This window comes from Tachypleus tridentatus, chromosome 13 (genome assembly GCF_004210375.1).
Source record: "Tachypleus tridentatus isolate NWPU-2018 chromosome 13, ASM421037v1, whole genome shotgun sequence".
NCBI lineage: Eukaryota > Metazoa > Arthropoda > Merostomata > Xiphosura > Limulidae > Tachypleus > Tachypleus tridentatus.
Window position 1 is genome coordinate 42623933 of NC_134837.1, and position 270519 is coordinate 42894451.

Below are 270519 nucleotides of genomic sequence, written 5' to 3' on the forward strand. Positions count from 1 at the left end.
CTAATCACCTAAAACAGTTTAATAATTTCAACATATGCAACTGAAAGCAGTTTGACATGTGTGACTGCATACCTACTTTTGGTCCACTCTTTATATACTTACATATGAAAAAACATTTTTTATGAAGTGAAATTGGAAGACACATCTATGCAATGTTAGAAAGATATTTTCTAAATACACCTCTTTAATTCTTTGTGATTTCTTGTTTGAGTAATAACGTTTACCAAAAGAAGACTTTCTTAAGTGATCAACCCTGAAGTATGGTGATTAGATTTGACAATAGGGGGATCTTTGCCAGGAGGTGGTTTAGCTTTCACTCAGTAAATTTAAAAAGTTCAAGTATGTTAGCATAATCTAAAAAAATATAGGTTCAAATAAATGAGATAATTATAGTTTACTCAGCTGGAAATTACATTGTGTATATTACACCTTACAATCTTTTAAGTTGTTGTCTTATAAAATCAAGGAGAAGGCAAAATATTTAGCTGTTAAAAAAGACAAAAATTTAAATATTTTTCTTAACATTGATTTACTTTATACAAGTGACATTTTATCTAGAAGGATGCTAACTTGATGAACAGTTGTCAAAACTGTGATGGAAATTATTTGTTAAATAATCTAGAGGTTTGAGATTCAGTTACTAAAAGGCAGTTGACTTTTTTTTTTAATTCTTCTGTCTTGCTCGATTATGTTTTTTTAATTTTGCTTTTGGAACAATTTAGTGAGTTGCAATGTTAGGGTAAGGTTGGACAAGTATTGAAGTGAACCCTTGTTTGTGTAGGAATAGAAAGGATGGTCATTTATTGCTAGTGGTGATCGTCACCAGTAGGGTTCTTGAAACCAATGGTTGTGGTTGGTTTCAACAATAATAATAATATTTTCGTTATATGGCTAAACATAGGAATTATGTATAACTGATGTCTTTACATGACTTGACAGCATATTAAGAGTTGTGAAAAAATGTTGGCCAGTTTTCAAATATAAATTAATGTCTAATAGTCTTAGTTATACATTCAAAAACTTCATTTATTGAAATATATAAAAAAAATCTATAAACGGCCTAAACGATGTGAAGAACCGATATTATTATTTTTTTACTTTATGAATTAAGCGACAAGGTATATAAAGTAAGTTATGTGTAAATGTTTTTATAACTAAAATATAAGTACACATACACTATGGTGGGGATTAAGTGCATGATTGGATTACTCTCAACTAGCCCTATGAAGTGTGACTACATTTAAAGTATTTTAAAGTGAGGAAATGCGTCTTAATGACAAAAGTAACAGTGTCGGGTGTGACTGAGTATTTGTGTGCTTATACTATGAATCCACTGTGGTAGGGTAGTGGATGCTGGTACTAGTTGCCTTCCCTGTAGGCCCAGCATGGCCTGGTGGTTAAGGCACTCGACTTGTAATCCGAGGGTTGTGAGTTTGAATCCCCATCAAACCAAACAAGCTTTCCCTTTCAGCCGTGGGGGGCATTATAATGTGACGGTCAATCTGACTATTCGTTGGCAAAAGAGTAACCCAAGAGTTGGCGGTGGGTGGTGATGACTAGCTGCCTTCCCTCTAACACTGCGAAATTAGGGATGACTAGCGCAGATTGCCTTTGTGTAGCTTTGCGTGAAATTCTTGAAAAACAACAAACAAACAAAAAACGCATTAAAATGACATCCGTGTCTTGTTTCTTACAAGTTGATGACGATGTCAATAAGATTTAGTTAGCGATCTAATATACTTTAGCTAGTGTCTGTGGTACTGTGGGTTGGTTAATTTTTAACAAACAAAATTACGTCAGGATCTTGTTTTTCACAAATTGATATTGTTATTAAGACTTGCTTAGTGACCTTAGTGACGTCTTTAGCTAGTGTCTGTTTTATTGTGGGTTGGTGGATTTTTCATTGTTAATAATTAACTTACAACATCAGTTTTATCACGTCTATTTTTAATTTAACTATCCCTACAAATTACCCCGAACCCCCCACTACCATTGTGGTAAGCAGAGCACAAACATCCCTTTGTGTATCTTTCTAACAAACAATTTTATAAATTATTCAGAGAAGAATAAAAGTTTGTAGAGAATTTACGTTGGCCTAATAGAATTTTCATCAGATATTTGCTCCTGTACACTTGTGTTTTGTATTAAGCAAATCACTTCAATTTAAAAAAATTTCGATCCGCATGGAGATCACTGAAGGTACCAATATTACCTCGGACAACTGTTTGTTGGGTACGATGATTTGTAGGTAACATTCAACATGATGGTATATACTGTAATTTTGAATGAACTGTAAAATAATTAACATGAATACATGGAAAAGTAAAAGTATTTTATAGTTAGGAAGAATTCAAACATTTAAAACTTTTGGCATTTTCTCATATTATCTGTACCTGAAGACGCGATTAGGGAGTTATCCAGTTAAAGATGGTAAGACAAATGGTACTTTATAATTCACTAGGGTGGAAGATATTTCAAGTACCAAATATTGATTAGAGATTAGTTAATGGAATTTATCATGCCTATCAGACAGGTTCTGTTGAGTTACTTTTTTTATGAGATTAGTCATGTATATAATTCAAATGCTGATTACATAAATAAGTAATGGAATTTTATACACAATAAATATAAGGTAATGTTACGTCACAAGATGTATTCACCAAAGTTTTGTGGGTAAATAAAGGTTTACAGACTGTTAAACAAGTTTGTTTAATTCAAGTGTTTAAAGGCAGTTGTTTAATTATTCTAAAAGTGGTAAACAGATTATGTATTTAAAAGTTCTAAAGACTTAAACGACTATACTTGAATTCTAAACATATGATGAAATTATCAGGTCATCCCGTAAATAATGTCCGAAAATTTAATACAGAAAATGCATCATCATTTCTGTCTTTGTAGAAGGCTTTAATAACTAATATATGTAGTTGGACATGTATAAAAATGTTCAGACAAATAAAAGAAACTAACTCAACTCCACTTTTTTAGATCATAAATCAAATCAACCCTTGTGAATATGTATGTGTGTGAGGAGCACATTAAGCATATAATGTTTTATGAGTTTAAAAAAGGCGATAGTGTAGCAGAAACTACATGAAACATTCAAGGTGTTTATGATGCGGAGGCTCTCTATGAAAAAAAATATCGAAGGTAATTTCAGAAGTTCAAATCAGGTGACTACAGCTAAAGTGATGCGCCACGTTCAGGTCGCCTGTTGAGTTTAATGGTGACTTGCTGAGAACTGCACTTGATGAAGATTGTGTTGTAACAGTTGAAGAACTAGCACAGAAGCTTAATTCAACCCATTCAACAGTTTACCGTCATCTGCAACAGCTTGGAAAGGTGTCAAAACTTGGAAAATGGGTTCCCCCATGATTTGACAGAAGCCAACCTCAAAGCAAGAGTGGACATTTTCACTCTCGTGAACGTAAGTCATCTTTTTTGGACAGGTTAGTTACTGGAGATGAAAAATGGATATATTATAAAAATAATAAGCGTTGCAAACAACGGCTCAGTGTAGATAAACTGCTTAAAGTACAGCCCAAAATGGACCTCCACCCTAGAAAAGTCTTGTTAAGCGTTTGGTGGGATATTGTTGGTGTGATCCACTTTGAGTTGCTGCCACTCAATGTAACGATTACGTCAGACTTCTATTGTCAACGGTTAGAGCGCTGGAATGTTGCACTGAAAGAAAAAGCTTACTTTAATCAATCTTAAATGTATTGTGTTACACCAGGATAATGCACGGCTCCATACAGCAAGGATCACATATGCAAAGATTGAAGAGCTGGACTGGGAAAAACTTCCACATCCTCCTTATTCTCCAGACCTTGCCACATCTGATTATTATCTATTCTGAAGTTTGCAGAACTATCTTGTTTTAAGAGAGCTTGGAACACATGAAGATGTCAAAACTACTCTCTCAACATTCTTTTCCTCCAAACTCCAAGAATGTTATAGAAATGGCATTCAGAAGCTTGTGAATCGTTGGCAAGGAGTAATTAATAATAATGGAACATGCACTATTGATTAAATAACGTTAAAAGCGTTTGAAATTCTTTCTCTTTTTTTTTTTCTGAACCTAAAAATCAAACAGCACTTATGGGATGACATAATATTTAAGAAAATCCTGGGAACAAACATGAATATTTTTTTAAGAAAATAAGCGAAAATTAAATATCTCTTGATCAATTTGCAGAAGTTTTGAATTAAGAATAAAGTAAGTATTGTATAAAGAAATGTAAGGTAAATTAATATCTAAATTATCAACGTATTCATAAATTATTTTCTGTAATATAGGACAGCCACTTTGAAGATGTAGAGAGATATGTGAAATATTTGCTTGGATTTAGCGTAAAGCTATTGGATAAGCTATTTATGCTTCTCATGGAGAATCGAGTCTGGGATTTAGCGTTGTACGACCCTAAAATAACCGCTGGGATACTCTTTGGAAAATGCATATTTATGTTCTGAATTATGAAGTGTAATAATAATTATATTTCATGTTGTTCAAGTGTAAAATTGAATATTAAAGAAAGGATAATTTATCATAAGCAGAAATGGGAACATTTCAATGATTTGGTTATTTGGATGAATATTTGTTAACTGGTGCTACTTTGCTGTATCATTTTGTCTTGTATTCACTATATTTTGTTTTAACTTAAAATTAAAGTTCCTTGAATTTTAACCTTTCAGTACAAAAGATATACACTTTGTTTTACATCCCGACATATCCTCTTTACCACGGGACCCATGTTAGTCACTGATGTATTGAATTATGCATCTCTTGATAACAACTTATTTTGGGTTGCTTTTTGAAGAACAAACGGAAGCAAATTTGTTACATGTAATACTCACTTCAGTATGGTGGTAATGTTCAGTACACTCGCACCCTTATTACCTATTATGCTGACATTAATACTCGAATTCTCTACATCATTCACGGGATGTCTGACAGTATCTAACTAGTTCATGGAGGTAGAACTTATTCATCTTGATATCTGCTTTATGTGTTTCATGGCCAGGTGGTTAAAGGCACTCGGCCCGTAATCCAAGGGTCCCGGGTTCGAATTCCCGTCAGACCAAACGTGTTCGCCCTTTCAGCCATAATATGATGGTCAGTCTCCATATTCGTTGGTAAGAGAGTAGTCAAATAGTTGGTGGTGGGTGGTGATGACTATCTGCCTTTTCTTACAATGCTAAATTAGGGACGGATAGCGCAGCATAACTCTTGTGTAGCTTTGCGCGAAATTCAAAACAAACATTTCTCGTTGGGATACTTTTGTAACATTACGGTTTCTGTTGGTTTGTAAGTGTTTACCTATGTGTGGTGGCGTAAAACAAATGTTTATAATCGGTTATTTGCTCTTTACCTATCACTGATCTTCTGGGGAACGAAAGTACTTTTACATTGCGAAAACAATTTTGAAAATTAACCTTTTTGAAATCAGTTTGTGGGTTAAAAACTTCGTCAACACTTAAGTATAATTTTATTATTGTTAGTTTGCTGGTGTTAAGCTATACAATGGGTTATCTGTGCTGTGTCCGCCAGGGATATCAAAACCCGATTCTTAGCATCATAAGTTTTTTGTTTTATCGCTGAGCTACTGGGAGGCGTTGGCGTTTTATTCAGAATTTTAAATTATTGTTTAATGTTTATTTATGTATTTATTTTTAATATAGTAGTAATTTTAGTTGCGTGAAATGTTATATATATACAGTAATGCTTATACTGAAAGTTTCAAAAGCATCATGATTATTCTCATTTTCTTAAATAGATTTTAATATCTTGCGCTTACTTTTTGATAACGAGAAACCTACTTGAAATAAAAATGTATCTCAGAAAGGTTGGAATGGATATTAACGCTTTTACGACTAAAGCAGAGAAAAACGTTTCGACCTTACTAGGTCATCATCAAGTTAACAAAGAGTCCCTGTGACGTGTTTAGCAACGGTCAATTGCAAACTCGTTTTGTTAACCTGAAGATGACCAAAGAAGGTCGAAATGTTGTTCTCTACCTATCAGTAAAAGTGTTAATACCAAGATCAGCTGTTCTGAGATACATTTTTATTTCACGTGGGTTTCTCGTCATCAAGAAACTCGAAATTGTTAACGTCGAATGCAATGAGAAATCTAATAACTTTATCTGTGTTCTTAACATTGTTCTAACGTTCGTGATTTTACAATTCACCCAGTGGTTTTTTTTTCTTTCTTACTGCTTAATTTAAAGAAAATTGAGTTGTGTATTCTCTCGGTCACATATGCGTATTCAATTTAGTATTAATGCAAGCAGCCTCAAATAATCAGTGCTGCACATATTTTCTCTACTTAAAATAGGTTCACAAAATTGGATATTAGGATTTTAATATGAGACCTTTACGCTGATGATGACGTCACACGTCTGACAAGTTTTGGCTCATAAAGTGTATTCTCTGCTAATTCCCAACTAGATACAACATTCTTTAGATAGCAGTATCCTAGTGATTCCGTCTCACTTCGTTGTTTGTATAAGCGTATAATAACAAAAATATGTCAAAATAGTGCTAAAACAACGACCGAGCAAGTATGAATGATAGCCATCCCTGTTACATTATCATATATTAGGTTTATTACTTTTAATATTAAATAAAATTGTCAGGTAATTGTTGTGTGACTTAAAGCTTAATATCGCAGTATTATGTCTGAAGTTTATATCAGCTTTCTGATTTCAAAAATGTTTGAGTTTCTCAATTTTTATTATATTACTGAATATGTATGTAAGTAGTGCCTAGAAACAAAATTTGATCTAACTTCAATAAATTTAAACATAATCATAATTATCTGAAAAGTCTTTATTAAGCAGTAAAGACCCTTCTCGTTTCTTTGCTGTTAAGCGAAAATCTACACAAATCTGTGCTGTACTCGTCACAGGTATCGAAACTAGATTTTCAGTCCTTAGACTTACCGCTAAGCCACTGGGGATCCCTTTTCTTTGTGAAGACTGGGAAAGAAATTGCAACATTTTCAATTGACAGAGTGCAAGGCTTAAAATAAATATTTGAAAATATTAACGACTTACGTAAACACAATTAATGTGATATATCTATTTTCTAAATAAGGTATTAGGGTTTAATTATCTTTATAAAATGTTAAAGGTGTTAAAATGAAATCTAATACTACACAGAATTCCCAGTGGTATTTTTTTACGAAACAGCTTTGTTTTATAAGATGTGTTCAATTAATACTATGCACCCATGCGTGTGGGTTCATACATGTATTATAATTTAGAACTTCCATTGGTTGATACGACTTCACATTTTTAAATGCTGGATAATATCAATATTTGTTTTAAACTTCTGCATTACCAGTTACACACAGGAGTAATGTTTAGATTGCTCTAATCTGGTTGGATAATTATGCTCATAATGGAAATGTAACAACTTTGATGTAGTTAGATGGTATATGAAAATAGAGAAATTTATGCACATGAAGAATTTCTCTTGTTTGAAATCCTGCACATGAATGTTTGAATGTGTTTATTATTAAGCACAAGACTATACAACGGGCTACCTATCTGTGCCCTGCTAACCATGAGTATCGAAACCCGGTTTTTGGTGGACCGCCCTGAGGCGAACTCTTGACAAAGAACTTCCAAGTTTGTTTTCAAAACGAAAGATTTCAGTATGTTCCATCTTAATGTCTTTAGCAGCTTCAAAAAGTTAGTTTGATCAATATAAAATGATCACATGTTATTTATTCTATGTATTCATCTTGTTCTGTATAATCCACAGTAACAAAGATCACCATGCGATTTATGGAAGTCATCATGTGCAATATGCTTGTTTCTTGCACAGTGTATATGTATTTTCCTATAGCTAAACTACATCAGGCTATCTGCTGTGTCCACCGAGGGGTTCCCCTGATTTTAGTGTTGTAAATCTAGCAGGAGACGCTTCTTGCAGAAGCAAAAGTATTGACTTCATTTTTACTAATAGGTAGACCTTAGAAAATGTGTGTATGGCATAAACTATTAATATACACATACACATGAAACTAATAAGCCTGAAATTTGTAATCAAAATCACATTAATTACATACGTTTTTTTTCACATTCTTTTTAAGTGGATCGTTTCGGATGCAAGACCAGAACTGTATAAAATATTAAGATACATAAATTTTAATCAAATTATAACTTCCATTCGTAAAGTTTACACAATAATTAGTGATGTGTATCAGAAATGTAATCAGAGGTTGAAAAACCTGACTGATAATTGTTTTAATTGCTACAGGTACGTTGCTTGAAGTTTGTATTTTAGAATTTTAAAACTTGAACTGCAATTTATGTGCACTATGGATAAATGGTCATGTCAAAGATCCCTAGGATTCAGGTAAAGTCACTCTTAATTTGAACTACTGACCAAAGGGAAAGCAGCCAATCAGCAGAATCCGCCGTCAGAAGACTTTATCTGGCTCTTTGATCTCTATTAAACATCAACATTAAAATATTGAAAATATAACATCCAAAACTATTGTAACAGGTATCGTTGTAGTTTATATTTCCAAGAGAACTTCTATTAATTGTCATGATATACTTACGACTACTATGTTTTGAAGCGATACCCGTTGTGTTCAACTCGAAAACACAAAGATTGTTTTATGTAACAGGAGGAAAAAATTGCGTCAAGTAATTTTTGCGTATACATCTATGTTCCATAACAAAATTTATCCTCATTCAAATATTCACAATTTGGGGTTTTATATATTGTGTTGTGAAATAACTTAGTGACACAGGTTTCTCGATAAAAGACATTGGACATATCTATCTCTCGTGTTTTGGATGTGGATGATGCACGTGAATGTCAGAGTGAACCTATATTTAAATTGAATATATAGCCCGGTGGCTTTAAATCAGTGGTTCCCAACCAGGGGTGCTCGCACCCCTTGGAGGTGCGAGTTAGCGTTCCAGGGGGTGCAAGAACTATTAAATTTTTTAGGGGTGCCGGGCATAAAAAAGGTTGGGAACCACTGCTTTAAATCCACACAGCGTTATGTGTACGACAGCGATCATCAGACGGTGAGCTTCTGTCCAATGTTGCAATACGCAAATACTGCGCAGTATTACAGTATATATTAAGTTGTTCGTTTTCTCAGTGGCCATACCGCATCTGAAACGCATATCTTACAGGTAGGGTTATTTTATAGAGCCTCAAATTGTGATTTTGTTTAGTGTTTCGTACTCTATGTGAAAGAAGCAATTAGTTTTTATACTACTGTTAGTTGTTTTTTATTACTTCGCTACCTATAATATTCATACGTGCCGGAAAACATTGCAGTAGTAAATTAGACATCGTCTTCAAGTTTCTAATTTGTTACATTTCAGATTTTTTTCTAATCTCGGAAAATAATTTAAGCCGTTTATCATCATTCTTTTGTTAACCAATGAAAAACAACAGCTCAGAATAAATAAGAAAACTCGTAAATGATTCAGTTGACTTCTGTCATCTTAAAGTATATTAACTCAAATCACATCAATATTACTAAACTGACTATAATAAATGTAATTCAAGTGAGCTTTATATTACTTTATTTGAAGAAATGTGAATACTGTAATTTTGTATTCACAAATTTCACTTATTTATTCCGTTATTATGTTAAGCATTATTTAACTGACGCTAGAAATAATTTTCATCACGTTTTCAGTTATCTCAAAATATAATGTGTTAGTAAAAACTGTTAAATATTGTTTAATTTTTCTTTATAAAATCTTGTCCCTCCCTTCCCATGGCCCAGTAATTAGTTTGAAGGTTTATAGCTTTAAAAAAAACCAGGTTTTGAAACTCATGGTGGGCACAACCCTTTGCTTAACAACCCAATGAACGAATTGTAAAATATTACGTAAAGCATAATGCGCTAATGACCACCAGATGGATATAAAGTTACGAAATGCAATGTCACTTTTTATTAGATCCATACATGTTATATACTTTTTGTTTGTTTGGGAATTTCGCACAAAGCTACTCGAGGGCTATCTGTGCTAGACTAGCCGTCCCTAATTCAGCAGTGTAAGACTTTATGGAAGGCAGCTAGTCATCACCACCCACCGCCAACTCTTGGGCTACTCTTTTACCAACGAATAGTGGGATTGATCGTCACATTATACACCCCCACGGCTGGGAGGGCGAGCATGTTTAGCTCGGATTTAACCCGCGACCCTCGGATTACGGGTCGCACGCCTTACGCGCTAGGCCATGCCGGGCCTGTTATATACTACACGTATGTATATTAATACAATTTGCAAGATATCTGGAATAAGTCAAATCTAAATCCCTTGGAAATGTTTTTGTTTTGTTTTTTACGTTAATATATAAATGGCTCTATTATGAAACAAAATGTAAACTTTGATATGAATTTAGTTCAAAATGTTATTAAGTGATTGAACATCTTATTGTCACGATGGTTAGTATCCACTGAGATCAGTTGTGTCTAATTTATTAGATAATTAATTTTTAATTACTTCATACTAATTACTTTTTATTATACATTTTCTATTACTCTGTTGCCGTCTTCAAGGGAGTCCTTGAAATGACTATTTCTGTGACGGTAATGGGCAGGATTCGAATCTGGGGTTTCTTGATAGAGAGGCTGTTGTGTTGTCCATTCACTCAGGAATTTTCTCCTTAGCACTTTAGTTAATTAACTTATTAGAATGGTTTTGCTAAGTTTTGTGCTAGTTTAGTTAAGTTGTTAGTTTGATAAATGCAGAAGATTTCTTCTATTATTTAATGTGCTTCGTGTCCCATTATTTTGACATGATTCCAATTTATTCCGTGGTCTTCTACTATGTCGTAATGACCTATTGAAGATACACCAGAATTACAGAGTATTGTGGGTCTACTTTGCTTCTGAGTTCTATATTTCTTAAATATTTTTGTTTATCTAGTGTAGTGCAGTCCATATTCACAAGTAATGTTGTGGATGTAGTGTTTGCTTTCCATTAAGTCTTTAAGTTAAAATTATGTATATCAACTTCTGTCGTATTATGTTGTGGCTTGTAAATGTTATTCTAACTCTGTGCTATTTGTATATCATCTGTATATTTTTATACAGTATGTTTTAAGTACGTGTATATATATATCAATTGCTATCGTATTATGTTGTGGCTTCCAAATACATTTCTAACATTGTACAATTTGTATATCATCTGCATGTTGTTAGACAAAATGTTTTAGGTACGATTATATATCAACTACTATCGTATTATGTTGTGACTTGTAAATACTGTTCTAACTTTGTGCTATTGGTATATCGTTTGTCCGTTTTAAGTACAATGATATATATCAACTGCTATCGGTTTATGTTATGGCTTCCAAATACCGTTTTGACTTTGTGATATTTGCATATCATTTGTATGTTTTTAGAGAGACTTTTGACAAAGGAGATTATGTTATACGCATGTAATTCTATTCTATCTTGTTTATTTTTTATGTTTATATTGTTTAACAGGTGTTCTAAGTATCCATTTCTAACAAGGGTTGTGTTGGTTTTTTCCCCTTCTTCTTGACATTTTCGATATTATGAATCTTGTTCGTATTTAAAACTAGAAAGTCTACAATTATAGCCGTTATATTGATGAGGAAATTTCATTTATAATCGAATCATTTACCAGTATATGCAGGTTTCCTGTAAATGCGTATGGCTTATGGGATTTTTTTTCACTATGAATTTTTTCGCCGGATGTTTTCCGTTCAGGTGGTTAATGAATTGTTGATTTTTGTCTGTAGTGTGTGACGATAATACAGCATACCAGAACCAGATCCTTGGGTTGGTGCAACTGTTTTGGAGGCTGTTAATTTCGAAACATTTCGTGTAGATGTTTGTGAGCACTGATGACTTCTTGTTGTTAGTAGTATATATTTTAATGGTGGAACTATGTTTATTCATATATGAGTTGTGAATTCTATTATTATGTGTGTGGGGGTGATGGATGGGGTGTCACTTATGTACGTTCCTTTAGAGTTTGGGAATACCGTACACTTGTGAAAAGTCGGAAGGGAGAACAAACATCTCACAATGGTGCTGAATGTTGGTGTCAATGGCAGTAACATCATTTTATATTAAGTACTTACACACACTAAAACAGGTTTGTTTTTCTTTCATTTTAACTAACATATATTTTGAAGTTACTAACAAATAAGTTAATTATTCTGAAAGAGCTAGACTAAACTCGAGCTAACATTAGATCTATGTTTTAATGAAGTGGCAGTTCTGTATCTATACTTAAAGTTCAGTTGAAAGTAGCTGTACCTAGAATTATACGCTAGATCTATAATTAACACACAGAAATGCCATACTTGGATACATTATAACACCGTATGTATTAAAAAGAAATTCTATAATTAAATTTCCTTTCAAGGACTGGAAAGACCAACTTCAGGTGACTAACGCTGCTTTTGAACTACCCGTTAGTCATCCTGGCGAGTTGTTATTAAAATTTTGCTGCAAGTCTTTTAAAACCTTTATTACTTTACTTTTTGAAAATGGTCATAACGTCAAATAACTCGGAACCAGGACTGGAAAGGCCAACTTCAGATGACTGACGGTGGTTTTTGTACTTACCTGTTAGTCTTCCTGGCGAGTTATGATAATTAAAATTATACTACAGAAAGTCCCTTACAACTTGTATTTCTGTGGTTTTTCTGTTACTGCTGTAGACTAAATGTAAACATTGGTTTTAATGCTATTCATTTATGTTTTTTTAAACTTTGTTTTGTTTTACCTTAATTTCCTTTTATGAATTTTACTAAATTTACTTTAATTTTAACTTTTTTACCGGATGTTTGGCGCAGATAGCCAAGCTGCTTTGTGCCATAAAACACCAAACCAACCAACCAACTATAATTGAAAATAAATCATGATAGCTTAGATTAAACTCATATAACTGGTAACTTTACAAGCTGATCACTAAATACGCAGAACTGGGAAGTAGTAAAAACCTATTCAAATGGCGTATTACAGGGACGAAAAGTGGTATAAACCAACACCGTGAAACTTGAAAAAATGTTGTTTACTTGACCGATTTTTTTGTATCAATTAACAACTTTGCAGAACTGCATAAAGCAGTGGGCAAACTGTATTTAAAAAGGAGACAATATTGTTTTCTGTTGACACTGAATAGTATGAGGGCTAGGAGAAGACTAACCAAAATAGAACTATTTAAATACATGTGCCCAATCGGGAATAAAACTGACGCTTCTCTAACTAATCAAACCCATAGAATTTCAAAGTGACAGCTTTGTATTATTTTGAGAAAACTTCGGACAAACTACCTGTGAAGATTGTTTTTACTAACTTCCACTAAAGACTATTCAGTTTGTACTGATATATCTAAGGTTGGAGTTCTTCAGAGAAATATACAATTGAATTGATTTCCTCACACATATCGTATAGTTAGACCTATTAATAACAGCATATTCGATCGGGAAATTGGGAGAACAATATATGTTTGATGACTTGACTAATTTTTAAGTTCCTTGAGAAATGAACAAGTTGGACACTTCTGAAAGACACTGAATATCTTTGATGATTACTTATATTGAATCAATGAATAGCTCGTCAGCTTTCTATTTCTAATGATGAATCTTTTCAAACAAGTCATGATGAAAACGTACAACTAAATTCAACAAGCAAGCTAGGTTGTTCTGTCCAGTAAACAGTTTCACTTCCTGATCTTTGTTTGTTCTCTCACAGCAATGATCAATTGTGTCATCAAGACAATGTCAACTTGAGCAGCAAAGGATAATATAGTGCTAATCTTTTCATTGCAGATGCTGTATGTTGCTACAATATCTTCTCAGTAAAATAGACATTATCTAATATTAAAAACAAAACAAATATAAAAAGTTACTCTCAATGGCTTTCTGAACCACATGTTTATACTAAAAGTATATAAAAACCCACTAAATGAATATTTTTATTCTTATGTCACTAAAGCAGGTAGAAAACATAATACATGGCTTCAAGTCACTCACATTTACACTGAACTGTTAGAGAAACTAAACTATGATATATTATAGGATTTCAATCATAGAAATGTTAACCATGTCTACCACATGTGACTATTTATTTGTAATTTCTGTAAATGATTTAAATATGCTAAATATAAAAGTTTGAAGATCTAGTTATACATAATAAAAATGATACCAACAATTATTAATTAAATAGTTGTACAATAATATTGTGTATCATTAAACTAACGAGAAGGTGTCATAAGTGTTTTGTTTTTTAACACTGAATGGATCCATTCTTTACATACATGTTTGTTAGAGGATTTATCCATCTGATGCGCATTTTATTCATTCGCCTGTCTTGCATCACTTTCTTTACATTAAACTTTAACGAATATATTTTGTTTTCAACCCAACTGAATCATTTAGTTTTATTCATTTTTTCTGAAAAAAATTTCGAAATTTAATTCTATTTCATTAAGTTTTGTTGAGCACCCAAAAAGTATGTCTGCGGTATATTTAACTTAAATGATCTGATTCAGAGTTATTCTTATCTGGTTGACCTTTTTCTTTAATTGAGAAGGTGGCATGCTCCTCTTTCAACTTGCATAATACCTAGGTCTGTATCAATTGCTTGACAGTTCCACTTTTGAATCTGTATTTGTGTGATAGTCAGGACAACATTAAGGATGTTGGTTAGGATCATTTGTAGATCAACCTTTCATTGTTACCAATGTAGTTCTCGGGACTTTCTCAAAGGCTACTTGGCTTTCTTCGATGCTCTATGCTTCATCGCTTCTCTAGTCCGGGGATTCTTTAGTAATTCAATTATGGCCAATGCGGTAGATGCCTTCTTGTTTATTGTAGCAGTGGTAATGATCAATGATTAAGGTCTACCCAGCTTCAAGGTATATGTCTCGAGCTTGGTCTGGTGCGAGTGGTGGTAGCAGTACCTCAAACCAGAGTAGTCTTTACTGAAAGCGTTGAGTACCAATGGATGTATCGTTTATGCCTTTCCAGTGCTTAGCTGCAGGGGCGTAGATTTCTTACACCCGATGGGGGGGATGATTTTTGCAACCACTTATGTGGACTGTTCAATTTGCAAATTGGTAATCTCTGATTCCGTGAACATGAAAGCTGTAAATATGCAGTCACAGAGTAATCTTGTTGCCACGATAATTCAAGGTTTCCATGTAGGTTTGTATAAGTGAGGTGTTGTGAACAGTTTTCAAAATGTTAATAGAATAAAGACAAATGTGTCACAAATTAACTGCCACATGAATTTATTCCTGCACACTGCACAGTATAAATGATGGCCATTATACTTGACAAGGTTACTAATAACTTTCATTGCATGAATTACGTTTTCAAATATTAATAAAATTAGTAATTACCATTGATAAGTTTATATCTACTGAAAAACTGTTCATGCTGTTTGATAAAAATAATTAAAATGTCTTTGCAAACTCTTGAAAATTATACATCGATACAATGTAGCACATAAGTATTCATACTTATCATTGAAGTAAGATTCATTTAGTCTTCTAGGCTACATGTTCCCAAACGTAGACCTCCTTTGTAATGATCTGTTTATGAATTTTTTCATAATCTCTTCTATATTTATTTTTCGACCTCATCTTTGTGAGTGTGACAAACTGCCACATGATTGAGGCGGCACTGAGACACAGTTGATCCTAATCACGTCTTCAACAGTCTTAATGCAGAAAAAGCTAATCAACAATGTCACTGTAGTGATCATTAGCATATGTAATTGCAGATAGGTGGCACAACCAGCGTGTTAGACACAGCGGGCGGATGCATTTAACTGGACCATTGTGGCTGTCTGACGATACAATATTTTCAAAGATTGTCTTGTATTTGACTGACCTCTGAAGCAAGACACCAAGTTCACGTACCCACTGAATAGAATCTCGAACACATTCACAAGCTTCAACTGCATGTTGCATTATAAAATTAGCCTTGTGTGCTCCGCAGTGAAAAAACAAAGCTGATGGTTGCTTCTCTTTTATTTTTGCCCGGCATCCATTGTACGCACCACTCATGTTAACGACTCCATCATAAGTTTGTGCTCTTAATCCTGACAGTGGTAAATTGAGTCTAGTCAGTACATCAAGTATAGTCAAGGATATTGTTTCACCAGTTGTATTGGAAACACTGTACAAACTAAGAAATGTCTCATGGACATCAAGGTTTTCATCTACTTATCGTACATATATTGCTTCCTGTTCGGCACCTGTAACATCTTAAGTGCCATCAACCATTAATGCAAATATTTTACTTTGCTACACTTCGTGTGCTATGTTCCTCAGTATTTGATGGCCGAACATCTCAATTATTTCATTCTGATCTTGAGGTGATTTGAATGTGGTTTTCTTTGCCTTATTTATTAAATTAAAATTGTAATAACTGGGCTGCTGGAAGGATTTTGATATTAAGAATTAGCTAATCTGCTAACTATTTCACTATTCTGTCTAACGAGGACAAGGATGTAGAATGTTAATCTACTCTAACCAAGGCGGCCTGGTCTATGGAGACTTGTGTGCCAACCCAGCAACTTACTTTGTGAATTTTGAATGTCTAATATGTCAGCCAGCAATGTACTTTCTTTCCTGTGTTGTATCATAGGAAAGGTCAGGCTGATTCCAAGTATCTTTGATTCAGTGAAGAAGTCAAGATCCTCACCAAACAGAAAGTCCTCTGTTATCAAAACGGCTATTCAGAATAGGATCATTTGAGTTTTCAGCAAATAAAAAGAATGGAATCTTACTAGGTGTTTGAAATCAAGATGGCCAGTTTGGTACTTGAAATCAAGATAGCCAGTTTGGTCTTTAATTTGATCTCAGATATCAAATATCCATAATGAGAATGTAAAATCAGTGAAATTTAATCAAAAGGTCAGCCAGATAACGTTGAAAGGGGTTAGTATGATCATTAGTCTCCTTGAAAACTGTCTTTAGAGGTGGTGTAATACAGGGAACGCTTTGGTGAAGCAACACTTCTGTATGATTTGCATACACTCATGCTCTAATCACCTCATTACCTATAAAACACATATCATTTTCTTCACTGATATCTAATTAACCATGCTGCCTTTTACTGCCTTTCCCATGATAATAGACAATATACTTATTTTTGTATCAAATTTTACACACATATGCTGACCCACATTAGGTAACAGTAATTTTCACTTTTGGTCATTAGTATTTACCATCATTTTAGATATTTTTTAGGGACTTTCATTCAAGAAATTTAGAACTGACAAAGATACAAATTACAATGTTTCACCATTTAGGTGTTACGTATCACCTCCCCTAGTATATCTATGGTACTTGAACATTGTGAAGAAAAACTTAAAAACTATATGATTTTGTAACTTTTCAGTCTGCATAATATTTCATTACAATAAGATGAAACTCCATGCAAACCTAGTTATATTTCTTATGACATTTAAGTTACTGCCTGTGAGTTTCGTATACTTTTGATCATTTCACCTGTTCAGACATTTTGATCAAAACTATTGAAATAACTAGTAATACTCTTACCAAATAAAAAACAACAGATAAAACTGGGTTTCCTCTCAGATGTAGTTTGAAACTTTCCATTACTCTTATCTTTCCATTGAAATGTTTTCTACCTGCCAAATATTTCAATGTCGAAATTGAAATATTCTCCCATGAACATTAATGAAAATAATTTTTACACTGTATAGCCCAATAATCTTTTACAGGTCAGTAGTCACATTTCATTTCATATCACAAAGCCTTAACATCAATATTAAGTCCTTTGTTTTCGTTTACATGTAATTTAATAATTGTGTTTATTATGTAAAGGATTCATTGATATAACATAATACTCATGAACAACTTCATGTAACGTTACCACAACAGTGAGATCACATGCGTGTATTTAGTTAGATATCTACAGTACTATGCAAAAGCAGTATAATAGGAGAATATTTTGTCATTCTTAAGTTTATGGGGCTATTTCTTCCATGTCATTACAGAATGTAAATATCAACACTATGGTAATGCTTCACTGATCCCTATTGACAACTGAAAGAACGGGTGAGAATGCTAATCATTCTTTAGACTTTCCACATACTTGTACCAAGAGTATGTCACAAGGGTTCTGCTTGAATGAATATACTGATCAAATTTAGGGTTTGAAATAAGTGTTCTAGTACCCTATACCATGTCTTAAGTATATAAAAAGAGCTAGCAAGGAGCTAGTATACGGTATTGGTATATGCTAGATGAAATCAATTTAATAGGACTCCACAAATAAACCTTGATACAAGCAGTGTTTAACACTATATATAGGTATTTTGTCACGCCATGGCCTAAAAAGCGTAGATAATTGTCAATAAAGTAGAGAGTTCGCATAAAAACTTGACGTGATGCTTGTTGGACTCTGACAAATTGCTGGAGACTTAAAATGCTTCCCACAGACTGTCAGGTACATTCTAGATCTGAAACCGAGACAGGTAAACATGAAATAAACGACCATGTACCAAACGACAAAAAATATCCAGACCTACAGTATCAAAAAGACCCAACGATAATGGAATATTTAGCTAGTAGTGTAGCAGTTTAAAAAAACAACTTTATTAACGCCTCCAAATTCTGAGAAGAGACTGAAATTTGCTAAAAAGTAAAAAACTGAACTGTTGAAGATTGGAAAACAGTGTTAGGGACAGATAATTCCAAGTGTGATATATTTCGTTGAAAGCACGGGTTGTACGTCAGTGGATGAAAGAAACTTACCTCAATGCATAGCACCTACCATGAAGCATGGGGGAGGAGGTGTAATGGTTTGGAGGTGTTTTTCATTGAGGTAACAGGAGATATTTGCAAAATAGACGGAGTAATGGACCAACATAAGTAACCATCAGATACTGTGTGTGTTTTTTATAGCAAAGCCACATCGAGCCATCTGCTGAGCCCACCGAGGGGAATCAAACTTCTGATTTTAGAGTTGTAAACTGTAGACTTACCGTTGTACTAGCGGGGGCATCAGATACTGATTCGTCATGCTTTGTGTGTTATTAGTAAAGAAGACGACCACCAAGAAGATAATTACCCCAAACGCTTATCTAACCTAGGTATAAATTATTTAGCTGACAAAATTTGCTGGAGATTTGATACATTAAAAACTTAACAAATCAAAAGTTACTTCCAAAGAAACTTTATAGGAATGTATTAGAAATATCTGGTGTAAAATCTCAAAGAACACTTTGATTAAATATGTTGCAAGAATGCCTGAAAGACTGTTTGCAGCTATTAAAGCAAGAGGGGAACACACAGAATGTTAACAGTTTGCTGAATTCAAGCACTTCCATTGAGTTCTGTTGTACTAAATATGAAGATTGTTAAAATGTTCATGTTTCATCAGTGATTTACCTTCTATTGTTCTTTAAAAGTAGCCTGGAATGTAACTTTTTATTTTGTCTTAACACTTTTGCACAGTACTATGAATGAAAATAAAAAATACGACTGTAATAGGAGATCATTACACTACGCATGTTGCATTTGAGTGTAATTCCACAATTGTAAATAGAAGAAAATTATTTAACTTCTTAGAAAATAGTGACTGTGCGTTGTTAAATGGTACTACATCTATACGCACAAGTCTCACACAGTTCCAGTGATCTCCTTCATATAAACATATGTTGATCTCAACTCATAAAATAATGTTCAATTTTCAATGTAGGATGTGATTTAGACCGTGATTATTTGCCAAACTGGTGCGTTTTTTATCTCAAACTCTACCACAACAAACCCGTAGGTAGATCAAACTTAATTTATTAAAAATAAAATTAGAAAGAAAACCCAAATGTCTTCGATAAATGTCTCTCGGATTCAACAACAAATCGAGACGATAAATCATTAGATATAGACAACAACTTCTAAACAATTATTGAGTGCTTCACTAAAGCTCCAGATTAGTTCATACCAAAACAAAAATAACATACCGCTCATAACAGATGGCAACCACATGCACAAACGATCAATATGATAAAGGAACGTCACCACCTGAGAATAACATGCAACTGCAGAGATCCACAATTCGGAACCTAGATAAACATGCTAAGTAAAATACGAAACAAAATGAAAGAGTTAAATGAATGGGATTCTTACTTCGCACAATTAAATGAACATACTAATCCAAAGCAATTCTGGACACATTTCAAACGACCTACAAACAGCTATAATGCTAACAAAACCTATTCAAGCAAAACAGATAATATATACTAACATACAAAAGGCAAATATTTTCGAACAACAACTGAAAAACACATTCAAAAATACATAATGAACTAGATATGAATACTTTCTATTTAAATACAGTAAATAAGTACAAAACAAACACATTTACACATAAACTTTTACCAGCTGATACCATTAACCCTCAAAATGTACAGCATACAACAAATAATGATTATATTAGTAAAATCACAAACATAATCACGAAAATAGAAGCTCTCACATCCATAAAACAAAACAAACAAAAGGCACCATTCTTCTCAAAAGGGCACTCAAAAATTGTTTGACAGCTTAACAGCATTGTTAATTTATCCCTTAACTCAGGTTATATCTCAGCATCCTTGAAGGAAGCAAATGATATTATGTTTCTAAAGAAAGGTAAACCAGCGAACAAACCAGAAAGCTATCGTTCGATCAGCCTAACCAGCTGCGTAGGTAATATTTTAGAAATAATAATAAGCAACAGACTATTCAAGTTCCTAGGAATTAAATCAAAACTACTTGAAGTACAAAACGGTTTCAGATGACTTCGGCAAATCATAGACTATTTAGTGAGATTAACTGAAACGTTATAGATATTTTTAATCAAAACAAATGCTCTATTATCTGCTTCCTTAATACAGAGGAAGCTTTTGACACTATATTCCATTAAAGATTATGGTTTACGATACCGCAAGAAACAAATGGAATTGCCGGCAGGTTTTATTCACTGATAGAAAACAGAAACTGCAAAGTGAATGGGGAGGGGCTACTCAGAGCATGTTACTCCTGGGGTAGATGTTCCCCAGGCAGGGACAGTTAGACCTATTCTCGTCATCATGCATGTAAGCGATATGCTCTAAACATACTCAAATTTTAGTCTTACTTTTCAATTCGCGGACGATGTGTCAATATGGAAAAATTCCACTACCTTCTCAGTAGCTGCTACAAACTTACAACCAGAAATAAAACAATTGATTGAATTCTTTCATAAACACGAACTAAAATAAATTTTCCAAAAACAAGCCTTGGTACTATTCACAAAATCGATCAAAACACATATACACCCACCAAAATTATACTTAAATGGAGCTTGTCTACATATTGATACATCAGTAAAATTCCTACCGTTAACATACGGTTTTAAATTAATATTGATAAATAATATCACCCAAATTGGAAATAACGTTTGCTAACGAATAAAATATGCTAGGGGACTATTGGATAACAGTACAGGAGCACCATAAAAAATATTAATAACATTTACAAACAGAAAATAGTTTAGCAGTTGAATATGCCTGTCCATCATGGATTAACATTGCACCGCTCCCCAGCGGCAAAGTGGGTTGCTTACGGATTTAGAACGCTAGAAACCGGGTTTCGATATTTGTGGTGGGGAGAGCACGTATTAAGAAATTATAAAATATACAAAATTCTTCGATCGCCACAACATTTAGAGTACCCGGATCAATAACCACAGTTTTAACAAACAAACACGCAAACATATTACCCTTCCACGACAGGCTCCGAGATTGTTCGTTCAGTTATTTTTACAAAACGCTGTATCAGAATGATTTACTAACCTCCATAGATCGTAGTATCATACATGATGTTGTTAACCCTAAACATCTCTTTCCACTCAATATGTGTCATAATAAAAAAGACCACCTATACTAGATCATAAAATATAACTTAGATTAAGATATCAAAATGTATTTAAAAGGGTATTTATATCAAATACGTGACTGTTAACGTAATCTTGTGAAAAATGACGATTTGTCAACTGAACTGTTTGTGAAGTGTATGGCTATCACACAAACTAAGCGATGTAGCAAAAAAAGTACCAACTGTTATGAGTTTTACATTCATATGCAAATGTATGAGCCATGATCTCGTGATATGATTAAATAAACAGTCGAGGATGGAGAAAGAGATCTAAAATAGTACCTGACCGTCTCAGGTGGTGTAAAAAAAAACGACTAGAACACCCAGGAGCGTAGATCTTGGGGAGATAGGGGGTATACATCACCCCCTTCATTTTAGGTGGGGGGTACAGTGCATACAATCATCCACCCACACAGTTTAGTCTGTTGAATTGATTTATTACATCACAGGCCTACAAATTGTGTGTTTGTTCTTGTGATTCTCGTGTTCTTACCAACCGAATTACATAATTAGGCCTAGATGTAGGCTTTTTCAGTAGCCGAAATGTATATCTTTAATATAGGTGTGCTTCTAAGCTGGGCCCAGCATGGCCAAGCGCGTTAAGGCGTGCGACTCGTAATCTGAGGGTCGCGGGTTCGCATCCGCGTCGCGCCAAACATGCGCGCCCTCCCAGCCGTGGGGGCGTTATAATGTGACGGTCAATCCCACTATTCGTTGGTAAAAGAGTAGCCCAAGAGTTGGCGGTGAGTGGTGATGACTAGCTGTCTTCCCTCTAGTCTTACACTGCTAAATTAGGGACGGCTAGCACAGATAGCCCTCGAGTAGCTTTGTGCGATATTCTAAAAAACTAACAAGCTTCTAAGCTTTTTGATCTAAGCCATGGTTCGTAAGTATCAGTCAGTAGGCCTAAGTATACATGCAAGTTTCGTGGCAACAAGATTACTCTGTGGCTGCATGTTTACAGCTTTCAGGTTCACGTAATCAGAGATTACCAATTTGCAAATTGAACAGTCCACATAAGTGGTTGCAAAAATCATCCCCCCCCCCATCGGGTGTAAAAAATCCACGCCCTTGAGAATACCGATAAGATTTTGGTCCAGTGGATGACTGTCGGTAGTGTTAGATTTTAGGACTCAAAAATATGTTTTTAAGGTTGAGCTTATTTGAGAGTTATCAACTGTTTTATTGTGGGAGTGTGATTACTTAATCATTAGTAAAAATATTATCATTAAATTTAGACTTCTAGTCGTATTAAATTATTAACTATTATAATTACTATAAAGGTTTCACATGTTATATAATGTTAGCTTCCTAGAGATATATTATTATTAAGCCTACTATTACTAATAGTAATACAATACATTAATCATTACTATTGTTTCGACATGGTATTCATTTTAGCTGTTTTTCACTTTTTGGCTTAACTAACTAACTTTTATTTTGCCTTTTATCTATTCAGTAAAAAACTTACTTTTGGTTGAATCCAGCTTTGTATCTTTGATCATTCATTTTAGTTTTTCTTTTTTTTCTGTTTTTTTCATTAACTTTGAAGAACTAAAGTTTTATATTGTCATGTTTTGGTTAAGGAGTGAGACTTGTGTATTATATTATATATACTCACATAAAGTTGAATATTTTTATTTAATGTAATTATAATTATATTTCTCATTTAACGAGAAATTTTTATTTAATGTAATTATAATTATATTTTTCATTTAATGAGGTATTTGTTAAATGTTTTAGTAAAGACCTGCAAATTTTACCAAGTTATTAGTAGCTGAAATGTTTTACTAATACCCTTCATACTGTGTCTTCTAAGTTAATGAAATAATTTGGTTTACACTTAATTATAGCTTCAACATTTGATGCTATTGTATATTTTGGTTTGATACGTCTGACTTAGAGTTATTTGTTTCTTTTAGTAGAAGTGTGGCAGAAGTTTTATCATCCCTGTCAAACATATCTGACAACAAACTTTGAACAAAATAATGGGAAGTATTTGTTCTGCAAAGAAGCGTAGGCCTGTGTCATCAATGGAACTGACTGAAAGGTTTGTGTTGTTTTTTTTAAACAATTTCCTTAAATAATATACACTACATAAGTTGAGTATGTTACAGGAAAATAATTTTTGCAACTTCACCACCTCATTACAGTCCATTATATGTTTGTGTGTGTGTATGTGTTTTATTATAGCAAAACCACATTGAGCTATCTGCTGAGTCAATCGAAGGGAATCAAACCCCTGATTTTAGCGTTGTAAATCCGTGTACTTACCGCTGTACCAGGGGACACAGTCCACGTTATTACGTGGTTTTGCTCTATTTAATAACTGCATATTGGCAATAGCCTGCAACATATTTTCCATTACAGCACTCCTTCTTGCAGACTTTCCATAATTCATCAAGTGTACAAAAAAAATGATTTCTCAGCACCTGTTTCAACTGTCTGATTTCACAGAAATCAATAATATATACTCGTAGTTGCTGCATCTGAAAAGTTCACTAGTATGAGATATGTGTCTGTTAAACAGATATTTGGTGGAAGCAACTTGTATACAAGTAACTTATATTGATTTTACAAAAGGAAAACCCTTCTTAATTATGTTTGTTACGTATTATAATTTATCTTCGACAATAATTATTTATATACAAAAGTTTTACAAACTTACAAGGCCCGGCACGGTCAGGTGGTTAAGGTGCTGAACTCGTAATCCGAGAGGAGCGGGTTCGAATCCCGCTCTCCCTTTCAGTCGAGGAGGCGTTATAATGTGAGGTCAATCTCACCATTCATTGGGGTAAAAGATTAGCCCAACGGTTGACGGTGGGTGGTGGTGACTAGCTGTTTTCCCTCTAATCTTACACTGCTAAATTAGGGACGGCTATCGCAGATAGCTTTCATGTAGCTTTGCGCGAAATTCCAAAACAAACAAAAAACTTGCAAATAATATTGAATCTCCTATTTGATCCTGAAATTCCTTGATATCTTATCGAGGGTTCATGACGAGCGAAATAATTCTGTATTGATATAGATACAATTTACTTAAAGGAGACTTAGCTAGCTTTTCACTGATCACACGTGCTTTTTCACTGCTGAAGTTATGTAATGTCTTCATAAAAATAAAGACGTCCGATGTTAAACAGTTTGTATTGTTTGAAATCTATAAACATTCCTGGCCAAATACCAACAATTTCCCGATTAACAAGCGTTTATCACAGTTACATACTCCGAGGTTTGTAGTGTACCAACTGTAGCAAACCAGCAACACATACTGTCTCTCCACACGTTGCGTTGATTACTTTTTATAAGCTTGAGAGGAGAGTTTCTAGAAATTTTAGTCAAGGCAACAATACTAACGATCATCAGTATTTACATACACACATTGTACATTGTTGATTATTACATTCGAAAATCTTGTACAACTATAGTGAATAGGCTGGAATTTCGCAGTACAATTTTAACAATACAAATTACATGAATTTCTAAATATATATATATGTATTTAACTAAAACAAACATCGACATTAATATAAATATATAATAGTAAATTCATCATATATCGTATATTATTACAGTTTGCTTATCATAGCTGTGATATGGCTTATTTCAACCCTTCGAGGTGGATTTCTGTATGTGGTGAGGGGACCTCTCAAGGAAGGTTCTGTATTTTCAGGTTACCTTCTCTTGGATCTGGACATTCTCCCTCATGTTTGCTGTATGTAAGGACCGTGAAGGGGAGGAGAAGATCCTGCTAGTTGAGGTGTTCAACTTAACACGCCACTTTAGCTTTGAATTATTCCTGTATATGGGTAGCTGGTTATTTTGGGCTAGAGTTAACTGAGTACCAGTGTTGGGAGTTCTCAACTGGTGTTGTGGACATTGTGTCTTATGCTGGTGTTTGGGTATAGTACTCACGAAACTCTAGCATTGCTGTAGTGTCCTTGGTTTGCATTATAGTGCATCTCCTCGTAGAACTCCGTGGTTGGTGGGTTCATTGTGCACTGAATCTTTCTTCTTTTATTATGGATCCCTAAATCCTCAAAAAAACTGTAACAACAAACACGATCCAAATTTGAAGACTCTGAACACCAGTCTATACTTCATTATACACCTGTACCTCGTTTTCTTGTGCTGCATACTTTGTCAAACAAACTTTAAGGTAAATGTCTCCACTTTTTTATTTAAAAGGATTAGGGGGCTTGATGACTTCCCTACATCAATCAAGAAACTACCTTCTAGGGGCATCTCGGTGGAAACATCTACCCCAGAACACAGTGAATTTCTCTTGAATTTTAAGGCCATTGGGGATACACCTTTTGAGGTTATTCCCCATTCTACATTGAATTCCTCAAGAGGAGTTATTGTTTAGAGGGACTTGACGAACATTTCTATCCTCGCTGGTTTCTTCAGCCAAGAAAGTTCTAAAGTGAGGTGTAACTCAAATTGTAAGGACAGCATTATGTTGCCTACCAGTGTTCTAATTTTGACATTTACATCACCATGTCCACCTGTCACTCTCATGGCAGGTTATTTAAACTGTAACATATTTCCAACCCTCTCCAGTGTCAGCAGTTCGGTTATTTGAAGGAAACTTGTAATTCTGTGAGGTGTGCTCATTGTGGTGACATAGACCAATACACTTATGAGTGCAAAATTGACCCTCACTCTGTTAATTGTAGTAGCTCTCACCCCTCTAATTTTCGTTCTTTCCTCAGACGGGTGGAGAAGAAAGAGGTACATCAGTTAAAGATCATTAATAACTTTTCTTATCTCGAGGCTCGAAAGTGGTTGTCCACTGCTACATTTGGGACGTACACTACTGCACTAAATTCCACTACTATTGTAAATGCGCAGACAGAGCCATTTTCCCATCATGCAAAGAGTCTTTTGACCTCAATGGACAATCGAGTTTACAATTCAACAGCTACTCCTATCTCTGTCTCCACCAATCCTTCAGCCTCAGATTCCGGTGTCTGTTTGGGTGCACCTTCTTTGGCCCTGAGATGCATAACGATTACTTGTTTATGCCCTCACTTATTAGAATTTATATCTACTAAGAGAAACCTGCCCACTCGACCCAGGACAGGATCCACAGAAGTCAACAGACTCCCTTCTAATATATAAAAATGGGGTGGTCATAAACTGAAGTGTTCTCCATCCAGTTCTCCTCCACCTAAATAAAAATGGCTACTTTGATACAGTGGAATTGTTGTGGTTTCTATTATAATCTGAATGACATGAAAGTCTTGATTAATTCCTATCATTCTATGAGTCTTTCATTACAGGAAACATTTCTGAAACCTGCCAACAGTCATCTTTTAGCATGTTTTCTTCATAACATAATGGCAGGTTGTGTGATGGACGAATGCATGAATGCTAGTCGACCAGCTCGTATTCGTAGCTCAATACACCTTTGAAGGCTGTACCCATTAATGTTTCCTTGGGTCGTGCCATCACTGTTTGTTCTCTCTACCTGTCTCCTGGAGAGACTTGTGATAAATTAAATTTTGATACTCTCATTGAACAGTTTCCATCTCCCTTTTTAAACCCACGGGATTTTAAATGACATATTCTCCTCTGGAGTATTGCTTATATTTATGGGTAAGGTCATTCTGTATTGTGTATGCTCTTGGATCACAACCTTTCGTTCTTCAATTGTAGATCTTCTACTTATTTTCATGTACCTAGTCAGTTTTTGTTGTCATTGATCTTTCTATCTGCTTCTTTTCAATTTCCTCTCACTTTTCTTGGAGAGTTGACAGTGACCTATGAGTTGGTTATAATTTTTATTGTTTTGAGTGAGACTGGTTCAATGCCTCAGTGAACCAGGCCAACTGACCCTATTTCATTGCTGTCTTGGAACTTGATCCTGCTGTCATCTGTTTGCCAGCAACAGACGACTGCATGGTAGCAATGACTGACTATATTGTCCAGGCGGCTGCTTAATCTGTTCGACATGTTTTCCATGGTGTCCTCGACTATGGTGGAATCCTAACTACCAGGAGCCATGGAAGGCTAAGAAAAGAACCTGGGATACCTCCTGACAGTATCCCTCACTTTCTAACTGGATTGTTTTTCAGTGGGCCCATGTCCACGCTCAACAGGTCAGGCATCAACACCAAAAGAAATCTTGGATTATGTTTACAACTAGCAAATCGTCCACTACCAGTTACAAAATCACATATCCCTCTCCATCTTGCTATTCAACAACCAGGAACTTGCACAGAACATTGCTGATACTCTTAGTGAGAGCTGTTCTCATGCATCCAGCATTTCCGTTTCTTCTCCCAAATTCTTGGCCATATATTCTCGGGCAGAGTGATCATCTCTTTTCATTCAGATCAAGTGTCTCTACAATTATAATCGGTAGAAATCAAACTTACTCTTCATCAGTTTAGCACTACACTGGTTGGACTTGATAAAATTCGCTATGTGATGCTGTGCCATCTCTCTCCTGCTTCTTTTGCTATTCTTATGGTTGTTTAATCTTGATCTGTAAGGTGAATGATTTTTCCAATGCTTGGTGTGGAACTATTATCCTCCCTTTTCCTGAGCCCAGGAAGGATCTCAAGATTCATTCTAATTATCATCCAATTGCTTTGAATAGCTATCTCTGCAAGGTTTTAGAGAGGATGATTGATGCTCATTTTGGTTTTGTCTTCGAATCAAAGAACCTTCTCTCACTAACCAAGCTTGGGTTCCACTGACAGCTCTCTACTGTGGACCACCTAATTGGGTCAATCAAGAAAAAACCTTCCTCTAAAGGAAACATCTTGTTTCCATGTTGTTGTTTTTTAACCTATTTACGGCTTATTTAGGTGGAGGTATGGCATTTTTGGGACCTCCACTCATTAAAGTTGCATGGTCATTTACCCATTTTTATTGAGAGCTTTTATTGGATAGGCGATTCTAAGTCCGTGCGAGTTTGACACTTTCTCATTCTTTTCCACAGGAACTTGGGTCCCTCACGGCTGTGTCTTAAATGTCACACTTTTCAGTATCAAGGTTAATGCTATCACTACACAGCTTCTTCCTACTGTTGAAAACAGGTTCTAGGTTGATGACTTACATGTCTTGTGTTAGTTGTTGAACATGAAGTTTATTGAGTGAAAGTCTCAGACTGGCCTCAATCACTTGTTTAAATAGACCAGAGTGAATGGTTTTACCTTTTCTTTCTTCAAACCATATGCACACACTTTTACCACCAACAAGGTGTACACCCACCCTGATCCCAAGCTCCATCTCGGTTATGTTGTTCTTCCCGTGTTCCCTGAGGTAAAGTTCTTGAGGCTTATCCTTGACCATAAGCTTACTTTAATTCTTCACATTAAGCAGTTATGTGTCAAATATAAGAAGGTGTTTAACACCCTCCATTTCCTCTCTTCAATTTCTTGGGGAACAGATCGATGTTCCATGCTCAAAATTTATTGTTCCCTCATTCAATCCAAACTGGACTATGGGTCTTTGTGCTGTGGTTTTGCCAGACCCTTGGTCTTGAAGATGCTTAACCCCATTCACCATTTAGGACTTGAACTCTGCACAGGAATTTTCTACACTTTCCAGTCCATAGTTTGTACAATGAATCCCACAAACCTTCTCTTAATCTCCACAGCTTGTAACTTCATTTTCAGTATGCTTCTAAACTTTTATCCTTACAACAGTATTCCACCTGGGGTTGTATCTTCCTTCAGTTGGCTATACTCTTTTGGAAAAGACAGTATACCATTCTTCCTTTTGGCTTTTGTATCCAGACATAGCTGGCTTAATTGGGTCTGACCTTGGATGACGTTGCTGTCTCCACTGATAAGCTCATCTAGACACGGTCAATGACCTTTCTTTGAATCATCTGAGAAAGGTGAATACACCCAATTGGAAGTACCATCTTTTATTTGCTAACCATCTTTTGAACGATTCTTCTATTCCCGTTTATTCAAATGATTCAAAATCAGGTGACTCTGTGAGCTCTGCCACAGTTTGTTGTTGCTCAGTGGCTGCTCACAGGTCCTCTCTACAGTTTAAGTCTTCACTGCCGATTTGTATGCCATTCCTTTTATCCTGGATCATGTAACAGCTATGCAGTCACCAATCGTACTATTTATATTGACTCTCTTAGCTCTCTATTGGCTATGGAATCGCTTCACCTTAGTTCTCACTCTGTTCTTGTCGATACTCAAAAATGACTGGCCCATTTTTCTTTATCTTTTACTTCTATCCATCTTTTCTCTCTTGAAGGCTCGGTTTTGCAACAGTTTGTAACTTCATTTTCAGTATGCTTCTAAACTTTTATCCTTACAACAGTATTCCACCTGGGGTTGTATCTTCCTTCAGTTGGCTATACTCTTTTGGAAAAGACAGTATACCATTCTTCCTTTTGGCTTTTGTATCCAGACATAGCTGGCTTAATTGGGTCTGACCTTGGATGACGTTGCTGTCTCCACTGATAAGCTCATCTAGACACGGTCAATGACCTTTCTTTGAATCATCTGAGAAAGGTGAATACACCCAATTGGAAGTACCATCTTTTATTTGCTAACCATCTTTTGAACGATTCTTCTATTCCCGTTTATTCAAATGATTCAAAATCAGGTGACTCTGTGAGCTCTGCCACAGTTTGTTGTTGCTCAGTGGCTGCTCACAGGTCCTCTCTACAGTTTAAGTCTTCACTGCCGATTTGTATGCCATTCCTTTTATCCTGGATCATGTAACAGCTATGCAGTCACCAATCGTACTATTTATATTGACTCTCTTAGCTCTCTATTGGCTATGGAATCGCTTCACCTTAGTTCTCACTCTGTTCTTGTCGATACTCAAAAATGACTGGCCCATTTTTCTTTATCTTTTACTTCTATCCATCTTTTCTCTCTTGAAGGCTCGGTTTTGCAACAGTTGGCAGTCGACTTGGTGTAAGCAACGCGAAAACAAGCTTTTCCAGGTCAAACCTTCTGTTGTTCTTTGGCTATCTTGTTTCCATAAGAATCGAAAGGATGAAGTTGCCCTGGCTATACGACGCATTGCTGACAGATTTTTAAATCATCGTTTTATTTTATCTGGGACTTATATACCAATACGTAGTTTTGTGACATTCAGGTCATAATAGCTCATGTTTTATTGTTGTGCCGTTGGTACGACCTTGAGCGGCGACATCATGTTAAACACAAAACGCAAACGCAAACTAACGTGGCAGGGGTTTAGTTTAGAGAGAGAGAAATCAGAAGAGTTCTCTCTCCAACTGGGGTGTTCAGGAACGTTGTAGTTACTCTTCGTCCCCTTACATGAGAAATTTTTTAAAATATCCATGGAATTTTTACTTTATTTTTAATATTTCAAAAATGGAGTGGGGTATTTGTGAGTGAGAGGAAGGACGGGAGAACTGGACGAGAGCAGCGAAAGTGAAGTGAGCCAGACCTTGGCTCGAGGACGGAGTACACTGGCAGCTGGCGAATTGATTTTTAAAATTTACTATGATTGATTTGATACCCTGTGACTGGGTAAACGTCCCTTTTCAGAATGAGGCTGGGACCTACAGGTCCGATGCCATAGATTTTGCTGTGGGGGGAAACGGGAGTACCCCGAGAAAACCCACTTTCACGGCCTGGGCGCCGAATAATCTACCCAGACCGTGCCCGGAAGTAGCTGGGAAGAGAAAGGAAATAAAAAAAAGAAAAAAAAAAGAAACTGATGAACTATGTTGGTGGTATAGGTGGAAACTGTTAGCTGCAGACTTGTAGATCAGGTGGTAACTTCGTCATGAATTTGTTTACACACTTGAAGCCTATTGGTGCAATTGAAAAACGTGGTCTCGGTGGTGGAACTACTGGCTGTTCTTCGGTGAGTTGTTCTTCGCTGGTCTGTGATGCTTTGTTTCTTCTCGAGGTTTTGGTTTGAGTTTTCTGCGTGGAGGTAGTTTGTTTTTCAGTTTGTACTGTCGCGTCGATGGTTATCTTGGTAATGGTTTGAGTCTGGCTGGTTGTTGAATTCTGTGGAACTGGGATTGAAGTCTGACATGAACTGTCCTTTTTCTTTCTTGAACTACTGGAACTTGGCGTGTTGCTAAGAGTGGGAGTTGTCGTCTTCTGAGTCGAGTTGTCTGAATCTGTCTTCATGTTTCTTCTAATTAGATCTGGACTCGGCGGTATTTTGGTAGTTTCATGTTGGAAGATTTCCGTTGTTTGTTTGCGATATCTGAATGCTTTGTTTGAACCATTATTGAGTGGTCGTCGATGTGGGCGTTCGGTTCTAAAATGAAATATATGATAATAACAGCCGTCACGTAAAATACAGTCAGCACTGTACTTCGACGTTGTCACTATCTTCATGAAGTGCGTGGGATGGTTACTGTTCTTAGAAAAAATTCGATGAACTGCATATACCTTGGCTTGCATTTGGGGTTCTATGGTTTGTCTAATTTCTTCTGGTTGAATTGATGGGTCGACGCCCCTGAGGAATACAGAATAAAGATTGACTGGACTTTTAGTGGGGGAACAACTTACTTTAAATTCAGTGTTCCATGGCTGGCACAGATAAATTTGGTCTGCAGTAGTGGCTGGTTGGATGAGGATTCCGCCCCCGCGTAAAATACGGGTCCTGGACGGTTCGATGGTTGCCCGAGGCTTGGCTCGGGCGATCAACGTGGCGACTTGGTACGGCGTGAGGTTCGGCCGTAGGCCGTTGACGATTACCGGCGGCACTAACGGTCTGACTGGCGAGGATGAACGTTTCGTTCTAAATAGCATGTTGGCAGAGATATTGGCACGTCTGACTTGCTAGGTTACTAGCTCAGGTCTCTCCTGTTAAACACATCATTTCTACAGGGTTACTTCTGACTTTGGGAAGTGTCGGTGGCGATGGTGACACTGTACAATTTGCTTATGTTTTTAGGTTTTAACAATCTATTAGCCGTTTTAGTTATGTTTAAATCTCTTCTCTGAAATTTTAACATTGTTTCGTTGTACCTTGATTAATTTTTACATTTTATAGCAATTTCACTTTTACTTTTTATACCGGTTGTTTGGCGCACATAGCCTTGTTGCTTTGCGCCATTAAACGCCAAGTGAACAACCGACTTGTTACAGGTTTCGGTCGATGATGGCCCACATTTATTCATGTTTCTCTGTTATGTTCTTGAGTAAAAGGATATCCACATCTGTAAAATTCTGAATTCCCAATGTGAATACATCTTTATGACTTGAGTGTATGAATGTCTTACTTTAGAAATGGCTGTAACACATTCTTTCCAAAAGAGATCAATATTTGATTGACATCACATTCATAGTATTTGACGAAAAACTAAACAATATCAAAATACAATTCTTGTACAAGCATTTCACTGTGAGTCAGTGTAACTTATGTTGGCTGTGGGTGTAAGTGGGACATGCTGACTTGCATATACATAATTATTGCAATATAACAAACTCAACCTTATGTATATTTATTTTTGATGCTAATTTTACACAATTTTAGCGTAGATGAGCTATGGAATTGCAACATGCCATTAGTAGATACAAAATTAGTTTAGACAGTTACCTCTTATGTCACTTTTAATATATTATTGTATTTTGTAATTATTTGTTTTTAAAAAATCTATTTCTAATAATGTTTTAAACTAAATTATTGTTTTCAGCACAAAGTACATATTTATTTTTTATTTAGTTTGGAGCCTACTTAATTTTATACACTGCACAAAAGATTAATGAATAGTAATTCAATACTCTAAAGTGTGCCAACATCAGGTATCACATGAATTATTAAACTTCTAGTATTATTTGATTCAATTCATTACCTTTGCAATTTTGTTCAACTGTAATTTTAGGTTTTTATAAAAACTAAATATATATACATCAGGTCACCCCTTAAGTAATGTTCGATTTTAGGTTCAGAAAAAGGGAAAGGATTTCAAATGCTTTTAATGTTATTTAATCAACAATGTATGTTCCATTATTATTAATTACTTCCAGCCAACAATTCACAAGCTTCTGAATGCCACTTCTATAAAATTCTTGGGGTTTGGAGGAAAATAATGTAGAGAGGATAGATTTGACATCTTCATATGTTCCAAGCTCTTTTCCATCAAGATAGTTCTGCAAACTTTGGAATAGATGATAATCAGATGGAGCAAGGATTGGTGAATAAGGAGGATATGGAAGTGTTTTTCAGTCTAGTTCTTCAATCTTTTCAGGGCCCAGCATGGCCAGGTGGTTAAGGCACTCGACTCACAATCCAAGGGTTGCAGGTTCGAATCCCTGTCACCCCAAACATGCTCACCCTTTCAGCTGTGATGGCATTATAAGTGACGGTCAATCCCACTGTTCATTAGTTGTAGAGTAGCCCAAGAGTTAGTGGTGGGTGATGATGACTAGCTACCTTCCCTCTAGTCTTACACTACTAAATTAGGGATGGCTAGTATAGATAGCCCTCTAGTAACTATGCACGAAATTCAAACCAAATCAGTCTTTGCATGTGTGATCCTTGCTGTATGGGGCCATGCATTACCCTGGTGTAACACAACACCTTTACAATTGATCAGAACAGGCCTCTCTTCTTTCAGTGCAACATTCAAATGCTCTAACTATTAACAATAGAAGTCTAATGTAATCGTTACATTAAGTGGCAGCAACTTAAAGTGGATCACATAAAAAATATCCCACCAAATGTTTAACAATACTTTCTTAGTGTGATGGTCCATTTTGGGCTGTGCTTTAGCCACTTTACTTGCACTGAGCCATTGTCTGCAGTACTTAACATATCCATTTTTCATCTCCAGTCATTTACCTGTCCAAAATTACATTCACGAGAGTGCAGAGAAGTGCAAAAGTCCACTCTTACTCTAAGGTTGGCTTCTTTCAAATCATGTGGGATCCAGAGACACCTTTCCAAGCTGTTGCAGATGACAGTGAACTGTTGAATGGATTGAATTAAGCTTCTTACTTCTAAGGTTACAGCACAATTTCAAATCAAGGTGTACCATAAACACCTTGAAACCACCTTCAACATTTTCTTTCATAGAGTGACTCCGTACCATAAACACCTTGAATGTTTCGTGTAGTTTCTGCTGCACTATTGCTTTTTTTAAACTCATAAAGCATTATATACCTAATGTGTTCCTCAGACACGTCCATCTTCATGAGGGTTTATTTGATTAATTATCTGAAAAAGTGGAGTTGTGTTAGTTTCTTTTATTTGTTTGAACATTTTTATACATGTCCTACTACATATTTTAGTCATTAAAGCGTTCTATAAGGACAGAAATGATGATGCACTTTCTGTATTAAATTTTTGGACATTACTTATAGGAGACCTAATATATTGATTTTTTTTTTCACTGGACACTTATCTAGACAAATGTATGATAATATGATAAATCTGCACCTGAAAGACTAAGAATTTTATTATGTCTAATCATTTCACTTGCAGAAGAAAAGGAATCATGCTTGAAGTTCTGGATTATTAAACTACTTAACTGTAGTTTTACATATTACAGGTAACATAATAACTTAATAAACAAACTTAAATTGGAAATATAGGGTTATAATTATATATGTATAAATATACTTTACATGAAACAAGATGTGCAAATATAGGTTTTTAACAACTTTTTAGACAAAAATATCGATGAAATTTTATGAATTTTAAAAATGTAAAATCCATTGTTTACCAACATAAGAATCTGCATTAAACATTCATATGTGTAAACAATTATCAACGTATTGAAATGACAAAGGGCAAAATTGAAATTCACAATGTTGCTTAAGGAAAATCAAGGCACCCTGCTTTTACAAGAAAGTAGATGGGACTGTTATTTGTTTATTTGAAAATGTTAACATGAAATATTTATTACAACAACATCCAGAAAATTTGCATAACATGTATACTCCCAAAATTTTATATTCTATGTAAGCAAACAAAATATATTGTTACCATAGTTTTTTATTATAGATTTGATTGGAAATTTTTACAGTGGAAGTCAGCATATTGAAATCAGTTCAGCTGAGGACACTGGATGTAGTCAACACACCTGTGAAGATATTGGAAGTTCCAGTTGTGATCATTGGGCATGCCCAACATTTGTTTCACATGTGGAAACTGTTCATTCCTCAAGTACTAATATTAAAACAAAACCATTTAGAGTTTTGGATGAGGAATGCGAAATGGAACGTTTGTCTTCAGTTTCATCTTTAGGTGATCCAGTACTACATGTAAGGCTTATATATGCTTTGTTTCATGAAAAATTTATTATTATTATAAAAAAACAAACTATGTGCACGAAATGTATTTCTTGTCTGTTTATTATTTTTTTTGTTTAAGGAAATGACTTATTTGGTTTTGACTGACAAAATCTACATTATATAGATTTTTCTAAACTGAATATTAAACATTGTGACACTTCCCAGACTTCTGGAGAAGGTCAGCAGTCCTTTGGACATGGAAGTTTTAAAGGTGGTCCTAGCATACAGAATCTACCCACCAGCATCAGTTGCTTGGTGACTGGACGTATATTTGAAGAGTTTTCCCCACCGCCAGTGAAACTGATTAATATCTACATATGTGCAGAATTTTATGGTATGATGTAATTTAAATTCTTGTTAACTAAAATATTTTGTAATAAGTATGCTTTCTCTTGTGGTATTGTTGGTAAAAATATGCCTCTTTTTGTTACACTAGGTTGTTTGAAATTCTGAATTCTAACTTCAGTTTGCTGTAACTTTCAATTAGAATAAAAGAAATTATTATTATTTACTTTTTTTTTAGTATTATATCAGAATACATTGTCAAAGAATTAGCTTCCTGGAACCATTGCCCTAGCAAACACAAATGGCTTGGGCAGGATTATGCTGTACACCTTTAATTTACCATGCTATAAAGGGGATGGTTTTGATGGTCATGTTAAATTTCGTAGCAGAGAGTTAACTGTAACCAGTAGTGAAATGTTCTTGATATCACAGTATATGGAATATCAAGTATTCTGCATGTTAATGGTACTGTTTATATACTCTTTATATTGAACTATCAAGAAATACAAAAAACAATAATATAATTTTAACTGGGTTCTACCAAAAAAGGCAGTAATCTACTTTAATTTCTATAAAATAATTGGTATTTTGTCTTTTATTGAATTATTTTTTGGTATCAGTGTGTAGTAAGTAAATGCACTTCACAAACTCCTAAGTTTGAATCCCACCAAACATGCTTGCTGTTTCAGCCATGGGGGTGTTATAATGTTACAATCAATCCCACTATTTGTTGTTGAGTAGTTCAAGAGTTGGTGGGTAGTGATGACTAGCTGTCTTCCCTCTAGTCTTTTAGTGATAAATTAGGGATGGTTAGCACAGATAACCTTTGTGTAGCTTTACATGAAATAAAAAATAAAACAATATGTAGAATATTTATTTAAATTTGTAACATTATTTTCTGCATAAATCCTTAAATGACCTGTTTTCTTTTCTCAGATTTCTTTATAACATTTTTTCCTACTTTTTCACAATTAATCATTGCCTTAAAAATCTATAACTGAATCCTAGGTAGTACCATATTCACTGTGTACAGTGTTATTTGGAAGTTAAAAGTTTATGTTAATTGAAAACAGTGGAATATCTTCACTTTAAATGAATGAACATATTACTGTTTTTTAACTTCAGTTATTAAGTTATATTAAAACCAATCTTTATTGAATTCATGACCTTGTGTGTGGCAACATTTCCTGTTTGTGATTGTTTTTATATTTTGTTTTGCACCACTCTAAATAACAAAATATTTGCTAATTATGAATTAGCATTCTTGTGTTTATTACAAATTTCAGTCATTAATAAACTTACTTACCAAACCAGGTACTTTAAATCTGACATATTGAAGCTCAGAGATGCTCTTTATATTGATGCTGAGGTTATCCAAGTACTACTGTTATACAGTTCACTTTCCCATTGTTTATGTTTCTTGCCTACTAATATTTAATTTACCTTTTAATTGTAATTAATAGCATCCTAAGTCTGATCATGGTCATGTTCTAAGTTCAGCCTGAAGTGCTACTTTCTATAGCAGAGTCTAATCACAGGATCTCTCTACTTTTTCATGAAATAATTGTATTGTATCCTACTTGACATGGTATGTACAAAGTACTGCATCATCACTGTAACCATGTCACATGGAGTAAAGTTTGTATCCTACTTGACATGGTATGTACAAAGTACTGCATCATCACTGTAACCATGTCACATGGAGTAAAGTTTGTATCCTACTTGACATGGTATGTACAAAGTACTGCATCATCACTGTAACCATGTCACATGGAGTAAAGTTTGTATCCTACTTGACATGGTATGTACAAAGTACTGCATCATCACTGTAACCATGTCACATGGGTAAAGTTTGTATCCTACTTGACATGGTATGTACAAAGTACTGCATCATCACTGTAACCATGTCACATGGAGTAAAGTTTGTATCCTACTTGACATGGTATGTACAAAGTACTGCATCATCACTGTAACCATGTCACATGGAGTAAAGTTTGTATCCTACTTGACATGGTATGTACAAAGTACTGCATCATCACTGTAACCATGTCACATGGAGTAAAGTTAATTTGATATTCTTGTTTTCTTATTTGTTTGTTAGAAAGTGAAAAAATGTGATAGTTTCATGCAGTTTTTGGGAAGATTATTTTCTGTTTTGAGGGAACACAGATTCAGCTCTGACTTGAAAGAATCAAAATTTTGTACTGAAATCTCGTGTTTGTTTGCTACATTATTACATCTTCAGAGTGCCTGTTGTGTTTTCTTGTTATTTTCCATTTTTAATGAAAGACAGTCTTTCTTAATTATTTACAGAATAATATAGTTAATAATCTATTTTACTAAATTTCACTTTATGAATCAATAATTTTACTATTTGATGATTTATAATTCTTCTTCCTAAGTGAATAGTGTTTTACTTTATTTCGTCTTCAACAACTTATTTTGTATATTTTGTTCCAATGAAACAAATCATTAAACTTGTTCTTCTGCATACTAGATTCCTAAATCTGTGTGATTTTGTGAAAATTGGATAACTGCATGTTTTATTTATCCTTTAATTGCCACAGTTACATGCTATTTCTTTGTATATTTTTGTTCAGTGGTTGACAAATATCCCTATACAGGTTTCAACTTTATGCAAGTTGATATACATATGATGTGCATGCTGCATTTTTGCACAATTTAATGTTCATAATGCTTTTTCTATATGATTTAGAATTATATAAAGCCCATGCACACTTTAAAACCAAATCATTTGTGTCTCAGTAGCTAAGAGCCTACATTCTGGGAACTTATTTATCAGCTGCTTAGATTTTGTGTACCATGGTGGCCTAGCACCCAGAATTCAATAAGCCATGTTTATGTGGTTTTATAGAAGGATGGCAATATTTGATAGACATCCATAATTTTGAAAGATGCATTCTAGATTGTAACATCTTTATGGTGGAAGATGTAGGCTGTGTAGTTGTCCATTGTTTAGGCTAAAAGTGATTGGAAGAAAAGATTGCAAAAACTATAAATTTTATATATCTTTAATCTATTTAACTTGTTTCAAATATTTATATTTTCAACTGAGGTTGAATTTTATAGATTATTTTTAGTTTTTCTCAAATATTGTCATAACTTTCACTTAGGCTTTATTAAAAATTGTGGAAAATAACTATTAGATATTTATCATGGGAATCATCATCTAAAAATCTGTTAGATGTTCATAGTAAAGTAGAATAGAAAATATGAGAAAGCAGCAAATTTGGTGACTAGTTAAAAATAGTTTTGATAGACTTAAGTGTATCATAAAGTTAGGTATGTTAATTGGAACTGACAGTTGATTACAGTAAGGTATACAGTGGTCCATCTTCTTATTCTTTGATGCTGATCTATACTTTCCACTGCTTTCTGATTGTTAAAGAAACAGTACCATTGAGATAGTGGCTCTTCATTTATCTTATGTTTTATTTAAGCTGGTTTCATTGGTGCCAGAGATGGCAACGACTCCTATATTACTGATCTGAGATGTATGACTACTTGACTAGTGGTGATTGCAATTATGACCTGCAGTGTTGCAGCTGAACTCTTCTGTTTTGGGGGTAAAACTATTCTCAGTCAACTCTTTGGTTGACTTAAATTCCAAAAATGTCTTTTTCAGTTTTGAGATTTAGTGGTTGTGCTAGAAGTGAGTTCACATCTGATACTTTTTCTTTTTTAATTTGGTTGTGCACCTACTAAGTAGGCACTGGGTAAATGGGCATTTTTACCTCAGTGATCATCTGGACTCCTCCCCCACAGGGGTTGAGAAAGATATTGTTTATCATTGTGCCATCAGCAAAGTGTGTTTTGTATAGAAGGGTTGAGTCTGCTAGCCTTTCAGTCACCAGTGTTGGTACAAAAAAGATGATCTTGACTTTCTTTGACCAATTGGAGATTGAAAATTGTTGCATCTCCCTTGTGGAGATCCCAGAGATAATCCTTCATCTGATACAGTGAAGTCTTCAAAGTTAGATATGTCAGCAAGCGATTCATCTCCACCCATATAAACCTGTACATTAAAAGTAAATTGGACTGGACCCGTGTTGTCAATCTATAACATTAGTTTGAGATTGAAGAGGAAGACCTGGGCAGATTTTCACTTATTATTATAGTCATACTTTTCCCCCTCCATTGCAATCTTCAGAAAAAGGAAACACAATGGTTAAAAAACATCATTAGTTATTTGAAGACAAAATGACTTGCTTGGTTTAGAACATAATTTCGAACATCAAAAGTTTGATTTGAAAATGCAAGGTAAAAGAATTTCAGTTGGACGATAGGTCAGCCAGGTGTATAGGTTGAAAGGTGATCACTACCACTTGGTTAAAACCAATACCACCCTTAAAAATTCCCTTAAGAGGCTGAATAAGTAATGGGTTCATATGTGCTAATTCTGAAATAGCATTTAGAACACATCCCTGGCATGCATATGCTGTTTGATCCAAAAACCTCATTATGTCTTCACTAGACCGTTCACTTTTTAGCCATGTTGCCCTCTGTTACCATCACTTTGACAATGGTCTACATGCTTATCATTTGATCATGGTCCATTCTTCCAGTATTGTCCAGTTGTTACATAAACAGCATGTGGTTCTAGTAGGAAAGGAATGAACAAAGACTGCCAAACTGGATCCTCTACACATAAGCTAACTTGTATTAGATGATGCTAATCTTTGTTTTTGATCTTTAAGATCTGCTAACATTTTCATTGTATTTTCTGGAAGACGTTTATTTCAGTTAAAGTTTAGTACTAGAGCTATGGCATGATTTTCAAGGTTTCATTACTTTCTGCCTTAACCTATTACACTTACAGCCTACAATTTCATGCATATTACACACTGTATTTTTTATTGAAATGTAAAGAAAATATTTAAAAAACTGTGTTTTTCTAAATATTTCAGCCTATATGATTGAAAATATTTTATTATAACCAGATAAAGCACTGAGTAAACCAAATTTATATTTGTTGTGATATTTAAGCTGACATTTCTGAACTTTGCATATTAGTCATAATTTCATCTATCAACCTTTTAAGTTCACAACAAGTAAGATATCTTGCACTAATCCTATTACAAACAAAAGGTAAAACTATGTTTTCTGTAACACATAATATAAATCTCTCCACTATTCTTATTTTTCCATGAAAATTCTCTACCTGTTAAATATTTCACTGTCAAAATTGATATTTTCTCTCATTAATATTAATGAAAATAAAAGATGCACTGTATTTTCAAACAATTCCTGACAGGTTGATATTCATATTTATCTTCATATCCAAGTATTTGATTATTCATATCAAATTATTGATTTATATCTATTGCCTCCAGTTCCAAATTTTAATTACTTCATAACTATGTCATTTTAATTTCAAAAACTACCCTGGAGCTAATGCCTAGTAAAATGCTACCACTGATGAGTTATCAGACTCGTAAAGTTTTCTTTACAGGCATCATAAAATAACAAATCTGACCAAGTTCATCAGAATTAAGACTTTCTAGTCAAAACTACTGTAATTAATATTTCATGAGTAATAATTTGTGCTTTTATTATAATACATATCAGTATGCACTTAAACCATAACTGTCACACCTCATACATGGAAGTTTGGTATTTTGCATACCCTCCTTTTATATGAGTCATGTATTCATTTACCATTTTTTTACTTGCAACTTTTTAATTGACTGGAGTTTCTAGGACCATGTGAGTTTAACCTTGTCTCAATCCCTCACACAGGAACTTGGGGTCCCTCAGAGCTGTGTTTTGAATGTCACACTTTTTAGTATTAATAGCAATGGTATCACCAAACAACTTCCTCCTACTGTTGCAAACAGCCTCTGTGTTAACGACTTCTACATTTCTTGTCAGCAGTCAAACATTAGGTTTATTGAGAGGTAACTTCAGACACCTCTCACTTGCTTGTCAAGGTGGACCCTGGCAAACAGTTTCACCTTCTCTTTGTCTAAGACTGTGTGCATCCATTTTTTGTCACTAGAGCTCTATTTTGATAGTAATGTTTTTCCTGTGGTAACAGAGACCATAGTTTTGGGGCTTACTTTCAATTTCTCATAATAAGCAACTTCTTTTTAAGTGTACAAGGCAGTGTGTCAGTTCAAATTTAGGGACAGCAAGCACAAGATAGCCTTTACTAAATCGTACATGTAAATTTTAAATTTTTTTAAAATCACATGAATAAACAATTGTAATTCTTTCAACATTTTACGCAGAATATGTAGACGTTTTTAATTTTAAATTCTTGTTATATTTTGTTGTGTTTTTTTTAGTACAGAATGGCTAAACTATATGAACTGTATTATCACAGACAGTCAAGTGGAAAGGTTAGCATTGATGGAGAAAGTCTTTCCAGATCTAAGATTGTTCTGTGCCAGGAATGATTATGAGCTAAATGTTGTGGATTTACACTGGGGAGTGCCAGGGGATTGTCTAGATGATCACAGTTTCAGAGAAATTTGTCTGAACACTTTGAAAGACCTTAGAAAAAGAGGAAACCTCATAGTTTTGGTAAGCTCTGTTAGTTGTGTCTAACTATTTATTAGTTTAAGTTTTAGGTATTTCAATCTGTGAAGTGTTCAAAACATAATCTTTAATTTTTTGTTAGCATATTAATATATAATATTTATTCATTTTTAGGCTGATTTGTTAAAGATAAAACTCATCAGTCAATAACATTTTACTTTCTTTCTTCATTAGTGTATTTTCCTAATGGAAGTTTTTGAACATTCACTTAGAATTTTTAGTTTCTGACAAAATTACAAGGTTAATATAACAACAGTGTCATTTCACTTTTTCATTGAAACAGAACAGTGAACTGACATACGAAAATCACTACAGAAATTCTGGTTTGTCCGTTTATTTAAGATATTAATGATATTTTTGTGATATTTTATTTTGTTGAATAAAAATAAGTAAAGTTTAAATGTTGGTATTTGTTGTAGATTTTCTTGAATGAACAACTAGAGTGCTTAGATTTGCCTAGAAATATTGCCAGTTCAGATTTTGAGTTTATCACCAAAAATGTGACAAATTCTGAGGACAAAGAGTTATTATACAAGTGGTATCTCATCAACGAGAACATGATACCGCCTTGTTATGTACTGCAGCCAATCAGTGACTACCTTCCAGGAATAATTGGTGACTGTCACAACAAACGGCAAGAAGCTATGGACCAATGGAGAAAAGAATCAAAAGAAATGATAAAAGTACTAAAGTCTGTGATGACTGATGAACAGAAGATGAAGTACATGCAGTCAGGTTGTATGTTATTCAAGTACACTGATGTATTACAGGTAGTTATAAGTATTTAAAAAAAAATTTAAACTCAGAGAATGTTAAGTAGAGAATAAGTTGAGCTTGAACAGTAAAAAAAAACAAAAAAACAAGTGAACAATGAAAACAAATCTTTGTTTAAAATTCTAATTATAAGTGTGTTCATAAACCAAACCACAGAACAGAATACTTGAAAAACGTTCTTAAAGTATACATGCTAAAAGTAGAGATGAAGCTGTAATTTTTGGAAAGTAAAGCTGCTTACAAGTGAGATCAGGAAACCAAAACCTCAGTAATCTCATTTTTCATTGTATTTTGAATCACGGTGACTGGCATGAAAGAAGTGAATTTGAACTATGAAAGTGTCAATTTCACTGCTGTTCTTGAAAGTGAAACTGCAGATTATGTTAAAATAGGTTAGTCTGTGCCTGTTTTTGTTTTTATTATATATGTTTTGTGGTAGCATAATTCACAATTTGGACCAGAAGAATTATTATTTCACCATGTTTAGTGTAAAGTGTAAAGAGCTGAAAATGCTGATTTCTTACTCTTTCAGGATATTCTAAAAATTTAATTTTTAATGTACAAAAACCGTGGAACAAATTATCTCTTTGTCTTTTATATCTTTCATTTATTAAAAATTAAACATAACCAAATATTTCTATGTGATGTGTCAGAAAAGAAATATAAATAATGAAGTCATAAGTATGATACTTTAACTTAAATATGTAGAACATAGTTATGTGTGTGTGAGTGTATCAGTACAAAATATATAATTGTAGTATAAATAGAATATCAATTGATCACTGGCAAATTGTATACTGCTATTTAGGTAAATGGTCCACTATGGCTGTTGAGTGTCTTATTGCCATATGGTTAGACATGGCAGACTTGTTTGAAATTCCACTAGGTACAAAAGGAAAATTGTGGAGTAAGGTGGGAAAAAAAGACAAAAGGTTTCCTAAAAATGGAGAAGTATGTGATAAAAAATGGAGAAATATTCTTCAAACATGAAAAAAAAATAAAGACATAAATAATGAAACAGGAAAAGCTAGAAGAAACTGCAAGTTTTTTGTTTTTTTTACTTATTGAATGATCCTGGGAATAAAGTATCTTCAAGTCCACATGCCAGTTACCTATCAATCTCAATAACCCCATGTTTCACCCACCCAGTAAATTCAGAAATTGCAGACCCATTAATATCAACTGATCAAGGCAAAGACACACATACCCCTTTGTTTTTAATAGAAGTTGCAAGTCTGGCAAAATGAAAAGAAAGAACAGAAACCTAGTGCCTGATTTACTAATTTCTTAGAAGAAAGGAAGAAAGAATAAGAAAAAAGAGAGAAAGATGAAAAAGATTTAAGGGAACATGAAAAGTTGCAGGAAATATACAGACTTACAGATGCAATGTTACAATTTGTTGTAACAAAGAAAAATGTCCAGAACTGATATTATTTTTATTTCTTTTTAAATTTATGTTTAAAATGGAAATCAGGAAACACAAATGTTATACTAAAATAATGATATTAATATAAGAAATTTGTTTGACATTTTTTTTCCTTGTATTGTACATTATATTTTAATATTATAATATTTATACCTATCATAAATTTTTTATGCTAATGGGTTAAATGTCACTGGTTTTAATCATTATTCATGTGACAACTTTTTTTCACTTTGGTAGTGTTAACAGTTGAATTTTACTACAGGATATGCACAAAATAATATATTTAAATAATTGTAATAAAGCTTAATTAAATATTAAAACAACACTTCAGAAATCTGTTAAAATTGTTTATATAACAGGCCACATTTGCAAAGCAGTTATTTTATTATGGTACTAAAAAGTGGTTGGCAGAAAATCTCATTTTGCAATAGCTTCTTTGTTGGTAACTGGACCTGTTTTTTTCAATATGTAGCAGTTGAGTGTCATCATCCATAAAAACATTATTTTGTTGAATTATGCATATATTGTGCAAAATATTGTGACTTTAGGTATCAGTTCTACCTTTATCATGTTCAAGTACTTTAATCATTTAAATCTATTTTTGAACAAGTCGAGTGCTTGTTCAGTCACAACTTGTGTGGGACTGAGCCTAAAATTATATTGCTTTTTCTGTATTGTGACATTCCCATAGTCTTTCTATGGCACCATATGAAATTAATGTAATGGGTAGCCACTATCTCCACGTGAATGAAGATTTATAGTTGATGGTGAAACAGAGTGTGAAAATACTGGGCTGTTTTTTACATACACATACATCACTAGCTGATCCTGGCCAGTGTGTAAACACATTCAGAAACTTAAGTTGGAGTCAGAAACTGCTTGTAAAATCTCAGAGTAAAAACTCTTTTCTGTTGTAAGAACTGGCTGGGTCTCTTCCTGCATTGATTATTTTGATATGTGAACTATTGATACAACCTAACACCCTAGAAGTGAATTATTTTCACACAAAATGTTAAAAGTCTGTAACAATATTTTCAGTATCTTTTCCAGATGGCCACTTAATAATCTGACTTGTTAGGTCACATAATTTATTGCAGAATGACTACTATTTGAAATAAGTGACCTTCTGATACACTAAATTGATTTGCAACGCTGGATGACTCCTGATTTGAAAGTATCCATAAAGCTGCTTAACATTTTTTTCTGTGCGACTCTAGACCTTCTTACAGTACTGCAAGACTTTCTTGTGGTCATAAGTTTAATAACTTCTTGCAAAAAATGACAAGAATGTTTAAGAAGTCCACCCATTATATCTACATGAAAGAAATTAACAAACCCACAGGAAATATGCCATCATTCTTTATTATTCTAAATCTGTGAATAAATACTAACATACTGCAACCAAAATGAATCATATGATGGAACATATAATGTACTGACAATTACACTTGTACCATTTTAATGAGGTATTTAAATATGCTATTAAAAATAGATTCCATTAACAACAGTGCATTAGTTTACTTTTAACAAGTTAAATACTATTCACATACTACCTTTGTTCAACTCATTAAATCACTAGTTAAATTATCTAAATTCTAAATTACTGAAGTCTATATAGAGAGCAGCAACATTCACCTCAGACAAGTAATACTAATAGTAATGATACAACCAGCCACACTTCGGAATTCTGTAAACATATAATGCTAAGGTTTTCTTAAAGTGGGAAAATCATCATATTTTAAATTTTCTAAAGCTACTGTAAACTTAGGCCTATCTCAACTGTATACTTCCTTAATCTAAGTATCATCCATATACTGTAGCACTGTCTTCTTCACACAATCTTTCACTTTGGCTTTGTCAATTTTGCCAACATTATTGCAGTACAACACAACACAGGGAGCAATATCCTTATCACTGTCTGAGTTGTCTGAATCATATAAATCACAATGAACATCATTCATAAGTGAAAGAACAGCTCTGCAAGCAGATGCTACAAGTAACTATTTTACACTTATCTTGGCTAAAGCAAATTTTGTTGGTTGTTCAGAAATAGCTTGCAAGCAGTGAAATACTACCACTAATTATCTTCAAGTGATTAGCTGAATGTGCTTTAGTTTATGAACACATCTTATGCATCATCCCAAACTGACTGGTTTCTTAATTTTACATACAATTAGTTTTTGTAGTCTCCTATTTATTATATCATTTCTTTTTCTGTACATTTTTAGCACTTTGCCTTATTTTAGAAAATGGTTCAAGAGAATTACTAAGTTTTTCTTGCCCTAGTTTCTCATGCAACTAGGTCATTGAACTACATTGTTACATGTACTCTCTTATGGAAAGCTTTCTGTAACAAACAGCTTACTGTATGAATATTGGCAGTGATATTCCTTACTGGCAAGTAATATGATACTCAAAGGTTACAACATTCCATGTTATAGAGAAAGGATGATTGTTACTCATATAAGTAGTAACTGCATCATGAGAAGAATGGCATTGTTGTTATTGGTATAAATGTCTTTTTTTTTCAGTCTGAAACAACTTTTCAGTTTAACTTTAACTCAACTTAAAAATACATTTTCTGAACTAGAAAACATCTTTATTTAGAAAAAGCACTATACTTTACATTTTTCTTAATGTTAGTTCTGTTTGAAATAAATTGATTCATTGTTTTCAACTTGAATCCATCCTCTTTTCTTGCATAAAACTCAGTTGAAGTCAAATATCTGTTATTTTGCAGTTCATACCCTAAAACTTGATGAAAAATCAGTGAACTGGAGAAAAACATACAATAGGTAGAAAGGAGGGAATTTGGTGCTGTTAACTAGATTTGTTTTTGCAATGTGTCTGTTTTCTCTATACTAATGTATTTACTAGTGCTCTTCTGAACTTCTGCATTATTGATTTCAAGTTTTATAGTTGAGAAAATGTCATTTTATATGGTTGGAGGCTTCATGAAAAAGAAGTATAGACAATGGGAGCAGGTGGATGTTAGAGAGAGTTTTGGGGACCAGAAAAACTTCTCACCTACATTTTGGATTTTCACTAATACTACATAGATCTAAAAGACTTTTTGTTGCAGCTATAGACCCAAGAAGAACTATAAGAATCTGCATCTAGAACCATTGACCAGGTTTTATCCCTGATTATGTGTAACATGGCCTGGTATTTAGGGTGCTTGACTCATAATCTATGGTTCACAGCCTTGAAATGTCTCCACTGAAAATGCTCATCCTTTGAGCCTTGGGGTTGTTATAATGTAATGATCAATCTGATCATCCTTTTAGTCTATCACTGCTGAGTTACAGGCAGTTAGCACAGATAGCCTTTAAATAGCTTTGTAAATGTTCAAAATAACTAAACTTTCTTTGAGCATAAAAGGCAAGTAGGACTCAGAATAATAACAGTAGTGTGTGGTTTGAGAGCAGATGAAGCAATCTGTAGATCAATTCCAGGCATTCAATGATCAGAGTGATTCACTATACCTCTGACAAAGAGATACTTTGACTGTTCTTGGTGGACAATGTCTAGCTGTTTCAACAGCAGGTGAAACAGTTGAAATGAACTTGTAAAGACAGTGATCCACTAAATGATAGTCAACCTTAGAGAAGCTAATGGTTTTATAGAAGCTTGTAGTTGTGCAGAGCTGTTCTGGAATCCAAGGGCAGGGATCTTTCACTAGTTACATTGTAGTATTCTATAACAGCTCATTCCTTCACCAACTCAATGTTTAAGACTCCTTTACTCAGTGTTATCTAATGGTTTGTGGAATGAAAGTACAACTGCAAACATCACAGAAAAGAGTACTTGGATTGTTTCTTGTGGCATTTCAATTTGGCTGGTCTATTTTGTGACCAGTGATACATAGATATAGGTCTAGCATACATCTGTAGTAAAACTGTACTGAAGTTTCAACCTGGTCAGGAACCAAGGTCAGAGCTTGAAAGAAGAGTACTTTTAAGATCTTCTGTGCCTATTCAAATGAGTGGCACCAACTGCATGGGTAAAGCATACCTTGCAACGGATTCAGCAGATTACAGAGACATCCTCATCAACTAGTTCATTGAAGAGTTACCTAGTGAAATGATGAGTTATCATTTGGAATGACAAATATTCTCACTCTAATAGAAGCAAGATTTGTGGTGATAAGGTTTAAAGTTATGACTGAGGATGTCACAATATATCATAGCATTACAACACAATCATGCTATATCTCAGTAAATTGGCATGATTTTCCCATAATGTTTGTGCTGCAATTAATGTTGGTGATGATACTTCTTCCAGAAGGTAAGGTTAAAGTGTTTGTTTTGAGTGTGGGTGATATGACATTGTCACTTTAAAGTAAGCTGTCATACTATGTTGCATATCAAAGATGATATGCTAAGCTTCTATGTCGATTGCAGTAACTTGTATTGACTCCTCCCTGCTTTCATGGATAGATAAATGTGTAGAAGAATTGTAAAGTGCCCAGTTGGCCTGATTCTTGGAGGTCTAATTGTAAAATGAAAGTTCACACAAAATGGCTCTCAGGACTCAAGGTGATTTGTGTGAATTTCATGTCATGCTATTTTCTATAATGTTCTTGCTACTTTTGAAAGGTTGATGGAGCTTAACTGTAGGGGCTGTAATGGAAGAGATGTCTGGTCTATGTTAGTAGTGTGAGAAAGCATTCTTATTTGTAAAGTGTGATTTAATGGAATTCTTGATGCTAGGGTTCGCACTGCAAGAAAATGTGTTCTTTTTGGATATTAATGTCAGCACCAGTGGTATTGGAGCAGTGTTAGAACAGTTGCACTTGTAAATGGAATATATATTGTCATATATGAGTAGTCTGGATACTGCTTCTGAATGCTAGTACTGCATGATAAAGAAATAACTGATCTTCCTTGTCAAATATCACATCAATTTCTCTATGGTAGAAAGTTTACTCATTGTTTGGGCTATTTGTTATTAAAGTGGCTTAAGAACATTAAACTCCAGAATCAATGTATGCATGTTGGAGCACAACACTTCAGGATTATGCCTGTTATATGACATTTTTCAAGCCTGAAACAATGTTGAACTGTCTTGCCATTACCAAGGTTTCTCCATTCATTGAATTTTTAATCCTGGACACTGTATTAGTCATTTCAGCAATAGTGATGTAATTCCATATGGCAGAAGATACCATGATTGACATTAAGAAATTAAGAAGCTCTTGAAAGTGCAACTGAAGGATCCTGAATTAGTATAAGCACTGCTTGCTGTACAAGTCAAAGAGTATAGTACAGGTGCACATAACCTGTGACACTTGTGTGAACATCTGTGGGTGCAGAAGGCATGCTGTACCTTTATTATTTACCACTGAGAACTTGAACAAAGACCAAAGAACAATGAGACAGTGCTTTTATCATTTTAGTTCAGCTGATGAAGTGGAAGATGTTGAAAATATTTACTTGACTTTGTATGATGAGCCAGGTGAGTAAATAAGAGAATCAGAGTGGTTGGCTGAGAAGATGATGACAATTTTCTGATTGCTATGACTGGGGAAACTGCCAAATTAGCAGCTAGAAAAATTAGTTGGTTGAAGGATTAATGAATGAAAAGAAGTGGCATTTCTTGCTCTCCAAGCTATCAAATGATTGTTGCCATATAATGTATACAATACATGGTGTGATTACCACTTAATTAACTTGCATACAGAACTGTTACTTATTGTAGAACTAATGGCTAAAAGAACATTTCATTCCTTATTTTCCAAGCTGTCAAGTAGTGTTTCACAAGGAAGTGTATTGACTACATCTTGTGATTGCCACTTAATCATCACAAAGTTAGGATGATTTGATGAATACAAACAATGCTATGATCCTTACCTTCCAAGCTATCAAGCTGAGTTTCACCATGGAATTTGCAAAATATCAGATGATAGCTACTCATTTATCATCCAATTAGAATGTTTGGTGTCAGCAGATATAGTTAATATAGGATCAATATTTTTACATGACTGAATATACTCAGTAATAGTTTGAAACATCAGCTGAAAGGATATTGTAAACTTTTCTTTTCTTAGCTATCAAGTTATCTTCATACAACAAAATGGTCATCTAATGTTACCTTAACCAGTCAAGTAGTGAAAGTCCTACAGAAACCATCCTCAGTACATTTAAGTATGCATAACTTCTCCAGTTCAATGAGAATAAATTGTTTTTTTTTCTCAACCAAGAACGTAAATTACGTTGTTATGAATCTAAGTGCAACAGTCCTTATTTTACTGGATTTGTGTGTATTTAGTTATTTGTGATGTCAACTGAAGTGAATAGATCAACTCATAATGTAGTACAGTTTCATGATAGTTCTATAAGTCAGTATAGTTTCACGATAGTTCTATTAGGCAGTATAGATTCATGATAGTTCTGTAAGTCAGTATAGTTTCACGATAGTTCTATTAGGCAGTATAGATTCATGATAGTTCTGTAAGGCAGTACAGATTCATGATACTTCTGGTATTGGTGTTGGCAGAATTTCAGGACAATGAAGTTATTTTCCTGTTGAGAACCATATTTACCTAAGGTTGAACTAATTGTGTATTGATAGATACTGTAGCAACAGCATGAATATAAAATTATGGCTGTAAGGATTATATCTGTTTGTGATTATTTATTTTGTGATTCTGATAAAGTGTGTTAAGTTTAATGGCTCATAATTGGCAGGTACCACAGCTACTGAAACAGAGCTAGTGGAGGTAGCCTCTGTTGGCTACTATGATCATGGCATGTGAGCCAGAGGAAGTCTTTTTACAGTTTCTATTATGTGCAATGATGTTTAACACAGTAGCAAGTAATGTTTCAATTGGATTGAAGTAAAATGTTTATGACCAGTTTGAATTATGCACAAAGTGCCTTATGACAGATATATCCTAAACTAGTTATGAAAGCTTTAACATAAATGTTACTTTAACTGTGATACAGACTAAAGCTACTATTTAGAACACAAATGAGAAAAAGATAGAGTTAAAGGGAAAATGTTGTTTTTTTTTGCATGAAGAAAAAGGATGAAAATAAATTTGACAGTAGAAAAAATAGTTAATTCTATTGAGTTTTGTTACCTACAGATATGTTGGTTTTCTTTTTAGAACCATGACTTTTTGCCAACTTTATCTTCCTGGAAATACTAACCAGTATTTGAACTTACATAATATGTTTTGGGGTTGAAAATAATACTAAATGGTAAAATTGCTAATTTAAATATAGTCTTCTTAACTTTCATGGCACTATAAGCTAAATCTAAGCATTTTTATTGACTTTGAATATGTTTATACCAAATTTATCATAGCTGGTGATGTGAACAGGTTTGATCTTGTTTCGAGATATAATTCCATGGATTATGTCTTCTAATCTAAGTGGATAGAAATGATGAAGTAATTTGTACCTACATTGTTCAAAGTGAATTTCTTCTGGCAAGAGAAATTAAGAAGACATGGGAAAAGACTTTTGGCATTTTGGAAGTTGTTTTTTGTGGAGTATTCTGTGGTGTAATTGCATCTCTACAAAACAAAGCTGAGTTAATGTGAACTTTTGATGTTAAAAGGCTAGTTATATATAAATTGGTTTGCAATGTCAAATATTTGCTCTCAATACTAAATCTTGATACTTGTTTCTCTAAAGTGTTTTTATGGAAGTTATAAAATAATTAAAAAATATTAAAATGCTTGGAGTGAAAGAGTGATATTTGGACCAGTTGTAACTATTAACATAATTTGAAGAGCACATATTTATTTACCTTTCTTTTTAACTGTATTGAGTGTTGTCTTCTATAAACCATTAGACAACTATAACACTTAGGAGTAGTGAGTAGAATCTTTAATTCTGTTATTAAATTATCTGTACATTGATTATTATTTTTATGAGAGACAATATTGTGTATCTTAAGCTGTTTTCGTAAGCAGATTTCTGTGTTGTGGTAAAGTTCTAAGAATATACATATATGACAATGATTTTCATAATAATGACAGTGTCGTGAATTCATCTTTATCTTTTTCTTGTCACATTTACGTTTTTAGATAGGAAATACATAAGTCATGGAGTTAGACAAGTTGATATGAGGTATAATACAGAACAAAAATTCACAGTAGCCAATCAATAATATTTCTAGCCAGAATAATGTAACACAGTTAATATCCAAATGATACCTTATGAAGAAACACTTGATTTTTTGTTTTCATTCCTCTGTATCTATCCTTTTGTTTATTGTGTACTTATTTAACAATATTAAGATCTTTATACCAGAATAACACTGAATATCTAATTAATTGAGCTCATAAGAAAATAAAGAAACTGAGCATGAAATATAAAATATAAATTGTATACTTGCTTTTGTGGGATGAGAGGCTGGGCTGTCCCTTTTACTGGATACTCTATATTATCTCTCAGATTGCATAATTTATAAAAAATTCTACTTGATTCTTACAATTAAATGTGCCTTATTTTCTATTGAGTATCTTATTTGCCCAAAATGACTAGCATTACTTATATGACTGGTTATTCACATTCAAATATAGGTGAGGGTATATTCTCAAAACTTGTTCTACTATGAAAGGACACTATTGTTAACATTCTTGCATGCAGCAGTACCTCCCAAAGCCAGAGCAAGTATTATTTCCAAAGAATAACAAAGAAACAAAACGTATACATAACAAAATGAATTTAACAAATTTCTTGACAACTTGTTATGTCAAATCTGCACATATATAGAATAAACTATAAATTCAAAATAAACTGTAATAATACATCAATACACAATATATTTATGTAACACATACTGGCTTAACTTCACTGAAATGTGGGAGGGGTTTTAAAACCTACAAGTTTAGTACTTTTCCTTTTCTGTCTCTTTTATAAATGGTTATTATGATTCTAAAATGTACTAAAGTATCCGTAAAAGTTTATCAGTATAAATATATTTTCACTGTCATTTGTGTTTTATAGCTTTAGTGACAAAGTACAAACCAAAACATTTTCACAGATACTAACCTGCCATCACCAACAGTTTTTTGTTAGCAATTTCACCAGCAGTTATATCACTTGAGTTCACCAAGTGAAGTAAGTGTTGTTTAGGCAGTGTTTTTTTTCTTCTGGTAATTATAATTTAGATGTCAGAATTTAGATGTTCTTGTAGATAAAACAAAGTTTTATTGTTGTTTTTTCCTGCATATTTGAAAGAAGAATTTCATGGAATACTCAATTACGTTTTAATTGAAATCAAAAATAAGTTTTGAACTTGTAGTCCTTGAAGAAGAAATCTACACTGCTTTGCATGAAGAACCAGTAATACTCCAGAGATGCTTCTGGATCCATAGAAAGTTCATCTATCAATCAAATTCAGAACCTTTGTTAATAACCAGTCCAGTTCCTCTTCAAAGAAAAGAAATATCATTAATTGACAGCACTGATGATGATGATAGACATTTCTCCAGAGTAAAAATGTGGCTTGAAAATTCGTTACATATTTCACAGAGACTAATTTGTTCTGTGCAATGGAATGAAAGACTTGTAAAACCTGAAGAATCCTCTGAATATGCCAAATATGTCAACAACGTTTGTCAAAAAGTAAAACAAACAGTTCAAGATGTGATTAATAAAATCATCAAGAGAGATCTTGAAGAAGGATTCTGTGAATATTACAGAGGTAAAAGGGATTAAGTAGTATCATTAAATATCTTTTATTAAGAAACTTCTCAAACAAACACACAGATAATGATATGAATGTTCCCTACATTTTTTGTTTTTAGGTTATAATACCAAATTAGAAATTAAAGAAAGAGAACTCCCACACACATTATTAAGTGAATTTTCTCTTATTTGCATTTGAAGAAATGTATTATCTTTATTGAAAATTTGAGAGACACAGAAAAAACTGTTCTATTTAATTTTTTACTGTTTGCTGTCTCTATATTTCATAATTAAATGTGTTGATGAATTAAATGTGTTTGAATATGTTCTCAGGGCCAGAAAAAGATGTATCATTGCTTTATTCAAATATGAAATAGATAATAAATATAAATCAATCATCTCTCAAGGTAAAAAAAAACACTATTTTTAGCTATTTTTATTTCCGTATATTGAATTTTTGCTTTCTGATTGTGAGAAAATCAGAATTGCCTTGTAGGTCAAGTGTAACCTATTGAACAGTCAGTTATCAGTTAGACAACTCTGATATTAATGAAAGGTATACATTTTTTATTTTTGTTTTTTCAAACAAGCTGAGGGAACCGATATCTTTTGTCTGTGTTATGAACTTTAAAAAAATGTGTGGATGGCTGCTATGATAAATAACAAAGAACTTCTAACTTTCACACAACTTATATATAACATAACATATTGTTACAGTATTCATTAGCACCTTACATGTATATACTTAAAACATAGTGTACACAGTGTGATGGTGAGGGTGATTTTGTGAAAACAGGAAGTAGCAATAACAGTGAAGGTAGTGATGCTTTCTGTTACCCACTTTCAACACTAAATTGTTAATGTTCTTCCACAGTGCTTCACGATATTAATTAATATACAGTCATTAGCCACAGAAGTGTCTTATGAGCCAAAGCTGTAAGGTAACAGGTCAAAGCATGAAGTTGGTATAACTCAAAATTGACTTTTCATATCAGCCTTATGATGGCTGTTAAGAGTAGAAACTTCAGCTGCAATAGTGGCAGATTTTTTTCATTGCATTACTCTATAAGAGGTGCTACCAAACTCTATGAATTATATAAGATGTTTATGTGCTTTTCTCTCATACTGTGGGTTTGTTGTATTACAGAAAATTAAATAGAGTTTTTCTTTTCAGTATAAGGTTGTGGCACCACCTATATATGTAGATTATATTAACTTATGTCAAAGATAATAAATGCTAAGTAACATCAATAATGGGAGATTCATCAATAATCTCCTATTATACCCTTATTCTAAACTATCATCCCACAAAGTTTGGTTGAGGTTGATCCAGTGATGTAGAAGTAATTATATAACAGACAGACACACAGATTTTTGTGTATTTATATATAGATAATATTAAATTGAAAATACTTTTCTATAGGTATTGAAAATTCCCTTTATGCTGAACTGTGTGAACAAACTATAAGCTGTCGGTTTCATCAGCAGAGTGTCAGTGGATGCCAGGCATATCTAAATGTTATCCATGAGTATTTAACTTCCAATTCCTGCCACCCATTAATTATTTATGGAGAGTCAGGATGTGGTAAGACTTCACTGGTAGCTAAGACTGTTGCTTTTTGTCCCGTTTGGGTTCCTGATTTGTCTGTAGTCTTCAGGATAGTTGGAGTCTCTCCAGACTCAAGAACAGTCGAAAGACTGTTGATCAGTATCTGTAGACAATGTTGCATCTTGTATGATGAGCCAACCTTTCTAGCAATGAAGGTAGGATCTTTAGAATGTTTACTCTCATTGTTTTTCATTTTGTATCAGAATATCAAATCACACTTTTCACTGAACAGTTATAATTGAATTATATATATATCACATTTGAGTCTGCTGAAAAAAAAATTATATATTGTACATTTTTTGCTTCAAAGGGAAAAATTGTGATGAAAACTGTAAGCACTTTGGGAGGCAATTTCTTTTTGATAAAGTAACATTTTTTACTTCAAAAATATATGCCACTATTGTATGTATTCAAATACTTTTATAACTAGGAAAAATATTCATGCATTAGATACTTACATTTTTGTTTTATAAATAGCTTGAGTAGCAAAATGAAATTAAATACTTCATGCTCTTTTATTGTTTGTTTGTATAAATATCAAATAAGGTAAACTTTAACTTCAGGTGAAACATCCTTTTATTGATGGATGTGACATCTAATGTAAAGATTAGTTGACAATTTACTGATTACTTGGAGAAAATTATCTGTGGAGAACAGTCAGTCTAGAAAGTTAGTGATCAAAGCAAAAATACTTACTGGTTGTTCCATAATGTGTTGTTGTTTTTTTAAGAAAAGGTCTATTTTCTGTTAAAGTAGCAAAAGTACATTAAGTGATACATTTCATAGAATGTATTCTTGCAAACTTTTCTATTTTAGAGCTTACATAAAGCAAAAGCTTTCCAGAATTTCTTGCAAACTTTTCTATTTTAGAGCTTACATAAAGCAAAAGCTTTCCAGAATTTCTTGCTCACCAGAGCTCATTCAACTAGGCCATTGCTCATCATCATAGATGGTATTGACCAGGTGTCAAGCTACAGTTCTAGAGACATCTGTTGGATTCCTTTGGAACTACCACAACATGTCAAAATGATCTTGAGTTTTCAAAGTGGAAGTGAAGAATTTGAAAAATTTAAGGTGAATAAAAGTTAATTGTACATTGTCCTGTATAACGACGTTTCATAATAAAGCTGTTAGTTTGATTTTGAGTACAACTATTCCAGATTAAATGGACATAACCTAATGATTAGCATACCCAAATTGTGAATTCTGGGATTTATGTTTCTGCTGCAAACATGCATGGTAAAATATGACTGTGAAACCCATCTATTCAGTCAGACAAGAGTAGAGTAAGTCTTGACAGTTGGTGCTGCTGACTAACTGCCCTCCCTCTAGCCTATTAGTTCAAAATTTGGGATAGACATTTATAAACAACTCTTTATCTAACTTTGTACAAACATATATTTACTAAATATGATTGATCCCTTGTTTTATTAGTTTCTTGAATATATTTGGCGTGAAAATTTGTATTTTTAACACTTATAATTATTGTTCAACATTTTTAAGTCTTTAATTTCTAAAATATCTTTTGCTAGTTTAAAAGTATTTTATTCTGTTGCACTTCCACTTTCTTGCCCCTTGTGTGGAATGGATTTCCAAACGTTTTTTTCAAAATTTTTACCAAAACATCTTTGTAAAATTGGATTTTCATGTGATTTTTATTAAGCTAAACCTGGAACTGCTGTATTAACCATACATGATTTTGATATTGTTTATCATTTTGTTTTTGGCATACAATTCCCTAATTACTAAATTATCAAAATTACACATGATTCTATCTAATAAACACTGTTAACCAATGTGATACCCATGCTTATTATTTAACTAGAAATTTCAAAAAGATACACTTCATTTATATACATTTAGCACTATCAAGCAATGTGCTACTCATACTAATTATTTAACTAGAAATTTCAAAAAGATACACTTCATTTATATACATTTAGCACTATCAAGCAATGTGCTACTCATACTAATTATTTAACTAGAAATTTCAAAAGATACACTTCATTTATATACATTTAGCACTATCAAGCAATGTGCTACTCATACTAATTATTTAACTAGAAATTTCAAAAGATACACTTCATTTATATACATTTAGCACTATCAAGCAATGTGCTACTCATACTAATTATTTAACTAGAAATTTCAAAAAGATACACTTCATTTATATACATTTAGCACTATCAAGCAATGTGCTACTCATACTAATTATTTAACTAGAAATTTCAAAAAGATACACTTCATTTATATACATTTAGCACTATCAAGCAATGTGCTACTCATACTAATTATTTAACTAGAAATTTCAAAAGATACACTTCGTTTATATACATTTAGCACTATCAAGCAATGTGCTACTCATACTAATTATTTAACTAGAAATTTCAACAAGATACACTTCATTTATATACATTTAGCACTATCAAGCAATATGCTACTCATACTAATTATTTAACTAGAAATTTCAACAAGATACACTTCATTTATATACATTTAGCACTATCAAGCAATGTGCTACTCATACTAATTATTTAACTAGAAATTTCAAAGATACACTTCATTTATATACATTTAGCACTATCAAGCAATGTGCTACTCATACTAATTATTTAACTAGAAATTTCAAAAAGATACACTTCATTTATATACATTTAGCACTATCAAGCAATGTGCTACTCATACTAATTATTTAACTAGAAATTTCAAAAAGATACACTTCATTTATATACATTTAGCACTATCAAGCAATGTGCTACTCATACTAATTATTTAACTAGAAATTTCAAAAAGATACACTTCATTTATATACATTTAGCACTATCAAGCAATGTGCTACTCATACTAATTATTTAACTAGAAATTTCAAAAAGATACACTTCATTTATATACATTTAGCACTATCAAGCAATGTGCTACTCATACTAATTATTTAACTAGAAATTTCAAAAAGATACACTTCATTTATATACATTTAGCACTATCAAGCAATGTGCTACTCATACTAATTATTTAACTAGAAATTTCAAAAAGATACACTTCATTTATATACATTTAGCACTATCAAGCAATGTGCTACTCATACTAATTATTTAACTAGAAATTTCAAAGATACACTTCATTTATATACATTTAGCACTATCAAGCAATGTGCTACTCATACTAATTATTTAACTAGAAATTTCAAAAAGATACACTTCATTTATATACATTTAGCACTATCAAGCAATGTGCTACTCATACTAATTATTTAACTAGAAATTTCAAAAGATACACTTCATTTATATACATTTAGCACTATCAAGCAGTGTGCTACTCATACTAATTATTTAACTAGAAATTTCAAAAGATACACTTCATTTATATACATTTAGCACTATCAAGCAATGTGCTACTCATACTAATTATTTAACTAGAAATTTCAAAAGATACACTTCATTTATATACATTTAGCACTATCAAGCAATGTGCTACTCATACTAATTATTTAACTAGAAATTTCAAAAAGATACACTTCATTTATATACATTTAGCACTATCAAGCAATGTGCTACTCATACTAATTATTTAACTGGAAATTTCAACAAGTTACACTGAATTTCTTTGTTCTTAACACTTTAATCAAATCTGATATTATAAAGTAACTGTACATTTTTACAAGGCTTTCAGTAAAAACAAACTTTTGATTTCTTCTGTTTGAATGGAAAATATCAAATTGCTCTATTTAGATCTTTAAACTTTTTTAATACTTCCTTTATTGGTAATTCATGTTGAGGCATGAGAAATGGTTTAGCAACTAACAATATCTGTGTATTTATGATGTGATTAGTAACCAAAGTAACAGTTGCTTTTATATTATTTTATGATTTTTTTCTTCATAACAGCAAAATTGTACTCAATTATTTGTGTATGTATATATCTTCTGGTTTTTTTTTCAGAAAATATTCAGGTGTGAGGAATCTTACCTTGAAATTTCTAATTTGACACCAGATGAATGTCTTGCTATTATTGACAATGTCTTAAAGAAAAATAAACAAAAACTTACTGAAGTACAGCATTCTTTAGTTTGGTTGTGCTGTCAGAATTCTCCTTCTCTTTGTTATGTCCAATTGCTTGCATATATGAGTCTTTACTGGCACAGTATCAAAGGTCCAAGTGAACTCGAAGTCAAACGGACAGCTGAAGGGCTTATTTTTCAATTACTTACCATTTTGGGTGGACATGTTGGAGATGGAGTTGTGACTTTTATCTTAGGACTGTTAGTGATTAACAAGCAGGGAATTTCAGATGCTGAGATACTGGATATTTTATCATGTGAAGATCTGGTGTTACAGAGAGTTTATTCTCATGAATGCTCTTATGTAAGACGGTTTCCATGTCTATTGTGGGCTTACATTAAATGTCATCTCTCTGTGCTTTTAAAGTATACAGTAACTGATGGTAGGAGCTTGCTTACCTGGAGGAATGAAAACTTCCACAGTTTTTGTGAAAGATATTTACATAAAAAAAACTGCAACTTACCAACACTTGCTTTAGTTGACTACTTTGAAGGCTGGTGGGCAGGAAATAAAGAAAAGCCATACCTTTCACCTAAAGAGGGCACTGAGATTTTGAAGAATAGGTATGTCTTAGTTCAACCACTTTACTTTGGTTCTTTTCCAAACCGACGAAAATTTATTGAACTCCCTTATTATTATTTACGTTCTTTAGGTAATAGTCACTTTAAAGAGAAATTCATTCTAAATCCTGAATGGTTACAGCAAAAAATTGAAGCTGTTGGCCCACTTGAAGTCCTAGAAGACATGAAAATGTACCAGTGTATGGCAGGTGAGGATGAAGAAATATCACTGCTCATACAAATCCTTCAGTTATCAAATTATGCTCTTCTTTATGATAGACAACAGATTTTCACCCAATTGTACACAAGACTTTTCACATTATTCAGTAATAACAATGCTAACAATAAAGAGTTTCCATTCTTGAAGTTGATGTTTGAAAGAGCTCGTTGGGCACCTTCTCCAAGTCTTTTACCTGTTATACCCTGTCGGCAAACTCCAAAGACATCCTGCATAACAGATCCCTCACTTAAAGTACAGATGACTCATGTATCTAACTTATACCGCTTGAAACAAAATTGGGCTCACATGATCTCACTTTCAAAAAATCACAATGAAATTATCTTGTGGAATATCTATAATCAGGAAGTTGCAAAAATATTATACTCAGCATCTAGACCCAAAGAACTTAAAATGATTGATGATCATCGTGCCTTGGTTCTTTGTGACTGCACTCTTTCAATTTATAACATTGATGAAGGTTTATGTGACACTAAATTCAAGGTCTCTGGATATAACAGTTGCTACTTTGGATATTATGGAAATTGCATAGTTATATTTTCGGAAAAGAATATGTGCATCAGTTTTCTAAATATCAAAACTGGTGAAGAGGAAGACACTCTTAAACTTGATGATTATGGGTATGTTTTACAGCTATTATCCCTAAATGCAACTTTCTAATTTATTATTGGTTCTAGTTCTGCATATATTAAAATTTTCAATTTTCCATCAAATTGTAATTTTTCCATGTTATTTTTATCAAGTTTTAAGATGAATTGATCAAATTTCTATAATCTTGTATTCATGTAATTAAATGAGATAAAATGCAAATTTAATTTATTTTTATAATCATGAAATGTTCCAACTGAACTTTAAACATGAATGAATTGTTTATTAATTGTAAAATTAGATTTTTATGTAAAATTTTTTGTCAGTATATTGTGATACTGATTATAAAGATTGGTTTTTCAACTCAATCATCAAAGTTTATGGAATTTACACTCACAAGAAATTTGGTTCTTGTTAATTAATAAACTCTCAACAGAGGTGAAATTGCTACATATTTAGCTATTCTTTCCCATGCACATACATTCTTTTATTGTTTTTCATCATGGGTAAGCAACATACTTTTTACTACTTGATTTATTTTATTTAGAAATTGGGTTATGAATAAACTGGTGGTGACAAGTAATGGTCAGTTATGTGTATGGAGAACAAGCATCCAGAATCAGTCTTCTATCTTAGTTTGGGAACTGAAGAACAAGAAGTTGTTATATGATCTGCATATTTCAACCTATGTCTTTATACCACAACTGTCTGAAGAAACTGATGATGGCTACTTGCTAGTGTCAGCATGTCAAGTAAAGTTTTTTACTTGTTCATAGCATGATGATATGGTACAATTCTAGCTCATAGTAATATTTAATGTTAATATGAAGTTATTTCTGTGGTTTATTTTGTTGTTATACTTTTTTTTTTACACTATGAATTTCAATTTCAAGATTTTGCACTACATAGCAGAAAGTTTTAGTTTACAATGCAAAAAAAATCATTTACCTGTACTGAGTACAAACAAGTTTACAATGAAGACAAACAAGTTTAGTATTTAAAACAAATAAAAATTTTAGCTTGATATTATTACATTTCTACTTTTACAGGATTTTACCAATGCAAATCTAGCTAATCATTATTTCAGGTGAATATCCTCGAGAAGAACAGTGGCATGTCTCTGGACTTGCACTGCAAAAAAACGGAATTTGATGTCCTGGTGAGCAAATCACAGACAGCTCATTGTGAAGCTTAGTGCTTAACTTCAAACAAACAATCTCACAAGGAAGCTAATTTCTTGGAATGTTGGTAAAGCCAAATGAAGATGTGTTCTAAGCTTGTCCTTATTCAGCTCTATCTATCTTTGAAAATCAAATAATCTTCTAAAATATATGCTGCAATAAACTACATGAATATACAACATACAATATCTTTGTGGGTAGATATGTCATTTGCTTTATGCTTTTACAATATACAATATCTTTGTGGGTAGATATGTTACTTGTTTATGATTCTACAATATACAATATCTTTGTGAGTAGATATGTTACTTGCTTTATGCTTTTACAATATACAATATCTTTGTGGATTGATATGTTACTTGCTTTATGCTTCTACAATATACAATATCGTTGTGGGTAGATATGTTACTTGCTTTATGCTTCTATCATATACAGTATATTTGTGGGAAGATATGTTTCTTGCTTTATGCTTTTACAATATACAATATCTTTGTGAGTACATATGTTACTTGCTTTATGCTTCTACAATATACAGTATCTTTGTGGGTAGATATGTTACTTGCTTTATGCTTCCACAATATACAATATCTTTAGAATATCTTTGCGGGTATATATATTACTAGCTTTATGCTTCTATAATATACAATATCTTTGTGGGTAGATATGTTAATTGCTTTATGCTTCTACAATATGTGATATCTCTGTGCGTAGATATGTTACTTGCTTTATGCTTCTACAATATACACTATTTTTGTGGGTACATGTGTTTCTTGCTATATTCTTCTACAATATACAGTATCCTTGTGGGTAGATATGTTAATTGCTTTATGCTTCTACCATATACGATATCTTTGTGGGTAGATATGCCACATCCTTTATGCTTCTACAATATACAATATCTTTGTGGGTACATATCTTACTTGATTTATTCTTCTACAATATAAAATATCTTTGTGGGTAGATATGTTACATCCTTTATGCTTCTGCAATATACAATATCTTTGTGGGTAGATATGTTACTTCCTTTATGCTTCTACAATATACAATATCTTTGTGGGTAGATATGTTACTTGCTTTATGCTTCTTCAATATACAATATCTTTGTGGATAGACAAGTTACTTGCTTTATGCTTCTACAATATACAATATCTTTGTGGGTAGATATATTACTTGCTTTATGCTTCTACAATATGCATTATCTATGTGGGTAGATATGTTACCTGCTTTATGCTTCGACAATGTACGATATCTTTGTGGGTAGATATATTACTTCCTTTATGCTTATGCAACATACAGTATCTGTGTGGGTAGATATGATACTTCCTTTATGCTTGTACAATATACATTATCTTTGTGGTAAGATATGTTACTTGCGTTATGCTTCTACTGTACAAAATATTTTTGTGGGTAGAAATGTTACTCTCTTTATGCTTCTACAATATACAATATCTTTGTGGGTAGATATGCTACTTGGTTTATGCTTCTTCAATATACACGATCTTTGTGGATACATAAGTTACTTGCTTTAATCTTCTACAATATAAAATATCTTTGTGGGTAGATATGTTACTTTCTTTATGCTTCTACAATATACAATATCTTTTTGGGTATATATGCTACTTGCTTTATGCTTCTTCAATATACAATATCTTTGTGGATAGATAAGTTACTTGCTTTATGCTTCTACAATATACAATATATTCGTGGGTATATATCTTACTTGCTTTATTCTTCTAAAATATACAATAACTTTGTGGGTATATATATTACTTCCATTATGCCTCTACAATATGCATTATCTATGTGGGTAGATATGTTAATTGCTTTATGCTTATTCATCATACAGTATCTGTGTGGGTAGATATGATACTTCCTTTATGCTTGTACAATATACACTATCTTTGTGGTAAGATATGTTACTTGCGTTATGCTTCTACTGTACAAAATATTTTTGTGGGTAGAAATGTTACTTGCTTTGTGCTTCTTCAATATGCGATATCTGTGTGGGTAGATATTTTACTTCCTTTATTTTTCCATAATAGCACATATAGCTCATTATGTAGCTTTGTGCTTTATTTAAAACAACAACAACAAGAGCTTCTTCAATATACGATATCTTTGTGGAAAGATATGTTAGTTGCTTTACGCTTCAACAATATACACTATTTTTGTGGTTAGATATGTTACTTGCGTTATGCTTCTACTATACAAAATATTTTTGTGGGTAGAAATGTTACTTGCTTTATGCTTGTAGAATGTAGAATGTCTTTGTGGGTAGATATGTTACTTGCGTTATGCTTCTACTATACAAAATATTTTTGTGGGTAGAAATGTTACTTGCGTAATGCTGCTACTATACAAAATATTTTTGTGGGTAGAAATGTTACTTGCTTTATGCTTGTACAATGTATAATGTCTTTGTGGGTAGATATGTTACTTGCTTTATGCTTCTTCAGTATACGATATCTTTGTGGGTACATATGTTAATTGCTTTATGCTTCTAGAATATACCATATCTTTGTGGATAGAAATGTTATTGCTTATGCTTCTACAATATACGATATCTTTGTCGGTAGATATGCCACTTCCTTACAATAACGTTGTGGGTAGATATGTTACTTGCTTTATGCTTCCACAATATACAGTATCTGTATGGGTAGATATTTTCTTCTTTTATGCTTCTACAATATACGATATCTTTGTGGGTAGCAATTTTACTTGCTTTATGCTTCTACAATATACAGTATCCTTGTGGGTATATATGTTTCTTGCTATATTCTTCTACAATATGCAGTATCTTTGTCGGTAGATATTTTTATTGCTTTGTGCTTCTCCAATATACAATATCATTGTGGGTGGATATGTTAATTGCATTATTATTCTACAATATTCAGTATCTGTGTGGGTACATATGATACTTGCTTTATGCTTGTACAATATACACTATCTTTGTGGGTAGATATGTTACTGGCTTTACGCTCATTCAACATACAGTATCTGTGTGGGTAGATATATTACTGGCTTTATGTTTATACACCATACAGTATCTCTGTGGGTACATAAGATACTTGCTTTATGCTTCTACAGTATACAATATTTAAGTGGGTAGATATTTTTATTGCTTTATGCTTCTACAATATACAATATCGTTGTGGGTAGATATGCTACTTGCTTTACTCTTCTAAAATATACAATTATTTGTGGGTAGATATATTACCTGCTGTATGCTTCCACAATATACAGTATCTGCATGGGTAGATATGTTAATTGCTTTGTGCTTCTCCAATATACAATATTATTGTGAGTATATATGTTAATTGCATTATGTTTCTAGAATATACGATATCTCTGTAGGTAGATATGTTATTTGCTTTATGCTTCTACCATATACGATATCTTTGTGGGTAGATATGCCACATCCTTTAACCTTCTACAGTATAGAATATCTTTGTGGGTACATATGTTACTTGCTTTATTCTTCTACAATATAAATATCTTTGTGGTTAGATATGTTACATCCTTTATGCTTCTGCAATATACAATATCTTTGTGGATAGATATATTACTAGCTTTATGCTTCTACCATATACGATATCATTGTGAGTAGACATGTTACTTCCTTTATGCTTCTACAATATACAATATCTTTGTGGGTACATATGTTACTTGCTTTATTCTTCTACAATATAAAATATCTTTGTGGGTAGATATGTTACATCCTTTATGCTTCTACAATATACAATATCTTTGTGGGTAGATATATTACTTGCTTTATGCTTCTACAATATGCATTATCTATGTGGGTAGATATGTTAATTGCTTTGTGCTTCTCCAATATACAATATGATTGTGGGTGGATATGTTAATTGCATTATGCTTCTACACTAATCGATATTTTTGTGGGTAGATATGTTACTTGCTTTATGCTCTTACAATATACGATATCTTTGTGGGTAGATATGTTACTAGCTTTATGCTACTGCAATATAGAATATCGTTGTGGGTACATATGATACTTGCTTTATGCTTCCATAATATACAGTATCTGTATGGGTGGATATGTTAATTGCTTTGTGCTTCTCCAATATACAATATCATTGTGGGTAGATATGTTAATTGCATTATGCTTCTAGAATATACGATATCTTTGTGGGTAAATATGTTATTTGGTTTATGCTTCTACCATATACGATATTTTTGTGGGTAGATATGCCTCTTCCTTTATGCTTCTACAATATACAATATCTTTGTGGGTACATATGTTACTTGTTTTATGCTTCTACAATATACAATGTCGTTGTGGGTAGATTTGTTAATTGCATTATGCTTCTACAATATATGATATTTTTGTGGGTAGATATGTTACTTGCTTTATTGTTTTATAATAGATAATATCTTTCTGGGTAGATATGTTAATTGCTTTATGCTTCTACAATATACGATATCATTGTGGGTAGATATATTACTGGCTTTATGCTTCTACAATATACGATATCTTTGTGGGTAGATATGTTACTTGATTTATGGTTCTTCAATATAGAATATGTTTGTGGGTAGATATGTCAATTGCTTTATGGTTCGACAACTAGCGATATATTTGTGGGTACATATTTTCTTCTTTTATGATTCTACAATATACGATATCTTTGTGGATAATATTTTCTTCTTTTATGATTCTACAATATACGATATCTTTGTGGATAGATATTTTACTTGCTTTATGCTTCTACAATTTACAATATCTATGTGGGTATATATCTTACTTGCTTTATTCTTCTAAAATATACGTGATCTTTGTGGGTATATATGTAAATTGCTTCATGCTTCGACAATGTACGATATCTTTGTGGGTAGATTCATTACTTGCTTTATGCTTCTACAATATAGAGTATCTTTGTGGGAAGATATGTTACTTGCTTTATGCTTCTACAATATACAGTATCTTTGTGGGTAGATATATTACTAGCTTTATGGTTCTACTATACAAAATATTTTTGTGGGTAGATATGTTTCTTGCTTTATGCTTCTAGAATATAAAATATCTTTGTGGATAGATATGTTACTTACTTTATGCTTCTACAATATAGGGTATCTTTGTGGGAAGATATGTTACTTGCTTTATGTTTCTACAATATACAGTATCTTTGTGGATACATATGTTAATTGCTTTGTGATTCTACAATATTCAATATCATTGTGCGTAGATATGTTAATTTCTTTATGCTTGTAGAATATACACTATATTTGTGGGTAGATATGTTATTTGCTTATGCTTCTAACATATATGATGTCTTTGTCGGTAGATATGCCACATCCTTTATCGTTCTACAATATACAATATCTTTGTGGATACATATGTTACTTGCATTATTCTTCTACAATATAAAATATATTTGTGGGTAGATATGTTACTTCCTTTATGCTTCTTCAATATAGAATACCTTTGTGGGTAGATATATTACTTTCTTTATGCTTCTATAATATGCATTATCTTTGTGGGTAGATATGTTAATTGCTTTATGCTTCGAGAATGTACGATATCTTTCTGGGTAGTTTGTTTATTTTGGAATTTCGCACAAAGCTACTCGAGGGCTATCTGTGCTATCCGTTTCTAATTTAGTAGTGTAACACTAGAGGGAAGGTAGCTAGTCATCACCAGCGACTGCCAACTCTTGGACTACTCTTTTACCAACGAATAGTTGGATAGAACGGCACATTATAACGCCCTCACGGCTGGGAGGGCGAGAATGTTTGGCGCGACTCGATCGCGAACCAGCGACCCTCAGATTACGAAGTGCACGCCTTAACCCGCTACGCCATGCTGGGCCCTTTCTTGGTAGACTGGTTATCAGCTTTATGCTTCTACAATATACAGTATCTTTGTGGGTACACATGTTTTTTGCTTTATTCTTCTACAATATACAGTATACTTGTGGGTAGATATGTTATTTACTTTATGCTTATACCATATACAATATCTTTGTGGGTAGATATGTTACATCCTTTATGCTTCTGCAATATACAATATCTTTGTGGGGAGATATGTTACGTGCTTTATGCTTCTTCAATATACAATATCTTTGTGGGTAGATATGTTACTTCCTTTATGCTTTTATAATATACAATATCCTTGTGGGTATATATTTACTTGCTTTTTACTTCTGCAATATATGATATATTTGTGGATAGATATTTTCTTGCTTTATGTTTCTACAATTTACGATATCTTTTTGGGTAGATATGTTAATTGCTTTCTGCTTTTACAGTAAACAATATCTTTGTGGTTAGATATATTACTTGTTTTATTCTTCTACAATATAAAATATATTTTTGGGTAGATATGTTACATCCTTTATGCTTCTGCAATATACAATATATTTGTGGTTAGATACGTTACTTGTTTACTCTTCTAAAATATACAATATTTTTGTGGGTAGATATATTGCTTGCTTTGTGCTTCCACTATATACAGTATCTGTGTGAGTAGACATGTTACTTGCTTTATGGTTCGACAATATACAATATCTTTGTTCGTAGATATGTTTCCTGCTTTATGCTTTTATAATATACAGTGTCTTTTTGGGTAGATATGTTTCTTGCTTTATGCTTCTAGAATATAAAATATATTAATGTGTAAATATCTTTCTTACTTTATGCTTGTACAATATATAATATCTTTCTGGGTAGATATGTTACATCCTTTATTCTTCTGCAATATCCAATATCTTTGTGGGTAGATATGTTACTTCCTTTATGCTTCTACAATATACAATATTTTTGTGGGTAGATATGTTACTTGATTTATGCTTCTTCAATATACAATACCTTTGTGGGTAGATATATTAATTGCTTTATGCTTCTACAATATGCGTTATCTATGTGGGTAGATATGTTAATTGCTTTATGCTTCGACAATGTACGATATCTTTGTGGGTAGATATTTTACTTGCTTTATGCTTATTCAACATACAGTACCTGTGTGGGTAGATATGATACTTCCTTTATGCTTGTACAATATACACTTACTTTGTGGGTAGGTATGTTACTTGCTTTATGCTTCCACAATATAGAGTATCCTTGTGGGTATATATGTTACTAGCTTTATGATTGTACAATATTCAATATCTTTCTTGGTAGATAGGTTACCGGCTTTATGCTTCTACAATATACAGTATCTTTGCCCGTAGATATGTTAATTGCATTGTGCTTCTACAATATACGATATCTTTGTGGGTAGATATGTTACTTGCTTTATGGTACTACAATATACGACATCTTTGTGGGTAGATATGTTACTTGCTTTATGCTTCTATAATATACAATATCGTTGTTGGTAGATATGTTAATTACATTTCTTCTACAATATACAACATCGTTCTGGGTACATATGTTTCTTGCTTTACTGTTCTAAAATATACAATATATTTGTGGGTAGACATACTTCTTGCTTTATGCTTTCACAATATACAGTATCTGTATGGGTAGACATGTTAATTGCTTTATACTTCTCCAATATACAATATCATTGTGGGTAGATATGTTAATTGCATTTCTTCTACAATATACAACATCGTTGTGGGTACATATGTTTCTTGCTTTACTCTTCTAAAATATACAATATATTTGTGGGTAGACATATTTCTTGCTTTATGCTTCCACAATATACAGTATCTTTGTGCGTAGATATGTTTCCTCCTTTATGCTTATTCAACATACAGTGTCTGTGTGGGTAGGTATGTTACTTGCTTTATGCTTCGACAATGTACGATATCTGTCGGTAGGTATGTTACTTCCTTTATGCTCTTACTATACACAATATCTTTGTGGGTAGATATGTTACTTGATTTATGCTTCTACAATATACAATATCTTTGTGGGTAGATATGTTACTTGATTTATGCTTCTATAATATACAATATCTTTGTAGATAGATATGTTACTAGCTTTGTGCTTCTGCAATATACAATATATTTCTGGGTAGACAGGTTACAAGCTTTATGCTCTTACAATATACAGTATCTTTGTGGGTAGATATGTCACTTCCTTTATGCTTCCACGATACACAGTATCTTTGTGCGTACATTTTTTACTTGCTTTATTCTTCTACAATATATATGATATCGTTGAGGGTAGATATGTTACTTGCTTTATGCTTCTACAATACACAATATCTTTGTTGGTATATATCTTACTTGCTTTATTCTTCTAAAATATACAATAATTTTGTGGGTAGATATATTACTTACTGTATGCTTCTGCAATATACATTATCTTTGTGGGTAGATATGATAATTGCTTTATACTTCGACAATGTACGATATCTTTGTAGGTAGATATATTACTTGTTTTCTGCTTATTCAACATACAGTGTCTGTGTGGGTAGGTATGTTACTTGCTGTGTGGGTAGGTATGTTACTTGCTTCACTTTTTTAAAATATGCAATATCGTTGTGGGTAGATATGTTACTTGCTTCACTCTTTTAAAATATGCAATATATTCGTAAGTAGACATATTTCTTGCTTTATGCTTCCACAATATACATTATCTGTATGGGTAGATATGTTAATTGCTTTATGCTTCGACAATGTACGATATCTGTGGGTAGATATATTACTTCCTTTATGCTTATTCAACATACAGTATATGTGTGGGTAGATATGATACTTGCTTTATGCGTGTACAATATTCACTATCTTTGTTGCAAGATATGTTACTTGCTTTATGCTTCTACAATATACAATATCTTTGTGGGTAGATATGTTACTTGCTTTATGCTTCTATAATATACAATATCTTTGTACATAGATATGTTACTTGCTTTATGCTTCTATAATATACAATATCTTTGTGGGTATATATCTCACTTGCTTTATTGTTCTAAAATATACAATAACTTTGTGGGTAGATATGTTACTTGATTTATGCTTCTACAATATACAATATCATTCTGGATAGATATGTTACTTGATTTTTGCTTGTTGAATATACAATATCTTTGTGGATACATATGTTATCTGCTTTATGCTTCTACAATATACAATGTCTTTGTGCTGTATATGTTACTTCCTTTATGCTTCTACAACATGCAGTATTTTTGTGAGTAAATATATTACTTACTTTATGCTTCTACAATACACATTATCTTTGTTGATAGATATGTAAATTGTTTTATGCTTCCATAATAGCACAGATAGCCCATTATGTAGCTTTGTGCTTAATTTAAAACAACAACAACAACAGCTTTTACAATATACGATATCTTTGTGGGTAGATATGTTACTTACTTCATACTTCTACAATATAGAGTATCTTTGTCGAGAGATGTGTTAGTTCCTTTATGCTTCTACAACGTACAGTATCTTTGAGGGTACATATTTTTCTTTCTATATTATTCTACAATATACAGTATCTTTGTGGGTAGATATGTTATTTCCTTTATGCTTTTACATTATACAATACTTTTGTGGGTACATATGTTACTTGCTTTATTCTTCTACAATATAAAATATCTTTGTGGATAAATATGTTACTTGCTTTATTCTTCGAAAATATACAATAACTTTGTGGGTAGATATATTACTAGCCTGATGCTTATTCAACATACAGTGTACTTGTGGGTATATACGTTAATTGCTTTGTGCTTCTACAATTTTCAATATCATTGTGGGTAGATATGTTATTTGCTTTATGCTTATACCATATACGATATCTTTGTGGGTAGATACGTCACTTCCTTTATGCTTCTACAATATAAAATATCTTGCTGGGTACATATATTACTTGCTTTTTTCTTCTACAATATAAAATACTTTTTGGGTAGATATGATACTTCCTTTATGCTTGTACAATATACACTATATTTGTGGGTAGATATGTTAATTTATTTTGCTTCTACAGTATACAATATCTTTTTGGGTAGATATTTTCTTCTTTTATGCTTCTACAATATACAGTATCTTTGTGGGTAGATATGTTACTAACTTTATGCTTGTACAATATACAGTATTCATGTGGGTGTATATGTTACTAACTTTATGATTGTACAATATACAATATCTTTCTGTGTAGACAAGTTATCAGCTCTTTGCTTCTACAATATACAGTATCTTTGTGGGTGGATATGTTTTTTGCTTTTTGCTTTTACAATATGCAGTACCATTGTGGGTAGATATGTTAATTGCTTTCTGCTTCTACAGTATACAATATCTTTGTCGGTAGATATTTTCTTTTTTTATGCTTCTACAATGTACGATATCTTTAAGGAAAGATATGCTACTTGCTTTATGCTTCTATAGTATACTATATCTTTGTGGGTAGATATGATACTTTCGTTATGCTTCTACTATTCAAAATATTTTTGTGGGTAGAAATGTCACTTGCTTTATGCTTGTACAATGTACAATATTTTTTATGGCTAGATATGTTACTTCCTTTACTCTTCTAAAATATGCAATATATTTGTGGGTAGACATATTACTTGCTTTATGCTTTCACAATATACAGTATCTGTATGGGTAGATATGTTAATTGCTTCATGCTTCGACAAAGTACGATATCTGTGGTTAGATATATCATTAGCCTTATGCTTATTCAACATTCAGTTACTGTGTGGGTAGATATGATACTTGCTTTATGCTTTTACAATATACAATATCATTATGGACAGATATGTTACTTGATTTTTGCTTCTTGAATATACAATATCTTTGTGGATAGATATGTTATTTGCTTTATGCTTCTACAATATACAATATTTTTGTGAGTAAATATATTACTTGCTTTATGCTTCTAGAATACACATTATCTTTGTGGGTACATATGTAAATTGCTTTATGCTTCCATAATAGCAGAGATAGCCCATTATGTAGTCTTCTGCTTAATTTAAAACAACAACAACAACAGCTTCTACACTATACGATATCTTTGTGGGTAGATATGTTACTTACTTTATACTTCTACAATATAGATTATATTTGTGGAAAGATGTGTTATTTGCTTTATGCTTTTTAAATATACAGTATCTTTGTGGGTACATATGTTTCTTGCTATATTCTTCTACAATATACAGTATTTTTATGGGTAGATATGTTATTTGCTTTATCCTTCTACCATATACGTAATCGTTGTGGGTAGATATGTCACATCCTTTATGCTTCTACAATATACACTATTTTTGTGGGTAGACATGTTAGTTGCTTTATGCTTCTACAATATATAATATATTTGTGGGTAGATATTTTCTTCCTTTATGCTTCTACAAAATACAGTATTCTTGTGGGTGTATTTGTTACTAACTTTATGATTGTACAATATACAATATATTTCTGGATAGACAGGTTACTAGCTTTATGCTTCTACAATATACAGTATCTTTGTTGGTAGATATGTTTTTCCTTTTTTCTTTTACAATATGCAGTATCTTTGTGGATAGACATGTTAATTGCTTTCTGCTTCTACAGTAAACAATATTTTTGTGGGTAGATATTTTCTTTTTTTATCCTTCTACAATTTACGATATATTTATGGGAAGATATGTTACTTGCTTCATGCTTCTACAATATACTGTATCTTTGTGGGTAGATATGTTACTAGCTTTATGCTTCTACAATATATAATATCTTTCTGGGTAGATATGTTAATTGTTTATGCTTCGACAATGTACGATATCTTTGTGGGTAGATATATTACTAGTCTTATGCTTATTCAACATACACTGTCTGTGTTGGTAGATAGGATACTTGATTTATGCTTGTACAATATACACTATCTTTGTGGGTAGACATGTTACTTGCGTTATGCTTGTACTATAGAAAATATCTTTGTGGGTAGATATGTTTCTTGCTTTATTCTTTTAGAATATGCAGTAAGTTTGTGTGTAGATATGTTAATTCCTTTCCGCTTCTACAATGTACGATATGTTTGTGGTTGGATATATTACTTGCTTTATGCTTCTACAATATACAATATCTTTCTGGGTAGACTGGTTACTGGCTTTATGCTTCTGCAATATACAGTATCTTTGTGGGTACATATGTTTCTTGCTATAATCTTCTGTAATATAAAGTATCCTTTTGGGTAGATATGTTAATTCCTTTGTGCTTCTACAATATACAATATCATTGTGGGAAGATATGTTAATTGCTTTATGATTCTAGAATATACGATATCTTTGTGGGTAGATATGTTATTTGGTTTATGCTTCTACAATATACAATATCTTTGTCGGTAGATATGTTACATCCTTTATGCTTCTGCAATATACAATATTTATGTTGTTATTTATCTTACTTCCTTTATGCTTCAACAATATACAATATCTTTGTGGGTATATATCTTACTTTTTTATTCTTCTAAAATATACAATAACTTTGTGGGTAGATATGTGAATTGATTTATGCTTCGACAATATACGATATCTTTGTGGTTAGTTTTTTACTTGCTTTATGCTTGTACAATATACACTATCTTTGTGGGTAGATATGTTAGTTGGTTTATGCTTCTACAATATACGATATCTTGGTTGGTAGATATTTTACTTGCTTTATGCTTGTTCAATATGCAGTATCTTTCAGATTAGACAGGTTACCATCTTTATGCTTCTACAATATACAGTATCTTTGTGGGTAGATATCTTTCTTGCTTTAATCTTCTAAAATATACAGTATGTTTGTCGGTAAATATGTTACTTGCTTTTTTCTTCTTGATTATTTGATATCTTTGTGGGTACATATTTTCTTCTTTTATGCTTTTACAATATACGATATCTTTGTGGGTAGATAGGTTACCAGCTTTATGATTCTACAATATGTACTGTCTTTGTGGGTGCATATGTTGCTAGCTTTATGCTTCTACAATATACAATATCTTTCTGGGTAGACATCTTTCTTGCTTTAATCTTCTAAAATATACAGTATGTTTGTCGGTAAATATGTTACTTGCTTTTTGCTTCTTGAGTATATGACATCTTTGTGGGTAGATATGTTTCTTACTTAATGGTTCTACAATATATGATATCTTCGTTGGTAGACATTTTCTTGCTTTATGCTTCTACAATATACGATATCTTTGTGGGTAGATATGTTACTTACTTTCTCCTTGTATAATATACAATATCTTGGTGGTTAGATATTTTACTTGCTTTATGCTTCTACAATAGCACAGATAACCCATTATGTGGCTTTGTGCGTAATTTAAAACAACAACAACAACAACAGCTTTTACACTATACGATGTCTTTGTGGGTATATATGTTTCTTACGTTATGCTTGTACATTATAGAGTATCTTTGTGGGTAGATATATTACTAGCTTTATGCTTCTACAATATACGATGTCTTTGTGGGAAAATATGTTACTTACTTTATGCTTCTACAATATACGATATCTTTATGCGTAGATATGTTATTTGTTTTATCCTTCTACAATATACAATATCGTTGTGGGTAGAAATATTACTTGTCTTATTCTTCTAGAATATACGATATCTTTGTGGGCAGATGTGTTACTTGATTTATGCTTATGGAACATACAGTATCTGTGTGGGTAGATATGATACTTCCTTCATGTTTTTACAATATAGAGTATCGTTGTGGGAAGATATATTACTTGCTTTAGGCTTCTCCAATATAGAAAATCGTTGTGTGTAGAAATGTTACTTGCTTTATGCTTGTACAATGTACAATGTCTTTGTTGGTAGATATGTTACTTGCTTTATCCTTCTTCAATATATGATATCTTTGTGGGTAGACATGTTAGTTGCTTTATGCTTCGACAATATATGATATCTTTGTGGATAGATATTTTCTTGCTTTATGCTTCTACAATACATGATATCTTTGTGGATAGGTATGTTAATTGCTATATGCTTTTACAATGTACGATATCTTTGTGGGTAGATATATTACTTTCTTTATGCTTATTCAACATGCAGTATCTGTGTGGGTAGATATGACACTTTCTTTATGTTTGTACAATATGCACTATATTTATGATTACATATGTTACTTGTTTTATGCTTCTACTATACGAAATATCTTTGTGAGTAGATATGTTTCTTGCTTAATTCTTCTACAATATACAGTATCTTTGTGGGTAGATGTATTAAGTGCTTTGTGTTTCTACCATATATGATATCTTTGTGGGCTAGATATGTTATTTGCTTTATGCCTCTACAAAATATGATATCTTTGTGGGTAGATATTTTCTAGCTTTATGCTTCTGCAATATACGATATGTTTGTAGGTACATATGTTAATCGCTTTCTGCTTCTACAATATACAATATCTTTCTGGGTAGATATTTTCTTGCTTGATGCTTCTACAATATACAATATCTTTGTGGGTAGCTATGTTTCTTACTTTATGCTTCTACAATATACAATATGATTGTGGGTAGATATGTTCCTCACTTTGTCCTTCTTTAATATAGAATATCTTTGTGGGAAGATATGTTACTTGCTTTATGCTTGTACAGTACACAGTGTCTTTGTCAGTAGATATATTACTTGCTTTACGCTTATTCAACATACAGTATGTGTGTTGGTAGATATGATACTTGCTTCATGCTTTACAATATACAGTATCTTTGTCAGTAGATATGTTAACTGCTTTGTGCTTCTACAATATACAATATTATTGTGGGTAGATATGTTACTTCCTTTATACTTCTACACTTTACAATATCTTTGTGGCTAGATATATTACATCTTTTATGCTTTTGCAATATACAATATCTTTGTGGGTAGATATGTTACTTTCTTTATGCTTCTACAATATACAATATCTTTGTGGATAGATATGTTAGTTGCTTTATGCTTCTACAATATACAATATCTTTGTAGGTATATATGTTACTTCCTTTATTCTTCTAAAATATACAATAATTTTGTGGGTACATATATTACTTGCTATATGCTTCTGCAATATGCATTATCTTTGTGGTTAGATATGTTAATTGCTTTATGCTTTGACAATGTACGATATGTTTGTTGGTAGATATATTACTTGCTTTATGCTCATTCAATATACAGTATCTGTGTGGGTAGATATGATAGTTGCTTTATGCTTGTACAATATACAATATCTCTGTGGGTAAATATGTTAGTTGCTTTATGCTTCTACAATATGTGATGTCTTTGTGGGTAGATATTTTCTTGCTTTATGCTTCAACAATTTACGATATCTTTGTGGGTAGATATGTTAATTGCTTTCTGCTTCCACAGTATACAATATCTTTCTGGGTAGATATTTTATTCTTTTATGCTTCTACAATATACGATATCATTGTGGGTAGATATTTTACTTACTTTATGTTTGTACAATATACAGTATCTTTGTGGGTAGATATGTTACTTACGTTATGCTTGTACAGTATACAATATCTTTCTGGGTAGACAGGTTACTAGCTTTAGGCTTCTACAATATACGATATCTTTGTGGGTAGATATGTTACTTCCTTTATGATTCTACAGTATACAAAATCGTTGTGGGTTGAAATGTTACTTGCTTTATTCTTCCATAATATACAATATCTTTGTGGGTACATATGTTACTTCCTTTATGATTCTACAGTATAGAAAATCGTTGTGGGTTGAAATGTTACTTGCTTTATTCTTTCATGATATACAATATCTTTGTGGGTACATATGTTACTTGCTTTATTCTTTTGTAATATACAATATATTTGTGGGTAGATATGATAATTGCTTTACTCATCTAAAATATACAATATATTTGTGGGTATATATATTACTTGCTTTATGCTTCTATAATATACAGTATCTGTATGGGTAGATATGTTACTTTCTTTATGCTTCTACAATATACAGTATCTTTGTGCGTAGATATGTTATTCACTCTATGTTTCTACAATATAGAATATATTTGTCGGTAGATATGTTAATTGCTTTATGCTTCTACAATGTGCGATATCTTTATGGGTTGATATATTACTTTCTTTATGCTTATTCAACATACAGTATCTGTGTGGGTAGATATGACACTTCTTTATGGTTGTACAATATACTATATTTATGGTTATATATGATAATTGTTTTATGCGTCTTTTATACGAAATCTCTTTGATGGTAGATTAGTTACTTGCTTTATGCTTCTGCTATATACAATATCGTTGCGGGTAGATATGTTACTGGCTTTATGCTTCTACAATATACAATATCTTTGTGTATGGATATGTTACTTGCTATATGCCTCTACAATATAGAATATCTTTGTGGGTAGATATGTTACTTGCTTTATTCTTCTAAAATATACAGTATATTTGTGAGTAGATATGTTACTTGCTCTATGCTTCTAGAGTATGCCATATTTTTGTGAGGAAATATGTTACTTGCTTTATGCTTCAACAATATGCAATATCTTTGTGGGTAGATATGCTACTTCCTTTCTGCTTCTTCAATATACAATATCTTTGTGGGTACATATGTTACTTGCTTTATTCTTTTGCAATATACAATATATTTGTGTGTAGATATATTACTTGATTTATGCTTCCAGAATATACAGTATCTGTGTGGGTAGATATGTTACTTGCTTAATGCTTCTACAAAATATGATATCTTTGTAGATAGATATGTTACTTTCATTATGCTTCTACAATATATGATATCTTTGTGGGTACATATGTTACTTGCTTTATTCTTTTGCAATATACAATATATTTGTGTGTAGATATATTACTTGATTTATGCTTCTAAAATATGCAGTATCTGTGTGAGTAAATATGTCACTTGCTTTATGCTTCCACAATATACAATATCTTTAGAATATCTTTGTGGGTAGATATATTACTCACTTTATGTTTTTACAATATAGAGTATCGTTGTGGGAAGATATGTTACTTGCTTTATGCTTCTCCAATATACAAAATCGTTGTGTGTAGCAATATTACTTGCTTTATGCTTCCACAATATACAGTATCTGTATGGGTAGATATGTTAATTGCTTTATGCTTCTACAATATACAAAATCGTTGTTGGTAGAAATGTTACTTGCTTTATGCTTGTACAATGTACAATGTCATTGTGGGTAGATATGTTAGTTGCTTTATCCTTCTTCAATATATGATATCTTTGTGGGTAGACATGTTTGTTGCTTTATGCTTCGACAATATACGATATCTTTGTGGGAAAATATGTTACTCACTTTATGCTTCTACAATATACGATATCTTTGTGGGAAAATATGTTACGTACTTTATGCTTCTACAATATATGATATCTTTATGTATAGATATGTTAATTGCTTTATCCTTCTAGAATATACAATATCTTTGTGGGCAGATGTGTTACTTGATTTATGCTTCTAAAATATCAAATATCTTTGCGGGTACGTATGTAACTTACTTTATTCTTTTAGAATATACAATATATTTGTGGGTAGATATATTACTTGTTTGATGCTTCCACAATATACAGTATCTGTGTGTGTAGATATTTTAATTACTTCATGCTTCTGCAATATACAATATCTTTGTGCGTAGACATGTTATTTGTTTTATTCTTCCACAATTTACAGTGTCTTTGATGATAGATATGTTACTTGCTGTATGCTTCTATAATGTTCAGTATCTTTGTGAGTAGATTTGTTACTTGCTTTATGATTCCACAATATAAAATACCTTTAGAATATTTTTGTGGGTAGATATATATTACTAGCTTAAAGCTTCAACAATACACAGAATCTTTCTGGGTAGATATGTTACTTGCTTTACGCATATTCAGCATACAGTATCTGTGTGGGTAGATAAGATACTTGCTTTATGCTTCTACAATATACATTATCTTTGTGGGTACATACGTTACTTACTTTAATATTTTACAATATACAATATATTTGTAGGTAGATATGTTAGTTGCTTTATTCTTTTAAAATATACAATATATTTGCGGGAAGATATGTTACTTGCTTTATTTTTCTGCAATATACATTATCTTTGTGCGTAGATATGTTACTTGCTCTTTGTTTCTACAATATACAGTATCGTTGTTCGAAGATATGTTACTTACTTTATGCTTCCACCAGATACAGTGTCTTTTCAGGTAGGTATGTTACTCGCTCTATACTTCTGCAATATAGAATATCTTTGTGGGTAGATATGTTAATTGCTTTATGCTTCTACAATGTACGATATCTTTGTGGGTAGATATATTACTTTCTTTATGCATATTCAACATACAGTATCTGTGTGGGTAGATATGACACTTCCTTTGTGCTTGTACAATATACACCAAAATTTATGGTTACATTTGATACTTGTTTTATGCTTCTACTATACGAAATATCATTGTGGATAGATATAATAATTGCTTTATGCTTCTACAATATACAATATCTTTGTGGGTAGATATATTACATCTTTTATGCTTCTGTAATATACAATATCTTTGTGGGTAGATATGTTACTTGCTTTATGCTTCTACAATATACAATATCTTTCTCTATAGATATGTTAGTTGCTTTATGCTTCTAGAATATACAATATCATTGTGCATATATATGTTACTTGCTTTATTCTTCTAAAATATACAATAATTTTATGGGTACATATATTACTTGCTTTATGTTTCTTCATTATACATTATCTTTGTGGGTACATACGTTACTTGTTTTATTCTTTTACAATATACAATATATTTGTAAGTAGATATGTTACTTGCTTTATGCTTCTACAATATAGAATATCTTTGTGGGTGGATATGTTAATTGCTTTATGCTTCAACAATGTACGATATGTTTGTGGTTTGATATATTACTTTCTTTTTGCTCATTCAACATACAGTATCTGTGTAGATATGATAGTTGCTTTATCCTTGTACAATATACAATATCTCTATGAGTAGATATTTTCTCTCTTTATGCTTCTACAATATACGATATCCAAGTGGGTAGATATTTTACTTGCTTTATGCTTCCATAATAGCACAGATAGCCCATTATGCAGCTTTGTGCTTAATTTAAAACAACAACAACAGCTTCTACAATATACGATTTCTTTTTGGGTAGAAATGTTTCTTGCTTTATCCTTCAGTAGTATTAAATATATTTGTCGGTAGATATGTCACTTACTTTATGCTTCTAAAAAATAAAGTATCTTTGTGGGAATATATGTTACTTGCATTATGCTTCTACGATATAAAGTATCTTTGTGGGTAGATATGTTTCCAGCTTTATGCTTCTACAATATATAATATCTTTCTGCGTACACAGGTTTCTAGCTTTATGCTTCTACAATATACAGTATCTTTGCAGGTAGATATGTTAGTTGCTTTATGCCTCTACAATATACAATATTTTTGTGGATAGATATGTTAGTTGCTTCATGCTTCTACGATATACAGTATCTTTGTGCGTAGATACGTTATTCGCTCTATGCTTCTACAATATAGATTATATTTGTGGGTAGATATGTTAATTGCTTTATGCTTCTACAATGTACGATATCTTTATGGTTTGATACATTACTTTCTTTATGCTTATTCAACATACAGTATCTGTGTGGGTAGATATGACACTTCCTTTATGCTTGTACAATATACACTATATTTATGGTTACATATGATACTTGTTTTATGCTTCTTTTATACGAAATCTCTTTGCGGGTAGATTAGTTACTTGCTTCATGCTTCTACAATATACAATATCGTTGCGGGTAGATATGTTACTGGCTTTATGCTTCTACAATATACAATATCTTTGTGTATAGATATGTTACTTGCTTTATTCTTCTAAAATATACAGTATATTTGTGAGTAAATATGTTACTTGCTTTATGCTTCCACGATATGCAATATCTTTAGAATATCTTTGAGGGTGGATATACTACAAGCTTTATGCTTCAACAATATACAAAATATTTGTGGTTAGATATGTTACTTGCTTTATGTTTCTACAGTACACAATGTCTTTGTCAGTAGATATGTTACTTGCTTTATCCTTCCACAATATACAAAATCGTTGTGTATAGAAATGTTACTTGCTTTATGCTTGTACAATGTACAATGTCTTTGTGGGTAGATATGTTACTTGCTTTATGCTTGTACAATAATCACTATCTTTGTGGGTAGATATGTTACTTTCTTTATGCGTCTACAATATATCATATCTTTGTGGGTAGATATTTTCTTGCATTATGCTTCTTCAATATACGATATGTTTGTGGGTAGATATGTTAATTGCTTTCTGCTTTAACAAGATACAAAATCTTTGTGGGTAAATATTTTCTTGCTTTATGCTTCTATACAATACGATATCTTTGTGGGAAGATATGTTACTTACTTTCTGCTTCTACAATATACGATATATTTATGGGTAGATATGTTACTTGCTTTATGTTTCTACAATATACAATATTTTTAGAATATTTTTGTGGGTAGATATATTACTAGCTTAAAGCTTTATCAATACACAGAATCTTTGTGGGTAGATATGTTACTTGCTTTATGCTTCTACAATATACAATATCTTTGTGGGTATATATTTTCTTGCATTATGCTTCTTCAATATACGATATATTTGTGAGTATATATGTTAATTGCTTTCTGCTTTAACAATATACAAAATCTTTGTGGGTAAATATTTTATTGCTTTACGCTTCTATACAATACGATATCTTTGTGGGAAGGTATGTTACTTACGTTCTGCTTCTACAAAGACGATATATTTATGGGTAGATATGTTACTTACTTTTTGTTTCTCCTATATACAATATTTTTAGAATATTTTTGTGGGTAGATATATTACTAGCTTAAAGCTTTAAGAATACACAGAATCTTTGTGGGTAGATATATTACTTGCTTTTTGCTTGTTTAACATAGAGTATCAGTGTGGGTAAATATGATACTTGGTTTATGCTTCTAGAATATAGATTATCTTTGTGGGTACATACGTTACTTGTTTTATTCTTTTAGAATATACAATATATTTGTGGGTAGATATGTTAATTGCTTCATTTTTTTAAAATATACAATATATTTGCGAGAAAATATGTTACTTGCTTTATGCTTCTACAATATACAGTATCTTTGTGCCTACATATGTTAGTTACTTTATGTTTCCACCAGATACAGTGTCTTTGGAGGAAGGTATGTTAGTCGCTCTATGCTTCTACAATATAGAATATCTTTGTGGGTAGATATGTTAATTGCTATATGCTTTTACAATGTACGATATCTTTGTGGGTAGATATATTACTTTCTTTATGCTTATTCAACATACAGTATCTGTGTGGGTAGATATGACATTTTCTTTATGTTTGTACAATATGCACTATATTTATGATTACATATGTTACTTGTTTTATGCTTCTACTATACGAAATATCTTTGTGAGTAGATATGTTTCTTGCTTAATTCTTCTACAATATACAGTATCTTTCTGGGTAGATGTATTAAGTGCTTTGTGTTTCTACCATATATGATATCTTTGTGGGCTAGATATGTTAATTGCTTTATGCTTCTACAATATACATTATCTTTGTGGGTAGATATATTACTTGCTTTATGCTTATTCAACATACAGTATCTGTGTGGATAGATATGTTATTTGCTTTATGCCTGTACAAAATATGATATCTTTGTGGGTAGATATTTTCTAGCTTTATGCTTCTGCAATATACGATATGTTTGTAGGTACATATGTTAATCGCTTTCTGCTTCTACAATATACAATATCTTTCTGGGTAGATATTTTCTTGCTTGATGCTTCTACAATATACAATATCTTTGTGGGTAGCTATGTTTCTTACCCTATGCTTCTACAATATACAATATGATTGTGGGTAGATATGTTCCTCACTTTGTCCTTCTTCAATATAGAATATCTTTGTGGGAAGATATGTTACTTGCTTTATGCTTGTACAGTACACAGTGTATTTGTCAGTAGATATATTAATTGCTTTACGCTTATTCAACATACAGTATGTGTGTTGGTAGATATGATACTTGCTTCATGCTTTTACAATATACATTATCTTTGTGGGTAGATATGTTAATTGCTTTATGCTTTTACAATATACGATATCTTTGTTGGTAGATATATTACTTGCTTTATGCTTCTACGATACACAATATCTTTCTGGGTAGACAGGTTACTAGCTTTATGCTTCTACAATATACATTATCTTTTGTGGGTAGATATGTTTCTTGCTTTATTCTTCTAGAATATACAGTATCTTTGTCAGTAGATATGTTAACTGCTTTGTGCTTCTACAATATACAATATTATTGTGGGTAGATATGTTACTTCCTTTATACTTCTACAATTTACAATATCTTTGTGGCTAGATATATTACATCTTTTATGCTTTTGCAATATACAATATCTTTGTGGGTAGATATGTTACTTGCTTTAGGCTTCTACAATATACAATATCTTTGTGGATAGATATGTTAGTTGCTTTATGCTTCTACAATATACAATATCTTTGTGGGTATATATGTTACTTCCTTTATTCTTCTAAAATATACAATAATTTTGTGGGTACATATATTACTTGCTATATGCTTCTGCAATATGCATTATCTTTGTGGTTAGATATGTTAATTGCTTTATGCTTTGACAATGTACGATATGTTTGTTGGTAGATATATTACTTGCTTTATGCTCATTCAACATACAGTATCTGTGTGGGTAGATATGATAGTTGCTTTATGCTTGTACAATATACAATATCTCTGTGGGTAAATATGTTAGTTGCTTTATGCTTCTACAATATGTGATGTCTTTGTGGGTAGATATTTTCTTGCTTTATGCTTCAACAATTTACGATATCTTTGTGGGTAGATATGTTAATTGCTTTCTGCTTCCACAGTATACAATATATTTCTGGGTATATATATTATTCTTTTATGCTTCTACAATATACGATATCATTGTGGGTAGATATTTTACTTACTTTATGTTTGTACAATATACAGTATCTTTGTGGGTAGATATGTTACTTACGTTATGCTTGTACAGTATACAATATCTTTCTGGGTAGACAGGTAACTAGCTTTAGGCTTCTACAATATACGATATCTTTGTGGGTAGATATGTTACTTCCTTTATGATTCTACAGTATACAAAATCGTTGTGGGTTGAAATGTTACTTGCTTTATTCTTCCATAATATACAATATCTTTGTGGGTACATATGTTACTTCCTTTATGATTCTACAGTATAGAAAATCGTTGTGGGTTGAAATGTTACTTGCTTTATTCTTTCATGATATACAATATCTTTGTGGGTACATATGTTACTTGCTTTATTCTTTTGTAATATACAATATATTTGTGGGTAGATATGATAATTGCTTTACTCATCTAAAATATACAATATATTTGTGGGTATATATATTACTTGCTTTATGCTTCTATAATATACAGTATCTGTATGGGTAGATATGTTACTTTCTTTATGCTTCTACAATATACAGTGTCTTTGTGCGTAGATATGTTATTCACTCTACGTTTCTACAATATAGAATATATTTGTCGGAAGATATGTTAATTGCTTTATGCTTCTACAATGTGCGATATCTTTATGGTTGTACAATATACTATATTTATGGTTACATATGATACTTGTTTTATGCTTCTTTTATACGAAATCTCTTTGCGGGTAGATTAGTTACTTGCTTTATGCTTCTGCTATATACAATATCGTTGCGGGTAGATATGTTACTGGCTTTATGCTTCTACAATATACAATATCTTTGTGTATGGATATGTTACTTGCTATATGCCTCTACAATATACAATATCTTTGTGGGTAGATATGTTACTTGCTTTATTCTTCTAAAATATACATTATATTTGTTAGTAGATATGTTACTTGCTCTATGCTTCTACAGTATGCCATATTTTTGTGAGGAAATATGTTACTTGCTTTATGCTTCAACAATATGCAATATCTTTGTGGGTAGATATGCTACTTCCTTTCTGCTTCTTCAATATACAATATCTTTGTGGGTACATATGTTACTTGCTTTATTCTTTTGCAATATACAATATATTTGTGTGTAGATATATTACTTGATTTATGCTTCCAGAATATACAGTATCTGTGTGGGTAGATATGGTACTTGCTTAATGATTCTACAAAATATGATATCTTTGTAGATAGATATGTTACTTTCATTATGCTTCTACAATATATGATATCTTTGTGGGTAGATATGTTACTTGCTTTATTCTTCTAAAATATATAGTATCTTTATGGGTAAATATGTTACTTACTTTATGCTTCTAAAATATGCAATATCTGTGTGAGTAAATATGTTACTTGCTTTATGCTTCTACAACATGCAATATCTTTGTCAGTAGATATTTTACTAGCTTTATGCTTTTACAGTGTATAGTGTCTTTGTGAGTAGATATGTTACTTTCTTTATGCTTCCACGATATGAAATATCTTTAGAATATCTTTGAGGGTGGATATACTACAAGCTTTATGCTTCAACAATATACAAAATATTTGTGGTTAGATGTGTCACTTGTTTTATGTTTCTACAGTATACAATGTCTTTGTCAGTAGATATGTTACTTGCTTTGTGCTTCCACAATATACAATATCTTTAGAATATCTTTGTGGGTAGATATATTACTCACTTTATGTTTTTACAATATAGAGTATCGTTGTGGGAAGATATGTTACTTGCTTTATGCTTCCACAATATACAATATCTTTAGAATATCTTTGTGGGTAGATATATTACTCACTTTATGTTTTGACAATATAGAGTATCGTTGTGGGAAGATATGTTACTTGCTTTATGCTTCTCCAATATACAAAATCGTTGTGTGTAGCAATATTACTTGCTTTATGCTTCCACAATATACAGTATCTGTATGGGTAGATATGTTAATTGCTTTATGCTTCTACAATATACAAAATCGTTGTTGGTAGAAATGTTACTTGCTTTATGCTTTTACAATGTACAATGTCATTGTGGGTAGATATGTTAGTTGCTTTATCCTTCTTCAATATATGATATCTTTGTGGGTAGACATGTTTGTTGCTTTATGCTTCGACAATATACGATATCTTTGTGGGAAAATATGTTACGTACTTTATGCTTCTACAGTATACGATATCTTTGTGGGAAAATATGTTACGTACTTTATGCTTCTACAATATATGATATCTTTATGCATAGATATGTTAATTGCTTTATCCTTCTAAAATATCAAATATCTTTGCGGGTACGTATGTAACTTACTTTATTCTTTTAGAATATACAATATATTTGTGGGTAGATATATTACTTGTTTGATGCTTCCACAATATACAGTATCTGTGTGGGTAGATATGTTAATTACTTCATGCTTCTGCAATATACAATATCTTTGTGCGTAGACATGTTATTTGTTTTATTCTTCCACAATTTACAGTGTCTTTGATGATAGATATGTTACTTGCTCTATGCTTCTAGAATGTTCAGTATCTTTGTGAGTAGATATGTTACTTGCTTTATGTTTCTACAGTACATAATTTCTTTGTCAGTAGATTTGTTACTTGCTTTATGATTCCACAATATAAAATACCTTTAGAATATTTTTGTGGGTAGATATATATTACTAGCTTAAAGCTTCAACAATACACAGAATCTTTCTGGGTAGATATGTTACTTGCTTTACGCATATTCAGCATACAGTATCTGTGTGGGTAGATAAGATACTTGCTTTATGCTTCTACAATATACATTATCTTTGTGGGTACATACGTTACTTACTTTAATATTTTACAATATACAATATATTTGTAGGTAGATATGTTAGTTGCTTTATTCTTTTAAAATATACAATATATTTGCGGGAAGATATGTTACTTGCTTATATTTTTCTGCAATATACATTATCTTTGTGCGTAGATATGTTACTTGCTCTTTGTTTCTACAATATACAGTATCGTTGTTCGAAGATATGTTACTTACTTTATGCTTCCACCAGATACAGTGTCTTTTCAGGTAGGTATGTTACTCGCTCTATACTTCTGCAATATAGAATATCTTTGTGGGTAGATATGTTAATTGCTTTATGCTTCTACAATGTACGATATCTTTGTGGGTAGATTTATTACTTTCTTTATGCATATTCAACATACAGTATCTGTGTGGGTAGATATGACACTTCCTTTGTGCTTGTACAATATACACTATATTTATGGTTACATTTGATACTTGTTTTATGCTTCTACTATACGAAATATCATTGTGGATAGATATAATAATTGCTTTATGCTTCTACAATATACAATATCTTTGTGGGTAGATATATTACATCTTTTATGCTTCTGCAATATACAATATCTTTGTGGGTAGATATGTTACTTGCTTTATGCTTCTACAATATACAATATCTTTCTGTATAGATATGTTAGTTGCTTTATGCTTCTACAATATACAATATCATTGTGCATATATATGTTACTTGCTTTATTCTTCTAAAATATACAATAATTTTATATGTACATATATTACTTGCTTTATGTTTCTACATTATACATTATCTTTGTGGGTACATACGTTACTTGTTTTATTCTTTTACAATATACAATATATTTGTAAGTAGATATGTTAATTGCTTCATTTTTTTAAAAATATACAATATATTTGCGGGAAAATATGTTACTTGCTTTATGCTTCTACAATATACAGTATCTTTGTGCGTAGATATGTTACTTACTTTATGTTTCCACCAGATACAATGTCTTTGGAGGAAGGTATGTTACTCGCTCTATGCTTCTAAAATGTACGATATCTTTGTTGGTAGATATATTACTTTCTTTATGCTTATTGAACATATAGTATCTGTGTGGGTAGATATGACACTTCCTTTATGCTTATACAATATGCACTATATTTATGATTACATGTTACTTGTTTTATGCTTCTACCATACGAAATATCTTTGTGAGTAGATATGTTTCTTGCTTTATTCTTCTACAATATACAGTATCTTTGTGGGTAGATGTATTAAGTGCTTTGTGTTTCTACCATATATGATATCTTTGTGGGTAGATATATTACTTGCTTTATGCTTATTCAACATACAGCATCTGTGTGGGTAGAAATGTTACTTGCTTTATGCTTCTATAATATATGATATGTTTGTGGGTAGATATTTTCTTTCTTTATACTTCTACAATATATGATATATTTGTGGGTAGATATTTTCTTGCTTTTTGCTTCTGCAATATACGATATCTTTGTAGGTACATATGTTAATTGCTTTCTGCTTCTAGAATATACAATATCTTTGTGGGTAGATATGTTTCTTGCTTTATGCTTCTACAATATACAATATGAGTGTGGGTAGATATGTTCCTCACTTTGTGCTTCTACAATATAGAATATCTTTGTGGGAAGATATGTTACTTGCTTTATGCTTGTACAGTACACAGTGTCTTTGTCAGTAGATATATTATTTGCTTTATGCTTATTCAAGATACAGTATCTGTGTGGGTAGATATGATACTAGCATCATGCTTCTTCAATATACAATATTTTTCGGGTGGACAGGTTACTAGCTTTATGCTTCTACAATATACAGTATCTTTGTTGGTAGATATGTTTCTTACTTTATTCTTCTACAATATACAGTATCTTTGTGGGTAGATGTGTTAATTGCTTTGTGTTTCTACCATATATGATATCTTTGTGGGCTAGATATGTTACTTGCTTTATGCTTCTACAATATACATTATCTTTGTGGGTAGATATATTACATCTTTTATGCTTTTGCAATATACAATATCTTTGTGGGTAGATATGTTACTTGCTTTATGCTTCTACAATATACAATATCTTTGTGGATAGATATGTTAGTTGCTTTATGCTTCTACAATATACAATATCTTTGTAGGTATATATGTTACTTCGTTTATTCTTCTAAAATATACAATAATTTTGTGGGTACATATATTACTTGCCATATGCTTCTGCAATATGCATTATCTTTGTGGTTAGATATGTTAATTGCTTTATGCTTTGACAATGTACGATATGTTTGTTGGTAGATATATTACTTGCTTTATGCTCATTCAACATACAGTATCTGTGTGGGTAGATATGATAGTTGCTTTATGCTTGTACAATATACAATATCTCTGTGGGTAAATATGTTAGTTGCTTTATGCTTCTACAATATGTGATGTCTTTGTGGGTAGATATTTTTTTGCTTTATGCTTCAACAATTTACGATATCTTTGTGGGTAGATATGTTAATTGCTTTATGCTTCCACAGTATACAATATCTTTCTGGGTATATATATTATTCTTTTATGCTTCTACAATATACGATATCATTGTGGGTAGATATTTTACTTACTTTATGTTTGTACAATATACAGTATCTTTGTGGGTAGATATGTTACTTAAGTTATGCTTGTACAGTATACAATATCTTTCTGGGTAGACAGGTGACTAGCTTTAGGCTTCTACAATATACGATATCTTTGTGGGTAGATATGTTACTTCCTTTATGATTCTACAGTATAGAAAATCGTTGTGGGTTGAAATGTTACTTGCTTTATTCTTCCATAATATACAATATCTTTGTGGGTACATATGTTACTTCCTTTATGATTCTACAGTATAGAAAATCGTTGTGGGTTGAAATGTTACTTGCTTTATTCTTTCATGATATACAATATCTTTGTGGGTACATATGTTACTTGCTTTATTCTTTTGTAATATACAATATATTTGTGGGTAGATATGATAATTGCTTTACTCATCTAAAATATACAATATATTTGTGGGTATATATATTACTTGCTTTATGCTTCTATAATATACAGTATCTGTATGGGTAGATATGTAACTTTCTTTATGCTTCTACAATATACAGTATCTTTGTGCGTAGATATGTTATTCACTCTACGTTTCTACAATATAGAATATATTTGTCGGTAGATATGTTAATTGCTTTATGCTTCTACAATGTGCGATATCTTTATGGGTTGATATATTACTTTCTTTATGCTTATTCAACATACAGTATCTGTGTGGGTAGATATGACACTTCTTTATGGTTGTACAATATACTATATTTATGGTTACATATGATACTTGTTTTATGCTTCTTTTATACGAAATCTCTTTGCGGGTAGATTAGTTACTTGCTTTATGCTTCTGCTATATACAATATCGTTCTGTGGTAGATATGTTACTGGCTTTATGCTTCTACAATATACAATATCTTTGTGTATGGATATGTTACTTGCTATATGCCTCTACAATATACAATATCTTTGTGGGTAGATATGTTACTTGCTTTATTCTTCTAAAATATACAGTATATTTGTGAGTAGATATGTTACTTGCTCTATGCTTCTACAGTATGCCATATTTTTGTGAGGAAATATGTTACTTGCTTTATGCTTCAACAATATGCAATATCTTTGTGGGTAGATATGCTACTTCCTTTCTGCTTCTTCAATATACAATATCTTTGTGGGTACATATGTTACTTGCTTTATTCTTTTGCAATATACAATATATTTGTGTGTAGATATATTACTTGATTTATGCTTCCAGAATATACAGTATCTGTGTGGGTAGATATGGTACTTGCTTAATGCTTCTACAAAATATGATATCTTTGTAGATAGATATGTTACTTTCATTATGCTTCTACAATATATGATATCTTTGTGGGTAGATATGTTACTTGCTTTATTCTTCTAAAATATATAGTATCTTTATGGGTAAATATGTTACTTACTTTATGCTTCTAAAATATGCAATATCTGTGTGAGTAAATATGTTACTTGCTTTATGCTTCTACAACATGCAATATCTTTGTCAGTAGATATTTTACTAGCTTTATGCTTTTACAGTGTATAGTGTCTTTGTGAGTAGATATGTTACTTTCTTTATGCTTCCACGATATGAAATATCTTTAGAATATCTTTGAGGCTGGATATACTACAAGCTTTATTCTTCAACAATATACAAAATATTTGTGGTTAGATGTGTCACTTGTTTTATGTTTCTACAGTATACAATGTCTTTGTCAGTAGATATGTTACTTGCTTTATGCTTCCACAATATACAATATCTTTAGAATATCTTTGTGGGTAGATATATTACTCACTTTATGTTTTTACAATATAGAGTATTGTTGTGGGAAGATATGTTACTTGCTTTATGCTTCTCCAATATACAAAATCGTTGTGTGTAGCAATATTACTTGCTTTATGCTTCCACAATATACAGTATCTGTATGGGTAGATATGTTAATTGCTTTATGCTTCTACAATATACAAAATCGTTGTTGGTAGAAATGTTACTTGCTTTATGCTTGTACAATGTACAATGTCATTGTGGGTAGATATGTTAGTTGCTTTATCCTTCTTCAATATATGATATCTTTGTGGGTAGACATGTTTGTTGCTTTATGCTTCGACAATATACGATATCTTTGTGGGAAAATATGTTACTGACTTTATGCTTCTACAGTATACGATATCTTTGTGGGAAAATATGTTACGTGACTTTATGCTTCTACAATATATGATATCTTTATGCATAGATATGTTAATTGCTTTATCCTTCTAAAATATCAAATATCTTTGTGGTACGTATGTAACTTACTTTATTCTTTTAGAATATACAATATATTTGTGGGTAGATATATTACTTGTTTGATGCTTCCACAATATACAGTATCTGTGTGGGTAGATATGTTAATTACTTCATGCTTCTGCAATATACAATATCTTTGTGCGTAGACATGTTATTTGTTTTATTCTTCCACAATTTACAGTGTCTTTGATGATAGATATGTTACTTGCTCTATGCTTCTAGAATGTTCAGTATCTTTGTGAGTAGATATGTTACTTGCTTTATGTTTCTACAGTACATAATTTCTTTGTCAGTAGATTTGTTACTTGCTTTATGATTCCACAATATAAAATACCTTTAGCATATTTTTGTGGGTAGATATATATTACTAGCTTAAAGCTTCAACAATACACAGAATCTTTCTGGGTAGATATGTTACTTGCTTTACGCATATTCAGCATACAGTATCTGTGTGGGTAGATAAGATACTTGCTTTATGCTTCTACAATATACATTATCTTTGTGGGTACATACGTTACTTACTTTAATATTTTACAATATACAATATATTTGTAGGTAGATATGTTAGTTGCTTTATTCTTTTAAAATATACAATATATTTTCGGGAAGATATGTTACTTGCTTTATTTTTCTGCAATATACATTATCTTTGTGCGTAGATATATTACTTTCTTTATGCATATTCAACATACAGTATCTGTGTGGGTAGATATGACACTTCCTTTGTGCTTGTACAATATACACTATATTTATGGTTACATTTGATACTTGTTTTATGCTTCTACTATACGAAATATCATTGTGGATAGATATAATAATTGCTTTATGCTTCTACAATATACAATATCTTTGTGGGTAGATATATTACATCTTTTATGCTTCTGCAATATACAATATCTTTGTGGGTAGATATGTTACTTGCTTTATGCTTCTACAATATACAATATCTTTCTGTATAGATATGTTAGTTGCTTTATGCTTCTACAATATACAATATCATTGTGCATATATATGTTACTTGCTTTATTCTTCTAAAATATACAATAATTTTATGGGTACATATATTACTTGCTTTATGTTTCTACATTATACATTATCTTTGTGGGTACATACGTTACTTGTTTTATTCTTTTACAATATACAATATATTTGTAAGTAGATATGTTAATTGCTTCATTTTTTAAAATATACAATATATTTGCGGGAAAATATGTTACTTGCTTTATGCTTCTACAATATACAGTATCTTTGTGCGTAGATATGTTACTTACTTTATGTTTCCACCAGATACAATGTCTTTGGAGGAAGGTATGTTACTCGCTCTATGCTTATAAAATGTACGATATCTTTGTTGGTAGATATATTACTTTCTTTATGCTTATTGAACATATAGTATCTGTGTGGGTAGATATGACACTTCCTTTATGCTTATACAATATGCACTATATTTATGATTACATGTTACTTGTTTTATGCTTCTACCATACGAAATATCTTTGTGAGTAGATATGTTTCTTGCTTTATTCTTCTACAATATACAGTATCTTTGTGGGTAGATGTATTAAGTGCTTTGTGTTTCTACCATATATGATATCTTTGTGGGTAGATATATTACTTGCTTTATGCTTATTCAACATACAGCAATTGTGTGGGTAGAAATGTTACTTGCTTTATGCTTCTATAATATATGATATGTTTGTGGGTAGATATTTTCTTTCTTTATACTTCTACAATATATGATATATTTGTGGGTAGATATTTTCTTGCTTTATGCTTCTGCAATATACGATATCTTTGTAGGTACATATGTTAATTGCTTTCTGCTTCTAGAATATACAATATCTTTGTGGGTAGATATTTTCTTCCTTTATGCTTCTACAATATACAATATCTTTGTGGGTAGATATGTTTCTTGCTTTATGCTTCTACAATATACAATATGAGTGTGGGTAGATATGTTCCTCACTTTGTGCTTCTACAATATAGAATATCTTTGTGGGAAGATATGTTACTTGCTTTATGCTTGTACAGTACACAGTGTCTTTGTCAGTAGATATATTATTTGCTTTATGCTTATTCAAGATACAGTATCTGTGTGGGTAGATATGATACTAGCATCATGCTTCTTCAATATACAATATTTTTCGGGTGGACAGGTTACTAGCTTTATGCTTCTACAATATACAGTATCTTTGTTGGTAGATATGTTTCTTACTTTATTCTTCTACAATATACAGTATCTTTGTGGGTAGATGTGTTAATTGCTTTGTGTTTCTACCATATATGATATCTTTGTGGGCTAGATATGTTACTTGCTTTATGCTTCTACAATATACATTATCTTTGTGGGTAGATGTGTTAATTGCTTTATGCTTCTACAATATACAATATATTTGTGGGTAGATATATTACTTGCTTTATGCTTATTCAACATACAATATCTGTGTGGGTAGAAATGTTACTTGCTTTATGCTTCTATAATATATGATATCTTTGTGGGTAGATATGTTTCTTGGTTTTTGCTTCTACAATATACAATATGATTGTGGGTAGATATGTTCCTCACTTTATGCTTCTACAATATAGAATATCTTTGTGGGAAGATATGTTACTTGCTTTATGCTTCTACAATATTCAGTATCTTTGTGGGTATATATGTTACTTGCTTTATGCTTCTACAATATATGATATATTTGTGGGTAGATATTTTCTTTCTTTATGCTTCTACAATATATGATATCTTTGTGAGTAGATATTTTCTTGCTTTATGCTTCTACAATATAGAATATCTTTGTGGGAAGATATGTTACTTGCTTTATGTTTCTACAATATACGATATCTCTGTTGGTAGATATATTATTTGCTTTATGCTTATTCAACATACAGTATCTGTGCGGGTAGATATGACACTTCCTTTATGCTTGTACAATATACACTATCTTTATGGTTAGATATGTTACTTACTTTATGCTTCTACAATATAGAGTATATTTGTGGGAAGATATGTTACTTGCTTTATGCTTCTACAATATAGAGTATCTTTCTGGATAGACACATTACTAGCTTTATGCTTCTACAATATACAGTATCTTTGTGGTTAGATATGTTTCCTGCTTTATTCGTCTGCAATATACAGTATTTTTGTGGGTAGATATGTTAATTGCTTTATGCTTCTATTATATACAATGTCTTTGTGGATAGATATGTTACTTACTTTATGTTTCTACAATATATAATATCTTTGTGGGTAGATATGTTACTTGCTTTATGTTTCTACAGTATACTATATCCTTTGTGGGTAGATATGTTATGTTGCTTGATTTATGTCTCTTCACTTCTTAAAACTTCATGTTCTTATTTCATTTTCCTGCAAATCAGAATTCAGTTTTCAAGACATATTTGAAATATGGAGTTGAAAGTCTATTTGCCAGTCATTTAAAAGGCAAGTTTTACTTGCATCCATGATCTGAAGACTAGTTAATGAGATTCTCATTTCTCATTACCAGCAAATCTCTAATCTTGTGTATTTCGTTTGGTATAAGACTTGCTTTGATTCCTGAAATGAGCCAAGATTTTCTTAGTTCAAGTAACCCTTTTAAGCTACCAAAGATGGCTTTAAACAGTTTCCTAGTATTTGTTTTACTCAAACTATCTTTAGATTCTAATATTAAATTATTTATATAATTCCAAAACTTGTAAAATATATTTCATCAATAATAATAAAATATCTCATCAAAGCAAATCTCATAATTTTGGTTTCAGTAGGTAAACTTAAATGTACAGTGGTTGAAATAATTAAGGAAGTATACACAAGTGAGGCGCATTCAGAAATCACAAAAAATAAGTAGTGACAACTATATGGTGAATTTATTAGTAGTACCAAACATTAACATAGAAAATACAAAAGAAAAGTTAATATGTTACAAAATGTAGAAATATTTTTAATGTAAATCGTTTACTTTACACAGAATAATGCATCTCATTGCTCTGCTGGTGTACATTTTATCAATGTATAATTTTGGATTATTGTTTTAAATGTTCCATATTTCTCCCACATTTCAACTTTTCACTTTCTCAGTTTTTACATAATTCCACCACAACCTAAAGAACGTTTACATCTTAACTTTGTGTTGGCTAAGGTATGATTTTGAATGTTGTATTGTCTTCTTTATTGTTTAGATATTATTTTATCAAAACTGCTGTATATTTAGAATCATTTCATCTTAGCAATTGCATTCATTCCTGATGGAATGACATTATGGATCAGAATCTGCCAGTGTTTGTTAGTAGTCAAAATGCCATCAATTTTGTGTAGATTATTGATACTTTTGGATAAGGTGCAGACCCAAAATGGTACTAATTTTCCACCAACACCATATTTCACTCTGGATATTGAGAATTAACTATGATACTATTCTCCTGTATACCATTGGTTAAATAGTATTCAATAATTCAAATTTATATTCATCTGTCAGTTTTGCTTATTCTACTAATTATTGTCTAATGTTTACTTCTATCTTTTGATATGGTTATCTTTTCTGGGATGTAGTCTTTGAGCAGCTACACATTCACTGAGATCACTTCATGTGCATTGTACTGTTCTTGAGGTAACATTTACATCTGTATTTAAAAGAAGGTCATTAGCTTGGCAAGATATGTACTTCACCATTGACATTTCTAACGTTAACAGTGACTGTTTCATGTATTCTTTTACAGTCTTGCATACAGCTCATACTGAAAAGTTTAGTCTTGTCAAAATATTTTGTATGGAGTGTCTTTAACGATCCTAAACTTTTATTTTTACATAATTTACCAGTATTTCAGTCCTGGAAGCCATGACTTGCATATCATGACTGCTTGTTCTTTTTGTAGGCTTTATGCTGATGTAATACATTCTGTTTAGTTGGATGACAATGAAGTAGAGTGTAAACTATTATCTGTGATGCAATACATTTTCATATGTTAAAAAGGTGTCCCTCTTTTAGTATTGCTTGGTATGGCCAGGTGGTTAGGGTGCTCAATTCATAATCTGAGGGTCACAGGTTTGAACCCCCATCATACCAAATATGCTCGCCCTTTCAGCCATGGGGGCATCATAAGGTAACAGTCAATCCCACTATTCATTGATAAAAGAGTATACCAAGAATTGAGGGTGGTTGGTAATGACTAGCTTCCTTCTTTCTAGCCATACACTGCTAAATTAGAGATGGCTAGTGCAGACAGCCCTCGTGTAGCTTTGTGCAAAATTCAAAGCAAACAAACAAATCCTTTAGTGTTTGTCTTTTATTTCCTTTTTTTCATCATCATTTACTTCTGTAATTATTTCCAGTTATGTACATCTTATATTGAATTTGAAACTAAGTAAAATGTTTACTCATATTTGTTAAGAATGTATAATAACATATTATTTTGCTTATCAACATCTAAGCATGGTTAGCCCACTGACTCATTAAGGCAAAGAGAAGTATAAAGTATGAAAATGATTTGCTCTATTTTTCCAGATCACAGGGCTGACTTTGTATTGTGGTAATTATATCAGGGATTCTAACAAATTGCTATGAACCCAGAATTCCATTTCACATTTGTGTGCACTTGTTAATGTCTATTAAAAATTGTCATTAGATTGCATGTTTGCCTCTTGGATTTTTTTAACTTTTCTGGTTCTAAAGCACAGTGGATCAGACCTTTAGCTTTTGTAATTTATCCTTTTTAGAAAAATGTTCTTACAACAACTGGTTTCTAAAACATAAGTGTTGAACTACATACTGTTAGTTTGTTTAAAACTTGATCTACTTCAGCTGTTTAATTTATGTATTTTGTCTACTGGACAACATAACATAATAAAATGGTTCAGTGACATTTTTTTTACTTTAGTGTACAAATGCAATGGACCACAGGCTCCCTTCAGGTGGTCTGTGGAAATGCTGCATGACTACAGAAAAGAAGTAGCAGCAAATGAATCATCAACATCAAGGAAAAAATCAAACTGTCTTTGAATATAGTTTTAAAAGCTCTATTTATAAGTAAAGTGTAAAAATTAATGTGATTTTAAATACCTAACAATATCAGTTTGTAAGATATTATAAACTATATGTTTTCAGTAGGAACAAAATAAACTAATTTTTGTACAGTTTATAAAACTAGATGATTACAGCTTATTTCTTTATTATTTGGTTCTGTTGAAGTCCCATTTCAAACTGATTATTATGTTTGTTTTATAGGCACTCTACAAAGATGGTTCACAAATCCTCATACTTTATGACCTTCAGACTGGTGATATCAAGAACCAATGGAATGTCTGCACAGAAGTCACTGCTGTTGCTGTCTACTCGGAGTTGAACTGTGTGTTGAGTGGATTATCAAACACATTAGTTGTGGTTTGGGAAATCACAACAACACAGAAAAGGTGAATGCACATAAAAATACTACTATGACAAAAAATGTATTGAATTTCTCTTTAGCGGTTAGAATCATTACACGTACTGGTTTAGTTTATGACTTTTGCTAAACAGCAATTGCATTAATACTAAAATGTGCATCATAAATGAATGTGAAATGAACTAATATATAGTTTATAATTATGTGTCAGTAGATAGTATTCTTTCATTATTTTAAGTGTTATATGATAAATATGATGAGATTTATACAGTTTTCAGTTATGTGTCAATACAACACTCTTCTTTCATTATTTTAACAGATATTCTATTATGAATGTGACAAAATCCAGCACAACCTGATAAAATTATCATATAGGAAAGCAGAAGTATTCTTCTGAGTTATATGTTTACAGCTGTGATACTTTTTGTATTATTGAACTGCCATACTAAAAACATTCAACAGCTAGTAAATTGTTGGCTGAAATTTTAATTATGTCCTTGAATGTTCTAAGGCAATGATCAGCATAGCCTATAAGTTATTATTGTGCACATCAGTGCTTCATAAATTACACATGCATTGATAAAAAGCTGAATATTTTAACAGATGAATAATTTTCTTTCTTTTGATACTGTCATTTCTTTCTATTATATTCTTTTCTACACTGTATTGTATACTTGGGAGTCTAAAGAAATTGTACAATTCCTGAACAGTCACAAGTATATTATGCACTGAATAACTTCTTTTGAGGTGTTGAATTGTACAAGGTTGAAAATATATGCTCTACAGTGAACATGCATAGCTTGTGGTTGGAATTTTGACTTATTATGGCAATGCCACTGTACTGACTTGCAGAGTTTATCCACCATTAATGTCATCTGTATGATGAAATGCTGCAAAGTTCTCAACACAGTTACAATCATTGTCAACATTTTTAGCCACAGATGCAGCTTGTGAGTAATAAGTCAGTTCCTGACTTTCATCTACAATCAAAGCAAAGAATTTTGCATCAGTACTCTTCTGCATAAATCATTACTTGAATGATTTACTAAAATTAAGATTTATTTTGGTATTTTGAATAGGCATACATGAAATATTTTTCTTGATAACAAATAATGTTTCCCAGTGTTAGATGGAACTTAGAAAGAGGAAGTTATAGTTTTAAAAGATTACCCCTGTTAGCTGGTTTTGTTAACTCAAAGTGTTCTCATTGTTTGTTTGTAATTCAGCACAAAGCTACACAATGGGCTGTCTGTCCTCTGCCCACCATGGGTATCAAAACCCAGTTTCTAGCATTGTAAATCCACAGACATACTGCTGTGCCACTGGCAGGCAAGTATTCTCATAAAGCAAGACTTTGACATGCAAGGTAATCAGTACAGTCTGAAAGAACTTAAAGGTACTCAAACTTTTTGTTAATATAAAGCATCACTCACTAAAATAAAATAAAAATTATTAAAACTATAACTTTTGCTTTAGCACTTTTTTGTTCACAAAATAAATTTGGCAGTGCATATTTTAAGTTTGATTGTGCACCTGAATGTTTGTACTTCCTCTTTTTCCTGACTCGAAATAAACTAGGGATTTCTATAAATTCAATTATAGAATAGTTTTACAGGTTTCTGTACATGCTAGACAAAATATGAAACAACTTTAGGTTGTGCTAAACTTGTTTCTTTTATTTGAAAATGTTCATTTGGAATTAAGCACAAAGCTACAAAATTGGCTATCTGTGCTCTGCCCACCACTATGCCACTGGGGGGTTTGAAAAATGCATGAAGGCACACAGAATACCTTATGGCCATTTGGTTGACCTACATCATATGTTTGGTAACATACACTGTGCATTTCTTTTCTATCATATTATATGACAAAACTTTTAGTGATATAAAAACCTCTAGTTCTGTTTGTTCAAATGTATCCATTGTTGTGTACTGGTTGTAATAACTTTTCCTGAGGGTTAAGCCTTTTAAAACCAGAGAACAGGTATCTGTAGCTATACTATTAGCTGGTAAAGTACTGATTTATCATATTCAACCTCAACAACCCAACTTATTTAGGAAACATATACATATTTTCCAACAGCATGTAATTTCCACTAAGCACCTATATCACACTTACACTTCAAATATATGTGGTTTTGAACATTAGTTGTTTTGATTTCGAGGAGTTTGAATTTCTTCACTGGTTTATTCTGTCCATGGGTCAGAAAATATCACACACTTTATTCTTCAAGTAAACAAACATAATATCTAAGAACTGACTGTCAATTTTTATGCAAATTACATTGATCGTATTTTCTGTAAGGAAAAAGTTTTACACAAAAAACTCAACCTGAACTCTTTATAAAGAATAGTACCCAGGAAATGGAGATGCTATTTAGTTTCATGTTAGTTATTTCTTTCTTATATGTTTATGTTTAAAGAACTTCATTATTGTTAGACCTTCATATCTACTCCATTCTCTTAGATTCATTCTGAGAGGACATAGTGCACCTGTTGATCATATTCAACTTTCAGTATCATCTGGTTCTTGTGTGACCTGGGACTCAAAGGGTTATGACTGCAGTCTTAGGCTGTGGGATCTAAAAAAGGGTGAGAAAGAATAGTTTAATTTCTTTTATTTTCAATCCTTTTAAGATGCTTTTTTTATTTGGAAACAAAGTACATTTTGTGGAATATGTATTCTAAATTGTATTTTAATTAGTTTGAAAAAAATGTAAGTCTATGGTATTGCAAGTTACCTTTTGCTGCACAGTGGTGTGTATGTGGACTTATACTGCTAAAAACTGGGTTTCAATACCAATAGTGGTCAGAGCACAGATAGCCTTTTGTGTAGCTTCATGCTTAATAACAAACATAATTGGAAGAGTTGACATGAGGGATCTGAATAATGCAGATGGTTACTTGCAATTAATCTAAAGTATATAAACAAGTAATATGATTTTTGTCATTAAAAAAAAAACTCCTAAAAGCTTGAATTTATTAACCTAAGCTGTTAATAAATTTTGGTTGAAATTAAATTAGAAATGCATGATTCAAATGTAAAGGTGTAACTTAATATGATGGCTTTTACATAAAATCCTAAGGTTGTGTTTCCAAATTTGAAATCACAGTATCAATGCCACTGCAGTCATAAAAGGTAAAAAGAAGCCAATGTGTCCTAACAGATTATTGTGCATAATTAACATGATTTGAAAATAAGAGTATTAAATATGATTTGAAAGGTAAAGGGTCATTCTCATGGTCAGCTTCAACTTGTTTAATGAATGACTATAGCTACTTTGTATATCAATATAACAGGTTGATTTCTTTCCACTGAACATTGGATATTTTTATCTTAGAAGTTTGCATTTACTATCCAACATTTAAGAATAAACGAGGTTTCAAATACGTGAATGAAAATGGATTCTGCTTTTTTTTCAAAAGAGATATTATTGTTCTAGTTTTCAGAAATTTGATAATTAACAAAATCATTTTAATAATTTGTTTTAAACAATTTATTGTTATTTTAAAATCATATCACTACATATTAATGTGAAATATTAGTTTTTTATCTTATAGGAGAATGTTTGTCTACATTCACACCAGATGAGCTTATTGTGTGCTGTGAACTGTCTCTAGATGGGAAAGCAGTTGTTATAGGGCTTGAAGGAAAACCTGGAATCACAACCCTAATTCTATGTCATAATAGTACAGTACAAAATGAACAGGCCTCTAGACTTGGAGTATGGAAACCAAGGACAAGATAAAAAAATGTTGCAATTAAGTTATTAATTTATTCATTACTTTTAATGCTTGTGTAACTTTGTGTTGTTATTTATTAAATCTAATGGTTATTTAAACTAAACTAGTTTAGTTTAGTTAGTTACTTTTTTTTAGGTTTTAAAATAGTTGAAAATTTTTGTTATAGTTAACCAAAAACTTGAAAGCTCTGGAGATCATGGTTTGTATAGTTTACAGAAATATTCTGGTTTGGTGTGTTTTAGGATATTTCAAGGTAAATGTATTTATTCCTGTTGACATTTTGTACATGCATTGGTTACAATTTCCACAAATTGATGTCCAATGTAGAAGGTTCCTGTTACATGTCATAAAAATCTTAACTGATGGATGTATATGTTAACATAGAGGGATGGAATTGGGTAAAAAAACAAATTGTCACAATGACTGTCTTACTAAAGAACTTGTTGATCAGAACAGAATATTAATGAAAGAACTGTAGTGTTACCTGGTAAATAAAGATTACCATAATGCGAAGTGCCATAGAAAAAAACCTATGCTTCTACATAATTACTCACTGTTGCAGCAATTATGTTACATTAAAGCAACTTTTAAGAAAAAATTAAAAAATGGATATAATTTTGTACAGACAACATAGTACTAGAATTGTGTGAGTCTGAATATAGATCTTATTTATAAGTTTGTTTTTACTACCTTAAATTGGTTTCTTTCATTAGTGCCTTTCTAATATCCATAATTATAATGACTTTAGAATTTTGTCCAGTTAGATTCTTCATCCCTAGATTCCAGATAGTTCAGTTGTGGAAAAATATTCATTGTTCGTTTTCCTACCTTTCATTTAAATTGGAAGAACTTTTATTGAATGTGTTAATCTACAAATCTGAATCATAAGTTAATTTATGCTTTGTGTCACAAAGTTTTAACATTATGGGAAATTACCAGCGATTTTTTGTTGCACAAAAACACACATATATATGGCCAACTACAGTGACATAATTTTATCTTTTACAGTTGAGAATAAAAATCTATTGAAGACTGACTTTATATTCAATGATGTTGATTTTGAATACTTCAAAAATGTCTCTTCTTTACAGATTTACTATCTTGGAGTATTTCTACCTCATTATTTGAAACTGTTTGAAATATTTCCTGACTTATGTGGCAGTTAATTTTTTTCTTTTTTCTTACTGATGTTTCCAAAACATACCTTTTGTTTCTTAGAAGAGTATTTTACATTAGTTAACTTACTGAGACACAAAGATGTTCATGTACACCCTTATGCAAATTAATTGAAACAAGACAGAAAATTACGATTTTTTTCAATTTTTTGCATTTTATTTCTGAGAATCCAAAAATTACTCACAAATTAATACATGATATGACCGCCATTATTTTTCAGAAGATCATTAATCCGCTTTGGCATCGAGTCCATGAGTTGACTGCAAGCTCTACTAATTTTTGGATTGTGGTACCACACCTCAATTATGGCCTCAATTAGCTTATCTTTTGTAGTACAGTCTTTTCCCTGAAGTCTTTCTTTACAAATTGCCCAAACATTTTCAATAGGATTTAAGTCTGGAGAGTATCCAGGCCAGTCTAGAACCTTTATTTGCATTGTAGTCATAAAATTCTTCAGAAGTTTCGATGTGTGGCACAGAGCCAGATCTTGCTGAAAAATGCCAGATCCATCTGGAAATCTCTTTTTCAAGTCTGGAATGACTCTTCTCTGCAAAACTTCGATGTACTGTGGTCCTCACATCATACCTACTACAATATGTACACCTCTGATGCCTAGTAGCTGAAAAAGCCCCAAAACATCTTCAAGGGATGTTTTACGACCTGATCGATGTGAGATTCTCGAAGTTTCTCACCTGGATATCTGCAAACATGCAGACTTCTTTGACCCTGTATGAAGAAATGAGTCTCATCATTGAATAACACCTTCCGCCATCATTTTGCATCCAGTTCTTGTATTTCAGACCCCATTGATACCGTTTTTTGACTGGTCTCCTTGCCCTTCTAATGCAATTTCGAATGACGTAATATTCCTCAAAATTTCTTCATATGTCCCATGGTGGATCTAAGCTAGAACTAACTTATCAAACAGATAATGGGAAGTGTAGAGGTTTTTGACAGTGGAGTACTTACATCCTTTCTCAGACTATAATCACTAACACTTAACACACAGAGGAAAGAGGAAGGTTGAACAGTTCGAGCACATAGCATTGTTCTAAAGAATATTATAAAGTAAACTCAAAACAAAAAAAACGTGTTTATAGTGAAGGTTTTATTTACTTTTGTTATTGGGTCTTTGGGAAAAAACTACCTAGCACAATATGACTGATATTAAAGAGTAACCCCAAGGCAAGCTTTGTTTAAATAAAAGTGCCTTTAAACTTAAACGTCACGACCAGGATTTAATTGTATACCTTCAAATTCAACAAGGCGATAGAATGTAGTTGTAGTTAGCTAGTTGTGATTATGCAAAAAGCTACACAATGGAATATCGAAATATGATTTCCAGCATTGTGAGAGCACAGACATAAAACTGTGTTACTTAGTGTAGGACAATATAAGTTAAACACCACAACCTGAAAGGAGTTGTGTATCTTTAAACTTAAACACCACAACATGAATGTAGTTGTGTATCTTTAGTTTGGTTTGTTGTGAATTTCACTACACGACGGTTATCTGCACTAGCCGTCCATAATTTAGCATTGTAAGACTAGAGGGAAGGCAGCTAGTCATCACCACACACTACCAATGCTTGGGCTACTCCTTTACTGACAAATAATGGGATTGATCAAAACAAAGAGTGAGCATGTTTGATGCAAGGGAGATTCAAACCCACCGCCCTCGGATTACAAGTCTAATGCCTTAAACACCTGGCCATGCCTGGCATATGTATCTTTAAATTTAAAATCATAACCTCAATTTAGTTGTGTTTCTTTAAACTAGAACATCACAACCTGAATGTCATTGCACATCTTCAAATTTGAACATCACAAATTGGATGTAGCTTGTACCTTTGAACTTGAACATCCCAACCTGAATATAGTTTGTATCTTTAAACTTAAACATCACCACCTGAATGTAGTTGCATATCTTTAGACATAAACATCACAACTTGAATGTAGTTTGTGCCTTTAAACTTGAACATCACAATCTGAATATAGTTGCATACCTTTATACTTGAACATCACAACCTCAATGTAGTTGTGTTTCTTTAAACTAGAGCATCACAATCTGAATGTAGTTGCACATCTTCAAATTTGAATATCACAAACTGGATGTAGCTTGTACCTTTAAACTTGAAACAACTTGAATGTAGTTGTGTATCTTTAAACTTGAACATCACAACCTGAATATACTTTGTGCCTTTATACTTGAACATCACAACCTGAATGTAGTTGTGTATCTTTAAACTTAAAGATTACAACCTGAATATAATTGTGTATATTTAAACTTGAACATCACAACCTGAATGTAGTTAGGTATCTTTAAACTTGAACATCACCACCTGAATGTAGTTGTGATTCTTTAAATTTGTGCATCACCACCTGAATGTAGTTGTGATGTTTAAACTTAAACATCACCATGTGAATGTGGTTGTGTTTCTTTAAACTTGAACATCACCACGTGAATGTAGTTGTGTACCTCAGACTTGAACATCCCAACCTGAATATAGTTTGTGTGTTTAAATTTGAACATCAAAACATGAATATAGTTTGTACCTTTAAACTTAAGCATCACCATCTGCATGTAGTTGTGTTTCTTTAAACAAAATCAAAACTATATTTGTGTATACCCACCAGATACCTGTCACAATCAGCAAAAACTTTTCAGGAAGCAAAACTTTTCAAAAAAATTGTTGTGCAATGTTATATATCTTCAGCATAGTTACATAGAAGATATTATATATCTTAAGCACAGTTACATAGAAGAATCACAGGAGCTTATTTACTATTTTATATCTTTTGCACAGTTACATAGAAGATATATATCTTAAGCATAGTTACATAGAAAAATCACAGGAACTCATTTGCTATTATATATCTTCATTCCAGTTATACAGAAGAATTGCAGGAACTCATTGACTATTATACACCTTCAGCACATTTACACAGAAGAATCATAGAAACTCATTTAGTATTATATATCTTCAGTGTAGTTACACAGAAGAATTGCAGGAGCTCATTGAATATTGTATATGTTCAGCACAGTTACATAGAAGAATCATAGGAGCTCATTGACTATTAAATATCTTTTGCACAGTTACATAGAAAAATGTTGCAGCTCATTGACTATTGTACATCTTCAGTGCAGATACATAGAAGAATCATAGGAACTCATCGGCTATTATGTATCTTCAGTCCAGTTATACAGAAGAATTGCAGGAGCTCATTGACTATTATATATCTTCAGCACAGTTACACAGAAGAATCACAGGAACTCACTGACTGTTATACAACTTCAGCCCAGTTACATAGAATAATCACAGGAACTAATTAACGAACATGTATCTTCTCCACAGTTACATAAAAGACTATACAGGAGCTCATTGATTATTAAATATCTTCAGCACAGTTACATAGAAGAATCACAAGAGGTCATTTACTATTATATATCTTCAGCTCAGTTACACAGAAGATATCTTAAGCACAGTTACATAGAAGATATTATATATCTTAAGCACAGTTACAAGAAAACAACTGGTTTTTAAATACTTATCTGTATTGCTTGATTACATGTTTATTAATAAGTCATGCATACTCAGCAGGTGATTTATAGCCACAAGAAAGCACCTTTATCCTTGAATTTTTGTCGACATTTCTGCTGAATATTTTGAGCCAACTAACTTCAGGAATTTCTAGACAATCAGAATAATAAGATAAAGTGTAAAGAGATAATCAGATTGAGAAGTTTAGTTTTATTTGAAAGAACTTCAAGATTCACTGTAAAATGTTATTGTACCACTTCACAGCATTTAGGCTAAAGTTCTTGTAATTTTTAACAATTTTTGTTAATTAGACAAATATGGATTATCAATAAAAAAGGGTTCATATATAAATAAGTTCATCTAAATATAGAGAGTAGTTTTGAACTTTTTCCAGTTAAGCCTTTCATTCCTAGATTAACAGGTAGTTTGTTTGACAAAATGGTTCTTCATTTGTATAACATTTATTTAAGTTTTACTTCAAATAAGTGTTCACAGAAATACAGTTAGCTACATGTACTTCTGAGTAACATTGGTACAGAACTAGAAAGCAAACTTACCAGTTGTTTTTGTATTTATGTACAGTTTTATGAGGGATTTGGGATGTAATGAAATATCAAATTTGACTTAAAATATGTATTATACAGTGACTTAGGAAAGTAGACTTCTCTAAAGGAGGAATATATTTACTTTGTGATAGATAAATTATTAGAATCTACACACTGACATTTACACATAAATTTAAAGTTCATGATATGTATATGGTTAAAATAACATTAGGACAAATCTCATCAGCTCAAACATGTAGAACTAATAACAAAATATACTATAGCATTTAGTGTTTGTCAATTTTAGGATTATTTTATGGTTGTAACTCTTACAATCCTAGCACATATCGTTCAGAATATCTTCTACAATCAGATCTTAACTATTTATCTGAGGTTTGTGTTACTAACTTCTTCAAATTAATTTCATATGATTGGTGATTCCTCTTGCAGATTCCCACATACAGGCCAACTTTATTAGTCATAAATCAAATAATCATAAATATTAAATTTATACCTATTTTTGACGTTTATACTTCTGTATTGCTTTTCCCTACAGAGATGGTGCTGTTGTGTCTGAAAATTGTTCTATATAATTCATGTTGTGAACTCTCATTTCTTAATTCATAGATTTAGTGTTGTCGTTTGTTGCATTCACAATACTTTTTAATCTTTCACAAATGGTAAATTGTAAAATTAGATAAGTTTTGTCTTGCCATCTACTTGTATGTTTGTTATTGCAAAAAACTATTTGTGGTTTGTTTGATTTGAGGAAAAATTAGAACTTTGTTATATCAGCTTTTTTGAATTATTGAATCCTGTTATTTAATGTTTTCTACTTTGTCCAAGTATACAACTTTATTCGGTTTTTACAAAACATTGTCAAACACAATTAATTATTAATAGCCACATTCAAGAATATAATCAAAAATTTATAACTTGGCAAAACATACTTAAACTCGTTAATATTTGATCACACCTGGGAAAAACTTGAAGAAATCTAGTTTTATTAAATATTTATACAAAACCCTTGTATTTCAAACGATGTCAAATGTAACCCTTATAGATTAGATTCATTACTATAAATTTAGATTTATAGGCTATAATAACTATATCGATTTTTTTTTCATATGTTATTTCATGTGGTTAAAATCCTCATTCAGTTTCTACCATGGACGTCATAACTTTGTATGGTTACTATTGTTTCCAAATTTACATGTTTCTAGTCAATAAAGAAACAGAATAATCTCATACCACTAATGTACAGAATCGAGTCCCTTAAAGTTCTTTATTTCAAAATTAATTATCTCCCGGTGGATCGATGATGTTTTCGAATTTACGATGCTAAAATTTGAGGTTCAATTTTCCCCGGTGAAATGAGCGCAGATACCTCATTGTATAGTTTTGTGCTATAAATGTTTAATAATGTGCGTGACATTATTTTATGTCACCACATATTTTATGTAGTATTGCAGTTAATTTCTTTAACAATTTTTTGTGGATCACATTTTAATTGATTCATTCATATGTTATTAAAACAACTCGTCAGATCATTTCACTTGGCGATTTTGTGTAATTTTTGGTATACAAGAGGACATATTAGTAAAATCTTTCAGTTTAATGTATTGTAATGAGTTTTGTGAAAAACAAAATGAGTAAAAACTATTAGAATAATAACAAAGAAATATAGTTCCGCATTTTATGTCATCGTGTTGGATAAATATATATACAGTGGAGCCCCTCACTAACGACTTCAAAAATGCCTCGACAAAAAGGTCGTTAATGAGGGGGAGTCGTTAGTGAGGGATGGATACCCAATTCGTTACCAAGATTTAAATTATATACATTTTTATAATAAGCAATCTGTCTCAGTTCATTTTAAGGGTATGGAGTATTTAAAAACGAAATAAAAAATGCGGTAATATCTAATGCAAAATATATTTTCACTAGTTCTCACTACTTTACCTTGATTTTATGAGGCTATTAAATGTTTAAACACAAGTCTATTCACCATTCTGTACACAAAAAATGTTCAAATACAGGTTTAAAATACGATCCTAAAATACATTTCTTAAAAAAAATCACTGTAAAATGTTACACGCAAAAGTGTTCAAATACTGACTGGATATACGATCGTAAACTAAAGAAATCACTAATTTTCATGCAGACTTAAAATACGATCATAAAAGACATTTTCTTAAATCACTAATGCTCATGCAGACTTAAAATACGATCATAAAAGACATTTTCTTAAATCACTAATGCTCATGCAGACTTAAAATGCGATGATAAAATACATTTTTATAAAGAAATCACTGTAGAAGAAATGCTACACACGCACAAAAATGATCAAATACAGACTTAAAATACGATAAGAAACTACATTTTCTTAAAGAAATCACTAATTTTTGTTTGTTTTTTCTTCGAAAATTGTACAGTTTCAATGTCTTTGCTCACTGCTACCATGCAATCTACAATGTCCATTTTGCCGTGTTTGAGACTAAAGTGTAAAAGTTTTTCTGCATATGACATTGCAGTGGCACAGTCAATTGGCTCGAAAGACTCTACAGTTGTGTCGTCACATTCTTCACCATCATCACTCTCGATTTCTTCAGGACACGCGATAATATTGTCAGAAACTGAATCATCACAAACTGGAGTTTCGTTGTCGAAGTTGACATATTCGCCAAGAGTTACACCATTCAAGACAGGCCTGAAGTCGGGGTCAGATTGGTTTTCTGAAACATTGTCTTCACTTTCGTTTGACACTTCGCCTAAACAGAAGTTAAAGCCGCATTTCAAGAAACACTTTTGAATTGTGGAAGTCTTAACTCGAAGCCAAGCGACGCGTAACTATACAATTGCGTTTAGAAGAGTGATTTTTTTGCACAACTCGGGACCTGTAGCCGTCTGGTCGTTATCCATGTGAAACAAAAGTTGTCTCAAGAATGTTTTGCGATACAGCAGTTTGACGGTCTGTATAACTCCGGCGTCACAAGGCTGTAGCTTAGAAGTTGCATTAGGAGGAAGTAAAACGATTTTTACATTAGATAGAGGGATTGCAACATGGGCAGTGCAGTTGTCGATAAAAAGCAGAACATTGCGTTTCTGAAGTTTCATGTTGTTGTTAAATTTTTTTGCCCATTCGGTAAATATGGGAATTGTCATCCAGGCTTTTCGGTTGTGACAATAATCTACACCCAATGAATTCATACCAGAATTACGAAAGCAACGCGGCTTAGCACTATGACCAATAACAAGTGGCCGAACTTTCTCTCCCGACATGCTACAGCAAAGCATTACTGTAACTCTTTCTTTCGAAACTTTTACACCGGATGTCGTTTCTCCCTTCTTGACCATTGATTTCGTTGGAAGTGATCTGTATTGTATCCCAGTCTCATCAGCGTTAAATATGTCATTAGGGGAATAGCCTTCACAGATGGATGGGAGACGATTAGTCCAATCTTCAACTGCTTCTTGAGAAACTTCAGCACTTTCGCCACAGAGAATAGCTGCTTTGATATTATGCCTTTTTACGAATCAATCTAACCATCCATTGCTAGCAGAGAAGCCTTCATTGCCAAGCTGAGACGCCAATATTAATGCTTTTTCTTGAATTAGTTTCCCGGTAGATTCCTGGATCTTGTATTCACAAACCACTGCCACACCTTCTCATCCAACTCGTCGTATGGACATCTCCTCTTGTTCTGCTTTTTTCTGGATTTTCGCCTGTTTCCCACTTTTTCAAAAATTTTTCTTTCTCTTTAATGATTGCCTGAATTTGGGTTTTACCAACTCCAAGATCCGTGGCGATTTTTATTGCAGTTTCCCCTTTGTCGTGTCGTTTAATGACGGAAACTCTCTATTCTAAGTTAAGCAACTTTCTCTTCGACGTTCTGGTGAAAAATGAGTCTGTGTTATGAGGAATCTTCATATTATGCACACTAATCCTGTCTGTTAAAGAATCCGATTTAGTGTTCCTAATTCATTATGTACTATAGAATATGCGCACTGAGCGCATTGAGAATAAGATTAATTTACCAATGAAAATTAATCTTCTTTTCGATTCGTTTGTTTGTTTGTTTGGAATTTCGCACAAAGTTACTCGAGGGCTATCTGTGCTAGCCGTCCCTAATTTAGCAGTGTAAGACTAGAGGGAAGGCAGCTAGTCATCACCACCCACCGCCAACTCTTGGGCTACTCTTTTACCAACGAATAATAGTGGGATTGACCGTCACATTATACACCCCCACGGCTGGGAGGGCGAGCATGTTTAGCGTGACGCGGGCGCGAACCCACGACCCTCGGATTACGAGTCGCACGCCTTACGCGCTCGGCCATGCCAGGCCTTTTTTTCGATTCGATGCACTGGAAATAGATTTATTGTTGAAGTAGATTACGTACTACTGTTTAACTACGGAATAATTAAACTCATTTGTAATATGCCATAAATGAGAAAGCAGACCGCTATGTAACTTCACAGAATATGCCACATAATAATGTCACTTAGCCGTTAGTGAGAGGTAAAATAATCAAAATTGTTCAATTTGGTAGGTCGTTAGTCGCGTTTGAGGGGAAGTCGTCCACGAGGGGTCAATTTAATGCAAACAGGGTACCGTCAAAAATTTTCCGACGTATGAGGGGATGTCGTTAGTAAGGGGTTCGTTAGTGAGGGGCTCCACTGTAGTTGAAAATGCTTCGAAAAGTGCTTCTGTCAGTCATATTATGAATTTCTATAATTAAATTACAGTCTTTTATTAAGTGAAGTGAAATTTACATATTATGTCTGATGATTCTGTTGGACAATTATTATTTCGAGATAATAAAAAGTGTTTATCTCGTGAAAAGCGAAGAATAGGGGTAAAAATATCTTCCTTTTCCTTATATCAGTTTAAAACACTTTCTTACACGTTATTGTAGATTTGGTTCAATTCGTAAGACCAGGTTCCGGGTGTAGCCAGAGAGTTTGCGAAACCAAACTATGAGTTCGTGGGTGCACGGTTCGCGTTCCAAGATCGAAGAAATGCACTCCATATTTTTTGAGTCGTGACTTCGATATAAAAGTGACGGTTAAATTAAACTATTCGGTATGACAAGAGATAGCGGTGGGTACTGTTGACTAGTTTTGTTTCCTCTAGCATATCAGTTCATCATTAGGGATAGCAATGCGCAATTGCCCTGGTGAAGAGTTGCGCAGAAATCTAAAAACAAAACCTTAATAGCAAATCCTCAGAAATATTCTCATTTAGTCTCTGCTCTTCTTGTATGAGATGGGTTTAATGTATTATCTTACATGTGTCATTCTACTAATTTTATGCTGTTAAAATATATAGGCCTTTTTTTTTTACAAATGTATTGACGTAAGCAATGTTTGGCGATTTATATAGGCATTACAACTTGCAGTTACTACGATATATGGCTTGTTTATTCTGTTTAGATTTTTAACTTGGTATAGTCGTGCTCAGTGACAACTGCCACCAGTGTCGACCTGGCAACTTCTTTTTATCCTGCTTAAAATTTAAAATAGTCAAGCATATATTCTGAGCTTTAATTTTATAAATGTGGGGGGACTAGTCTCCTTGCGCTTTCCGCTAGTGCGTAACCTATCAATGGACTGTGTGATCTGATTACCCTACTACTTGCTCTGGGGCTACACCCGTACTGCCTACTATTTCAGAAATACGTCGAAATGTTTATATTAATTTCTTTATACCTCTAAGTACACGTCACTTTATTTAGCCCTTGGTTCTGATATGTTAATGAAAACGATAGAATACCAGGAACAAATTAAACAAAGCGAATTATTGTTATCTATGTAGTTTTAATTTAATTTTACATAGACGTTTGGTATTGCTGCATCTCTAATTATTATTTACAGCTTACAGGTTCGACTTATAATGTTTCGTTTCACAACACATATATCGATATGTACAACTATGTATAGTTGTAGAGTTATTAACTACATAAAGTATTTGAAATTCACGTTTCTGCTAACGTTATCACAGCCACGTTAGAGTGAAAGATGTTTTACATGTAAAGACGTACCGTAATTCCCCAAATTAACGACCCGCCCCTGGTGTATTTTTATAAAGCTTACCTTGTGTTACAGCAATAGGAATTCAACATATAGTAATATAGTAGTTTTGATTTGAAGAAAACAACACACACTCACTTACTAACATTGAAATCAACAAATGACATGTGAAAGGTAGAATCCGGAGCTGCATAAATACTATAATCAGTGTCCCCTTTTATATTCTGCAAAGCCCCCTGGGAGTGTGAATTAGGGGTAATACAGTAATATAGAAGAATAAAGTTCTATAAATGAGTAAACTTTATAAAGATGTAATGTGGGTAACATACAGAGAGAGAAAACGTGAACAAAACTTACGCTCTATTACAATACAACTATACAGGGTTTCTTTCTCCTTTTATAAAATGTGTTTTTTATATCATAACTTTTTACGGCTGACCATTTTATTTGCACTTATCTGTTTGTGTACGTGTAAGATCTTTTATCAGATATCGATATATTTTTATTACTATTTTGAAATTAAGATTCAATTAAGGCTCCGAATTTCAGTTGTTAGGGTAAATTATCAAAATAAATACTACTTGGAACACTTTGCAAGTTCCTCGCTTTGTTTTCTTATATTTTCTGAACACTGAAGGTATCAGTGTTAATTTGTTTTGTTTGTAGTTAAGCACAAAGTCACACAATGGGCTATCTGTGCTCTGCCTACCACGAAAATCGAACCCCAGTTTCTAACAGTTTAAGTCAGTAAACATACCGCTAAGCCACTGGAGGGCGTTAGATTTAAAACAGTGGCCGTGAAGAGCAATTCGCAATTTGAAACATATTTATAATATATATATATAGGTATACTACTCTGGTCGAGCCTTAGTTTATATATATAAATATATAGGAAAATTTCGTCTCCTGCCAATCCTCCTTTAGTTTCTGTATTGTTTTGATTATCTCAACAACAAAAATAACAGTAAGATTATAACTTTTTAACAAATCATTGTTATTAATATAAAATAAATTCTAAGTTGTTGATAAACATAGGGGTAGTGGAATTCCAGTATTTGGAACAGCTCTGACAAAAAGTTCAGTCCTGTAAGTAGGCGCCAAGCTTTCTATTTGCCGGGGGTGTGGGGAGAAGCAATAGAACTGATACGTAAAACATTTATTTGACCAACATTTTATGTTCTTTTCTCGAGGAGGAGGAGGCGCGTATTCTGTGGTTTTTTATATCGCAGTATTGCTTCTTCCAAAGGGTGGAAAAGTGAAATGTTAATTTCTTACCAACACGTGAGAACTCCCCTTCCCAAATACCTATCATGGAACAACCCCTTTTAACTTGGTTTTAAAAGTGCCTATATATACATACAATAATAATACTATTATATTGAAAGAACGAACGTACCATAAGTATATATATATATATATATATATATATATATATACACTGACAAGAATTATACATAATAAGTCACGAACAATTGCATTATGTTGGTCTTTTTTATTAGGATTTTTTTATTTAATCAACGAACTTGGTAAAAGTCACTTTTAATTACTGAACGAAACATAGCCGACGTGATAAATAAATAAATAATTAACAAACTTCTACAGCAGCAGACGATTTCTCTACTAGGCAACAACAGGTATTAACATTGAGTTCACCTTGAGCCTTGTGCACCAGATCCAAATCCACCCTGATCAACCATCTCTCCGATGCAGCACAAATAGTGAAGCTGTCGCTATGGTAACAGCTCTGTTTTCCGATAAAACTCCTGGACAACGGTCGAGATATGCTCGCAACGAACGTGTATGGCAAGAAAACCTGATCTACAATTATAGAGCTAGTGTGAAAGCCAACTCCGCGTACAAGCAACACCTTTATCTAATGACTACAAAATATAAGTCCTACAAAACTGGCTAACATTATTTAACAAATTCGTAAACTGCAGATGCCATTATTGTTATGAAATTAAAAGTAAACAACCACTTGTATAACATAATTCTGTTCGTATTGCTAAATGAACGTATGTTATTGTACAGTATTTCCTGTTCCATGACCAAATTCATTAGCTAACACTCATTCTCTACGTCACATCAACGCGAATGAAGAGAGGGATTACTGAATGGAGTAAAGAATACGAAGTAATAGAATGTTATAGAATAGATACTTAAATAATACGGGAAAATATTTTCTACTTCGATAGCTCTAATAACCAATTTAAACTCTTAAATCAAAAAAATGTACTACCGAGACAATTTTTGAGCAAACCATTAGTAATTTATTTATTTATGCAAAAAATCGAATAAACCTTCATTACAGCAAGAAATTCAAAAGTCATAGCGTTTGTTAGTAATTAAGTATAAAACTATACAATGGACTATCTGTGCTCTGCCCACGACGAGTATCGAACCCGAGTTTTTATCGTTATAAGCCTGCAAACATACCGCTGGGCCACTGTGGGGTTAAATTAAAGGGCTAAAGATTGAGTTTCGATACATGTGGTGAGCAAATTAAAGCTAGCTTGTTTTGATGTGGCTTTGCGGTTAACAACAAAGTGTATATGTGTGTACGTGTGTGTGTTTCTGTATTAAAGGAAGACGCACTTTGATGTACCGTATCATTACACATTTTACCATACTAACAAAAGTTATGGTTAATTTGTTTGTTGTTTCTTTTTCCATAAAGTTTAATTACACAGAATAAGTTTTCCATTTCACGCATGCTGCATTTGGCCAAAATAGCCAATAATATTTATGGTAGAACCATGACATCTGAGATCACATCCTCGAATACCGGAGACTATTTCCAGCTGAGGAATGTTGCCTTGTGCCCTTCCCCCCACGATATGGCCTCTCATTTACTTTCTCACATTTGTTACAAAATCTGCAAGAAAACAGGATTAGGAATAACTATATTCAGTTTGTCTCAAGCTGATCAGATCTTAACTTTTAGTCAAGATCATTGTATGTTATATGCAAATATATTACACTACTTCTGGAATCCAAATTTCAGAACAACATAGAACATCAAAGTAATCTATACCAGCATCTCTCACTGACCTGTATGATTTTCAGTCGTTGTTCTTAGTTGGTCAGAAGTTCATCAACTCGACAGGTGTCTTGTCACGTGACACATGACAGGAAGTGAAGTCTCTATGTGTCAATAGTTTTTAGAGAGAAGGACGAGAGAGACAAAACTAACAAAAAAAACTCTAAGCCTCGTCCACCATCTTGATATTACATATGAAACTGTGAAAACTATATTGTTACTTAGTGACAGGAGGACTTGTGTGATATTCTTAGCTAAACACTATTTACAAAATTATGAGTTAAATGATATACTTTTTTTAAATAAACGTTTTTAATTATTATCACTTTTAATCCAATCAAAGTAATCATAAAAAACAGGTTTGTAGAGTTTTATGGTTTGTTTGTTTTTTAACTGACCCGATATCCAATATTGAAAGGACAATAAGACAGAAAAGTATGCAAACATTCAGTATAAGATGTAAGAACTGCACATCAAATTCGAAAATTAGTAGAGCCGGGCGTGTCCTAATGTAAGCGTGCCTGGACTGTGAGTACGAAAACTCATTGTCCCAAATAAAAAAATTAGTAATTCGAACTGTGGGGCTATGCGTGCACGATTAAAATGTAAAACAAGAATTGGAGATGAGTAATGTTGACTACCTGCGTTCCCTCTAAAACCTATTCTGTAATTTCAAAATTCGTGTCAACTACGCGAAGATAAAATTCGTGTAGCTTTGTGCAAAAATAATACAACTTGTAGTGAATAAATTATGGTATTTTATTGTAATAAATTTACAACTAACACTCAAAGCAAAGAAACATTTTAAATCAACTGTAAAAAAAAAAAAAAAAGAAATATCATTCCTTCAACATTAATGAAGACTATGATGTCACTTACTCATTATAGTTACAGCCGGAACATATTGAATGTTAGAAATCCTTCATTAGGTCTCATGTGACAATAGTATGAAATGTATCTCAGAACGGCTGTTATGGGTATTAACTCTGTTGCTGATAAGGAGAAAAAACGTTTCGACCTTCTTAACCTGAAGATGACCTAGGAAGGTCGAAATGTTGTTCTCTCCTTATCAGTAAAAGTATTAATACCCATACCAGCCGTTCTGAGATACATTTTTATTTCAAGTGGGTTTCTCGTCATCAAGAATAGAATGAAATATTTATACACACTAATATAGTCGTCCAGGTGGTTAAGGCACTCGAATCGTAATCTGAGGGGCGGGGTTCAAATCCCCGTCACATCGAACATGCTCGCCCTCTCTGTCGTGGGGGCATTATAATGTAATAATCAATCCGCTATTCGCTGATAAAGGAGTAACCCAAGAGCTGGTGGTAATAACTAGCTATCTTCTCTGTAGTCTTTACATTACTAAATTAGGGACGGCTAGCGCAGATATTTCTCGTGTAGCTCTGCGCACAATTCAAAACAAACCACTAAGGACGTTTAACTATATAAAAAAAACAATAATAAAGTTTGTTAAAACTCATATTTTGTTTTATGAAGGTTTGAGCGTAAAATATATTAGAGATTCTCTCAAAATTGATATTGATTTAAAATACTGGTAGAAATAACGACACATCTCAATTTCTAATTAATCTGGTGTCAACCTAACTTACTGACGGACTACACAGGTATAGTACTAACTACTGAACGGACTACACAGGTATAGTACTAACTACTGAACGGACTACACAGGTATAGTACTAACTACTGAACGGACTACAGAGGTATAGTACTAACTACTGAACGGACTACAGAGGTATAGTGTTTTGTTGTTTCTAAGATCAGGAACCTGGTTTCCAGCGTTGTAAGACCGCAGATGTGCCACAAGGAAGCCGTTTGGAAGAATGTTTGCAAAACAGCCAGATAAACATGACCATTCTACAGTCTTGTTGCAACTGTTTCTCATTGTGTTTTATAGAAAAACATCCGAAGCAAAATTGGTGAAAGTTTGAAGAAGTTATTTGAATTTTGTGAAATGTAATTAACAGATTATCTGATTTTTCATTTGTTCTTTAAAGGAACTCTTAGAATTATATTGACCAAACGCTCCTATTTATTAAATATAATTTTAAGAAATTTCCTAACTACACTCTGCCATATCATGCCTACAAGGTAGCAGGCGCCCGTCCATACAATTTTTTAAAAAGTGTATAGCGAATATCGAAATACAAATTACAGCAACTAGAAATAATAGCGATTTCATTGCATTTGCTAATATTATGAATGTTGGTTTAAATATATTGAGCTATTGAAATTTACTGAATGTGTATATGAAAACTACGCACAAAACATTTAAATTTTAGGCATATTTTATTAAAGAACTACAGCAGATGTACAAAATGAAATTTGGACAACAAATGTTTGTTTGTTTGTTTTGGAATTTCGCACAAAGCTACTAGAGGGCTATCTATGCTAGCCGTCCCTAATTTAGCAGTGTAAGACTAGAGGGAAGGTAGCTAGTTATCACCACCCACCGCCAACTCTTGGGCTACTCTTTTACCAACGAATAGTGGGATTGACCGTCACATTATAACGCCCCCACGGCTGGGAGGGCGAGCATGTTTAGCGCGACGCGGGCACGAATCCGCGACCCTCGGATTACGAGTCGCACGCCTTACGCGCTCGGCCATGCCAGGCCTACACCAAATACTGAATCATCGAATAAAACTAACAAATAATATATTCTTTACTGTGTATTGATTAACCGAAGTTAAGCACAAAGCAAAACAATGGGCTATTTGTGCTCTGTTCACCAAGAACATCGAAACCCGGATTATCGCGCTGAAAATCCGTAGACATACCGCTGTGCCAGGGGGGCGCTATTTACTATCTATGATACTATTTAAACAAATGCACGACAGAATTTCGACAGTTTGTTTGTTTTTTGAATTTCGCGCAAAACTACACGTGGGCTACCTGCGCCAGCTGTCCTTAATTCAAGAGTGATAGAATAGAGGAAAGGCAGCTAGTCATCACCACCCACCGCCAACTCTTGGGCTACTCTTTTACAACGAATAGTGGGATTGACCGTCATATTATAACTCCCTTACAGCTGAAAGGGCGAACATGTTTGGTGTGACGGAGATTCGAACCCCCAATCCTTAGATCACGAGTAGAGCGTCCTAACCACCTGGCAACGAATATGGTTGAACTTGTTGACCTTCTATTATTTGGTGCTGGTTACATTCGAAAACGGTTTGGACATGTAACTCCATCTTCCAGTCTAGCATTTCTTTTTCAATTAACTCTTTTTTAATTCTGTAGCCTTGCGAATATGTACGATATTACTTTCTGCTTAACTTTGTTTAAAATTTATTTATTTATTTTACTTCCTAATGCAAGTAAAATGGGACAGGAAAGACCTTCTTCTAAGTTAGCTAAAGGTTACTTCAGTCTACCCATACTTGCCACAACATTTGGTAAATGTATAGTGTATGAATTACTTTTCTTTTCACTCATATTTAAGGGAGAGTTGTTTGTTTTTTATTACGTATGGTTGGGAAGTTTATTTGTTTATTCTTTTTCATTTACACTCATTTCACTATTAGTCTCGTACACCTTATTTCGCCGTTATTGGCATTCTGAATAACTTGGGTTTGCTTACGATTGACTGTTTGTTTTTCAGTGGATGTTATTATTAAGAAACCACCTTCCATAAATGGTTGCAAGCAGTGAATGCACAATTTGGTTCAAATCCTCTAATAATTTTAAATGAGTCCATTTATTGTTGCACAGCAGATTCGTTAATGTATAACTGAAGAAATGGGTGATCTTCAACGTCAGTTAAATGCTAGAAAGCTAGTATAAACCATTCAGTTTTCACAATTCTCATCTTCGTATTTTCGAATTACATTTTAAGATATATATACGTGTATTTACATTCTGATGTAAAGTGTAAAGTTTTCAGAATAAAATATCTTCAAACTAATCTTAATTTTCATGTTAGCGCCTGGACTTGCTGATAGAAGATACTGGAGAACCTTTGTGAAAAAGGTATAAAAATGAATAAATATTTGATAAACCGATTGGTAACAGTAGAGTGAAAATAATAATTTACGTGTCACTGATAATGGGTAGAGTTGCAAATCAATAGAGAGAAAGAGGCGGTAGAACAGTACGAATAACACAGTATTCGCGAGTATATACAGAAAACACGTATTCCTTCAAACACGGCTACTAAGTTTTCTAGTATTAAAACTGCTGGCTTTGTACGTACGGAAGCAATTTTTTGTTAATTTTCACAGTGTAATATTACTTTACATAATAGTTTGATTTGAATTTCGCGCAAGACTACACGAGGGCTATCTACCCGAGCCGTCCCTAATTTAGCAGTGTAAAACTAGAGGGAAGGCAGCTAGTTATCACCACTCACTGCCAACCCTTGGGCTACTCTTTTACTAAAGAATAGTGGGATTGAGCGTCACGTTATAACGCTTCCATAGCTGAAAGGGTGAGCATGTTTGGTGTGACGGGGATTTGAACCCGCGACCCTCGGATTACGAGTCGAATGCCTTAACCACCTGGCCATGCCGGGCCAATTTACATAGTATTTTTAATCATTCTGAAAAAGCTAACATCCTTCTAAATCGTTTACAAAGTATATGTACAAATATATTTTAAACATAAAAAAAGTTCATAAGCATTAAATAATACACTGAATTAATAAATGAAATAAATTGAACAATTTTAAAGAAAAATAAAATAAATAATAATATGCACATAATTCTTTCAATAAAATCTCATTTGTAAATGATTTTACTAATGTGAATAATAACCACAATTCACTTACTTAATATGACTCACGCCCTTGAAGTTATTAACTAGACCGGAACCCACCTTGGCAATGGCCAGGTGGCTAGGATAATTCCGTCACACCTAACAATATTCGCTCTTTTAGCCGTGGGGACGTTATGATGTACGGTAAATTCCACCGCTAAATTAGGGAACGGCTAGTGCACATAACCCTTGTATTGCTTTATGCGAAACTCAAAAACTAACTCAAACTCAATATATATGTGTCGATATACGACTTATTCCAGCCGGCCAGCTGATATAGGGATAAACTAAATGTGGCTTACGTATCATAGTTCACATAGTTTCCACTTTGTCTTCACTTTTGAGATGTTACACTGTTTTTTTTACACTGAAATATTTTAAATATGTATACAATTATACACACGTAAGCCTACTTTCCCACTTCTTATTTTACATAAATCACTTTTTTCATCATTGTTTCAAGCTTTATCTGCATTTCAAAATGTATGAAATTTTGTGCAAGGGAATTTCTATTTTATTTCTCTAAATTTAAAAATTATATCAATTTTTAGTGGATTTACGTTAATCCTTTGTGATTTGTTTGTTTTGAATTTCGCGCAAAGCTACAGGAGAGCTATCTGCGCTAGCCGTCCTGAATTTAGCAGTGTATAAGACTAGAGGGAAAGCAGCTAGTCATAACTACCCACCGCCAACTCTTGAGCTACTCTTTTACCAACAAATAGTGGGATTGACCGTCATATTATAACGCCTCCACGGCTGAAAGGGCGAGCATGTTTGGTGCGACGCGGATTCGAACCTGCAACCCTCGGATTACGAGTCAAACGCCTTAACCCATTTACCCTTAAACTTTAATTGTCTGATTCGCGGTTGGCTTAGTTCATAATTGTCAAAATGGCTTTTGTCATCAATGTATATTTTAGAGCCGTAACTTTTATTGTTCAGCTTTACCACATAAAAGAAAAATTAAAATCTGTTCAAAAGACGTGTCGAAAATACGCAAATTAACCCAACCACAACACAGACAATTTTAAATACAACCTGTTTACTCAAGTATTATATATACACTGCTGGCCAAAATCTTAAGGCCAATGAACATGAAAAAAAAAATGCATTTTGCGTTGTTAGACACAACCACTTATTTCAGTAGAGCTTCGAAAGATGAAAATAAGAAAATGGAAAACGAAAATTAAAAAAATTTTAGCACTTAATAGGGAAAATTTGAACACTATGAAATTAGCCTAAATACTGGCTGGTCAAAAGTTTAAGACCATACCAAAAAAAAGTCCTAAACAGAGAAGGAAATGCCCAACAAGAGGTCTTTAGTAGTGAGTTGCATGGCCGTCATTGCGAATAACTGCAAACATTCGCTTTGGCATGGTCGATATAATGGGGTTCAGTGGGGTTCAGTTCGGTCAAACACGCTGGATGGTCCAAAAGAACCACGCTATTCGCCACGAAAATTGTCATTTGTGCTGCGGGCATTGTGGATTGCAGCTTTGTCCTGCTGAAAGATCCAGTAATTTCCACACAAGTGAGGGCCTTCAATCAATAAGGATGCTCTCTCCAACATGCTAATGTAGCCAGCTGCTGTTTTACGCCCCTGTATAACCTGAAGCTCCATTGTTCCATGGAAGAAATCTTCCCAGATCATGATGGAACCCCCTCCACTGTGCCGTGTAAAATATGTCTCCGGTGAGATATCCTTATCGTGCTAGTAACGTTGGAAACCATCTGGACCATCCAGGTTAAATTTTTTTTCATCAGAGAACAAACCCTTCGTCCACTTTTCTACTTCCCATGTTTAGTGCTTCTCAGCAAAGTTTAACCGAGCTGTTTTGTGGTGTGGAAGGAGGAGTGGCCTTTGAAAACGTTTACGGTTTTTAAAGCCTTTCTCTCGTAGATGCCGTCTTATTGTTCTTGAGCTGCATTCTGCGTTCGTAAGGGCCTTAATCTGGTTCGACGATCGGCTGGTGTCTTGCCGGACAGCTCGTCGAATCCTCCTGCTCAACGCTAGCGAAATTTTCTTGGACCGACCACTTAAAATTCTCGTTCCGTATCCCTCAGGGTCTTTTAAGAAATTTGCAACATCAGTTTTACTACACCCAATCTCACCAGCGATGACACATTGAGAGAGACCTTGCTTTTGCAGCTCAACAATTCTTCCACGTTCAAACTCTGTCAACTTTTTAGCCTTTGCCATGTTTCTACTCAATGTGACACAGGAGATGTCAGTGGAAGATGTTGACAACGCTAATATTTGAACAAAAACGACTAAATGTCGTTACGTGTTTACCGATTAACGCTTCGTTTCAGTACAGTCTTAAACTTTTGACCAACTAGTATTTAGGCTAATTTCATAGTGTTCACGTTTTCCCTATTAAATACTAGTTGTTTTTTTTTTTTATTTTCCCTTTTCTTATTTTCATCTTTCAAAGCTCTTCTCAAATAAGTGGTTGAGTCTAACAACGCAAAATGCATATTTTTTCTTTATGTTCGTTTGGCCTTAAGATTTTGGCCAGCAGTGTATAAAAGACGTATTTCGTTCTAATAGTTACAAGCTTCAATTTTAAACATTATAAAGTCATTTCATACAAAGTTTTTAAACATACTATACTTAGCTCTTGTTAATACTTTAGTACAAAAAGTTTTCTTCACTCTAGTTTAAGTAAAGGTAAGCCAGTTTCAAAAATAAACAAACAAAACGTTTGTTTGTTTGTTTTTAATTTCGCGCAAAGCTACTTGAAGCTATTTGCGCTAGCCGTCCCTGATTTGGCAGTGTAAGACTAGAGGAAAGGCAGCTAGTCATCACACCCCCCGCCAACCCTTGGGCTACTCTTTTACCAACAAATAGTGGAATTGACCGTCACAGTATAATGCCCCCACGGCTGAGAAGGCGAGCATGTTTGGTGTGACGGGGATCTGAACCGTAGTTGGCATCAAACTGTTTTTATAGATAACATTAAATATTCACCTTTCATAAGTTTCGGGTGTTAATTTGTTTGTTTATAATTAAGCACAAAGCTACACAATGGACTATCAGTGCTCTGCTCATCACTGGTATCGAAGCCTGGATTTCTATCGTTGTATATCCGCAGACATGCCACTGTGGGTTGGGTTAACAATTTAGAATTATATATTTATAGATTGTATACAGCTCCTGTCACTCGTGCCTAACAATAAATAATGGCCCTGCATGGTTAGGTGGTAAGGGCGTTCGACTCGCAATCTGATGTTCGCGAGTTCGAATACCTCTCCTACCAAAATTGCTCGTCCTTTCAATTGTGAGGGCGTTATAATGTGACTATTAATCCAATTATTCGTTCCTAAAAGAGTAGCCTAAGAGTTTGCGATAGGTGGTGATAACTAGTTTTTCTTTCCTCTACTTTTTCTCTGCTAAGTTAAGGATGACTCGCGCAGACTGCCCTCGTGTAGCTTTGCATGAAGTTGAATAATAATTTTCGGCCAATGAAATATATCTTGCCCAGCGTGAGAACCACTAGTCCACTCGTGAACGCGAGTTTTCGCACTTTGAGAACATGGGCCAAATTCCGCTATTCGACTAGAATTGTCTTAAAGTTGGCAGTGAGTGCTGTTGACTAGCTACTTTCTCTCTATTCTTTCAGTTCAACAATTGGATACAGCTAGCGTTGATGGCCCTTTTGTAGCTTTACGTAAAAATTCATCATCAAAACAAAAAATAAATTGCATTTTTATGTACGAAGTTATAAATTGCTTATTCGATCTATCTTGAAGAGAAAACTTCTTTGATTTACAATGATGTTAAAATATTTAAACCAAAACTCTAAAAGTAATAAATGACTAACTGTGGTTAAGTTATAATGAAGAGTTAGTAGAAGCGTAATATTATGTTACTGATTTTTAATATCTTACGTTTTAATTTAAATAATATGTAGAACCATGCACGTTGGCCTTATGTGTAAAGCCACATCAGGCTCTATGCTAAATCCACCGAGGGAAATAGTACCCCTGATTTTATCGTCGTAAATCCGTAGAATTACCCCTGTGCCAGAGGAGGACAGGTTAGCCTTATAGTTTTCATTAAAATTTAGGGCTTTTACTGTATAAACCAAATCGAAAGGAAGTTTAAAAAAATACAAGTTGGTCAATAGTGAGAGGTTAAACTTGACGTTTTACACATTAGTTGAAAATTGCTGTTAATATCCAATCTTAGTTTTTATTATTTATTCATCGCTTAAAATTATGATAAAAGGACTTTAAAATGTTATACTTTCCTTAATACAAACATTAATCACACGCACATTGTTCGTTACATATCAGTAACTGGAAAATCTAAACAAAACAAATTTGAACTTCATATATATATATATATATATATTATTTCTTCGTTTTGATTTGGAATATCGCGATTCAACTTAGACCTAAAATCGAACCAGGCCTTGTGTTTTCTTTTACAAACGGCCCGGCATGGCCAGGTGGGTTAAGGCGTTCGACTCGTAATCTGAGGGTCGTGGGGGCGTCATAATGTAACGGTCAATCCCACAGTAGCCCAAGAGTTGGCGGTGGGTGGTGATGACTACCTGCCTTTCAGGCGGATAGCGCAGATAGCCCTCGAGTGGTTTTGCGCGAAATTTAAAAAACAAACAAACAAATTTAACAGAATATCATAGTTAACTGTCCCAGTTACAGCTGATAGCATTCAGGGATAAATCGCGGGGTCGAAACATGGATTTTCTGCTTCACAAGTTCGACATTCTAACCACTAGTCCACGTTTCGTTCACACCCTTTACAATACAAAAGAAATAAACAGATTAACATCGTGTAAATAGTAATAGTGAAGAACACTTGATTGATACAAAGCTTTCAGTTTTTATTCGTCGTAATATGATGGTGTAATTTCAAAAAAAAATCAAACAAGAATAAAAAAGTTCCCCGTTTTTAGTTATGAAGAGGGTTTTCATATATAGAATAGTTTTCTTATCGTATAAAGTTTACAACTAAAGAATATTTTATTACGAATTTTTTTAATTCTTCAGTATTCTCTCAAATCTTCACTAAGTGCGTACACTTCAGTCATATGAGAATATAAGAAATATCACGTCAAGTTTTGTGCCATAATTTGGTTGAGTATTTTAAAGATAATCTCTGTCCAATAACGTACAAATTTTTCTGAGTTTTAAATTGTTTGTTTTTTGTTTTCGAATTTCGTGCAAAGCTACTCAAGGGCTATCTGCGCTAGCCGTCCCTAATTTAGCAGTGTAAGAGTAGAGGGAAGGAAGCTAGTCATCACCACCCACCGTCAACTCTTCGACTACGCTTTTACCAACAAATAGTGGGATTGACCGTGTCACATTGTAACGCCCCCACGGCTGAAAGGACGAGCATGTTTGGTGCGACGGAGATTCGAGCCCACGACCCTCACATTTCGAGTCGATCGCCTTATCCCACCTGGCCATGCCGGGCCTGGTTCTAAATTGACCCACCTTATGGCTGTTTGTTACAAATGAGATAATGAAAACTCAGAATAGTTCAGATGCTACTTTACTTTTATAACAACAACAAAATCGTAATACGTTAGTTGTCATATGATTTTCTTACATTCTGTCACATCTGTGTATCCTCTCTCTTCGACTTAGAATATAAACATTTCTAGAGAATGTGATTTCTCGTGTTACATTTATCATCTTAATATGGGGTAAATTTTTACCATTTAAACTTTTCAAGTAGCATTTTGTACTGTTATTACAGGTTGAAAAATGTATTACAGATATGGTTAATTTTTGGCACAAAATAATTTCAAAGTGTTTTATTCAAAGTATAATTACAAGACCAATATTTTTCATCAGGCTATTCCTTTATCGGCTCGAGATGAAACAAATCAATACCTCAGTATGTGGCTTACTGGCTGAATACGCATCTCCCCGACCAATGTGCTTCGTGACTCATGAGAATAATTGATGAGATGTTAATCCAGCTGAAAATTTCGGAATGTAATTATGCACGAAAACAAATAGGTGGCGCTTGTAGGTATGAGTGTGTGTATAAGGAGTTAGAAAATTGAACTCTTTAGTTTTTGTATTTTTTTTATATAAAATAGTTCACATTATTTTTCGAGTCCACAACTGGTGAGATCCATGAACTGCATCGAGTAATGTTATTTTATGATTAAGTAAAATTTCTTATATTCTATATAAAATGCATAAAGGGACTCAACACTAATTGGTGAAATTAATTGCAGTGTGGAGATATTTCTGTTAATTTGTTTTGGATTGAATTTCTATCTGCACTAGCCATCCCTAATTTAGCAGTATAAGACCAGAGGAAAGGCAGCCAGCAATAATAAACTGTTTTACCAACGAATAGTGGGATTGACTGTATAACACCCCCACGGCTGAAAAGGCGAGCATGTTTGGTGCAATCGGGGATAACTTGTTTGGTGGTATCTATATTACTGAGACCTTTCTAACCAACAAGGAACTGGGTACAAAAATAAAGTAGTAAAATGTATTGTGTTTTTTTTTATAACCAAGTTTACAAGACTGATGCTATTTATGTTTTAGGGCCCGGAAATGGCCAGGTGGTTAAGACTCGTAATCCGAAGGTCGCGGGGTTGAATCCCCGTCGCGCCAAACCTGCTCGCCCTTTCAGCCGTGGAGGCGTTATAATGTGACGGTCAATCCCACTATTCGTTGGCAAAAGAGTAGCCCAAGAGTTGGCGGTGGGTAGTGATGACTAGCTGCCTTTCCTCTAATCTGACACTGCTAAATTAGGAACGACTAGCGCAGATAGCCCTCGAGTAGCTTTGAGCGAAATTCAAAATAAACAAAATTTATGTTTTAGACCTACCGTGTCCACGATCTGCTGCAACCAATACATACGTTTGAAGCATAACCTAAATGAACATTTTATTTTAAAATATCCAAAGCGCAATCAAGATCTACAAACGTATTACCCATTTTCAACATTTTATAATAAATAACAAACTAATTATATTCTTTATTAATACTTTTATTAGAATATTTGTTGTTTTTACGCGTGCTTTCTACGTAGAAGCTGAGACTAGAGGTTTTAATATATAAACTAAAACTATGTGTTTCAGAATTTTCGCGCAGTTACCCCGTGAGCTATTTGCACATAGTTTCAGTAATTTTCAAATGGCAGGCTAGAGAGAGAGAGATAGGGCAGCCAATTACAGCATCCATTGCTAACTCTGGTATGACTGAATAATAGTATTTCACTGTAACTCTTACAGTGAACCAAGAATTCCAAAGTGAAGAGCGAAATTTTTGCAGCAACAAGATATGAATTTTGACCCCACGGAGTCACAGTTCGGATATACATATATTATGCCACGTTCGGTTCACATACGATAGAAATAAATTTAAACAAACAAGCTTTTTTTTTTTTAATTATGGAACCGACTGGAGTCCAACCGTTAAGAAATTTGATAGTATGTAAAATGCTTGATTATATCCCGTAAAATATCACAATAAACACACAAAAATGTATTGTTTTACGAAATGGAAATTCATACTTTCACCATCATAATAAAACTCTTTATATTTCTGTTATCGTACGTAATAAATGATGTAAGTTACATTATATCACATCACGAACAAAATTATAAGAAAGCATCCGGATTTATGTTCTTTATTAGCGCTACTTCAGGATTGTATACAGGTTTATAGTTACGAATTATCTCTGTTTAACATTTCAAACATCTATAAATGATTGTCATCCCGTCATAGATATTATAGTCTTATGCATTATGATACAATTACAGTTAGTTAGATATCATATCAGAAGTTACTAACCAGCCTTTAGAAATATATTTGTTTTAATTGTAATTTTCTGCTCTTCAAAGCGTTTTCTTTTTGGGAGGGAGAACTTTTGTAAGTTGATTATAGATGGCGCTGTAAAAGTTATCCACCACATAAAGCATGGAAATACATTCGAAAAAATAAATATTTTCGTATTTGTACAAAGGTAACAAGTTTATATCTTAATCATCGTGAAACTGTGCACATGCTGTCTTATCATTGTTATCTAATCAAAGCATTAGCTTATGGTTAAGGTACATGAATATTGCATGATAAAATATCTTTAAGCTTAATTTCTGCTTTTGAGAATTACAAGTCAAATAAACTGTTAAAACTGTGGACCCTGTTTTCCGTGAACATGTAATATGAAAAATATAAAAATGGAATCTGTACATTTAGAAACGGTAATCTAAATTATGTTCCTTTCACGAGTGACAGACGTTTTACATGAAATTACCTAATTACCTCTTCCTGTAGTTTCATAGTACATTTTAAAGTTATGTAGTTGTAGTACAATAGGGAAGTTCGTTTAGTCGGTAATATTGCACGCTTAAAAAAACCCACAAAAAAACGGGTATGTGGTCGTTACTTTACTGAGCTATTACGAAAGTGTTATGTAATATGCGTGCGCCGTGGAAATATGCAAATTTAGGGTTGCTACGTTTATAATTAAATCTGCTAATGAAACGATGTGGCCCAATGTTTAAGATATTTACTAACAATATTTATAACTAAAAGGTATTCATCTGTCTTGAGTGCTATCAAGTTTCGAGTTAAGACTTCAAAGTCTTGTAACAGTAAAGCGAAATAAAAATTTTCTTCACCATTTTGCCACGGTTTTACAAGTCTGCGACTTCCCCTTCTATAACTGGAATTCGAAATTTCATTGGATGTATTTAATTAACGTTTTCGTTCTAACATCGTAAAGTTTTTGTAAATCAAAACAACCTAGAGAGAAAGTAAGTGCGGTCATACCGAGTACAAAATTCTCTTTTGTTTAAACTTTCTTCTTCAGAAAGTCCATCAAATTAATACTGAATTACATGTATTGACAGTAAGTAACTATTTTTGAATTACTTTTTTCAATATTCACGCAGTTCGTTCAATTTAGAAATTTTAGGGGTGACAGGTTACTCTGTGAAGTTAGTAATTGTCTGAATTAGTAAAATCGAATGTATTTGCTGCTGTGCAGCTACTTCTGATTTAGTGACCACATTTTGAGTGCCGCCAAACAGTTTACCCTAATGGTGATTAAAAGCCTCTTGACCATTAAAACATCACCATCCTCCAACATAACAAAGAAAAATAAGTAAGTTTGTTTGTTTTTTGGAATTTCGCACAAAGCTACTCGAGGGCTATCTGTGCTAGCCGTCCCTAATTTAGCAGTGTAAGACTAGAGGGAAGGCAGCTAGTCATCACCACCCACCGCCAACTCTTGGGCTACTCTTTTACCAACGAATAGTGGGATTGACCGTCACATTATACGCCCCCACGGCTGGGAGGGCGAGCATGTTTAGCGCGACGCGGGCGCGAACCCGCGACCCTCGGATTACGAGTCGCACGCCTTACGCGCTTGGCCATGCCAGGCCAATAAGTAAGAGTAATGAAAACTTTAAGAATTAATCGAAAGAATATGGATATATACACAGAAAAATAGAGATATTTACAATTGGTTAATTTGTTTTGAATTTCGCGCAAAGCTACATGAGAGCTATTTGTGCCAGCCAGCAGTCCATAATTTAGCAGTGTAAGACTAGAGGGAAGGCAGCTAGTTACCAATACCCAACGCCAATTCTTGGGCTACTCTTTTACCAATGAAAAGTGGGATTTACCATCACTTTATGGCTGAAAGAGCGAGCATGTTTGGTGTGACAGGGATTCGAACCCGCGACCATTGCATTAGGAGTCTAGTGCCCTAACCACCTGGCCATGCTAGATTTACAATAACTCTATCCTAAAACATGGTATAGTGAAACAGGTGTGAGTAAAAACAACAACAGAAAAACACAGAAAATGATCTGTAAAAGAGTGAGCAATCTTACGTATACTGGAAACATAAAAATCACAACAAATGTATGAAAGGAAAACAGCGCCTTGCAGCAATATGAATTTCAAGTATCCAAGATGGCGTAAAGGTATGAGTTGCAGAAACATACAATGATGTACAACACGTCTGTGATAGAAGAGAAAGTTTAGTACAGACTAGACGGATTTCGTGTTGCCTGAAAGCTGACCCTGAAAAACAGTATTGACAAAATACAAAGAATAGCGGGACGGGAGTTCTTCACAACTTGGCATTCAGAAACGGTAATGTAGTCAAAGAAGTGTACCAAATTAACTGGTTTCTTCTACCAATGAACAAGAAGTGATTTCTACGTACAGGAAATAGACGACTTGGAGATCAAACCGATAATCAAAGACCCCGATAGTGGTTTAGTTGAAAGTGGATTGTTTTTTTTTAATTTCGCGCAAAGCTACACGAGGGCTATCTGCGTTAGCCATCCCTAATTTAGCAGTGTAAGACTAGAGGAAAGAAGGTAATCATAATCACTCACCATCAATTCTTGGGCTTCTTTTCGACCAGTGAATAGTGGGATTAACTGTAACATTATAATGCCCCCACGGCTGAAAGGGCGAGCATGTTTGGTATGACGGAATTCGGACCCGCGACCCTTGGATTACGAGTCGAGCGCCTTAACCACCTGGCCATGACGGGCCACCAAAGGGAATTGAAGAAAAGTGTTTATATTGAAAAAGTCGGCTATTTGGAACTTTACTGTTGATTTTGTTTATTGATTTTTGCTTATTTCTCAATGGAGAAATAAAATTATTTATTTTTATTTTCTAATGCGGAAAGTGTGTTTGGTCTAATAAAAAGTAAGGAATTATTATTTAGGAAAATGCCAAACCGAACTTCATTTTAAGGCTTCTTTAAAAAGAACAAAGGCATGAGTTTCAGTGCGAGTTTTTTTAGTTTGAAATAAACATTCCCACTAAAATAAAAGATTGAATGGAAAACGAACCAAAACTGCAAGAACAAGTTCTGAAAGCTCGGATTAAACATTTCGTTTAAAGTATTTGATAGAAAAATAGATAAATTACGAACGAAAACGTGCATCGTTGTATTTGACAATTAATTAGTATTATAAAGTGACTAATAGAAGCACAAAACGAGTTAGACCTAAAGTTTAGGCCCGGTGTTTAAGGCGCTCGACTCGTAATCCGAGGTTCGAATCTCCGTCGCACCAAACATGCTCGTTCTTTCAGCCATGGGGACGTTATAATGTCACGGTCAATCCCACTATTTGTTGGTAAAAGAGTAGTCCAAGTGTTGGCAGTGGATGGTGATGACTAGCTGCCTTCCCTCTAGTCTTACACTGCTAAATTAGGGACGGCTAGCGCAGACAGCCCTCGAGTTGCTTTGCGCGAAATTCAAAACAAACATTTTTTAAATGATGCCATAAATGTAGTAACAAACTGAATTTCAATGCTTTTAACTCCTCGAAATATGTATTCTAATTTTTTTTATATGTAATAATATTGCAGCATTACCAAATTCCTTATTTTAAAGTTTCCCCTGATTTCAAGAACAAAGTATTTTGTCCTCAGGACTAAAATAACGATACTTTAAAAATAACAAAATGTTTCAATCATTCTCCACTTATTCTCGATTTGATCTTCTTATGTGAATATGTTTTCATAAAGCATAAGTTAAATGTATTGTGTTGTTGTGACAAGTAGATATTGAATACATGTAGTTTAATATTTCTTTTAGAGATCTCTGAAACCGAGTGTATGCAGCAGAAGTGACGTCTTTATAATTTCAACTATCCACTCATTGCCTTCTGCAAGTTGTTCTTGGCAAGTGGAACGCTTAAGAATGATAAAGCACTTCTTCACAATGCCATCCGTACTACAATATATGTACTTCTTCTGAATTTCGAGAGTTATACGGCTCTTGTAGATGTAGGTGTACACATCGAGTGGTCTTGTGGATGATTGAACATGCTTAAACGCCTTTTAACCAAGTTACCATGGTGATGTGCCTTTATGTGGATCTTCACGTACAAGGATATCGTGTGGGTGAAGAAGATTTTTCAATGTATTTTGAAGTTATTGCAACATACACTATTTTAAGGTCATAAGTTTGAATATTTGATTATGTTTATAAAAGCAGTGTTTTTTTTACGCACTGCTTCTAGATATAATCTATTTTTATTTGCTACATTGCTCCCTTTTAATGTAAACACAAGCACTTTTTCAGTCGCACTGTTTACAGAGATTGTGAAGATTTGAAAGGACGGTAAGCCAGAAAACTATTTCAAAATGTAAACTCAAAGCATTAGTTTATTGCTAATGGAGAGACGTACAATTTAAGCTAAAAAGTGAGCAAAATGAAGTTACAAAAGAAACCATACAGAGCTCATAACCTGAAAGAAAAATCCAGCATTTTATCTTCAGCTATGCTTATTATACCAAAGTCTGAAATTCATGACTTTAGTGTCTGTCAAATTCAATCTAAACACCACCTCAGGTCCACATTGGCTATATGGCCAATTCAGAAGCCTATAGTTTTGAAATACTTCTGTCATTAATTTAAACTACTGGCCATTAGTCCACGATATTTCTGTTAAAAACCTAAAAAATCGAAAATACCAGTACTAAAGTGTTGGACTATTGTTAGAATATTGTCGTGGGCGAGAAGTGGGAAAAACCATAATAAAAAATCTAACAAAATAAAAAAGAACAAGTCTGAAAAATTTATCATAAAAAAAATCAATTGTTACTCTAAAAATCTAATTGGTAAAAGACTTGAATAAAACTGATAATAAATTACAAATCACACGCCTAACCTGATGAGCACCATAACAGTCGTTGTTCATGACAACTGATCATTTTAAGAACTCCTAGATCACTAATATGTCTATTCTATCCCAATCACTCTCATAAGCCTTGGTACTTGGCGAAAGACCTTATTGGCATTAGAGTGGTAGATGTAGTGTGGTTGACATATTATAAAATATTCTTTTTTGGTTCTTTCACTCATGGGTTCTTAGAATAAGTAGGTAAAGTTGAGGACGTAAACAAGTTGAGCTTTGAGAGAGTATTGTAATTACCAGACTTAAATACGTTAATCAACAGGAATCTCTCTTTTCCTCCAATCATGTGTTCGTTTTAACTTTAAAGTTTATTTGTTTGTCTGTTTCCATTTTCAGGAGTTCCTCACATAACAGGTCAGAAATTGATGTTCATTCACGTATTTCTTTTTATCATTTGAGAACTCTTTTAGCTATGTCATGGTTGTTGGTGTTTTGTTTTGTTTTTAAATCTCATTTATTTGTTGTATTGAATCAACGACGACAATACTTCGAGTAGCCTGCGTCGTAATTTCTTGAAGCGTAATTCAACAGTTTCCTTTATAGATAAGCAGTCCGTGTTTTATTTTCTTTTGAAATGTCCATGCCGGCAACCCTTTCACGGACACCTGGAAAACCATATGTCCCTTCAGAAAAAGAAAAGGATCTTCGATCTACAAATGTGTTTCTTTTCTTTGGCAAAAACTCAATTCGTTATAATTATCTATGGGCGTTACTTTGTCGTATTTGTAAAAAACGGCAAAATTCACAACTTTAAAATTACTAACTCCTTCTGGATGAAAACAAAAAGGTATTGACATAAACTTTAATAATCAATTAAAGAACTACGTACAAAAAGAATACGTAACCCAAGGTGCAAGGCCCACAACCCCACTCATCAAAGCTGGCTGTGATACGAAGTTACCCTTACGAATCACAGCCACTCTGACGACTGGCGTCACGAGACTATTCATCATCTCACTAACATGAATGTTGCCATCATGTACCACTAGGTGGCGATTCGATGTCTCCACTGGTTGGGTATTGTTTGTGTAGCTACAATAGTTTCCTAAACACAACTTCACGTAATTCTTTTGAAAAGTTATGGATGGTAGCTTTTCTTGAACGTTCCATAATGTTAATTAAAAGTCAACTAAAAATACACCATCTGAGACTCTGTTTCCATCAGTATGGCATATTTGATTCGAAAACAACAGATATGGCTCTTCTTATCACTGCTGTGAATAAGAATTCTTATGAAGTTCGATTTATTTCACGAGTTTCTAAATAAAGTTTTGACCAACCAAATCACGTAACTAGAAACTTGGCATTAGCGTCGAGTCCTCTTTCACCATGTCACAGTTGAGGTATAAAGTACTAATAAAAATATATTCCATCGACAAAATAGTGTAATCTCTTCTTCGAGAATACCAAATACTATCACAGGTAATCACATCCGACAAAATAACTACAGATTATATACAATAAAAGCACACTGCTACTTGTTTAGAAGTGGGTACAAACAATAAGGAGTAACGTGTTGAAGAATATATTGTTTACAACTGTCAATCTTTTAAACATTTTTCTTTCACTAACGTTGCCTTTAATGCAAAGGTTAAAAATATCGATGATGTGGTTGGTTCTCGTGAACGCTAACTTTAGTACGAAATACGGGAGAGCAACAGAAAATATACGAAATACAAAAGGGAGAAAAAAATATATATAAAAGTAAACAAAACACAGAAAATATCCCATACGTAAGGAAACAGGAGGAAAAGCTTAGAATAATATGGAAGAAACAAACAAAAACAACAATAAAGATACTAACCCTTTGTTCATACAAAGGCTTGATTGAACACAAAATAAAAGTTTTCTAAATAAAACTTAGAATAACGAAGACTGCGCGAATGGGTTATGTATCAGATTTACGGAGGAAATTATGAATCTACATATATTGGAGAAAATGTTAGAATTCTAAAAACAAGATTTTATGAACAGTTATAAAGAACAATCACATGTAAATGAACACATAAAAACTTGATAGTGTAGTAAGTATAATATAAACATGCTGGTTAAAGAACATGACGTACACAAAGGAAATATTGAGAAAAAAATTAAATAGAAAACAAACAAAAGAATAATAAAAATGTCCTCTTTATTTTTTGATCGCCCTCTATCGCACAATTTAAAATACTACATAAAATACTGAATGGACCCCTGAACGGTTGAAGTCAGCCTCAGTAAAGGTTAGTAGTCAGTATACGCATAAATAATGTTTTCTTTCTCTTTCTGCTAATTGAAGAAAAATGTTTTTGCTTTTAGTTTTCAGTATGCCCCACTTACTCACACACCCCTACAGTTGGCAGACTTACTTCTATAAAAATCGGGTTTCAATAGCTTTGCGTGGCAGAGCACAAACAGCCCATTCATCATTCATTAGCTTTGCTAACAAATAACCAACAACATTTCAGTTTCCCGAGAAGAAGAAAAAAAAGTGTTATTGTTTGCTTACTTTTTCAGAAGTTTACGGAAGTACTGGTGTTTTCTAGAAAAATACGTGTTTCTTTCAGAAGTTTACAAAAGTACTGGCGTTTCCTCGTCAAATACATGTTTCAAAAGTGTAAAAAATTGTCGTTTGTTTTAAAGTACAACATAATGAACTACCTGCACCTCCAACCACAACAAATGAAACCTGATTTTTAACATTATAAGTCAGCGAAAGGATGGGGATAAAAAAACAAAGAAAAATTAGGTGGTGAGTAAGATCTATTGCACTTGATAAACTAACTGTATTATAGATTTTATCTCTAATTAAAATAAACACATCATAAACAGTTTAGTATTGTAGTAAACATGGAGCTGTATCCAAGTCGCATTGAAATAAAAAAGAATTGATCTGAAATACGTGTGTGTGTTTTCTTGTAGGAAGGCCACATCAGGCTATCTGCTGAATCCATTGAGGGGAATCGAACCCTTGACTTTAACTTTGTAAATCCGTAGACTTACCGCTGTACAAGCGGGGGACTAAGAAATATGAAGTTGTGGTTCTAGGAAAATAGGAACCCTAAGCAGGAATTTCACGTAGGCCCTTGTGTATGCAAACACTATTTTACAATGTTCCATGCCCTGATAGTACTTTTCTTGTGTTTTTAATTAAATTCATTTATTTTTCTCTCATTTCGAATGCATACATTGGAGGACAGTGGCTTACTTATGGGGATGGGAAACAATCGCACCCTTCGATAATTGTGGTAGAAAACAAAAGGGAAATTTCAAAATCTTAATAGATCAGCTGGAAGCGTGTTGGCAGTACATGCAAAAGTTTGGAGACTCATATTACAAGTATCTTAATTACAAAATTTAAAATAATTTTGTTTAACTCGCCCTCACGCGGAATTTTTATAGCAATGCCACTGACTAAGGAATTTAAAAACTATTGAATTTAGACATCATTAACGGTTTTTTTACTATAAATATTATAACAAATATTCTAACGGTAATACAACTGACTCAGTTGACTGACGAACAATAGAGAAAACATCCGATTCCTGAACGATAATAATGCTTGCACCATATGGTGGTAAAAGTAATTATCAGCTATAGACCATGACGATCGGTAAGCGCAAACTCAGAACTGGTAGGCCTTAAGTGATTTCCTGGTCCGCCTAGGCCTAGATCTAACCCTGAAAACAAGCATGAACAAATACGATTTATACAATTTACTATTTCATTTTCCTCTCTTGTTTGAATCTATACTAAAATTAAAGTTTTCGAGAATGCCATTAATGTTTGTATTTAACCTCATATCTTTCATGGTTAAAAAAAAAATCGGTTGCCATTGTAATTTAGACGATTTCGTATTTTAAATTAAAAGGGCATCTTAAGCGACATGTGGGCTGAATGATCGCTTTCCAGGATTGACTGAATCTGAGGAGTGGCCGCTCAGAGGGGTTCCACTGTATACTGTAATAAAACGAACTAACAGAGTAACAATGCACATAGAACTTGGACAAAAAAAAACAACAACTCCAGTCATGTGTAGGTGTTAGGTTTGATTTGTTATGAATTTCGTGCAAAGCGACACAAGGGTTATCTGCGCTAGCCGTTCTTAATTTAGCAGTGAAAGACTAGAAGGAAGGTCATCACCACTCACTAACAACTCTTAGGCTACTCTTTACCAACGATAATGGAATCGACCGAAACATTATAACGCCCCCACTGTTGAATGGGCGAGCATATTTCGTGGGACGGGGATTTGAACCCGCTAAACTTCAGAATGCGAGTCGAATCAGGCCACAGGTGTTAGGAAGAGTTAAATGTTAAAAACTTATAAGCCCGAAATTGAATTACACCAGCATCGTGTGATAAGACTGAAAGTTAATACAACTATTAAAAACTGTGGATGAACTATATCAAAATGCTGAATATTTAACAAATTCCTCTTTAAAAAAACAAATCCATTCCAAAGAAAAACCAGCAAACAGGAAAATGCGGCTTTGTAACTAACTTCATTGAATATCATTCACTTAGTAGGGGGGGGGAGAGAAGAAGAAGAAACGAATAGGGTATAATAATAATATAATAATAATAACAAAAAGACATGGTTAGTTAAAAACATACATTATATTAAAATCATCACCTACAAGAGGTAAAGTAGTCAGCTTCAAAGACTCATTAACACTTTAAACATACCATCACAAATACTAAACGAGATATTTCCATTTCAAAGTGACATCAACTGACCTCCACGATCCTCGAATTTGTCAGCATGAAACTTCTTTTTGTGGAGTTACTCACAAGTCAGAGTGTATATCGACAAATTATGGACACTACAGGATGTGAAAGATAACATACTGAAAGCACATTAATGGTCTCACACGTGAAATTTTGGTCCCTGTAATGGAAGATATTATGCTCAGAGCACTACAGTTCGTGGTGGACACCTACAGGAATTTTATTAAACTACAGTTTGATAAGTTATTCCAACACATTTTGTTGTCAATGGTTGAAGTTTAAATTATTCCACTTATTTTGGTGGGCCTCGTACAATACATACTCATAACCTCAATAATTCAACTGAAAGTTTCTTAATAAGCTCTAGGGACAATAAAACTTGAGTGTTTAACGACTAAAGTGGCTTCTTGTATGAAGTGAGCAAAGTCAATATACCAATTCCATTCTCTAATAATACCTCACCTCTAAGATGATTAAGAAGTTTAATAATGCCCAACTTTAAAATTTATATAATTCTAACGTAAGTCAGTCCATTTTATTATTTACTATCAATATTTCCTGAACACATAATAATAGTGTATGTTACGTACCTTAATGAGCGCGAAAACTCATGACACTTTGAAGGGCTTCACAAAATCAAAACTTTAAAAAAGCTCGAAAGATAAAGCTTCAAGGTACACAATTTCTTTAATTATTTCGTCCTATAAATTATTCTAGTGAAAATGAGCATAGATTATTATTTCTAATCAATTATTTTAATAAAATAATAATATATATTCTTCACACCACCCTCAACACATGAACTTTAATACCAACTACTGTTAACATATGAGCATTTTAAAATGAACATTACCAAGTACGTTCAAGAGAACTTGAAATTACCAATAGCAGGAAGCACAGCGAACAATTGCTAACGTATACTAGCTTTTATTCTCTCCACCCGTATAGTCCATTATCTTAGTCTGAGTGAATCTTTAAAATGGTTCATGGTTTTGGTATTACTTGTCTTTCGTGTTTGATTGTCGCTTTTCACGTAATAATTGGTTTAGTTTACTATTCAGCAAAAACTGAGTTTTAGAACACAATTTCAACTTCAGTTTGAAACACAAACAAACAAAAATCAAAGCTAATATAACCAGAACCAACTGAAGGGCTTCCATTTATCCTCCCCGCTCATCAAAGTTGGCTGTGATATGAACACTAGCTGTACATATAACAGTCACTTTGTGAGTGGGGCGGGTTCAACTTGAGACATTCAATTTCCCATTCTTCATCAACTTTAACAAGTGGTTGATCATGGCTGATTTCTTCATCACTTTTGGTAGTCAATTTCGTGCAGTTGTGCGAGTCATGAAGGGAAAGATTTTATATCAACCGAACTTAAAAAAGTAAGTAACGACCCAGTTTCCGTAACAACATCATGATAATCTACCACAATAATGAAAACAATAGTACTATACAACACTATAAATTAGCATAAGAATTAAAACAATGGTACTATACAGCACAATAAACTAGCACAAGAATGAAAACAATAGTGCTATACAACACTATAAACTAGCATAAGAATTAAAACAATAGTACTATACAGCATAATAAACTAGCACAAGAATGAAAACAATAGTGCTATACAACACTATAAACTACCTCAAGAATGAAAACAATAGTACTATACAACACTATAAACTAGCACAAGAATTAAAACAATAGTACTATAGAGCATAATAAACTAGCTCAATAATGAAAACAATAGTACAATACAACACTATAAACTAGCATAAGAATGCTCGGTTTTCATGGTTTTCAATGGTCATAATTTGGTGAGGTTGATGTCAATAAAACAGTGTTCAAATTTACAGACTTTGTTTTCAAAACAATTCTTTTTATTCTTCTAGCGACCAATGAATGAACTGCAGTTCCAAACAATATTCATTTAAACTTAATAGAATACTTAATATTTATACCAAAAATGAAGTTATATATTTAGATAAGAGACAGTACAAATGACAATACAAGAAAAACAGATTTAATAACTTAATTTCAGATATTTCAAATGTATCTCTTATGAAGAGATGTATCACCAGTACAAACTAGATTAGATAATACAAAGTTATCATGACATATGCTTACAGCTGACACTGTATCTGGAATCAGCTGCTATAGAACTTACATCAGAACACAGTCTTTGCTGTTTTATGATACTGCGTAGTTTTCATAGTAGAAGTAACTTTGCATATTGTTATTCTTCTATTAATGTTTCCAAGTACAACACCATACCTCCCCCCATTATTACTGTTAATAAGTGTATTAAAAGGAACTTATTTCCTGATCACATATTTACCTTTACCTATAACAGAGGATTCATACAGAAATACACCGCTTTCAACACAAGTTGTGTTATCTTTTCACGTTGCAACATCCTGCACTTAGTGTATAATCGGTCTTAAAACACTAATATAATATTTGATCACTCGCATTATCTTATAAAAACATTCAATCTAGAACCGCTGTAGATACACTGGTTATCCCACGAGTCGTCAAGATGGCTGTGATATGACTTAACCTGTAAACACATCACAGCAACTTTGGCGATCAGGAGATACTTGATATCACTGATTAAATTATATATTGAACATCAAGGTGGTGAACTTATTCGATTTTCTCATGTTACATTCAAACTCGGACTACGATCTTCAAGTATTTACAGTTTTAAACCATAATTTGTAGCACATCTGAAATACTAATAGTTTTTTAAACTAGATTTTAGAGTCCTAGAATACACCAAAAGCTAAGTAATCGCAGTTTGTAACCTGATTTTATAAGCCTTGAAGTACATCAAAACTTTAACCACGTTAGTTGGGATTATGATTTTTGAATTCTGTTAAGAACTAAGTTTCAAGAAGTGGACTTAATGGTTTGTTTTCTTCACGTGTGACATAATGTATTAGATAAAAACCAAAAATGTGTATACACAATAAATTTCTTGAAATCGTAATATAAAAATACGCTATGAACTAATTTAAGATAATATTGCACTTTTTAAAGTGTAGCATTATTATTTATAAAATACTGAGCTAAAAACACGTTGCCAAATCAATAAAATACATCTCTCAGAAGGTCTTTCTTGCTTACAAGAATGTTTTTCGTTATAATTTTACAATATTTATCTTAAAATGTTTCAATAACTGGAATATTTTTTCATTTACTAATTGGCAAACCTCGAAAACTTTGTGTCTATTTGATTTTCTTGGAAGTCACATGATTCCGGTGAATGTTAATGGCTTTCAGCTCATCAAAGTAGGCTGTGATATATGAAACGGATAGACACATTTCACAGTCTCTTTGATGGCTGAAAATCACCATTAAACTCTCCATCACCTCCCAAAAAGGATTTCTAACCAGAGCTCTGCTACAAAGACGAAGTGTGTAAGTTATAACCGAATTTTAAGAAAATTTGGAACAAAGTAACCAATCTTTAAAATAATACAAAAAAAAGTCAAGCAAATAAAAAATTAATGTTTAATACAAACACACACTCATAGCATGTTGTCTCAAAAATAAAACCGAAGTCATATAGAATCAATAGTAAAATACTACAAAATAGGTTGAGGTTAAAATAAATCCAAAGTCATCTTGATTCAAAAGAGACAATACAAACACAAACTCATAACACGCTAACAAAAACCTAAACTAAATTGCATAAATTCAGTAGCGTTAAAGTAAATATACTCAGAACACGTTGCGTCAAAAATAGAAGCAATATTACATAGATTAAATAGACATAATAAAACACGAACACCCCACGGCATCCTGCATAAAATAAAACCAAATTTACATAAATTCAGTAAAGGTAATACGAACAAACTCAAAACATGCCGTGTCACAAATTTAACCGAAGTTACAGAGAACTAGTAGATGAATTAAAAATACACACCTAGAATATCCTATGTTAAAAGTTCAAGCAAAGTTACATATATTCAATAATTAATACAAAAATAGATCTAGAGTATGTTGTGTCAAGAATGAAACCAAAGTTACACATATTTAATGGCTCAAATGAAAATACACTTAGAATACGTGTCAGTTACACAGATTCAATAATTAATAGAAACCTAAACCTAGAGCATGTTGTGCCAAAAAAATAAGACCAAAGTTACATAAATTCAATAGTTAATACAATACAAACATAACACCAGAACAGGTTGTGTATATAAACATATATACTGAGAGCATTTTCTGGTTTAACAGAATGAAAACTATAACAAGCACAAAATGGTTACGAGGCCAGTCTAACGGACCGAACCCGTACTGTGAAGCAAAGTTTCAATAAAACAGTACTTTCATCTTACTGTGTACCAAACACCAGCTAGTTATTACGTGTATGCTAAATATTACTTTAAAAAAGATAAAGAAAGGTTGTTCCGTAAGTTTTGTTAAGCCTTGTTTTATTTTGCTCCCAGAATGGATAATTTCTTCCTCACGTTCCTTCCAGTTTTATCAATAAAATTCGTGATCGACGTCCAGTAACAATGATTTTGATTTTCTCTCTTATTGAACATACCAACAGTGTAATTTGTCTGCTTCCTTTTCAGTTATTAAAGTAGTTTTTTTTTTCTTATCAACAACACAAAACTTAATACATCCTATTCTTTCACGCTTTCCGGGAACCGAACATATTCGCCCCTTTCAGTCGTTTGAGCGTTATAATGAAACACCCAATTCCACTATTCGTTGGTAAATAATAGTTCAAACGTTGGCGGTTGGTGATGTCAACAGGTTGCTTTCTCTGTAATAGGCAGTTTAAAAGTAATGACACCGGCATATGGCCTTATAAACTTTCCATATCCCACTGAAACAAATCTTTCACAGTTATTAATGTTAGTTCATCATTAATATTTCTAAAACTAGCAATTCCCTTTGTGGCAGAGTGGTATGTCTGTGGACTTATTCTGCTAAAAACCGGGTTTCAATACTCGTGGTGGATAGAGCTCAGATAGTCCATTGTGTAGCTTTGTACCTAATAACAAATCAATCAATCAAACCGAAATCAGTAAATATATTACATTCTCCATTACCACCCCTTTTTAAGTATAAGTATACGAAATTTCAATTGAACAAAACTTACCACAAAAAATATATTCTCTCTCACAACGATTCTTTGTTTGCCAGCACATTTCCAACTGTTCCGTCAAAGACAAGATAGTGAGATGTGCAGAGCGGGTCATCTCACTACCCATGTCTTTCATGGAAAAGATGGAGACTTAACTTTCCTGTTTCCTCTAATCCTTAAACGTTGTTACTTTCTGAAAAATAATAAATACGGATGTTAACAACTGTGACACAAACAATGTTTTATGTTGTTGTTTCTTTTAAATCTTGAACTGCAGTTTAGAACAGTTAGAGATTCGAAGTACAAAATGTGGTTGAAATGTTTTGTCATACGAATGATATGAAAATTATATACAATATCTGGACATTGAATTACAAGCTGCTTGAAAAACAAACAATAATACACTATTTTTATTAGAGGCGAAAAGCTGAAAGTTTCAACCTGACCTGCAATTCACGTGCACATGGGCTAAACGATAAGGTCAGTGTTTGTATAGTTCTTATAGCAAAGTCGCATTGAGCCATCTGCCGTATCCACCGAGGGGAATCAAAACCCCGATTTTAGCATTGTAAATCCGAAGACTTACAACTACCCCAGCGGAGGTACATCAACGTCAGAAACCCTCAGGACTCAATTAACTACAGATCAGGTAGTCAGACAGAAGCACCAGTCCTCACAAGGACTCTATGAATCAAATACTAGGATTGATTTCTACCATTACAATCCGTACACAGTTAAAAGTCTTTAATGGTTGTACGTTTCGAACACTGAACCCTTCGATCCGCAACACAACACACTATCCATTAGTCCGAACCTAGCCCCGTGTGAGAAACAAATGGTCTAAAGAAAATTAAAGCAAAACGAAGTATAATGGATGAATAATTATAGAAAATTTAGAAGTATCAAGAATGCCAAGATAAAAAACCGAAAGGCAGGCGAGGTGAAAAATCATGGTGATATTTTAAGATAATCTGAACAGCATTATTAATAAAGTATAAAACAGATATCATGTCACATGATATTTTAAGATAATCCAAACAGCATTATTGATACTGTATAAAACAGATATCATGTCACACGATATTTTCAGATAATCCAAACAGCATTATTAATACTGTATAAAACAGATATCACATTACATGATATTTTAAGATAATCTGAACAGCATTGTTAATAAAGTATAAAACAGATATCACGTTACATGATATTTTAAGATAATCAAACAGCATTATTGATACTGTATAAAACAGATATCATGTCACATGATATTTTAAGATAATCCAAACAGCATTATTAATACTGTATAAAACAGATATCACATTACATGATATTTTAAGATAATCTGAACAGCATTGTTAATAAAGTATAAAACAGATATCACGTTACATGATATTTTAAGATAATCCAAACAGCATTATTGATACTGTATAAAACAGATATCATGTCACACGATATTTTCAGATAATCCAAACAGCATTATTAATACTGTATAAAACAGATATCACATTACATGATATTTTAAGATAATCTGAACAGCATTGTTAATAAAGTATAAAACAAATATCATGTCACATGATATTTTAAGATAATCTGAACAGCATGATTAAGAAAGTATAAAACAGATATCACGTTACATGATATTTTAATATAATCCGAACAGCATTGTTAATAAAGTATAAAACAAATATCATGTCACATGATATTTTAAGATAATCTGAACAGCATTGTTAATAAAGTATAAAACAGATATCATGTCACATGATATTTTAAGATAATCCGAACAGAATTATTAATACAGTATAAACCAGATATCATGTCTCACTGATATTTAACGATAATCCAACAGTACGGCCACTTATATAACAAATATATCACAAGACCTTTAAGATAATTGGAACATCAAAGTCACACATAGTTAAGAAACATGTGAACTCATCATAAGTTGCGACTTCCTACAAACGATAAATGTTGAATAAGAGCCCTAATAAAATTACAGATAAAATATTAACGTGGGAAAACTATGTATGGATAATATATTTAAATAAATTAAGAAAAATTACCAGCAATGATGTTCTGACATATCAATATATCGCAACATACTGGGAAGTAAGCTTAGCATGTACTAATTTATCATTTTAAGTACATTCCGTTAAAAGGCAGTTATTAAATATTTAATTTGCATCTGTTTATATATTTTCACACACTTAGAAACACACTTAACTGATTGTCCACATAAAACTACAACAGCATGTTGTTTATGTTCACTTATACCTGGAGACACTTAACTGAATGCTCACGTAAAACTAGAACAGCAGATTGTATATATTCACTTTTACCTCGAGACACACTTTTAACCGATTATCACAGATCTTCTGGCGTGTGTTCCCTGGGCCCTTGAGAAGTGAATGATATGGTTTTTGTTGCTGGTGGTCAAATGTTAGGATATGACTCCCCCAATTTCCCTCTGCGTCTTTTCTATATGCTGAACAGATATGACAACTACTACTAGATATTTCAGGCAACTTCGACTTGAAAAATAAACAGACGTTAAATACATTTAATTTTTGAACTACAGGTTAATGAGTTTGTATGAAGCATGTGTTACCGCATAATGAATATGAAACGCGAAAAACATCTGAGATTTGGCTCAAATTACGAAAATCTGTTTTCTTCTTCTTATCGACCAATTCAGGTTTTATAAAAATAAACTAAATTTTTGTTTGAACAAAATGAAATAAAACAGCAGTCATGTTAAGTCATTCCAACACTCGAGAATTTGCAACATCATTCAATGTCAAGCATTATGCGGTAATTTATAAAGATTTGATTGTATCTAAAGGAAATACGTTACATTTTATTTTCAATATCACAATTTTAGTCATTTCTTTTTATTATCTATCAGGACATAAAGTAACTAATATTATCACCGCCAAAATGTTAAGCCTTCTTCAAGGTAATATTTTATCTTGCTCAATATGCCCCCCGCTAGTACAGCGATAAGTCTACGAGTTTACAACGTTAAAATTTGGGATTCGATTCCCCTCGGTGGGCTCAGCAAATAACCTGATGTGGCTTTGCTATAAGAAAACACACACACCTTGCTCAATACTCAAACAGGAAATGACTAAAGGCACACTCAATGCCATATGTAAGTTTATTTTAAGATCACAAGAACGGATTGGGGTAATTTCATAATTTAAGAGAATATTGAGAAAAAAAATGAATATTTTTTTCTTTCATACACCTGGTTTGTCATAGCTATCCACTTATTAAATATAGTGTGAACAAGAAAGAAAATACAACGGTTTACATTTTGCAATCTAAAATTTAAACTTCTACGGAATCGTTTCACCAGAAAATTATGAACCAAATCAGCAAAGTTTCCAAGATCCTAACTACGTTTCTAATGCTAAGACACGTACTTATTATATTAGTCTTATCAGCTCCTAGATAAAGGTTACATTCGAAAAATGAGCATCAAATTAAATCGAAAAAAATACAAATTTAAAACTTCTGACTAAACCAATCACAGTCTGCGATTCAATAAATGCCACAAGAGTGCAGGGTATCCTGTACAAGTAATTATGTTCACAGCGCGGTGGATCAAAGCTAGAACTAACTTATTAAACAGATAACGGGAAGTGTGGAGGTTTTTGGCAGTGGTGTACTTACATCCTTTCTCAGACTATAATCACTAACACTTAACACACAGAGGGAAGAGGAAGGTTGAACAGTTCGAGCACATAACATTGTTCTAAAGAAAGTTATAAAGTAAACTCAAAACAAAGAAACGTGTTTATACTGAAGGTTTTATTTACTTTTGTTATTTGGTCTTTGGGAAAAAACTACCTAGCACAATATTACTGATATTAAAGAGTAACCCCAAGACAAGCTTTGTTTAAATAAAAGTGCCTTTAAACTTAAACGTCACGACCAGGATGTAATTGTATACCTTCAAATTCAACGAGGCAATAGAATGTAGTTGTAGTTAGCTAGTTGTGATTATGCGAAAAGCTACACAATGGGTTATCTGTGCTCTGCCCACAAGAAGTATCGAAATATGATTTCTAGCATTGTGAGTGCACAGACATAAAATTGTGCTACTGAGAGTAGGACAATATAAGTTAAACACCACAGCCTGAAAGTAGTTGTGTATCTTTAAACTTAAACACCACAATATGAATGTAGTTGTGTATCTTTAAATTTAAACACCACAACATGAATGTAGTTGTGTATCTTTAAACTTAAACACCACAACATGAATGTAGTTGTGTATCTTTAGTTTGGTTTTTTTGTGAATTTCACATAAAGCTACACGAGGGTTATCTGCACTAGCCGTCCCCAATTTAGCAGTGTAAGACTAAAGGGAAGGCAGCAAATCATCACCACCTACCGCCAATGCTTGGGCTACTCCTTTACCGACAAATAATGGGATTGATCAAAACAAAGGGTGACCATGTTTGATGCAAGGGGGATTCAAACCCACGACCCTTGGATTACGAGTCTAATGGCTTAAACACCTGGCCATGCCTGGCATATGTATCTTTAAATTTAAAATCATAACCTCAATGTAGTTGTGTATCTTTAAACTTAAACACCACAACATAAATGTAGTTGCATATCTTTAGACATAAACATCACAACTTGAATGTAGTTTGTGCCTTTAAACTTGAACATCACAATCTGAATATAGTTGCATACCTTTATACTTGAACATCACAACCTCAATGTAGTTGTGTTTCTTTAAACTAGAGCATCACAACCTGAATATAGTTGCACATCTTCAAACTTGAACATCACAAACTGGATGTAGCTTATACCTTTAAACTTGAACATCACAATTTGAATGTAGTTGTGTATCTTTAAACTTGAACATCACAACCTGAATATACTTTGTAACTTTAACTTGAACATCCCAACCTGAATATAGTTTGTGCCTTTAAACTTGAACATCACAACCTAAATGTAGTTGGGTATATTTAAACTTGAACATCACCACCTGAATGTAGTTGTGTTTCTTTAAACTTGAACATCCTAACCTGAATATAGTTTGTATGTTTAAATTTGAACATCAAAACCTGAATATAGTTTGTACCTTTAAACTAAAACATCACCATCTGAATGTAGTTGTGTTTCTTTAAACTTGAACATCACAACCTGAATGTAATTGTGTATCTTTATACTTGAACATCACAACCTGAATGTAATTGTGTATCTTTACACATCATTACTTGCATATAGTGGTTTACTGTTAAATAAAAAAACAAACACATGACAAGAATATAACTGTGTCTACAATATATCTAGCACAAAAATTCTGTAACTATGACATATTTAACAGTTACATGAATCATAAGAGCTCTTTAACTATATCTATAGAAACTGTTACAAGAAGCACAAGAGCCTTGTGACTGTTTACAATACACTTACAAGAATTACAGGAGCTGTGTACATCTTTAGCACAGTTACATGCAAGAGCCACACCAGCTGAGTAACTATATATCCATAGCACACTTATGTAAAGAATCAGAAAAGCTCTATACTTATATATAGGAAAGATACATACACCAATCACAATAATCCTGTGGTTATATCTACAGCATAGTTACATATACCAATCACAATGATCCTGTGGCTATATCTACAGCATAGTTACATACACCAATCACAATGATTCTGTGGCTATATCTACAACATAGTTACATACACCAATCACAATGATCCTGTGGCTATATCTACAACATAGTTACATACACCAATCACAATGATCCTGTGGCTATATCTACAGCATAGTTACATACACCAATCACAATGATCCTGTGGCTATATCTATAGCATAGTTACATACACCAATCACAATGATCCTGTGGCTATATCTACAGCATAGTTAAATAGAACAATCACAATGATCCTGTGGCTATATCTACAGCATAGTTACATACACCAATCACAATGATCCTGAGGCTATATGTACAGCATAGTTACATACACCAATCACAATGATCCTGTGGCTATATCTACAGCATAGTTACATATACCAATCACAATGATCCTGTGGCTATATCTACAGCATAGTTAAATAGAACAATCACAAGGATCCTGTGGCTATATCTACAGCATAGTTACATACACCAATCACAATGATCCTGTGGCTATATCTACAGCATAGAACAATCACAAGAGCTCTACGACAGATATATCTTCAGCACAGTTACACAGAAGAATCACAGGAGCTCATTGATTATTATATCTTCAGCACAGTTACACAGAAGAATATAAGGAGCTCATTGACTATTTAATATCTTCAGCACAGTTACAAAGAAGAATCACAGGAGCTCAGTGACTATTATATATTTTCAGCACAGTTAAATAAAAGAATGACAGGTGCTCATTGACCATTATATATTTTCACCACATTTATATAGAAGAATCACAGAAACTCATTGAGTATTGTATATCTTCAGAACACTTACCCAAAAGAATCACAGGAACTAATTAGCTATTAAATATCTTAGCAAAGTTACATAGAAAAATCAGAGGAGATCAATCAATGTTATACATCTTCAGCCCAGTTACATAGAAGAATCACAGGAGCTCATTTACTATTTTATATCTTTCGCACAATTACATAAAAGTCTATACAGAAGCTCATTGATTATTAAATATCTTCAGCACAGTTACATAGAAGAATCACAGGAACTCATTGACCATTATACATCTTCAGCAAAGTTACATACAAGATAGCTTAAGCACAGTTACATAGAAGATATTATATATCTTAAGCACAGTTACATAGAAGAATCACAGGAGGTCATTTACTATTATATATCTTGAGCTCAGTTACACAGAAAAATCATTGGAACTCATTGACTATTGTACATCTTCAGTGCAGTTACACAGAAGAATCACAGGAACTAATTATCTATTATATATCTTCAGCAAAGTTATACAGAAGAATCACAGGAACTCATTGACTGTCATGTATCTTCTGCACAGTCACATAAAAGAATATACAGGAGCTCATTGACTATTAAATATCTTCAGTACAGTTACGTAGAAGAATCACAGGAGCTCATTTACTATTATATATCTTCAGCACAGTTACACAGAAGATATATATCTTAAGCACACTTACATAGAAGAATCATTGGAGCTTATTCATTATTATATATCTTAAGCACAGTTACATGAAAGGATCAGAAGAACTCACTGACTATTATACACCTTCAGCACATTTACACAGAAGAATCATAGAAACTCATTTAGTATTATATATCTTCAGTGTAGTTACACAGAAGAATTGCAGGAGCTCATTGAATATTGTATATGTTCAGCACAGTTACATAGAAGAATCATAGGAGCTCAATGACTATTAAATATCTTCTGCACAGTTATACACTGTGTTTGTCCAATAATACTTTCTGTTTGAAAATAACTGCTAAATATTTGCTGTCTTCTTTCACCACAAACAGTGCACATATTTTACTGCAATATTGTTTCTATTTTTTGGCATCATTTTCATCAAAGGGACATTAATTATCTCTAAGCACACACACATTTACAGAATAAATACATTATTAAATAATAAATTCTTCACAACACATGGTTAGTATTAGGATCACCGAGACATGTCTACTAATAAAGAAAGAGAAATGTTTAACAAGATTATTATGTTTTTTTATGTATTGTCAACTATCTAGACTCAGTAAATATTTTATTCACCATTAAAAAAATCATGTTTTTTTAATGCCTTGGCATACTTCTTAATGTCTAATTTGGTTTTGGGCATTGGCGTAACGCTCCGCCAGCTATTCGTTACTTTGAATTGATTAGACTGTAAAGAAAGGCAACACCTACCAACAACACTTGAGCTACTAAAATCAGATAGTGGGATGTGACCACCAAGCTTATAACGTACACATGGCCTCTACCTAAAAACATCTAAACGTGATTTTAGGAAGGGTCCAGAAAATTAAATACTGGACACTCCCACTCCTGAAGGATAGAAGTGGAACACTTATGCTAATGACAGCACTTGTGTTTAAGCAAGTCATATATCGCTTACATTCAAACACCTTTTTTAATTAAAGTGACATTTCTACATTGTTGTAATTAACGTGCGTAAAAATATCTATGATATATTTTATGAAAAGAAATGCGAACTTATTTTCTTGTGAGAATAAAATGGATGACAGTTAATAATTGCTGAAAAACGATACATCTCTTCTTTAATATGGAACATAAATAGAGATATTAGATTAGTCTCCCCTTCAACGGTCATGTCTGTTATGAACTAGATAATACCACAGTATTTATTATATCGGATTTTAAACTACATGGACTCCATAGACGTTATCTTCAAAAATACTTATTATAAGAAAACGTTAGAGCCTCGTAATCCGAGGGTCGCGGGTTCGAATCCCATTCACACCAAACATGCTCGCCCTTTCAGCCGTGGGAGAGTTATAAAGTTACGGTCAATCCCACTATTCGTTGGTAAAAGAGTAACCCAAGAGTTGGCGGTGGGGAGTGACGACTAGCTGCTTTTCCTCTAATCTTACACTGCTAAATTAGGGACGGCTAAAGCAGATAGCCCTCGTGTAGTTTTGCGCGAAATTCAAAAACAAACCAAACCAAGAAAACGTAATGAACATAATAATCCTTTCATTTTACCTTCATATATTCGTTCAAGGCCTACTTATACTATCCGTCCCTAATTTTGAATTTTGTCAGTCAACAGCACCCACCATCAACTCCTGGACTTGACTGTCTTACTTATAACGTACCCAAGGCTTCAAAGAGTGGAGCTAAATGTTTTTTATTGACAACAGAAAAGAAATAAACCATGGACCCTCGGATTGCAACCTGACAAGTTAAGTATAAGGCCACGCCTGATTGTCTTTAACATAGTATCTAATATCGGATCAAATTATTATTTATAATTTTCCATCTCAAGTATATTATCTTTCTATGAAACATGACATTCCTGTTTTCTACTCAAGAAATCTGAACAGCTTAACAATTTCGTCCCAGTTTTTATGATTTATCATTCGCTTAATACTGATAAATTTAGTCACACGACCACAAAGATAAATAAATAACGAAAATGAAATAATAACAGGAGTGAAATAACCCATTGAGCCAGTTTGAAGATGAAATTATCTATAATCAATAATTTATTTGTCATTATAACTCTGTATATATAAACATATACATATATGTAAACATCTTCCAAGTAAATAAACATTATTATTGTAGCACGCTACATTACACGAATTCAAGAGTTAGTTTTTCTTCCCAGTATTCAAATATTAACAAGAACTTTTCCCTTATTATTTTGGTTTTGTGATTTGTTTCTTCAATATAAAATACATTTGTAAAAGTGTTTATACCAATTTTATAACTTAATGCTTATTTTGGACATTTTTTCATGATCATTCTATAAAAGTTATAACTACAAGATATCTTCTGGAGTCTAAACTTTTGTACCTGTGTTTGTATGCTTTCGCGCATGAATCAGAAGACAGTTGTTAGAAATTGTATTTGTATAAAATGTGCATGGAACGTTCAACGCAATTGTTCGACCTTTTACCGAATTACGAATTCCTTGATCTTAAGTACTAGAAAAGAATCAGGGTTTTAAAATAGCAGAAGACTGGGCTACCTTCGGTGCATGCCAGTAGTTTATACAGACAATAGATTATGCCAGAATTTTCTATTATACACTAGGCTCAGTATTTATAGTATTATCGATACAAAGATTAAAATGCACACACGTATATATTTATTGTTTGTTTGAATTTCACGCAAAGCTAACGAGGACTATTTGCACAAGCCGTCCCTAATTTAGCAGTTTAAGACTCGAAGGAAGGCAGCTAGTCATCACCACCTACAGCTAACTCTTGAGCTACTCTTTTATCAATAGATAGTGGGACTGGTCGTAACATTACGTTGCCCACACAGCAGAAAGGACAAATATGTTTGTTGTGACTGGAATTCGAGCCCGCGACCCTCTGATTATGAGTACAGCGCCCTAACCACTTTGCCATGTCGGGCCTACACACGTATACATACGACACATCCATCCCCGATGAGGAAGATGCTGGCTGTAATACCCTGAAATTTTCAAAATAACTTGCTAATTTTACAGGTGTATACTGATAAACACGCCGAAATATATGTGTTATTCGGCTTTGTAACCATCAGTAGGAAAATATATACTAGTTTTAGGGGAAGACGAATAAAATAGTAAGAAAACAAACAAAAAGGTTAATAGATAGATATAAGGGTAATTTATTGAGAAACATCTTCGTGATTTACAATAAAACTTATAAAAGAATGAAGCCTTATACGAAACTTCATACGGTTTTGATTCCTCTGTGCGATATTAGTTCTGCTCCATTATTTAGTTGGTTAAGAAACTACAAATGGGCGTTGCTTTGATGGATCCAATATTTGTATTGGTTTATTGTAGAAGTTATCTATATCGAAAATTATAATTCCTGCACATTAAATTATCTATTATTCTAACTTATCTGTATCGCAAGCTATCTTCAATGCCAATTTATCCACTACACAAAATATGTATATCAGATATCCTAAGAAACATGCCATCCCATCAACGACACTACCTCTTATTTTAACTACAACTTTAAATCGTAATTTCTCCCAATTTTTATACAGCGCAAAGAACATTTTCTTGTGGGTTATCTATTGCAATAAAAAGTATCTTTCCTTCAAATATTAACGAATTCCTGAAACATGAACGGGCATTTATTTACTAATCAGTAGATTTACACGTGGGTGAACTGCTTCTGTCCTGAAACATCGCGTTGCAACGTTTTTACAGGACTTTAATAACTATCTTTCGTTCTCTGTTTGTTAACTAATATTTCATTCCCGAGAGTAAATTACCACTCAAAGTGTATGTACACTACCGATCTCGACTCTTTTTCCAATCCAGTGTTGTTCTCCAAGTATCAGAGACTTAAGCTTGTCTGTACTGACACATAACCGCAATACGAACAAATCAGTTCATAAAAAAATTATGGAACACTTAACTACAATATGTACATTTACAATTAGTCTTCGAATATCCATTTTTTAGGCCTATAAAAGACTCCCATATTACTACCAAATTAGGAAACTGCAGCTGTACTTTTTCGTCTTTAGAAATCAGCTTAGCTTTCTTATTCCGTTTAGATGATAATGAACGACAAACTAAGCTTTCCCAGATAATATTTCTTGCTCAAGATGCACTGGGCACCTGCGACGATTTGAAAGCGCATGAGGCTCAACAGAAACGAGAATTTATCCAGGCTCGCGAGCAGCACGTGTCGAGTGCTGTTCGGAATGGATTAGATTCCATTGCATATTCATTTTGTTGTTCTCGTCTAACCTTTAAGCCATCAGTAAAATCCCAATTCTGTTTCCACAAATGCTCATAGGCTTAACGACATGGGCAGTATTTAGCAGAGGAAACACAGTACTCATAAATATACAAAGACATATAATACACTCTAAGTGGAATATTAGAAAGATATTGAACAAAAGAAGGTAATGACCTTTTGAGAGACACCTGTGATTAAATATTAGTTAATAAACCAACTTGTATAGTCCAGAACATAAAAAAGATGGCTGTAACAACTTGGAACTGTATCAAGCTAAACACAATACAGTGAGAAAGCTGGAACACTTAATCTACCCCATTATCGTGCATAGCTTCCCTTAAAGTTTTTTACTTCAAGAAAACATCTTGCTTAAGCACTGAGTGGATGAAAGAGAGTTGCCACGGGTTATAAAAACAGCGGGCGTCAAAGAATGACCAGGAGGTGGGGTACTGTAAATAAAAACTGATCCGGACTTTTCTCCCGGCCAATAGAGAGGAGGTAAAAACTTATCCGGCCAATAGAGAAGCGGTAAAAACTTACGTGCCTTTTTCAATATACGCTAGTCACTGTAAGCCTACTTTTTGTGTGTATGTCGTTAACTGCTTTTAGCGGAAAACTTATTTCAATACGAGTATAAAAAAAACCATAACACAGTCTAGTATTGTGAATCAATAGGTAAGAAATTACAAAGAATCCTTTACTTGGTCTTGAAAAGACAGTGGAAGTTACCATTGTTGGTGGCTGGCTGCAATCGTGTAATATATGTCTTACCGCATATGATGTAATAACAAGGAAAATATTGGTTAGTTCTTTAAAACTTTACATTCTTTATATAATAATAACAATGAATAAAAATGAAGCTAAATTTCTAATAATTGTTTATTACTATTACGATAAAATATACATCAAATACTCTCTACAAATGATGTATTGGTCTACATTTGCTCATTTTTAAATTAATAACCCTGGTTATAATAATGTTAACAACGCAGCTAAATACAGTTTGGAGATAACTGTTATGATTATCGTAATCTTGGGATCGGTGAACACTAAAAAAAAAGGCAATAATCACATTATCTGGACCAACAAAAATGATGTCAACAATTTTAATACACTAAAGTTGTGTGTTTTGTATTAGCCGAGAATGAGCGGCTCTCAGTTGTTTTGTTTTTCCCCCCAAATACAAACTTTCAGCTCGTAACCTCGCCACCTCTTGACCAAGTTGAGATCTGATTACAGCTATCGATATATTAGACCATAGATTAATTTATTGTAATTCTACCTAAACGAATTATAATTTGAAGGTAGGCTATAGAGATCCTGGTAAATAATAAAATCAAATCAGGTACATGCGCATTCCACGTGGAGGGATCACATATAGTAATTTTACTCCAATCCCGTCTAAATTAATTAAGTGCCGCGGGTATTGAGAATTCCCTTTCGTATTTTCAGTAATTGCGTTTTTACATTATAAGTGAGTAAAATTGACTCAGATATGTTTTATTTTAGTTCCTTGTACCGTTTAGAAGCGAAGTTGTCGAGTTACGAAAAGCTAAATATATTATTTACGAATAAAAACTGAGATTGATTTACGTAAAGTGTTTCTCTTCTTTTGTTCTTATTTAAGAAACAATTTAAAAAACGACTAGATATATATGTGACGTGTTATATAATATATTCAATAGTAACGTAATATTATAAATTTCAGAAATATTGTACCGTGCAGAATGATAATTTAATCCAGGCAGCATGTGTGTGTGTACACCGAAAAATACCGAACCCTTGATGTAAATCCGTAGAATTACAGCTGCCCCACAGGGGGACAGCCGGGTAATACATTTATATAACACTATGATAATTAAATAGATAAATTAGTTGTTGTTTTCTATCCAATATCTGTTTCATGGAAGTGAATTAAGACAGCTTCAGAAAATTCTGAATAATGTACTAGTCTGTGACGAGCTTGCTTTGACCATAAATTAATATTAATTAACAAACATTTTGAAATTAATCAGTTCACAGAGTCCAATAACAGAATACGCGACAGCGGGAGATGTATGGGGACATTGTGGTATGTAAACCTGGTTTTTAGAGTTATAACCCTAATGATTTACCGTTGAGCCTCTTAGGGCTCAGATTAGGTGACTAACTGTTACTTGAAAAAATAACAAGACAATATATTTATTTACTTGCACAGGGTAACAAATTCTCGAAAATTCAGTCGCAACGCATGAAATTTTGCAAATATGGGAAAACGTGATCCTGAAGGCTTAAGAAGGTGATAGCATTACAAAACAGGAAATGCAATACCAAGTATTTACATTTGTCACAGATGGATTGCACGAGTTGTACTTCTTCCTGCAGTTGTTTCTAAGTATAGACTACAGGAGATCTCTGGCCCCTGCTGCTGCAGTCTGTATACTACGAGAACCAGAGGTGTGTTATAGAATACACGCGTAAAGCGCGTGCTTTGCTCGTGCTTATTTCGAAAAAAAATTATATATAAATGTACAAACATCTAGACTGCACGTGCTTCGCATGCGAAGGACAGGTTTTACAACTTTTCAACTGAAGTCATTTTACTTAAGAAATCCTACATCATACGAAATAAAACAATAGACGAGGTTATGTAATACAAAAAGATATGATAAAGTTTTACCTCGAATATTAAAAACGACTAAAATAACATCTCTAACGCAATAACTTCAGTGGCAATTAACAAGCCTACACACCAGTTTCTCAAAGGGTACAAGTAGTACGTTGTAACAAATTGCTATATTGTAGTTGCATTATAATGTAACAATCTGTTATATTGTGGTTGCATTATTGTGTAACAAATTGCCATATTGTAATTGCATTGTTATGTAACAAATTATTATATAGTGGTTGCATTATTATATAACAAATTGTTATATTGTCGTTGCATTATGTAACATTGTTATATTATGGTTGCATTATTATAAGACAACCTGTTATATTGTCGTTGCATTATTATGTAACAAATTGTTATACTGTCAAAAGTCGTTTAAAGAAATGAAAAAGTAAAAAGTAAATTGCTAGACAAAAATGTTGAATTTGTTTCAATTCTTCGTTTTTACTTTGGTGATCTCTCGCAATGACCTAGCGTATGAATACAAGTAACAATATATATTTTTAATATTATTGTTATTTAAGAAGCCTAGCTTAAATTATCAGGAAACCTTAAGATCTAATTTCGAAACATTATAAAATTGTAGAGCAGCATGACTGAAGCTCATTAAAATCCACCAGACTATTTGGAAACTAAATCTTACTTCAACTTGTACGTTACTTCAATTTGTATTGGTTACACTTGACATTACAGCGAAACCCTATGACACGGTTTAATTTCTGGATCTCTTACAATTTGCGAATGCTAATGTACATTTAATCAAATGAAAACGTCGGACTCAATGGGCTCAGTGATTGAACACAAACTGGTTTTCAAAAATGCATTGACAACTTCATTAGTTTTAGAGCTGTAAACGAAGCATTGAGAGTTCCCATAAGCGTCGAAATCGGAAGAGCCAGGAAAAGTATGGCTGAATATCATTGAACACCTCCAACATTTTGCTTATGAATTTTCTATGCTTATTTTTTTAAATTTTGCCGCGCAAAGCTACACAAGGGCTATCTGTGCTATCCATCCCTAAGTTATGAGTGTAAGACTATAGGGAAGGCAGTTAGTCATCACCGCCCACTCTTGGGTTACTCTTTTACCAACGAACAGTGGGATTGGCCATCACATTATAACGCCCCCACGGCTGAAAGAGCTAACGTGTTTGGTGTGACGAGGATTCAAACCCGCGCCCCTCAGATTACGAATAGAGCGGCCCTAACCATCTGGCTATGTCGGTTTGAAAAGAAAGGGAAAAAAAAGGAGGAAAGAATGAAACTGATAATAATGCAAGATGGGGAAAATATTCCCCACTATAAAAAACAGTGAAATCATGCTCTTTATGGATTTTATGAACTAATTTGTTCTCGGTTTGTGTTGTTGATGGTGTGATTTGTGGATGCAGTTATTACCAGACATCAACACTGAAATATATTTAAAGTACACAAATAATAAAAGTTAGATGATTTTTAATATCTTACGTTTCGAATGTTTGCTAACAATTTAAAATTCCGAACTTTAAACAATACACGTTTTTAACGAACATAAAAACGTTTTAGAGTGGATCAGCTTTGTGATGAGTCCAACAAAAAAAAACATGAAGAGGCGGTAACCGCTCGTGGCACACCCTCAGTGTAAATTTAACCCATTCCAGTTCTCGAGTGCCCTTCGACTTACGAAGGGCAGGCTTGCTTTCCTATGCTATCATCAGCGCTCCCCCAGATCTTCTGCAGTCTTCTCATTGGTCGACACATAAAACTACGAGCTTTGGGCTGGCGTATTGACGCGGTTTCAGCAACATATTGGTAGCAGCTACTCGTAAAACTAGTTCAACAGTATGCAAAACCGTATTAAGAGACATGGACAAAGAAGATATCTACATTACTGTATAAATAACTTACTAGGTCACGTCATGCGTCTATCTATTGATATATTTTCTTGAAAATTATATCTACATTTTTGCGGTTTCAATGGAATGTTTTGTATAGAAGCAAATAATGTCAGGGTTCAAAAACGAATCATTACCAGTTACAGGGTTTTTACAAGTATTACAATCAGTTTTATTAGAGCAACTCACTGAAACATTTTTTTACATGAACAAAAACAACGATACTGAACTATACGCAATAAGACGTTGAGATTTGTGTATGTTACAGAAAAACTTAAGCTAAATTGTGTATATTAGCTTTATATTTTGATATCTTTTCCTGGCTATTATTTAAAACGAACTATATTATACGTGTACAGCGGGCACTGCTCAGTGAAGATTTTCGTTTCGTTTCTTTTTTTACTCTTCTGTTTTTTGTAGTTGTCTTCCCTTGAGTTAGTAATTAGACGTCTTAACTGGCAATCGTGAAAAAGAAATAACTTTTTTTTTTCTGAGGAGGTTCATGCATTACTTGTTTTATAAAATTGTGCCATTTTTTGTTAAACATACGCTATTTTGCCTCAACAACTTTTATACTTATTAAAACAATCGTGTCAGTAAAATGTTCTTCAACTCACAAACATTTTAAAATATATATCCAATGAGCTGCTAGAAAAATATTTCAGATGAAAGAAATCGAACAGCGAAATAAAAAATGTTCGTTCATAAACAGAATTAACCGAATTACACATAGTCCTAGGATGTCACGCAAACTCCGTTTAACATGTTTAGTGAATCACCTGTTCAGATATTATTTAACAACCAACAGAAAAATTTAAAACATTATTTTCTAAATGTTCCATCTACTTGCTTTAACGTAAATATTTAAACTCACGTTACCCATGTACACGTTAACTACAATAATGAGAATGTTTGAAGAGAACTTGCATATTTTTTTATTTTGTATTTTATTTATTATCAAATGTTTTCAAAAATATTTACCATAACATTTGCTAATGTTTCAAAATTGACATTTACTATAACCGGACAACTATACCTCAGACAATTACATACCTAAACAAATGAGGAAGAAGGGCAGTTAGATACCTAATAATTATCTAGTTGTCCAGTTACGATGTATGTCATATAATGGAGTAAATTAAACATAGTAATATAATAAACCTCTATCTATGTAGTTCATATTTAAAATTTTGATAAAATTGGCCTAGGTCTATAAAACTCGTATAATAAACCTCTATCTATGTAGTTCATATTTAAAAGCAAGCACATGTTGGTTTTTAAATTATGGGTTTTCTTTTGGTGGGCCCGGCATGGCCAGGTGGGTTAAGGCGTTTGACTAGTAGGTCTAAATATATACAGGTCATATGATGAAAATAATTATTGTAATTACGGTTTTATTTTATAACAAACAAGTGATGTCTAAATGTCCTACTTCGTCATTTGTTTAGATGTGTAGTTGTCCTGGATTCCATCGAATCCGCTATACAAAAAATGATCTGGACATTCTTTTCCAAAAGACTAATCAAATAAACTAGAACAGGGTGTTAGCATTTTCAATATGGTGGAAAATGTACTATCTTCATGATGTGTTATATTCGAATGCAAGTTTGATGGCGATGCTGAACAAAGTGATAATGAAAAATATCATATATTTATTTCCAGGGGTAACTTTTGTTTTAAAGTGATTATAATAATTATTATACGATCCATGTTACTGTAGACATAAGCCTCACTTAAGTGAAATATGCTAAGTAAATGCTGCACTTATACACTTTCCCTGCCATCTTGATGACGTCATTACTTCCTTTACTTCACTTCCAGGTCAACTGCTGTGTAGATAGTTCCGTACGTTCAGAATGATGAATTGTGTGCGCCCATAAAGTCATAATTAATAATCCTTCTTCCTGGTTTGTCCACACAGAGAACAGCACACTGTTCATGGGTTTTTTCAAAACTTTAATATTGCGTTCTTTCTGCTTATTTCAGCAGACACTCAGGTTAACGAAAATAAAAAATAGAAGTAAAAGAGACATAACAAAATATTAAGCTTTATCTCCCAAAACTGATGCTTATATGAAATGATCTACATGTATCATTATTGTAGCACTATTCTTCTCACACAGCGGGTCACAGAAAATAACTCATTTCCTTTTCCCTGGCAAGCACATGTTGGCTTTTAAATGGTGGGTTTTCTTTTGGTGGGCCCGGCATGGCCAGGTGGGTTAATGCGTTTGACTAGTAATCTGATGGTTGCGGGCTCGAATCCAGATCGTACCAAACATGCTCGCTCTTTTAACCCTAGGGGCGTTATAATGTTACGATCAATCCCACTATTCATTGGTAAAAGACTAGCCCAAGAGTTGGCGGTGGGTTGTGATAACTAGCTGCCATCCCTTACACTGCTAAATTAGGGAAGGCTAGCGCAGATAGCCCTCGTGTAACTTTGCGCGAAATTCGAAACAAACAAACAATTCTTTTTCCCTAAGCATAGATAGACGTCCTGTCATTTTGCCTAACTTCTCAGAAATATTATTTCCTCCACTTTTCGTGCATCTTTATAAAACAGCTAATATTACATTACTCCTACCGGTGTCCGCATAGAGTCATAAAAATAGCTCACTGTTTGTTTGGTTTTCATTTGTTTGTTTTTTTCATTTTCTTGCCTAAGTCATGTTCAGGTGAGACTGATGTAAGCTAGCCCTAAGAGAAACGTGTTTTAAGTCCGTATTGCCAAAAACAAAAATCCACCTTCCTGCCCATTTTTAAACACTTCCACAAACAGTCGAAATAATAATCCATTCTTCAGGCCAACTTTTTGCACATAAATTAACACTTCTGTCAACCTTCGTAGACACAATCATAACTAATAAGCAATTCTGGGCGCCATCTTTCACACATGTACTGTAGACTTGTTCCACATTCACTCACTGATTAATAACAATCCATTCTTCGTCCCTATACCCAAGGAAACAAATTACAGAAAAAGAGCCAATTACTTTATGACCACTTCTACATAGATGTAGTTACTGATAAATATCTCATTATTGTCTTTTTGTACCAATAAAAAAATAAATAGCATATTAATATTATCTACAACTACATAACAGTAGACATACTTATCGATAAGTAATAACTCGTACGGTCTTTTCACACCCTTACAGATAAGAACCTATTCATATTACCCACACACCTACACAAATAAGTCTGTCCTTCTTGCTTACATCCACAAAGATAAAATATCATAATTTCTGCCTAACTCCACGTACCTATTATCTTATTCTTTATGACAAATCATTACATTTTCTATAAGAAAGTGCCCAGTCAATCTGCCAAATCCTCACAGATAATATACCTTTCTTCTTGTACATCTGTACTGCATGTTAACCATGCGTAACAACTCATTCACTCTGCTCAATTCCACATAATTAGGTAATAGCTCTTTTTTTTTCTTTTTTGTATGGCCACCCCTACACAGAAATAAAACCAAATAGTCCATCTATTTAGAACAGCTACTGGAACCAATGTGTTACTGTCTTTAGGACATATATTCGGAACAGCAACTGGAATCTGTGTGTTACTGTCTTTAGTAAATCAGACATTTCACAAAGAAGTGAGATTTTTTATTTGTTTTTAGTGTTATTATTGTTATTGGAAATGGAATAAAATTAACCGTAATTGAACAGTATTAGATACATAAGTTTCATGGAGCCTTTAACAAACTGAAATAACTGAAAAATAAAACGTCAGACGAATATTACGCGCTTTCGATATACATATAACTGCAAGAAATAAGACAAGTGAACCTGATAGAGAAAAGGAAAGACGTTTGTGTGTTCTAAAATATTACCAGTTTACTAAGCGCTAGTATCGATCAATCTATCTTTCTCTCTCTACGTTGTCTGCTTTAGGAGTATCCAGACTCAAGCTTGTTTAGGTCCAACTGATCTAGATGGGTCCCTCGAGAAACATGCTTTCAAACTCGTAACCAGACAACCCTTTCCTTTGGTGGTGTATTTAATTTATTATTCGTAGATTTGCACTAGAAAACGAAATACTTAAGTCGTTGAAACAATGGTTTGGTATCACTTAAGTCCAGCATTTAGTGATATATACGTATTGCGAGTAATTTCTAAAGGAATAATATTCTATCCATCTCATTTGAGTCACTTTAGAGATCGGTATTACTAGGAACTGTTAACATTCAACGTAAATTCTATGTCCTCTGCCCGAGCTCTGGCTTGATTGCCAAATATATTTAAACTTTAATTCAAAGAGATATTAAAGACTAGACTGCACGAATTTAAGAGTAAATGTCTTTTGAAGTAAAATAGTAAGGCTTTTAGTCATAAATAACTCTTCTCGAAGAAAGCAAGACAGAAACTAAACTCTTATCCAGATATAATTCTGTTGTTTTTTTGTGTTTTTTTGAGGTAGGTGAAAAAAATTACAAATTATCGGTCAGGTTTCAAATAACTACACATAGATTTACTTTAAAAAACGTTATTTCCCATCCGAATTGTGATTAATATATTCTTTATGTGACGTTAGATTTTATTTGAACATTTTAAAATATTTTAGGAAATGTATTAAAAAACAGAATCTGGTGATTTTCACTTGACTGCGCAATAAATATTTCAAAACACATGTCCCTGATTCCTTGTAACTCTTGAGGAACTCGAACTATCAAAATATAGTTATAAAATTTCACATTTGACTGACATTTAAAGCAACTAGATGGCGTTGTAAAATATAAATATTTTAGGGAGGGAAAAAATCAATAGAATAAAGAACATCTGATAAAAACAAGAATACATTGAGTGTATGTGTTTAGGATAACATGGGATGAGAGTCACTGGCGGGAGATCGTTGAACTTAAAACTGTTTCTTTTTTATTTTTATATGTCTTTCAGCTTTCTTTATAGATCAAACTTCAAACCAAGATTGCTCTAATTGAAATATAACTACAAGTGATCTATTTTAGTAAGTAAACACCATGTTACTGAAGACAAGTCTATTTTAGTAAGTAAACACCATGTTACTGAAGACAAGTCTATTTTAGTAAGTAAACACCATGTTACTGAAGACAAGTTAAATTTATCTATTTCAAATGGTTATATAGAAATAAATAGTCTCTAAGTTTATTAACGTACTAAATCTTGTCTTCTTTCAATCTTAATGCGTAACAAAACTATATGTTTTTTATTCAATTTTATATATATATTTCTGGATGTCGAAACTGCCATCAGAACAAACTATCCCCTCTGTGAATAAATTAACAAACGCTAGATGAGGTTGTTCACAAGTATTATCTGTAAAATATCATAAATTGCAAGAATCTCAGTAGCCTATATAGGATTCTGGCAAAAATAAATGACTCTGTAACGTATTTAGATCACTGATATTATGTGTATTTCATTATTGACCTTAAACCTCCAAATATGCTGCAAAGGGGTTCACGTGTGGTATAAAAAGTAAAAAAAAAAATTCGATTGTAAAATTCTGTGAAACAAAGTGATGTCACATACAATAAGTACAAACAACACTGAATATTGAATAAAAATTAACTTTCTGAAAGTAAACATAAATTAATAATGATGTGTAATACAATGTCTAAAACGAACCATAATAAGGATGACACAGCGATTAGGCTAAAACTATAATAGAACATTCAGACAAAAATCACCTTAGAAGTAGACTTATTATTGAAACAACACTCAAAACCTTCATTTTCAGTGGTTAAGACCACCTAAACATTGATAACAAGCAAAGTAGGTGGCCACGATTGTTACACAAAACTAAAAATTGCCCATTTGTTCACATTATTATTTCTCAAGCCTACAGTAAAATCGGTATTTTGCACTAAAACATAAATATATTTACTATATGAAATGCTGCAAATGTTCATAACCTGCTTAAAAGTTGATTAACGTAGTTATAAATACATAATAGAAGCGATGTTGTTTTGAATGCCTGCTTTTGTACTCGACGCGTGTTAAACACGTGTTACACAAAACTGTAGACTTGGTTTGGTTTCTTTTGAATTTCGCGTAAAGCTACACGAGGGCTATCTGCGTTAGCCATCCCTAATTTGACAGTGTAAGACTAGAGGAAAGAATGTAATCACAATCACTCACCATCAATTCTTGGGCTTCTTTTTTACCAGTGAATAGTGGGATTGACCGTCACTTTATAACGCCCCCACGGCTGAAAGGGCGAGCATGTTTGGTGTGACAGAGATTTGAACCCGCGACCCTCACATTACGAGTCGAACGCTTTAACCACCTGGCCATGCCGGGCCAAACTATAGGCATAAAGCCATCTGGCTCAGTAAATAATTAATTTTAAAGACACGACAATTTACTAAGAGCGATGTTTTAGACGTATTTTTTATTTGGGAAGGCTGTTTTTTGCTGGTAAAAATTTATACGTGCTTAATGGGGGCTATGTCTTACTCTAGGCATATATTTGCCCATTGTTGTGCACTAAAAATCCCACATACAATATAATTAAAAAATTAGATTTCAGAATCTACAAATAAGTAAGCAAATAAGGCTGGAGATCTACTGTGAGCAGTGCGATCAAGCTTTTTTGTTTTTGTTTTTTTAATTTCGCGCAAAGATAAACAAGGGATATCTGCGCTAGCCGTCCCCTAATTTAGCAGTGTAAGACTAGATGGAAGGCAGCTAGTCATCACCACCCACTGCCGACTGTTGGGCTACTCTTTTACCAATGAATAGTGGGATTGACCGTTACATTATAACGCCCCCACGGCTGAAAGAGCGAGCATGTTTGGTGCGACGGGGATTCGAACCCGCGACCCTAATATTACAGATTACGAGGTGATCAAGTTACAAATCTCTGTTATAACTTCACTGTACTGTAGTGTGGTATCACACAGAAATTTTGCAAAAACAAAAAACAAGAGCACTTTTAAACTTAATTCGACCTCTTTAGTTTTGCCGTGCTGTTAAATTTTTCTAAATCCTTCTCTTTCTGCCAATAAAAATTCGGTGTTTTCCTAGCTTTCGTGTTAATTGGAAACTACAACTTGTGTATTTTCTAGCACATTATTTGGAAACTGTCACATGAATGGTTCCTGATTTTGCTGTTGCATATCATTACTTTGTTTACCTACTGTTTACCTACATAGAGGGGTTATGTCTTACTTTTGTAACTCACCCACAGCTTACAAATGTGGAGTGTATGTAATAGTGTATCATGGGGCTCCAACCTTACTCCTTCCGATATTAAGCCATCACGTTAACCACTAAGCCATGTCGATCCATGTCGAGTGGATAGTCCTATCATTTGAAAACGAGCTAGACAAAAACATCTTAATCATATAAAGAGTTTAATACATTTCTCCGAGTTGACTGTTAAATTCATGTACTAACTTTTGGATATGATATGACCAAAATTTTTGTTAACTACCTGTGTTCAACTTTAACTACAGTTCTTTAGCACAGATAAGTGCTAATATTTGTATCACAGTTGAGAAATAGACTGAACTTTCTTTCGAACACAACTGTTGCAATTAATTTATCACAAACGAAACTGCTTTACTAAATGTCCTTGATTTTCAACGTCGATAGGAGTCGTTGGTTCATTACTTAAAAGAGGATATTTCGCTACATCTTGTTCTTTTCTATGGACATTTGTCTTTCCATGTTAATTGTTACCGTCTGTCACCAAATATTTTAACTGTTGGTTTCATTAGCTCTTAAATTTTCCGTATTAACAGATGAATGATTTGAAAGTATACTCCTTGTGAAAATTTAGGATATAGAGGGTCTGTATGTTATAACTGATTACATAGTATTTTATTACAAAACAAAGGTGTCGAAAGACTGGTTGATCCATTTTCACATCGGTGAGTTACAAAATTGGATATTTCAGTACATTAGTATAAGAGCTAGATTACCAATTATTCCTCAGAATAAGAAATGGTCAGTCAGACTATTTCTATTCGTGGTTTAACAGTCTTAATGTTATTTAATCTTAATATCCTCTAGTGTTCCCTGCGAGGCACTTTTTAGTTCAGGAATAGGAAAGCTCAAATCCAGGGATCGATTACTCGCGGTGAATACCACAGATAGCCCAATGTTGGTCTGCTCTAAATTAAACAAGTAAACGTGCAATATGCGCTAGTGGCTTAATTTTCAACTGATGGACTAGAGAGAAAACAACAATTCTTATCGCCACCATTCTAATCCCACATTATTATTCGATCCTCACTATTTTAACACACATACGATTCCAAAATGCAGGGAGTACAAATATGTGACAACAAGAAGCAAACTACGGACTCTCGGAGTCGCATTTTGGTACAATAACCTACAGGCACGATCTGCTCTAGGGGCTAAGGAGTGATGTCTTTGAATCTGAAAGTAAATATGACCCGAAAAATCTAAAAGAATGGAAACTGGTAAATTTGATGCAATTTTCACTCTCTCCAAACTGAAGTTCTGAACTGAATTTTAAAAGAAAACATTGGCAAATCCTTGTCGTAACTACTCGTAAGAATATTTTCCAATTGTACACTACATCGGAAATTCCACTTTGTTACATTATACATAAAGTTTTATTTTTGTCAAGACTAAATCTGAAGAGTTTTTCTTCTTGTTTTAACTGGACAATTATATATTAAATGAAAACTTGCTTTACAAGAGGATTTAAGTTTTATTTCCCTGCTACTTTATTTACTGCCAAAACACAGATTTTACTGTTTTTCTTTTCACTTAAGCTCAAAACATACAACTTTCTTGTGTTTCGTAAGAGTAAGGTAGGGTTGCGAAACATGTATTATCCATGTTATTAATAGAATATTCCAGGGCCTGGATGTTTACCGGTTTAATGAAAATATTTATAATTCATTAGGCGTGGACTTGTCTAATTGGTTCCCTGTGTAGTGAATAAACTATATCCTAACTTGGATAGTTCCAAAATAGATGCGTTTTCTTGGCAACTGATCATAAACTATAATAACTGATTTCAAATAACCTTTGTGGGTACTAAATATACAGAAATCTCGGATAATGTTTACATAAAATAAGTTTGAAGAAACATTGAATACTTTGAGTAACTCAAAATTCTAATTAAAAAAACAAGAAATTCTTATTTTAGCACAAACGAACAATGGGCTATCTGCGCTACGATCAGATATCGAACCACGAATCCTGGTGTTATATGGCCTCACGATTAGGAGTTAACCACTGGGATACATTTCTTTTATGTATTATGGAGTACATTTTAAAATATTTTCTACTCTATATACCTCTAGCCATAGCAGGAAATAGTGGTTTGTTTTTTGTCACATGCTAAGAGCGATAGAGTGAATCAAAGCAACCAATCACTGTCGTTATTTGCATGGACTACATATAAAAATTAAGTCACTACTGGAGTTTAAAAAAGCATATTATTCTATGGAAATGTTAAATCAAGAAAATTTAACCTGCTATATTATTTTATATGTAAAGTTGCGAAACAAATTATTCAAGAAACGAATACTTTACTACGTATAACAAGTATTTTCAGTTTAAAAATGCTAGAAAGTGGCCCAACAGCAAAATCTTATGACGCTAATAACAGGGTTTCGATCGCCTTGCTGGACACGGCGAAGATGGCCAGCCCATTATGTAACTTTATGCCAGAATGAACAAAAACGAGTCAAAATTATAGAAAAGTGAAAAAATTACAAATAGAGTAATGAATATTATTAACCCTGGTGCTTTACTTTCTCCTGGGCTCCACAAATCCTGCAAAATTAACTAAGAAGTGTCGTCACTTGTCATGGATACAAAACATAGAAAATGTACATGACCTCAAATAACTACATATTAACCTCTTACATAGTTCACGTATTTACTGTTAATACACACTATAAATGACTATTGTTTACCTCTTGGTGAAAGTAAAAATTAAGGTAAAATTTTCTTATCGTAGTAATCAAAGTAAGTTTTAAAAATTCCTGGATTTGTGGGCAGGATACAGTTTTAAGTGGGAATTTAATAAAAAAAGGATTCAGTTTATTATTTAGAGACTTGTGCTTAAACAGATGCCTTTTCCGGATAGATTACAGTTTAAAACGTATGTTTCAAGGTAGGTCACAAAAGTGTCATTTGTCATTACCCTCTATTGGTTAATACCTTTAAAGTTTAAAACCTTTCGCTGTTAGAGATAAGTTAGCGTGTGGTTTTCTTATAGCAAAGCTGTATAGCAAAGAAGCTGTATATTGTTTCATGTTTTTGGCAACGACTAATCTAAAAACAACAGATGTAATTATTTATGGCGGTATGTTTATATTCTATGACGTGTAAACAACGAGACGGAACAATTAATTTAATACATGCCTCACATACTTCCTTTATCTACATATATAACAATTATGAACATTTCTAGATGGTTTTATTTCTATGGTGTATTTAACACGTTATCTAGACACAATACCTGATTTTCTCTTCCTATCTCTTGGATCTTTAATTCAGGCTTTTCCTCGCATACAGTAACAGCATTTCTGTAAGTAAAGACAGATAATGGATTTCAAATACCTCGTTGTTCTATTCTTATTAATATTTAACTTAGAGGATTTCAACTACTATTTGTAGACGTTATGAAAACCATTTATTCCAATAAGCTTTAGTTGAACTTAAAATTGTTCTGGTTGCTTTAAATACCGAATATGGAAACTCAAACTGAAGACTTTTAAATACTTGTATAAAATGAAATAATGTCGACGTAAAATGTTCACCAACTGGTGGATCAAAGTGACTTCACAAAAATCATTATGTTATTCAATTATTCTCCTTAAGAAGAACGTCTTTAGACAAAATTTTATCCATAACTTTTCGCATCAAGAAGTGGCAAAAACAGGTTTTTGTTTGTTTAAATTGAATTGCAGGTAATCAAAACACTGAAAATTAATTCACGTGAAACTAAGCGTATATTTTCGTGTTTCGACTGGAAGATCTGGAATATTTGCTTGTTTTTGAATTTCACGCAAAGCTACACGAAGGCTATCTGCGCTAGCTGTCCCTAACTTAGCAGTGAAAGACTACAGAAAAGGCAGCTAGTCATCACCACCCACCGCCAACTCTTGGGCTACTCTTTTACCAACGAATAGTGGGATTGACCGTCACTTACAACGCCCCACGGCTGAAAAGGTGAGCATGTTTGGTGTGACGGGGATTCGAACCTGCGACCCTCGAATTACGAAACGGGCTGATCTGGAATGAGAATAATGTTGGACATTCGTGATTTCGTTTCACCAACAAATTGATTCGAAATGAAGATAAAACAACTTGAGTAACTGAAATACATTTCACGTTTCTAGTCGGCAACAAAACTCAAACTTTCTGCATTCTGTGTCTGTGTGACATTTTGCGATGATATTAGTTTCACATGGACTGTAAATCTACGGTATCACATTCACATTTTGCGTTGGAACTTGGGAAGATATTGTGATTTGCCAGTTTATTTTTTAATGTATAATAGCTAAAAGATGCTTGAAACATATCATAAAGACATAGACTAACATGTTTTCACAGAAACAGATTTAAAATTCTTCTGATATACAAAAAAGGACTCGAAACTAAATACTAAAATCAATTATGTGACATATTACAAGCTTTAACCATGACAACACAATAAGTAACAATTTGTTTGTTGAATTTCGCGCAACGCTACTTGAAAGCTATTTGTATTAGCCGTCCCTAATTTTGGAAGTGACAGGTTAAGATTACACCCAGTCAATACCACCCACTGACAACTCTTGGGCAGCTCTTTACCAACTTATACTAGTATTGATCATAACATTATAACGCCACCAGGAGTGAAGTGGATAGTAAGTTCGGTGGCAGGATTCGTAGTTCTCAAATATAGTTGTACTATTTCTTGACAGAATTCTTGAGGTTTTTTTTTCATTCATTTTACGATATTGTATTTGCACCAGAATGAGCCTATTTATTCTTTGTTAATGACAGAATGTACACAATTCCCTTTCACCGTGTTTATTAATAATACACTTGATGACTGCGCATGCGTTATACATGATTACACTTTTTGTGATTTTTAAAAACTGCATGAACTTCGCAAATACATAAAATAACTACAGATTACTCCGTATTTCTTCGAGGTTGTGTAATGCCGTATTGTGTTGTAATGTTATACACGTGTTTCAAATGGTATAGTTATAAATTCTTCTTATTGGAAACCCATACTGGTACAGTGAAAAGATATTTCAGTATTTAACTATCTTATCGTAATATAATATCTTACGTGTTATTACATTTAATGATGGATTTAATTTTAATTAGTATAAAAAATATACAAACGTACGTGTTTCTTGTGAATATCATGCAGATGGGGTAGGCGTGATATTACTGGAGGTTTTACACCATCTTACCGAGTATCGTTTCTCCTATTTGTTTAATGTTAAAGGAGACCAGAGATAACGACAAGCGATGTCTACATTTCAGGATGTCTAAGGCTCCACAGGTATAAGAATGTATGAAACCTTATTCATCTAACCAGATCTTCTCTCTCTCCCTCCTTCAAGTTAAACTCTCCAAGCTACATACACAGGAAATATCCTTCATGAATGACGTCACACAAAAGCTGCGACTAGCACATAACTCGTGCTCATAGTATGCTGTATACTGCCGCACCTCAATCACCAAAGCTATTCCCTCCCACACTAATCTTGACAACAGGAGTTCCTCTCATGACTCCTTTATCTATACTTTCATTCCTTGATGATAGTTCTGTGACGTAGTTGTGACATCAAACGACACAGCACTGACAGTTACATGACCTGACCTCTGCACTTTAGTTATAAAGGCTATGAGAAGGAATTGCCTTTCATAAACAAAATTTAAGGGTCATTTGAATTCGTATCACACTTAAACAAAAACAACACTGTATGAAATGATGCAAAATATATCAATTATAAAGTGTTCTAATACCGATACGGTTCATTTTCCTCCTCTGACCCTATGGAAGTGCGTAATTCCTGATTTGATATACAAATAGGGTGGGCGGAGTCAAACTATCGAACGATAATTAGGAAGAAATCTTAATATCTGAATTTTAAGATACATATCTTATTAATAAGAATCTTGAAAGAAATCGGGAAGTTTATTAGTTCAATCAGTATTTAATTTAGAGTTACTCACTGTTTTTACGTAATCGCCAAAAATCACTGTTCTATGTTCCAACTTTTGAACAGTAATCCTTAAAGTTCATACTCAATATAATTCTAGCAACCTCTGTACCAAAAGCCGCTTATCTACAAGTTATATTGTAAGCTATGAATGTTATTTCGGGTTTGGCGTACACGAAAAATCTGGACATGTTAAGGTCTGCCTGTCCCCAGTAACTACTTAGTAACTAGAACTATATGCGACATTAAACACATGAATTTCCTAGACTGCTGTACTTCGAATATGTCCTGATGAACACCGATAAAACAAAATATAATTTTAAACAAAAAACAACATTTATATGTTTTTCAATGTCTTTGTTCTCCTACCGTCTCGTAACGGTGATGTCTTTTAATAAGGTGATTGGATATGTTTGTAATTAAATACAAAGTTATACAATGGGCTATTTTTGCTTTGCCAATCACGAGTAAGTATTGAGACCCGGCTTTTAGCATTACAAGCCTTCTTCCATGCAAGCAAGACGAGTGGTATAGGACGTTTATAAAACTTGTCTCGCTTGAAATATGGAAATACGTAATTCCCCCCCCCCAGTATAATTAAGGCGAATGTATATCTTTTGTCTTATCACAATATGATTGTTATATAAAGATACTATAATTTTCCATCTGATCAACTATATAAAAAATTACAAGAAATTATTTGAGATATAATGTACGTACTCGACGTTGGTAACCTAAACAACCAAGAAAGAAAGAGAAAAAACATTGTTACTAAATTTAATGTTATACATGATTCTATTTTTCTTAGCAATCCCTGTTTCTGAGAGATTATACTGTGAAAAAGTGGAAAACACGTGATGTCATAAACTAGCACACGACACCAAGTATTCGACGAGATTCCTGACGTTGGAAGCTATAAACTCATAAGGGTTACTGCTCATTCTAGGTAATGGGTCATAAGGTAAAGTAGTGTTTATGTGCGGTTAGGGCCGTTAACGACACCTCTGTGAAAGACGTCGTCATTAGAAGAGCAGTTTATAAATAGAACAAGAGGTTTACAGCTAGTTAATACAGGATAAACAGCACACACACGAAGTATATTTGTGTGTTCTTTAAGAACATAATGTTTAAGGAACGAGTTTATTATCAGCCATGTTGATGACTATACGTTGAAGACAAATTATGTGATATCAAAAATGCTAGTTTTGATGTAAAGTATGGCGTATTACATGGAATATGCAGTTATATAAAAAATGGTTCATTTAGTACAACAGATTTTTACTTATCAGATAACTTTCACACTGTACATGAAATTTATTTAATTTCACATAAACAAATACTCCCTAGCGCCCTCTATATTTGAAAGTCTTCTATTATAAACAAATCCTGCAGTGAATACAATTCTGGATTATATTTCGTAAGCTTTTATTAACGACACCACTTTAAAAACGAAATCAAAACAGTAAACAATTTAATAAATATATTAGAACTACTAAGAAACTATGCATTTGATTAAAAATCTTTATGCCTGTGTAAAAGACACGAAATACGTAATAATCAAACACTAATAAATCCACATCGAAACTATATGCTGATTCACTCTAACCTTGCTAGAAACTGTATACCTTAAGCTAGTGTTCTCTAAACTTTTGTCATCCACACCGTTTTCAACAAATATGGCTTCTTGGGCCTTTTTTTAATTTTAATGAGCGAAAGAGCGAGTTAACTGGAACACAATACACGGATACACAACATTAAAATACTACATGCGTTGTAGTAACTACTTATTATTTTCATTAAATAAAAAAATACTAAAACGCTTGACTTTACATTATTGCATTATTAGTTATACGCTAATTGTTTGCGCTACCCCTTTTGAGGAACGCTGGGTTAAGTTTGTTTTTTTTGTTTTTCGAATTTCGCGTAAAGCTTCACGAGCGCTATCTGCGCTAGCAATCCCTGATTTATCAGTGTAAGACTAAAGGGAATGCAGCTAGTTAGCACCACTCACCGCTAACGCTCGGGTTAATCTTTTGCAAACGAATAGTGGGACTGATCGTAATATTATAATACACCCATGGCTGAAAGGACAAGCATGTAGGCGTAACCGTGATTTCAAAGATTAGTCAAATTATCAAAAAGTAACATCAGACGTTATTTTCTTCAAAGACCAACTTAGCTAAGAGTCAACGTTTTTACTGAGGTCCCTACATTCGGGATATAATATACGTTAGACCCTTCCAAATTCAATATGACGACATCCTAATGAAGATTGTTATTTAGATATTAAAACACTAAATGAACTGCGTTACGATACCTTTGTAACTTTTTCAATAATATCCATTAAAAATTTGATATTTAAAACTTCAATACCATCTTTTGGAACATGTGGATTAAACGGTCAAGTCAATGCCCGTTTTTGACATTGAACTCCTGTCCAGAGAGGGCAGCTTCGGTCGCCTACTTGGCTGTTCTGAACAGAAGCGTGAGACTGATTTCCATTTTTTGTAATGAGGAAGAACTTTAGTGGTATATCGCAAGCTCGAATTTTGAACTTCCGATACGTAGCCCGACAGAGCCCGGCACAACCAGGTGGTTAAGGCGTTTGACTAGTAATCTGAGGGTCGCGGGTTCGAATCCCTGTCACACCAAATATTCTAGCTCTTTCAGCCATGAGGACGTTATAATGTTACAGTCAATCCCAATATTCATTGGGAAAAGTGTAGCCCAATAGTTGCCGATGGATGGTGATGACTAGCTGCCTTCCCTCTAGTCTTACGCTGCTAAATTGGGAACGGCGAGCGCAAATAGCCCTCGTGTAGCTTTACGCGAAACTCCAAAAACAAAGTAACGTAGCCTGACACAATAGCCACTAAGCCATGCCTTCCTCTCAGCACAAATTTAATAATGCATATATTTTAATATACGAATTACAATTTTTTACAATTCTGGAAATAAAAAGAAACAAAAATGTGAAATAAAAAAAATAAAAAATGTGAAATATATATAATACGACATGTTCAATACCAAAATCGCCTAAAAGTCTTTTGTCAAGAATTTTTTAAAAATATTTAACGCAGGACTAGATAACAGTAAACAACACGAGATAAGAACGACGTAAGCTTATCTAATTCCCCTAAGCGGTAAGTCTGAGGGCTTATAATGCTAAAATTCGGGTTTCCATACTTGCGTTGGACATAAGACAGATGGTCCATTGTATATCTTTCTCCTCAATAACAACCGAACCTTCCAGGTTTTCAGGTTTAGTGCCCCACTTGAAGAAGATTAGGGAGGAAGATTTCGGTTGCGTAGTGTAGAACAATAACATTTCGTTCTTATATTTTGCACTTAATGCATAAACCTAACTTCCGCTTTCTTGATAGCGACGTCATCAGGTGTCTAAGCCTAACGAAGTTTCTTTGTTTAAATTATTTTCAAAGTAATCCGTTCAGATTTAATTTTAGCCGAGAAGGAAAAAACATGTAAGAAAAACAACACTAAAAAATTCAACAGTAAAAAATATTTACTGCCGTTTACTGGTAACGATTAACCGTTAAACAGCTAACTATTATAACTTCTAATCACGTTAATTAACCATGTTACACTGCAAGCGACAGCTTTCTGAATATACAACTCGTCATCACTTGCCGACCAACTGATGACATAGCTCCTCCTACGATTTCAACAACTTGGAAGTTACGTAACTTGCCATCATCACAACTGGTAATTTAATGATTTGTATATGTCTTATTTTACCAACATGTATAATCATCATTTAACCTTTTCATACTTGTTTATACCCAATGCAGAACCATTTTTTGTTATAATGTTTCGGGTTTTGCTACGTATTTTCAAAACCATTGAAACAGCTATGATTTACAGGTAAACCTATTTGTTTGTCGCGGGTTCGAAACCCCGTCCCACCAAACATGCTCGCCTTTTTAGCCGTGGTGGCGTTTTAAGTTACGGTCAATCTCACTCTTCGTTGGTAAAAGAGTAGTTCAAGAGTTAGCAGTGGGTGGTGATGACTAGCTGCCTTCCCTCTAGTCTTACACTGCTAAATTAGGGACAGCTAGCGCAAACAGCCCTCGTGTAGCTTTGCGCGAAATAAAAACAAACAAACAAAACAATAGAACCAAAGCTCTTTATTTTGTGACGTCATCTTTTTGTAGCAGTCACAAAACGCTCGCGAAATGTTTTTTAGACTAACTGCTCTCACATACATAATTTATTGGTCTTCGTATAAGTACACGGATCACACAGTAATCCTATTAGAAACTTATTTAAAAGAAATCTTGAGGCTTCTTCGACATTCGCTGCTGTTCTTGACAACCTGACACCTTTCCTGTCTTAGATCTCGTTATTGGGAGACATAGCACTATTTCTGTGCTTTTCTTTACAACGGATTTAAATACCTAACGCTTTCTTTCCGTCTTAGATCGTGTTACGGATCACAACGTAGCACTCTCCGTCTTATTATGAGTCACTACATATGTAGCACTTTCTTTCAGTCTTAGCACTCTCCGTCTTATTATGAGTCACTACATATGTAGCACTTTCTTTCAGTCTTAGCCGTAGCTACAGGTGAACATCTTAGACTTCGTTACAGATCACAAAATAGATCTCTCTTAGTTCTTTTCACGAGCGAACGTAACCATCGCTTCCTATCTATTAACGATCGCTACTTCTGCTGTAAGTCTCATAATTACTTTGGATTATTATATCCACGAAATGGAATTACTACCAGAATGCACCACGAATGTGAATTACTACCAGAACATCTGTATATTACCACCTGAATTACTACTAGTACACCTGTATATTTTTGGCATCAAAAACTAAATTTTTGTTCGATTTGCAGCAGGTAACATGGTTATTTAATCTTCAATACTTTCAGATGGAGTTCACACTTAAAGGCAAATGTCTCTTTCTTCAATAATGACGAAATTTAAAATGTTTTTAAAGGTAATTTCGAAATATATTCTCAGTTCAAGCTTCATATTATGCAACAAAGTTCAGAAATTTCATAAGTATTCTTGTCAAAAGGTTGTACATATAAATCACGTGACTAAAAACTGAAACTCCAGTCTATATAATAGTAAGACTTTATGATGCTTCCTTTACACATTGGCATTACCACGTGGTTAAGGCACTCGACTCGTAATTCGAGGGGCACGGGTTCGAATCCCCATCACACCAAACATGCTCGCCCTTTCAGCCGTGGGGGTGTTATAAAGTGACGGTGAATCCCACTATTCGTTGGTAACAGAGTAGCCCAAGAGTTGGCGGTGGGTGGTGATGACTAGCTGCCTTCCCTCTAGTCTTACACTACTAAATTAGGTACGGCTAGCATAGATAGCCCTCGAGTAGCTTTGTGCGAAATTAAAAAAAACAAACAAACAAAACAAACAATTTATTATAGAAATTATGTGAAATTACATTTTAAAAGAAAGGATATTAAAATTCAGCGCTTTCCACAAGTTGTCTTATCTCTATCAATGACAAAGTTAGAAACAGAATACAATTACTCCTGTTATTACAAGAAAATGTTGAACCAGAACCAGGATTTCTTTAATTAATGTTCAGTTTAATAGAAAATCAACAATAACGGTAGCATGTATAAGAAATATTTTTAAGATGTAGCGTCTCTGTTACACAGACTCGAACTGTTTCTTCTTCCTCAACCACCCACTCCCTCGTCTTCGTCAAGTTTATAGCACATTGACAGAAGAAATTATGGTTCTAAGAGATTAAGACGTGAAAACACTTCAAAGAGAACGATTTACAGAACTACCCGATCCACCTGAATGTTAATTAACGCTCATTCTATTCACACGTAGTTAGACTTATTTGGGAAGTTGATCTGAACAACTAAGGCAGGAAAGTGGTGAAGAGGACAGAAGGCTGGCAACGTGATTGTGATCGATACTTCCATAAAGCACGTGCGCTAAACCGCCTTCTTCACGTTACGTTCAGTAGAACCCAGATGGCACGTTGAACGAGATGCGTGGATGAATTTCACAAAGCTGAGCCAAGCAAGTTCAGAGACAAACATTCATGGCAGGAGACAAGTAGAAAGAAACCAAAGTTCTCCGTCTAAACCGATTTTTGATCTCAAAGGAACACTGGAACAGAGAGCATGGTCAAGTGTTTTGTGTATCGAACTATGGCTCTTCAGAAAAATCGTTTGGGTACCGTTACATCTATTTTAAAAAATGGAAAATTAAGCCGTACTTTAGAGCCGTAGATGTGTTATAAGAGTGACAATCAACTCCTGCTATTCAGTCAGACAAGAACAGTCCAAAAGTTAGTTGGTAGTGGGTGTGATGTACTAGTTCACTTCCCTCTAGTCTATATAACTTCAAAGATATATAGACGGCCAGCAAAGTCTATATAACATCAAAGATATATAGACGGCCAACAAAGGTAACCTTTGAGTAGCTTTGCTCGAATAATCCAAAAGGAATGAGTGACGAAATCTCCAAGTAAAATATATGTTGTATTGGAACCGTAATAATGACCTGATGTCTAAAGGGAACTGTCACCCTGGGATAGAATTAAAGGCGATTCAGTTGTTAAAAATTATGTGAGTGAAGAAAACAAAAACAAAGGTGTCGTTCCGAAAGTGATAAGACAAGCTGCAGAAGAATACATCGCGTTAGAGAGTGAATTTTTTTGTTAGAACCAGAATGGAGAATGACAAAGAAAAATAAGCGGGGACTAGAAAAGAACATTTTTACTGAAAGAGAAACTTACATCTCAACCAAGAGTTGTGTGTCGTGAGAAAGAGCTATGATCCTGATGGGAAAACAAACAAACTCGAAAGAATAAAGTTAGTTCTGATAATTTTACTGAGGAGCAACATGCAAAGTAAAAGGGAAAAGGGTGGACGAAAGAAGAACTTAATTTGACGTTAAAAAAGAAATAATATTGTGTTACGCACCCTTACTGTAATTCTGAGCTGTCAATGACACATATGAAACCTCACTTACATAATCTACTTCATACACAACTATGGTTGTTCACGAAGGCTGATGATATAAATAGCGCCTAGATCACCATTCTATCTGCTACTGTCCCGATGAAATTTTGGCGTTATGGGAAAGGCCTCGGCGGCTCAGCATACGACAGATATAGTGTGGTTAACATATTATGGGAAGAGCAAAATAACATTATTCAATATACAGAATTGCTCAGATGACCTGTTAAACTATTACTGAAGAACAAACCACGGAAATGTTATACATGATTAGTTCCGACTCTACGGGATGGAAACATGAATCGTGTTTGCTGCAAAATAAAACGAGAATTGAGAACATTTTATTCGGAATGAATAACAATGATTTAAATATGGTATTTTGGATGAATAACAAAGATTAGCTACATAGAAATAAAAAGTAATGGAGAGTTTTGGAACGTGTAAAGTGAGAAGAAAAACTGCTGGGCATATGTAAGAAACGGGAGATGCGCTATTTCAGCATATAATTAGATCTGAGTAAAAGTTGGCAGAGATCCTGATGAGTGAAATCGAAGGAGGAGGAGCGAGAGGCAGGCAGAGACTCACCCTGCTCAGTGACATTCGAAAATTGATTGGAGATTAGAAGCCTGAATTGGGAAAGCTGATGCAGGAAGCCAGAAATATGGAACAATGATGAACCATAGTCATCATCCCTCAGATCTGGGGAGAGCATAATGATTGACTGATTGATCAGAATAAAGAAAGAGAGAGCTCAGGTTGAAAGAGAGAACATGAATGAGTCAGAAGAATTTATATTAGAAGATGGAGTTCGGGAAGTAAAAGACGGCGTTGTACAAATGAGAGCGTTTATACCACGACAAAGCTCATATTTGAAAATCACATTTGATTTAGCTAAAGAGAGAATACACGAGGATAACAGCATTGGAAACTAGGGCTATCTTGGAAAATAACGCAATAACAAATTTATATTTCAATATAATATTTATTTATTTATATCTTTTGTTTCTTTGTTATTAAACACAAAACTACAGAACAGGTTATTGTGTAATGCCCACCACGAGTAATTAAATGTAATTAATATTACAACTCTTCAGATTTTTCACTGAGTCACTGTGCAAGAAATATTCTCAGGTCGTTTTTATACAAACTATTGAAATATTTTCTAGTATCTGATGACTGAATCCAGATGACTTGTTAATAGTATGACAAATATTTTGTAACATATCTTACGATAAATAAATAAGACCTTTATGGATTTTTCTGTCATTATGTGACAAATAATTTTCAAATACATAACAGTAGCGACAGATATTTAAAAGTTAGTTTTTTGACGGTCTATAGATAAAAATGAAATTGCAAGCCAATTAAAGGGAGAAACAATCAGTGTTTAACACGTGGGTTCTCCGTGGTAAAATTTCGTCAGAAACTATTCACTCACAACGAGAAACAAGTAAAACAACAAATAATATAATTTCTAGCCAATAACCAGCAGCAACACATCACAGTTAAGGCGTGTTAACAAACAAATCACATAAGTTTATTTTGTCTGTTTAAAACATTTAACTTAAACGAAAACATATTTTACATTTATAATACAATATATTTATTAGTAAACAAGTATGTAATTGCTGCTTACTCCAATGGTTGTGAAGTCATCAAAAGGTTTAAGGTTATTCGAAAATGAAACATTTAGAATTCGAGAGGGTTAAAAAGACTAAAATTTCCACTAACGTTCTTATCAAGAAAATAAATAACTTTTCACGCAAATCACTTAAATTCTTTATGTAGGGGAAAATTCCTCTTATTTTTTACAACAAAGACCCCACTACAGATTTGTAGTGTTGATTTTATTGCTAATACCAGTTTAATCAGTTAACCAGTTAAAAAAAAAGTTTTATTTTTGCACAAAATTATTTTCGTATATGTTTATATATATATACATTTAGACATATACATACAGACAGACTTCCTATACCGCCAACTCTTGAGCTACTCTTGTCGGACCACGTACTGGGATTTGACTGTCACTATTATGTTGCACCTACAGCCACAAAGTTCGGTAAAACTCACACGTTTTTATATTTGTTTGTATGTTTTTTAATTTCGCGCAAAGCTACACGAGAACTATCTGCGCTAGCCGTCCCCTAATTTAGCAGTGTAACACTAGAGAGAAGGCAGCTAGTCATCACCACCCAACGCCAACTCTTGGACTACTCTTTTACCAACGAATAGTGGGATTAAGCGTCACTTATAACGCCCCCGCGGCTCAAAGGGCGAGCATGTTTGGTGCGATGGGGATTCGAACCCGCAACCCTCATATTACGAGTCCAGCGCCCTCACTACCTGGCCGTGCCAGGCCTGTAAACTCAAATGTAAAGTCCGAGCACGCTACCAACTACGTCACACCCGGACATTTGAAATTTAAGGTAAAATTCACCAAAAGAATGAACAATGTGTTTTGTGCAATCTTCAAAATGAATTAGATATTTTAAAATAAACATATTATTAGTGAATGGTCCCCAGTGGCTCAAAGAAAGACTTACAACATTAAAATCTTGATTTCAATTGTACGAGGTGGACAGAGCGCAAACAAATAAAAAATTTTAAAGTGTGTTTGGTGTATGATATAAACGCTAGTAATTCGACTTTAAAATATGACTTATCTGAATATGGGATTTTCTTAGATAAAAAACTATTAACTTTGACTGATACGTAAAAACGAATAATAATAATAACGTATTTCATAAACTTTTCGACTAGCTTAGTTTTTGTTAGGTACAAGTTAAGCAAATGACTGTTTTGATTGTTCTGGCTAGTGCAGATATCGAAACCGAATTTTTTTTAGCTGGGTTAACTTTTTATTAATAAAAATATATTTTCTACATATCATTCTAATTTACTGTCTGCGTTATGTGTGTTTGTTTAGAAAGAACAAAGCTAGATGAAAACGGAAACTAAAGGTTTTACGAAGCTGAAAGGTTTACTTAAAAATGAAGTAGGGAAAAAAGCTATGGTCATTAGTGCTAGGAAATCTTCCTTACTTGGTGGTCTTCTCTTCGTTATCTGTGGTAAATAGAAATCAACGAAGCATTCAGTGGTTACGAAAACCTCATACAGTAAATATTTCGAGTTATACCAGCACACTATTGCGTCAGAGGTACAAAGAAGTGCTGCCACCTAGTGATAACTTCTGTTATGCAGTGAAGGGTAAGGAAATATTGACCTTTAGCTAGTAAAAATTCATCAATATACATGCATAGACTGGTTTGTAAATGAAGACGTATAGAAGACTTTCAATATCGTTAGCATTTATTCGTCAAACGGAACATTAAACGAACGTTTTAGATGGATAGAAAAAATATCACAATGCTAAGCATATTAAATAACACACAGTGTCATGGCGACTTATTGTAAATTGTCCTCCGCTAGTACAGCGGTAAGTATATGGATTTACAATACTAAAATCAGGGGTTCGATTCCCCTCGGTGGACTCAGCAGATAGCCCCATGTGGCCTTGCTATAATAAAACATCAACTTATTGCAAAACGTTGATTGTACATAGAAATAAGCCCCTTTATTGTCAGTGATTCCATTTATAAAATGTGCGCTTATTGTTAATTATATTAAAAGCATTCTTAGAAATTACACTCACGAATGTATTTGTTGCCCAAACAAACATGCACTTTCACAAACAAATCTCCATCTAATTTCACAATAAGATTTGTTAATCATCACAGGTTAAATACATCAGGTATCTCTTAAATTTACAAATATATTTTTGAAAGAAATTAGAGATATTTCATTGATACCACAAACGATTTAATGCTTAAGTTTCATAAAACTATGTTTGTTTTACTGCTATTAGATTAGCAAACACATTTAGGAATTCTTGCAACGTTTTTAAAGAGTGTTTGAATTTCAAAGAAACTGCAGAATCACTTTCAACCCCCCTTTTACCCTGTTTCAGTCAATAACAAAATATTTAATCAATAGATTCCTTATAACGTTGCAATTTACCACCCACAAAACCATTAACTGTGCTCAGTTTAAACAAATAAAGAAAAGCACAAATGGCTGGTTATCTGTGCTCTGCCAATCACGGTATCAAAACCCGGTTTCTGGCGTTGTAAGTCCGCAGACATACCACCACTTTGCCACTAGGGGGCTACAATCAATGGATAATATGAACTGAAACTTCCTTCAAACAAACACTCGGTATTAATTTAACAGACAAATCAGTTTTGGCTCTTATTTTAGTAAAGAATATTAGGCTTAAAATTATATAACTGCAGCACAAATGATCGAAAACGTTTGCAAACCACCATGAGTATTAAGTTTATTTCATAATTTACATTAATTTTTTCGATTTCAGATTTTTCTCGAACCTATGTGAGATTTTCAAGTTAAGCATATTTAGTACAGATTATAACTGAGATAAATGTTATGGACACGTGCATCCAGGGTAGTTTCTGTTGCTAGAACACATATACGAACCACTTATATTTGTAACGGATTTACTAATATATATTTATTTTAATATCTAGGCTTGTTTCAGTTTAATATATACTTTAAAATGCATTAAACTTATATTGTTAAGTGTGTATTTTTAAAGTATTGCCTGTTCTCTAAATCTGTAGAAGATTCTCGAGCTTAAGAATCAACAATGTACAATGTGCGTGTGTGTAAAATACCAGTATTCTCACCTTAGCTGAACTTTATAGAAAATCTACTCTTAAGCTTATAAAAGGCAACCAACGCAATACGCGGATAGACAGTTTAATATTGTTGGGTCGCTAGAGTCAGCATACTGTAAACGTCGGAAATTATACTAGTCATACACGCTTATTAATAGGAAAATTACAGATATTTGACCAGGAACGTTTAGAAATTTCGAATATTACGAACCGTTTAACTTCAAAGTATTAACTTCGGACGTGAGTATTTCTACGAGGACATTGTATAACTTCAGCTGTGACAAACGTAGATGAGACTAGACAAGAATAGAGCAAGCTGGCATTCCCGCCAAATGAAGTGTACCTGTGTGTCCACCCAAAATTAATTTGCTCGTTGCAACCGCCAATAAAAAATTCAGTTCCAGACCGGAGAGAAAACTCCGGTATTGTTTCTTAGTTTGTAAAACTTTTGGATATAAATTTATTGTTTGTAATAACCGTTATTATAAATTTTATTGTTGCTTTTAAATCAAAATATATTTGTGTTAAGAAAGAAGCTTGTGTGTATCAATCTTGTTGGCAAATATCACAAATTTGAAACATATCGACTTTCAATTAACTTCTAAATTAAAATTTCAGCTTACTTGAAATCATAATACGTAGGTAGCATAGTAAACTGAAGACTCGTCCGTTTGTTTGTTTTTTAATTTCGCGCAAAGCTACTCGAGGACTATCTGCGCTAGCCGTCCCTAATTTAGCAGTGTAAGACTAGAGGGAAGGCAGCTAGTCATCACCACCCACCGCCAACTCTTGGGCTTCTCTTTTACCAACGAATAGTGGGATTGACCGTCACATTATAACACCCCCACGGCTGGGAGGGTGAGCATGTTTGGTGCGACCGGGATTCAAACCCGCGACCCTTGGATTACGAGTCGAACGCCTTAACACACTTGGCGATGCCGAGCCCAGACTAGTCGGACATAAATTATACGTAATCTATTGCAAGCAAGAGTTCTTTGAAAGCTCGATTAAAATTCCACTGCATAATACTTATTTTTATCTTTATAATTCTCATAACTAGAATGTTATTCATCCAATAAAAAAAGTTTTAAAACAACGACAGCTTTAATTTATTCTAACTATACAGACAAAAGACGGAAAATCATAGTTTTCACAATCTTTATTTAAATCAGTGTAAACACACATAAGCTTCGAAATAAAAAATAGCGCCATTTACTTCCATAAATATGTTTCAGTTGGTCTGATTAAATTCTGTTAAGCCTTCAACTTTATTTCGTGGCTGATCTTTTATTAAGCGAAAAGCAACACTTTGGAAGCATTCTACTGACGAAAGTTAAGAACGTAGTTTCACGTAGAAGAGGAAATGGTATTTACTAAGATAGAGGGCGTTGACACATGCCTGGGAGAAAATTTCGGCACTTCTTTGAAACTAACAGCACGATACCATGAAGGTCGGTGTTTGTTAACACTGGCCTGTGTCCCCGAGGAATTTATTTGAACGTGAAAGTTAAGAGGCCCGTGATTCTTGAATCCAAAGGCTCGACCACAGAGAACCTAGAGGAGGAGGTCGAACGTTTCGGAAAAGAGTAAAATGTATATCTTTATAGAGTTGAACCTAAATTATTGATATAAAAACAAAACATGAAAACATCAAAGCACACAAACATACGAGTTGAAAGTGTTAATAAATATGACTTTAGGAATAAGTATTTTAATTATTACGTGCTAATAAATAAATGTATAAACATGTACGTCTTGTCAACGTACATTACACTCTTCCTTGTACTGAAATTTTAACAACTGTTAGTTCCTCAGTACTTTATTTTTCCTTCGTCTTAACGCCAAGTAACAGAATCAAAAAACACAGAAAACTATAGAGATTCGCAGTTTAACAACTGTTTGTGAGTTTCTTTAAGAGCAGAGAGCAAACCCTAATTTTACATTTATAAGTCCTTAGTATTACTGCTGAGCGACCGTAGGGGGAAGGCTGTTTAGAAACTGAGGCAATTTCTTATTTGCAGAATAAACTTTAACGGGTTTTCAACGTCTTCCTGTACTGTCACGTAACTGTTTGGCACAAGTTTACGTACAATAATTAAAGTGTCTTTATTTAACACATATTAGTACAATTACAATTATCGTGCTTTATTGACGCTTCTGTAGGATTATCACTAACTATACTTTTCAGTAAAACTGGGATATTATAGTCTTTATTCTTTTATGTTCCGATCAGTATCATTGTCAAGTTGTCCTCCCTCCTTTGTATTTGAACGTGAATTTTATGCGTTCGGGTTGCTATTCTACACAGCTCCTTTAAACCTTATTTAATTAAAGAAACAACTGACAAAGAAGGATCATATGATACAGCATTCCCTACCTCTCTGATAACGTTTTCTTAACCTAAATTGCAATTGGGCAGTCACAACAATTAAGATTTCAAAACCAATCCAACCCCAAAACAGAAAACAGAAGAAAAAAAACTTATCTCGAGTAGGTTCAAGACAAATTAGGCATGATTTTTATTTAGGTTTTAACTAGAAAAGCTTTTAATAAATTTTGTTTTTCAACGCTTTTAAGATGCAATGTAATAAAGATATTATACAGTAAATAGTAAAAAGTGTGTTATGGTGATTTAAACTGTTACAGTGACAATCCAAATGGAAAAGTAAAAATGCCCACTTTTCACTCAGAAAATTTAGCAACCCTATGCTTGTCACATATTCTACTAATCTAAATTAATGATACGAACAAATCCCTTCTATATATTTAATTTCGCATTAAATGTGTGTGTTGACCTTCCATATTTACAGTCCTTTACCGTGAGTTCCGCATTAAGTCCTACAACAATGTATTCTCAAGATGGCTGGTAAGGGTATTAAAACTTTAATTAAAATAAAGTACAAAACAAAATTTCGACTTTCTTAGGTCATCTTCAGGTTAACAAGACAGTTTGCAACTCGTCATCACGTTAAGTCCTAATACGTAACTCTAGGTTAAGTTTTCATTGTACGTTTTTATAGCACAGTACTAAGTGTGTTAGTTTATTAAAGTCACATTCGAAACATCTCTGCATGCTTGGCGTTAGTGCTCCGACATAAATGTTTTAACGCATTCGGCCAAAATAATCCAAATGCTGCTGACGTCACTGCTCCGACTCAAAAGATAAAACATTCAGCCAAAACAATCCAAATGCTAGGACGTCACCGCTCTGACTCGAAAGATAACACATTCAACCAAAACAATCCAAATGCTAGGACGTCACCGCTCTGACTCGAAAGATAACACATTCAACCAAAATAATCCAAATGCTGCTGACGTCACTGCTCCGACTCGATGATAACACATTTAACCAAAATAATCCAAATGCTGCTGACGTCACTGCTCTGACCCAAAAGATAACAAATTCAGCCAAAACAATCCAAATGCTGTGACGTCACTGCTCCGACTCGAAAGATAACATATTCAACCAAAATAATCCAAATGCTGATGACGTCACTGCTCCGACTCAAAAGATAAAACATTCAGCCAAAACAATCCAAATGCTAGGACGTCACCGCTCTGACTCGAAAGATAACACATTCAACCAAAATAATCCAAATCCTGCTGACGTCACTGCTCCGACTCAAAAGATAAAACATTCAGCCAAAATAATTCAAGTACTGCTGACGTCACCGCTCTGACTCAAACGTTTCAACAAGCACAGTCCTCTGAGCGACAAATATCCAAATGCTGCATTCAAATATTAAACATTATCTTTATGACATTTCGTCGTTATTGATTTTTAATCGAACAAATTTCGAAATAACAGTTTGTAAGTGCTAAAAATGAAGTAAAATGTTTATGGAAAAAACGTGTTTTTTTTAATATTATAAACCAATTAACAACACACACGTCATTCATATTATGATGACCTTTGATTGAAACTATGCTCGGTTGTTTGTTACACGAGTTGTTAACTGCTTGTTGTATCAACAGCTTACACAAATTTAAATAATCTTGATTCATGTTTTTACTTTTAAAGTGGTTCTAAACGAGGCAAAAGTTATTATACTGTTGACTTTTAGAATGGTGTTCTGTAGTGAATCTTAGTTATCGTTTAGACCAGGCTTACGTTTTGATTGGTTGTTTCTTCCGCAAAAGCCTACACAGTTGACTATTTGCGCTTGATACACCATGGGGAATGAAATCCAAGACTTAGTCTGTGAACGTACCACTGATACCCCCTTACCAAAATTTATTTTTACATCAAACCAGCAAAAGATATTATCTCAAACATGTCTCTCGAGTGGCTCGGCGATAAGTCTAAGGACTTGTAACACTAAAAACAGGGTTTCGATACTCTTGGTGGGCAGAACATAACGCATTTTGTAACTTTGGGCTTAACAAAAAACAATTGACATAAAGGAAACAAAAATAACTCCTCCGTGTAAAACATGCTATTAAAATCATAAAAAATAACAATCCATCCCACACCTAGGCCTGGCACAAATGAACTGGTTCGAGCGCTTAATTCGCAATGTGCGAGTTCGAGAATCGATTCCAGTCAGTGTACTTCCTCACCTTCTCAGTCGCGGGAATGCTATATTGTTGAGAAAGAGTAGCCCACGAGTTGGCGGTTGGTATTGTAAACACTAATATATCTCTTCAAAGTTAGAAGAGGCTAGCTAGCGTAAGTAACCCTGTATCAGATTTTCACGAAATTCAACAAACAAACAGCATAGATTAATTTGTCATTTTAACCCAATCATTAAGTTAAACTGATACCAATTTACAACTGACACAGTTCCCATACTAAACTGTCCTTAACCTCATATTTGAACACCGTTATGTCCTTAATAAAATATTAGCACGATGGTTTCGTTTAAAAACACACAAAATAACACATTGATCTATCTCTGTGTCAAGTTTGATGTTGTTTTGCTATTTAAAAATATTAAGTGCAGATGTTTTCAAGCAAACACGAATATTATTATTATTATTGTGCCCAGTACAGCAATAATCGACAACTAATAAAATACAATCTATATGATCAAAAACACGAACTGGGTGATTTTAAAGTATTAAACAAATAGTATCAAATTATAAACAACATTTTCCTCCATTTAAAATATAATCTAAATCATGGAAATTATTACTAAAGCATACCTCACAAAACCATGTTATGTGTAAGATGAAAACGATTGTTTTTCTCACAAGGGTCAAAAACTTGAGATAACACATACTTTAGGTAAGTTGATTTTGCTAGATACTTATTCCAGTGGATCAGCACCTTGGAATCACACATACTGTGATCAAGTTAATTTTGTTATAGTCGTATTATAATAAATTAGCACATTTAGATTACACATACAGTAGGTAAGTTGTTTTTGTTACCTTATTATCACGAATAAGCACCTTTGGAACATACATATAGTAGGTAAGTGGATACTGTCAGATTTTTATTAGAATGGACCAGCAGCTTGAGTTCACACATTGAATTGTTAAGTTGATTTTTTCAGATTTTCATCACAGTGGATTGTCATCTTGGAATCATAGACACAGAATATATTTCTGCTTATAAAAGAAATCTATATCCTGTCTTTACAATTTGATACTGTTATTAAAGACAGAAAATCAACATTAACATGCTGATGAAATGTTCTCAGTTAAATCAATCTCAGTTTATATATAATGTATATTTATGAAACATTTTTATGAATAAAATATTAATTTGAAATACAGTGATTATATAAAACATATAGCATAATATAATTCTTTAATAAATTGTAATTTATAATTTTTTAAGCTTACACAAATGTAATAATCACTTGAAAGAATAAACAAGCAAGATGAGACCTGTAATGTATTAGTGAACACCACTGAAATAATAAATTATGGTGTTATACAATGTATTTAACTAAAAGAAATAACAATGAGAAATTACACAATTACAGTACTTATAAGGAATAAACCACCTTTATGTAATTTCATCAGCTTCATCAGCATTTTAGCAGATATACAGATCAAAACTCACAGCTGTTAAATGAAACAATTATGTATGTGTCCAATAAATCCCAGGAAAGGAACAGGTTGGAACATAACCTCCCCTAAATAATCCTCTACTGAAATCACAATGGATCAGAATTACCCATAGATAATCTTCTGAAATCACAGTGGATCACAACATCCCCTAGATTATTCTCTACTGAAATCACAATGGATGACAATCTCTCCAAATAATCCTGCAGAGAAATTACAATGGATCATAACCTCCCCTAAAAAATCCTCTACAAACGTTTACTACATGGGTTAGACACACCTTCTGAAACCATTCAGAATGGTGCCCAGCAGTATTGTAACAAATATAATAGTTTCTTTCCAGCATGAAAAAGAAAAACTGATAAAACAGAATATCTTAAATTAAAAATTATAAAATACATTATTACAAAACAAAAAATCTTTATGTAACTTCAACTGAAATTATAAAAAAAAAAAAAACTTCGGTGCTTAAAATATTCACAGTTTTGTCCAGTGATCATCATCTTTCAACTGCAACAAGGAAATCTATTCTGATCTCCCCTAAAACAGAAAGCACAAACTGCTAAATGTACTTAAGTTCCAAGGGTACAGTACACACAAGTTAATAAAAAAATCTAAGGCAGGTAACAACAAAAGGAAATGTGTTCATCCATCTAGACCATCCCATCCAATAAACTAACCTTTAAAATAAAAATAAAAACCAAAATTCAAACCTTATTATTAAACTTTCCATAAATTCCCCTAAAGTAAGCTGTGTCCACCACATTTAAAGGCAACCTGAAATAAAAACTTAAATTAAAAGTGTATTACTAATAATTTTCAACTGATCAAAACTTTTAATAAACTTTTTCTTTACAGTTGAAACATGCATACTTTTACAAAATATCACTTAACTTCTGCACAGGTTTGAAGGTTTAATCTGCAACATAATAATAAGTCCACTTATCTGAGAAAATGTAATTAATAAAATTATTTTTGATTTCTAGCAATGATCAAACTACAACTACTATAGCCAGTGCTTGTTTGGTTAGTTAAGATGATATTTTATGACTATTCTCCAAAGACATTACTTTTCTATTTTGAATTTTTAAGCCACCAACTGGAGATTCAAGACACTATCAAATAAAATTTAGGCACAGGCCCCATGTGCTAGCAACTAGCCACACCTCTGCTCTTATCTGGCAAGGAATTTTTTCTGAACATTTTCATACGAAAATAAACTGTGGCATCTTGAAACACCACAAACATTTTTGAATAAAATGTAGCTATTACTGCTTTTAAATTCCTGTTAACACATTGAGATGAAAATATTGAAATAAACAGTAGGTGGTGCATAAAGCTGATAGTTGCTGAACTTCTTTCCAGATGTCTATGGTGCTTCAAGGTGCCATCATTTCATGAACATTTTCTTTATTATTCTTGAAAACTAATGTTTTATCTGTGATGGACTTGAAAGTTTTGCTTCATAGTACTCCTGCAAGGATCATATGTACAATTAATAAGCATAAAGAAAGACACTTGCATGGAACTTCTGAAGTAATTACATGACTTTCTAGTTAGTTTCTTGTTAGGTTTTTTTTTTAATTTCATGCAAAGCTACACAAGGGCTAGCTGCCCCTAATTTAGCAGTGTAAGACTACAGGGAAGGCAGCTAGTCATCACCACCCACCACCAACTCTTGAACTACTCTTTTACCAACAAATAGTAAGATTGACTGTCACATTATAACACCACCATGGCTGAAAGGGCAAGCATGTTTGGTGCGACTAGAATTCAAACCTGCAACCCTAAGATTATGAGTTGAGTGCCTTAACCACCTGGCCATGCTGGGTGAGTTAGTTTCATAAAGTTTGGAGAGATTACTGCCACATTTGTGGATGACTAATTGTGAAAAAGAATGTTTTATTTACAACTGTCAAGTAGCTAGCTATTATATTTCCTTAAAATGTAAGTTGTGCTAGGACTAAAATCTAATGAACTTATTGATATTGTCAATAAACAGTTGCATCTAGTATTTTAAAATAATCACTTTTGTTTTCATGTTAATCTTGAAGTGATCATGTGTTGCATTTTGTGGCTAGTTAGATCTGGTGTATCCTCCCAACTTGCAATTTGTATTTGAAAACACATGATTACTGAAACTGTTGAAAATATTACATGAACTTGTAATTACTTAAAAAGTTTTAGAATTGTAAAAAAACCCTAAAATATATTTCAAGTAGTGTTTTTTCCCTAATAAAAAATTCATTACACTATTGATGTTAAAAGATGATTACTTATGCAAAATAAAAATACAGTTAATAGTAAAAGAGAGTTGAGGAAACCCTTGCCAGAATAATAACAAATAAAAGAACAAAAACTTTTTTGGATTGAAACTGTCGTTTCATTTTATATAAAGTTTTCAAACATTTGCTAATTTAAACATCTTCTGGATAAGGTTCAGTAAGGTAACTCTCAATGAAGATCCAGTCAACATGTTTTATTTGCCTAAATATGGTAAAATACTAATCATGCTTGTGTAGCAAAAACTTCAAGATAAATAAAACCTTACTGTTTACTATGCAACAGATGTTAGTGTGATATTACAAAATAAAAGACAAAAAATAAATTAAAGATTACAAAGTCTAATTAATATCTGCCATATATACAACTGTTTCCAGTTTATCTTTCTATTAAAATGAATGCCAGTCTTTAAATCTGATGAACCTGTAGTAAATGGTACACTTAAAATCAGTTGGACTGTAGCAGGGAGTATAACTGAAAAAAACAGTGGATATGTAACAAATGTATAGTAAATAATTATTGCAAACAGTATAGATACAAAGAATAGTGAACTTATAACAAACACTATAAATACAATATAAATTGACTTTAATAAATGTTAATAAATCTGTAACAAAAAGTAGAGATGTAAGATAAGTACTTTTATTTTTAGTAAAGAGAAGTCAGGAGCATTTCTACAAATCGCAAGCTACACAAACTTCTATAAATAAGAGTTGTGCTGTCCACATATATCCAATATATTTTTTTAGTTACCACACAGATATTGAAGCAAGGAGTAAAGCTTTCAAAACCAAATTACATTAAAATTTGACATACTATCAATGTTGCATCAAGTCGCTGGAGTGTGAAACTGGTTTAGTGTTATTTTTAATAAAAAAATGTAGCCCAGTGAGACAGGTGTTAATTACGGGTTTTCAACACTAAGATCTAGGGTTAGCTTTCTTGCGGTGAACACAGCAGACAGCTAGCTTGCTGTGGCGTTGCTCTAAAACAAACAAATAACAGCTAGACATAGAAAGTTTTATTTCACCATTTTAATGCAGTTGCTACCGCAGAAAACTTTGTTTTTTTTCACCTAACACTTTTCTTAAACCGCCATTTTCATTTCTTACTTTGAAGAGGGGCTTTTGGAATAATATCTTAACATAAATCAATATAATTTACATTTTGAACTGGTTTTAACTTGAGCTTTAACAAAAAGATTAAAGTCCAGCGCATATTCATAATGTTGTACGACTTTCCAATTTTTGTTTTACAAATTTCGACCTTTGCTCTTATCTCGACCAAATAACGTAATCTTTATAATTTCGAAAGTGTACATATTCGTGCTCTTAAATTATTTAAATGTAAATGTTTCAACACATATATAAATATTTTTTTTATTGAATATTATATGTGAGGGATGCTATTTACTGTATGTCTGGATATATATCACATATTCTTGATGTTACCAGAATGACCCAACTGTCTATATTTTCATTAATTTAAAAATTGTAATCGACTGTTATGTATATAAAACTCAAACTCTACGTGAAGACGATAGCAAGTACCGAGTTATGTTTTTACAATGAAAATAACTAACTCCATGTATAAATAATTAATTTGGTAAAAAGTAAAATCAAACATTACTATGTACAATATAAATAAACCCCAGGCAATAGTTAGTGAAGCTAATTAAAATATTGATGTTGTTTAATACTATATATATTTAAAGCTAAATAATCGTCATGGTTTCAAGAGGAGATTAACCACATCAAATTAATAGTCTTCTCAGTTCCTCCTAGGGCTACCGCAATATTTTACTTTTATATTTACAAATAGAGAATGCAGAAAAGATTTTGGAAACCAAGTGTATTGAAAACTGTTATACACACAAAGACGTGTATGTAAACGGTCGAAGCTTATTTTGATTTATTTTATGCACACTTCCTGTGAGGAACTAAAACAACACCTTTAAAAAAAACGTTTTTATTCTATTTTTTTCTGCTGCTGAACATAGTTTCGAATGAAGAAAACTTTGTACATACAAGTCATTATGTAATATACTAGCGAGACAAATACTGTATTATGGTATTTTAGAATTCAATGGCACGAGATAGAAGTAGCGTCAAATATTAAGCACAGACTCTTCAAGTTTTGTGTTAATAAGGTGTACAACATAATAATTACAATTTTTTTGTTTTGCTTTCGCATTACCGATCCAGCACCATCTATCGACAATTATATAGACATAACTCTTCTTCAGGAAGTTTACTACAGTATTTGAAAAGGCGACACTTTATATATGTATGTACATAATTCCTATTTACAGGTACATTAGGTTGGTGTCACACTAAAAACATTAGAACGTTTTCACACACAAAAAAGACATGACCTAAAACATCATTGTTTTTACACCTATATAATTTTTGTGAATGGTCATAAAGTATTTGTAACGTACTTAGTTCAGCAGCTCGACATGGCCAGGTGGTTAGGGGGCTCAAGTCGTAATCTGAGGGTCGCAGATTCGAATCCACGTCCCACCACACATGCTCGTCCTTTCAGCCGTGTGGCAGTTATAACGTGACGTCCAATCCCACTATTTGTTGGTAAAAGAGTAGTCCAAGTTTTGGTGGTGGGTAGTGATGAACTATTTGCCTTCCCTTTAGTCTAACACTGCTAAATTAGGGACGGCTAGCCCTCGTGTAGCTTTGTACAAAATTAAAAACAAAACAAGCTTAGTTTCGTATTTCGAGTGAACAAAAAACTATGAATTATAGCTCAAGCTACATTACAAGTACTTAGATTACCCACCAAGTTGCGATAATTCCCCATAGTTAGTTTGTCTCAACTATGATATCCACACGTGACAACTTATCTCTGTTAATGTTAACAATCACATTAAACAAACGTTCTTAAGTTGCTTCGTTACTGTACGTTTGTTTGATATCACTAATAGGTGACTATCCTGTGCTTAAAGTTGTCTTGAAACATATACTACTGTTTGTTTCTTACCAACTGCGACTTAAGGGGCTTTCGAATTATACATTAGATAAATTATGTTATCGTCTAATACGACTTCTTGTGTTAACTCAACGCTTAACCTTATTTTACAAGTTAACCACTTTCGCCGTGAACGGCAGGAACATATGATTCAAAACATTGTTTAAAAATACACTTCTGGCACAAATATTTTTCACATAGTTCATTTTTGAATAATCCATCCATAAAACATATCTGATAAATAGTGATATGTTTTAACGATTAAGCCAAGAACATGACCAAAGGTTTCATTAAAGGTTCAATTTTTCAATAACCTACCTACTAGTCTGATTAGGTCACATTTATAAGGAATGTGGTATATAAACAGTGGTTTGGTAATTATTACAGCTTACTTAATTCACTTAAAGTGTAGCATATAATCAGTGGATAGGTTACAGCTCCTGTAGAATGTGATATAAAACCAGTGGAGCAATAATTACTAGAACTTACCTAAATCACAAAAAAGTTGTATGTAACCAGTGGAGCTTACATAACACACCTAGGGTGCAATACATAACTTAATGGAACGGTAATTATTAAGTTTACTTAATTCACCTAGAATGTGATATGAAACTAGTGGGACGATACTTATTAGAGCTTACCTAATTCACCCAGAATTTGGTATATAACCAGTGGATCGGTAAATAATGTGGTATATGTGCAATGGAACACTACGTACGAGAACTTACTCAACAAACACACAGATTTGGTATATAACCCGTGGTGTGGTAATTACTAGAGTTTACTTAACTCACCCAGAACAGACGGACAGCCACTATTTTGTCAAGCTCAGACATTTCGCTTCTGTCTACCAGCGACACATAGTTAAAGTATGTCCCGTTACCAGTATATAATGGTAATGGGCTCCCTACCGTAGCTGTATCATTTCTTTGATGGACATGATACGATAATGACAAACAAACTTAATGTTTTTTGTCCCTTTGTATTTCCTAGCGATCAGCAAGTTATATTTATTATTCAGAGCAGTATATACTGAATCTGAATATATATTAATTTGAAATACGAAATATTTTGATGTGTAATATATTGAAGAACAAACAACAGCTACACTCCTACATGGAGGTAAAATATAATGTTATTAATGTTATGTGAAAAACTCTGCAAGGAAAAACGTGATCTATGCGCCTAACGTAATCTCAGGAAATCTAAATAGTTATGTTAGATATATTATGCTTTATTTAGTAACATGCAGTAGTTTCTATACGATTCGTATTCTATGAAAAATAACATAAATACTGCTGAAATTGTTTTACCTTCAAAACAGTTGAATGGAAATATTCGAATACATTGTATGTGATGAATCAAAACACGAGAAGATGGGATTACTATTTACGTTAACAAAAGCCTGTCAGAGGCTGTACTGACTGCTAATATCCATGTTAACAGAAATCACTTACGAACTACATCTACAACAACTACCATACCTGTTAACTAAAGTAAGTTAGGGGATCCATCCTATTATCCCCGTTAACATAAGCCAGAAGCTGTCCTGACTGTTATTCCTATCACCAGAAGTTGTTAGACTGCATCGACTTCACTATTAGTATTACTTCTGTCAGAAGTTGTTAGAGACTGCATCGACTTCACTATTAATATTACTCCTGTCAGAAGTTGTTAGAGACTGCATCGACTTCACTATTAGTATTATTTCTGTCAGAAGTTGTTGGAGACTGCATCGACTTCACTATTAGTATTACTTCTGTCAGAAGTTGTTGGAGACTGCATCGACTTCGCTATTAGTATTACTCCTGTCAGAAGTTGTTAGAGACTGCATCGACTTCGCTATTAGTATTACTTCTGTCAGCAGAAGTAAATTATGGGCTGCACCGAAACACCACTACCACTAAACCTGTTAGCAGAATTCATTTATGAGCTGGGCTCACTATTACACACCTGTCAGTGAAGAGAAACTCACGCCTGCACATGTCAAGACCACGAAACACGTCTACCAACCATGCCTTATTATCACTTTAAAGAACGCGTCAATGAATAATCCATATATTGTTTAATACTTTAGTACAGATGAACCACAAGTTCCATGGGTAACATTTACATACATTCAAGCGCTGTTAACTTCCTTTACACGTAATCATCTCAAAAAAGTTTATGTAAATATATTTATAATAACAGTGAAAAATGAAAAGAGTTAAAGTTTTAAAAATACAACCAAGACATGAAGAAATGGGGTCTCTTAAGAGTCAAAAACCGTACACGTGTTAAAATAAAAATTTCACAGAATATATCTTACCTCGGGAAGATTTCTTTGTTTAAAGTTAAGCACAGAGCTACACAATGGGCTGTCTGTGCTCTGCCCAACACGGGTATCGAAACCTAGTTTCTAGCATTGTAAGTTTGTAGACAAACTGCTGTGTCACTGGGGGGGGCACCTCTGGAAGAAGAGTTGTCAAGTATGAGCGTTTTTGAATCTTATATAACAGAGCTTTTACGGGTCTTAACTGTTAACAGAAACAGTATTTGTAAGAGAAAACATTCACTGATTCATGAAGTGTAAATTTAGTCTAATGACGAACAATTAACCATTTCGTCAATTCTTGATTGTATTGTTCATCGTTCATCAGTATACAGATGATTACTAGGCCGAGAAGGGCATTTTTGAGTGTAGTGTTAAGATAATCAAAAAGCATTTATAAAACAAAAAATAACGTTCCAGTTGGCGATTCCACTTAGGGTTAGCAAAAAAAGGAATCAATACCAACCTCTACAGTCATCTAGATTCACCCACCTTTCTAACAGGTTACGCTACCTATACAATCGCAAATATACATAAAGTACGATCGTATTATTTTAGTTGACCGTTATTATAGTTTTAAACTAATCTTAACCTTTATTTGGTCTCAAAAAATATGTCGCTCAGCTTAGGATTTCAAACTAACCAGCCAAGAAAATAATGAATGTTCTTTCTGTTTGTTGTTTACCTAAATATACTCAATGGGCTACCTATGATGTGCCAACAGCGGGTGTCGAAACCCAAGTTTTAGCGCTATTTGTTTGTTTGTTTGTTTTGAACTTTCGTGCAAAGTTACACGAGAGTTATCAGCTCTAGCCTTAATTTATCAGTGTATAACTGGAAGGAAGGTAGCTAGTCATCATTACCCACCGCCAACTCTTGGGCTACTCTTTTATCAACGAATAATAGGATTGACGCCCCACGGCTGAAAGAGAGAGCATGTTTTGGTGTCAAGGATTCGAACCCGCGACACTCGGATTACGAGTCAAGCGCTCCAAACACCGGGCCATGCTGGGTCTTTTTAGTATTATAAGACATCATAATTATCGCTGAGCCACTGAGTAGCTAGATGTTCCCAGTTTATGCAGTGTTAGTATAACATGGTGAGGACGAAACTGGTCATTAGAACAACAATGAAAAATACATTTATAACAAATTTAATTTTCTCAAGGAATTTGAAGACACGGGTGATTATCCAGCATATATTTTACAGGAAAATTTGTTACAAACACTCACACGTCTGCTATGATGACTAGGTCATTTTCTTCGATGTATATTTTATTCCAGTTACTTTAACTTGAGACTCACTTCCTCTATCTATTATCTCCGTAGAGTATAATAATCTTTATTTTCCTTTTAATTGCATAACTGTGTTTTTCTTTTGTTTTTCATCTAATATAAAGTTTATGGAATTAATTATTAGCGTGCGACATTACGCGACTGGACCTATGTCAGTATATTACGTTACAGACTGGGTCTTATCAAATAAGAACAGCTCTTCTGGGATAAGAATAGAGAATAGCAGATGAGTATAAAAGAAATTTATAGTTCGAATTTAATTATTTTTTAAACACAGGCCTATAATAAGTTCGAATTATTACAGGAGTTAAAATTATTAAACAGGATAATATTGTGCATTAAAGAATAATATATTTGTAAATTGTCGACGGTAATATAATATGGGTTCTATGGTCAATTAGAGAAATTACGAATTTTGTAAGAACTTAATACGCAAAACGAGAAAGTTATAGATGATTTACCGCTTCTCTGTTGAAGAGTACAGTGTAATTTTTTTCTGTTGTATGTATACGCTTAATTAAACCATGACTGGAAAGTATTCCATAACGACCTAGGCCAAGACGAAAGATAGGCTTCTGTTTTGTTGCTTACGGCCCAGCTCTACCTGCAGGCAGGATTTACTGGGTACATCGTGGTTTCCTCTTGATTTATTCTTATGTTTACAAAGAATAAATTATTTCAGGAGGAAGAGAGATAAACATCTTTTAAAAATGGGGTGTTTCAAATAATGAACGAAACCACCACTTTGCAAAACTGCAACACTTACATCGGAAAACAACCCAACCATAGCAAGTGATTAATTAACCGATTTCGTTAGAAAACGGAAGGAACGACTTGGTAACTTCTATTCCTCACTAGTTTACGTACTCAACGTAAAAGTGTTGGAGTGAAACAACATGTAAAAAAACAACTACGAGCACACTGAGTGGAAGCCAGAACTTTCGAATTTACACCAGAGAAGCTTGTGGCTCCAGTTACTTTGTTTAGGACACACACTTAAGTATGTTAAAGTTCTTTAGACTCTTCTTTAGAAATAAAGGACTTGAGGCAAATTATATACAATATTACCTAGTAATACTTATCTTCCAGGATGTTCGAAAATTTTCATCCCGTTGTCGTGAAAAATCTGCTTCACTAATAATTTCGCTACGCATTATGTTATTATTTTCTTACGAACCGCCACTCAACACATGCTCAGTAGTTAATATACTTACACACTTACTGACCCACATAAAATTATCGTAGGTTTCTATGTTTTTTATTTGCATATAGCTTTTAGTCTTTAACTTCAGTACATATATATTCAAAACAGTCAAATTTAAGATTTCCATTTAATTACAACAAGCTGAAACACTTAAAGAAAGAAATGTCAGATGTTTAAATGCGGATGGATACGAGCAAAATGTCACGTAATACTTAGTACTTAAGCGCAAATCTGCACAACAGTATATCTGTATTGTACCCACCGCGGGCATCGAAGCTCGAATGTTAGCGTTATAAGTTCTTGGACTCACCACTAAGCCATCGAAGATCATCATATAAGACAAATAACGTTTAACGTTTTTCCTGTGTATGTTTTGGACAAACATATTCAGAATGAGTATATATTTTTAACTCTAACATACTTCCGAAGTCAATACATCCATGCAACTTAATGCATATATAAATAATTTATAATGGGCTTACTGGGAATAACAAAAAGCGTGGCTATGTAATAATGACCGTTATTTTGTGTTGTACATGGCTTAGCGTCCGACCCTTATCACTGTAGACAAAGCTTATGTCCTAAGATTTGGTGGTTCAATTCAACCCTCAACAACGAAGATGCAGTTCAATCTGGTTTTGTCATACTAAGAAATCAGCTAATGACAAGACAAACAGTGAAGACCTTTCCTAAGTGCACATGCTCCGCTACAGTGAATTGCACAACCAACAAAAAAAACAAGTACAACAGAAACGACAGCTTTGATTGTTAGTTTGCTCTTTAACCACATTGGTATTTTAATATTCACATCATATAAACGTATAATGCGTTATAATTACATTAACAAAATATGTCGCCTCCGCAGTGGCACAGCGGAACATCTAAGAACTTAAGAGCGCTAGAAACCGGGTTCCAATACCCGTGGTGAGAAGAGCACAGATAGCCCACTGTGTAGCTTTGTGCTTGACTTGAAAAATAAAGTATAATACGTCACAAGAAACAAATACGATTTCTTTACTTGCTACAAACTACAAGGCAGCGTTTTCATTATCATACACGCATTGATTTGTTTGTGCGGCCCGGCATGGCCAAGCGCATAAGGCGTGCGACTCGTAATCCGAGGGTCGCGGGTTCGCGCCCGCGTCGCGCTAAACATGCTCGCCCTCCCAGCTGTGGGGGTGTTATAATGTGACGGTCAATCCCACTATTCGTTGGTAAAAGAGTAGCCCAAGAGTTGGCGGTGGGTGGTGATGACTAGCTGCCTTCCCTCTAGTCTTACACTGCTAAATTAGGGACGGCTAGCACAGATAGCCCTCGAGTAGCTTTATGCGAAATTCCAAAACAAACAAACAATGATTTGTTTGTTTGTTCTAAATTTCGCGCAAAGCTACACGAGGGCTATCTGCGCTAGCCGTCCCTAAGCAAACACATTGTTAACATCCGTTTTTTTTTTATAAACAACGTAATTAAATATGTTGTTATGAGTGAGGAATAAAATAAATAATGGATTAAATTATATTGACATATTTCTTAGTAAATAAGTAATAAATCAGGCAAACTCTTACGAAAATATAATTTGGATTCTCAAGTTTAGCGCTAACTATTTTTCTACTTCAGTTAAACTTATCTCATAGAGTTATAAATATAAATATAACTCTGTGGCTTATCTACAATCTGAACGACTCATCGATACCTATAGAATCGATCACTCAGTCTTATATCCACGAACGGCCCATCTATATCCTCCTGGTGCCTTTGGCTGGTCTTATGTTTGTTTTTTGAATTTCGCACAAAGCTACTTGAGGGCTATCTGTGCTAGCCGTCCCTAATTTAGCAGTGTAAGACTAGAGAGAAGGCAGCTAGTTATCACCACCCACCACCACCTCTTGGGCTACTCTTTTACCAACGAATAGTGCGATTGACCATGACATCATTACCTCCTCACGGCTGAAAGGGCAAGCATGTTTGATATGACGGGAATTCCAATCCGCAACCCTCAGATCGCAAGTCGAGCGCCCTAAACACTTGGCCATGTTGGGCAACACACGTAGCATATACTTGGACGTAACATTCCAATTTTTCAGTTTAGAACATTAAATCGGAATGTATTACATGTATCATGCTAATATCAATAATTTATTAGTATTTATCTATCTTCATCATCTAAGCCATTGCATAACTTGCACAGGAAACATGTCTTCCCGCACTTGATAAACTTTCTCCCAGTTTTGAAAACAAAGTTGCGCCATTGCTTCCGATCACATAAAAACGCAACTTTGAGAAGCATTTTGCACATTGCGTCCTAAAACCTCAATATTAACTTGCGTAACGCAAACTTAACTCTCAAATTCTATCGTTTTCTTTACAACGCAATACAAGATTAAAGTCAGTTAAGTACGTTCTCTGTTTGAGGGTATTTGGCTTAAAACATATTAACTATTTAATTAGCTTTTTTAACCTTAAATTCTATTAATTAATTATGTAGAATTTTAAAAGACAAGGGAAGAAATTCAAGTTTCCAACATGTTTGATCATTTTCTTACTTTCAGTTAAATATTTTATGATAGGTTAATCTTTAACCCTATAAAGTAAAAAATTAACAGATTTACCATTCAGTAAGGGCGTCTCCAAATAATTTATCAAACCGTTTGTTGTTGTTGTTGTTACGTTTTTTCTCTAGATGTATAAGCTGGGTGGGTTACAATTCAAATATAAGTGTATACTCGACAACTGCAAGTTTCACAAAGTGCGGTTCTCGTTGAATGGTTTGAAAGATTGAATGTTTAGTCTGTTGTCATATATTGTAGAGATACTGAAGCAAGCTGTTCTTCACTAGCTAAAACACATTTACTAACGACATCTGCCTGATTATGACAAGATCAAGCTTAAATGCAATTAAAACAAAAATATCAGAATACCCTTAACAAATGTTAGAAAGACTCGAATGTATTTCCAAAGTCGAATATTTAATGTCATTACATGCACGTTAAAACTAAAGCATTGATAATGTCATGTCTAGTTTTAATCTCTCGAAGAATGACATAAAAACACGAAATAATTGGAAAGTTAACATTAAGCGATAATTTTAAATAAAGATGTGTGTATGTACACAAATATACGAATCTTAGATTCTCATATTTAAATAGTCCCACAGTGGCACAACAGAATGTATGTGGACTCACGCTGATAATAACCGGGTTTCGAAACCCATGTTGAAAGACTTTGTGCTTCATTTACAAACAAACCTGTTAAATATCCTCACCAATCAATTTACCGTGAAAGTATTTTTATATCGAACTTAAAGTTCATTTTTTAATAAGTAAAACATTCGTGTGTAGCATTTTTGTCCATTATTTCACGACAGAACATTGGTGACAGAACATATGCTCCTAAAGGTTTGTGATTGCACTGTTTTAAGATTATACATTGTGGTTTACTTACACCCGCTTATATTTCACTCGAATATTTTTCAAAGCTGAGTAATTTATCCCGATACTCGTTTCTTGTAAACTATAGTTTCTTTGTTTTTCGGATATTCGAGCAAAGCTACTCAAGGGATACCTGCAATAGGTGTTCCTAATTTTTAACTTATAGGCTAAAAAGAAAGAAATCAACAACACTCATCGCAAATCTCTTAGGTTACCCTTGTATGACCAAACTGTAGGATTCGATTGTCACCTTCATACATAACTTATTGACGACTTCAAAGTGCGGAGCATTCTTTTTTTTTTTTTTCGGTAACGGGACGTGAACATTAGCTTCAGAAATCCGAAGACTGACATGCTAGCTGAGCCATGTCATTATTTTATTCCCCAAAACTCAAATGCTGCTGGTTTTCACAAGATATACTATTCTATATTCGTAAAGAAATTTGAAAAATAAGAGACTAAAACTCACTTGCATCTAGTTTCTAAATCATTCCGATTTTTAAAGTTATTTTTTAAACTTTAATAATCATCACAGCAACATGTTTAGTGAGGTAACATTTACATTCTACAGCCTTTACTAAAGACCAGAGGTACAGCCGGAACCATAATAACAGTTAAGCTTCAGCATGTTTTTATGACTTAATCATTTTTCAATGAAGCAGTTAAGTTGTAATGTCATGAATCATTTTATATATGAAATATAATTAAAATTTATTTTAAAAAATCGAAGCAAATTAAAAACATTATGACAATATTAGTCCTATTGCGGTTTGCTATTTAAATCTAATTGTTAATCATTTTTAAATATTACGTTCTTTAGAGCCAATTGAATTTGTTTTAAATTTCCAATTTCAAAAAATAAATGTTAATTTCCTTTACACCATACCGCAGCTCTGATGCACGGCATGGTCCCATAACTTAGCACAAATCTCAGCCTCCTCGGTGTTGGAATATCAGGGGTGGTTAAGAGGGGAGAAAGCGCGCGTTGGCGAACGAAGCGAAGGCGCAGGGGAAAAGGATACACAAGCAATGGCGGTATACTCACAATTCTACAGAGCCTATGCACAGCAAGCGGACCAAGGTCATGTTCTTCCATCAACTCATGAGCGCGCGCTCCAAAACTGTAATGTCTTCACATCTTCTCTGTCACTTCATACATCACTGTTTGGCTTTGGCAGGACGCTTCACTTCTTTGGGTAACAGCCAAATACTGTCCAATTTTCCTTTGAACTTAGAAACAGAAATCTGAGCAGCTTTCCTCCACATTGGAAATCTCACTTGCACTCTGTACTCACGACCAATGATAGAAGCACTTTTGGCTACGTGCCAAAATTGCTTGAGCAGACTTACAGCGTCGTCTAGTGAGTATTGTAATAATTACTGTCGCATGTTTCAACTCTGATGTTTCCAGGGTATATTTAATACTTTTAAAAGGAAAATGTTTTCCTCGACGTTTAAGTACTCGTGTTTATGAAATTTATTAACTAATATCAATTACATATCGTCGATTACAGCCACGTCTCTTTCCATTGACGCCGCTAAACATGAGACAACAGCCACATCGTAAATGATATACCAGGCTTCTCAGACAGAGTGTAAAATCTTATTTTAAGTACACCGTTATAAATAGAAGTTCTAGGTGATAAGAAAGAATATTTAACTAAAACAGCATTATAGTCTTTGAGTAATATAACAGCAAAGTGTTACATATGGTTACGCAAACATACCATCTATAAAACTGATATTTCACGGAAACCGCGACCAACCACATTTCCCGCCGGACTCGACTACCATTCAAGGCGCCAGCTCCAGTAAGATCGCAGCCAGTAGGGTGGAACTATTTCGTATGAAGAAACACCGAGACTCCAACTTTCCGCGAAGTCTGTCGAGACTGGTGCTTTCCTGCGTAGGTTTTTCCCCCCTCTTCCTTTATACGATGGGCTTGAGTGTGGAATTCGGAAAATATCTGAACTACTACAATTATCAAAATTCAAAAACTAAATAAAAACCTTGCATAATTCAAACAAACTTACGAATTAGGAAAGAACATACTCTGAAGCGAACTTCCACGGAAGTGTTTGGAACAAATAAGAAAGCGCGCGCCCATCCCGCCATTACATAAAATTCAACTTCTGAAATCGTTATGAACGTTCACTTGGGTAAATCATAAAGATCAAATTTCGAGAAGGTAAAAAAAATAAAAACTTAAAAGCCGTTGGTTTGGCCGTGGGGTCTTCCCGTTCAACTTTTTTCCCGCCACTTTATAAAGTAGGACAGTTTCAAGGTCGTTTTCAGGGTAGCAAACAATTCCTATCCTCTGCAGTCTGGGTGAAGATTGGAAGCTTACAGAAAAACTGTCTAGAAGCGGTAAATGTAAGTGTGCGTCTAATAGTACATTATAAGTGCACTCTTTAGGGTTACTCCTCATTGGATTACATAATAGTAATGCAAAATATATCCAGTATCGTTATTAAATAATTCGATGATTTTTCGACCAATAATAGTTGTTGAATTTACGTTACTTTCTCAAATACTTCAAACACACATATTCCTGATTTGTTCTGAGACGTATTTCTCGTTTTCTTTTGATTTTTACGTCACTACAACACGACGAATCAGAGTTTAGTAAACTCGAGCAAGGTTATCAACATAACAAAGAAAACCAACTTCTAACTACAGTGTTAGCAATATCAAAATTACACATTACAAAAACTGTATATACAAAACCTACGAAAATGCAAAAATACCTAGAATATTTTTTTAAACCTGATTATCAAGGTATCAGAGGTTGACACACGTAAGATGTGCTTTTAAAAACGTTTACCTCAATTAAGAACATTTATACCAAATAAGTGTTAAGATTTTTCATATAGTGACGCTGGTGTTAAAACAATGTCAGCAGCTGACACATGCAGTGACACGGATTTTTAAATAATGTCGGCAGCTGACACATATAGTGACACTGGTGTTAAAACTATGTCAGCAGCTGACGTACCTAGCTGCTCTTAAATAGTCACAATATGTTCTCAATACCATAATAACGTGTGCACCCAAACATTCATATTGAAGTGCACAGAATGCTAATAGCAGGCAACTGTATTTAGATGAGAAACATGATTTTGATAGTTGCTGTAATCGGAATATAGGGATTGTGTTAAAGGTATGATCAAATGGAAGTTAAACTGCTTTATTACGTTGTCTCCTATAGCAATTAAAGATACGGACTGACGTTAATATTTCAAAGTGTTTAAGAAATGTTTATATAAAATTTAAGCCAACATTTCCTCCTCCATATTATGTTTCGATGTTTTTAAATAGAAGTGTGAAATAACCTGAAGTATGATACATACTTACAGCGGTAAGTCTACTGATTTACAATGCTAAAATCAGGAGTTTGATTCCCCTCAGTGGACTCAGCAGATAACCCGATGTGGCTTTGATATAAGAAAACACACACACACATGATATACAGTTCAATCACTCGCAAGAAATGTTCATATAAGAGACCCATCTAACTCTAAAAGTACAATGCTATAACGAGTTTCTCTCACAAAGAGAAATTGGGCGTGTCCAGATATGTTTCTATGTAAACTTCATGTTTTGAGAACAGTGGATGTAAGCTGCATCTAAGCTTATAATCATATACTGTGAAACTATACACGTCGTATTATTTCTCTATGTTTTTTTCTAATGAAATCAGTGCTAGTGCTGATGGAGTAATAACAATCATGACTCACCTCTATTTTGGCGAAGTTTTAAAATTTGGACCAGAAAACTGAGTTAAGGTCTGAACGGCATACATCCCAAACAATTTATCCTTCTACAATGTAGTTGAGTTACATAGAACTCGAAGAATCTGATCTCCCCAACTTACTGAAAGATAATACGAACCTGGAACTTATTGGGAAACTATTTTCCTGAAACAGATCTTACAGTCCGACCCTTCAAGGTATAAACGTGTCAATACTTCTACCATATCTCATTCCAATTGAATTATTTGGCCGGTCAACAAAAATGATACAATGAAAGTACCAGCCAAAAATAAAGAACAACTCATGAGGTCCTAAGACCACCAGAGAAAACATTTTTTCTTAGCTACGATATGGTGAAAAAAACAAACATCTTTCATATTCAGTAAATTAGAAGCAAACAATTAATTGGGTGAAACTGATTACATATCCATAATAACAGTTGCTGCCTCTAGCTTTAAAAATATTGGAATTAATTCTAAATACTTTTCAAGTCTTTTACGTATGGTCCATACTTAAAGTACCCGAAAGCTTCTGAAATTATGTGGATTTTTTAAAATATAAATTGCTGTAATACAGTTTTAAAATAGGGTGAAAATAACTGTAAAGATGAAGAGTTTATTTTGTGCAAATTGACTCCGAATTTATCTATTTAATAAAGAAATATTTAGTATTGGGAAAAATTATTTTAAGTATCATTTATCGGATAGTTTTTTTTAACAAACTCACTTTTAGTCAAAACGTAGTTCATAGCTTTATAGTATTTAGAAAAACTGAATGATTTGTTTGTTGAATTTCGCGCAAAGCTATTCGAGGGCTATCTGCGCTAGCCGTCCCTAATTTAGCAGTGTAAGACTAGAGGGAAAGCAGCTAGTCATCACCACCCACCGCCAATTCTTGGGCTACTCTTTTACCAACGAATAGTGGGATTGATCGACACATTATAACGCCCCCACGGCTGAAAGGGCGAGCGTGTTTGGTGCGACGGGGATTCGAACTCGAAACCCTCGGATTAGGAGTCAAACGCCTTAACCCACCTGGCCATGCTGGGCCAAAATTGAATGATGTCGCGTGACCTTATATTAAAAAGTAATGACAAAGTAAGTTATCATATACGTTAAAAACAAAACTGAAAGTATATTCAACGTGATTTAAATTTTAATTAGTGTGGTTTCAAGAGAAAGATAATTATATAAGGTATAATTATAATAAAGAAATATAAAATCATCAACCAGATCGTAAGTAAAACCATGTTTAAATGTTTCATTGGTTTATAAAGCTGCTATTAAAAGATTTACAATAAATATATAAAATTAAAAGCAGTCTAATAACAACTATACAGGTCCATGTAAAGTAATTTAGAATAAAGTTTAGATCCTATGTTACATAATAAGTTTGGACAGCTTCAACTGAAGAAGACGCTTGAAAGTGTCGAAACGTGTTTACATATATTGTTGTTCGATAAACGCTATTTAAAAACAGTCTAGTAACATCTACACAGGTCCGAGTAAAGTAATTTAAAATAAAGTTCAGATCCTCCATTACAGAACAAGTTTGGACAGCTTCAACTGAAGATGACACTTGAAAGTGTCAAAACTCGTTTTCATATATTGTTGTTCCATAACATGTTGTTTCCATAAACGTTATTTTAAAAGCAGTTTCTTCATGTATCAGTTGCTTATCAATGACACATAATTTTTCTCGTATCATTAAAATCGCTTCATGAAATATAAATTATCAAAATATAATACGAAGTGCATTATACGACAACTATACTGTTTGAGATTTATAGAAAGGCAGATTAACAAATAAATACATAAATAAGAGTAACATCTACCAATGACTTCCTATCTCCTACACAGGTGATCAATGTAATATTATTTGCAAATAACAACGTGTCAGAAGATATTAAACATCCGCATCTGGTGTTCTGACGTATTATATTCAAGCCAGATGTAATAAAATAAAAAGTTACAACGCAACGCAGGTGTAAGTTGGCATCACGTATAGAGAAATCAGTAGATTTAAGATTTCCACACGTAAACGATAAGCTGTACAAACTATGTACCCAAGTTTCAAAATAATAATAATAAATTGTTAAAATCGTTCCAAGGAGTAAGAAATTGTACAAACATTTTGGCCAGTTGGCTTTCACTATAGATCGATTTTAACTTGTTCGTTTTGGTTTTTTTCTCTACTATATCACGTTTCACGTCTGTTTGATTGGTGTTCGTATATGTATTATAGTTCACCAATTACAGTTTTACACTGATAAAAAAAGGCAATAGATCCCAATACAAACTGAATTCACTTTTGTTTCGAATACAAATCACTAGACAATTGCCAGAAAACTTTTGGGACTTTAAATAAGCTTATTCTTAATATTATGCGAAGAACTATTTCTCTTACACAAAAACCTGAAAAAGCATTTTAAAAGATACAGTTGAGTTGCTGTTGAGTACAAAACTACACAATACGATTTTTAGCATCTTAAGTTTGTAAACTTAGCGTGGATCCCCTAGGTCGTAGGCATTTTGAAAGAAAGAAAAATATTGATTTATAAAGTAAAACAGTCGGTAAAAAACAATTCTTACTCAAAATAGCAGAGAAATGTTTTGGAAAACCGCGTAATATATTTATTATATGAAAAGAAAATTTCAACCAGACTCTCATAGAGGGGTGTAATGATACTGAATTAACGCACTTTTGAGTGTTTTCTCTTCTGCAATATTCAGGTTAAAAATATTTGGATTTGTAGTCACGAGAGAAAACCACCTTGTATAATTATTTAAAAGAATTTTTTGTATGTAAAAATTACATCATAAGTCTGAGAAAGTACCAGTTCTAGAAAAAATGTAATTAAGTTCACTTAACTTTAAAATTACACAAAGAATTATCGCGGGTATCGAAACCGAATTCTATTGTTATAAACTCTCAAGGTTACCGATGAACTACTGGGGGATAATTTTATTGCTTTGAATGCATATTAAAAAAAAAAAAGTTTTCTTTACATTTTTAAATAGAAAAGAAGTAAATATCTCTTTATATTTACTGATGATAGTGGTTTATAAACAAATTTGGGATAATACAAGACGTTACTATTTCTTTAGCCTGGAGAGAATATTAGTAAATATTCATCGTAAAATATAATAAAAAAACAACAACAGTGGCAGTTTTTCAAGGCAAGAAATATTTCTGTTTCTCTTCATCAGTAAGGATTTTTAAGTATTTTAATAAGACACACATATACATAAATAATTACATATATATATATGTTTATACGTAAACACAAAGCTACACAATGGGTTATATGTTGTCTTCCCGGTTTTCAGGGCTATAATCTTGCTGTGCCACTAGAGGGCATTTATTTCAATATATAGATGTCTTAACAGTTCTGACTTGGATGACAAAACCACACACACATACAGAGGAACGAGAAATTTGAAATAATAAAAAATATATACATTCAACAACACAAAATAATAATGAATACAGCTCCTAATAGGGTATATTTACGCTTTTTGGAGTTACTACAATGTAAGTTAGTCTCACTGTACTACAGTGATAGTAATTATAATGATGTGACTGGTACTTTACAAAAAAGTGTCGCAGTATCAGCACATACATCAGTAACAGTTAAGAGTAAGACGTGTCGATTCACTTCACTAGTTAGAATTAACCAAAGAAGAATCGCTTTGCACTAGATCAATTTGTACTTAAGTCTCATTTACAATGCTATTTAAAGTTACAGTAAAGCATGTCGCTTTGTATTACAACGGAAGCAATTAAAGTAGAATAATTCGAATTGTACTACGTTAACAGTTACAACAGAACCAGTGATTCTGTACTACATATTAACAATTAAACTAAGTCGCGGCTTGTTACGTTAAAAACAACTAAAATACATTAATCTGCAGTGTATTGGAAAAGGTAGCATTTAAAATGAAAAAGATGCGTTGTACTACAATGGTAACAATTTAACAAGCTAAACCGCATTTTACGACATATGTAACAATTTCATTGCACAACATAGGTATCACAAGTAAAATAAATCCCATTGCGTTACATCGATAACAAACGATTGTTTCTCAATTTCGCACAAAGCTACTCGAAGGCTATCTGCGCTAGCCGTCCCTAACTTAGCAGTGTAAGTCTAGAGGGAAGGCAGCTAGTCATCATCACCCACCGCCAACTCTTTGGCTACTCTTTTACCAACAAATAGTGGGATTGACAGTAACATTATAACGCCCCCACTGCTGAAAAGGCGAGCATGTTTGGTGCGACAGGGATGCGAACCCGGGACTCTCAGAATACGATTCGCACACCTTAACCCACCTGGCTATGCTGGGCCGATAACAAACGAAACAATATGAGTTACACAACACAATATTGGAAATATTTGAAATCATACGAATAGTATTGTAGTGAAGTATACTTCGTTATTAATTGAAGACAAGCCCCACTGCAATAAGTCTTTACCTGAAATAAAATATGGCGCATTGCGTTACATCAGTAACGATTAAAACAAGACGAATTGTATTTTACTACATTGGCACCGAGATGAACTGTACTACCTTCGTAAGAATTAAAACAACTTACAATGTAATTCATTGGTAAAAATAATAATTACAATAAGTTATATTGTAATTCGTGGATAATAATTAAATTAAAGAATTATTAATATATCTGTTGAGAGAAATAAATGCACTACATCGGTTATAAATAAAACTGCGTGTTTTTCTTATAGCAAAGCCACATCGGACCATCTGCTCAGCCTACCGAGGGGAATCGAACCCCTGATTTTAGCATTGTAAAGCCGGAGACATACCGCTGTACTAGTGGGGGGGGGCTGTAAATAAAACAAAGAATTATTAACATACCCGCTGAGAAAAATAAATGTACTACAACGGTGAGTATTAAAACAAGTTACGTTGTTCTACATTGGTAATTAATTAAAATAAACATTAATTCACGTATACGTTGAGACAAATAAATAAAACATTTTTAACGTTTTTCGTCTCAAGTTTATAATACCAAAGAAGTGCAACATACCACCTTGAACTCAAGGATGAAATGTGTTGAATAAACCTTCTCACAATAGATGTCTTCATTAACTGCTATAATAGGCAGTAAGGAATGCATTATTACGGTTCCTCGAAACTTCGTCTTTATCGCTAAAACCTCCATGTTGGATATGGCCATCAGCACGTGCACTGTACGATCAGCCTCAAGTATCCTTTTCGTTAGGAGAAATTCACGTTGTTTCAGGCCTAACCGATTTGTCACTCAACTCAAGGCTGAGAATTTGACACCGAGGTCACACATCGCACGACCCGACAAGCGGTCAGCTAGCCAATCGCATGCAAGAACGATGGGAGAGCACGAAAGAATACCAGGAAGGATAATTTGAACGCTTGCACTACTACCAACATACTGAGACGGGTAGAGCCTGTGATGGCTGAGCAGCCCGGGCCTCTACCCCAGGGAGGAAACGATATGTATAAAAAAAACAGTCTACCGAAATGGCAGGCCTCAGACAGTGGTTGACAGAAAACGGTTTTTCTTTTATTTTCGCCCGCGCCCAAGGTTGATGTCTGAACACTGCTTACATCCTGCATACCTGCTTTATGTATCATTGTATTGTTCATGATTTAGAATTAAGCCTATTTTTAACTGAAGGAAATATTAGTCTAGAGTATTGTTAACAGCAGTAAGGTTATCAAATTTAAAATAGTGCCTTCTGACCTTTATAAACAGATACGTTAAAAAAATATATTTCTAATTAGGTATAGTGATAACCAGACTGGTTTTTAGTTAAACTCTTAAACATATAACTTACTCTAATCGGAAATTATTTTATACATGTGTATGTGAATACGTATGTAAAACTATGCACGTGTTTGAAATTTCTTAAACTTTTATTGTAACCTAACAAACAAAATATGAATTTCTTAATAAAGATAAAACATATGTGTAATAAATAACGAACAAGTTTAATGCAGAAAGCGTGACATACGAGAATCTTCAGTACGGAAAAATAATAGTTCATAAATACAAATATACTGCTACTGCAGTTCCGACAGTTCAAAACTATGTATGCAAAAAAACTCTCACCTGAAATTCACTGTCTTTCTTAATCTAAAGTCGCTTTTTTTTTCAGCTATTCGTGATTACAGAACAAGAACCATGCAAGGTAACATAAAAAACTGAGTTGTGTGTTTTTTCGCTATTATACATAATCGTATAGCCCTCAATTGACTTCTTTATGAAAATTCGGGCAAATTTCGTCGACACTCAAGCTACTAACCAATTATTTTCATTCGTTTCACAAAACACTTAATTGTTTGTAACTTTTCCCTCGCATTTCAAAAAACGTTTTTTTCTGACAAACAAAGTTCAGCCCACCGTAAAAACAATCTCTCCATGTTACTCTATTTGTATTCAATTTGGCTTCAATGTAAGTAGTTTCAGATAATTAATTTAGTGTTGGATATATTTTCGTTAATCAAAATAGACTCAGTCACACATCTGAAAAAATTTGGCAGGGTTATAATATTGTAACGTTTAGTACTACACCACCATCTGCGAATTTTTAATATCAGTCGTTTAACAACCAATTATATGTGTTTGGAAAACACTGTGAGCCAATCGGAAGACAGAAAGTATGGTAGCAGTCAATGACGTATATTTTATTTTACATTCTTTAATTAAGAACACAATGTACTTCATGTATGTGATGTTTTCAAAAAGTCGAATATAGTAAGTCATCTTTTTGACGCTGATAATGGTAAAAGCAAAGAGTAGAAGAGATAGTTTTGTCTATCAGAGTTGTAAAAGTTTTTGTAACAATATACAGCCAATTATTTATTTTTAGAACAAAATAATGCATATTTAAAAATCACAAACAGTTGTACGTGACAACTTAACTCAATCAGTACTTTATTAAGTCTACGTATGGGAATAAAAAATGTTGACCTACATAAAATAACTTGAACTTCTGTTACTAATTCAAGCATGACTGCAATGTAATATAAACGTAAAATATCACAATAAAATTATTTCAGATCGCTTGGCACAAACATTGATGAAACTTAAGTTCTTTGTAATATATTATGAATCAGTATACTTCGTCATAAGTTAATTCGATTAATCACTTATTTTGATCATTTTTGATTGGGAGCTTAAATAATTGAGTCATATCCTGGAAGTATCATTATCCTCAAATATATATGATTTAGAAAGGAAGCAAAGAAAACCATTGATCAACACTATAACCAATCTTTAAATATTAATTGTGTCCCCCCCCTGGTACAGTGGTAAGTCTACAGATTTACAACGCTAAAATCAGCGGTTCGATTCCCCTTGGTGGACTCAGCAGATAGCCCAATGTGGTTTTGCTATAAGAAAACACATACACACAAATATGAATTGTCTACTTTACAAACTGAAACGAAAAACTTGCATTTTTGTTCTCAGACACATATAAACAAAAAAGTTTAAAAAAACACCAAAGCACGAACAAGAACAAAGTTATCAAAACGTGAAAAAATTGTAAACAAATATATATATATATATACGTAAATACAAGTAAATTAAATAATTCACCGTCTGTACGAGCACATCATATCGAAGATAAAGTAACAAATTTTTCGATCTATAAAACAGTTGTTTTAGTTTAAACCAGTTGTCAATTACATGTTTATCTGTCAAGAAAATCACATTATTCTGAAAACATTTTACAGTAAGCAAAGTTTTTATGTATTAAAAATTTCGAGAACCTCTCCACAAAAAACAACAACATGAAAATTATATAAATAACTATATTTGTCCGAACGTTGAATTGTAGTTTATACATTTTTAAGAACAAACAAAAAAAAAACCAACCAAAAATGAGTTTTCACTGTAGTTTAGTTTCTTCAACCACATTGGGGGAGTATAAGGAAGGTAGGTGTTTGTGTGAGAGGGGGTGATCTCTGCCATAGAAACGTTCAAAGTTCTGTTTTGTAACTCAGTATTTCCGGTCACGTGATCTCCGAGAGAAAATACTCCAGTTGTCTAGTTATTCTGTGCAGGACAGCGTTTGAGATGCAAAAATATCTATTTATGTGTGAAAATATTAAATAGAAGCTTATTAATATATATATATATATATCACAGTTTGTTGTTGTCTCTGCGTAATTATCATTTATCTTTTTTTAACAATGCAACCATTTAAAATATTTCTGTTCTTTATGTTTAATATAATACGTAATTTTCTCCTCTCAATTACGATGGATAGAACGCGAATAGCCCATTGTGTCGCTTGACGCCCTAAAGCAAAATAAAACGATGCTCTAAATTATTTCAAATGTCTAAAAATATATCAAAATCTAACAAAATAAAACGTGTGTTAAGTTAATGCATCCGTAAAAATGATATACTTCATTTAGACCCACTATATACATATATAGTACTGTACGTATGTGATTCACAATTTGTTAACAAATAACTATAATTTTCAGCTGATAGGTTGCGAGGAAAGGCAACGAGCTAACAACAGCCACCACCATCTCTTGGACTGCTCTTGTATACTCAAATAGCGGTAATCCACAGCACCAAAATGAGGAACGCATTTATAAAGCTACTGGACGCAAACCGTGGATCATTCGATTCCTAGTGAAAGCACGAGAATCACTAAACCACGCTAGGTCCTTGTAAATATTTAGCTCTAGAAAAAGAGTAAAATAGTAACATAATTTCAGACTCTGCGAATGTTTTCCACTTTTGATGCTAGTAAGCAATGTTTCTGGCGTGACCTCACAGGACTCGATGTTTAACAAATTCTTAGAAATATACAACAATGTAAAAGATATCAATAATTTTAAAGATTCGAAAGAAAAATCAACAATACGAGTTTTCCAAGATGCGACATTGAAAGCAATCAACTGTCTTTAATGATCTTTTTGACAAGTTTTGGAATTTATCTGCGAAAGCTCTAAGAAAATAGAATAAACCGCCAATAACGTGTCTTGCTTGTATGATGATCTGTTATATCGAATCGGACTCAAACTCTAAAACTATAAGCAAGTGCTCTATCAATTGTATTGAACTTGCACGACCCGATTGGATTTTCTATCAAGGCACTTTTTAAAAAGACGGCCGTTTGTAATTGTAGCAAATTTAAGCAGAATGCAAAACATACTAGTCCTGGATGTAAATTTTAATTAAAACGTTATTTTTAACCTTTTCGTTAATTTATTCCTTGTGTTACTCCCTAAATCGTTTTATTTTTTTTGTAGTCAACAGATCCGTTTTCATCAATTTTTAGTAGCTGAAGGTTTAAACGCCATGTTATTACAGTTTAGGTTTGTGTTGTTCGCAACTGTTGTTGAATTTCTTGATAAAACCTTTTCTTTTCTCTGTGAGTGTATTAACAGTGCTAACTTCTGTTTTGTGCTTGCTTTCATTTTCGTCATCTTGTGGCGAAAAGAAGGTGGTGTGTTATATTACGTGTACTATTTGAACCAATGGAAGAATTAAAATGTGACTTATTTAAAAATAGGGTACCTGCACCTTCCACAACAGTTAGGTCAGGGAAAATAATTTGTTAACTTAGTGGTAACTTAGATTTCAGCTTAATGCTTTAATACCAAGATTATTTCTCAGTTCACTTAGTTTTAAAAGGTTCTGATGTCATTGACGTGTCTTCTAAATAAATATGGTTTAAGGTTGTTTTATATTGGTGACACATAAATATTTTGTTATTACAAGTACTTCATGTTTAACTCTATCTGCATAATATTTTCCCTGAATATTATAGAAACTTTCACATATATTTCAGTAATTTTCCAGGTCCACCCTTTTTATATTTGTCACGGTGACATTTTTCTCCAAAACTACTTTTTGAAATTTCTTGTTCTATGTTGTCTGTAACTAGTTCTTTTCTTTCTTGTAGTATACTTTGTTTTCATAAATTTTGTTCTGTTTACTTATATTGTTCATTAAATGATTATTTGTAATCAAATGCTCATCACTGAACAGTGATTGTTGTTCGTAAATGTCGATTCTTGATGTCGGTGCTTCAGTCCTTCATGTTCTAAGTTTTTGGTCGCTATCTAATTCCTTTATTAGTTCCTTTGATGTCAGTAGTTAATTTTTTTTTCGTATTTGTAGAAGAATAAGAATGTTTTGTGTTGTTTTTTGTTTTTTTTTTCAGAATAAGATATCTGATAGGTACAAAATCTTTAATTTCAAAGTGTCCAAAAATGTAATTTTTTTACGAATAAAAGTAAACTGTGTAGCAATTAATTGCCTAGCAGAGCATGGAACATGTTGGGAAGGTATCGGAGGATTCACCTACAAAGTAATACAGAAGGTAAAAAATTACGTTTCCAAAGTTGTCCATCTGTTACTTTTGTAATTCGTAGATTAGTCCTCAAACCTTTCTCAACATAGGTCACGCTGTACTAGGTAATTGTCGCCTATTTTACCTTTGTTCATTGTGAAAACTTTGTCTGAAACCCTAATTTGCAAAATAACTTTCTAAAATCTAAAGCATTTGTCAGTTGTTTTTTTTTTACACTTATATAAAACATGCTTTATTTTACTTATTTGCATATTTTTTTATTTTAAATAATGTTGTTAGGTTTATAGATTTTCTAACTAAAATCTTGTTACGTACGACAATTCAGTTTCTTATTGGTTTCACTTAATTACCCGCCATGATCTAATCATAACTTCCTGTAGTGCAGATAAAGTAACGAGTCATGTCCGTCAGATTTCCAAATCTGTTCATCACACTGGTCTCATTATCTTAATAATTTTTCTATTATTTTGTGTGTGTGTGTGTAATGTGTTATTTCGTTATCTTCTTCGAAAAGCACTCTTGTATACACACAAACAGGAGGTAATATAAATTTGTATAATGTATGTATAAATAACAGACAGACACTTATATCTTATTACATTTTTACCTTAGTCCCATAGAATCAGGGGTAGGCCGATGTTTTCTTAAGCCAAGAGCGATTTACATCCAGCTGGTTAAATCACAGCAACCATATAGAATGAGCATCTTCAATGGCGCAGATTCGAACTTGCGATCCTCACTTTCCGACTCGAGTATCTTAACCACCAGGTCAAAGACATGTAGACATAATGTTAAACCTAACAAAAACAAAAGGTTTTAAATGAGGTAAAAATGGATTCCACTTTACTCTTAAAAGTTCATAATAAAACTGTATGTCCAAAACTTTATTTGAGCATTGCACTCATTGGATTAAAAACGTTCTTGTAGTAGAATTTTAAAGAACATTATAGACTTAAAGAAGGAAGTATAACAAACGGCAAATTAAATACACTTCTACTATATTAAGTGCCGACTGGGCTTTTCGCTTAATACCAAGATTCATGAGGCTGATTAGAATACGACAGGCATGTGCTATTTAAATTATCAAATTGCATGAACAAGCCTTAATTTAAATGTATATTCTGTTTGAATTTATTTCAATTAAATACAACATATAATAAAACAGTAGGTTCGTATAATGAATACAAATCCAGTATAATTGAAAATAATCAGGAAACAGACTTCAACATTCAGCACGTCGACGATACTCCAGTAGCAATCTAACGTAACAAACCGGTGCACTGACCACACACACTTAAGAGGTTTGTGATGTACTACTGTGTAGTGTTGGTGTGCGAACAGAAGGCTATTTGCTTCCCTTGACTTAGGTGCGATAAAATGTAGTTCAAATAAAACATTTTCAATCAGTGAGCCATCACTTCTGGTAGTGTTGCTGGGATATATTATTAACTTCAGTTTTTTACCATTTAGTTATTGTTGTAACGACTTTCAGTTTTTGCACCTCCACATTCTTGTCTTATGCAGATTAATTTCGACGATTTACTTGAACCATAAGTCGTGCTTTAAAGTAGTGAATAGAGACATTACTCTGTATTGCATCATTAGTTTGCGATCAATGTTGGAAATAGGAGACAAAAAGTCGCTTCGTATCACTTTCTTTAAACGTATTAAAACGCTCAGTTTCTGGGCCGGCATGACCAGGTGGTCAAGACGCTCGACTCTTAATTTGACGGTCGCGGGTTCAAATCCCCATCACACCAAGTATGTTTGCCATTTCAACCATGGGGAGCGGGGAACATTATTATGTTCAGTCAATCCCACTATTCGTTGATAAAAGTGTAGCTCGAGAGTTGGCGGTGAATGGTGATGACTAACTAGCTGCCTTTACTCTGATCTTTCACTGCTAAATTAGGATCGATTAGTGTAGATAGCTCTCATGTAGCTTTGCGCAATTTTCCAGTCATGTGTAAAATATCTTTTTCGTTGTAAAGAAAAGAATTGATAATTATTTTAATACAAATCTAATGGTAATCTAAGACTCTAAGTCCATTAACAAGTATTTTATAGAAGAAAGTATTCTTTGGAGTACTGAACCAATTCTTATATTCATAAGGTGCACATTGGAGATTCATATTTAAGTAACAAACTAAACTGTATATCCCAGCGAATCGCTCAAATTAAAACAATAAATATACCAATGAACAATATAATATCAAATAACAAGTGAAGAAATCCAGTTGTATATTGTAACGATTTGTTTAGTTTTAAATGATAAATAAGAAACTGAACTGTATATCCCAACCAGCTGTTTGGCTTGTATAATAAAGACTTTGTTTGAATTATTACAATTTTTAAACCAAAACTTTTCAGCGTCAGTTTTTAAACTGTTAGCAAAGCTGTAATCAGTCATTTCCATAATATATTCTAAACATTTTACGCATATAAACGTCTTCTTATTACTTGTTTAAAAAATTGGAATTTTTCATAATTCGAAACATGTCGCGACTCTTAGTTATTCCTATGTTTTAGATATAAAGATAATTACGATTTTGGATCAGTATCGCAGTAAATAAATGTAGGAGAAAAAATTATTTATTCTTTGAGAAAAAAACCATATTTTATGTAAAAACTATTCACAGATCGACACAGAAATCATAAACAGATATTTGTGCACTTGCTCAACATTTGTATCATAATTAATGATTTTTTCAAATATGTTAACATGGTTTAGAACCCAAACATTCTTGTAGCTATAAGTTGGTAATATAAATGTATAGAGACATGACTTAGAATTATATTCACTAGAGTCATGTTTCAAGACTTCAATATGTTTTTGTATTATATTGCATTACATCTTTAAGTTTTTGTTCATTGTCAATTTACAGAATTGAAATTGTTTTTCTCCAGTTAATTTCAAACCGTTAAAATATGTTTTCTCTAAACAAACTTAGAAGAATAAATATCAGAAGTACATTTGTAGCTAACAAATATAAGGAATTAAAATGTTTATCACCTGGTTTAATCGAGCTATACTCTTCAAAATTTATAAATTTCAGTTATAACAAAATGATTCTATTTCACAAGAAATCACTGAGTTTACGACAATTTCGATAGCCAGTTATAAAGTTCGACTACATTATTTTTCTAAGGTTAGATTGTTTATTGGTTTTGAATTTCGCGCAGAGCTACACGAGGGCTATTTGCGCTAGCCATCCCTAATTTAGCAGTGTAAGACTAGAGGGAAGGCAGCTAGTCATCACCACCCACCGCCAACTCTTGGGCTACTCTTTTACCAACGAATAGGGAGATTGACCGTCACATTATAACGCTCCCACGGCTAAAAGGGCAAGCATGTTTGGTACGACGGAGATTTGAACCTGTGATTCTCAAAAGCCTTAACCACCTGGCTATGGCGGACCTTTAAGTTTAGAAGTGAGTTACCTATATCAAACAAACATACTTTGAATTTTTTTTTTGTATCTGTTACAATTTCATCTAAATAAATATGTGTAGACCGAAATTAAGCAAATATCCTGTTTCTCAAAAATAGACGAAAACATAAACAAATATTTGTTGCAGTAGGTAATGGTAGTAGAAAAAATATATATCTTAAGCAATTAAAAATTGCAACTCGGCTGAAGATAGATTTGTGTTTTCGATGATGATATCGGAATGAAACATTAATGAACATTTTATAACAAAGCTTTAACGAGAATCCAAACAAATCTTTAACATAACACGACTACGTTTGACTGATTCTGTAGTTTACGTGACGAAACAGATCTGACTGTCTCATCGTATTTCACAGTTCAATGGCTTATAAGAACAGATAATCATACTTCTCTGTTTGACAGCTAAGAGATAAGCTTTGGTGCTCAGAGTTTACAAACGAAACAAAAATCAAACAATTCTAATAACTTCTACCTTTAATAATGTTTTGGGTATTGCGTAACCGATATATCTTTTGTTAGACAAAGTCTCTTAATGTTAAGCCACTGTAATCACTTTGTACTAACACGTATATAAACAACAATAATCAACCTTTAAAACAACTAGAAACCACCATTCTGTAAGCAAGAATATTTCAGATTTTGAACAAACATTACAAGTCCTGTTTGACAACTCCTCAGAGTGGCAAGCCATTTTACTCAGAAACTACGTAGGAAGATACCTAATTACTCGTAATCCATGAATTCAAACCTATGCTACTAGTGAACTGACAATAGTATGTAGTTGAGGCATTAGTTAGAACTTTCCCTTGAATTTTAACGATTTGTTTGTTGGTTTTGATATTCGCGCTGGCCGTTCCTAATGTAGCAGTGTAAGGCAGATGGTCATCACCAATCACCGCCACTCTTGGGCTACTATATTACCAACGAATAGTGGGATAACTGTTACATTATTACGCCTCACGGGCCGACGTTTAAAGAGAATCCAAGTACATCATTAGCGTAACTTTAACCAAAATATGCATATGAACATTGATTGTAACATCCAGAAGTAAATAGAAAATGGTTATGAACTTAATGGATCCTTGTGTCCTAATGGCAACAAACAAACGTGGACGCAACTGAACAATGCTCACCAAGTTCTAATTACACTGTTATTCCTTTGTATTTTTTTGGAAGCGATAAAGATTGTTATATACTGCAGAATGTAAGTGGAAAGAGATACTTTCCGTAAATAAGTTACAGTAACGTATAAGTAAATAAGAAGACTGAAAAATTACATAATACACACCATAGATTCGACGTCTACTTACATAACAAGAAGGCTTTATCCGTTTCGAAACAGAAGGTTGCGTCGCACGCATGTGTAGTGTAAATAACAGGTGATATTATTTATGCTTTTCTAACAAGAATGTGTCGCTTGCAAGTCTAGTATTAGTGATACTTTCTTTACATGCTTTCCTAACAAGAATGTGTCGCTTGCAAGTCTAGTATTAGTGATACTTTCTTTACATGCTTTCCTAACAAGAAGATCGTGTCGCTTACATGTTGAGTGTTTGTTAATGGTGATACCTTTCATACTATCCTAAAATAAGACTGTGTCGCTTATATGATTGGTGACATTCTGTATGCTTTCCTAACAATAGGACTGTGTCGCTTATATGATTGGTGACATTCTGTATACTTTCCTAACAATAGGACTGTGTCGCTTACATGTAGAGTGTTGGTTAATGGTGATGCTTTTTATACTTTCCTAAAAAGAATATTGTGTTGTTCCCACATATAGTATTAGTTATATTATCTACGCTTTCCTAACAATAGGACTGTGTCGCTTACATGCATATTGTTGATCACAGTTGATATTGTTTATTATTTCCTAACAAGCAGACTGTCGCTTACTTACATAGCATTCATCACTGTTGATATTTTTATGCTTTCTTAACTAAAAGACTCTATCGCTTACATGTAGAGTGTTGGTTAATGGTGATACCTTTTATGCTTCTCTAAAAAAAAAAATTGTGTCGTTCCCATATATAGTACTAGTGATATTCTCTACGCTTTCCTAACAATAAGATTGTGTCCCTGACACGATTGGTGATATTATGTAAGCTTTCCTAAAAATAAGACTGTGTCGCTTCCATGGTTGTTAATACTCTGTATGCTTTCCTAACAATAAGACTGTATCACTTACATGATTGGTGATATTCTCTATGCTTTCCTAACAATAAGACTTTGTCACTTATATGATCGGTGATATTCTGTAAGCTTTTCTAAAAATAAGACTGTGTCGCTTACATGATTGTTGATATTCTGTATGCTTTCCTAACAATAAGACTGTGTCGGTTACATGATTTGTAATATTCTGTAAGCTTTCCTAAAAATAAGGCTGTGTCGGTTACATGATTTGTAATATTTTGTAAGCTTTCCTAAAAATAAGGCTGTGTCGCTTCCATGATTGTTGATATTCTGTATGTTTTCCTAACAATAAGACTGTGTCGGTTACATGATTTGTAATATTCTGTAAGCTTTCCTAAAAATAAGGCTGTGTCGCTTCCACAATTGTTGATATTCTGTATGCTTTCCTAACAATAAGACTGTGTCGGTTACATGATTTGTAATATTCTGTAAGCTTTCCTAAAAATAAGGCTGTGTCGCTTCCATGATTGTTAATACTCTGTATGCTTTCCTAACAATAAGACTGTGTCGCTTACATGATTGGTGATATCCTGTAAGCTTTCCTGAAAATAAGGCTGTGTCGGTTACATGATTTGTAATATTCTGTAAGCTTTCCTAAAAATAAGGCTGTGTCGCTTCCATGATTGTTGATATTCTGTATGCTTTCCTAACAATAAGACTGTGTCGGGTACATGATTTGTAATATTCTGTAAGCTTTCCTAAAAATAAGGCTGTGTCGCTTCCATGATTGTTGATATTCTGTATGCTTTCCTAACAATAAGACTGTGTCGGTTACATGATTGGTGATATCCTGTAAGCTTTCCTGAAAATAAGGCTGTGTCGCTTCCATGATTGTTAATACTCTGTATGCTTTCCTAACAATAAGACTGTGTCACTTACATCATTGGTGATATCCTGTAAGCTTTCCTGAAAATAAGACTGTGTCGCTTACATGATTGTTGATATTCTCTATGCTTTCCTAACAATAAGACTGTCTCAATTACATGATTTGTGATATTCTGTAAGTTATCCTAATAATAAGACTGTATAGCTTACACGTAGAGTGTTAATTAGTGGTGATACCTTTTATGCTTTCCTTAAAAGAAGATTGTGTCGTTCCCATATATAGTATGAGTGATACTCTCTATGCATTCCTAATAATATTACTGTGTCGCTCACATGACTGTTGATATTCTGTGTACTTTCTCAATAACGAGAGTGTCGCTTGCATGATTTGTAATATTGTATATGCTTTCCTAACGTGCATAGTTTTTGTAATAATCTGTTTAGTGTTGTGATGTTCATTCTGCCCTTTCCTAACAAAAAAAAACACAACAAAACTGTATTACTTGCATTTATAACGTTGGAAATATTCATTATACTTTACTAGTAAAGAGGCTGTTTCACTTACAACCACTCTATAGGTAATGTGTTTTTGTAACCACTGTATAGGTAATGTGTTTTTGTAACCACTGTATAGATAATGTGTTTTTGTAACCACTGTATAGATAATGTGTTTTTGTAACCACTGTATAGGTAATGTATTTTTGTAACCACTGTATAGATAATGTGTTTTTGTAACCACTGTATAGATAATGTGTTTTTGTAACCACTCTATAGATAATGTATTTTTGTAACCACTGTATAGGTAATGTGTTTTTGTAACCACTCTATAGATAATGTGTTTTTGTTGGACCCTTTTTACTGCTGTATTTTGTTGCACCATTTAAAATTTTCTTCTCATAATAAATTTAAAAATTATTTCACCTTCGGTAAATAATAGGAAAAAGCGAGAGTTATCCAACTGATAAAAGGTTGAATTTTAATATTCATAATTAAAAATGTAAGAAATGTATATTTTATTAGTTATACTTACTACCGAATTTATTTTTAATTTTGATCTAAGTATAAGTATCTTGTTGTCGGAAGTTAATATTTATTATGTTGTTTTAGTAAATTTTCTTCATTTATAAATCTGTGTTTTTACCTAATACTTAACGCGTTAAACAGAATTAACAAGTTTTATCACATCCAAAATAAACAATATTCTGTGACTGATTAACTTTTGTCACCCGCTGGTACAGCGGTAAATCTACGAATTTATGACGAAAAAATCAGGGGTTCGATTTCTCTCGGTGGACACAGCAGATAGCCCGATGTGGCTTTGCTATAAGAAAAACACACACTCAAACACATGATTAACTTTATTTTCTTTTTTTCTGGCTGGACTATAAATCTGTAGTTTCGTTGCCGCCACACAAATAGCGGTCTACATTTTGGGGTCGTTGGTGCATTGCATTACAAGAGTGACGGTCAAATTCCGTTATTCGATTGAGTTGGCGGCGAGTGGTGTTGACTAGCTGTCTTCCCTCTGTTCATCTCTCCTCATAACAATGAACAGCTAGCTTAGAAAACCTTTGTGTAGCTTTGCGGGAAATTCAACAAACAAAAGCTGTTTTTGTTTCTTTCATCTGAAATGCTGTATGTATTTTTCTGTTTGTTGTGTGCCAGGCTACAAACAATCGTTTTTATATTTGTTTGACAAGCTGCTATAACTTTTTATACTTTTCTTCTATATGTGAATTTAAAAAGTTATACTTATTTGTTAAATAATTATAATGAAGGTATTGTATACAAAATTACGAAACGCGATATTCTTCATATAAAGTATAGTAACTTTTTCAGAGGTCATCCTGTGTAATAAAATTCTGTATACACTAAAGCTTGGTTACAAAATTTTATACGCATTTTGCCCGGCATGGTCAAATGGTTAAGGCACTTAACTCTTAATCGGAGAGTCGCGGATTTGAATCCCCGTCACACCAAACATGCTCACCCTCCCAGCCGTGGGGTCGTTATTAAGTACGGTCAATCCCACTATTCGTTGGTAAAAGTGTAGCCCAAGAGTTGACGGTGGGTGGTGATAACTAGCTGCCTTCCTTCTACTCTTACACTATTAAATTAGGGACAACTAGCGCACATAGCTATCGTGTAGCTTTCCGTGAAATTTAAAAACAAACAAACAATTATACGCATTTTTAGCACTTTAACCTTGGAAATAAATGCCACATCTAGAGAACTATTCGATAAAAAGTTATTGTTTACTGAAGAAGGATTGAACTAGAAATTATTTATTTCTTGATTTAGTAACTTGCATTAATTTTTGTTCTATGATTACTTAATAAAAATATTACGATAGTAGTAAGTTTCAAAGACACTAAAAATTCAGAATTGGTGACGTACAAGTTCAAGCTTACAATAGGATACCAGGATACAGAATAATGTCTTCTGATAGTGACTAGTCACAAGATGGTAATGACTAGTTACAAGATGGTAATGACTAGTCACCAGATGCTGTTGGTCAAAGAATGGCGACACCTTAAGCGCAAGCATTTTCGGTGCGAATGTTATAACACCGTATGGCGTACGATCTGAAAAATAAGCTTTCTGGGTGTATGTTTTGATAAATAAGTTGTATGTGTACATAAGTGTAGTATTTGTACCTACCACGTAAGTGTAGTATTTGTACCTACCACGTAAGCGTAGTATTTGTACCTACCACGTAAGCGTAGTATTTGTACCTACCACGTAAGTGTAGTATTTGTACCTACCACGTAAGTGTAGTATTTGTACCTACCACGTAAGCGTGTAGTATTTGTACCTACCACGTAAGTGTAGTATTTGTACCTACCACGTAAGCGTAGTATTTGTACCCACCACGTAAGTGTAGTATTTGTACCCACCACGTAAGCGTAGTATTTGTACCTACCACGTAAGTGTAGTATTTGTACCTACCACGTAAGCGTAGTATTTGTACCTACCACGTAAGTGTAGTATTTGTACCTACCACGTAAGCGTAGTATTTGTACCTACCACGTAAGTGTAGTATTTGTACCTACCACGTAAGCGTAGTATTTGTACCTACCACGTAAGTGTAGTATTTGTACCTACCACGTAAGCGTAGTATTTGTACCTACCACGTAAGTGTAGTATTTGTACCTACCACGTAAGTGGCGTTCTTTTTACCAAAAGTTTTTTTTTTTTTATAACAGAAGAAGTAACTGTTTTGAGGTGTTTTCTAAAATCGACAATGAAACAAATCGATATGTTAATATTAACAGAGAACAGAGCTTAAAAGTGTTTTCATTAACTATAGCAAAGAAGTATTATTACTTCCAAGTTATTACTTTTGTAGAAACTTTGAATCTGTTATCATTCCTCTCAGAAACATGAATAACGGCACAAAACTATAGGCCTGTGATTGGATGTGGCGGGAAAACTGTGAACAGCTTGGGACTTGTAATGTGACCTGCTTGTGGTTGTCTGGTATTGTGCCAGTAGCAGAAGGTTTATTTATTTGTATTTGTTCAGAAAAGAAGACGAATGAAAAATGATAAATACATTCATAAATTTTCATTGAAAACAACCAAAACCAGTTTTTATCAGCTTGGTGAAAGAAAGAGCCTGAAATCAAGGTAAACATATTCTATTCCATACTGTAGATATCCATGTACACTGGACCCAAATTTTGTGTTTTTCTTTGTTTTTGAATTTTGCGCAAAACGACACGAAAGCTATCTGCGCTAGTCGTCCATAATTTAGCAGTGTAAGACTAGAGGAAAGGCAGCTAATCATCACCACCCACCGCCAGCTCTTGGAATACTCTTTTACCAACGAATAGTGGGATTGACAGTAACATTAGAACGCCCCCATGGCTCAAAGGGCGAGCATAGTTGGTGTAACAGGGATGCGAACCCGCGACCCTAAAATTATGAGTTGAACGTCTTAACCCACCTGGCCATGCCAGGACCCCAAATTTTGTGAAAAATTATTTTATATCTTTATTATATATGTCGCTTACAAACATCCACATTTATTAGCTGATTTTAACTTATTAATGAAATTGTTTGAAATATTTTTCCTTAATGAATTTTAAATATTTTGTTTCATTTCTTGTTAGAATATTCTAGAGTAAACGTTAGGATTTCAGCTACAAGGAAACATTCATCTACCATATCTTCGGTCACATCCCTCTTCCACTTTTGTTCATATAATTATGAACGTATCTACGCTGTAATCCCTCGTACCTATTTTCAGTTTTGTTTCCCAGTGGTTCAGTGGAAAATCTGCAGGCTTGCGACTCTAAAAGTCGTTTTGATACCTATGGAGGGCAGACTCCAGAGAGCCCATTTGTAGTTTTGGACATATCGACAACCAAACAAACAACTTTTCAATTTCTGATCCAACTCTTAAACTTTATCAAACTATAAGTTTAATAAAAAACACACATAAAAACACTAGTCTCTTTGGTGAAGTTAGTGTAGACGTGTACAAACAATGACTTTTGTTTCTGCAACAATTGCTTTTAGCATATTTATACATTTTATGATAGCTGTATGCGTTTAAGTCACTTTCTGTCAGGGAATATCTAAAACAGATATAGTATGTTTGTAAAATAAGAACCTAATCTAAGGTATGTTCAGTTTTATGATGGATGACATATCGTTTTCAAATTGTTCGTAGGTATATCAGAAACAGGATCGGTTATCTTTATTGATAATTTGTACATGTCCTGATGTTATCTGGAAAGGTTAGCAAAACAACATAATATCGATAAAAAATATCGTAACCATTTTTCGAACACTTGCTCTGTTGGAGAAAAGTATCCAGCGTTCTTTACATAGAGTTTTATGTTTTTTATGCGTTTTAAGAGTTCTAAATTGAAACATATGCTAGTCTACAAATAAAAAAAATTGCGTGTGCTCAAATGCAGTAATATCTTAAAAACATTAAGACTTCCATACAGAAGTAATTTTTCGAAAGCAGTAATGCAGAGTTGTAAAAAGTTAGATTTTTTAATAAACAGACCAGATGTTAAAGTAATTAACTTAACGAATAATAAACATTCACATTAAAAATTATTTTAACTGTGATATCAACGCTCGTATACAACAGATAACCAAACCGTTTATGTGTGAAACTACTGACAATCAATTTCAGGCACCTAATGTATTCTTCTTTTGAATTATATTTCATAAAAGCAAACTTATTTTATATCCAATAATGCAAGCAATTAATAAAAAATTTATGAAAAGCCTATAATTAAGTTATTTATTGAAAAGAGTATTTGGATTTTGCATTAATTTGAAGGTTAGTTTCATCCCAGCTTCGAGATAAAAGTGGGCCATGATGAATACAAATTGATTGTTTTTTGTCTGTTGTTAACACGAAGCTAGACAACTGGCTAATTGTGGTTTGCCCACCACCAGTATCGAAACCCGATTTTAGCATTATAAGACCTCGGAATTTCCGTTGAACCAGCTGGGGTAAGGGGCATTGTCTATTCAGCCCATAAGTTCATACCTTTTTAGTAGTTGAGAAATAAGACGATTTAACTATTTAACCTATGTGGTATAATATTTAAACTTGAAAGAGTTTTAACATGACGACCAATTGCGCTCTTAGAGTATTTTGGAGTACACGTCCGTCCTAATTTTGTATTCTGACAAATAAAATAAAATAACCTATGCATTAATAAAGCAGGTATAACATAAAATGCAAGTATGTAAAAATAAATGTTATGATCAAGTAAGACCAATGAGAAAGGTTGATGACGTAGCTAGTTTGTGCACCAATGAAAACTGTCGCCAGTTGAAAACAGTCGTTCCTCGATCATACTGGCCTCGTTGTTTCCATGACATGGTGAAACATTTAAGTCAGTTCAAATAATAATTATTATAAAAATAAAATATCCGTGCAAACATCGCACCGGAACATTGATGGGTAAAAATCCCATATTTCTCATAAATCATTTAGGTATGTGTGCACGTATCTATCTAAACCAGTATTAATTTGTGAATAGGAACGACAAATTAATTAATATTTAATTAGAAACAGAAGGTTTGTTTGTTTATTTGTTTTTTGAATTTTGCGCAGAGCTACACGAGGGCTATCTGTGCTAGCCGTCTCTAATTTAGCAGTGTAAGACTAGAGGGAAGGCAGCTAGTCATCACCACCCACCACCAACTCTTGGGCTACTCTTTTACCAACGAATAGTGGGATTGACCGTCACATTATAACGCCCCCACGGCTGAAAGGGCGAGCATGTTTGGCGCGACGGGGATGCGAACCCGCGACCCTCAGATTACGAGTCGCACGCCTTAACACGCTTGGCCATGCCGGGCCTTAGAAACAGGAGGATAGAAAGCTTTAAGACGAAACTGTACGGGGATTGACTTTATCGTGAGGGGTGAAATTTTTTTAACCTTATTTTCAAATGACGAAGTTAATTATTGATTTGTAAGTTAAACGTAAAATAATTAGGAGGTTATAGAGGTACAAAATAAAGTTTTTATTATGGATATAAGCTGATTGAAATAAACACAAAATGATGATAATGAACAGTTAAAGACAAGGTGAAGGCATAAAACTTTGAAAAAAATTTTTTAATAAAATAACATGAAATATATACGTGTTAAGGAAACTGTGCGTGTGTGTGTGTGTGTGTGTGTAATACGCTATTTTAGGAGCGCCGTCCTTCCCGCCAGTTCAGTTACTCTAACCAATAGGCACGTTGCGCGTCTCGCGTCATTTCTAGAGGAATATAGAAATACAATGCATAAGACTTTATACAGGAACGTACGAGTTATTTAACGAATTAACTTGCAACATGATATTATATTGATTATTCAAAGGATTTTTGACGTACTTTATTAAAACATAGAAAAACATGAGCGCATCACATAACTATCAGGACTTTATGTCGTGCACAGAAAAATCTTTCGTCTGCTTATCACCTCTCACACGCACACAAGATGGCGATATGATTTAAGTGTATTTTCTTCAAAAAACAATTCCTATTTATATTATATTATTATTTTCAAGGATTCATAATGAAGCAAATTTCATGTTTATACGATATTGACATGAACTTCACATAGAAGACTAATAAACGTGTGATCATTATTCTGTCTTTAGTCACTAAAGAATAAAAACTTGCGTGTTATTTTAAGTTATACATTATTGATGAAACTACATAATAAGAACAAGAAAGTGTATAAACATTGAATAATTTAATAAATTTACTTTCAAGACGTATACAACAAAATGGCATGCTATTCTAGTAATAGTGTAATATTGATCATAAAGTGCAACGTCAGAATTAACTTTAACAACGCTATGATCAATAATTCCTGTTTAGCAATAAACAACAGTTTAACAACAGTGTGGAGTAAAACTCTTTCTTTCGCGCATTTCTGCAACGGGAAGAATTGTGTGAAAATAACAAATTCCGATAGGTAAACAAATATTTTAATAAAACCAGGAATTGCAAAAAACGTAAAAAGCACACAATGAGTATTTTAAGAAAACCAGGAATTGAGTACTTCGTAAAGAAAAAATCCATATTGAGCAAAGAATCGAATAAAACGTGAACAATTTATAATGAGACTTTTGAGAAACCCAGAAATTATGTAAAAGCATACATAGGTGGATTTCTCTCTTGATCTCCATGACCTCAAGACGTCATTTGGACAAGCACTGTATGCAGTGTGCATAGCTTCTGGCGATGCTTTCAAAGCTTTGTGGATGCTCTATTGTCATAAGAACAACAATTGCCCAAGCCACGCATGGTATGACTGCCACCTTATAAACTGGACGGTTTAGTGGGTCTAATAAAACTTAACTGAAGACGTTTCTGTCTACACAGCTAGTTAAGTGTTACGGTAACTTCAAGACCAAGTTATATATTTGCTAGTCTTGCAGCATAACTTGTTATACCTGTCAACACTGCAGAACTAAGAAGCAGTTTTGTTTCTTTTTTTTTCCCGTAATTCGTACTTTTTATCAGTTCATTTGTATTTTCAGCTGAAACTTGATAGAATTTAGAGCTTTGTGTGTGAAACTTTCCGTAATTCTCGATTTTAAATCGTATTTTTGTGCATTTGTTTAAGATCAAAGAGTGAACTCAACCTCAACAAACAATAATTTTTGAGCCCGACTTTAGTTTCTCATATTTTGCAACTCAAATGGCACGTTATGAAACTCACATAAAAAGTAGCCAGGTTAAAGACCCGATGATTCAGAGATAGACTTTCTTATTTTAGAATTGATCAGAGGGAGGACATCCAGCCAGCAGCACTACTTGGCTACATGTAGCAAAATTGGGAAACTACCTGTTATTATGTCCAAAACGTAAATTTCGAAAGTGTTCAGCGATATATAAATGGGGCTAAAACCGTAGACCTTAAAATCCATAATCAGAGACACTAATTGCAAAGTTACGCATAGACAAAATACGAATTCGCTTTTTAGATAATAAGACTACATGCTCATAAATTGCAAACTTCAAATATAAAAGTGGACTTCAAACTTTAAAAAAAAAAAGAAAATTTATTTGTGGTTTGCTTATTGTAACACACAAAATCAAACACGTGTAAAAGTAGGAAAATGTGATTTTTTAACGTGAATGGAGTAATAAAACATTCCAACTTATTTAAATTATATACTGTTAAATAATGATCTGAACTATAGAGACGTTTTAAAATAAAACAAACTTCGGATTATATATCATCCTAGAAGAACGAAATCACTGGTCCAACTGATTTCACAATTAATTTTGTAACTTTTATTTCCATACCGGTTCTGTACTTTTAATATTACAAACAACATTCCTTACAAATAAATGTTGTAAGGCTTAATTTTGGAATAATAATTTTAGGTGTGATTCAAGAGATTTCAAATATATAAACATAACTGAATACAAAGATCATACGTGATTATAACCTGTATTAAAGCTATGTAAAAATGTAACAAAGTCAATTTGAAATAGCTTTTTTTTTTCTTCAGTAACTCGATTTGATGAACTTGTTTCCACGAGATAAAATATTCGACTCAGAGTTTTCCTTACCAAAATGTTTACTTGTTTGTTTTTGGATTTCGCGCAAAGCTACACGACGGCTATCTGCGCTAGCCGTCCCGAAGTTAGCAGTCTAAGACTAGAGGGAAGGCAGATAGTCATCACCACCAACCGGCAACTCTTGGGCCACTCTTTTCTCAACGAACAGTGGAATTCACCGTCACATTATAACGCTTCCACGGCTGAAAGGGCGAGCATGTTTGGTGCGACGGGGATTTGAACCCGCGATCCTCAAATTACAAGTCAAAAGCCTTAACCACCTGGCCACGCCGAGCCTCTTACGAAAATGAGCTCACCTGCTTGTCTGTATCTTTGTTATTGGGCCCGGCATGGCCAAGCGTGTTAAGGCGTGCGACTCGTAATCTGAGGGTCGCGGGTTCGCATTCCCGTCGCGCCAAACATGCTCGCCCTTTCAGCCGTGGGGGCGTTATAATGTTACGGTTAATCCCACTATTCGTTGGTAAAAGAGTAGCCCAAGAGTTGGCGGTAGGTGGTGATGACTAGCTGCCTTCCCTCTAGTCTTACACTGCTATTATAGGGACGGCTAGTACAGATTGCCCTCGAGTAGCTTTGTGCGAAATTCAAAAACAAACAAACAGTAACATAACAAATGAAATATTTAAAATAAGATTCTGTAAGAGTGGTATTATTTGATATAGGTTCTCTTGAAAGTTTACTCATAGGCAAACAAAATATTTTTAGTTCCCAAATTGCAAGATAACGAGGTTGAAATGGAAGTTTCTCAATTCTTACATGACATTTAAGTGTCATAGAATGGATAAAAGGTTACATCACTCGAGATCAACAACTAAAGAAACGTAAATATTCATATATTCATGTAAAAACAAAACTTAAGATTCATCCCAAAGTTGCTGATGTTTCGTGATTTTTAAATTTATTTTTAAATCACTAAAAGATCTTAACGTCTCGAAACTGGAAACTTATAACAATATTATAGAATGTTGTGTGAATAACACAGGCCTGCGATGGTTTTACTGTCTTGGAGTTTTTACATATTCTACAGTAATTCTTATGCCGAACCCAAAAATGATATTTATTTTGCTCTGCCACGTATAAATATTTCACAAAGTTCCATATATGCTTTCAAATAAGTGAATCATTTTCATTGAAATTCGGTCACATTTTGTTATGCTTAAAATATTGACAAACACTGGCTATGGATTTCTCTAAACCAATCGCAACGTTACAGTCTTATCCATTGTTCTAGAACTCACGAGAAACGCACCGCTAACATATAAACGGTTAACAGGTTTTTAGATAGCATTTGTTTGTATGTGCATTTTGACACTCTTTCTTATCAATGTTATTAATATGTCGCTATGGCAACAAGAGGATGTTTAAATGATCCAAACACATTCCGCTTTATTTGATATAAATTTGTTCTAAAGAAACAAAGGCACAACATTATAGAATTTACCAAAAAATCGTATTACGCGCATTTTGGGATACAACTTGGAGACAAAGACAAATCATGGGCTCCACACAAAATTTGCACCATTTGTATCAAAGAGTTGTTAAGACAATGGACTAAAGGTAATAAAACGTCTTTGCGTTTTGGAATTTCTGTGGTCTAGTGTGAGCCTAGAAACAACGGAGATGACTGTTATATTTGCTCGTGTTACGTACAAGACTACAATAGTCGAAATAAAAAGGAAATTTCTTATCCGAACCTTCCGTCTGCTCTATGTCCTGTTGCTCATGGACCTGATGCACATGTACTTACTCTATCGGAGACTCTTGATGCAGTTTCATCTGATTCTGAGTCTGATGTTAATAGAAATGATGATAGGAATTGTTTTCAACTTGAAACGTCTGGAAAGGTTTCATCATCACACCAGGGTAATGGTTGTTGTTGTTGTTTTGAATTAAGCACAAAGCTACACAATGGGCTATCTGTGCTCTGCCCACCACGGGATCGAAACCCGGTTTTTAGCGTTGAAAGTCCGCAGACATACCGCTGAGCCACTGGGGAGCCTAGGGTAATGGACAGGAGGTATTAGGGAAGGCAGAACATTAGCTGGTAATTAAAGAAGATGCTCCAGACGAAATATATAAAAGAAAGACCACAACATGTAGTTTGAGACTAAAATACAAACATTTCACAAAATAAATTACGATGAATTAGGATGCATATTTGTTTGACATCAGGATCTTCCCTTTAATTCAGTTTGTTTATATTTTTGTTAATAAACATAATAATAAAAAAAGGTTAATTGTGGTAAACGAAATAATAACTTGATCGAAGAAAGTTTTTTCTTCTCGGATTGTGAAAAAAAAATTTACATTGTAGAAAAGAATGAATATTATCTTTAAAATATGCGTAACTGAATTAAGAAAAATCGGTTATTAAATCTAAAACGACTTTTAAAAAGTTAAATCTACAGGCCTTTGTAATCTGCGTAAAATAATAATAGAACATAGAAATAATTTAAATGTAACTGAAAGTGGACGTTATGTTAAAGAACGTGGGTTTAGCTACCAATAACGAGGAATTAAATCTGTCTCAATACAATGCCATTAACAAAATTAAAATGGTTCATGTATTAATCATGTGTTAACTTAAGCAGATGTAAAGATTTATCTCGCATAATTGTAAGGTAGTAAAATGGTAATATAACTTTCACAATTCTTTCTAGTTCCAAAGTACAATTAAATGGGAATGAGGTAATTCTGGAGCTCAAAGCAACAAACTGATGATAAAAGGACATTAAAATATCTTTTTCTAAAAATATGAAATAACCGTATTTAATAGTTGTATAAGAAACTCTTGAGCTTCTGACGTAGATAATATTACCTTTTATAACAACAATGCAGCCATTTCATAAATGTTCATTAACAGGACGACCTATTTTTACCACATCTATATGTATTATTTCACAAAATAGTAACTCACAAAAAAACAATTAATGATTTTTTTCTCAAAATATGACAACGACAACCGTATGAGAATTACAGAAGTTAAGCTTTAATTTTTTTATATAAACAAAAGCTTAATTTTAGGATGGATTACCTACGAAAGTAGTTTTTAAAGGTATGAATCCCATTCTGAATACATAATGTGGGCCCATACTGTTGAACATTTCACCCCCCCTCCCCGGCCCGGCATGGCAGGATGGTCAAGGCACTCGACTTGTAATCCGAGGGTTGCGGGTTCGAATCCCCGTCGCACCAAACATGCTCGCCCTTTCAGCTGTGAGCGCGTTCTAAAGTGACGGTCAATCCCACTATTCGTTGGTAAAAGAGTTGTCTAATAGTTGGCGGTGGGTGGTGAAGACTAGCTGCCTTTCCTCTAGTCTTACACTGCTAAATTAGGGACGGCTAGCACAAATAGCCCTTGTGTAGCTTTGCGCGAAATTGAAAACACCCTCCCTCCCCAGCGATTATGAAGGGCTCCCACGTTCTGGACAAAATCACAAAAAAAAATGTACATAGATATCCAATATGAAGCAGTCGAAAATGCAACTCTGTATTCCCGTCTATGTCTGCTAAGTTATTTTACCTACTGTCAAGTAACATACGATGTTTCAAATGTCACCGTCAAAATACCCAGCTTTCTCATCCATCCCCAACAATAAAACTCAAGAAACTGTTCTTGACTATTAGACAAATATATAGGAATTTATTAATGTACAATGTTCACAACAAGGGAAAAAGTAACTTAAGCTTTTCGCAAGAGAAACACAGAATCACTTACTCTGAAAGAACAAAATAAAATGATCGTAAAACATCAAGGTGTACAATGGGCTATCTCATCATGGTTATCGAAGCCCTATTCTTGGCGTTATAAGCCTTCAGAAATACCGTAAACCAGCATGGATAAATAACAGTTACATATTGTTCAAATGTATCCATACAAATAAGTAAATCAATGATGATTTTTGTTTGGTGTTTGTTTTTTAATTTCGCACAAAGCTACTCGAAGGCTATCTGTGCTAGCCGTCCCTACTTTAGTAGTGTAAGACTAGAGGGAAGGCAGCTAATCATCACCACCTACCGCCAACTCTTGGGCTACTCTTTTACCAATGAATAGTGGTATTGACCGTCACATATAACTCCCACACGGCTGAAATGGCGAGCATGTTTGGTGCGACCGGGATTCGTACCCGCAACCCTCAAATTACGAGTAGAACGCCTTCACCAACCTGGCCATGCAAGGCCTTCAAATCAATGATGGATAACAAGCAAAAATACGTTTAAATAATCCTAAGAACGTGTAACAATATCTTAAATCTTCGAGGTTAACTAATTTTGGCAAATAAATATTTTATATTGTTATAACACATAACACACTTTAAAAATACGCCCTGTTTAAGTCTGAATCACACAATACGTGTATTAAAACTGGACCTAATAACGTGTGGTGCCCGGCATGGCCAGGTGGTTAAGGTACTCGAATCGTAATCTGAGGGTCGCGGGTTCGAATTCCCGTCACACCAAACATGCTTACCCTTTCGTTGGTAAAAGTGTAGCCCAAGAGTTGGTGATGATGACTAGCTGCTTTACCCCTAGTCTTACCCTGTTAAATTAGAGACGGCTAGCGCAGATAGCTCTTGTATAGCTTCGCGCAAAATTCAGAAACAAACAGACAAACCTAATAATTGTATATCACATGGGCTCACACTAACAGTAATACAGGGTAAGTAATGAAGTATATTTGTGGGTCACTAAAATTTAGAATTCAACATTTCTCCTACAACACATGCAGCATACTTTAACAAAACACAATACCTTTATTTATTTTAACCCATAAACACTATTTCTTTTATTCTATATTAACCTGGAAAGAGGATGAAAATCAAATATGGCCGCCGAAACTGAAATTGAAATAATATATATTACACGTGTATTTAATTCATGTAAAGCTCTACATTTAGTGTTCTATATTTAGGTTTTTGGGATCAAAGATTTTAAATATGATGTGTTGTTTTACTGTATAATATAAAATTACATACATTTATGATTATAGAATAATAATTTTAGCTTTATCAACTAAAACATCAATTAACTCGTTAAATGTTATTCAACAATACATCAACAGATTTGTCTTTCAAAAAAGAGATTTTACCAAAGTAGATAAGGAAGTCACCAAATAAAAACAGACAATTGTCATAAAGTAAAAATAAATATGTATTTTATCATATGTGTTTCTCATAAGTATTCATCCTTTGAGCTGAAATGAAAGTTTAAAATTATAGTATTCTTTATTTCAGGTTCTGATGTGGTGTTCCAAGGTGTTGACAGTACTTGTAGACATCATGGCTAAAAAACAAAATTGTCTCTTTGTGTGATATATCGAGATCGAACATGTAATGTGCTCGCTAATCCCTCTTAAAGAAAGAGCCCAAATCATAATCTAGGTTAAGGATTCTTCTAATTTTGGCATTAATGTTCATCAGTTACCACCTTGTGGTGTCCTCAACTATTTTATTACAAACCAACTTTACTTGGACCTGGTTCTACTGGTAAAACAACTACAGAGCTTGCGTTTGTTTAGTGAGTCATACAAATTTTCATTATTTTTTTAATTTGCGTTTCTTGGCCCTTTATACCTGTATTTTGTTAAACATCAAAATAACATTTACCTGTAACGCTAAGTTTTATATTTTGACAAAGTTTATCTTTTATCTGAACCATCATCTTGGCCTGAAATGTTAAAACCTTGTGGCAAATCACCAAACTCTTTGGAAGCAAGATTTTCAGCTAGAAATTCGAAACCTAATTCTGATTTTGGTGGTTTCTTTAAGAGGGACTAACAAGCACATTACATCTTCGATCTCGATAAATCACACAAAAAGACCATAACCATTTTGTATTTTCCCCCATGATGTCTTCGATATTGTGAACTACATCTCTACAAGTACTGGCAGCACCTTGGAACACTACATCAGAACCGGAAACAAAAAAAGACTGTACGTTATATGTTTAAGTAACACCCAAGAGGTAAATACGTATAAGAAACACAAATGATGAAATATATTTTTTTGTTTTAAATGTAGACCAATTTTATTAGGTTGCTTCCACTTCCACTTTTCTTAAAGATATATCTAATACCCTTGGTACAAATTCATGTTAAAATATACGTTTTCTTTTTAAATTATCTAATCTAATTTACGGAAGAATATCAACTGGAAATTTGGCGAATAAACCAAACAATAAAACAAAATTCAATGTCACTTATTCCAAACGTTTTTAACAACGCCATTACGTTAAAGCTAGAGTCTGGGGATATCTGCAAGTAAAAAGTGTTTATCATTTGGTATTACTGTATAAGAGACTGAATAACTGTTCGTAAAATGATTATTCTATTTGTAAATAAGTCCCTAAAAGAAATAAGTTCACACATGACACTTAATGGAGTGTGGTTTACTTTAGTAGCCACTGAGCACAGAAACACAGTAACATGGGATGTAGGCTAAATGTCTCTTTTGAAAGACAATTGTGTTGATTTTTTAACTAACATTTAACTGATAAATTAATTCATAAAACTAAAATTATTATACTTTAATTATAAATATGTGTAGGTTTATATGATAGAAAAATAGCACATATAAAATGTGATGTATTTATGTGTCTGAACTTTCTAACCAAAGATAGATACGGCTTTCTTACTGATTTTTTTATATGACATACGTACTGAATTGGATTGGATACTATTTAGAAATACATATTTATACTTTTCTGATGAAGTTCTAAACATTGCATTTAGAATATGTTACCCCAAAACCTAAATATAGACATTAAATTCAGATCTTTACATAAATTACATGTGAGGATATTAGTTTTCATATTGATTTCTATTTTAGGCAATCACTTTGAATCCACCCCTCTATATCAACGAAGATCATTAAAATCACACATACTGTTCATGGAGATCAAAATAAACAAATATATTGCGCACTGATAAAATAATGTGACCTGTAGGTTTGTGCCAGTCAAATAGGATAAATGTCAAATTATGACTTTTAGTGACTGACTTGAAGTTTGTTCCTCCTTTTTCGATAGGAAGACTTAATTTTAGAGAATATTAATAATTTTGTGGGATTTATCACCCTTAGCAACCCCTTTATTCAAATGTTCATACTTATTAATATAAATACACATTTCATTTCATTTCAGCCCCACTAAAATTATAATTTGTGTGAACGAAACTGTGTCTCTTCCTTTGGGACAGCTGTAAGTTTACAGACTTACAACACTAAAATCCAGGGTTTGATTTTCCTACGGTGGATACAGATCGTACAGTGTGGCTTTCACCGAAGATAAATAAAATGTCTATTTACAAAACAATAAAGTAGTGCTTTATACAATGAATTTTTTCTTTTATGTTAGAGTGCAGAATGAAAATTAATATATTTTTTTCTTCTGTTTATGGTCACGGTCAGTTAACCGTATCAGTTCTACGTCGAAACGAAAGCTGAATCGGTTAGAGTTTAATTTGACGATTTTTTAGACCGTTTACGTCATATCTTTTTCAACATAACACGTGCCAAATACTTTGGTTGAACCATTGAACACGTGTTTATCAAAGTCTCCCTCAAGTTTGTGCTTTGGTTCTCTTTCTTTTTTAAATACTTTCTTTCTGTAGTTCTGGGCTATGATTTATCTGATACAGTCTTGCTTTCGGAAAATCCTGTGTAATCCTTCGCTCTCTCTTGTTTACCATCCTGTAAAAATATTTCGTGTGAGGAGGTTGATCAGACAGACTTCTTTCTGTGTACTATTGGGTTGAGGAATAATTCGTGAGCGTTTTTTCAAGTTAACAAAATATATTCATAAATGAAACGCTTTCGCAAAATATTTCATGCCATTTGGTAGATAATTTTTTGCTCTAATAGATGGTGTGTTTGATTTTCATATGTCTTTAATTTTTGCTTTCATTTTCAGCTCATTAAATGGAATGTCAAGTGGACAAAATCGAGCATTTTTGACACCATCTGCTTTTCGCATTTAATTTCTTGCAATTTCGTTTCAAACAATGCATACTATATACCTAGGTATTACATGAAATAAAGTATCATAATAAATGTTTTGGGTGTAATGTGTTCATGCATTGAAGTATTGTATAGTCTTGCATGTAATGCTTGAATGAAATTATTTAAAAACGCTCACGAATTATTCCTCAACCTAATACTTTGAATGAATTATTTCTCTTGCAGTGTGCTAAAATAGAAAGGAATATTTTTCATACAGTTCTTCCTGAAATACTTACTGGAGATGCGTCTTAGTTGGAAGAAATATGCAAATGAAAGTGAACTTTAGAAAATAAAATGATAAAGAAATTCAGTTTATACATAAATAAAAAAGAATAATGAAGACAAACATATTTGATAAAAGCCGTTCTTTAGGATGATGATCTTGCAATAAAGTTTGTGTTTTGTAAATAGTGGACTATTTATTTGATTTTTTTGTATAATTTATCTTTTGGTCATAATTTTCAATTTATTTATTTTTTACTGTTACGAAGAAGATTATTTTGCATTGTTAATCCATTATATAAATTATTTTGGCTGGCTGAACTTCATGAACTATTTTTAGAGTTAAGCACGAAAATATTCTTAATAACAAGGGCCCCAAATGGTGACTCGATGCGTTCTAACCGTTATAGGTTTTAATTTTATAATATATTTTTATGAACTTACATAAAATCATTTTGTTCTGATTTATGTAACATGGTTATTTCTGGATAAGAAGTTTTTTAAAAAGTCACATGAAACTAAAACTATTTTCAAAACTTTCTCACTTCCTCGGTAGTGGAACCTGCATTATTAATTTTCAATTTGAATTTTAAAGTAACAAGTATGTGGCATTCGAAAATGTTCATTATTTCATCTTAACCCACCAGTAGGTTTCCGCTAATTTCTATTTAACATTGTTGTTTCTTCGTTCTAGAGAGATATTTTAAACACAGTGAAATAAGTATCACATACTTTATTGAGTGAAAACTGCAAGAAATGAAAATTCAAAAATGAAAGTTAAAACAACTTCCGCTTTTTGCTCAGCCATTCAGTCACTAATCGGGCAGATTAACGTCAAACTGCAAAGAGTGAAAATCCACGAACGGAAGTGGAAACAACTTCCGCTTTTCGTCAACCATTGAGTCACTAATCGAACAAACGAATGGTCTCAGTGTACATGCAGCTTTCTTTCAATTACACTTAACACAGAGAGTTAGTTATTCATGGTATATCGCTGATCATTGGTAATCTAATAAACACATTCGCGTATCATGTGTCCTGAATAAATTGCCGTGACAAGCAATCACTGTGTTCCGCCTCTTTTAGCAAGATGACCAATAGAAAATCGAAGTTTTTAAGCAAAGGTGTGCTTGTTATTTGAATCAGTAGGACATTACGTCATCAGCAAACTCCGCCTACTTGATTAATAGTGGAAGAACGGCAACGGAATCACTGTACCACCAGCCCACTGATTTTAAAAGCGCCATCTCTTGACAAGTACCTTGATTTAAAATATTACTCCATTAATATGAGAATTGTTACTACAGATTGTTTGTTTTCATGATAAAGATGCACAACGGGCTATCAGAGCTCTAACTAGTATTAGTTACGCAATTAGAAAAAATTCTGTGTTTACACTGTGTTTGCACATTACGTTTTGAACATTCTTAAAATACTGGTAACACAGTTGTTGATATATTCTAACGTATTTTATTGTGTATTTATATTTGACTTAATTCACGTGGTCTAAAGATATTCTACACGTATATTTCTTTATTCTAAAAGTCACACACATTTTCAACGTTAACATTACTAAGGGTATAATTATTCGGATTATTATTCTCGTTTTTACAATGTGTATTATCATTATTTCCACAATATTTCGACCAGAGTTCCCATAAGTTTGGGATTTCGAATTCTAGTAATTACACAAAATACTTTCTGATTGTGACGCATGCAAAAACGTCTGATATGACGCTTACGTTTTACTCAAGAATCAGGAACAATTGGTTAAAAGTTTAGAAGTGCAGAATGTTTAACTCCGATAATAATCTGTGGATCACTTTGATAGTTATAGACGGTTAGTTAAAATGTAATATATTTAACTTCTATGAATGCTAACGAGTCACTTTGGCAGTCGTGGATATTTAGTTAAAGTGCAGAATGTTTAACTCCAATAAGTTTGCTTTTAATTAAGCGCACAGCTGTACAAAGTATTATATGTGCTCTTTTTACAGTGTGTATCGAAGCCCAGTTTCAAGGGTTGTAGGTTCACAGACATACCGCTGTGCCACTGAGAGGCACTATAAAATTATCAGTAAGCCACTTTAACAGTCATGGATATTTAATTAAAGTGTAGAATGTTTAACTCTGATAAGTTTTTGTGGGTCAGTTTAACAGTCATAGACAACTAGTCAAAGTGTATAATGTTCAGGATGTTAGGAGAACGTGTAATTAAGTTCAAGTAAGCAACTTTTCCTTGAAAAAGAAAGGTCCAACTTTGGAAAGAGCTCGGGTTATGGGGGTATGAAATTTTTAAATTAGGTTGTAGAAAGTTGAACTTCTGTGTTTCAGAATATGATAGAATTCAAGTAGATAACTGTCCAATGACAAAAGGAAATATTTGCTTGAGTACTTATGTGGACCGGGATTTTATCCCACTTTACTGGTTTAGGAATAAGCTAGTTATATTTCTAATTAATATCATTTATGAAGACGCTAAAACATATATTTTAAGAAATATATATTTTGTAAAGATAATCATTCGTTGGTCTCATATAGTATTAGATTACCCTATAAAAAGTTGACTGACTTCCAGAATAATTTTGTTAGTTATCTAGTCAGTTTGTCCTGAAATCAAAAATGAATTGTTTTGGTATTGAATGTTGTTCTACGATATTTGTTTTCAAGCACATTTGACAGTGATAGTGAAGAAACAAATTCAGTTTTAATTAATGTTAAGCTTTTGCTAGGAATCGAAATTTTCAACAAAGGATTTTCATACTATGTCATTTAGCGGGTATGCTAATATAGAGTTTAACCCGTGTAAAATGATACTTAGTAATAAAAAAAGTTTAAAAAGTCCTTCTGGTAACAACAGAAAGCCATAAACACATCTTTTAATGAGTCAGTCTTACTGTATTTACGCATGGTCAGTACCGTCTACGTCTGCCATGAAACATAGTGACTCTTTGACAATGCCTATAGTCAATTAACCAGACGCCATTGATGTTGTTGTGAAAACTGGTCCATATTCTTGAATAAGTGAGTACTGAAGCTGCTCCTTTACAGTCCTGGAATGAGCTACATGTGCTACTATCGCCCTCTGTGGTATTTCGCAAGAGTGCCTAATAGGTTTTAGATGAAGAAATCTTGCTGGCTAATCCATCTTTTCGATTGCTTCCTGTTCTAGATAAATAGTAGTGATCTTTGCTCGAAGTGGGCGGGAACTGTCATCAACCAGAATGAAGTTTGACCCGGTGTAAGGCCTCACTGTCGGAGGGAGTAGTTCAACACTTCAGTGAATGCGCTGTTCTAGAAGACATGGAATTTCCAGCGCACACCTTAATAGATCATCCACCATATTCACTGTGTTCTGCAACATGCTATGGCAGAAAACGTTTACCACATTGTATCCGGGCTCCATCAATATACTCAAGACCTCGATACAGAATCTGGTTTGGTCAGAGCAGAGGACAGAAACTTATTAACTTATATTTCACCCGATCTAATTAAACACATACAGTCAAGGCTCCTCCGAATTTTATACCAGTCTCATGATATCCCAATATATAGAAGTTCTAACCCCTGTTACAGTTTGAAGATTATTTTTATTTCCTTTTCAAAAATAATGATTATCTTAAACGTTTGGAAATTTGTTACATGTGCTAGAAGTTATGCATTTACGAACATAACACATATCTTAAAATAATATAATAAACAACAGTTTTACGAAAATGAGAAAGTGGGTATTAAAAATTATTTACTGAGAATTTAACTCCCTGTGCAAAGTTAATGGATAAAAACATTCTTTGTCAGGTTTATAGATAGACAACTCTCCCAGCGTCATATTTATAGATAAACAATTCTCACAATGCCAAGTTTATTGACAAACAAAATTCTTCCAGTGCCATGTTTATATATAGAAAGCTCTCCCAGTGCCAGGTTTATATTTTAACAACTCCCTTTTATAAAATTACACGTTTATAGATAAATAGCTCTGGCTGACATATTTATAGACAAAATCTCGCAGTGCCAGGTTTATTTTTAGATACACATCGAAGAACAAAATAACGCAAGTTGGCACTCTGATGGAGCTCCGAATGTCGGAAGTGGCGTGTTTGGTTCGAATTCATGAAATACCACAATATACATGCCCCTCTCTTTTGTGGGTGCGTTATAAGAGTAATATTCAATCCCTTAGTATGGATGGTGTATGGAACAGTACTGTTTTTCCTCTTGTCAGTAGTTCAAAATAATGGACGACAGCAGATATCGTCATTAGCCTTGTCATAAATACAAATAATAATAATAACGCATGATTTATTGCCTTATTATTTATCTGAAACGTTAAACTGACAGAATTTGGAAAAAGTTGAGGAGGAATATCTTTTCTTTATGGTGACGTACAATTCCTAAACTAACTTCGCAGAATTGTCAGATATAGCAGTGGTAAAGCTAAGGAAACTAAGTCGTACGGGGTAGAAAGAAACAAAACTTTCACGGGCTGTTTTTGTTTCTATTATATGAGCTGTGGCGGTTCTTGTTTCTTTGATTTTAACGACGGGAGCTAGTCAGTTTTTCGTTTTGATGTAGTGTGCTTCTCTAGATGCGTTTGAGAATAAACGAGTACTGAAACATTATTCTGTTTGATTGGATGCGATCTACTCCACGAAGTGATGTGTCATTAAGAAAAAAATATAACAACATTTAATCCATAGGACATTGGAAGAGCATTGCGTAAAACATATTATACTTTCCTTTTAAGGCTGAACCACATCAGCAAGTTGACAAAACCCAAATAACAAGTAATGCATGTTGCCGACCCCTGATCTACACGAACAAACAGTTTAACCTATTTTAATAAGATTTATTTTCTTTTGGAAGAGATAAATACGCAGAAAGTGTGAAATGTATATCAGCAACACATTTGAAGTAAGTGCATTGCTGAACACTTGCAGGTGCCACTTTAATTTTTTATTATTATTTTTACGCTATATGTCGAACTTTGAAACATAGGACAGTTCGACAAGCTGTATGTCATTGTCTGTATAAAATTGTAACCCAGAAAAGTGCCGATAGAAGTGGATGAGATTAGAGAAATTATTGTTTGTTCACAGAGATCTTCACAAACAGATATTATTATATTCTAATAGATCTATGTTTTGATGGGTTTTAATATATTCGTAAAATAATTAGAGGTAACACACACATATATACGTCTTGTAGGTGTGTATAAATGTTACGTAACAAAGTGTTGTTGTACAATACCAAAACCTTTTAGTATGATCAACAAGCCAACAAATACTATGGTTGTAATACTTTGTGTAACACATTTCAAGAAAGCAAAGAAGTGCCAGTATTTTAAAGAAAAAAAATCCGTTATTTTGATGGTAACTTTCTTGACAATATAAAGTGACGAACTGGATGAGCAGTCCCCCTTTAAAATTAAAAATTAAAGTTGTTTGAGAAGAGGGGGTAAGACAAACAAACCGGAATCAAGAAGCTCGCGATTTATTTAATTGCTGGATTTAACGTAATGAATTTCAGAAGTATGTCTTTGTTTTATATTCATTTTTATAGAGTAGTCAAGATTACTTATGAATTGTAAAGTTATAAAAAACACACGTTAATATGTATGAATGATCGTAACTGTTTTGCTCAAAATCAATATTGGACTGAACTAATGTGTATGAGAAATCACTGCTCTACTGCACAATACTACAACACTTACTTATCGTTCACTTACAGTTCATTGAATACGTATGTTATTTTAAAAGACTGCTTTTGTTTTCTGCACAATTTTATTTTGGTTTTATTTATTGTAATTTCGTGTTTGTTATCCAAATGGATCGACTCTAAAATGTTACTGAACACGGCGGTAAAGCTGAAAACAGTGTCTCATGAAAGAGACCCTTTTTAACATGCTATGAAACAACAACCGGAACTACAGCTCATTTAACAAACAAACAATCGTTTACTCGTGTCACTGTTGTTTTCAATACCCACGATGCTCGTTTCTAGTGATTTAAACTACACACTCTTTATTAACGCAACACGATAGATGTCAGGAAGTTATAAAGCAATTTTGTTAGATATATAAAGATAGAAAAATCATTGTATAGATAAGTCTGAATTACGATAAATATTTAGTATTCAGATTTATGACTATAACTTAACAATAAAAACGTTACATTTTCATTGTACACATATTTTAAAATATAGGAAGGATTAATTCAGCTTTGTTTGTTATTTAACTAGTTAACTACAATGAATTACAAAAACGTATACAACGTGTGGATGAAGTGTCCTTGTATAACACCAGTTATACAACGATATAAGTATCCAGAACGGACGGGAATAATGCTCAACGGGCTCTAGCCCCCCTCCTTCTGAAATTTAGGAAAACAGAATTTATTATAGCTCTGTTCATTTGCTTTAAACATTAGGTCTCGGATCACAGAGGCATCACACTCTATATTCAATGTTTCTTAGTTACAACATTGTGACTAATTTATCGAAAGCTATCCTGGTGAACATGTTTGCGTACCAAATATTTATGAGATAAAAGTTTGACAATAATTGTCCTTTATTACAGTGAACACAAACAAAAGCATTATGTGATATTTGTGTAGATTTGATGTATTCCTTTGGATTTTCACTGTATCTCCTTCAGCCCCTCAGTGATACAGCGGAATGTTTGCGGACTTATACTGCTAGAAATCGGGTTTCGATAACCGTGGTGGGCAGAGAACAGATAGCCCATTGTGTAGCTTTGTGTTTACTAATAAATAATAGAATCTCCTTCAGTCATGAAGTTTTCGTAGATGAAATGAACAAAAATATATACTCTTTGATATTTGTTAAAATAACCATAAATAGGCGGTATTATTTTTTCTTTCACACAAAGCTTAAAATATTTTACGTCAAGAGGACATAAATGCTCTAACATGCTTACAAGTTAAATAACCAGTTGATACACAGTAAAACAGCCTTGTATTTGTGTACAGGTATGAATGTTTTTTCCAGTTGAGAATGTTATATATATATATATATATATATATACATACCGTATTTTACACCTTGTAAGACGCACTTTTTTCTTGAAAAATACCTTGAAAAATCTTCATGCGTCTTCTAAGACAAAAGTGATGGGTTAAGGCAAGAGGTTAGTTTAGGGTCTACTCAAAACGATGTCTCATGCAGATCATAATCTTATTATTTACTAATTACAAGTATTTTTAATAGAATAAAACATTCAATTTAACTAATAGTGTTGATATACTGTGAAGAATATGATGTATTTGGCTGTATTTACTCAGTAGGTTGAAAAAACGTCAAGGCTGCATCAAGGTGTTGGTTGCTGAGACAAAATATTTTTTTCATAAAATTGTCTTTCCAGAATTAGAGTGCGTCTTCCACGATGTAGTGTCTTACAAGGTGTAAAATACAGTAACAGTACCAAGAATATTTCGAAGATTCACGCACGATTACAGACACTGTAACTAAAGGAAGCTCTTGATAATAAAAAGGTAAAACAGTATTATATATATATATATATATGCATGCACAGAACGATATTAACTTCTTCCTTCTTTTGTTTTCTTTATTAATTCCTGACTTCCTATACCATGACTTGGTTAACATTTTACCGATACGTCTATGTAAAAATACACACGACAACAGTCACTTCGTCTAACCTACTGGTACACAGATACATAAACAAACACACTCACCTCTTGATCTCCATGATGAACTATAGACCTAAGGGTTCAAGGTTTCTATCCCGTTGCTGTAAAAACATTGCATCCGTATTTTGTGGTTTTACATATGTTATAACATTAACAATCAACTCCCACTAATTGATAAGAAAAAAGTAGCTCAATAATTTTCGATGGATACTTTCGCTATTTTTGATCTCCCTATTTAAGAATTTCAAAATCTGGGACGGGTAAGCGCAGTTAGACCTTAGAATACTTTTGCGCAAAAATTTAGAAACAACCAACTCATTTTTTTGTTCAAGTTACACAAATCAAAAAAAAAAGTTGAAAACGAAACAGATAATCTCTCTGATATGAGCCCAAAACCACAACTAGCTAGTGTTCTGAGAAAGAAACGCAATGTTAGTTTATTGTGGGTTAGGGTAGTTGAACATTAAGCCCGAGCCCCACGGTAAGCAGTGCACACACACAAAAACACGTACGAACTACGGAAAGATACTTTCACTATACTTACAGATTTTTACTCCCCAAATCTTCGGTAGAGATTTTAGACAAGTCCGAGGTCTCAGCACAGACAAATAAGGGCGTCCCAGACCCAACACAAAAGACCCTCTCCCCCAGGGAAGAAGAAAAAAAGAAAGAAGGGGAGAGAGAGTAACGGTTAAAAAAAATGGCGGTAGGAAACCATTACTGGTGAAAAACGGTTTACACCCCGAACCCAGCACGTGTAGAAATATAGGTACTTTTAACACTAAATCGTTTCTCACGAGGAAGTTTTATAATCGCCGCAGAGGCTACTTATTACAAAATAGACAAGAGATGATATCACAATCATTTATCATTAACTATTGTTATTTAGAGTTGTACCCTAACTAGAACAAAGTTAAAGTATGTGATAAAGAAAGAAACTAAGTGTGGCCTTCGTCTAAGATATACTTAAAAGTATGAGATAAAGACAAAAAAAAATACAAGCTTTTTTGGTTATAATCGTGTTTATATAAATGTGTGTATTTCCATGGAAATATGAAAAGTGTTCTTATGACGGTTTCATAAATGCAATCAACTAAGGCTAGTGAATTTCTATCTCAACTTCTGTAAATGCGCTAATGGAGCTTCAGGTATGTTCTTCAAACGGAGTCCATAAAACAAAAATAAAATATTTAAGTTCATATAGAAGTTAGATTAACAGAAACTAAGTTTATAGATTTTACAACTGAATTCATATAACATTTTACTTTTTTGTTGTTGTTTTCAGTAATTGTGGAAATTAAGTCAGTTTCAGCAGTTTTATATACATGTTTTCATGTTGCATAGCGGAACACATAGCCTAAGGTAACATTTGATTTTGTCTTTCACTGTCAGTTCAGACGAAACGTTTATTCTGTTGCTTTTAACCAGCAATCATGTTCACGCACTCGATATTTACAAGTCGCATACGAAAAGAAGTATTCGCAGTTTTTAATCAGTTTCACACAAAAAAGTATAAACGTCTTGTTGGTAAACATGATTGCGGCAAAATTAGAGACTCCTTAAAAATCCTACTATTACTATTACAATTTCTCTAAGAATTTAACTAACACTGAATAGAAAACGTTTTTAATTCGCACTTGATTATACAGCTAAATAAAAAATAACTTATGTTTTTGTATAATTTCCCATGTTCAAAATCGACTCCCAAACATGTACGTGAATAAAACAGCAACAACAACAAAATCAAATATAAGTACGTTCCACTAAAAGATATAAGGATATCACTCCTTGCAGATAAGATCTGGATTAATTTAAGGATATAGTGGAATAAATAACAGCATTATAAAAGTAACACAAATGTTGGTTGCGGGCTTAAAAGTATACTGATTTTACATATACTCAGAAAACAGTGAGAGTATGAAATAATTTTTGGTATAATGGCAGTGATTACTGGACAATGTAGTAAAAAGCTTGGATTTATATTTCGAAGTGCGAGGTTTCTCACACATATATATATTTGTGTCCAGTTCTTCGATTGTTTGGATAGCACGTCCATTCAATATCATCCACCCCTGCAACAACACAAATGGTAACGACCTCGTGAACAGCAATCAATGAATAGAGCAGGGGGTGAAGGGGGGAAGATATACTTAATGTACAGCCTAACGGTTTGGTTATTCCCAACATTTTACAAAGCTATCTGTCTTATTTCTTTCTCTCTCTCTGTGTGTTTTGTTTCTTCTATTCTTACTGGTACAATGTAAGAATAATTGGTAAAGACATTCCTATATAGGAAAGTTGATAAAATCAATCACAATTTAACTAAGATTTTATAAAAATATTCAAGGGGGAAAAAGCAGCCAATGGCTTAGTATTAAAACCTTAATACTGATTTGAAATTTTAAAAAGGATATATATAGGATGTATACATCTGAGGATGTATACAGCTAATACCAAGAGTTTGATTTGTTTTGAATTTCGCGGAAAGCTACACGAGGGCTATCTGTACTAGCCGTCCCTAATTTAGCAGTGTAAGACTAGAGGGAAGACAGCTAGTCATCACCACCCACCGCCAACGCTTGGGCTACTCTTTTACCAATGAATAGTGGGATTGACCGTCACATTATAACGCTCCCACGGCTGAAAGGGCGAGCATGTTTAGTGCGACCGGAATTCGAACCCACGACTCTCGAGTTACGAGGCGAGTGCCTTAACCGCCTGGCCATGCCGGGCCGATATCAAGAGCATGGAAACATACTCTAATTACTTTTTGTTCATTTCCAAAAGGGTATATAGTACTATTTATGAATCCAGGAAAAAAAGTAACAATGCAATATAATACAGACAAACTATTATTTATTATTAAAAATACATTTTTCAAAATATTCCTTTTTTCACACTAGTGTATATGTGATGCTATTACACATATTTTGTGCTGTAAATGTGTAGAAGTCATGCACTGTCAGTTAATATAATTGATTAAATTTTGTTTTGTTTTTTTTACTGTCTCGCAGTGGTACAGTGGTATGTCTGCAATTCACACTGCTAAAAACTGGGTTTTGATACCCATGATGGGCAGAGCACAGGTAGCCCATTAGGTAGTTTTGTGCTTAATTCTGAGAAAAAAGTTTTATTACCTTATTTATAGTATTTAAATAAAATGTTACTTTTTTCCTAACAAAAATTGTGACTGTTTTTCCTATAACTTTATTTTCTTCCACCCTACTTATTGTAGGACAAGAACAACCGAAGTGTTCATTTATTGTCATAAACAACAGTTTTATTGAAACCAAATTTCTAACGAATTTTAGTTTTGCCCGAGCTCATTTCACTAAGACCTGTGGTAAATAATAAAAAGTAGCGTTTTGTTAACCCTTGTCTTAACTCATACTAACAACGTAGTAAAAAGCTTGGATTTATATTTCGAGGTGCGAGGTTTCTCTCTCACACACATATATATATATATATTTGTGTCCAGTTTTTTAATCCAATAAAATTTCACATCAAAATATCTAGTTTATACCACTTCTGATATTCTTGAAAAGAGCCATGCATGATGATAGTAACTTTTTTGATTAATAAAATATCACTTGAAATATTAGGTTGTCCAGAAATAAATGTCGTTTTTGAACTGCAAAGTTTGGAAAAGTAAAAACCAGTGTTGTAAAACATGCTTTAGTCAAAGTAAGCACTATTTGCTTCAACACACTTTTGCCAACGTGTAACAATACTGTTTATGCCCCTGCTGTATAAATCAGAGTTTCTATATATAGTCAATTATCTCTCTTGAAAGCTCCTTCTGCAGCTGCCTGGTTTTGAAACGTTTATTGTTCAAAAAGTTGTCAAAGTGCTTGAAACAATGAAAATCTGTTGGGGAAGGTCTGGGGAATAAAGTGGATGAAGCAAAACCTTGATTCCCAATTCATTCAATTTTTGGAGCGTCATCCTTGACAGGTCTCATGACGCTGATTTTGTTCATTTTCATTCATCTCATGCGGAACCCACTTACCCACTTTTTTATTTTTAAATCGCACTCAGGTGGTTAGCAATGCTTGATTTGCTTGTGCCTAGCATTTCTGCAAGTTCACTTACTGTTGTGCCACGGTCTGTCTCAACTGCTTCCCTTAATGTGTTTTCATCTAAGGATGGCTTTTTCCACGACATTCATGGTCTTCAAGACTTTCATCTCCATGTCGAAACCTTTGGAACTAACGCTAAACTGTTCGTTCAGTAACAGATCCATGGCTGAATTCCTGGTGGATATTCCATGTAGTTTCGGTAGCTATTCGTCCAAATTTGAAGTCGTAGAGTACAATCAGACGAAAGTCCTTCTTATCTATGCTATCTTGGGGGTTGCGAAACTTACTATAAATACAGTTGAAACAGCATACAATTAAGACACCTTGTAAGCGACAAATGTTGGATTAAACTAACCAACCAACGATAAGTTACTCAATATTAAGCTTCTAAATATCATCATGAGAATTCCTACATTTATTTCTGGACAACCTAATATATTTCTTCATCTCTTCTTTCGAACGCATAGTCTTATCATTATTGGAAATATAAATAAGTAAGTTACAGAAAGAAGGGATCTGTGTTCGAAATATTATCTCAGTTACTCAGTTTTGCGTTTTAATTCTGGTGTTACACATATGAGCTAAAACTAAAGAAACGGAAAAAAAAAAACATTGCTACTCAACATCCTTTAGCGTTTAATGGCTGTATGAGTGGGTGATTGGTCAGACCTTAATATCGAATTAACAAATAACAGCTGCTCGTTTACCAACGAATAATGGGATTAATCATTACATTATAAAGCCCCAAGAGCTGAAGGTGCGAGTATATTCAACGCTAAGTTTCGATCCAGCAAGCCGCATCTTGTGGAATGAGCACCTTACAAAAGAAACACTTGATAAGTTAATGAAAGCTTAAAGAATTCTAACAACTTTTATCACTTGCGTCTTGAGCTTTACATGATCAAGATATCTATTAGCTTATCGGCCGCACAGAAAAATCTCAAGTCGTATGTTTTGGGAAGAGTTAACAGTTAACTACAGTTGTATCCAATAGAAATATTGACGAAATTATGGAACAGATTTTATATGTACACATACACACGCATGTACTTGGGAGGGGCTAACATGCAAGCAAGACCTGGTAATTCTATACGATCCCCAGGAAATGTGGCATTAACAGATTTCAAATGGAGCAGTTTCTAAAATATTCATGGTAAAAACACAAACATCTAGTGTATGGTAACATTAAAATTACGAACGGGTATTAATTTGGCCCACAGAGGTACACCTACGAAGCTACCTCCCCTATCTTGTCCCCCTAGTTCTTTCATTTGAACATATTGATTGACTTGAAATATATTTTGTTTTAGTAACAATAGCCTCATTACAGAAAAGTAAGTTGAAACTAAAATTGTAAAACACACACAAATGTTTTGCTCTTATAATACAAATATAGCATTTTAATAACAAGCTGTTTGTTTTGAATTTCGCGCAAAGCTGCACGAGGGCTATCTGCGCTAGCCGTCCCTAATTTAGCAGTGATAGACTAGAGGAAAAGCAGCAAGACATTACCACCCACCGCCAATTCAACTTTTGGGCTACTCTTTTACCAACAAATAGTAAGATTGATCGTACATTATAACGCTCCCACGGCTTAAAGGTCGAGCATGTTTGGTGTGACGGGGATTAGAGTCTCAGATTACGAGTCGAATTCCCTAACCATCTGGCCATGCCGGGTCTTAATAATAAGTAATGATGAATTTTAAAAGAAACGAAAAACTAGCGTTATTCGTTATAACCTTTATTACAAGCGTTTCTAAACTCACGTGTGAAAGAATCGCCAGCAGACCTTGAAAACAGTTTATACAATTTATTTGTTTAGTAAATACTTAGCAAAACGCATGTTTTTGCACGTAAGTTATTTACTAGATCACCATTGGTTGTTAATGTTCATAAATTGATTCTGATTCAAAACTATTATTTTCAATGCTCAGTCTCATTACTTTAAAACGTAGATTATTTTAGACTTTAATTATTATACTTTTTAACATCTTAATTTTCACACAAGTCATGGTAGATCATAACTGGTTTCCATGAGTTGGCAAATGAGCCACAGGTGTATCACAAACCATTGTTTTATATATTTTTATTTTTAGCCTCATAAGTCATGGTAGTCTATTATTTTTTGCTTGTAAGAAAATATGAAATTTGAATCATTTTTATTTCAGTTTACACTATTTAACCCCCTTTTCGAAGTAAAACTAAATCGTGTAATATTTATCTGTAATTCAGTAACTTAAAATTATTTTCGTCTCTTTGGATGAAAGAATTGTAAGAGATAAGTAATGAGTCTTGACTTAATAATATATTCTAAGATAAAAATACAAAATATATTCCTTGCTTTATTTGACAGTTTTATATAGAATATTTCCCCTCACATTCTCCACAGTATGTTTTCACTCTTTATAAGCTCATAAATAAATAAATAAATATATATATATATGAATAAAAACCCAAAAATCGACCGCTTTCGACAAAAAAAAAAAAGAAAAGAAAAGGTGAAATTGTGCAATTTGTTCCTAAAGAAAAAGCCCAGCATGGCCAGGTGGTTAAGGCACTCGACTCGTAATTCGAGGGTCGTGAGTTTGAATCCCTGTCACACCAAACACGCTCGTTCTTTCAGTCGTGGAGTCATTATAATGTTATGGTCAGTCCCACTATTCGCTAGTAAAAGAATAGCTCAAGAGTTGGCAGTGGGTGGTGATGACTAGCTGCCTTCTTTCTTGTTTTACATTGCTAAGTTAGGGACAGCTAGCGCAGATAGCCCTCGTGTAGCTTTGCGCGAAATTCAAAACAAACCAAACCGAACACTGAATAAGAAAGGTTCACCTTTCGAAAGCCCTCAGGTTATAGAGTTTTTATTCATTTCTATCAAGACTTCTTGAACCTACGTATTTTTCTAACATCATGAATATATATAGATATACACGCATGTATGCGTATTTTCGTGCGTGTGTGTGAGATAACTCAAAAAGGAAAATAAGAGTGTAAAGAAAAAACAAAACCAAAACGGCCATGTACCACACATAGTTCATTTGCTCTGACGAAAATAAACTAATTTATTCGTGGTCAAATGAGCCATCCGTATATCAAATAAACATGAACCATGGGTGGATCATTTGGCAATACAAGTAATCTAACATTCACCTATAGCCTTGTATACCACGTGTGTATCACAACTGTCACGTTATCGGTCACTAAAACAAAGCTATAGAAGACGGTAATCAACCTCTCTGGAACAGATCTGGTCACGGACAGTAGAATCTACGAGGAAGAACCAAATTTCGCCTATGGCGGTTAACGTATCAAGACCGATTTCTATGCATAGTTTGATTACATTTAAACCGATAACAACGACAGAGTAGACGCTTTCTGTAGTGTTTCTGGTGCACACAATAAGTTGGCAAACAACGATTCAGAAACATAATGGAATGATTTATTTTTAGGGAAACATACTATATGTTTCAACAGAACATTGTTCTGTCATTCCATTATGATTCTAAATCGTTTTTTGCCAGCTTATTATTATACTAGCGTAACGTATTTCTTTAAGCAAGTCTCTTGTGTGCATACTGTTGGGCAACCAATTTTTTTTTTTTTTGTGTGCATAGCATAAGCTTAATAGCACAGATAGCCCTCGAGTTTCCCAAACAAACATAAGCTTAATGAATACTTATAAAAAATAATTTTGGGCATTTAAGTTTACGTTTTAAGAGAATTTAAGTCTTGAATCTAGGTAGTATGGTAAGTAAAACAACACGATGTCAAGCGACTGAGAGCAACTCACCCAACATTCCCCATAGGTCGTCTTGTCTTAGTCAACTCGATCGGGCAGACAAGCTTGCTTAAGTCGTTTTGTTAATAGTAGGTTTTTTGAACTTCACGGACCTGTATATAATCATCTTATCGATAATTTACCAAGTTTTCAAGTTCGTTATTGTTCTTTGACATTCATCGTATTCATAAACTACTACATAATTATCACCGACTTGTCGGGTTTACCTGAATATTATTAGCGTTTCGTATGCTTTTTTTTTATTTATCGTTTACTTAACTCTTGTATTATATTTATATCAAGTCTTTCAGTTTTGTTCCTTAATTGTTAATTTCATCTGTGAAAACTGTAATCAAAATATGTTTTCTCATTCTTGAGTTTAATTGTAATTTTTCTAAACTCGAATCATAAATTATGATTTTTTTCACAAATCGGTACTCACCGTAGTGTTTCTTAGCTGTTGATTGTTTTGTTTTTAAATTTCGTGCAAAGCTACTCACGGCTGAAAGGGCGAGCATCTTAGGTGCGACCAGGATTCGAACAAGCGACCCTCAGATTACGAGTCGAACGCCTTAACCCACCTGGTTACTTAGCTGTTGATTTGAAGGTAATTTAAGAACAAGACTGAGATTTTATGTGTGTTTTAATGTTTGTTCTAGAGCTGTTTACACAAATTAGTCTTTAACCTTTTCCTTTAAGATCATTGTCCCATTCCCATAGGTTCAGCAGTAAGTATGAAGACTTATTAAGCTAAAAACCGAGTTTTGATACCTGTGGTAAGCACGGCACATATATCCTATTGTGCATCTTTGTGTTTAACAACAAACAAAGATCGTTGCTTGTTAGCTTAAATATTTAATTCAGTTGTTTTTTTAGTGAAATCTAAGAAAACTGTTTGAACGAAGAAAATCGTAATTTGTGTCTTTATTTGTCGGTAAACTTTGTTTTCAACGAATCACCAACTGTATCGTTAAAGTTTCTGTATATGAAACCAAGACCTCGTTTCATTTTTACTACTTCTGACCACCCTGAAGAGTATGTGGGAAAAAAATCTAAGTTGAAACAACTCCAAGAATACGCGCTTATTCTGAATAATTTTATGATATCGTTTCTACTCTAAGTATCGTTGTTGTAATCAACATTGATCCATTTTATTTTCTAGAATCACGCTTCACTCACTCACAAAAAAATGGAGACAAGTCGTATTGATGACATCCACACTTTTCACCCATCACCCATAACATCACTCCTTTGTTTAAATGTAACAGCATAAATGATTTTCTTTTTGCAACCTAACGGCGAACGTCCTTATTTGTTTTTACTGTTTATGAAATCCTTTCAAAGGTGGTACACTTGCAAGCCATTGCATAAGAGTGTTTTATCTATGGGCTGTACGTGGGCTATTGATTAGTGTGCCAGGACTGTGAATCTGATAATTTTTGGGTCACTTCCCGTTGCCGAAAATATGCACTGCTAACTTTGGAGCCATGAGTGCATTATAAAAGTAATAGTCAAATCCCATTATTACATCAGAACATCCCAACTGGTGGTGCTGGATACTGTTGACTAGTTGATTTTTTTCAAATGTATAAACTAAAAATTAATAATGACCTTGATGGGTGTAGTCGTTTCGTGCGAAAATTCTAAAACAAAAACCTAAAACCGGTACATTAAAAGTCTTTTATTTCAAACACGATATATGGTGAAAACATTTTTAAGGAACGATGTTTATTAGTCAGGTCTACGAACTATATAAATTATTTTTTCATTGTTTTTCATACACAAATACTTTAAATCGAAAAAGTTTAAGCATTCACGCGAAAAAATGAATGTAGGAAAAATACCACGAGTTGAACATTTGTGTTTATAATTTTCTAAGTCCATAAAAGCTAAATTACTGAATTATTTCACTTATTCATGTGATGACTGACCCCGTATGTGCACTTGACTCTGTATTATATATACACATACTTGTCAAGCTAGATTGTTTGTAAAGTGCTCTTTGATCAAAAAGCATGACACTATGAATCTCAATGAAGAAAGGCTTATGAAGTGTTAATAAATTCAATATATAATGTACGAAATGTAAAATAGGTCATCCAGGATTCTAATCTGGACTGATCTTACGTGAGATCAATTCAGGAACCACATTCCTTAGATCAGATGTAAAACCGTGTTCTTCAGGTAGTGGTAAGCCAGGTGAGTAGCCATTATTTACTTATATATATGTATATTTTTGTACAATAGTTATGTAAGTTGTGTTATTAATGTGCATATGTCATGAATGTTTGGTATAATGTTACATATCATGGCACCATGCTGTTATTGCAATAAACAGCTAACTTAAATACGTTTGTTTTTATTTTACTTTGCATTGCATTAAGAAATGTAATTTTTTCTTACGACTTTATTTCCAGATAATGAAAATATGTTATGAATAACTTGTCCTTTTTCATTCGAAAAGATAAAATAAACGCCTTTAGAACCAAAATTTGTACTTTTTCTTGATAAGTATAAAACAAATAGATTGTAATAGTTCCCTGTCCGAAGTGTGTGTGTGTGTGTATTTTCTTATACCAAAGCTACACTGGGCTATCTGCTGAGTAAACCGAGAGGAATCAAACCCCTGATTTTAGCATTGTAAATCTGTAGATTTACCGTTGTACCAGCGGGATATCGGAAGTGAATGAAACACCTAGGAAATATCGTATTACACAAGATAACCTATAATAAAAGTTGGAGATGATTTCCGTAATACTGATAGTTTAAAAACCTTAAAACCTGAAGGTTAACAGTGAATATAAACTGAATAACGACTACAGAATTCTGAAACTTTACGGTAGATGAATAACAGGATAATGTTTACATGATAAGATAGCAAACACTGAATTTTGAATCTCATGGAAAAAGTGCGAAAAGTTAGGTCCAGGGGACCTTGAAACTTCTCACAAGGGCAGACTTAAAATATTATGGAAACATCTTATTAGAGGTACAAAAGAAAGGATTCATAAAATTTTGTAACGTGTCCGTCAGATACGACAAGACTGCGTAGAAATAATAGTACAAGAGAATTCGAAAAGTTTTCAGTTTAAGCTTCTCAGGAAATAGGCAGCAGGAAAATCTTCAGGAGGCTCGACATAGTCAGGTGGTTTAGGCACTCGATTCGTAATCTGAGAGTCGCAGGTTCGAATCCTCATTCCACCAAACATGCTCGTCCTTTCAGCCGTGGGGCATTATAATGTCACGTTTAATCCCATTATTCGTTGGTAAAAGCGTAGCCCATGATTTGGCGATGGGTGGTGATATCTTTAGACTGCTAAATTAGAAACGGCTAGCGCAGATACTCCTTGTGCAATTTTGTGTGAAATTCAAACCAAACCAAATAACCCAAGAGAAATTTAAAACTACACACTAAGGAAATGACAAGATTGAAAATATTAACATTGGATAATTACTTATAGAATCAAAACTTTAACAGAGTGTCATTGTTAACCGTGTTACAAACATTGGTTACATGACATTTAATCCTTTTCGTCGCTTTTAAAGAAACCTAAACTTTTTGTTCAGTTACTACATATTTATCAAAAATGAAAGTGTTATTAAAAAAAACACACTCTCTTTTGAACCTTTGGACTGTTAAATTTCTTTACTATGGTAAGCTGTGCAAGTCTCTTTCAGATACGTAGAAATCCAGCTGAAATATAGTTTGATCTAGTAGCAAAACTTGAAGAAATTTAAAATACCTTCGAATAGAACTCGAACACTTTATATAAGAGTTCATTTTATTTCAGTCCAACGTTATTCAGAGCAATATGTGAAGTAGTGTAGTAAATTTGTTTGGAGATATACATGTATACAAGTTAGCCTCACAACAAGAATATAGCAGGATCTGATTGACAGTATACTTTATTAAGAAGAAAGAAAATAGTAATCTTCACGTGACTGGGCAATGTGGAAGTGTTGAACAAACTATGAAGTTCACAGAAAATGTAAACAAATATTTTTTGTTTGTCTATTCGAACAAAGCAGACAACATACAAATCGTAAAATTTCGTTTCCAGACAATAGCCTACACTTTATTCTTTACAAACACTAGGGCGATACTCTTCCAAACCGCACCAATCGAGTCAAAGTTATTACAAAATAACCAATTTCTAATCCCTTAAGAAAGTCTGGTCAACAACTATAGAAGGTCATCTTCTGAGTTACTATGGTGAAACAAACCAATGGGAACAAAACGATGGTCTAAAGTTGAGGTTTTGGGGAACACACAAGAATCTTCAGTTTGAAGCAGCCGAGAAAAGAATTAACAATAAAAAACGGGAATTATTAATGATTTTTTTAACATTATGAAAATCAAGTCATAGTTGGATAATTTTTATGTTAAACATAATGATTTAAAAGACTGCATCCGACTAGAATTCTTTAATTTGGTGTTTGAAATTAAGGTATTTACATTAACCCCACGTTTGCTTATGAAAGCCAAACCAGTCTTAATCGATTTGGATATTCAAGTGAAAATTGTTTAACCAAAACTTTGGCTATTTGTATTTAGTTTTATCACACATTTCTGTTTGCCAGGGTTGTTTTTTTTTAACAGGATATGAACTTATAACGACACAATTGTTCAACCTTAAATCCCCTATTCTCATAATCCAATGTCACTCTCCAACAATGATTTATTCGTACCTCTAATTACGCAACTTTAACTGTGCATGAAATGAATCTCCTTTTTTCTCTCCCTGAGAATAAATCATAATTTTAGAGCATAGTTACGAACATTAAAAAATATTATTATAATTAAACTTCTGAGCTTTTTATACTTCCAACTTTTGAATCTTTTTCTGAGAAAACTTCAATGACTAACAGCAAATAGTTATTGTTAAGAGTATAAATACTTCCTTAGAATTGTAAGAATATATTAGACAGAAAAAATAAACGCAAAGGTCGTTGAAAAATAGGTGGTTAAGACGTCTAACTCGAAATCTGAGGGTCGCGGGTTCCAATCCCCGTCACACAAAACATACTCACCCTTTCAGCCGTGGGGGTGTTATAATGTTACAATCAATTTCATTATTTGTTGGTAAAAAAGTAGCCCAAGAGTTGACAGTGAGCGGTAATGACTAGTTGTTTTTCCTCTAATCTTACACTGCTAAATTGGAGACGGCTAGCGCAGATAGCCCTCATGTCACTTTGCGCGAAATACAAAACCAAACCAAAATGAGTCTAAAAATACACCATATTGTCTTTGGTTTGTTTCTATTTGCATAATTTAATGTGTATAATAATATTAGTGGTGTTTCTCAATGTATATTGACACATTTCATTGTTTCATTTACATTTTGTTGTATTTTATAAGTATAGAGTAATATTTGCTGGTTTTCTGGATGTATACTGCTATATTTTGTTGTCTTTTATACGTATAGAGTAACATTAGCTGGTGTTTTGGATGCATACTGCTATATTTTGTTGTCTGTTATACGTATAGAGTAACATTAGCTGGTTTTCTGGATGTATACTGCAACATTTTGTTGTATGTTATACGTATAGAGAAACATTAGCTGGTTTTCTGGATGTATACTGCAACATTTTGTTGTCTTTTATACGTATAGAGTAACATTAGCTGGTGTTTTGGATGTATACTGTTACATTTTGTTGTCTTTTATATGTATAGAGTAACATTAGCTGGTTTTCTGGATGTATACTGCTACATTTTGTTGTCTTTTATACATATAGAGTAACATTAGCTGGTTTTTTGGATTATACTGCTACATTTTGTTGTCTTTTATACGTAAAGAGTAACATTAGCTGTTTTTTTGGATGTATACTGCTTCATTTTGTTGTTGTGTTTTCATGTTGTTGTCTTTCATACGTATAGAGTAACAGCTGGTTTTCTGGATGAATAGCACTAACTTTTGTTGTTCTGTTTTCATTTTGTTGTCTTTTATACATATAGAGTAACATTAGCTGGTTTTCTGGATGTATAATGCTACATTTTGTTGTCTTTTATATGTATAGAGTAACATTAGCTGGTGTTTTGGATGTATACTGCTACATTTTGTTGTCTTTTATACATATAGAGTAACATTAGCTGGTTTTCTGGATGTATAATGCTACATTTTGTTGTCTTTTATACGTATAGAGTAACATTAGCTGGTGTTTTGGATGTATACTGTTACATTTTGTTGTCTTTTATATGTATAGAGTAACATTAGCTGGTTTTCTGGATGTATACTGTTACATTTTGTTGTCTTTTATATGTATAGAGTAACATTAGCTGGTTTTCTGGATGTATACTGTTACATTTTGTTGTCTTTTATACGTATAGAGTAACATTAGCTGGTGTTTTGGATGTATACTGTTACATTTTGTTGTCTTTTATATGTATAGAGTAACATTAGCTGGTGTTTTGGATGTATACTGTTACATTTTGTTGTCTTTTATATGTATAGAGTAACATTAGTTGGTCAGAAGTTTTTTGTTTGTGTTGGTGACATGGTAAGTGTAGGATGTAAATGATTAGTATTTCAATTTTGTTTTTAATCAAAATTAAGTAATTTTTCTAGAACAAACTTAAGTGAAGCTGTGTCATTATTTAAACTTGGAATTTTATTTACAATAGGTAGAGTATCATTAATTTAAAGCTCGTTATTTAGTGATCTAGATGAGATAAGTTTGAAATATTAAATTCAAATTAGGTGATTGTTGTTTTCACTGTGTGCAAACAGCGAAGGCAGGAGGATTTGATAGCTCTTTACAAGTTTTGATTGTTATTTATTTTTATTCGTTCAGGTATAGGCCCAGCATGGCTAGGTGGATTAAGGCGTTCAACTCGTATTCCGACGGTCGCGGGTTCGAATCGCCGTCGCACCAAACATGCTCGCCCTATCAGCCGTAAGCGCGTTATAATATGACTGTCAATCTGAAAAGAGTAGCCCAAGAGTTGGCGGTGAGTGGTGATGACTAGCTGCCTTCCCTCTAGTCTTACACTGCTAAATTAGGGACGGCTAGCGCAGATAGCCCTCGAGTAGCTTTGCGCGAATTTCAAAAACAAACAAACAAACGCTTTCTAATTTAAAATTCTCTTATTGTACTTTTAAAATAGAGATAATTTTCCACTGTTAGTTTTATATAGGTATTTAAAACTGGCCTGAATCGACTAAGCTGGCCGAACCTTGTGAGATACTATTGGGGTTACAGTTGAAAATATTGTTAACAGAGAGAATACTAAAGTGATTAAATAAAACATTCTGTACTGATTGTCAGGTTTATTTTGAGTTCGCTCTAAGCGCATAGGTCGCTCTGAACGGAAGTTAATATTAATTAACTTATATAACGGTTCTTTAACCGTTTTTCTTTTTAAATCTGAATTATTCGAAAAAATATAAAAAACCTTTACAGTTATTATTTTTCATAATGAAAGAGGACATTATTATAACCACCTGTTGTAAATTTTGTTCATTTTAAAACTTTTTTTTATGTATAGATTTCTTGCATTTAACTAGAAAGTTGCCACATTTGTCCCTTAAACCAGAACAGATATTTTATCGAAAGCGTGCGTCTCAAAATGCTTTATCGTTGTAGTTTTAAAAAATCCTGAAATACGTATATTAGTTATCATTAGATGGCTTCGTTTCTTTGAAGAAAATATTGAGAACGTTCAGTACGTAAAGGTCGTTTGATATGTAGGCCAACTTCATCTTAGACACTCGTCACAGTATAGGAAAAGAAATCAAAGTTCTAGTGCGTTTTCAATGACCTTGCTTGTTTTTATCAACAGGTTCTGTAGGGTCTTAAGTTCAAGCGACAGAGAGGATCGACACCCTAGGAATTTGACCTAAAATGACAATGTTAGCTACAGAAGGACAACTTCAGATTTAACAGTATATAGAAAAGAAACGTAGGAGGCAGTGTCTTGTTTGTGTTTCATGTAACAGTGTTGTGCATGTTCCGCGTGACGTTTGAAGGTTACGAGTGACCGTTTCTTGTTTGTTTCAGAATTTAACGCGAAGCTAGGCGTTCCTAATTATTAACTCTTGGACTAAATTGTAGGTGATTACGTCACATAATAAATTTATTTAATACTATTTTTAACATTTCTTTCAGTGAATTTTATTGTTATCAGTTATTATTATTATTATGCTGAATTAATTTCATTACTTTTAATTACGCAAAGTTGTATCATAATTTGAAAATCTGTTACTGTAACTTTCATTTTTAGTTATCATTTCACAGGAAGCTACACAAATGGCCATCCATACTGTCGAAGTGATGTTAAAGATAAATTACCTAGTCAACAGTATATACTGTCAACTCTTACACTCTTCTAGTCTGGCTTGCTAGTGAGATTTGACTATTACTCTTATAACCCTATTTATGAGCCCAATGTATTTTCAGTAGGGAAACAAATACAAGTAAACGCAAAATCAAAGAAGACCTACTTATACAATAACTTAAACCAACATAAAGGAACACCTCCATACTTATATTAATTAATAACGTAACATCTAACTGCAACGCTTCCTACAATCTCGTAATCGTTCGTACCTTGGTTCCTCTGCCCAAGGCCGGATTAAAGATTTTATTGGCACTAGACTTTTCAACTTATAGAAGTTCTTCGAGACAAAAACCTTTCTGTGCAATACATTTATAGTCTTAACTTAAGGTCCCCTAACTGGTGTGAGGCTCTGGGCTTCAGCCCGTATGCCCATGCTTTAATCTGGGGTTGCATGTGCCCAGTAACAGTCAGTTTCAAACTCTCTTTGATAACCTGAAGATGACCTAAGAAGGTCAAAACGTTGTTCTCTACTTTATTTTAGTTAAAGTTTTAATACCCATACCAGCCGTCTTTAGAATATAGTTTTACTCCAAGTGGGTTTCTCGTCATCATGAGCAAAACGTAGCTCAAATATTTCCAATACGTCATTATCAGGTTGGTTCAAGTTGGGTGGTGGTGGGTTTGAGAATAACCAACAGATAAAGTTCAATACCAAGTCATATTGAGATGGTTAAATACCTGGTGGATTTCTTCTTCAGTAACCAATTTCTTCTCTGCTAAATATCTTGGCAGAATTATTTAATCAGACTCAATTAAAAAAAAATATGTTAAAATGATGTTCAACTAATTAGTCCTCGGCTCTTGCATACAGAGAAGTTAAAAACAAAAAAAAAACATCTTTTTGTTGTTCTTTTCTCAAATACTCAAATTCAATTTTTAAATTAAAATGCGAAACTATGACATAATCATTACCATCGTCACGTTACAGAGAAAATCTAATCGCTATTTTCCTATCATTAAAGATCAAGAAGTTACGATTTTATACTCAAACTAGTAAAACTAGATAACTGAGGAATGAAAGGGTTTAAGTACTTTCTTCGGTGACAAGTGAAACTATAACTGGTTAATGACGTTTCTTAAATATAATACTCAGATAAAACTAAAAGGAAAACATAATTCTACTCATGAAGAACTTCAAAATTAAACAGCGCAGCACATGAACATCCACGTATACAAATAATATAGTTTATATGTTTGGGTGGAAGTCCGGTTCCCCTCGGTAAACCATTATGTAGCTTTGGACGAAAAAATACCTTAGATAATGACAAAACCTTGTCGAAACTTTATGCAGTTGTTACTATGTCAAACTTATAACAATGATTTCTTTGTTACCATTTCAAGAGTATTCTAGCTTTATTCATCTCGAAGTGGATCTCTCGTCATCAAATCAGAATACATTCAGATATTATACAAATTATGTGTCATATTCGAGATATTTATAGTTTAATAATATCTGATAATAATGAATTTCAATGGCGTAAGAATACTTATCCAAATCTTGTTTACTGGCTGACGTATCCGTTCAATGCCGGAAAACATAAGAACCCTGCTAGCGACACGCGTGGATCAGATGCAACTGTCAACCCCCATATTTCTTTCCCCATGGGACATAGAGTACATGCCAAATTTGGTGAAAATTGGCTCAGCGGTTTTCCAATTATGAGCGGATACACTTTTTTTAATAATAATTATTTATATATATACATACCAGACATTTTATAATTTAATAATACTTTATAATAATAAGTTTCAGTTTCACAGGTTACATTAAATATTTGAATCTGAAGCCTGTTAATCTTTCCCTAAAATAGTTTTTGTCGTGATGTGCGGCGCCAATTAGCGAAGACCTCCCATTGCCTGCTTATCATGTCTCAGACGACCTATAAGCTCACTGATTTGTTCTGACATCTAGCGGACACTAAGTAAACTTTATCCCTAAAATTCCGAGGATGCTCGTCCTGTTATTCCTACATCCCCATAATTAAGTCGTAAATTTGCGGTATTCATATTTATTTCAAATCTATGAATACACTTTTCAAGTTGTAGTGTAGCAACCAACTTAAACTAGATTTTATATGTTATAAAAGTTTACAAAGTGTTTATTCTGATTTGCATTTCACTCAGAAAATTATTTGTGCAGAGAACGTATCTCACTAAAAATATATGAAATACCAGTGATTAAGTTCTAGGTACAAATAAACATTTACAAGTAACAAAAGTTTATGCTATTCTTAAAGCGTGAAGAAAACATGGCCTAGTTATGGCGCTCGACTCACGATCTACCAAACATGCTAGCCCTTTCAACTGTGAGGGCGTTATAATGTGACGGTGAAACTAACTATTTGTTGGTAAGAGAGTAGCCCAACAGTTGGCGGTAGGTGATGATGACTAGCTAGCCTTCCTCTAGTTTTCCGTGCTATATTAGAATCGGATAGCACCCGTGTAGCTTCACGCGAACACCCAAACAAACAACAATTAAAAAAATGTGGAAACAACATTGTCTTTTCCTCAAATAGTAAACACACAATTAGAAACTGAGAAATATTACATCAAATATCATAAACTGTTTGAGAATATAAAAAAAAATATTAGGAATATCAGACAATATTATTTAACGTACAGAGTAACGCCACTCTTTCAGTACTGCTCTTCGAGAAGCCTCGTACACTTGTAGAAAGCGTTAAATTTCACGTGTTTATAGAATTTCACGCAGAGCTACTCGAGGGTTGTCAGCACTAGCCGTTCCTAACATTGAAGCAATAGACTAGAAGGAAAGCAACTAGTTACCACCAACTCTTTTACCAAAGAATAGGGAGATTCGTCATTTTATTATAACGACTTCATAGATGAGGACGAGCATATTCAGTAATAGGATTCGAACTCGCGACTCGTAGATTATGAGCGGTGTGTCTCAGTTTTACCAGGTCTTGTCAGGTAGAGATTCCAAGGAATAACTTTGGCGATTATATTGTATATGGTACATCATTCGTTAACCTTTGTTAACTCAAAAGTCGAACAATATTATATGCACACACACAAATATATAACTGCTAATTTCTGAATATAAAGTAGATATTCTCTTAACTAAGAATTTTCGACTTTCACACATTTGAATGAACGAAGAATGGCACTGTGAATAATTTGGCGTGGTTTCAATATCGCGCAAAGC

General features: G+C 33.3%; 4 protein-coding genes across 18 annotated transcripts; 1 reads left to right on the forward strand and 3 right to left on the reverse strand.

Annotated features, from left to right (window-relative positions):
• Positions 1-29361: 29361 nt before the first annotated feature.
• On the forward strand, positions 29362-105123 carry LOC143236121 (NACHT domain- and WD repeat-containing protein 1-like). The gene is made up of 16 exons (XM_076474394.1): positions 29362-29396; positions 35860-36097; positions 36293-36461; positions 42759-42958; positions 43393-43711; positions 44556-44698; positions 49858-49970; positions 50572-50630; positions 54435-54836; positions 56244-56584; positions 57300-57503; positions 60368-61905; positions 62421-62625; positions 99863-100047; positions 102486-102610; positions 103580-105123. The coding sequence occupies exons 1-16, from the start codon at positions 29362-29364 to the stop codon at positions 103765-103767; spliced, it is 4464 nt and encodes a 1487-aa protein (XP_076330509.1). The 3' UTR covers positions 103768-105123.
• A 1862-nt stretch (positions 105124-106985) lies between these two features.
• LOC143236122 (uncharacterized) lies at positions 106986-112306 on the reverse strand. The gene is made up of 3 exons (XM_076474395.1): positions 111922-112306; positions 111458-111795; positions 106986-107159 (listed from the first exon to the last, which is right to left on the reverse strand). Exons 1-3 carry the CDS (start codon positions 112304-112306, stop codon positions 106986-106988), a joined length of 897 nt encoding a protein of 298 aa, XP_076330510.1.
• Positions 111302-146493, reverse strand: LOC143240192 (uncharacterized). The gene is made up of 3 exons (XM_076482259.1): positions 145390-146493; positions 116709-116873; positions 111302-112917 (listed from the first exon to the last, which is right to left on the reverse strand). Exons 1-3 carry the CDS (start codon positions 145508-145510, stop codon positions 112889-112891), a joined length of 315 nt encoding a protein of 104 aa, XP_076338374.1. The 5' UTR covers positions 145511-146493; the 3' UTR covers positions 111302-112888.
• Positions 146494-154514: 8021 nt separating this feature from the next.
• LOC143240193 (uncharacterized) lies at positions 154515-207808 on the reverse strand. 15 transcript variants are annotated; one of them, XR_013021627.1, is made up of 5 exons: positions 206684-207107; positions 199708-199848; positions 192848-192911; positions 191490-191638; positions 187486-187670 (listed from the first exon to the last, which is right to left on the reverse strand). XR_013021627.1 is itself a non-coding variant. In XM_076482261.1 (3 exons), the coding sequence occupies exons 1-3, from the start codon at positions 207743-207745 to the stop codon at positions 161614-161616; spliced, it is 270 nt and encodes an 89-aa protein (XP_076338376.1). In that variant the 5' UTR covers positions 207746-207808; the 3' UTR covers positions 154515-161613. The 15 variants fall into 15 exon arrangements, 5 of the variants coding, with proteins under 5 accessions (XP_076338376.1, XP_076338377.1, XP_076338378.1 ...); XR_013021631.1 differs by lacking the exon at positions 199708-199848; XR_013021626.1 differs by lacking the exon at positions 192848-192911.
• Between the last annotated feature and the right edge of the window lie 62711 nt (positions 207809-270519).

Coding starts and splice junctions, on each gene's coding strand:
- LOC143240193 (XM_076482260.1), bottom strand. CDS start 206,724: ATGACCTTGGTCCGCTTGCTGTGCATAGGCTCTGTAGAATT. Junction 192,912..206,683: donor TGCATAGGCTCTGTAGAATT/GTGAGTATACCG, acceptor TTTTTATTTCAG/GTTGCCTTTAAATGTGGTGG. Junction 187,671..192,847: donor ATGGAAAGTTTAATAATAAG/GTTTGAATTTTG, acceptor CTCCTCCTCTAG/GTTCTCTGTGGTCGAGCCTT.
- LOC143240192 (XM_076482259.1), bottom strand. CDS start 145,510: ATGAAAGACATGGGTAGTGAGATGACCCGCTCTGCACATCTCACTATC. Junction 116,874..145,389: donor GAGAGAATATATTTTTTGTG/GTAAGTTTTGTT, acceptor CTATAATTGTAG/ATCAGGTTTTCTTGCCATAC. Junction 112,918..116,708: donor TCTGGTGCACAAGGCTCAAG/GTGAACTCAATG, acceptor ATTTTTCACCAG/AACGTCGAAGAGAAAGTTGC.
- LOC143236122 (XM_076474395.1), bottom strand. CDS start 112,306: ATGTCGGGAGAGAAAGTTCGGCCACTTGTTATTGGTCATAGTGCTAAG. Junction 111,796..111,921: donor TAACGACCAGACGGCTACAG/GTCCCGAGTTGT, acceptor ACTTCTGTTTAG/GCGAAGTGTCAAACGAAAGT. Junction 107,160..111,457: donor TGAGCAAAGACATTGAAACT/GTACAATTTTCG, acceptor AACTACATTCAG/GTTGTGATGTTCAAGTATAA.
- LOC143236121 (XM_076474394.1), top strand. CDS start 29,362: ATGGGTCTTTGTGCTGTGGTTTTGCCAGACCCTTG. Junction 36,462..42,758: donor CATATGTGCAGAATTTTATG/GTATGATGTAAT, acceptor GTATTATCACAG/ACAGTCAAGTGGAAAGGTTA. Junction 43,712..44,555: donor GAAGTACATGCAGTCAGGTT/GTATGTTATTCA, acceptor ACTGCTATTTAG/GTAAATGGTCCACTATGGCT.